The 288,358-nt window shown below is 36.1% G+C and overlaps 1 protein-coding gene, 1 long non-coding RNA gene and 1 other non-coding gene across 5 annotated transcripts; 1 reads left to right on the top strand and 2 right to left on the bottom strand.

Moving 5' to 3' along the window:
* Positions 1–49,448: 49,448 nt before the first annotated feature.
* On the bottom strand, positions 49,449–286,539 carry Angpt1 (angiopoietin 1). 3 transcript variants are annotated; one of them, XM_027947991.2, is made up of 9 exons: positions 286,243–286,539; positions 152,607–152,762; positions 142,423–142,544; positions 129,244–129,476; positions 110,889–111,016; positions 98,483–98,584; positions 89,017–89,183; positions 63,321–63,451; positions 49,449–50,605 (listed from the first exon to the last, which is right to left on the bottom strand). In XM_027947991.2, the coding sequence occupies exons 1-9, from the start codon at positions 286,537–286,539 to the stop codon at positions 50,445–50,447; spliced, it is 1,497 nt and encodes a 498-aa protein (XP_027803792.1). In that variant the 3' UTR covers positions 49,449–50,444. The 3 variants fall into 3 exon arrangements, with proteins under 3 accessions (XP_027803792.1, XP_027803798.1, XP_071458282.1); XM_027947997.2 differs by having other exon boundaries at positions 129,247–129,476; XM_071602181.1 differs by lacking the exon at positions 286,243–286,539 and adding an exon at positions 277,238–277,379.
* Positions 119,845–256,175, top strand: LOC139702082 (uncharacterized). Its single transcript, XR_011704669.1, has 4 exons — positions 119,845–119,939; positions 226,458–226,598; positions 234,186–234,275; positions 256,005–256,175. It is a non-coding gene; the product is annotated as an uncharacterized lncRNA (long non-coding RNA).
* LOC114106470 (U6 spliceosomal RNA) lies at positions 208,681–208,787 on the bottom strand. Its single transcript, XR_003585196.2, has one exon. It is a non-coding gene; the product is annotated as a U6 spliceosomal RNA (small nuclear RNA).
* Positions 286,540–288,358: the final 1,819 nt, after the last annotated feature.

Genomic DNA, 288,358 nt, shown 5'->3' with positions numbered 1-288,358 from the left:
CTAGCTATGTCATTTCTAAAAGAATCTAATACAAATCTTCATAGCAAGCACAGTTTCTTGACTTTTTTGGTCAGGAAACTTTATACATAGATACAATTTCAAGCTATATGTATCTAAGCTGAAACCCCTTTTTATACTAGAATCACATTATAGTTATGGTTACTAATCAGATCAATTCTGAATCATTAGCCTGAGGATGAGCCACTTTCTGATTTTATTCTTCCACTTCTTTTATTTTCCCCCAAGTACCTGTACTCAGCAACATACTGCCAGATAGTTCCTATTGCAAATGATCAAAAAAGAGCATATAGGGATGTGATATTAATAATTCATGCTCATTTTTTTTCACAAGGTTTAACAAAGAAAAAGTCTGTGGAATGTAAGATGGCTTTATTGAGAAATTTTCCCCAAAGGTTTGCTGGTCCTTCTTTCATCAAGCAAGTATGAAACGCCTACTATATTCTGAGTGCTCTGTACTCTGGCTCTGTGATTGCTATGGAAAAACCACATTGTTTCTCTGAGAGTTAGAGACAGGCCAATGACACATGAAATGAGGAGTAATACAAATAGCTAAAAGGTCAAAGAATTCAAAAATAAAGGGAATGGCACCCTGGAGCTGAAGCTGACAGAGAAAGTTTTGTGACTTTTTAGAAAGAGAAAGGAAAAGCATTGAAGGCACAAATGCTGGGAAAATTGAATATCTGCACCAAAAAGAGTAAGGCTGAGTCAGCTGTACATGCTGGAAGAAGCAGGCCTTCATCTAAATGACTATGGAAATAGTCATTGACAGGTTGGGGAATGATCGAATTGTAGCAGCAAAACTCTATAGTTTCTTAATCAAAAAAACTTCTGTAAAGAGAGCTTTGTGCATTTCCTTTATGAAATCCGAATTAGACTTGAGGTTTACCATCAGTTAAAACTCACATATGAAAGAATAATTTGGGGATTAAGCAATCAAGCATTAATAATATGAATAATCAAAGGAGTCTCAAATTCAACTAATTTTGGTTGTTTATCCTGGGGTTAATAGTAATTAAAGTAGATCAAAATTAGTAAATTTACTTAAGGGTTCCAAGTAAAATCTAACATTAAATCCTACTGCTCCTCAGTGCCACAAAAATAAATATTTAAAAAAAAATTCAAAGTCATTTTAACCATCCCTGTTTCCAAATGATCTCCCTTAAATAATTATGAGGCAAAACTATTACCTGAGATGTGATCAAATCCAGACATCTAAGACAGGAAACCTACCGAGCAGGTTATTGACATATTCCATTCCTTATCATGACACTTAAAGCCTTGGAAAAATAAGGGCTTCTTATTCACAAGTTTATGGGATTCATTGGAACCAAGGATGACCTTGTAATCTCTGTAGTCAGTCTTCAGGGAGATCTTGCCAACAAAACAACTGCTTGAAAGCAAAATTGTCATTATAAAACCTGGATTTAAAGTCAGGATTTATGATTGGTACAATGTTTATGATATGCATTGCAATGAGAATTAGGCTTTGATATAATTTGACATGCCCTGGAGATATTTTAAAGGCAAAACTTGGCTTTAGTTTTAGTCAATGGTTTCTCCTTTATCTAAAACAGAAGAGAGCATTTATCAATGCATCAATCAAGATTTTGGAGATTTCAGAATGTAAAATTATTAAGAGGACTCAGGGGAGCCATTGCAAATTGTCTACCTAAAATGACTTCAATGTTATTTTAACGTGAATACTAAAGTTACTTCATTATAGCAACTTCGCCTTACACTTACTCAGGAACAGATTCATGACCCTGCTTTTATGCTGAGCTTAAAACTTGGAGAGATTCCAGAGTATAAGTAAAACATGGTAATCAATACCACCCTTTAAGCAAGATTCTGGGAAATAAATTAGAAATTCCATTCTCCTAAAGTGAAGCATAAATTAACAAGATGTTCAAGATGTAATTTTCATGATCTATTTTGGCTGTATCCTCAGTGATGTTTTCAAAACATAGAAATGAAACTACAGTATATTGAATTAAGAAAATGGCATACTTTGGAACTAGTAGGAGCACTTTCATATGCTACAACTACCTGTGCATTATTTTGATGTCAGTTTAGTCATTCTACAAATATCAATTTAGTATTTGTTATGATAGATGTTAGGACATGAAAAGAAAAGAAATGGGAGGGACATTATGTTTGCCACTATTCTTTCTCCCATTATCTCCAGGTATTCCTTCCAAGTTCTTAGACTGTTTGGTCCATGGCTCTATTTATTTCTTCCACAGAATCTAAAAGAAATATTCAGTCAAAATCCAAAGGAAGGTTCAGCTTTATGTATGAATGGGTTAGTCTGGGTTGACCTAGCTGATTAGAAATGACAAGTTAGTAGTAATCTAGGCTGCTTCTTAAGATTAGTGTTTCATGTGGGCTGCTTTAGGTAACTCCTGATCTTCTTTGGAAGCCCAGGAGTCCTAAAACATTTTCTAACTCAATCAAATGTTAGCACCAGATTTCAGAAAGTCACAAAGACAAAAAAAAAAAGTAAATAGAATGAAAGAGTTGGGGGTAAGCCAATGTCCAACTTGATTTTAGGAGTCAGAAGGAAGAAGACAGAGTACAAATAAGGACACATATGTGGTCAACTTTGAAATACTTATCTTTCAAAATTTTTCCAAATTCAGTAGAGGAATGGTGGGGGGATATGAATTTAATTTCATTAGAATCTTTGACAACCACTTTTAATGTAGACAGAAAGACCAATCTAAATTAAATGAACAAAAGAAAAGAAATGCCACAGTAACCACAATTCTTCCACGTGATGAGCACAGCATGGATTGTTCCTTTTGTGATAAATATGGATCTTATAAATATTATGAATAAAAAGAGTTAGGGAAAAAAATGGACCGAGAGAAACACTTCAAATGATCCCCGCATTGGCTGCTGGTGAGAACTGCAGTGGTAGGATGCTCATTCTACCAATGATAACAAGAGAGCTCAGAGCATGGCCTGATAACAAGAGAGAAAAGAGCAAGCTTTATGTTTGTCCACACAGTGATAAGTTTGTAGGAGGTGAAGGATTTGGGCAAATAATCTGAGAGCTTAAAGTTCAGGTCTAGACAGGGGGAGTGTGGTAAGGTTGGCTTAGAAAGGTAGTCTGGAAATGATCTGCAAAACAATGCTGTGGCAGCGAGCAGGTAGGTGTCTGCTAGGGAAAGGGAGCTCTGGGTACCATGTAATTCAAGAGCCAACCCCAGCTGGAGCCAGTCCCAGACACCAGGGCAGGAACACTGATGTGGGAGTAGGGGGCATTTGCTGAAGTCTGAAGTTTTAAGATTCTATGCTTATACCATTCCTGCCTCTTGTCATTCATAGTTGAGAATTTTAAATCTGGCAAAAGAAGAAGAAAACCTAAAAACAGAGAAGTAAAAGGCTGCAAGAATGGGAACAATCAATCAGAAATTGGAGGTTACGGTAGGCCAAGTTGGGCAAGTGGATTGTTCTTCAGAGAGGTTTAGTTTGCTTTACATTTTAAAATTTTCGATAATTTGCTATAACATTTTTCCATGCTGCTTGAAATCTATGGTTGATCCACGTTTTAACTGTACATTCTTTCATAGTCAGTATGGATCAGCATTTGAGAATCTAATTTTCTGTTCCATGCAGAGCACCTTGATAATTTCCTGGGTGGTATAGAAGACTTTGAAAAATTGGCAGTCTGGCTGAGAAGTAAGACAGCAGAGGATAATTAAATTGAGTTAATTTGAGATTTAAGTCAACTGTGATTATAGAATTCCACAACTTGCAGGATCAGTGAAGCCTAGAAAAATAAAAGAAGAAGAATGTGTGCTTGGCTTTGAAGTATGAGTAGGATCTCGGACTTGACAGAGAAGAAGGGTTTTTGGGGTATGGAAATTGACCTGAAGGTAAAATTGAAATGACATATTTGAGGTCTGGTAGGATGACAGGCTCTCAAGAATAAATGCATGTTTAAAAGTGGTGGCACCTAAAGATGAAGGGAAACTTGGAAAGCCAATAGGAGAGGTTTGGATTTCTAGCTACATCTAGGTGACTTGCCTGTCTTTATATTCAGAAGGTGAGGTCTCACTGCAGCTGTCACCATACCTGATGTGAAGGGCCGTTGAAGCGGAGGAGAGGTGATGGCAGCTGGTCTCTCTTCCCATGTGAGAGCTGATAAAGAACTGGCTGTGCTGACGTCCCATTCGCCCTGGTTGGAAGTGCTCCGTTTATGTCTGGTTCCCCAAACTGCAGCCTTCCTGGTACCAGGAAGAATACCATCCTTATCTCCTCCTCTTCCTGAGAGCCTATTAGCCGTGATTTAAACACTCAGTCAAATCAAAGCCTGGTGTGTAAAGCCTGGCAATTACATTGTTTAAATATGTTAAGTGAAAGCTAAAAATTTAGTTCTTAGCACAGAATGCTGCAGATGGTAAATGGATATAAGTGGACTAATGGGCCTTCTTACTTCCCTGCAACCTTCATACCCTAATTTCTCTATCCCACCTCATGTTTTCTTTCTACAATATAAATACTATCCGCTTAATTAAAAAAAAAAAAAAAAAACTGCTTGTGTCTCCCAGTTACCAACAACAGTGGTTTGCAAAGTATGATCTTCTGACCAGCTGCATCAGCCCCACCTGGGACTTTGTTAGAAATGCATTCTTGGAACCCACACCAGACTTGCTTAATCAGTGGGACTCAGTAATCTGTGGTTTAAAGAGCCAACCAGGAGAACCTCAGAAAGGCTACGGTAAAGAACTACTGACCTACAGGACATAGGGATGACTCCTTATATCATCACGTGTATTCATCAGGGTTCTCTACAGGAACAGAATCAACAGGAAATATGATTATAAAGAGGGAATTTAGGGCTGGGGATGTGGCTCAAGCGGTAACGCACTTGCCTGGCATGCACGGGGCACTGGGTTCGATCCTCAGCACCACATAAAATAAAAAATAAAAGATGTTGTGTCCACTGAAAACTGAAAAATAAATATTAAAAAATATTCTCCCCCCTCCCCCCTCCTCTCTCTTTAAAAAAAAAAGTGGGGGGAATTTTTATTAGATTGTCTTGTATGACCAGAAGCTGGAGAGTCCACAATGGCTGGCTGCAGAGCTGGAGGAACCAGTAGCTGTGCAAAGATGCTGAAGCCTCAGAACAAGAGGGATCAACGATGCTATCCCAGTTCAAGACTGAAGGCTTCTGGAAACTCCCTGGAGAATCACTGGCAGAGTTTCTGCTTTGGAAGAGTGAAGGAGCGAGAGTCTGATTATCTTCAGACAATGGCAGCAGCAATCAAGAACCCACTCAAGAAGGGTGGAGCTTGCATCTGTTGCTGCTTTCTTATTCTTCTTTTATTCCATCCAAGCCTCCAACCTATTTATTGGATGGTGCTGCCCACACTTAGGAAGTTTCTCTACTTCAATTCACTATCCCACATACCCATCATTCCTAGACACACCCTCATTGACACCCAAATGCCCCTTAATCTTCCACATATCTTAATCTAATGAAGTTGACAATTCCAATTAACCACTGCATCACACAAGGCTCTTTTTAGTCTTCCTAACTTCTCTAGACTCATTCAGCCTTCACTCTAGCCTGAACCACATCCCCCCACTGAGCACACAACTATTACAGTCACATGCACAATTTTCCGAATCTCCTGACTATTAACACATCTTTAACACATCTTTGCTTTTGAGTTATTTTTGTTCTCATCTAAAATGCATTTCCCACACTTTGGCAAACTTCTACTGTTCTCTTCAAATCCATCCCCAACTTTACCTCCTGGATGAAATCATCCTCAACTCTTGCCAGTAGTCACTCTCTCCTAGAGTCCTTTGGTCCTTTATGTATCCCACCAGCATAATAATTATCACAATGAACTGAAGGTTGTTTATGAGTCTTCTAGGCTTAAAGACAGAATTCTTATATTCAACTCTGAATATGTAGAAGCTAGTAGAGTATTTGGTGCCTGAGATTCAGTAATGCTTATTTAACACAATAAATTGAAAAAAAATTAAATCCATAATCATATATTGTATTAATCAAACTGTTTCCAATTAAAGATGAAATGGCACACCCTTTTCATCTTAAACTTCTTATGAGCCAATTAGTCCAGTTTTGAAAAAGTGGTCAACATGGAGGTGTGCCTATGTAGGAGCTTTGAGTGTATTTTTTTTCCTTATCAGCAATGGCTGACTCAGTGGCTGACAGGCCACCCACAGTACATTGAAGCAGCAGTTTGCTACCAGCAATGATTTGGTTAACCTTTGATTAAACATAGGAATTCAAAGCATGAAAAGGTCTGGAACTCTACACAACCCTTTGACACCATGCCGTCTGTCACTGATGATAATCCACCATTAGATGCTCAGCTTTGAATATGGAATCAGAGGACTTCAGCTTTCAGCCCTAACCCTGCTGCACTGTAAACTGAACCCTGCTGTGTTTGGAGACTTCCTGATTTACTGCTTTGCCTTTTAACTATCTGCAGGCAAATGGGGGCTGGGGCAGGGTGAAGGAGTACAGGGATCAAGTGAGTACAAACAAGGCATCCCAAACCACCATCAAGGGAAGCGACTTTTGGCTCAGATAAGTCACCAGGTCAAAAGAGTTTTATTCCCACAGTTGATTTCATCTGCCTCCCCCCAGTCCCAACTAGGTGTAAGAATTTCCTTACTGGGACATCATGCAAGAAATATTTGGTATTCTTTTTCACTTCCTTTTGAAAACATGGCAATAATGTTAACCTTCCCCTGGGGTCCCTCCTGGGTCTCAAAGTTTCTTTTCCTTTGTAGCTATAGCATCTTGGTGTGTCCACATCTCATTTCAGAAATACTGCTGTGTTCCTAACAGGGTATAATATAGGTTTAAATGCTTGTTAAATGACCAGATCTGCTTCTTAGTCCTTTAGCTGCATTTTACACATAAAAGCAAATTTCAGACAGCAATGAAATTTCAGGCAATAGACCCAGACCTATTCCTACTAACAATTGACTTGTCCTTCTTAGGTCCTTTTTTTTTTTTTTTTTTTTTTTTTTGAGAAAAAGAAAAAAATTTTTTTTCCCCTCTGAGTACACCTTTTAACTCTTACCTGTTAGGCTTTGGGTTAATTGGAGTTGAGAATTCCTCTTAGGGTCTCAGCACTGTTGACTTCTGGGATTTCAGAGCCCCTAAAATCTTTGGTGAGAAAGAGAGACTTGTCCTAAAGTCTCTACCCTATAGAGATGCCCAAGGAAGGACTATAGTTCAATTACTCTATCTCCAGAGAAGAGAGCAATTTGGGCATCCGTCCAGATGAGAAGGACTGGAGTAAAATATCTTCTGTGGTTCTTTCTCAGATTCAGAGATGGTTTAACATAATTTAGTCATTTTTGTTCTTTTTCTGGAATGTTAATACATCATATCAGTGGTAATTTCCATGAAATTTTTGCTTCAAGAAAATGGATATGAACCAGGCATCCTGAAGTAAACCTGTAATACACCTGTAATACTGGGGAAGCTAAGGCAGGAGGATTGCAAATTTGAGGCCAGCCTCAGCAACTTAGAGCCTGTACCAAAAACAAACAAACAAAATGGCTGGAGATGTGGATCAGTGGTAGAGTGCTCCTATACTGCAAAAAATAAAACCAAACCAAAACAAAAAAGACAAGGAATATGACATTGACATTCCCACTAGAGAAGCTACAGCAGCATCAATTTTGACATCCAGAGGCTATTTCAGATTAAATCACCTGACTACTTTGTTGAGAAATTTTCTTTCACATTTGACAAACACACATAACATCATAAATCAGATACTGTTTTATGAGCTTTATAAGTATTCCTTTAATGTTCAAAACAATGTTATATAGGCAGGTACTATCCCCACTTTAAAAATAAGATAAAGAGGATTTAGCAGCTTACCCAAGATCACAGAAGACACTCTATGAGGTTCCCAGGTCTCTCTTCTCCTGATCTGTCAACCAAGGATATGGTGGGCTTTAGATGCTACAGCTATATCGATGGAACACAGCTTGTGTCCTGGAGTGACTATATGGAGCAGAGACACACACATTAGCCCCTGAACCCAACCCTGGTGGCTTTTGATGAACAAAAAGCATATATGACAAATGATCTTTTGTTGTAGTAAGCCTCAGAGATTGGGGAAAATATTTGTTAAAATAAGACATGTGTTCTCAAATTGTGGTCTTTAGACTAAGACCAGCAGCTTCAAAAACAAACTTACAATGATGCTAATTCTCAGGTCCTTCCCCAGATGTGCCAAGTCAAACTGCCAATGGAGCCCAGTAATTTGTATATTCATAATCCTCCCAGAATATTTTGATGCAAGCTAACGTTTAAATCCCACTGCTGTAGCATAATTTAGCATATCCTAATTGGTTGTTTTTTAGCTTATTGAATAATACTAGTTGGTGTATAAGAAGTGGAAAAATGAAAGCAATAACTGCACATTCATCAGAATCTTCTTTACCATTACCACTACTACCACCTTACTTCAAGGGTACTGTAGCTTAGGATCACTCAAGAGAAGTAATGAAAAGAAGATTGCAGTAAAGGTTTGGACCATATCAAACATGATGGGTACACAATTAATGCTCAGTGAATGGAATACCTTTCTCTTCTCTTCAGCTCTATGGTACATCTTAAATGGGTCAATGCAGAAACCCCTAGTTCTTTCCACTACGTTCAGTTTCTCCCCGTTCTAGTTGCTCCTCAATTAAGACTACATTAAATTAACCTTTTTGAAATTCAGCTTTGCTGATGATGTTTTAACAGTGTATTGATATGCAATTCAAAAGCTATTCAATTTACCCAAAGTACCCAAGTCAATTCTACTTAGTATATTAACAAAGTTGTGCAGTAATCACCAGAGTCCAAATTTAGAATGTTAAAATAAAGTTAGCAGCTTTTAAATAATAGGCAGCATTGATGTTCATAGGGTTTATACTGTATCTTAGATTAGCTTATGAATTATTGTCATCCTAATGACATTGTCTTTTTAATCTATGAACATGACTTAATTTCCACTTATTTATATCTTCTTTAATTTCTTTAAATGATGTTTTGTAGTTTTCAATACATAAGTCCTATACCTTATTTGTTAAATTTATTCTAAATTATTTTGTGCTATCATAAATGGGGTTGCTTTTTAAATTTCATTTTCGACACACTATTTCAGTATACAGGAATACAATTTTATACACTTATCCTGTATCTTCCAGTCTTACTGGAAGATATTAAGATAATATATTATTAGTTTTAATATATTTTGTTTGTATTCTCTAGGATTTTCCATATGTAAGATGATGGCAATTGCAAATAAAGACAGTTTTACTTCTTACTTTGCAATCTGGACACTATCTTTACTTGCCTAATTGCCTGAACTAGAATATCCAGAAAAATGTTGAAGAGAAGTGACAAAAATAGAATCCTTATTTTGTTCCTAATCTTGGAGGGGATGATTCAATCTTTCCTTACTGAGTATAATCTTACCTGGGAGTTTTTCACAGATGCTCTTCATATGGATGAAACTTCTAAGTTTCTTGACTGCATATGTGCCATTACTGGGTGGTGAATCTTGGAAACTTATACCTAACTTCCTCTAAATCCTATGTACATTTTCTTTTTGTGGGTTTTGCTTTATAGCTTTGGGCTACAATAAACCATACCTCTAAGTATGACAACCATGGGAATTCTCTGAATTGTCCTAGTGACCTTGCAACTGGTGGTGGTCTCAGGAACCCCCCACATAACTAATATAACCATCAGCTTCATTGATTGCTATTTACTCTGAGCTTTAATCAGCTTCTTTGCTACTGTGACCAAAAGATCCAACAAGAACAACTACAGGAGGAAAGGAAAAGTTTATTTGGAAACTCATGGTTTCTGAGGTCTCAGTTCATAAGTGGCCAGCTCAATTCCTAAAGGCTCTAGTGGAGGCAGAGCATCATGGCAGAAGTGTGATGAAGGAAAGCAGGTCAGGATGTGGCCACCAAGAAGCAGAACAAAATATATGCTGCATAAGCATGTCCCAATGATGTATCTCCTCCAGCCACACCCTACCTGCCCACAGTTACCACCTGGTTAATCCCTATTAGGGGATTAATGCACTGATTACTTTGAAACTCTCATAAAAACCTAATCATTTCACCTCTAAGCTTTCTTGCATTATCCCACACATGAGCTTTTGGGGGGACACCTCATCTAAACCATAACACTCTTGTCACTTATGACAGTGCCCCACCGTCCTGAAGTTCCAAGTTCTGTTACACTGAACAAGAGAAGGAGTTGAGACAGGGTTATTCCTGAGACCACAGGCCTTCACTTTTCTTAGTGTGATTTAGTCGATTATCTTGAATAAATATTTCTCCACTCAACATTTCCAGAGACTTCGAGTGGTTACGTATGCATGCATTTATAATTTTCATCAGTTAAGCAGTCACTTCCTTATGTAGAGGGTCATTTGAGCTCCTCATACCTCACTCTGGATGATCCTGCTTTTGAGCATAACATTACTCTACACAAAATTGTCAAAGACAATTTCCTACTAAAATAAAATCTGTATTTATCAGCTTGGTTTTCAAAGCACTGTATAATTTGGCTCCAAACACCATTACCATGACCTTAATAGAACACCTGCTCTTCCTTGAACAAAGCTCATGCTATTCCCTCAGCCAGAACTGCTCATCTCCTTTCCCTTCATTACACATATCCAGGTTCTCCATTACTTCAATATAAAATGAAGACCCTACTGTGTCTACATTTCCGAGTTTATCATTCTTCATCTTATTAAATGCGGTAAAACATAAAGATACCCATTACTTTCTCTTACTCTAAGTTTATACAGGATTAAGTTTATCACAGCAGTTGGCATAACACCTGCCACAGAGTAGGCTATCTGGAAATACTTCTTACTCCATGAACAAATTACTGAATGAGAATAAGCCACAGTGGGAAAGCATGTTCAAAACAAGAGCTCTGCCATTCAGAGTATCTTCTCACACAGGCATTCCACTTGCTAGTCCTGCCAATGGTGCTAGCCTAGGTTTTCACTATCATCCCCAAGAGGAAATTGGGGGTCTTCAAATTACAATTCCTAATGAAGGTCATATAGATATTGGGAAGCTCTTGAATATCTTCCGAGTTCAAAGCCTTTACACAGTTCAGAATCAACTTTTTCTCTACCAGCAGGGACTCAGGCAAGTGCCTTCTCCTGTTAGAGGCCTGCTTACTTTACAGTTAAAAAGGGATAAAGGCAATTAACAAAAGAGGAGAAAATACATAAAGGAAACCCTTTCTTAAATTTTTTGCTTAGATGTCTAAAATTTAAACTTGAGGCTTTGGTCATGAATGTTGGTTATATAATACATAGGAACAAAGTAGGTCTATTCTTCACAAAAACACTTTGTGCTAACCTAACCCCATGGTCACCTTATTACAGTAACTATGTTGTTTTCAAAAATAACTCATTCTACTAGAGATGAAAGATAAGAAACTGCCAGTATGTTGAGTAAAAAGGGGAACTTTTCTTGTATGTAGGAACAAGGCTAACACTGGGGGAGAGTGACTGAAGAAAAGGATTTAGGGAGGAATTAACTCATGGGTGAGGGGGCATGCCATTTACAAGTACAAACTCCCTTGCAATTGCTCCTGTTCCTCCATATTGATCGGTGTGCATCAACAAAAGGACGTTTTTGTACTCATGGGTTAAGAGATTAAATAGGATCTCTTTAACTGATGTGTTGGAAAGGTAGAACAAATATTCACAATGTTATTCCCTCTACCCTAAGGCTGGAACCTTTACCATCATTGTGCCCATCTCTAAACTATTTGTGTAAAAGAAACTGTGCACATTTCTAACAAAATGCCCAGCATGTGATGTGTGCTCAGAAAGGTTCTATTTCTCTTCCTTTTTTTCCCATAGCTGCTGCAACCTATACATGGTCCCAGTACCCCTGGTAGATTTTACTAAATTGAATAAAAATGTATGAAAAAGAACGTTAAGAGTTTGAGATGATGAAAAGCATGAAAAGGGCTTGGATTTCTCTGTTATTCATTACTTTAATCATGTCATTTTGGTGTGATGGGGAGTGGGTGGGTGGTGAAGCAAGTTGTGGAAACTGTGTATTTATTGGAGGTCATAAAATGATAGATGATTTGCCCTTGCTCTTCTCAGCTTGCAAAGTATTTTCATGGACATAATTTCACTGGGTTCTCCCAGAAGCATTGTGAAGTATATGCTCTTATTGAATGAAGAGACTGAAGCTGAAAGACGGTTGGTGACACACCACCAGTATTAGAATGCAAAACCTCAAGTGGGTGACCATGTCATCTATGAAGAGGAAATAACTGGGCATTTTATGACACATTGAAGAAAGAAATATTGTGACAGAAAGTGATTATAGATGAGGAATGGGTGTCATGAACACACTGACTATTGAGGGTGAAGAACAGAATTTATCTGGGAGGCTGTACTTATAATTAGGTAACTTCCTGCCTCTGATATCAGATGTAGTTCTCGAAAGAATTTTCATTCTCCTTTTCTTATTCTTCCTATACAATTTCTGATGCACATAACATTTCATCCTAAAAGGGTACATACTATGAGATTCTTGCATACAAAAAAGCACTTATTGGATAGCAAAAAGGAATTTGGAATGGTATAAAAGACTCATATTTTATTGAAAATTTCTTCACTTTAGTTCATTTTTAATGAATGGTTTGAAGAGTCCAACAAATGAGTTGAAAAAAGCTGTATCTTTTCAATATATCATTATTTGCTTTCTTTTAACTTTAAATCACTTTGAACATTCTGACCTTCTGATGCATTAGTTCAAAATCCAGTTCTTAAAATACCCTAAAGGTCTTTCATTCTTTCTTCTATGCATTATTTGGTCTTGACTGATGTTTATGTGGCTTGTGTCCAATGAAAAAAATAGGTATATAATAATAAATACTTATTCATAGTAACCACTTTCATAGATATGGAATAACTTCAATAAGAAAATACTAAAAGTTCAAGACAAAAAAAAATTGAAAGTAACTTCAGTGCACTGGAATTTGGGAAAAATAAAATGAGTTAATAAGAATACTTTTAGTCTGTATTCTTCTTTACTAATAATTGAATTATTTAGAATATTTTTTCATTGTATTCATTATTTAATTAACATAAAAACATAAATAAAGAGTGCATGGCTAGAGACAAAGGAAAGTTTAACATGAACTTAATAGTATTTTCTTCCTCCTCCCTAGAAATCAAGACTAAATTCTAGCTCACTTTGGAAAAAATTTGTCTTGATTTTTTTAGTCTGATTTTTGTTAAAAGATTGAAAGCCCTGTTTTTTAAATTGTTGTTTCTGATAACATTGCCCTGAACACTTGCTGAAGATAAACATAATGGAATCAACACAGTAATATGATATTTCCTAGTGGAATACCAAACTTACCCCTTTTGGGACACAAATCCCATATATACTGGCAGGGTTGTGAAGGTCCTTCTCACATGCTAGATTGATCTGATAATCCATAGTGTGTTTTGACATATTTTGTGTATTACAAGTTATATACTTTTGCTTCTATGGCAATTGATAGCTTTGTAAACTGTCTTTTGAAACACTAGGGAAAGAAATGCATTGGCAAAATTTTTAAGTTTTCATTTTTCCATAAGATAGAAAAAGCAAGATAATCAACAACTAGCTGTGATGATGTGACAAGAGATTATTTAATTATTCTTGACATGCTGCTATGTAGCCAAGAAATAATTTTAACTTTTCAAAAGGCCTACAACTTATCTAAAAACAAATTCAAATACAAAAATTTATCTTTCTTCTTTTAATAAAATAATATATGGTTTGTGGCATAGCAGCATGCCTGTGAAGCATATGTACTATTTGAGTACCAATGTAAAAAAAGAAGCATTGCAAATTTGAGTTTCCAAAAGGATTTTAGATTTCAATCTGTTTTAACGATAAAAATCTAATTATATTATCATTATTTTTTTAATCCTGATTTTTCTAAATCTATTTTAGATGAGAAAATTTAGTTAAATGTTTGCATGGTTTGATTAAACTTTCTAGTTAATTAGCTAGTGATTTCTATTAACATAGGTAAAGTGTTAACAAATCAGGCCCTTTGATCCAGATTTAGCCACTGATGTTTTTGTATGGATTGCATGGTAACGATGAAACTTATTTTGAAGTACTGGAAAAAATTAAGTCTAATATTTTATAATGTGGAAATTATCGGAAGTTCATTTTAGTATCCATAAATAAAGATTTATTGGAAGATATCTATATTCATTTATTTACATATTATCTGTGGCTGCTTATGCCATAGCAGAATTAAATAATTGGGGCAGAGATAATATGGCCCCAAAACCTGAAATTATTTACTCTCTAGTTCTTTACATAAAATGTTTGCCAATCCTTGGGATAATTATGTCTGCAAATCTCAGTTGACAACTAGAATGCACATAGACTCACATATCACAATATATCCTGGGTATGTGCCCTGTGAAATGTTTTCCTTCTGAGCACTTTGATTTGTGGAAACTATCACTTCTTATCTTGAATATTCTTTTCAAGCTTTTAAATTATTAGGAAAACAATTTCCTATCATGACAGTTCAAAAAAACAACAGCTTGTACATATAAAAATATGACGGATTTAATATACAATGGATTACATTCTGGAGTCACAAATTGTGGGGCTATTGTATATGTAGCATCCATGTTTTCTTTCTTTATTACCCATCATTGGACTGGAACACTGATACCCTAATCATTATTAAGACATTTATTTGCTAGATGGTTGACACTATCACTCAGAGTGGTATGTTGGATCATTCCTGAAAATGATGGAATCTAGAGTTAATTTAATTTGAATAGTTTGTGTTATCTTGACTGGAAATCTAATTATATGTTATTTGACAGCCTGATGCCTAATTGACAAATCTCTGTGATGTCTTTGACATTTTCACACTGATACACATTTTCCACAGAAAGAGTTCAAGTGAAAATAGTTTTCAAACTACAGAGTTCTGGGGAGGGAATATTTTGTGGGAGATTTATAAGGAAGACCAAATGGTTTAGGATCCTTGACTTTTGCCCCTTTTCACTATTGCTTTTGTATTCTGATACTGCAGATCTGACAAGAGGGTTTTTAATGATTCTACTGTTGTTAAATACAGTGATTTTGTATGGTGCCAGCTTAGTTAATCTAGTAGTGCATTTTCCAGAACATGTGGAAGAGAGGCAAATTCCCATTTGACCTCATGGGTTTCTGTTGTCCTTTAGAGTTCCTCTTTGGGTACTCTTGCCCTGCTTCCTGGTCAGCATTTCTTCCCAGATGCTGAGGCTGGTTCTGCTGACCTAAATCAGCTCAGGCACACCAAAGCCTTCTATAGACATCTTCACAGCTTCCACCTTTGTACGGGATCTGAGCCAGGCTGTTTGAAGAGGCTCTACTTCTCTGATGGAACCACCAAGAATGTACTAAAAGTGACTGAAAGCCGTTCATTATCCATGCACAATATTTTACCAATGAGGACATGGAAATCCACAGAAAACAGTATTAGTAACAGTAAATATTTACCAAGTGTTTATTCTGTACATACTTTAAACATGTAAAGTCTCCTAATCCTCGTTCTAAACCGCAAGTTAATGTTACTGTTTTTTCCATTTTAAAGGGAAGGAAAACTGAAGCAGAATGTAAGTTTAAGTCCTGATTTCAAAGTTATTTAAATGGTGTAGTTGGAATTTAAATTAAAGCAATTTGACTCCATTCCAAGCTCTAAATCATAGCTTATCTTTGATGGCAGAGTTTTTGTAGAGATGCAATGAAAAAACTCCATCTTTCCAAGTCTCTATTTTCCCAGACAACTGCTTAAACAATTCACCCATGTTTATTGAGTACCTACTAATGGTTTGTTCCAGACAAGCATGACAAAAATGGTTTCTGCCCTGGTTCTCCTTGTTGTGATGAAGACCTTAGGTTGGCCAGTATTGCCTATGATTGGGGATTAAGATGTCTAACCCTGGGATCCACCATTGGGAAGTCTGCTTTTCCTTGCTCAAGTACCATCATGTCAGATTATCCCAGAACTTGAATGGAAGCATACATAGTTTTCTTACTGACAGATCTAGGAGTACTGAGGAGGATGAATACGGGGTGTGGCTGTGTTTTCATTTTCTTGAACCCCACAGGAAGCAGAGGCTGCTGGTCTATAATGGTCTATAATGGATAAAATTTGAGGTCATGCACTCAAACCTCAGGGATCCCATCAGGCTGCATGGTAGATGATAATGGCATCATTATGTGACTCCTGCTCCTTTCTCTATTCCTTATGAAGTCTATGACATGAAAGAGCATGTAGAGAATGATTAGGATAGCTCTATTTTAGGCTGTTAGGATGTTCCTGTTTTTGCTTGGGGTCTTCTTTCCATGTGTCTTCTTACCATATTCAGTGATGAAACTATAGGAATGAACTTGGACTTGAGTCAACATGGAGACAAAAGTCTGTTTAGGCAAGCCCGAGGGGGGGGGTATTGGGAAAAAGCCTTCTGTCCCCCAGTAGTCAGCTCAGTTTGTGGCACAGAAGAACAAACAGGGATATGGAACTGAAGCCTATTGAGTAACACAAAGAGCTTTCGACTAGTGTAAGTGTGCATCCCTCTTGGGACTCAGTGTGGATAAGAGGCTTCTGGTCAAGGATAAGGAATTCCTGTGTAATGGTTGTCTCTTTATCTCCGAGATAGTTCTGATAAAACTGCTACCTTTTTTTTTTTCCCCTCACAAATAAATGGACAAAAGCCCTATGGCAGGCTGTCTAAAGTAAAAGTCTCTGGTCAGCAGTGGGTTAATCTTTTGAATTCTGCTGCAACTTTTCTCAGGATGTGTAACATTCTCAGCACACAAATGAGGATTGTGTTAGGACTGCGATTTCACTCTTTGAGACCCTTTACAATAAGTCCTCATCTTTATACTTGAAAAACATTCTCCAGTCTCTATCAATTTGTTTATTCAGTCTTCAACCTTGAAAAAGTTCTGCAAAATGCTGGACTGTGCCAGTGCATCCTAGGTATTGTGTTTGCCTGTTTGCTTTATCCTGTGGCTCTCAGGGGCCTGAGTGGTATGCTCTATTTAGCCTTCCTTTGCTGGTTTGCTCCCTTAAGATAGGTGATGTCTATGTTCTCCTTCCTTAGATAAAAGATTTTCTTACTTCTCTATCAGAGTTAGTAGCAAATGCTAGATGCCCTTTGCCCAATACCATAAGTGGGTTTTTGTGTATTTCTGTTACAGCCAACTTAGGAGCCCTGCTGCTAAGACACTTCACACCACAGTGTTGGATTTGGGATTTGGGAAATTGGTTATTTATTTGATGGCTGTTGGAGGCATTAGAAACAATACGGCAAGCCCAAAACAGTTCATAGTACTTCTATGAGCATCATAACAATTAGTTGTGTAGTACTTTCACAACTGTATTCTAGGAATTTTGAGAGTTTTGGATAAATACTCAATCAGAAGAATTTTGATATTGGTACGTCCTGCATATTATAGCAACTTCATGGAAAATTGTACTTATGTTGCCATATTGAAAGCAAGTGATTTTATAATAATTATAGTGATTTTGTTTCCCCTAGTATTTCTAGAAATTATTTAAAGATAGATTTCTTTTTGTTGTTCTCATAAAATCCTTGTTTCATTTGGAAGAAGACCTTGAATGGAAAGCAAAGTATATAACACATTATCAGCTGTGTGCATGTAATGAGAAAGATCGGCATCTATTGGCACCCAAAAATGTAAGCACAGAGAGTGTTAATGAAGCAATGAGATATCTGGTGTAAGAAAGGAGTCTTGTTAAAAATCTCTATAGGCCTCAGAACCTCGCTAACTACTTGAATGGAAAGGATACAATCAAATTGTGCTTTGCCGAATCCCTTCAGTCCCCTTTGTTGTGTGTGATGGACATTGCTGGGCTTCACTGATGACAACTTCTGTTCTGGCAGGCATGTGGAAGACCCTGTGTCCTAGTCTTCTCAGAGTTGGCTGACCATATGACTAGTTCTGGTCAGGGAAATGTAAGCAGAAGCAACACAGTTAATTTCCTGATTAAGGCAAATAAAGATCCTATGCAATGATCCCATCTCTCTCTTTCCCTGCCCTCATAACCAGAAGTCCATGAGCTTCTGAAGGTAAAGCAATGAGATGAAGGCATCTCTTGTAACTTCTATCCTTGAGTGACAGTGTCGACCCAAGTTCATCACCTCCACTTTAACATGCCCCCTCATGTGGGGGGCCATCCATAAACTGTGCATGAACTAAAAGTGATGTTGAAGCCATTAAGCAGCAAAGACTGGCATCAGGAACTCTCAGTAGCAATCCAGCTGGATTGTGAATGCCTGGTTTATGTGGCCATTGTGCCTAGCTCCATCTCAAGTTCAGCACAGCATGTGAGATGGGTGTCACCCCCGTTTACAGCCAAACAGCCTTCTGCATATCCCCAACTATATCCTATCCTTCCTGAAGAAGCAAGCTCAAGAAAAGATTCCTCTCACACTGAAATCTTATACCTACCAATCTCCTTTGATCCTTTGATCTTCAGTGCTATAAATAAGCAAGCATGGGCTCCATCTTTGTTAGATGCCATACCCCTCTGGTAGGCTTAACCTGTTGCTGCCCCCCACCACTCTGAAACTATATTTCTGATCTCTTGTGTTTATTTCATGGTATTATTTTCATATTATTTCACAGCCAGCCCATCCCTCTGCTGGGAACTTCTTCCTCGCTCAGGTGGGAAATGAGCGAAAGCCTCACTCCCAGTTACCCATCTAGAAATATATCACAAACAAAAAGTCTTTGTAACTAACATAACTCAGAATGTGTCACTCAGAATGGGTTTCCTGAGTGTGTTTGCATAATGGAGAGGTGGTAACCCAGGTCCATCTACTGTCTGTCCCCCCCCACCACCCCCACTAAGCCTCTTCTTCTTCCTGTACAGTCAGAGAAGCTACAGATTGGTCTGTTTACAAGATTGGACTTCTAAAATAGGTTTTCTTAAAGAAAATAAGTCTGTGGCTGAAAACACTGAAAGTTACCATTAAGTACAATTCCCATTTCAGATTCAAGATTTTTGAATAAGTAATCGAGTGAAAAATTCAGTAAAGTTAATTCTGACGATTATGGAAACAGAAACAGAACTAAGATTGTTGGGTTTTATGTTAATTTAATTTTGTTGCACTATAAAGTTGATAAAATAACTGAAAAATAATACAAAAATAATGAAAATAATATCTACAAGCTCATAAAGACAAACTATTTTATTATGTGTTTTTTCTTATCTTTTAAAATAGTAATAATAGGAGAAATCATCTGTATTTATTGGGTCTTTCCAGATGCCAGGAATTCAGCAGTTAAAAACAAGGTTCTCTGATGATTGCCTGCAGGCAGAATTATCAGCTGTGTGACCTTGTTCAACTTTCTTGAAGACACATCAGATTCTATATCTTTAAAGTAAGGATTTAACTGTGGTTTTATGAAGCTTAAATAAATTCAAAATATATTTAAGTTGTACATAGATGAGTGCCTGGATTATTATAAGCACATAATAAATGTTAGCAGTTCTTACTTTCCTTTTATTTGAAGTTAATGCTCTCAGCAAGCTAATGCATTAGGCATTACTCTCTTTCTCTTTTACAGATGATATAAGGAAGGATTAGAGAGACTGATAATGTCCCACAGTCACACAGCCAAAGGCAGTCAAAACATTCCAGGACCTATTTTCTTAATTAACATAGTATAATATGTTCTTTTTTGTGTGTATTTGTAAATCAGTGTTCTAACGATGGGTATTTAAGTTATTTCTTTTCCGCTATTAGAAATATACCTTGAATATAATGTGAATTAAAAATCTTTTCGGTGTTTCTGTAATAGTTTCTTAGGATAGGTTACCAGAAATGAAATTAATTAGCAAAAAATGTGTTTTTTTTAAAATTCTTGACTCATACTCCTAAGTTGCTTTCTAAAATTATTTTACTAAGCCTCCCTGTTATATATAAGAATGTGCTATCAGAAATAGTATTTAGATGTTTAGACTCTAAAAAGGATATGGTGGGGCTGGGATTGTGGCTCAGTGATAGGGCACTTGCCTAGCGTGGATGAGGCACTGGGTTCAAACCTCAGCACCACATAAAAATAAATAAATAAAAAGGCACTGTATCCACCTACAACTAAAAATAAAAAAAGGAGACAGTGATGTTTAATCACATAGGTTAAATAAGGGATCTCATTTTAATGTACAATGTTATTAACGCACATTCTTCAACCAATAACATTTTCTTTGCTATGAGAGGGCACACCATCAGATGCTGTGATTGAGCTGATATATGGTCCAGAGCTGTTCTTTGATTGAACCAGAATTTTAAAACCACATTTCTGCATCGTTTTGTCCTCTGCCGACTTTGCTCCTCACTCTGCACACTCACTGCAGGGTAAGCCAGCCCCACCCAAGGCTTGTCTATCATGGTTATCCTGCTGATGTCCAAATCTCCCTATCTCCAAGGCTCAATCCAGGTGTTTCTTCTGTCCACCATCCCAGAAATCTGCATGTGCCCTGAAAACTGCCATCTGATTGTTCCTTGTGCATTTAGAACTCAAGATGTCCACTGCCTGACTCATCTCCTTTGCCTCCATGTCTTGTTCTTCCTAGTTTCCTTCTGTGTGCGGTGACTTGGTTATTGGTAAAATTATCTATCAGCTTTCTCAACCTATATTCAGGCTCTCTTCCCTGGCTTTTCTCTCTTCTTCACTCTTGCTAGTACATGGTTTCTGGGCTCCTAAATGCCTTTTAAATCCATCCCATCTCTTGACTGGAATTGATCAACTCTGTTCTCTTTAACTTATTTCACTGCCTTCCATATAGTTCCTACTTAACTCATGCTTAACACTACTAGTCCCAAGATGACAGAATATGTCTATCCTTACATATCTTCTCTCATTTTAAAAATCCCCAAGGCTTCTAAAGTGTACTTATATGATATCTAATTTTCCTGGCCAAGGGGCTGGTTGCCTGTCCAGAATAACCATCTGCCACTTGTGTACCCTTTTCTAGAGCAGTTGTTTCTACGTTTGAATGTCAAGTAAAACCACTTTGGAAGCTTTTAACAAAGACCAGTGCCAGGAGTGGGAGGTGATTGGTGGTAACTCTCTCAGATTATAGATATGATTGGGTTGGGATAAAACCTGGGAATTTGTATTTCTTTTAAAGCCCATGAAGGGATTCTAATGTGTTGCCAGAATGAGAACCACTTTTCATTACATTAAACTCCATAATCTTCCAGTGTGATCTTTCTATCTTGCCTGTCTGTGAGGGGTGCTCTTGTTCACCATTTCAATCTTCCAAACCTTCATTAAATACTCAGTTAAAGCTCCTTGTGGCACTGAGAAAGGAGAGAGACTTGGAGCAAGTTATCATCTCCTCACAATGTATGTCAGCTGGACTCTACACTTTCTCTCTTATGAATGACTGACATTTTATTAAGTCTACCTAAAATGCCATATAAGCAAACTTTAAGCCAGCTACTTGTGACCAAATTGCTAGCCCTAAGACCCTCCTATTCCAAAGCCACTGGTTCAAGTGTCACAGTCTCAGCAGTCTTCCTGTCCCTTGGTAGATGAGATGCCAATTACTGTAAGCATCCATGACACCACACATTCCAACAGCTCTGGGATGACTCCTGTCACCATGCTGTACAGAGACTACCCACTTGCTTCCAGGATCCTGGACTCTACAGGTGGTAGCAGCAGATAAGTCTTGGTTCTGTTTTTATCTCTACAGTCTAGCAGAGCATCTGGCTGCATGATAGATACTCAGTAAACGTTTATCCAATGAATGCCTTTGATAAACAGCCCAGCTGCTGCCAGTTGACTACTGCAATCTCTGCAGCTCCCTAAAGGACTTAGGTAAGTGAGGAATCAAGTCATAAGGAAATAACTCTGACCTCTCAAATCTTGGCTCACTACTAAGTTCACCTTGGGGTCATATTGCATTTCTATTATCAATCTTTATTTTCAAATCTTTGCTGTTTATATGGGGGAAAAATCCCTTCCATGTGTTAGAGTTGAAGTGAAATCGTTTCACCCTTTAAAACACTGGTTTCTGCTCCTGGAGTCTGGAGTATGCGCTTACTCCATTTTTTTCTTCAGTTTAGGAGTGTGGGATATATAATAAGTTCAGGATGTGCATCTCTCCAGTTTCTTTACATTTAAATAAATCAAATTAATGAAAAGTCATTATTTACTGTGTTTTTAATAAGGCTTATAGCCTTTAAACTGGGATAGGCAGAAAACTCCAATTTATTTCTGCTTTTATTAGAGAAAAATGTGATCCTTAATCTTAATTAGCTTGTAGGAGTGTGTTTCTTTATTCTTCAATTTCAACAGAACTGAAAATGTCTGAGTTTGTTGGTTGGTAACCCTTATACTTGACCCTGTGCACTCTGATAAGGCTCCATTAAGCAACTGTCCTCCCCTTGGGTTAAGAGTTAATATAAATAATCATAATAGCAATAATAACAATGATGATAATAATAATAATAATAAATATACTTATTGTCTACTCTGGACCTTACAATAGCCTACATATATTTAATGCATTATTTTAGTTAATGCTGTTAAGGTCCCAAGAGGTGAAGTGATTTCTCAGTTCTGGCATTGCATGGTGGTCTGTGCACTAAACTACTAAGCTGGGCCCTCTGAAGGGCTGATGCATATATGACTGATACATGGAAACATCATGCTGCACCCCAAGAAACTATGGGCAGACATAGCTGCAGACACCCTGAAGGTGATTCCAGAGGGTTCTCATGACCCTCTCTGTCACCATGAGACAGACACCTAATGCAAGAAGGTGTCTTAACATATCTGGGCAAAAGTAATTTAAATCAAAAATATTTTCTTGTATTTTTGTGTTGATTATTTAAGATGTACTAAAATGGAAAGAGATATCGACATGATGTTAATCATTGCAACTGGTAAACTTGACCTCTGTATCATTTGCATTCTGAGGAAGGTTATCTGTCATTGAAGGAACACAGATGGAGAGCTTGTGATTACCATGGCTGTGTTTCTTGCAAGTTCATACTGAAAGGCAGAACATATATTTTCAAGCAAAATTTGAAAGGAAATTTTAGATTCAGAGCTTCTTGCTCATTAATTGATACAGGATTAGCACCATCTCAATGCCATATGAATAACTGTCCATGTCTGCTTCTTTTTAAAGGTATTTAAGAAAAATTATAATTGACCAATTTTTTCAAGAAAAACTGTTACTTTCTGAGTGTTAGTGATTCTACAAAATAAGCAATCTGTCTTTGGCAATCAGTATTTACTGGTGCTTACTTTTTTTTTTTAACATGTAAACTTCATGTAACTGCTAACAGCAAAAGAGTGGGAGGTGACTGGTGGTAACTCTCTCATTACAGGAGGAAATAAACACTGCATATGGATTCACACCAAGGACTCTATTTAAATTGGATGTGGACTCATTCCCCCAGTGGCAATCGTCTTCTAGCACTCTGTACTAGGTAAAACTGCCTTTCATTATTCAAGAGCTTGTCCCCAAAGTTAGCTTAGTTTCCATAACAAGTGTAATAGTTATTTTGTTAAAATTTCACATTATCATAGAAACTGAACCACATATCCCAAGGATGACTAATTGTTGGAAGATGTTAGTGAAGGGTTTGTCTCTTTCTCTCCCCTACCACCTCGCCCTCCCTCTTTGTCTTTTCTTGGGGAGGGTTGGTTTTTGTTGTTTTGTTTTTTGTCTAGCTTCTGAAATTCTTGGATTGTAGACAGTGTTTGTTTGTGGATGTATGTAAGCGCCACGTACACCTCAAATTAGGCTGACTGTCCTACACCCCAAGCCTACCACTCCAAGGACAATTTTAATTGAGTTCATACCAATAACAGTAAGAGCAACAGCAACAAGGAGAAGTGGTTATGTTCTAGCAATACAATATCAGCATGTCCTTTATCTAAATTATTAAACCACTTCAAATCATTCCAACTCTGTTCTTTCCCTCCATCTAAAATTAAATGCACATGAAAGACACCTGGTTTTGAGTTCTGAAATGAAATGCAAACCAGATGGATTCTCTTGAAAATGTGGTTCTTGCCTCTTAGGCTGAAATGGGAAGTTGATTTTTTTAAATGACATCTACAAACACATACTTAAAAGGCAGCTTTTGTTGGTTACACAGTCAGATATTAAGGGTCTTGGGGTTTCGCCCTGTCCTGAGAAGTCGTCCTGCAGAGGATGTAGCCTCTTGTATTTGGAGACAAAAAAAAAAAAAAAAAATACAGCTCTTGTGGACACACAGCATCTCAAAGAACAAAAAGAAAGTTACTTCTTCCCAAATTTGAAGACATTATCATTGCTTTAAATAAAGGGGAAATTTAACTTTAGCTTTTTTTCCAAGTTAATTATATTACTAAAATGTTGTACATTATGATATCAATTTCATTAATTTTGAGTGTTTACTTTGTGCCAAGTCCTGGATCTCTAATGATAACCGAGTTTGTCCTTTAACATCATGAGTTTAATAGTGTAAAAACATTTTGTTTATTGCTTAACAACAAACAAATAAAAAAGGCCAGAATCACTTAGTTGAAGAGAATGAAACCTAACATATTAAGAACTAACTCTGTACCAATATTGAGCTGGGATTTTTCTCTCTTTTAACTTTCCAACAATTCTGCAAGGTAGTTAGCATTGTTCTCATTTTACAGATAGCAAAATTAAGGCTTAGAGAGGTTAAGTACAGTGCTTGAGGTCACACAGTATATTGGTGAATGGGAAAGTGATCACTTGAATCCAAGTCTGACTCTACAGTTTTACACTTTTCCTCAGATTACTGCAATTCCTGCTTTAAAGAATTTATATTCTGTAGGCTGAATTGCCTTTTCCACTGTCTTACAAAACAATTTAACTTTATCAGAAGAAAAAAATATACTGTTGAACACAAAATACCAGACTGGGAATATGAAAATCTGTACTTCTATTGCTGCCATTCATCATTAAAACTTTGATATTTTTCTTTATTTCACTCTTCTTATAGCTCTAAATACATTAATGGGCAAATATAAAAAAAAAAAAAATTAAACTAAGTCTTATTGGCTGGTAATCCCAGCATGAAGGAAGAGGATATTTAAATAGGAAGAATTTTTAAAAAATGAAGTTTACAGAAGAGGCCAAAATTTAATTATTGCCTCTTTATTGTCCTGATCATTTAACAGTTTAAAGAGGCTGAGATCTTTGTATGGTTAAGATGGGATGTGGTAGAGGCTGGAGTTGTGGCTCAGTGGTAGAGCACTTGCCTAGTATGTATGAGGCACTGGGTTTGATTCTCAGCACCGCATTTAAATAAATGAATAAAATAAAGGTCCATCAACATCTAAAAAAATTAATTAATTTTTTAAAAAGATAGGATGTTGTATATGTTAGTCTCAACCCATAGCTACTCTTTCCTCCAGAGAGGCAGCCTGGGGGAGGCTTAAATTCCTCTTGGCCAACTAACATCAATGTTAAAATTTCTTTTCTCATGTACTTCCTGAATTCTCTCTAAAGCCTGGTGGCCAATTTTGAATCCTAGCTATTATGAAATCTCTCCAACAATGGGCTCTTACTACCTGTTAAAAGAGCTCACTCCTACAACCCCTCAATGCTGGGGATGGAACACAGGACTACACTGCCTACCCTCCTTCCATTTTCGAAGATTTAAAATAATAAGGTAATCTTTCCTCAATATATGACAATGGACATGTAGTTCCTAGGTATATAATATAAATAATTCTGATTCTATGTAACAATTATTTACACTTATCCCATGCAGGACATATCTAATTTATTTTCTACTTATTTACTAGCTGTCTAAAAATAACTATTCATGAGCTATGTTACTTTTAAAAAGTATCCCCAATTCTTTCACCTGATCCTGGGATCACATACCTTTGAGTTCATCTATTGGACATAAAAATGGTATATATAAATAACTAAGTCCCACAATCTGATATAATTCAATTTTTTGTGAATAGATGGTATTTCAGTTTTAAGCCTTTCCTTCCTCTTGCTCTAATGTAGCCACTCACTAGGTTATTAAAATAAGTTCTAAGTTCACTATCATTTATTTTGGAAGTCAATTCATATATTGAGTGCACTCATGCCAGCTGCATGATGTGTTACCTAGGCTGTTTTAGTTTACAACCTTACTTTAAATATTTTTCCTTTAATGTTTACTGCCTGTCTCACTTTCATTTCTTTTCTATTATCTGTCTTTTCATCTATTTGTTTTTAACATTCTGTAGTTTTATTATGATGAGCTTAGTTCTAATTTATCTATTATTTTCTTCATATTGCATGGCTTCTTTATAATTGTATTATATTCTGAGTATTTTGTTCTGATCTATGCTTGTTTCATTAAAATTTTTATTTTTTGAGATGAGTTTCAGTTTGGATTTCTAGGGAAGATAACATAATCCTAAAGTTTATGTTACATGTGTTTTTACACTTTGTACAATCATTCTACTTTTGATAAAGTCTTATCCATAAAGTGTATAGTTTATTTAAGAATTGCCTGAATTTGGGGGCCGGGGATGTGGCTCAAGTGGTAGCGCGCTCGCCTGGCATGCGTGCAGCCCAGGTTCGATCCTCAGCACCTCATACAAAGATGTTGTGTCTGCCCAGAACTAAAAAGAAAAAATAAATAATAAAATTCTCTCTCTCTCTCTCTCTCTCTCTCTCTCTCTCTCTCTCTGTCTCTCTCTCTCTCTTTAAAAAAAAAGAATTGCCTGAATTTCAATCCACATGGAGAAAGAGAAATGTCAAGAAACATTAAGTGAAAGCAAGTTGCTAAATAGCACCTATGACTTGATCCATTTACATAGCCTTTAGAAAGTGTACGTCAAATAGATATTATATATCTGCATGTGTATGATAATAAACATGCAGAAAATGTCCAAAAATCATTGAACACTGATTATATTTAAGGAGTGTGTAGGAGTTTAGGAAAGATTGAAAAGAATCCTGTAATTTTTGCCTTATAAGGTACTTTTCTGTATTATTTTTTCTATTTATTTATATGTTTTAAATATTTATTTTTTAGTTGTAGTTGAACACAATACCTTCACTTTATTTATTTATCTTTATGTGGTGCTGAGGATCAAACCCAGTGCCTTGCACATGCTAGGCGAGCCCTCTACTACTGAGCCACAACTCAGCCCTATTTTTTTTTTTTACAATGAACATGTAGTCCTATAATTGAAATATAATCTAAAACATACTATTAGGCTTATTTCCCACTTTAGTATGTGTGTGCTTGTGTGTTTGTGTGTGTGTGTGTGTGGACTGGGTGAGAGAGAGACAGATGGTCTGACAGATGGTAGGCTAGATGGCCTCCTCTACTCGCTGTCATCTGAAAACTGGTTAAACATGAATTCTGTAACATCATCAGTCATTGGTAAAAATTTAGAACACCTTTTAGAAACCTCTTTCTGGGGAAGTCTTATTGGCTGGTAATCCCAGCATGAAGGAAGAGGACATAATCCTAAAATCCTTCCTGCTTCCTTCTTCATCCTACATAATCCTCCTTCCTTCTCTCCTTCCTCCGCTTCTTTTCTTCCTTCTCTCCTTCCTCCCTTTCTTTCCTTTCCTCCCTCCTTTCCTTCATTCTTTCCGTGTCAAACACTCTGTCAAATATTTTTTTTTCTTCCAAGCAAATTTAGTTACTACAAAATATTAGCATGTTCATTTCCCGTGTATTATAAAATCTATACTCATCTTTGCTATACTATCAAAATTATTTAGGATTACTGAGTAATAAAATCCACGTCTTGATTATTTCCCAAATCACTTAAGCATCTCCTTTATGGTGTGACTCTACAACACATTTTAACCTTCTTTTTCTTCTTGACACTCATGTACTTCTGTGTGAGTCCAAGAAAGAAGAGACCTCCTTGGGTTAAGAAGAGTGTTGCTGTAAGCCACAGAGTCTTTGAGACTTTTTCCATGTCACACTTTCACAATATATCATCACGTTAAGAATTCAAATTAAACACAAAATTAAAAATGGCTTTTGCTAAATCTGAAGAGAAAAATACAACCACTTGCTAGGAAGTAAGCTTTTATCATTGTGATTAAATTTGATTTTTGCCTTCAGTAATGCTGCTTCTGAATATATTTCTGTGAGATGTCAAAAAGTTAGAAAGTGAAAAGTGTTTTTTTCCAGTTGCTGCATACTTTCAGCCCTGTAGTACCTTTCCCAATGTTGTCCTAACCTTGTGGGGAAACTGTTGAACATCCCTGGAAGATGATCCTTAAGCCCCACACCTCCTAAACTTTTATTTTTGAAGTCTCTGTTTCTGTCCATCAGTAGGTGCTACACAAATCATCAGTTTAAAACTGCACATCCTTGTGTTATTGTAACTCCTTACCTTTAGGATTACTTCTGCACCCTTTCCATATTCCGTGAAAATTAATCATTGCACTCTGCTGATTTTGTAACTATTTTGGGAAGGCTGGAGTGGATGTACTTTATGTAGGGGTCCCTTAGTTGAGTTTCAGAGAACAGTGAGCATGTCATCGTAGGTCACCTATCCCTTGGAGGTCTCAAGATCCCACTTGTTTCGACAAGTGTGGTTTTATTTGTTTTGTGCCTTCTAATTTGCTATGTTTATGTGTATATGAGTGCATGTGTATATACATATATTTGAGTATGGATGTGTGTGTACATATATAAATATAAATATATATATATATATTATATACATATAAATATGTATATAAAAATTTCTTAAGTTTATAATTACTATTTATAAATGAATTCATAAATAATTTATATTTAATTTATCTTTATAAATAATTTTTAGGGGGAGGGTAAAATAGTCTAAAGAAAAATAAAAATATAAGAGGAACCTAAACAAATGAATGTAAATTAACATTGCACTTTTAAGATTTTTTATTCTAATTTGTTATATATGACAGCAGAATGCATTACAATTTATGTTACACATATAAAGCAGAATTTTTCATACCTCTAGTTATATACAAAGTATATTCACACCATTCGTGTCTTCATATATGTACTTAGGGTGATGATGTCCATCAGAGCTGGTAGGTCCTGGTTCTAATGAATTAAACTTCAGAAAAAAATAAAATAAAATCATACAATTTGAGAATCTAGGAAAACTTAGGTAATGTTTACAGACAAAAGAAGTCCAGAAATTTTGACTGAAACCAAATCTACATACATTACAAATTAATACTTGCCAAAATTTTCCAGAAGGAATTAATTTTTTTCAGCTAAACTGTGAAATAATTAAAAATGTTTATCTGGTTTTATGTATGACCAAATGTGTATAAATAAAATCAGCATTTATTTACAAATTTATAAAACAATATAATCATAACCAGAATTCATTTAACACTGCTTAAGCACTTACATGATTAATTTTTTCCTCAATATCACCCTAGATTACACGAGGTACTATAGTTTGTTTCATTTTGCAGATGGCAAATTGAGGCTTTGAAAAGTTACCTAACAAGCCCAAGTTCTCCCAGGTACTAAAATAAAGAACCAGTGACTAAAATGGCGGCCTAGGTCAATGCCAAGGTACAAGCTCAGAAGCTGAGTAGCTTCTGGGTGTTCCCACTTTTCACAAATCAAGTGAGTAGAAGAGCCACTTCTGCTAACTTGTGCTAAGAAAAATGTCAAATTTGCAATTCACTGTTAATGCTTCTATTATGGAAAAAAATTTAAAGGCAAATTTTTGCATAATAGTGATCCAGGAGAAATCATAAGAGTATTACAGGTCAACAGTTAACTGAGGAGAATTTTAGAGATGCTTGTGTTAGGTCTGGTTCTAATTAGTAGTTCATTGTGAGGAATACTAAACACAGACAGGCACTCAAGATTAAATAAAAAGAGAAAAGGCTATTTTGATGGAAACCTTTAAAAAATTATCCTGAATAAATTGTTGCATACCTAACAATTTTCTCCTGGTGTTTATTACAGGATATTGCCAAAGTTTGCCTATTTGGTGCATGGCCAGAAGTTTTGCAATATCCCTCTGATCTGAGAACATTCTTGTCAGATTTTCATGTGAGTCATCAACTTTTCCAGACATCACACAGTTGAGTCAATTAAAATAAAGTTAATTGGTATTTTTTTCCTTTGCTAAATTAAATCATTCCATATGGGGAAGTTTGTAGATTGCTGGAGATGTCTTTTGGGAAGGTGAGAGTTCAGAGGTGAAGGCCAAGAAACTATTATACTCCTTTGGGGAAAAAAAAAGTGATTCTCTTTCTAAAAATAATAAATGTCATAATCTAGATGCCAATCCCAGGAAAAATAATCCCTAGGGCATTTCCTATTTACATGTGCCTACAGAGGAATGTGCCACTGATTGTCATAGAGGAATCATCCTGAGAAGCTGATCTTTTACATAAATGTTTAATCACATTACTATTTTTTTATTACTTAACTTTTTCAATGCTTAAGGCATACTTTGGAAGGTGGGCTATTCAGTGATGGACTTATGTAAATTTTAATTAAAAATATTCACACATTCAAAATAAGTTTTTGACCTCCCTTCTAAGCTTTCCATATGTGGTTGGTTTGCCTTCCTTTAAGTGTTATCAGGAACCAAGAATGCTTATAAGCTCACTGTGTGCTTTCTTTTAATCAAAATATTATACTCTGCTGCTACTTGTCATTGTAACAACATCATTATGAAAATTACCATTTATTATAGCATCCATGTATATGTAGCTGGAATGTCTAATAAACTCGTGGATTCTTTTTAAATTTTAATTTTTACTCTTTCTTTTAATAGCCTTAAAAGGTAGAAATTATCCCCATGAGGAAACTGAGGTCTAGATCTGTTAGGTAATTTTTACAAGATCACATAACTCTAAGTGCCTTGGAGGGATTCAACCTTTTCTTTTCACATTAAAGAGCCGTCTTTGAAAACTTTTCTATTTATCCTAAAGATAGTTCTAATACTGGCAAGAAATAATCAAAAGATAACCTTGACAAATGGTGATAATTGATTCGTGTATATATATAGCCATATAATTGAACTGAATGAAAAGTACATAAAACAAAAATCTTTGTGTGTGTGTGTTTTTAAAATATTATCACAGCTACACAATTTTGAGTTACCAAATAAAAATTATATACATCTATGGTATATGCAATAATGTTTTCACGTATGTATGCAATGTAGAGTGGCTAGGTCAAGCTTCTCTGAGCATGCATTACCTATTATTAAGCACTTTTTTGTGGCTAAGAACTCTAAACTCTGCTCTTAGCAACATTCAATATATTGTTATTAACAACAGGCAGCGTGGTGTAGAATAGATGTCTTGAACTTACTCCTCCAGGAGTGAGAAGTTTCCTGGTTGAGCAGAAAATGTGCCTGCAATGCCTGAGAAGAAAGGACAGCCACTGCAGGGACCCTGAGGACAAGATGCCAAGTCAAGGTGACCCATCTCCTGCCAGAGCTCCATTCCAGTGGATTCATTTTGATACCGATAGACATTCAAGAATTTCGGGCACTAATTTTAAAAAATAAATAAGTGTACTTGATTGTTACAGCCTATTGCACCAACAGAAGGTCTTTATCTCAGGGAACATTTTATACCTTGAAACTTTTGCTTTATGGAATCTTTAAAGATTTTTTTTTATTCATTGTTTTCCTAACACTTTCTCCTGTGTAGGTGCCCTGTGAGGAAAGTAAACCTCTGCCTAATAGATACTGCTGGGATAATATTTAGGAAAGTGTTTGACATATGTCCTGTGCCATTGTGTATCAGTGATAAAATGAAGATTATCATAGGTCCAATTGTAGTTCTCATCACAAAGCAGAAACTTCAAGACAGTTTTAAAACATTAAATCAGATCAGATTATTCTCTGCTCAGAAGCCACCCACGGCTTCCCAGAGCACCTAAGGCAAAGCCCAAGTCCTTCAGCATCCTATACAGGCTCAACCTGCTTGCTGCATTCTGCCCCCTCCTGACTCCATTTCCTTCTCCCTCACACATGGAGCTGGTGCCTGCTCTGGGCTTCAAGCTTGCTGCCTCCTCATTTAGAATTCTCTCTTCCTTAAACTTGTACCTATTATGTTTCTTCCCCAAACTCCCATACATTAAAGTCCCCTTTTCATGATCATCTGACAGCTTCCTCTGCCATAGCCTCCTCATACCCTGCTCCTTCATTCTAAACCCACTCTCCTTCATTTTTTAGGGTCTCTTTAGTTATATCAACTATAAAACAACTTATGTACTGACGAATTAAATCTCCTCCACAAAAATGCAAACTCAATGATGTAGAGAATCTATTCAATCTTTTTCTCAGCTTAGGACAGTACCAATTACCTAAAATTAACTTCTTGTCTTTAAAACACAAACAAGAAAATAAATAAATAAATGTTGTCAGTTCGCTTCTAAATCCATCCCTCCCTGACCTGCACACCCAGGAGTGCCTTGATGTCTCCATGCTTTACAGTTAAGGCCTGAATGATAAAGGGAGGCTTAGCCAAGATAGGCCTTCTAAGTCACCCCTTTCTCCAGCATTTTTGACATGAGGATGTCCACTTCTCCAGTAGATTCTACCTCAAACTATACATTATTAATTATCCACGACATCATTCTAAAATGATTTTTCTGTCTCCTTACTCCCTTCCCTCCTCCACTTCCCCTGTTCTCCTCTGAACTGGGCTTTGCTGTTGCTCTGCCTTGTTGGCGACAAAGCATATTTCCTAAAATCATTTTAGGTGCTCTGTTGTTTGGCCCAACTCCAACAACACACTAATGTGATTACCTCCTTCCCCTGGTCACAGATCACATTTCCCCTAAGCAGATATCCACGACAAACCCAGACAGACACTGGTAGTCAAGGCCTCCTTGTAACACCAGAGGAATTGTTGATTACTTCTTTGGATGTTCACATTTAATTGATATTGATCTCCTGACAATTCTGTATTTCTGAATGCTTGTTATTCCTAGAATGCTTGTTAGTAGTATTTGCTGCTCAGAGATGCATAGGGGTCTCTAGTTGGGGATGATAATTTTTATCCATCATTGGAAGCACCTTTTCTAAGAATGTTAAAGTAGCTTTTCTTTCCCCTTCCTCGTTTGAACATTTTATTCTTCTCTGAGAGTCAGGCTTCAATTCCCATTCACTGTTTTACAGAGGGAGAATAAGAGTTTAAGCAAATGGAAACTGGAAAACTTGTCTTAGCATCCCAATGACAAGGTAGACATGTTGAGTAAACTCTACCTGCATGCTCAGTACTGTGCAATGCACCCTCCTCAGCATCCACCATGTGACAGAACCATGGACAAGATGCTAGTACTGTAGAAACAAAAACTACCCAAGTGAGTTCTCTTATTAACATTGTCCTTCAAGTTTATATTCAAGAGATTGGCATGACAATGAAGGTTTGGACATGGTGGTGTCCCTACTAAACTATTCATTGCTTGTAATAAAATGCTTACTTTGTTTTTATGCATGGTGCCACTACAACATTTTCCACTCAGTAGGTGCTCTATAAATATTGACTGGCTGAAATTTGGAATTTCAAGTATCATAACTTGGGAGTTATTGGATTCTTGTAATTGCCTTTGTGAACTACAAATGCAGCAGCTAAAATTGGAGCGCTACTCTAAAACATTTCTATTGAACTTCTGGTCTAACTTACATAGCAAACCCTTAAGGTAGAAATTATCCTTTTTTATAGCTTCAAGTCTATTATTTAAGGCCAATAAATAGTGGTTAATAATGGAGAAGTCTTAAATTTCAGGCATGTTTTTAGAGACTAAACCTAATAATATAATTAAGTGGAGGTCAAGAAATATTATTTGTTTTGGTCATAGACATTAAATAGCCAAGAGAAGCACACGTATCATGACCCAGTAATGGTTTTGTGGTTTGACTCTGCTTCCTTAGGAGTGGGAAATGGCATTGAGAATAGTACAGTAACGTTTTAAGGATTAGACCCCACCTTTTAGACAACATAGACACGTGTGACATTCATAATCTGATTCAGATACTTAGAATAAACTATTTTTAAAAACCATGATGAAATATAGCTCACCTTTAGGAAATTGGTGTGATTGTGAAATCTCATGGTTTGCAAAGAAAATTACATTTCACATTATTAAAACATTAAATCCAAGAAGAAGAAATTAGTGGGGTAAGTAGGGGTCAAGTCCTGGAGGGCTTTGTTTGCCAAGCAAGGGAATTAAAACCTAAGGTGACAAGGAGCCACCCACTGGAATGTTTAAGGAGGAGAGTTCCATATTCCAACTTTAATTACTCATTTTTTTTGTACCAATGGTAAGATGAAGTTGAGAAGGGCAAAGCTAAAGCTTTGAGAACAGTTGGGGGGATGCTGCAGCAGTATAAATGGCAGATAATGAAGATCTTCTCAAGAGAGGAAGGGATGAATTAAGCATGATTCAAAGGGTAAAACTAGGAGGACCTGGTGATTACTTGTGAAGGGTGAGTCATGAGGTAGAGAGAGGAGAAGAGTAACTCTCAGGTTCTGGTTTGGGTAACTAACTACAATGATGGAACCATTCATTATTCAATGTAAAGGGAATAAAAGAAGAGACTGTACCAGTGGGAAACTGTACCTAAGTTTTACCCTGCCTAAGTTCCATATAGGTTTATCTACATTGATAGCCACCAGTTCCTGTCACTGAAAGATGAACTCCTCAGGAAAGCATTTCTATATTATTTTTGGATCCCAGAGTTTCTCTATGCTAGTTAAGTTTATTATTATCTAAATAATACACTTAAAGCATATTGAAGTGTTAAGTAGGGTATAAAATTTATTAGTCTGTGTTTGAATAAAACCCATTCGTCCATTTACACAAAAATGATATGCTAAGCATCTTCTTCAGGTCAAGAAGTGTTCTAGTATGAGAGATGCTGTAGAGGACAAAGAAGACCTGGCCTCTGTCCTGACATTGTTTCCAGAAAGGGGCACAGAGTATAATGTTGAGGAATGTATGAGGAACCATGAGGGCAGGCAAGTCAATGATCAAGAAAAACTTCAGAGGCAGAGTAAGTAAGTCTGTTGAAGAATGGATTGGGAATCTGGAGGGAATTCTATGAACAGATATCCAGTCTGCAATATCATACTTATCATCATATCATATGTAGATGACACATATAGGAAATATAATACACATATACATAATATACAAAGACATAGGGACAGCAAAGAATCAGATCTATAACATGAGGTCAAAATTCAGCATAACTGGAATATAGAGTTAAAGGGAAAGGAAATGGTGATATTTTTCAACAAATATTGACTTTGGTGTACCATGTCCAACAAGGTTGACTTTTGCAATAAATTAAGAACATGACAATTGATAGAATTAGTTCTTTCAGGGAGCCCATGATATAGTGAAAAACAGACAATCACAAACAAAGAACATTGCACCAAGTATTAGGTGCTCTTATAGGAATTTAAACCTATTATGGACACACAGGCATGGAGATGAGTCCACTGTGGTTCAGGGAAGGCAGAACAGAATAAGTATTATATTAGCAAAGACTTTAAGGATTTTATAGAGATTCTTAAAAGCCTAGACACAGGGTAGAGAATGGAAGGCATTACAGACAGTGAGACCCAAATTCACAGAGGTGCAGGACTTGGGTGGGGAAGACTTTGTGCCTGAGGAATCACACTCCCAACATTCTGGGATACATTTCTAATACAGCTCTCAGCCCTCCAGAATTTCAGAGCTGTGCTTACAATGGCAGATCTCTGTAGGTGAGGAAGAGAGTAAGGAATAGAATAGATTTTCATGTAACTTCAAATAGTGAAAAGATGTAGAGTAAAATTATAGCTTCACAGAGTGGCAAAAATTATCAAAATCATAAAATACCATCATTACTTTTAAAAAATATTTTTAAGTTGTAGTTGGACACAATACCTTTATTTTATTTATTTATTTTTTTATGTGGTGCTAAGGATTGAACCCAGTGCTTGCATGTGCTCGGCGAGTGCTCTACCAATGAGCCACAAACCCAAACCCCCATCATTCTATATTCTATATTATAAAGGTTTTGCTGTTGAAAATTAGCAATTCCTTTCCCCAGCTTCTCGTTATATGGAATTTATTCCATTCTTTAGGGAGTATGTACTCATATAAGACTGCCTTAACTATTTAATGGCATTAAAATATTTAATGATATTTACATGCAAAATTACTATAAGAAAGGTGGTTCAATTTGTTTTTCATGGATTTGCACAAAAATAGTACATGCCCTAAGAAATGAACCAGGAAGTTTCTGCACGGAAAGAAGAATAGGGAGGAAGGACTTATAATCCAATTGTGAATTGATATGATATATTAAGCCCATAAGAATATTTTATGACTGATCTTGTAATGCCATTTCTTTGGAAAACTGAACTGTTTTATTAAGGCTAACTTGGAAAGCCAAATAGCATGAAATATTAAAACTGAAAGAGTCCCTTTAGCATGATTATAGATTATAAGAATTTTGCATGAACACACAGGAGAGAACACTGGACTAAGGATCAAGGGAACAGAGTTTTTCACTGTATAGTCACTGACAAGAATCTTAATGGATCACATTTCTATTTCTTTATTGATGAAATGCAAGTGCCCTGTAGGGCTATTTGGGAGTCTAAATGAACTATTATGTACAATATATTTAACATCGTCCTAAGGCTACAGTACAGTATATATCTAGGAATGTGCTCTTTGGGGAATTATTTCTGCCCAATAGAAATATATTTCGTGCCACAAATGGAATTTTAAATTTTCTATTCTCTATGATGAAAGGAGTAAAAACATACAGACAAAATGGATTTCAATTATATATATTACCCAACACAATGAAGAAATTAGCTTTTCAATACATAATCAATAAAAAATGAATGAGCTATAAGACATCCTTTTTATAAATACTAAGCCTTCTAAATCTGGTGTGCATTTTACATGATAGCACATTTCCAATTGGATAAGCCATCTTTCAAGTGCTCAATAGCCACATATAACTACAGAAATAGATGATGGAACTGCTGTTTCAGCTCCTAATAACACACCTCAGTGTTTGTTTAACCTTGGATTATTTAACCTTAAGTTCTTCATGTAGTAAAAATCCACATCCCATTTGCAGATAATGACCCAAAGTTAAGGCAAGAAGGGGTTTTGGAGACAAAACCTCTGTGGTTCCCAGCCCAAAGTATGCAGGCTCAGCAGGGCTGGATGAACTGAAGGAATAGGAATAGGGCAATGGGCGTCTGCAGTTAGTGGTGTGGAGTTATGACTGGAGATATGACCTATATAACCTTGGCCCTCAATACACTTCTGATACCTCAAAGCTGTGGCGGTTTGGGAGGAACTCCAAAAGTGACTAATTTCCCCATTGGTTTGATGGGAATTTGCAGTCAAAATTAAGTTGACTTAAAATACTGTGATATTTCTTACTAATCTGAACTTGTGAAAATGAGATTTATGCCCATAATCTCATTGTTATTCTGACAATGATAAAGGAAACATGAGAGGAACAAATAAAGAATACCAGTGTTTAGTTACTTAGGAAAAAAATAACCGAGAGAATAAATGACTTTTTAGGATTATCACTGACCTTGCTTTTTAGACAATATTTGACTGCGTGCACACCATTTCTAAAACCCCTGATTCTTTTCCTAATAAGCAGAATATTATTTTTTAAATATATTTTTAGCTGTACATTGACAAAATACCTTTATTTTATTTATGTGGTGCTGAGGATTGAACTCAGGGCCTCACATGTGCAAGCACTCTACCACTGAGCCACAACCCCAGACCCAAGCAGAATATTATTATATCCTTGATTTGCAACTATGGTAGGCAAAGTTGTATGGTAGCCCCCAAGATTCCCTCTCCTTCTTGGATGTGGCATCTATAATCCCCAACTGTGGATATGATGGATTTCCATCCTGTCTCTGACCTGTGGACCCAGAGTAAAGGATCGATGTGATTAAATTAAGCCCATTCAGATAATCTGTTCTGAGAATGGTCAGGAGCTGAGTATAACCCTCAGCTGACACCTACCAAGAGAAACACAAATGCAGTTAGGCAACCCCAAGAACTTGATTCTGCTAAAAATGAGTTTAGAAGAGGACCCTGAGTCCCAGATAAGAATGTAGCCTATTGACACTGATTTTAGCCCTGTGAGACATTGAGCAGAAAGCTCAGTGCATTAATACAAAATGGCATGACAGTTTGAAATAAATATTTTGATAAACTGTTTCTTGGAGCAAATAAAGTTTTTATGTTAGAAAACAATAAAACGTCCTGAAATATTGGAAGCCAAATAAATGTTTACCATTGAAATAGTAATGCTGAAAACCAGCTTGAGTTTGTATTTAATCACTTTTAAGAGCAAGAAAGACTGAGTTAAACTATATAAATATGTTATGGGTCTGCATAATCAGGAAAGAATGGGGTTGGAGCAGAAGGAGGACAGCAGGAAATGCAGATGGGGCAGTGAGAAGCATGCCAAAATGTAAGAGTGGAGGAATGACAGCATGGTGGTTGTATATGAGGTGTCCCCCAAAGCTCCTGTGTTAATTCAGGAACATTCAGAGGTGAAAGGATTAGATTGCCAGAGCTTTAATCTAATCAATTCATCCTAATCTGAATGCACTGACGAGGTGGTAACTGTAAGCAGGTGGGGCATGGCTAGAAGATGTGGATCATCGGTTTGCCCTAAAAGAGTGCATCTTCCCTGGCCAGTTCCCTCCTCATCTCTCTGCTTCCTGACCCCATCACAAGCTGAGCAGTTTTTCTTCACTTCATACTTCCTCCATGAAGTTCTGCTTCATGTTGGGCCCAGAGCTATGGAGTCAGCCATGTATGGACTGAGACTTCTGAAACTATGAGCCCCAAATAAACTTCTTTTCTTGTTTTAATAACTTGTTTTTTTTCCCACTGTGACCAAAAGACCTGACACAACCATAAGGTAGCAGAGAGAGACTGTGCCACTCACCACAAACAAAATATGTACCAACAAGACACTCCCACAAACACCCACCTCCTCCAAATATACCCTATCTGCCTACAGTTACCACCCATTTAAGTCCTATCAGAGGGCCAGCACATTGATTAGATTAAAACTCTCATAACCAAATCGTTTCACCTCTAAATTTTCTTTTATTGCCTCACATGCGAGCTTCTGAGGAACACCTAATATCTGAAATGTAACATTCCACCCCGTACCCCCTGCCAAACACATAGCATCTATTTCCAGGAGTCCCCATTGTCTTAGTTGAACTCCTATGAAAATCAAAGGCAAAGTTCCATATACCCAATACATAAAGGCACAGAGGAAACATTTTCATTCCAAAAGGAAGAAAAAGGGTCATAGAAAGAAGGGATGGGACCAAAGCAAGACTGAAATCCAGGTAAGCAAGCAGCTCAGAACATGGCAATCAGGAAGCAGAGAGAGGTTGTTTCACTCACCAGGAACAAAATAAAAGCCCCAAAGTCATACCCATAATGACCCACCTCCTCCAACAATATCCTGCCTGCCTATGGTTACCACCCAGTTAATCCCTACCAGAGGATTAATACACTGATTAGGTTCAATCTCTCTTAACCCAATCATTTCAACACTAAGCTTTCTTGCATTATCTCACACAAGAGTATTTGGGAGCACCTAATATCTAAACCATAATATTCCCCTAAGTTTTTCCTGTTGATTATTTTGGTCACAGTGACAGAAAAACTGACAAAAAAAGAGGGAAAGTAGGTCACACACCTGGGTTTGGGTCCATGCATCCACTACGTATAGGGTCCATTTAAATCGAGAGGACGTTCTAGAAGAAATCGGACAACTCTTGAAGTACTTAAACATCCCAACTGTGGAAGCTCCTTCTCTTGAAGCACAGCAGCAGGATGAGCTCAATTACATTCCGCTGAGAAGTTCCTAATCCCCACAGCTATCCTTGTAACTGCCTCAAGAGAATTATTGTTTCCTCTACTATGAAAGCGCAGGGTAGTCCCAAATCCTCCTCTCAGTGTGCTATGGTCTAGTTGAGTCCAGCCCAACACATATAACAAAACTTTAAAAGGGTAGAAAAATGGTCACAGGAATAAAGTATAATTCACAACTGGTATTTAGATGACTGCTTTGAGATACCACCTAGTCCATTTTATCCTCAAACAATCTCTTTGTGACTGTTCTTATTCAGACATTCTTCAACTCATCAAAAGCATTTGATTGTTTTATAATAGTCAAGAACGAACCTTGATGTGTGTGGACTTCTGTCAGCTTGAATTCAGACGGAAGGTTTCAGGGCAAATATTTTATTTGAGAAGTGATTCCATTAAATGCAAGTAAAAGATTGGAAATCAGACACATAAGACAATAAGGTGCTACCATGTTAATTACCAGTGTAAATGGAGCTCATTTTTGCCGGGGAATCTGAGAAACAGTTTAGAATACACCCCAAAGTTATTAAGTTATCAAAGGGACAAGAGGTGAGGTATTTATGTACAAATATCTATCATCTATTGAGGATTATTTTTTGAGACATTATTCAGCATTACTAGCTTGTCTTTTGCAGAAGCTGAGCATGCTTTCTTTGAAAAAGCAAACAACCAAACAAAAAACCTCTAGGTAGAAAATGACAGATTTCCACATTTAGCAGCTTTCTGATGTAGAGGTAAATGCCCAGGGGCATTAACAGTGTTTGCTTCTTGACTTTTCAGAATCTTGACAGACATCTGTTCAGAGATAGTCAGTAAATTCATTGATCTCTTTGTACATACCACTTACTCCCTCCAAGTGGCTCTTTCTTACCCTTAACCCATAACCCCACAAAAGCAACAACAGTCCAAGAAAGACGACATTGGAAGCTTTTGTCTTTTTACAACAATGGAAATTCCTATTTTCCTTTCCTTACCACATTACTCCATGAAATGTCATCCTGGCCTCTGGGTCTCCCCTATGGAGGCTAGGGGGAGGGGAGGCTCAAACAGCCATGCTGCTCTGAGTGCTAGACTCCCTGTGTTAATCACTAGTTTGGACATAGGCATCTCAAATATCAAATGGTTTCGTTATGCTAGAATCCAGTGCTTGTTTATGGTTGTTTTTCCTTATATTAAAAAAAAAAGATCTTGAATTTTGAGGAAATGTAATCCACATGATTCTTATTAGCACATAAATATTCTGATGTTCTTTTTACATGATTTCTTTGATGTTTGGGGAAAAATGTGTCTTTATAATCTTTTAGTTGAAAGCAGGAAGACATTTTTTCTTGAAATATAAACTCTTAGGGAAAAAAAATAACTTAGTAGACCATTTTCAATTCCTGAAGTTTTTATTCATGTGTCCTGTGTCCTACCAACCTTTATTTACACCACTGCAATATCGTGCTGGGTTCTAAAGACACAAATTAAAAAGAAGACATAGAACAAGCATTCAGAGTTTATAGTTTCAACAGAAAAGGACAGTGCACATCACTTGACACTTAAATGAGAGTCAAGAATGTCCTGGACCACAATATTAGGTTCTGGAGACACAAAAACTAATTCTGATACCTGTTATAAAGAGCTCATCTTTCAGAAAGAGACCAAATGTATCAACAACTGATTAGGACACAAATCAAACTGTAAAATTTCTATAATATAAGTACAAGTAAATTTTCATAACATAGGAGAAAGGTTGGTATTGGCATCATAATTGTTTTGAGGTATTATGAACCTTGCCCGTGTAAGACAGTGAACTGAATTGATAAAATGTTTTGAGTGTTCTGATTGTTTCCCGCTTGGGCTGTTTGTTCTTCCATTTTTCACCATCTCCTTGGGCCTCTGTGTTCCCTGAAATGCAATATTGAAATTAGGTTTGTTAATAACACTTCTAGGTGTTCAAGTGAAAAAGTCACACATCTGTCACTTTAAAGCAAAAGCTAGAAATGATGAAACTTAGCCAGGATGGCATATAAAATGCTGAAGTAGGGGCTGGGGTTGTAGTTCAGTGATAGAGCACTTGCCTAGCATACATGAGGCCCTGGGTTCAATTCTCAGCACCACATATAAATAAATAAAACAAAGGTCCATTGACAATTAAAAAAAAAAGCTGAGGTAATCCAAAAGCTGGCCTTGTGAACCAAACAGTTAACTAAGTTGTGAATACAAAAGAAAAGATCATGGAGGAAATTAAAAGCGCTACTTCAGTGCATACACAAATGATAAGAAAACAAAACAGCCTTATTTCTGTGGTTTGGATAGAAGATCAAATTCACCACAACATTCCCTTAAGTTAAGGCCTAACCCTGAGCAAGGGCCCTAATTCTCTTCAGTTGTATAAAAGGCTAAGAGAGGCCAGGTGCAGTGGCACACGCTTGTAATCCCAGCAGTTTAGGAGGCTGAGACAGGAGAATCGTGAGTTCAAAGCCAACCTCAGCAACTGTGGAGGCACTAAGCAACTCAGTGAGATCCTGTCTCTAAATAAATACAAAATAGGGCTGGGGATATGGCTCAGCGGTTGAATGCTCCTGAGTTCAATCCCTGGCACCAAAAAAAAAAAAAAAAAAAAGAAAAAAAGGCTAAGAGAGGTAAGAAAGTTAAAGAAAATTTGAAGGTAGTAGAGATTGGTTCATAATATATAAGGGAAGATGCTGCCTCCATAACAGAGAAGAGCAAGATGCAGCAGCAAGTGCTGATGAAGAAGCTGTTGCAGGTTATTCAGATCTAGCAACATCATTGATGGAGTGGCTGCACTAAACTGCAGATTTTCTTTTCTTTTTATTTTTTTAGTTGTTGATAGTCTTTTATTATATTTGCTTATTAATATGTGGTGCTGAGAATCCAACACAGTGCCTCACATATACAAGGCAAGCGTTCTACCACTGAGCTCCAATTCCAACCCCAAACTACGGATTTTCAATGTGCATTTTCTTCATGTTGGAAGATGAGGACATCTAGCACTTTCATCTTAAGATAATTTAATGCTGGCCTCAAAGTTTCCAAGGCCAGACTGATTCTTTTCTTAGTGGCTAATATAGCTGGTTACTTTAAGTTGAAACCAAGGAATGCACATTTTCTATTCTGAAAATGCTAGGGCCCTTAAGAATTAAACTCAGTCTACTCGACGTGTGCTGTATTGATGGAGCAACAAAGGCTGGATGACACACATCTGTTAACAACATGGTTGGTTGAATATTTTAAGCCCACTGTTGAGATCTACTGTTAAAAGAGAAAAATATTCCTTTCAAAATATTATTACTCATTGACAATGCACCTGGTCACTCAAGAGCTCTGATGGATGTGCAGAATGAATTCAATGTTGTTTGCATGCCTGTAACACATTCATTCTGCAAGCCATGGATTAAAGAGTAATTTTGATTTTTATTTGGTATAAAGTACATTTCATAAGGTTGTAGTGATTCTGCTGATGGATCTGGGAAAAACAAATTGCAGACTTTGTCAAAAGGACTTATTGTTGTAGATGTCACTGTGAACATTCATGTTCATGGAAGTTCAAAATAACAACATCAATAGGAGTTTGGAAGAAGTTGATTTCAACCCTGATGGATAACTTTGAGAGGTACAAGACTTCAGTGGAGGAATTTACTGCAGATGTGGTAGAAATATCAAGAGAACTAGAATTGGAAGGCTGAATAATGACTGAATTGCTGCAATCTCATGATAGAAGTTTAAAGGATGTGGAGTTAGGTCTTATAAATGTGTGCTCTATATGTGTAATAAGAACTGTAATGCATTCTGCTGTCATATGTAAATAAAAAATAATTAAAAAACTATGGCATGTAAATATTATTGAAATGGCAAGAAAAGACTAGAATATTACATAAACTTTGTTGATAAAGCAATCACAGGGTTTTAAAGGATTGACTTAAATCTTTAATGAAGTTCTAATGTGGTTGTGAAATGCTATCAAATAGTATTTCAGGCTATAGAGAAATCTTCCATGAGAGAATAGTCTATTGGTAGATGAATGTGGTAAACTTTCAGTGTTGTCTTTTTTTAAGAAATACCACAGTTACTCCACCCTTCAGCAAGTACCAGCCTGATGCTACAAGCATCAAAAAAGATAACGATTCACTGAAGTCTCAGACAATTGCTAGAATATTTTAACCATAAAGTATTTTTAATGAAGGTATATAAATTGTTGTTTAGACTTGATGCTATTTTACACTTAATAGATTATAGTATAGTGTAAATATAACTTTTATATGCTCTCAGAAACAACAACAACAAATGATGTGACTCATTTTATTGCAATATTCTCTTTACCAAACCTATAATATCTGCCAAATAGACCTGTAGTTGAGATTAGGAGAATTTTAAGGTTGGCTTCTAAGAGGAGGCAATTTTTCCTGGGTGTTCAAATTCACTGACACAAATGTAGGCTGAGACACACAACAGATGTTGTAAAGTCACCTACCTGTGACAGAGGGAAGATTTTAAGGTATCATTTCATTATTTTCATACACATAAAACTCCCTGGCAATAGTGAACAGTCTGTTGGCATTCGCCATTTTCAATCTCAATTGATCTTTAATAGATCTTGTTAGAGTCACAATTCTAAATATTTTGTGGTTATCATGTGGCTATTCCAAATCTATTTTCAAACACTACTTTTCACTTCTTCTATAAGATAGAGGCCATGAGGTGTCTCTACCTTCTACATAATCTCTTCTCCTAGACTAGGAAGAGAAATTTCTCCTCCTATTCCAAGTAGCTCCTCACTTCCTCTATTCTTAAACTCCTTTCTCAGTGACCTCAACTGGCTTGTCCCAGAAAGGGGCTGTGTTCTCCTCTTGGCCTCATCTCTTGTAAAGCCTCTATTTCTTGGCCTGAAAATACATGCAAAGACTTCTCATCCTGAAACCATCAACACCCTTATCCTTGACCCTCCAGTTCCCTTCTTATTTCCCTTCCATTCTCAGTCATCTTCTTGAAAGTATAGTTTAAACCAAAGCTTCTCAAATTTTAATGCCTGTTAAGTCACCTGAGGTTCTTATTAAAAAGAATTATATTAGTCTTGGGACCCAATGTTCTGTCTTTCTATCAAGTCCCAAATCTATTCTGCTATCCTAGAAAAATCATTCTAAATAAAAAAGTCAAAACTCTACGTCTCATCATGTCTATACTTCTCTCAATTCTCTTTGTTCATTTACTTCTTATAATGTGTTCCATCAAGTTTATGTCAGTTTTACCTAGGAAACCCTTTATTATGTTCCCTAACATAACCTCAATGCTGACATACAAGGACCTGATAAAATCAATGATCAGAGGAAAATAGGAGAAAATATTGACTTTGGTGTAGAAGAAGATATTTTTTTATTAAGAGTAAAATCAGCTAGAAAGGACTTTGGTGGAAGTCTTTTTTAGATTTTTTTTTTTTTTTTTTTTTTTAGTTTTTGATATTAGGGATTGAACCCAGGGGTGCTTAACCACTGAGCAACATTCTCAGCTCTTCTTGCTTTAGGGCCTCCCTAAGTTACTGAGGCTGGCCTCACACTTGCAATCCTTCTGCCTCAGCCTTCAAAATTGCTGGAATTTCAGGCATGTATCACCAGGCCTGGCAACTCTATTTTTTGATTTTATCATATTTTCCTAAAATTTATTTTTAGTGCCTTATAATTACACACAATCATAAGGTTCATTATGCCACATTTGTACATGCATATATCACAATATGATCAACCTCATGGACAGTGCCTTCCCTTTTCCTTCCCTCCTCCTTCCCTAATCTACTTGCTCTCCCTTCTATCATATTTGTACATGGACATCAAAAAATTTGTAGGCTTAATTCCCTAGTACTTTTGCATGCCCTCCTTCCTCCCTCCTTCCAATGTCCTTTCTCTACTCTATTGATCTCCCTTTTTTCAATGGAACTTTAAATCCCAAAGTTGCCCAAGTGTGTGTGTGTGTGTGTGTGTGTGTGTGTGTGTGTAATAACACTAATAAACACATTAAGAAAAAATTAATAATTGCCATTCAATAGTCCATTTTACATAACATGAACTACATAGCAATGCTTTGGTCAATGATGGACTTAGTTTTGTCATAGCCATCTTAGTTCATTTAAGTACATCTATGATGTCTGCACAAATGCAAAATTGCCTAATGACACATTTCTCAGAATGTGTCTCCATCATTAAGCAAGGCATGGCTATATTTACATAGTTTTAAAATTAAAAGAAACATATAGGTTTCCTTCAATTTATATATCTGTATTCCATCGAAGTTGGCAATAAAGTAGGTTTCTGAGATAACTAAATTATAAATTTGGACATAGTTTTCTAGAGGAGAATGGACAAAGTTTAATGACTGAAAATAAATAACTTTAGATAGTGGTCAAATTTAAGTGTTGGGTTTTATGTAGATAGAAGGGACTTCTCAATCTCTCATAGTAATTTCTTTCAACAAATTACAAGGTTCTTGTAAGTACCAGAGGGAATTAAAAAATGAATGAGAAACAGACTCTCAAAAAGCAGTAGGGATTATAAGATAATACTAAAAATGTGTTAAGAGCAGTAAGACTGTGTGTATAGAGAGTGACAATAGAACACAACAGAACAGGGGTCAGGAAGAAAGGGCTCAATATCTTTTGATGCTTCTTAAAGGATTTTTAGAGGATTGCCTTGCATACATGAACTGCAGAAAGATAAGTTTCTGCAGAGCTGTTTTGAAATCTTAGGGTGCATAAAATCATGTGAGGGGTGGGGTAGGTGGAGTCAATAGTGTTCTCTAGCAATTATTGCTACAATCACAATGCTTAGCAAAACACTCTAAAATGTAGTGACTTACAATAGGGACTTTATCTCTTTGTGCATGATTATGCAAATTACCTGGGGAATCCTGCTGATCTGAGTGGGGCTCAGTTGAACTTGGTTGAGATGATTTGTGCATCTGGACTCTTCAGCAAAGCACTGGCAGGGGGAGGTTGGTAACCTCATTCTTGCTCCATGTGGTCTCAAAGCCTCCATTAGACCACCCTGGGCTTTTTCTCATGGCAGAGGTAGAATGCTGCTGATGGGTCCTTGAGACCCGTGCTCAAAACTGGCACATAGTCATTGTTCCTGCGTCCTACTGGCTACAGCAAGTCCTAAGTCAGCCATTAGATTATTAGATGGTAGGAAAATAAACTCTACCTCTTTATAGGACAGGCTACCAAGTCAGATTGCAAGGAACATGGATATGTGGGGAAAAATAAAGTTATTTTTGCAAAGTATCTTCATTTTGATTAAAATACTGAATAGATGGAAGTGTGAGGTGACATGGACTGGAGTTGACCTGACCTTTATTTTAAGTTCAAGTAATAGTGAGGAAACACTGAAGGCTTTGAGGAGGGAAGAAACAGCATGTTGGGAAGCCTGGCTTGGGAAAGAATAAGCTTGCAAAGTTATGAAGAGAGCAGAGAGAGGCAGAAAATATTGTATCTTCTTTGAATTTTTAGGTAGAAATTGAGGAAGGTTTGAATCAATGTGGTGGCAATGGGAACAGAATCAAAAGTAAAGGAAACTTCTTTAAAGTAATTAACTGATAAGGCTGCAATGGCATCAAGGTGTGAAGGGCACGTAGTATCTGTTGTATGCTTTTTCTCTTTGACCCTTTATGCCAGACTCAGATGTTCAACACTTGCCCTCTGAATCCACATCCAAATTTCTCAAGACATATTGTGTATCGTCACATGATAATACACCATTTAGTAATTGGCAGGATACAGTATCCTAGAGCAAGTATGTGGGACTCAGACCCTTTAACTGGGTATATGATTGTAATAGGGCTAAGCTTTCTATACCATTCCAAACCAGAAGTTTTTCAAAGATTGAGGCTTTAGTTTGCTAATTTTTTTTCAGTGACTCTTTATCTTCATAGATGTCAAATATAAATTTTGTAAAATGTGTATTTAAAATGAGATGAAATTGCACAAACTTTATTTCCAATTTTATTTAAAACAAATAATGTTGTGATCCATATGAAGAAATTTGCATAGAAACCACATCAATTTTATTGCAATAAAAGTTGAAAGACAAAATTCTAATACTAATTATCTTACTCTGAAATAATTAAATGCAAAGGATTTTACATGTGAAGATGCTATAAACATGTAGGCATTACACAACACACATAATGGAGTCATAAAACATTTTATACTGCTTTATTATAAATAATTGGAAACAATATTTCATTTTTCAAACCCAGACAACAGTAAATATCATGCTTTCTTTTTTTTCATTATTTCATTTTATTTTTGTAATATCGATTGGGAAAATAGTATTCTTTATCCAAAGATTGGTTTAAAAAATTTGTGGGAACACAAACAACAAAATGCTCATTTTATTTCACTTAAAATGAAGATAATAAAGAAGGTTTTGAGAGGGAGAGGCTTTACAATATTATCAAGAAGACACTGATAATAGAAAAACTGTGTAATACCTGCAAATGTCACTTGTAAGGCAAAAAGCGGTTGTTTGTATACAGATGCATAAATATAAAAAAAAGATTTGATTGTAAACTTTTAAATTTTTTTCTTAAAAATGCAAATAGCTTTATTCTCCCAAATGGAGAAAAACCACTAAGGCATAATGGATCAAGTCTGAAATTTTGGCATGATAATCTTCTAGAAAACCTATTAATTTTCCAAGGAAGGAGATCCAATATCTATGTATTCATTCAATGTACTCATTTCACAATCGCTCATGTTTTGCAAATTTCGATGAAGAAAAGAAAAATACTGTAACCTTCAACACTTACAGGCAGAGAGCATTTCTTGAAAAAACACTTTAGTGACTTTAGTTGCCACAGACATCTGCCCTAAAATTCATTTACAATAGATTATCCCATAGGAATATTTTATTAAAGATATTTCTAGCACCTAGCAGTCATAATTTTCTATTAGGTGATTATAATTTTATTTTCTGTTTTTCCCTTACATGTGATATAGAGAGTTTTTGCCAATTTTCTCCATTAATATTAATAGTTTAAAATTGTCTAAAGAAATAGAACCTAAAGGAAAAAAATGAGGAGTAATATATTTAATTAAGTAAAAATATATTTCTTTGAACACTTGTATTTATATGCATCAATTAAGGACAGTGTTGCATATTCCAGATTAAACAGGTATTAAGTTTAACATGGATATAAACATGCTATGTACAATGATATTAATAATTGTTTTTTTTTAATTTTTGTAGATTTCAAAGTGTACCTTTAATAGAAACTGGAACAGGGTGAATTTAGTAAGCATGTTTCAGTTAATTAGCAAAAAAATTAAATTAGCTGAAAATAACAGGTTGACAATTAAAGATCTAAAAACACTTATAAAATAATTAAGTCACAGCTATGTATACGCATGTAAGAAGATACTGTAAAATGAACTGCTCCAGTTTACTTGGTTTTATTTCAACTTAATACACTCCAAGTACTGCTTTCCCATATAATAGCAAAGGAAATATTAAATGCATGTTTGTTATTTTAAGAACAAGGTGATACATTTCATATTCTTTAAATTTTACTCATGTTATAAATATATTTATCAGTCCATCTATTTTTTAAGGTAAATGAAAACTGTAGCACATATGCTATGTCCACATTTGATTTTATCTCTTTTGAAAACTGTATTTTAAAACATCAGAGTAATGAATAGTGTTTCTACCTTACACTGTTATCTTCCATGCACTACAATTTATATGGCTTACAAAAATGGAATTTACAATTGAAGACAGGTTAACTCAGATCAACTAGTAAGTATGATATTGGAACTGTTATTCTGAAATCCATTAATATTGAACTCAGAGGACAATGCTGCTCCTTTTGAACTGTATCAAAATTATGCAACAGTATACACTTACTTATTTGTAGTTTTGCATAGAGATAATACCATTTTACAGATGTAATATTTATTTCCCAAAGGATTGTGGCAGGCCTTTTTCTATCTTCATGCATGTTCATTTTATTCATTTGCTCATGCTCTCTCTCTCTCTCTCTCTCTCTCTCTCTCTCCTCTTTTTCTTCTTCTTCTCCTTCTTCTTGGTTTCACATGAAATAAGCCATATTTATCATCTGGTTATCATAGTTTCAAACTAAGATCCAGTAGTAGTTTGAAGCACAGCAAGCTGAGCAGTTGTTCTTCCCTTTTTAAAGCATGTCAGTGAGTAGCATTCTCTAGAGTCAAGCCACACAAACACAGTGACCCAAGTAGAGACTTTTGTGAACTCAAAAGGCTCCAAATCCACAGTCAAGAACCTTGATGACATCACCTAACTACCATCTGCTGCTGGAAGGGAGACAATATTGTTCATTTCAGAAACAGTCTCTCATCTGCTAGTTTCCCCAGATTTCTTTGTTGTTTTTATAATTACTTCTGGTATTACGCTTTCAGAAGTCCAAAGGTCGAATCATCATGGTTGTGGAACGTAAAGAGTAGCTGGGCCCTTTGAAGTAGTGCCACTTGATTCCATTCAGTTTTCCATGATTCTGTCCCGCCGTATAGAACATTCCATTTAGATTGGAGGGGCCACAAGCATCAAACCACCAGCCTGAAAAAGCAGTTAATAATGGAAGAGATAAAGAGAAGCAACAATTACAAATTGAACATTTGGAAATTACTGGCATTAACTGGTGGAGAACTTATTGAAATGTCATGATTATTTAAAAATAGGAGGCATTCAGAGTCTATCATCTTGGCAGTGGATTGTTTCCGACGACATTGGTTAAAGATGTATATGAACAATCTAAGAGAAGGATGCTCTTCTGAAAACCAGCTTTCAGTGTGACCCCCCCCCCACCCCTTGGGAGTCACTTCCCACAGTAATTTTGGAAGTCTGAAGATACAATCTAAGTCAGACTTGGAAGAAATGTGGAGTAAGTAAAAGGCACAGACATTTTACCTCAAGCCTTCATTAAGAATACAACAATTATTAGTAAAACAAAATATGTTCTCCATTGACTTCTGATTTTGTCAAGAACTAGCTCTCAGCTCCTTCTAAAATTAAAACTGAATACTGTAAAATGCCTATGATGCTTAACTTGAATTTCAATTCATCCATCCTCTCAATAGTTTATAGCAACTGGGAAGTTCATCCATAGTATTCAGACAGTGCATGTATAGCAATATTTTGTCTATGATTGTTCAAGCTTTTCCTAAACTTAGCAAAAAGAAAAACAAACTTGATGGGTAGTATCGAAATCCTGTGCTTGCATAACTCTATAAGGATAACTAGATAACCCAAGTTTATGTTTTTAATGAAGTAAGGTCTAAGATGTTTAGATAAAGCATAGTACTTTTCTGTCTCCTGAAGCAACACTACTGAAATCTTTAGGGAGAGACTTATGCCAGAGACATTCTGGCATATTTGTATTCGGATACAGTTGACCTCTCTTTGATTACAGAGTTGTACCTAAGGGACTAATAGCTAAAGAAAGAGAAAACTGTACAGCTGATGTTGGACTGTAACATGAGCATCGTCTTGCAGAAACTTTAGAATAAAGTTAAATGAAGAAAAGCTAGTTCTCATTTTTCAATTTCGGAAGATGAATACAGCTGGGTTGTGTTTATAAAGTCACACTAGAGGCATAACAAGCTACAGTAATCACCGATTCATCCTGGGGCAAGCAGTCAAGTATGTCTCAATGGATTTTGAGAGACACTCTATGCAATGCTTTGTGCAAACATAAATGTTAATGCTGTCAAAACACAAGGGACAAGAAGGTACTTGTTGGGCAAAGAAGGAAGAACTGTAAAATCCTATCATTACTTCCTTAAGACTACCTCCTTAATTTCTATCAGTGCTCGTATAAAAAATATGCTATTTGTAGTACAACAGACATTCTAATATTAGAGAATTTATTTACACAGAAGACTCTAGAGCACTAAAGTGAAACTCCAAAATTAAACTCAACTTATTGCTTCCATGTTTTAATTTACCTGCTCCTTTTCTGTGTCTTTCTTGAGACACTTTTTCATTGTATCAATGAATCTTTCCTACTCTTTCAAATACACATCATGATTTCATAAAGTGCATAATTTCATGCACTTACTTTATTAATGAGAATAATGAAGATTCAAAGAATGCTCTATTGTGTTGAGTCACATTAAAATATCCATGCTGAAAATGTGTGTCTCAGTTATTTGTTTTATACAAAGTTACAGGACTTCTAGAAAAGTGTGGATAGACAGACGACAGCAGAAAAATAAAGAGCACAGGCTAAAGGATTATTCATAGGAAAGCTTTGGATGAGCTTAGGAAAGAGACAGGAAACTATAGGGACCTAGGAAGAAAATCAGATAAATTAATTTTGTGTTTCTTTTCTGAGCAAAGTGCAATAATGAAGTTGTGGTGAGAATGACATTTTGGAGACACCAAAAGAAGGCCATTGTGGCTGGGTTAACAGTCAACAAGATAGTTGTTTGACAATAAGGGGGCTTGAAGAACAAATTAACCCAGTCTGTTCATCATCATAAAAGCAACTGAAAACCCTGGTTTATACACTGGTCCGTGTTACATTTTTCGTGCTACACCTAATTGAGTTTGCTTAGCACAGGACTGGCATGTAACTTCAGGGTTGTTGAGTGATTGACCAACCGATTCAACTTGGGGAACTGTTTAGTTTACTAAAAGGCTATATTTAATAGACACCCCAATATATAACCTCTGTGCTTATTGTATTCATCTTTTTCTTTCTTTATTCATTCAAGTGTTACACAATACTCAACAGGACAGACATGGTCCCTGCCCTCAAGGAAATTACTTCCAACATGAGAAGCAGATGAAATAAATCTAAGTAAATAAATGAACTACAAATCATGACCAAAGAATGCCATGGAGAAAACAGGGAGCTGTGAAGGAGGATAAGATAATGTTTCACATTCATGGGAGACCTGAAGGAAGAGAGGGAGGCAGCCATTTGAAGTCAGGGAAAGAATTTTCTAAGCAGAGTACAGCACATGCAAATGTCGTGTGGAAGAAAGACAACTTGGTGTGGTTAGAGACTAAAAGAGCATCACTATAACTGCTACATAGGGAAGAGAGGAGACTTTCAGAAAATGAGGTAGAGAAATAGTCTTGATGGAAAGCTGAATAATGTTTGTGGAAAAAATTATAGTTTAGCCAGCCTGCTTGTCTATCATCAGCTGAACAAGTAAAACATTCGCTAGGAATGGGAACCCATATTTAAACAGGGGAACCAAATCTGCCAGGCTAAATGTTTAATCAAGCAGCATGTAAAGTCCTTATTCTATATGGTCTGTCAAAGCCATCCTGAGCGTATGTGTCAGTGTGATGAAGGGGAGAAAACTGAACCTAGAAGCAATTCAACACAGACTAACCAGCCGTCAGACAAGGGGACAGGGGGAAATATGTTCCTGACTTCAAGGTATGCACTGTTTTTGTAGAAGACTAACTGTTTAAATAAATCAGATGATAGTTACTAAACAAAGAGATAAAGAACATGTTATGGAAATAAAGGGGCAGAAGGTCCTGACTGCTTTTGGGACTGTGAGATTCATTCATTTACCACCTGAGCTGGGTCTTGAGAGATGGTATGATTTCAGTAGACCAAAAGAATTTTCAAGTACTCTATGTACCCTAGAAAAGCAGAACAGAGTGTCAGCCAGCAGCTTAGTTTGGCCGGAGTGCCAATGGGTAAGGGGTTGGGAAAAAATAAACAGGAGGGAAAACATTATACTTTTTCTAAATTTTCTTGTGAAGAATGGAGGACCCAGAGAGATGAGAAGTTTGAAGACCTCAGTTTCAATGCTGACTTCATCAATTAACAAGCTGTTAATCAGTTAAACTGAGACCCTAGGAAATGATATCAACAACATGTGGTGTTTATTGAATGGTTTATATGTTTTAGGAACTGCATGGAGATATTTGCATGCATTCTTCTCATTTCATCCCCCAAACAGCTTTCTACATATGGCAAGTATATAATAACCACACCAAAGCTCAGAGAGTTTAAGGAAATTTCCAAAGTCCCATTCATAATATATGGATTCTAATGTCCAGTCAACCATTTTCACAGCTCAGTTAGGATCAAATAAAATGTCGTACTATGATATCCTGTAAAACTCTATCTGGTGTCGCTTAGGAAACAGAGTGGGGAGTTTTGAGGCAAGAACAAAAAGGACAAGATTGTTTGGCTCCACCATAATGATGGAATAATGATGACAAGGTCATCGGTGCTAACAAATTTTATTTGTTCGGTACAGTCTGTTAGAAAAATATGGAAACAATTCTGTTGCAAATGAGCGCAGTTTACAGTGTTCACATTATAAAAACATTGCATTTAAAAACCTGACCGAGATTTTCTCCCAATGTTCTGTTTTGAATATATGAGCAATCAAAATTATTGACCTTGAAGTATTCAACTATCTCTTAAGACCAGTGGGTCATACACACTGTGATGTATCAGAGAGCAATTGATGATAATAAAGATGCTAAATTGAGATGACAGAAAATGAAATCAAAGGGCAAGTATTTCTCATGACCATTTCAATTCCATTATAAAATATTATAAACTACAAGTTAGCAAAAGTAGGTTACTTCTGTGCAGGTAAGTAGTCTCTGTTGTTTCTTTTTTTTTTTTTTCTTCTCCTCAACATGCATTTTTTTAAAAAAAAAAAAACTACATAAACAAATATTTTTTGTAACAAAATATTGCAAATAGTTTTTCTACTTTCTACCTTTCTATGAAAAAATTAAGGATAGCAAGGTCTACTAAATATGAATCCTGGTAAGATGTGGTTAAAATATATTTATATAAGGCAAGGAAAAGTCTAGCATTATCCTGGTAACTTCTTGGTATTCACAGGTCCTTAGTGTATAGGTAAGTTTGCATGAGATGAAGATATTCGGTTTGAACAGACTGAGGAACATGGCTGTGTTTGCAATTCCCCTCTGACCAGATACCAGATAGCTGAATTTATATGTGCTGTGCAATCTTGGAAAAATATTCACTTAGTACTTTGTTCTTTGTGTGCCTTGGAGTAACTAATAAGAAATATGCTAAAGAAGTTTCTAGGAAAGACACTTTCATTTCAAAAGAACTCAGTGATGCAAGAATGGGATGGAAGAAAGCAGCTTCCCTCTGCCTGCGGTTGGGACAACTGATAACATGTCTCAAATGTTTTCAGGTTGGCAAGGGCTGAGATGTACTTTGCCAAGCATTTTTGTCTATAACCTGTAACCTCATGTATATTTTAATAAGAAATCGGAGATGCATGTTTCTAATTCATTTACACTTAACTCATTAAAATTTAGTTTTGTAAAAACTATCCCAGCCTTCCCAGGCCTTTAAAAAATCACTTGAGTCTTTTATCTTTGAAGTAGAAAATTCACATTTTATCACTAATAAATGAAACTCTGCCCAGAAAATAGGAATTTGATTCTAAACTTTGTACTCAGGAAGTTCAAATTTATTTGAAAGTCAGGAAACCTAACTCTCAAAGTCTTCTGATCCTAAACAAAATGTCTCTCAACACTTCTTTTCTAAGGTAAAGAGTACACCGAAGTGAAAAGATATATCTTTTTCTTTCTTTCATTTATTTTTAGTGCATGTGTTCTGATCAGCAATATGTAAAGGAGCTTGCGGAGAGACTAAGAGTTCACTCTTTTCACTGAACTGAATTGATGGGTACCGCTGTTATCAGCGAGATCATAATGAAAAAGTCACTTTATATGTGCACAGTTGGCCTCCCCTCAGCCAGTCTCGAGGAGCAGCTGTGCGGGTCTTGTAGGGCTTGTGCAGGAGTCCAAGAACTTTCAGAGGTCTTCATTTTTTCTGCCATCCCATACTATACCCACTTTAGGCCAAGGACTTAGTGTTATTTATTTATTTATTGTTCCAAAAGATGAAAACTTGTTTATCCTGGCCAGTAATATTGAATATTGAATTCATATAAAACTTGTAGGTATTCTTTTATTGTTTTCCCCTTGCTCAGGCTTCAATTCTCACCATATCTAAGTGAGAAAATGCTCCTGGAAATATACTACAAACAGTAAAAAGAGTATTATTATTATTATTATTATTTGAATGCCATTCTGTACAAGGAGGCAGTAGAAAGAGTCACAGGGTGACAGCCTCTGGAGACTGAGTGCTGGCCATCAAATCCTACTTCTAACTGTAATTCAGTGACTATGGGTAAATAGCTCACCTTTCAGTATCTCAGTTTTTGTGAAAGGAATTGTTCTGGTCCCTATTTATCCTATTTCAGAGGTTTTTGGAAACTGCATGTAAGTTATTCAATATAAACAATTTAAATTAATGCAAAACTGTTAAATAATATAAAAGCTGAAAAACTATTCACGGTACCACTCATTAAGTATAATACAAGCAAAATTAATTGTTTGGTTATTTCCTACCACTCATTAAGTATAATACAAGCAAAATTAATTGTTTGGTTATTTCCCATCCATTGTTAGTTATTAACCTTGGGTTGTAGCTTTCTGAGTAGGCATATTGATTCTAATTCACTTTTTCCTAAATTTATGAAAGGCGTTCTCTGATATTCTTTGCTAGCTTTCTAAGAACAGAAAAATGTACTGAGAAAATAGGAATATAATTCTAAATTTTATATGTAGGGAACTCAAATTTATTTAAACAGAATCCTAACACTCAAATTTTTATTATTCTGCTGTTTAATCTTCTGGGGTTTTGTGATTTTTTTAAAAGTTGGTCCCAATTATTGATATACATCCTTTTGTTTCATGTTTGTGCAGAGCAAGTATATGTTTATATACAGATATATGTGTATGTTTATATACAAGCATATGTATATGTCTATATATTTTAAACCTAAGTACAAGCAAGAGTGTCATTCATAATTTATTTTTATGTATTCTCACCAGGATCATTTATGATTTTTCAGTGTCCATTCTGAGTCTCCGATAACATATTCAGTTAACTAACCAATAATACTGAGTACATTCTGTGTGCCATACTCTCTGCCAGGTCCTGGGGAAGTAGTAGGGGACAGCACAAAGTCCCTGCATTCAAGGAACATGTATTTTTTTAGGAACAGATGTATATTCTTATACACTAAAAATAGACCAAATTGAAATAAAAGTAATGCAATGTAGATTTTTTAAAATCAATCTTAAATTATTCATATGTATCTATTTAAAAATATTTATTTTTTAGTTATAGGTGGGCACAATATCTTTATTTTATTATTTTATATTTATGTGGTGCTGAGGATCAAACCCAGTGCCTCATGCATGCTAGGGGAGTGCTCTACCACTGAGCCACAACCACAGCCCTCATATGTATCTTTTATCTTGACAGTTTTTCTTAAAACCTAGGGAATAACATTTACCTCATGATGCTTTGCATGTCCTTTCCTGGTATGAAAAATGCTAAGATAATGTTCTTTTTCCAAAGATTTTGTCACTTCTTTGTCATCTAGCAGTTGAAGAAGCTGCTAGTTTCTTTCATTGTCTTCATGAAGATTACAAAGCAGGCAATGCAAACATTTATCAATTCTCTTCCGTTAGCATCCGGTAATTTCTGGGGCACACTAAGAAATTTATGCGTATGGTTTTATCCCCTCTTTTAGGGATGAACTGAGAAATATCCTTTGTTAGCTTTAGAAAGTCTTGTCTGTCAGCTGAAATAGTTTATGTGTGGGAAAAGAGATCGGAGTTTCTGTCGCAACAGATTCTTTCTGCAGAAGGTTAGGTCACACTTTTACATAGCTTTTATATGATATACTAAATATGGAAATTGCACTAAAAGAAAACTAGAAAGGAAAGCTATGTAAAACAATACCTTGTTTGTTTTTTTGTTGTTAGCAACCTTTAGTGACTATTTTACAGCAGACTTTTAGATATATTCATTTCTGTAATTCCTTAATAATTAGATAATATAATTATAGTAATTGTAGTTCAACACTGGTAGCTTAAATAGTTGTTTAAAAATACTTATTTTGAAGAATCTTAATTTAGTGTCAAAGACCACATCTTCGTTGAATATAAGTTTACTTCAAAAATGATAATCTAGTCAATCTGTATACGGGGTAAAAATGGGAGTTCATAACCCACTTGAATCTAATGTATGAAATATGATATGTCAAGAGCTTTGTAATGTTTTGAACAACCAATAAAAAAATGAAAAAAAGTGATAATCTAGTAATGTTTCCATTTTTTCTAGTCTTGCAGTAAGAGGGATTTTTGCATATCTATCTTATATATAATAAATCAGCTGGGCATGGTGGTACATGCCTGTAATCCCAAAGGCTAAGGAGGCTGAGGCAGGAGGATTGTGAGTTCAAAGCTACCCTCAACTAAAGCAAGATGTTAAGCAACTCAGTGAGACCCTTATCTCTAAATAAAATACAAAATAGGGCAAGGGATGTGACTCAGTGGCCAAGTATCCTTGAGTTCAATCCCTAGAACTCGAAAAAATATATAAATTATTTATTATATTTAAATAAGTAAATAAATCTATACAAATGAAAGCATTTCATTCACTGAATGAAATTACATTTCATTTTCTTAATGTTAAATAGTAGAAAAATTCAATCTCCTCCTTGATGTCTCCTGTAACCCATTGTTCATTCAGTAGCATATTGTTTAGTCTCCACGTGATGGAGAAATTTTTATTTTTTATTTTTTCGTTGATTTCCAATTTCATTCCATTATGATCTGATAAAATGCATGGTAGTATCTCTACTTTTTTTGTATTTGCTAATAGTTTCTCTGTGGCATATTATATGGTCGATTTTAGGGAAGGATCATGTCCTACTGAGAAGAAAGTATATCCACTTGATGCAGGTTGAAATATTCTATATATGTCAGTTAAGTCTAAGTTATTGATTGTACTATTGAGTTCTATAGTTTCTTTATTCAACTTTTGCTTGGAAGATTTATCCAGTGGTGAGAGAGGTGTGTTAAAGTCACCCAAGATTATTGTGTTGTGGTCAATTAGACTCTTGAACTTGAGAAGAATTTGTTTGATGAACATAGCTGCACCATTGTTTGGGGCATATATATTTATTATTGTTATGTCTTGTTGGTGTATGGTTCCCTTGAGCAGTATGTAATGTCCATCTTTATCCTTTTTTGATTAACTTTGGCTTGAAGTCTACTTTATTTGCTACGAGGCTGGAAACCCCTGCTTGCTTCCGCAGTCAAAAATAAACAAATAAATAAATAAATGGTAGAAAAAAACTGTTAAATTTTTGGTGAAATTGATTATTTTCTTTGGATTGGGAGTGAGGTGCACAATAGGAACTCTCCTGAGGGACTTAAAGAAATGTTTACTACAATTACCTTATAAATCTGTTTCTCCCACTACAGAAATATACAGATTTTTCAGTAGCATCCTTTATAAAGGGGGAAATTTAAGGAGAAACTTTACGAATTTTCCTGAGGTCAACAGTAATCACATAATACAGACATTTCTGGCTTATAAATATATGCTGACAAATCACCTCTGTTTAATGGTTAGTTAGGAGGTCATTTCCATAGAAAATGTGTGTGGCGATTTTGACCTTGAAATATATGCTCTAGTACAATAAGAAATGTGTAATGAGACATAAAAGTTTTTCAATATTTAAATTGGATAGAGAAATTGCTGGCTTGCTGGTAAGGTGGGGATAAGTACAAACACTTCTGGGAAAAAGGGTGTAAAACATTGTGGTATCTATTTCTATTGATGCAAATGTCAGATGCTTTCTCAGCCCACTGTGTCTCCTTTCAACCAACAATGTTGAGTAATATGGATTACCACCTAGGCACTAAAAATAATATCCCTCATTCCCCCACCAACAGTGTCAATGAGTGTATGGAATGATAGAATTCAGAAACAGACCAAAAACTTGGGAGCTATTTTTACTAGACTCACAATTACAGGAAAGTGTATAAATAAACTCTGTCAAATAAATAGCTCTCTATTTTGTCCATCACTACAAAGGCACACCTCTTCCTACTACTTATTCCAGCTTTGGACCCCCCTCAACTCTCCACCTAAACTCTCTTCCCTCTTCCCCAAATAATTCTACCACATGGTATATTTTATCGACAGAACTTGTTAAGATTAGAAATTGAGTCATCTATTATTAACTCTTTGGTTGACAATCTCTCTCAATGAAGATTAGCTCTAATCTGTCCTGTTCTTTCATCTAATAGTAGCTGATCTCCTTAATAGAGCTTATTAAAAAATACATCATATTGGTAGGAAAAAGACTTTGGGATGTTAGAAAAGAAGAAGACACAAAGATTAAGATGGTCCACCTTGTGTCTAGCTGAAATACCATCTGCTTTTAAGTAAGCCTATCTTCTATTTTTCACTCTTTTTAACAGATAAAGGTAACAATGATACCATGTGCTCCAACTAAACTCCCTCCTCTACTGAAAAAAAATTATGTAAGATAGTGCAAAATAAACCTATTATACCCTCAGTTCCTTTTTAAAGGAAAATATACAAATAAAGAAGATAGAAGGAAACTTTGATGATGACAAGTCATTGAGTTATTGGTCTCAAACAGTTTGAAGTCTATGGCTTAAAAGAGACTATTTTAATAAAGAAAGGAATAGTCATTAGACAATGAGAATGGTTGTAAGGGAAAATCTGACAGTGGATAAATAATGGTGGCAGGGAGTAGCAGCTAACTAAGACATAAGTTCCAGGCAACACTCCAGGTACTTGGACTGTCACTGACATTCATCCTTATGTTTTCCAGTTCTCAGCTATCTAAATTCCACATTTTAGCTTTTCAGAGTGAATGGTTTTGCAAGACCTGGAATCTTTCAGAAGGATATTTGATAGGGTAATGGCATTTATTACAAAAACACATTTACTTAGACTATTCCAGCCCAAGCAATAAGTGGAAATTTTTTTCTCCCCAATATATGTGTTTATTGGTGGCTAAGAAGCAGGTCCAAGAATGATTATGGATGAAAGAACATGACAAAGTTCTATCATGTGAAGCAGAAATAAAAATCATAAATCTAAGCAATGAAGTGTTCTCGACAACCAAGAGGTGCATACTCCTCTTTGTTTTGCTCCATATTTTCATTATTATGACAGGAATATGAACGTACTGGAATGTTCTTCTAAGAACACACATTTGAAAGATTTTACTGTTGGTCTTTCATGTAACTTTATTTATTTGGAAGAAAAAAATTATCTGTAAAAATAGAGTGGTGAAAATGAAGTGTATTTCAATATTAAAATGGGCAGGAAAATGGAAAATCCAAGTACTTTTGTCTTTGTATAAAGCTGCTGAAAATTTCGTTTATGGGATCAGGAAGGTAATGAAAAGAAATATTTCTTTGGAGAAAATGTTCAAGACCTGTGGGTACTATTTAAAAGAAATTTCCTAGATTTGCAATAACTGTATTTTATGGGGGGGTCACAAAGACATATAAGAAAATTTTAAATATTTGATGAGGTTGAATATGATCTCCAAATGACATACCTGAAGCTTAAGTAGAAGGATGTGATAGAAGCAGAATCATAATGGCTTATCTTTGATAATATGGAGGCTGGTTTCATAATGAAAAGATTTCAACATAGGTGGAAGGGATGGAGGTCAATAATCTATGATTTGGTTGTGGTAGTAATGAAGGGGTTGGAGATAGAGAGGAAGATGGGAAGATTATTCTAAAATCTTCCTTCCACAGCTTTCCATGTTCTATTATCTGATGAGTGAAAATTTTAATCTAATGGTTCAAATCATTAGATTTAAAATTTGAAAGTTATTTTGAGAGTTACAGATAGTTACTCATTCACTCATGCACCATATTTACTCTTGAGTTCCTATATATCTATCACATCCTCTGCGCAGATGTTAAGGATAGAAGGTTGAAACAGGATTGACATTCATATTCCTTTGTACAAAGTAGAGATGAAAATTTCCTTGCTGGTCTCAAAGTTGGATTGGAGTTTAAGGAAGATAGAACAACATTTGCAATGACATATAATAATATGCAACTAAAAGAGCAGAAAGGTAGTGTTTGGGGAGGAAAATAGCAGATTTCAACTTTTATCCTCATTAGGATGAAAATGTTTTGTTCTACAAAGATACAAAAAGAGTATCAGAATAGTAGAGGGTGGCATTGCTTGCTTTCCATTAAGAGACGGAAGGAACACCAAAATTGTGAGAAAAGAAACAATAAAACAGGGTTTTCCTTTATAATATTATTTGGTACCAATCCCTTGCCAGAGCTTACACCATTTGTGAGCAACATCACTTGCCAATGGGTTTTAGATTAGTGTTTCTTAGAATGTAATCAGCCATATATCAACTTCACAGATTTTTCTATATCCATTTATACCTAGAACTAATATTTAACTAATACTTTTTGTTGAAATCAATGATCTATTAATTATGCAATATCATGAATGTACTTTAAAATGCAAAATTTATAGCATCCCTTTAAAAAGAAATCAGTAGTAACACTTGCTTTAATACATGCTAGATATAAAATATAATAAAATTAAAACAAAATAGCATTATTTGATTCTAGGTAGGTGCCATTGCCTACCCAAGGCTCTGAGAAGAAGGGCAAGGCTCTGGTCTTTCTTGGATAAGACGACTGTTTAGTAAGTGCTAGAGAAATGTCACAGACATTCTAGCACCAAATTGAGAATTTGTCTTTGGCACAATCAGAAGACTGAAAAAATATTGAAAAGGTACAAAAAGGATTAACTTTCTTACTTAAAGAAAAAATATTATTTCATAGTATACCCTATACTAGCTAAAATATGTTGTAAATACATTAAAATATGTTGTAAATACATTACAAAATATGTTGTAAAATATGTTTTCCACATAATGGAAAACCTTGGTATAGCTGGTCTGAATCTTCTAACTTCGGGTTTAATTATGATTCCATTTTTGTTGTTGTTGTTTTATTTCAACAAAATATTCAATGAACTCTAATACACAATTGTTCAGCATTTGGTAAGAGGCAATTATTCTATATGCTGTATTCCTAAATTGTTGTTCTTTTCAGTATAGGTATCATGAAGACTCTTTGGAAGGTAGAATAGCTGAGATTTCGAGAAGCTAAAGAATATATTGAGAACAAAGCTCAGCATACTCCCACTACAGATATTGTAAGAGGAAGCAAACCTCTAAATATGCTAGCAATGTCTTGCACAAGAATCCAGGATAAATTAGAAGGCAGAACAAGGGACTTGCTGTTAAGTTTTCTGACCAGAAGATCATACCCTTTCTCATTGATAAGAAACCTCAAGCCTCAGACCAGCGAAACACAGCTTAGAGCATGGCCCCATAGGACTCACCTCCTGTTAGCATGAGGGCACATTTGCACATACAGTTGTCATTATCAGCATCTTTAGTACTGAAATCAGCACCGTGCAAGATCAGGCTGCTCTGTTTTCCTGCTGTCCCAGTGTGACCCTTTAAATATAACCTGAAGTTAAAAAAAAAAAGAGAGAGAGAAAAGAAAGATCAGCCATTCTACAGAATAACAGAGCCCAAAAGAGTGAGTGACTCATTCTGTTAAAACTTTTTCATTATTTTCTTCCTTCTTTGAAATCAACCCTTCCAATAAATCACTCTCTAAACCAAAAAAAAAAAGAAAAAAAAAAGAAAAGATAAAGAAGGAAGGGAAGAAAAGGAAGAGAGGAAAGAGGAAAGAGGACAACACACACACACACACACACACACACACACACACACACACACTACATGCAGAGAAAGAGGGAGAAGTGGGAAAGATTTCAAATTACAAATAGGTAAAATTCTCTATGGCTTGGGTACTTGTGTTTATTTCATTATGCACACAAAAACTCATATGGTTCTCTGATCATTGAGAATTCATGAAAAGAGCATGTATTTATTTTAATTTTATTATTATAGGTCTCATTTAAAAAAAAAAAAACTTTAAGAGTGTCAATAAGCATGTCATTCCATTAATCTCTAGTATCACTCTTATGCTAAAGAGTAGTAAGTCTCATTGATAAAAGACTTGTTCTGGCTAGGCACTCTGCTAAATGATTTTCAGCTGTTAATTTAATTTTTATAGGTTTTTTGGGGGAGGGCAGAAAGACACCATATTTTTGTATTTGGAGGAATGGTATAAACTAAACTAAAGAACATCAGTAGATGTTTTGATACAACTTATAGAAAAGCTAAATGCAGTCCCAATCTACATGCAATGCTTGGTGACCAGGGAAGTCACTCAAGGCTTGAGGAGAAGTTGGCCTAAGGCTGGGTTCTCCTTATCACCATCTCCTAGGGTGTACTTATCAAAGGGATATTCTGCCATGCCAGACCAGGACCTCCATCTTTTTTTTTTAATTTTTATTTTTTATTAGTTGTTCAAAACATTACAAAGCTCTTGACATATCATATTTCATGCATTAGATTCAAGTTGGTTATGAACTCCCAATTTTACCCCAAATACAGATTGCAGAATCACATCGGTTACACATCCACATTTTTACATAATGCCCTATTAGTAACTGTTGTATTCTGCTACCTTTCCTATCAACTATCCCCCCTCCCCTCCCCTCCCATCTTCTCTCTCTACCCCATCTACTGTAATTCATTTCTCTCCTTGTTTATTTTCCCATTCCCCTCACAACCTCTTATATGTAATTTTGTATAACAATGAGGGTCTCCCTCCATTTCCATGCAATTTCCCTTTTCTCTCCCTTTCCCTCCCACCTCATGTCTCTGTTTAATGTTAATCTTTTCTTCCTGCTCTTCCTCCCTGCTCTGTTCTTAGTTGCTCTCATTATATCAAAGAAGACATTTGGTATTTGTTTTTTAGGGATTGGCTAGCTTCACTAAGCATAATCTGCTCTAATGCCATCCATTTCCCTGCAAATTCCAGGACCTCCATCTTACTTAAGATGGACATGGTGGCCCAATTCTTTGATGGATTTCATCTGCTCATTCAGGTCATGCACCTCCATGATGTCACAGATGTTTCAGTGGCCAGTTTGTCCAGGTCCAGAAGTAACTGACTGAGATTCTCCAGTGTAAGGTACCCTCCACTGCCTCCAACCTGCTCTCCAAGTTCTGAGGGCCTGGTCCTTTTATATCCTGAAGGAAGACCTGGCCAGTCCCTCAATCCTGCGACTCCCTCAGCTTCTCAGCATATTCCCTCTCCTCCCAAGACTGATGAAGAAAACATTTGGTGCAGATCTTCAAAGCCACATGTAGTAGGACAAGGCCAGGTACAGGTAGAAGGTGGAGAGCTCCAGGTTATCAGGCAGTGGTTTGGGAGTCTTGGAATATGGTGGGAGTCCCTGGTCCTGGTGGCCAGGGAGATGTACAAAACTGGGTGAGGGGCCCTTGGGGTGCTTGGAGGTGATGGCTGGGATGGGAGAGGTTAGCAGTGTATGAGACTAATACAGGTTCCTTCTGAGCACAAGTGAACCAGGATACCACAGGATACAGCCAGGAATGTGTCACTAGCATGCCCATTTTGCAAGGGTTTAGCGAGGCTAAGCCAGCTGAATGGGATTCAGTTGTACTTGACTGACCCAAGCTCTTTATTCAACCTCTGTACAACTGTTTGCTGAGCTCATACCATATACCCTACATTATTCTAAGCATTTAAGACACATCAGCAAACAAACAAAAACAAGATAATTCATGCCTTTGAGAGATTTGTATTCTAGTTGTATCCCTAACTTCAAGATCCCGACTGGTAATCTTAAATGTGGCATTCTCTGGGAAACTTATTCTCTAGAAATATTTCTTATATAAAATTAGTAGTAACATCAGTGGCCCTAGAACAGTTGTACGCATGGCAGATCACCTGATCTTTGATATAAGTGTGTATTCACTAGGCCCGTAACTTGTGTTTTCAATGAGCATCTCGGATTGCACTTTGCAGAATAAGGATTACATTTTGAAGCATGTTGTCCTAGAACTTGAACTAAAGGACAAATCATTGTAGTTACCTCATGCAGGTTTTTGTTTGATGTCTGCTCATTTCCTGTTGATCCTACATGCTGTTTTTTGCCCTAAGCCATGTAGTATTTTGAGCAAATTTGAATTTGTCCATGTCCTCCAATGACTTCTCAGAGTTCAGAGAAACTAAGCTGCAGTTGTCAGCATTGACTGTTTGATACAGTCTTTTCTGTGTAAGACTATCCCCTCTCTAACCCTGCATAAACTGCTCTTCTGTACCAACACAGGGTTCTCACCAAAATCATGTAGCAATACTCCCTTCAAGTCCATGTCCATCTCTACTTCTGTGCCTGAGTCTTTTTTAAGAATCTTATCTGTCTGCAGCTAATATGTGATTAATATTACTATATGAGTAAGAAACTTCTAGGATGTAGGCCATCTCTGACCAAGGGATTACATTATTATTAAACAAGCATAATAAATATTGATTACTGCTTGGAGATGTATATTTATTTGATTTGTGTTTGCATGCAGTTATATGTCCCATTATTCTGTGATGTTAGGTATTTTTTAAATTTTTTTATTGGTTGTTCAAAACATTACAAAGCTCTTGACATATCATATTCCATACATTAGATTCAAGTGGGTTATGAACTCCCATTTTTACCCCAAATACAGATTGCAGAATCACATCGGTTACACATCCACATTTTTACATAATGCCATATTAGTAACTATTGTATTCTGCTACCTTTCCTATCCTCTACTATCCCCCCTCCCCTCCCCTCCCATCTTCTCTCTCTACCCCATCTACTGTAATTCATTTCTCTCCTTGTTTATTTTCCCATTCCCCTCACAACCTCTTATATGTAATTTTGTATAACAATGAGGGTCTCCTTCCATTTCCATGCAATTTCCCTTTTCTCTCCCTTTCCCTCCCACCTCATGTCTCTGTTTAATGTTAATCTTTTCCTCCTGCTCTTCCTCCCTGCTCTGTTCTTAGTTGCTCTCATTATATCAAAGAAGACATTTGGCATTTGTTTTTTAGGGATTGGCTAGCTTCACTTAGCATAATCTGCTCTAATGCCATCCATTTCCCTGCAAATTCCATGATTTTGTCATTTTTTAGTGCAGAGTAATACTCCATTGTGTATAAATGCCACATTTTTTTTTATCCATTCATCTATTGAAGGGCATCTGGGTTGGTTCCACAGTCTAACTATTGTGAATTGTGCTGCTGTGAACATCGATGTGGCAGTATCCCTGTAGTACGCTCTTTTAAGGTCTTCAGTGAATAGTCCGAGAAGGGCAATAGCTGGGTCAAATGGTGGTTCCATTCCCAGCTTTCCCAGGAATCTCCATACTGCTTTCCAAATTGGCCGCACCAATTTGCAGTCCCACCAGGAATGTACAAGAGTACCCTTTTCCCCACATCCTCACCAGCACTTGTTGTTGTTTGACTTCATAATGGCTGCCAATCTTACTGGAGTGAGATGGTATCTTAGGGTGGTTTTGATCTGCATTTCTCTGACTGCTAGAGATGGTGAGCATTTTTTCATGTACTTGTTGATTGATTGTATGTCCTCCTCTGAGAAGTGTCTGTTCAGGTCCTTGGCCCATTAATTGATTGGGTTATTTGTTATCTTATTGTTTAATTTTTTGAGTTCTTTGTATACTCTGGATATTAGGGCTCTATCTGAAGTGTGAGGAGTAGAAATTTGTTCCCAGGATGTAGGCTCCCTATTTACCTCTCTTATTGTTTCTCTTGCTGAGAAAAAACTTTTTATTTTAAGTAAGTCCCATTTGTTGATTCTTGTTATTAACTCTTGTGCTGTGGGTGTCCTATTCAGGAATTTGGAGCCCGACCCCACAATATGTAGTTGGAGCCAACTTTTTCTTCTATCAGACGCAGAGTCTCTGATTTGATATCAAGCTCCTTGATTCATTTTGAGTTAACTTTTGTGCATGGCGAGAGAAGGGGATTCAGTTTCATTTTGTTGCATATGGATTTCCAGTTTTCCCAGCATCATTTGTTGAAGATGCTATCCTTCCTCCATTGCATGCTTTTAGCCCCTTTATCAAATATAAGGTAGTTGTAGTTTTGTGGATTGGTTTCTGTGTCCTCTATTCTGTACCATTGGTCCACCCGCCTGTTTTGGTACCAGTACCATGCTGTTTTTGTTACTATTGCTCTGTAGTATAGTTTGAAATCTGGTATCGCTATGCCGCCTGATTCACACTTCCTGCTTAGAGTTGCTTTTGCTATTCTGGGTCTTTTATTTTTCCATATGAATTTCATGATTGCTTTATCTATTTCTACAAGAAACGCCTTTGGGATTTTGATTGGCATTGCATTAAACCTATAGAGAACTTTTGGTAATATCGCCATTTTGATGATGTTAGTTCTGCCTATCCATGAACAGGGTATATTTTTCCATCTTCTAAGATCTTCTTCTATTTCTCTCTTTAGGGTTCTGTAGTTTTCATTGTATAAATCTTTCACCTCTTTTGTTAGGTTGATTCCCAAATATTTTATTTTATTTTTTTGAGGATATTGTGAATGGGGTGTTTTTCCTCATTTCTGTTTCAGAAGTTTTGTTGCTGATATACAGAACTGCCTTTGATTTATGCGTGTTGATTTTATATCCTGCCACTTTCCTGAATTCATTTATTAGTTCTAGTAGTTTCTTTGTAGACCCTTTTGGGTCTTCTAGGTATAGAATCATGTCTTCCGCAAATAGTGATAATTTAAGTTCTTCTTTTCCTATTTTTATGCCTTTAATTTCTTTCGTCTGTCTAACAAAAATATTTAGTGCTTTTGTACACTAAGTATTTTTGTGCATTTGTACAAAGTATTTTATAAACATTCTGCAGGGATTTCTGAGTCTGAGGAAAATACATAATTTCCCAGTCAGGTTTTGTTGGTGTCAATGATTAATAGAACAATAGTACAAATTACAGTAACAGTAGTACAAATAACTTCCAATGCTGAATTATCACATAAAGGTTTCTATTGTAAAACTCTAAGAGGTAAGCTAAAAATCACAGATTGTGCGTGTGTGTGTGTGTGTGTGTGCATGCGCATGTGAGTTTACACATTTCAGCTTCCACAGAGGTGGACTTCATTGGAGGAAAGTAAGCTCCAGGTCACCATTAAGATTCCTGGAGAAGGTTACCTGGATGAAATTTCTACTTTCCAGATATGGTCTGAAGTTAAATTTGTTCACTTTATCTTAGAGTTCCTCAGCCCCTCAGACACACACACACACTTGTAAAATCACCAATGACTTTTGTCAGGTCACCATTTGCAGCCAAAGTATGAGTACCTTAGGGACCCAGTGCCTGATCTCCTTAGACTTTTACACACAAAGCCAAATTATAACCAGAAAGTTGCTTATTTGGTGAATACAGAGTTACAGTCACAGGACTCTGAATGAATCCAAAATTAAGTAGCTGAGTCTCTGGTGACCTGAAATCTCCTGCTGCCCTGGGACTGGCTGAATTTAGTGCTCAGGTGTTCTTCCAAGAACCCTGTTGACCCCAGCTGTGCCTTTGGCTCCCTGTGGTTTGTGGTGGACTTCCTTCCTTATTAAATCACTACCATTTCTCCTGCAGAGGTGTAAGCTTACTAATAATAAGGGCAGACTTTATGGGAAAGAATAATGTAGTGTAGCACCTTTTGCAGGTAATTCAGCAAAGTAGTTCCATTGATTCTAATTGGATGGCTAGCACATGCTGGATATATTTTATATTTTTATCCTTTCTCATGAAGTTTACAGCATGAGTATCATAATTTATAATTGTTCCTTTGTGTAACCAAGGCAATACAAATATGCAATTTCATAAATTTGAGAAGCAAAGCAAAGCAAAGAAAATCACAGAAGTGGAATTACTGCAGGATCTACAGTAATTCTATTTTTATTTTTTGAGGAGCCTCCATACGACTTTTCAAAATGGGTATACTAATTGACATTGACACCACCAGTATACAAGGTTTCCTTCAAATCAGTATGCCAAAGAGATATCTGTACTCTCATGTTAATTTCAGAATTATTCATAATAACCAAGATATGGAAGCAACCTAAGTATCCTTCAGTTTTTGAATGGACAAAGAAAAGGTGATGTATAGACACAATAGAATAATACACAGCCTTCTAAAAGGAAGCAAACTCTGTACTTTGCAACAAGTTTGATCTAATTGTAGGTCATTATAATAAGTAAAATAAATTGGTGCAGAAGGACAAATATTATTATGAACTCACATGTGGACTCTACAAAAGTTAATTTTATTTATAGAAACAAAAGTGGAAAGGTGCCTACTAAAAATTAGGGGAAGGAAATAAGATAGGATAAAGGAAGATGTTCATCAAAAGATACAAAGTTTCAACTAGACTGATGAAATATGTTTCGGTAATCTATACACTAAAGATCACTAAGATTTTAATGAACTTACACTGAATGTTGACCACAATTATTAATAATGTATAACTCAAAATAGCCAAAAGAGTAGATTATTTTAAACATTCTCAACACACACATACAACAGTTGATGGAGTAATGGATATATTAATTAATTTGATTTTGAATCTTTACATAATCTATACATAGATCAAAACATCACATTGTACCCCATAAATATGCACAATTAGTATTTCTCAGTTAATAAAATAAATATAAGGAAAACAACAAAAATAAAAAGGAAAGCGTTAATCGGGGGGAATAAATCAACCCAAAAATCTTATCAAGTATAACTATACTTGACATATATATTTTTAGTCTTTTCCTTAATTTTCCTCTTCAAACATAATGTTATTTCTTTTAAGTATACATACAATGCTTAAACACATTCTTCTAAAAATTTCAGCACTGTGAATACAATTGTACTCACAGTCCCACCTTATCTCTCTCTAGGGGTAATCACTAATATCAGTTTTGTTCCCTTCAGTCATTTGCCCTCTTGGATAAAAACAAATTGAAATAGAATTCTACTTTACATTATATTTTACAGATTATTTTCCTATGCAATTGAGTGACTTTTTTTTCAGGTTATCAACTATTCTCCAAAATCATTTGGAAGCTGTCATATGAATACAGCATCAATTGTCGTATTTTTAAGAGTGACTTCATGCATCTCTAAGTACATATGCTGGTGTATACGTCAAGTTTGACAATAAAACCTACCACATATGAGTCTTATCGATGCTGTGTATTAGGATATGTGAGCAAAGAGATCTTTGTCCATATCCATTTGATTAAGAGTTGAAGGTAAGTCTTCTTGTCCTCCCAGTTCCTGTGGGTGACTACAGAAGTCTTTCAACTTGTCTCCCTGCCTGGGGTCTCACTCTTTCTTCTTCTCACCCCTAAAATCCATGCTTCATGTGGCTCTGTGCTCCTCATCATTCCTCTGCTCCTGTTAAAATCCCTCAGTTGCTCCCTGAACACTCAAAGGCTAGAGTCTAAATTCTTTATGGTGGTTTAGAAGGCCTTGGTTGTCTAGGCCTTTTCTAATGTCTACTTAAACCCACGTCCTCACCAATTGCATCTCTTATTTCCTGCATACAGGAATAGTGCCCTAGCCTTACCCAAGCATTTCCTCCCTCAAAGTGACAAATACTTTTCACATTTGCATGTCTGTCTTCTTTTCCTGGTGGGACCTTGTTGGTTTTGAATAGTTGCTGAACTCCTATTCAGCCTTTAAGATTCATTTCACCTATAGCCTCAAAGAGCATCACAGTTTATCTTTTCACTTATGTATCCCATAATAAATTGTGAGCTCCTTGAGGTATAAACTGTGTCTTACCATCTTTGAATCACCAAAATCTACAACAGTGCCAGAAATGAAGAACCCAATACTCATTAAATAAATGAATGATGGGTTTGCTCAGTAATTAATTTTCAGTAGGATCATTATAGCAAATAAAAATAACTCAAATATCAATAACCCTTATAACCAAAAAATATCTAACCCATGTTTTCAGAAAGAAAGTTTTACATCTCTTTCAGCTGATTACTCAAGATTAGTAGTTAGGTTTCTACTTCCTTGCCCAATACATACATCTGTGTGTAGACATGTATACATGTGTGTGCATCCTAAAATACTCCTCCCTACTCTCCTTCCAATTGTTTTTGTTCTCATTTTCTCATAAACTTGGGAATATAAAAACATGCTTGATATATTATACATATAGAATTAAGAAGAAAAGGCTATGTCTTCTCTTTAGTTCTCACATTTTATCAAATGTTTTATTTGTATTGTGTGCATACCCAGCTGACACAAGGAAACAAATTCAAAATCAAACCATAGGAAAGATAAATGCTTCAGTTAAAGTCATTTTGAGAAAGAAAAGGGAAAAGTCTGATTAGACGTGAAAATACTTCCCAAAGGTCCTGTTCAGATCACAAATCACTGAATCAAGAAGCAGAGGTAGAGAAGACGCCCAAGGTGTGTAACGTAAACACAGGGACCTACTGGTTGGAATGAATTGAAAGTAGAAGACACTGATGATATCTTAAGGAATAGTGACTATTTCACTGTGCAAGACTGAGGAGAGTTAGTAACTTAGTTAAAGTAGCATCTCTCCTTAGCATGTCACAGAATAGTGTCTTATGTTCTTCTAAAGAAGACACACACACCCTGGGTAGTCATTCTCTTGCACTGGGAGATAGAGATGGAATTTCATAAAATTAATTTCTCCTCAACACTATTTTAAGAAATGTATGAGTGAGGAAAACCATAAAGATTCTGGGAGAAACTGTAGTCAAAGAGAGGCCCTCTGTGCAGGGAAGGGGCTGTTCTTTCTTGACATTTATCTGGCCAGTGCAGAGTCACAACTACTGACCCAAAGCCAACACCTTTAGCTAGCTATTTGATAAAGCACACTAAGGGCTGGTTGCTCATTAATGCCATGTATTTTTTGTAATTAGATAAGAAAACTTCTTTGAAGTTCACAAAAATGTTTCTTTTTAATAGTGGTTCTGGCTGGTTTCTTAAATCATCATATATAACTATTTATGGCTTTCTCCATCTAGTTTATTGTGGTTCCAAATGGACCTTCACTTTCCAAAAGAAAGTCAATACACAGAAGGGCCCAGACTGGCTTTGCATCTGACTATAGTGAAAAGGGACTTGAAGTGTGAATCATTAGCGTGAATACTTCCTCCAAAATAACAGCTTGGGAATCCTGCACATTTATTTCTGCATTCAGCCAGTGTAGATATGGCCAGCATGAAGGATGATATGTTAGGCAATTAAACAAAATGTTCCTCTAGAGCAAAACATTTGGCTTAGAGACAAAAATAAGGAAGCTGTGGGGTAAGAACTCAATAACAAAAACAAAGACACAAGTATACTCCAAGAATACAATTAGAAGTGACCGAAAGGCAGCTGGGGCAGAATCATGGCATTAATCCTCTTCAATGTGTTTTTTTCCTAATTGACACACATAAAAAAACCTGAGTGCTTTTGGGCCAATGACTATAAAGAATGTCAGTATTTTGATTTTTTAAATTAGTATCTGATGGAAAATGAGCCAGATGGATGCCTAGTGAAATTGGTCACGGTTTTCTAGTCATCCTGATGAAAGATGTAGTCACTCTTTTCCTTCTCCTTCAGAAATGTCCATAACTAAGTCACTAACTCATATTTCCTAATGAATGTCGGACCAGAGTGCCTTCTATTATGGAAGGACAGGCTTCAATATATTCTGTCATATAAGAGTTTCTAGAACATTCTTTTCTTTAAAATAGGGAGCCCAACCTCAGGAATCCAGTTTTCATTAATTTTGTCTATCTAAGGGACTGCCCCTTTCTCTGCATTTTTATATTTCTACTGTATTAAGGGAAGCAAGAGTCTCTTTCACTGTCTAAGGCAGGGGAGTTGTATGTACGACAATTTGAAGTGTAGCCTCGACTCTTAATAGTAGACACAATCTCAGATATTTGAACTTCAAGGTCTTAGGTACTCAGGAGCCCAGTAGATTTTTATTTTGGCTCTGAGTTCTCTTCTCCCTGCCACCATATGGAACTACTTTGTCTTCCTCACAATTACTTGAAGAAAATGCAAAACGACCCCCATGGTTCTCTTTCAGAACCTGGTAGCAATGACTCAGTCTGACAGAGTTTCAGGACACTGACTCCTGTGGCTGCTCCAGGACTGTCTCTGCTTTAACCACCCTCCCCCACCACACCCCATGGAAAGGGCCTCAGGGCACCATCAGCAAAGGGGGCTGTCAGAGCTTGTCTGTTAGTGTGGAGTTTAAATGACACAGGTGGCGTCTTTTGCTGAAAACAGAGATGGCATCTCTCTTGTCAATTACAGAGAGCAAACAGTGTTTGTCTTACTGTACACTTGAGGGAGAAAAGGCATTTGGCATGATGAAGACACCATTGGGAGGTAGTCAAATGCTTAGAATTGTAGAGAAAAAGGTACAGTAAAAGTCCAGCAGATTCTAAACTATTCAAGTTTTTCAGGAGAGGAGATTCACTTGGAAGCTGTGGAGGGTGTAAACTTTTAGAAAAGGATGAGAAGCACTTTTGCGACAAGTAATTGTGAAATTCAGAACACAGCTAAATTTTGAGGTTATCTAACATCAAGAAAAGAAAGAAAAGAGATTCCATCAGTTTTTTGAAGGTGTTGGGAGCACCAAGTAAAAAGCAGACAAAGCACTTACTTAGAGATACTAACAACCTAAGATAGTATATTTTCATTTCCTTTTTTTCATCATTAGTATTTGAGGCTAAAATTCATTAATTTTTACAAAAAATATATTTTGAAAATACAGAGTTCAAGTAATTGAATTGATCACAGTGGAAATTACTAATACTGGAAGCCTTGAGATAAAGGGAAGAATATGAATTCATTATTATTACTAGCATAGTAAAATTTTATCTAGCTAAATAATATTTCTATTTTTTCACAATAACATGTACAAGGTGACATTTTATTTTCTCATGCATTATTATCCAAGGATATCCTGTGCTTATAAATAACCTGAGATTTACTGAGCCATCCTTTCTCCCTGTCTCCCTGCTTCTTTTGGGGCACATCTCATTTTGTCTACTCTAGTATTAGAATGTCTTTATAATAATGCAACTGTCCAATCTTCCCCACCAGACTGTAACCTCCTGACAGAATTATTCATGTCCTAGCCATTTTCATAAACTTTATATGCTATACATGCAGCAAGTGTTCTATAAATGTTTATTGAATCAATTATGAACTATGAGTACAAATAATTTAAGAGATGGTTTGTATGTAGAAACATTTTAACACTAACAATGCAATTATCTTTTAGAATTCAAGTCCCACTGGTATTACTTTTCCTGATTTGAGATTTGTCCAATGTGAATGAATTGTTGTCTGTTCTAGTCATATTGGGGCTCTGCTATATTCATTATTAGCTTGCAGCTTCCAATAGACAAAAGCTTGATAAAAACAACTCATAAGTACTGGAGTCCAAATGAGAAATGAGACCATCATGTTTTAAAAAGGAACCTATAACTATAGAAGTGTCTATTCTGTTGGATAACTTCCTCTGCAGCCCAGTCATTCCATCTTGGAATCTGTTTCAAAAGTTTTATGTTCTTTGTTGGAGGATAGAAGTTTTGTGTTTCAATGTTGAATCTGGTACTGTCATCTCTAGTGGAGGAGGCTAAACTCAGCATACCATACACTTTTTCATGTATTGGAGATATATTCTGTAACTCAGCTATCTACAATTAAGTAGAATTATTTACCTGTTCTCAAGAGCCTATCAATGGATATGTTAGAAATGATAAGAAAATACAAGAAGCAAAGTCAGTGTACTTGAAAAAGTACAAGAATACAAGTCCAAGACAAACTGTTGCATGACAATCATCCACATGCATCATTATAAATCTACAAGGAAAAGCAAAAGCTAAAACAGGAATTGATAAGGTATAGTTTGACTAAGAATTAAAGATATGATAGGGATATGAAAACTAAAGATCCAGCAGATAAAGGTGTTTCAGTACAAAATAAGTATGAATGAAGGAAATAATTGACAATAAAGTCATTGACTAAAGTTCTTGATCCTTTCCTTCATCTAGCTCACACACACCAAGTAAATAAATAAACCATTAACTTACAAAGGGCAGCAGGTGCCACGTACACCTATATCTGGAATGATAATAGGACATAATAAAGCTTGAAGCTCAGTCCTCTGAGTTTGCAATCTAGCTCTTATCCTTTCTAATTCTCATTTGCCTCATCTGTAAAATGCCTCTAACAACAGTAATGTCCCCTTGCATTATTATGGATATTATATGAGATAATACATATAAGTCTTTAAAAAGACTGCTGCATGTAGGCAGAGTAAGTACTTGAATATTAATTAAAAAATCAAACAACTGAAATTTCCCTCATCAATAAGGGAAATGTGGCTCAGTACACATGAGTTATATGTGTGACTGAGTCTGAATTAAACAAGTATAAACTAATGAACTTAATAGTGTACTGACAGTAATGGAAATGATGAGATATAGACACAGCTAACCAAGGCCTGCAGATAGGCAACATGCTGAAGAAATTAAAGATGAAAAGCACCAATTTCCTCAAATCCATAAGGTGTCATATCATTTGAAATTTCTCATTTTATACAGAATAAACAAAATATTAAATTCAAAGAACAAGAAGCAAAGAGTTGCTTGTTTGCTGACTACCTAGTTCAAATATTTATTCCTTAATAAATTAAAATTCCAATCTTTTGAGAACACTACCTTGGTATGTGTCTCTTGCTAGGAGGGAGCTCTGCTGGCTGAATACAGCACGTGTATTTTCTTTGTTTACTCTTATCTGATATTAGGAAAAAATCCCTAGAAAGACTACCCAGGACAACCTACCCTTTAATTCTCAGGTCTATTTCCTGCAAACTTTCTTTATCACATTAAATCTTCCTCGATTATTTCTACTTTTTCTCATAGGGAATTGGGTTATTGAGGAATCATCAGCATTTCAGCACATGTGCCTTCCCATTATGCTGTCTTATTTTGTAAGCCTCCGATGCCCTGAGGTAGTATACTACTTATCTTTAAATACGTGCAGCAGATGTGAAAGTGTGAAAAAAATGTTTGTGATAATGATGATCCTGGATCCACACTGTGATTAGAAAGATAAATTTCCAGAGTTAGAGAAAACCTCAGCCCAACTAATGAGAAGCTTTGGAAAATCCAGTTTCATTTATTCTCTGTCTCTAATATGATTCTTTTAGGTAATTTTCACTCTCCATGTATAAATTGTACACTGATTTTTCATCTAACTTTTGATGACATACATTTTCAATGTCTCTCCCTTCACTTACAAACTTTAACCAAATGAGTTTATTAACAATTCAGGTTTCCTTAAGTTCTTGATACAGCTGCAAGTGACTCCTGTTTCAAAATGACAGCAAAATACAGTTCTCAGTATTTTTCAATGCAGACATGATGCTTGCATGTGTTCAAAACTCATGATAAATTCTTCCCCCAAGGAAAATAGTGAGCCCAAGCACTGGTTGCCTTTGCACAATCCCGAGAACACACTCACTGTATATATTGAAATATTTTTTTTCATGAGATTTGTGCCAATGGAGCTACATTTTCCAAAGTTCAGAAATACACAGTGTAGCAATTATTTCTTTTTAGTTCAAAACAAAATAGGCTCCAGCCCCCCTCCCTTTTCTAAGAATACATAAAAAATTGAATGCTAAGATGAATGATGTGGCAATAAGACCCTGGTAAAGAACACAGGCAGTCCCTTAAACATTTCAATTCCCCTGGGGTAATATGTGACTGATAGCATCAGCTCTGAGTCGGTGGCTCACTGGATGGATTCTCCTCTAGTGCTTCAAAGAGCAAGCCAACAACTATTGCAGAGATTTCAATTGGTTTTCTTCTTCTACCAAAAATTAAGTCAGGATCTTGGAAAATATGTAATTGAAATTGGCACTTTTCAGTACAAACAAGTTCAAGGGAGATAGATTTGTTCTAATTTTTATTTCTGTTTAAAGGAGCTTTCTTTCCAGCTTCCCCTGGGGAAGACAGAGAGGAAAGGTTGCTTAGAATGCTAAAAATCATTGACAGATATTATCTGAGGTTTTTTTTTTGCAAAGAGAAAACACTTTCCCTTGTATTTGGACAATGTGTTACAATGAGGTCAGTAAATAAGACTCCAGGGTGCCTAAGTAGATTCCTAAGTTGACCAAAATCATCAGGGTGCTTATTTCTCTTCACAATTAGTATGAGATCCAACTCCTCACCATGGATTAGGGCCCTGTTAACTGTAACACAATGAACCCCTGCTTACCAAGACATCTGCTGCTCTCTACAGAGGGCAGGCTCCCTCCCACCTCTGTTTTTATCCACATCCCTTGTTCTGGCTGGAAATCAAAGCCCCTTCCTCCTCTGCCACCATCTTTCCTGCTTGCCTCATAAATACTTGGTGCTACTTCACAAATCACAGGGGCTTCCCCTCTATGGAGCCTTTCTTGATTCCCTTCATTCTCCTCTGATAGGCCTCAACCATCCTTCACCCCAGTAGGATTGATCAACTTTCTTTAGTACCCAACTATACCCTAATTTCAAGGGTTCTTACTACAGACTGTGAGTGTAGAGCTGAATCACACATAAATGTAAGCAAAATTTTGTGTCTCTTCATTATTTGGGGGAGCAGGTCCACAGTGACATTGAATTTTTTTTTAAGACTATGATTCCTTGATCAAAGAACACAGAAAACAAAAGAAATCAAGCAGACATGCTAAAACACACTGCAGCTGAAATGTTTAAGTCAACTTCTAGGTTTGCTTCCTTCTCCTTAATGAGTAGCCTCCAAGAGTAGCAAGTATTTAGTGTTACTAAAATACTATTTCTACATCAGCATCATCTTGATGTACTCAGGAGATTGAGATACCTAGGTCCTATCCTAATATAAGGGGATAGATAGATGAGGATGGTGGGAACACGAGGTTAAGAGAATAATTGTATAAAATGAGCCCATTCAACTGACCTTCCCATATGCTTTCTTTGCAAAAAAAAAAAAAAAATCTGCTTGTAGCCCTACCTGGTCTGAAGGGTCAGCATTTGTCACATTCCTCAGCAAACTGAGGCAGTGGGGGAAAGTCAAGCAGTCAGTGTAGGTAATGAATAAGGATGATGGCTGGTTATCAAATAGAGAACAATTGGTTGTTAACAGCTAACCTGGGGGTTTGGGATTGAGCTTCCTGGCACGATGGGTTTCTAGATAACCCCCTGTGCCCCTGTTCCTTCCTGCCCTTAGGCATATACATGAAGAAGAAAGAGAAGGTAAGGGGTTCTGGGATCTATAAAAGAGCAAGACACACCCACACCCTTGACACCCAGCTCTGGCAGCCCCTTCTCTTCCAAGAAGTCTCTTACTTAAATAAAACTTGCTTTCTACGCTTGCCTCAGCATTTTTCGGGTGTTTAATCTTCAACACCAGGGAACAAGGACCCGTTCCTGACCTCCAAGACCATTATCACCAGGATAAGGATCTCTAGATGTGGAATTTAAAAATATTTATTTCAAACAAGCATCCTAGCTGACTGTATCACAGTCAAGTTTAGAAATCAGTGATAGAGTGCCAGGAAAATACTGGCCGCATAATAAATATTTGGCAGTTGGCTGGCTAGATATATGAATGAATGCAGGCTCAGATTTCAAATGAATGAGATAGAACATCTTTTAAGAGAGTGATTTAATAAAGTTACATGCTCAGTTAAAAGAGCAATGAACAAGGTATGTTGTGTGTCTATTTTATGAATATTTAATTTGCCTGGCATCATGCAATACAGAAATCCTTACATATCACTTGAAAGTAAAGATAAAAGAAACAGAAACACCAGGAGTCAAATAGACCAGGAAGTGAATCTCATTCCAGCAACAGTCCCAGAAACTAAAGAAAATAGTACTTTATTATCATATGCTCTCATCCTATACCATAAACCTAAGAGAGCAGAAACTTTGACTAACTTGTTCGTCTCTGAATTTCTGGCATCCAGATTAATGAATTCAATATTCGAATCTAATTTATGGAATGTACAAAAAAAATATTTCTCATTGATGTGCTTTTCTATGTTTAGTAGAAGTGCTTTCTTGGCAGGCACATGCCATACATTGTGAAGTCCCTGTCCTTCTAAAAGTGACAGACTAATAACAGGAAACAGCCAATTATCACCACGTAGTGTGATAAGGACAGGACAAAGATATATATATATATAGAACACAGGGGTAGCTCCTAGAAGGGCTCCTTCCCCAGTCTAAAATGAAGAGCTCTACAGATTGAGCTGTAACTTCCAGGATAAAGAAAGTCGATTCAGGCAAAGAGATTAAGCTCTTGAAGGACAGGGGCTCAGTGCTGTGGGATGTGTTCTGCACATTGTCCCCACCCATATTTAATAAATAGTGTTTTCAGAATATTAAGGGGGAAATCAATGTAAGAAAAGACCATTTCAGAGGGGCCGCTGCAGAGCCCATCGCTCCTTACTAGTCCTAAGTCTTCCACGTGTTGCTGGTCATTTGGCCTCCTTCGCTCTTAGCCTCATGATTGATTCCTCTTTGCCCCCTTCCACCTTTGCTTAAGCAACTCCTAATTACTTGCAATTTGTCTAAGGCATGCGATGTCTCACTTCTCAGCCTCCACATGTGCTATTCCTTCCTCTCTTCTACCTGCAACTTTGAACTATTCCCCAGCTAATTCCAACCTGCCTAAAACTTATGTCAACTTAACTTACTCCATGTGAGTCTTTCCAACCTACCCAAATTGATCAATGCTCCTTATTCATACTCATCTTCAGTATATGCTGTGTTTGTGGCCTTGAGATGGTTTGCTGGCTATCTACTATCCATTCCCTACCCTGTCTCTGCCACACATATATATGTACTCATGTGAATGCTCAGCTGCACCACTGTGGTGATGGATAGCACTAGGGGAATCTAGAGCAGTGGCTCGTAGGGCATCTCTTCCACTATTTCCTGGAATGGGTGTCTTTCCAATATTGGTTTTTGTAACAGCTGGTTTTTGCAACATGGGTCTACCTGCAACTTTCCAGGGTGGCAGTTATCTGAGCCTTAAAATTATTTATTCTGTAGCAGAAATCCTCTGGGAATCCTTAGACTTAACAAACAGCACTGGGACATTTGTTTTTGTTGGCTTGGGAAAATCCAAGACTCTACAGACTGATATTAATCTTCATTAAAAGTAATAGATTTTTCTGACACTTAGAAGACCTGAGGAAAGTGACTTTGTAAGACTCTGCCTTCTCCAAGCCTCTGAAGACCTTAGAAAGTGTTTTGTTTTGTTTCCTCATAAATACTTCATCTCAGTCAGGAGGTGTAAAGTATAAATTTTGTTTACTAAAGCAATTCCTCCTAGGCTTTAGGAAGTAACCACATCGAAAATAAATAAAAGTATACACCTACCAAATTGATTGTAAATTCAAATTGTAAATTTGTAAATTCAAATAAAACTGTAAAAGTTTGAGTTTAAAAACCTATGCCAGAGATTTTAAGAATTCTGAAGCTGCTGGAACGTCTCCATACATATTTTTACTATGTCCATTCTATAACTGCTGAAAAAAAAAAAAAAAAAAGTCCTGCATTTCAATATATCTGCTACTGGTTTCAGCCAGGACCATGTGAAATGAGAAACATTTTACTAAAATAAATGAAACAACTTTTCCAATACCTACAAAAATGCAGGGCTCCAATTTACATTAGGAGGCTTAAGAGAATTTTTCTCAGTCCACATGAAATTGTTTTGTCCTTGAAATACACACAGGACAACAGAGTACTTCAATTTTTTTTTTTTCAAATGGTTGCGAAATTGGAAAGAACTTTAGCCTCACCTCCTCATTTTACTCCTGAGGATCTAAGGCTTGGAAAAGTGAAGCAATTTGTCCCAGGTCATGCAGAAAAGCAACTACAAACCTAAGTCTATTTGTGTCTCTGAATTCCCAGTACAATGTTTTATACATTGCATCAAATTACTTCCCAATAAAGATGTAGGCTAAAAAATAAACATGGTGTAAAATTATACTAAATAGCCAAATTATTTTCAAATAGTTTTTTTTTTCACAATTTTTGTCCAAATAGTCTATTCACATTCTCATGTGGAATCTTCCAGGAAAAGGCTTTCTGATAGCTATCAATTAGTTAGTTCTAACCTAGAAGCATCATTATACCCAACAAATGGTATGCTAATAATAAAATGTAAATATCCACAAATGTGTACTATCAACATTATAGCCAGATTACTCATTATAACAGGGGTATTATGAATTGTTGCTTTTGTCATTCAGACTTAATTAATTCAAAATTTTTATTGGTTAAAGGACATACTCATTCTTCTGTAATATAGGATCTACTAATTAAGTTAATACTTACAAATATTACAAAAAATTGTGCCCAAGATTTAAGAAAAACCACATATACTTTCTAATGAAATATATTCATTAAAACTATGCTTTTATTACATTAAGTTTAGAGAATTTTTACTTAGCTTGTTTCTTTATTAAAAATAATATAATTTGGGGTTGGGGTTGTGGCTCAGTGGTAGCGTGCTCGCATAGCATGCGTGAGGCACTGGGTTCAATTCTCAGCACCACATAAAAATAAAGACAATAAAGTCCATCAACAACTAAAAAAATATATAAAATATATAATTAATTTTATTTCTGATTGGCAAGTTGTGTTTTTAGTTATAATAATGTAATGCAATCATTTTTAAACTGTGCTCTGCTGTGCTTGAGTCCCTAGTAAGAGAAGGATCAGAGTGACAGACAAGTTCCCACAAATACTTCAAAACTGATCAGCTTTATGTACTTTATACATTATAATCATTTATAAGGTTTTTTGTTTGTTTGTTTTTTGAGAAGAGTACATATTCCATTGAGTAAACAGAACGCAAACCTTGACGAATGAAGTAAAATTAGCTCAGTCAATCAAGGAACAATTGGTCTTTTATGACTTTGGATGTAAAAGAATAGGAAGTTATACAATATCACATTCTTGTCAAAAATATTTAATTTGAATTTAATCAGGTAGAAACCATCAGATAAATCTAGAAAGAAAAATTCTGAGAAAAACTGGAGTCTTTAAAAATATTATTTTTATGAACTTATGACTAACTAATCACTTAATTAATAATGACTGACTAATTAATGTTAACATTTGGTTCATTTGGGGATTTATGGTAGCTTGGTCTAGCTCAAGATGACAAAAGAAGATCACAAATTTAATGAGTTAACCTGGCTTAGAAACTTGAATCCAAATAAATAGATGAATAACTACCAAGCAACAAAAGAAGTTTGTTTCAATATAGAATATATCATTAGAATCTTTAATGAATCAATAATAGATTTATAGGTTGTGATAAAACTGTGTTTAAAAATCTAAACAGTTTTTATATTGGTAGGGCATTTAAGCTTAATAAATACAAAGCATGTTTGTATACTCCATCTAATTACAGGATATTGTTCCTACTTAAAGATAATAAAACTGAGGTATACAAGTATTGGTGATTCTTCCAAGATATGGGGCAGATTGTGCTACTGTCAACCTCGTTAATCTGGGAACTTCTTTCCCAAATTCCCTTGCCTTCATAGCTCTGTATTAGATGGGGCCGCAAAGTGGACTTCATATGAGATTTGGGAAGGGAAGAAGTGGCCCAACTCTAGGGACATCATCAGATAGAGCTGCCTGGCAGTCCCCACACTATCCTCTCTTCCATTTAGCATTCAGCTTGGCTTCCTGATGATGGCAATAGCTCCAGACACACCACAAGATGCTTGTCTGCACAAGCATGGGGAATGCTCTACACCAACACAACAGCTCTCCACAGAGTACCCCTTTCATGGTCCCATTTTGGTGACTGAATGTGCTTGGTAACTCAGACTTCCCTGGGAGTCACCATGGTCCCCGTTTCTGAGAAAGCATGACAGTCACAGCCATGTTGATCTTACAGATGATAAAGTCAGTTTTCTTCACAGCCTCCCATCTCTGATTCTTATGCCAGAACTTTTTTCCAGTAGCCATAACATCTCTTCAACCCCACAATTACTCTGTTACTTTCCAGTTGTATTTGTTGTGGTGCTGGCGATTATGTATTTGTTTTAACTCTGTCTTAGGACAAGCAAAGTTTTTATTAGAAGTAAAAGGTTGCTTTAATCCCTGAATTGATAAAACTCTCAAGTATTTATTAGAGACATAAAAAAATTAATAATTTATTAAAGAATTCAAAATCCATAAAAAATAGAAAAGAAATGCACACCTAAAGGTGATTTTGTTCAAAAAAATAATTTGGGGGCTATACAAATAATTACAAATATTTTAATTCCTGGGGACAGAAAATTGAGAGTCAGAGACATGAGTTAATGAGTCTATAGACACTGAAATTATTTAAAAAAAAATGAGCTTAGAAGAAACATATATTATATGTTAGAATATGTGCTTTGAAATTTAATTTAATTCCCCAAACTAGCTATTGGATTTCCCTTTGTGGGGGAATGGCCATATGTATGGTGGGTAGTTATGAGACCAAAATTAAAATTCTAACTCTCCATCATATTAGCAACTGTGACTTTGTGCAAAATACTATGTTTCAAGTTTCTTGAAAACAAGACATCTGGTACATGTAGTACATAGGCACCCTATATTAGTTATCAACTCTTAATAATTTAGCTAATAGGTATATGTCTTGAATTATGATAAAGATGATTTCTATACTCTAGAAGCTTAGAACACACAGAGAGAAAGTTACTTAATAAACACTTGTTAATGACATCATAGTGTGTGGATCCCAGATCCTTATCCATAGAGTGTTACGGAACAATGGGAGCATAAAATCTAAACTGGCTGGAGAGTAAGGGTGATGTACTTCTCTGGAAACTCAGTATAGGGACCTTTTAGAGGGGAGTGCTCTTAGGATCTGTGGCAGAGCAAAAGAGACAAGACTGAACAAAGGGAAAATAGAACTCACACACAACCACAGAGAGTAAAGACCTCAGCTAATCTCAAGTGGAATTGTAGACGTTTACCAGTCATTCAAAATTGTCCCCAATTGAGGCAAGAAGGGTTTTACATTTCTGTATTCATCTCTCCTTAGATGCAATCTATTGGCAGAAAGGAGGGGTTTCTGTGGGTGATGTGATTCTTCTCAGCCATAACCAATACCTAGAGAGGGGACCCCAGCTGGAAGCTGTCCATCAACAGCATTCCTGGGAGGTGGGAGAAGGAGTGCTTTGGCTCTGAAGGGGGCAGTGGGTTGACACATCACAGCCTCTGCCATAGTAGGTATCAAAGAAAAGTTCCTGGCATAAGAGAGAATCTGTAAGTTTTAAGACATATCTTTATGATAAAGTTGGATTTATGTATGTAGGGCAAGGAGATAGTCTAAACAAAGGCATGAAGTGCTTAGGGAAATTGCAAGTTGCAAGTTACTAGAACATAATCATAATGAAGAGGAAATCTAGTAGATAAAGTTGGAGGATGTATATGGCAGCAATAGCAGGAGAAGTAGGTAGTAGCCAGATCATGAAGAGTCTTAGTGGCAGACTTTAACTTGCAGATATTTGAATGTTATCCAAATCTATGATGGAGATGAAGAATCATGTCTGATTGTTGGAAAAAATCACCCAAGCAACAGTGTGGAAGAAATTTTGAAGAATATCAAGACTAGAGGCAGAAAGGCTCCATAATGGTTTGGGTGTTAGATGACGAGGCTCTGGATAATGCTACCTCTCCAGGGGAGGTATTTAATAACTTCACATTGATTGTGTGCTATTTCACATGATATGTTTATCATGACACTCTTACATTATTATTTTTTCTCCTTTACATTCTCTTGGGTTCTATAAATTTTATTTTCTATCTGAGAAAATCATTTGAAGTTTCCTCAGAGGATAAAAGGAAAACATGTGTATCACACACACATTTGTAAGCCTATCTATCCATTCACAATCCTTACTCATAATATGTTAAGAGCATGAGAAAAGTTTTTCTTTTTGAATTTGGTCTGTTTATTATGACTACAATTGATAGAAATTTCAAGATAGAATATTTTTAAACAAGAAAACTTGAGAAGTTTCTAAGTTTAATTCAAAAGAAGAAAATTCTGGAAAATGGAAAAATATAAAAAAAAATTTGGCATGCATTCCATAGTTTTGAATTAAAGTCGAAATTTAGTTGAATTTGAGGTAAATGGATCAAAACCTTAGTTTCCGTGTGTGTGTGTGTGTGTGTGTGTGTGTGTGTGTGTGGTACTGGGGTTTTACTCAGAGTCTCATGCATTCTGAGCAAGCACTCTACCATTGAACTACACTCCCAGTCCTTTTTATTTTTTATTTTGAGACAGGGTACCATTAAGTTACCCAGGCTGGCCTCCAACTTGCAATCCTACTGATTCAGCCTTCCTGGTAGCTGAGATTATAGGCATGTGCCTCCAGTGCCACATCTTTAAAATGGGTCTAATAATACCTATGTCAAAAAGTCACTATGAGGATTAATTAACTAAAGTGTCAAAATCATTTTGCTAAATGATTTTAGCAAATGATTTATCACAAAGGAAGGGGTATCAGTTCAGAGCAAAGAGAGAGGAATGGAAGAAGAGTACCTCCAAGCAAGGATGAATGGCTGGAGTTGCAACTTGTGGCCACAGGTGGTGCCACTGACCCTGGAGAAGCAGTGGTGGCCTAGGGAGGGAGAAAATCTCCAGGTGTTAGCTTTCCATTTTAAGCTTACCCTCCCTTTCTTTGAAAGAGTGAATGACAGCATTCTATAGTATGTTTCCTTTAACCCTCCACCAGAAAAAGCATTATATTTTAATGAGTTCTGATTTCTCATTTGATACCAGTGTGAATCCTGGGCTTAACTGCATGAGAAAGTAATGGTTGCAGATCTGCCATCTGTGAGGTCACTACAACAGCATGACAGCAGAAACTATGCTGCACTAGGCAGGAAGCAAAAGTCTTTTTCACTCCTTGGGAAAAGTGTTGTCTATTTTCTGGACTTCAGCTTTCTTTCCCCAAAAAACAGAGATTGGGAAATAAATTGTTAAGTTACTTTTTAGCTTTATAATCCTGATTCTCAAGGTTCGCAAATTTCTTAAGAAAGGTAAGTGAAAATCCCAGAGTGTGTACCTCACTCTACCTGGGAAGACTTCCTTTCTGGTCATAGATCCATATCATATGGGTGAGGAAATGGAATCATAGATGCTGAGAGAATGAGAAATGCTCAGGAGGGCAGCAGGGGCCAGAGGAGGGGGGACTCCAAGAGGAGGCCAGTGTTCCTTCCTCATGCAGATGGCAAAATAGCATTCACACCACACATCCAATCCCTACAACAGATGCCAGCTCTCCTCCTAAACCTTCCTAGACACTCCTTGTTCCCCTAACACTATCCCAGCCACACATGCATGTATGCACACATACATAGCTCCCCCCACCAACCTCCCACCACCACCTATAGAGAATTGAGAGACATTCTGGAAATGAACCAAAGCAAATTCTTCAGGAGCCTAGAAAAAGACCAAACTAATTATTTGCAAGTCCTATTGTCAAGCTGTATGACATTAGCCAAGTTTCACTTAGTTTCAAGTTTCAGGTCAAAACATTTACATAAGAGTACCCCTGATGTTTTACAGTGGTTTTTCTTGTTATAAAACTCTCAAAATATTGACCTCCTTGGAAACATTTCTTCTTCCACCCCATTGCATTTTATAAATGTCTCATCTTTGGTTTCTCAAATTGCTATTAAGTAGACCCTTGCTCTCCCATGGGACTGTCCACCCTTTAGATCTATTTCTCACCCTCTGTTGTGGTGACATCATCACTATTTATTAAGAAAATTATTATTATGTCTCCAGGGATCCAATTCTACATGTAATCTATTGAAAGAAAATGAATTGAGCCATGAAAGAGATGAAGATTTAAATTCCTAAAGAATATTATGTCTTAAAAAGACAAGAAATAGAAACAGTCCCATTACAAGGAGATAGCTATGCTGGTTGGCAAAAAGCACAAGGATTTGGTTGCTACCATTGCAATTTGCTTGAAGAAATGTGCCATCCTTTTAATGTATACAATCATGATTCCAAGACACACAGGGAGTAGTCACAATACTGAGTTAAATTTCCCCAGTACCAATAATTTAAAAAAAATCATTGTATTTCTGATTTACTAATTATAAAATTGAGGCACACACAATGGAGGACATTTCAAGTATCACATTAATGGATAGCAATATAAGAGCACCTAAAATATTCTCCTTGTTCTCCAGGAATAGCAATCAGGTGTTTATGACTACTTAGCAATACAGTTTGACTGTGAGGTCTGTATGACTAGAGACCACCAAATGCCCAGTGCCTAATAGAATTCTTGGAACTTAGAAATACCACAATAAGGAATAAATTTATACATCATGTTGCTTTCATAACCATAGTTTTAATTAATTTTTCTAGCATGAAAGGTGCTAATTGAAAATCAATTCAGAAACATCTAAAATTAAGTGTATAGTTTGGCTATTTTTATATCCCAGTGATGCATTCTGTATATGTATGTTATTATTTGGATTTATTTTCACCCTTTTATTATTATTGACAAACAAAAAAGTACCTTTTAGTTATGTCTCATCTCCTCTTTTATAATCACTCAAAAATATTTAAATTGTTCTCTTGTCACCTTCAAGATAGTTAGAAAAATAATAATTTAAGGAAGATAAAGAAAGCAGAACAACAACAACAAAAAAACGCTTTGGTAGAGGGAAAAAATTAATTATTTCAAGCCACTGAGTTGTAGTCACTTCTGTTATGAATCTTACATGTATGAACCAGTACACTTTATAGCAATAACTAAAACAACACCAACAACCATATTATACTTCAGATTTATTTCATCATTCACTAGAATTCAAGCCAATGTTAAAGGTAGTCAGTCTATGAAAAGTAAGATGTAAGAAGTCTTTAGTGTTTTGATTTGTTTTTTTTTTTTTTTTTTTCATTTTGAAAGATGATTTTCATCATTTTCTTTCAGGCTTCTTCACGAATATTCCTAAATGGCTAGATCAAAGGTAGTCAAGTACTACGCTGAATGAAACAAGACTTACCTGTAGTTTTGCTTTTCGTTTCCTATGTGGAATCTGTCATACTGTGAGTAAGCTCGGTTCCCTTCCCAGTCCATTAACTCAATCCTTAGCGTGTACTGCCTCTGACTGGTTATGGCAAAAATAAACTCATTTCCCAGCCAATATTCACCAGAGGGATTTCCAAAACCCTGGGAAAGAAGATGGACATGAACTTGTTACTCCAGAGGGAAACTTTTCATGTTTAGCCTGTTTTCTAAGTAACAATTAAAAAAAAAATACTATCTTTTAAAGTCAAGATATTTCTTTCAGAATTTTACACACTGATTTTTTCTAATATTGATTTACTTTAATAGTCTTCTGTTATACATGCTTCCATTTGAGGCTTATGTCTAATTCTCATTATAGGAAAATCTGTATTCATCAAATATATATATGGATAAAGTATTTTTGGATTAAATGAATTTGATCGATAGGTTTTACCAGAAAACCCTCCTCGATTCCATTTGCTTTCAAATATGTTTCTAAAATTCTGGTTATTCTTTTGAATATAATTGAGTACTATCAGAGTAGTGTTTTTTCATTGAGGACTATCAGGGTAGAATCAGACAAGTTATTTAATAATACTGTTTTGTGTCTATTCAGGAGTCCAATTATATACCTATACTTTATGGATTATTAGACCTCTGATTTGAGGAGTTTTGCATTCTTATTTTTTAATATTATTAAGAAAATCTGTAAGCCTGCAACCATAATCATTCACATTGCTCCACTGGCATGAATGTAGGTTTGGAAGGCTGACTGGTAAGAGCTGAGTAAGTACACATGGCTGACCATTGTGCCTCTTAATCTCAATATGGCTCTGTTCTTCTCTTTGGGGCAATCCCAGTCATGGCTGTTAAGTACTCAAAATAGTTTCTCTGTGGGAGGAAAGAGAAGTGGTCCCCAAATGTGAGCCAACTCTAAGTGTTGGAGATGTTGGTGACAGGGAAATAAAGAACCCTAAGGAGCTGCTGGCATTCTAGATTTGGGATATTCAGAATTGTCTAAGAAAGTATTGCCTAATAATACTTGAAGATCAGTTCAATTCTTGGCCTACATATTTGTTTTACTGACACAGATGGGAGATCCATATAGGGAGCTAGGGAGACAAATATTATAGCACTTTACATTCACACTCAAAGAAGTAATCTTAAATGTGTGTGTGTGTGTGTGTGTGTGTGTGTGTGTGTGTGTGTGAACAATATGGTTGAGTCTCAGCTGCCCCACTGAATTATCACCATTGGAGTTCTGGTTAAAAACAAAAATACCTAGCTCTCCATTGAATCAAATATCTGAGAACAAGACACATGAATCTGCATCTGAATCAAGTCCTTAATTTGTCATGCACGCATTTAAAAGAAATTCAGTAATGACAGGACACACTCCCAATGTTTCACAAAGAAACAAATTCTGGTTAGCTGAGGTATTTATTAATAAATGTCTAATCCATGAGGAAAGTGCTAAAATAATTATGGCAGTTCTTGTTTTCTCAGTATAGATGACAGAATTTAGAAAACTTTTTCTTCCTTTCACACTTAATGTTTATCAGTTTTATAGAGTCTAATTACAAGAGAAGTTTTCATAATGGCTTTCTCCTTTAACAAAACTAAGCAACGAATCAATGTTCTCCATTCCTCTTTGTGCTGGTGCCCAGAGTGGACTCAAATTGCATTAACTACACGGGGCACTGCTGCCTCTGCCAATGGAATTGCTGCCCAAAAGCCGTGGTGTTTGGTACCATAACCATTTTTTGCCAGTTCTGTTATTATGGTGGTGATGTTTATAATGTGTTATGCAAATGGGTTAAATATTAGTGGGGAAAGAGGGTTTTTATAAAGTCTAATTTAAATATGTAGACTTGCTCAATAAAAACAAATCATTCAAATCTTTTTGAATTAAGTGCTGCTGAGAACCTGATAAGACTGCGAATAATGGAATTTTAGAGGACTTTAAATTTTATATTACTCTGCATATGTCTTTAAGTACTGTTCTATTTTACAGAAATGAAACCAGACATTGGGTATATTCTCTTATGAGAAAGTTTTATAGAGAAACCATTGACCCCAAATCACACACTTTGGTCTTACATTTTAAAAAGTGGGTAAATGAACACATATTTTTATATTTAAAGTTAAAATGACATGTGTTACATATGTATGCACACTTTTAAAATATTTCCCCAGTTTAACTTAGTTTCTTGATTAATTGAACATCCTTGACTCAAATTGTACTGAAGATCGTCTACCTTTAGCTCAAAGCAAAATTACAGGATTCATTGCATTTATTCCAGTGGCTGGAATAACTTGCTTCTCTGCTCCTAAGATACTTAAGTCACACTTTGCAAAAGTTCCATAGTGGCAGGAAATACTAGAGCAATTTTGAACATGCTAAGAATTTTATATATTCTTAAGGCAGCTGGTGCTACATACCAAGGAAAAGAGCAAAGCTTACCTTTTCCAATGCACAACAAGAACAAAAAGTTACAGGGGGCTGCAAGTCAAAGAATTAACACTTTCTTTATTGCAGCATCCCCTGGGAAGAAAAAGAAGACCACTGGGGTTTTCTTTGCATTTCTTCTCAGTTCAGACATGCCAGAACTCTCCCTATGGCCACTTGATGATTCCCTTTTCTGTGTAGTCATTGAAAAGGGATTCAGCAATTATACTAGATGTGAATAAAGAGGCTGGGAATGATGAAGTGTTAAGTTTTAGGTCACATATTTCCATGCTGTTGAAAGCCTTGTGTGAATAAAACTCTCCAGCTTCCCCAGGGAAAAGTGCAGTGATCTCGGATGAGCTTCAGAAATGAACAAGCATTAAAGTCCTTCCTACAAAAGCTGGTCCCTGTCTCAGCATGCAGGACTGTGTATCCCCCCGAGTGGAGGGACATAACTACTTTCTAAACAGTCTGCTTTTTCTTCTTTCAGAAAGAAGCAACTGAAAAGAAAGTGGTGGGATTGACCTCTAGAAACCAAAATTGAATTTCATGCACTTTCCCAAAAAACTGTCCAAATGAGCAAAATATTTGACTGCCATGAATCAAAATGGCCGTTAGATGATGTAGGGAGGAACCCTTCTGATAGCCAAATGCAGTGAAGCAGAAACAGCTGTTACATCATAAAGATGAAAAATATGCAAAAGAAGGGGAAATGGGAATGGGTTCCCACATTACTAAGCTGTCTATTGGATAGTTTATCAGGCACAACCGCCCATCTGATGTGTAGGAACAAAGGCTTGGTTTAAATTAAATAACCTCCATTTCCTATCTCTCCTCGAATTCAAAGCCTTTCTCTGAGACATATTTACTAAGGGATTTTCTGCTTTATTTCGAAGCCTCAGTTTTCTTATCTGCAAAACAGTAATCTAGAGCATTCCACATACAACATTGTAAGAATGCAATATGCCTAAGGCACCTGACTGAGTGCTGATACAGGAAAACCACATAACAAAAGTCTAAAGGTGTTGCTGTTGTTATAGTTAGAAGACATATCACAAGACTTAGTCATTTTGTTTGGTTGCCTTTCTTCCATGACACTATGTGCTCTTTGAGAGTAAGCAGATTTCTTTCTATTCCATGTAAGAAAGGGAACAAAACATTCCAGGGTCTTGTCTTTGCTGAAAATTAACAAGGGGAATATTGAGATAATTATTTAAAAGGCTTTTAGACACTGGAGACTAATGTATTGTTGATTATTTGTGTATACAAAAAATACTATAATTTTAATCCAAGAAATTAATTACCAAATGAAAAATTAAAGCCCACTGACTATAACTGGGATTAAACTGGTACAAATGAAAGTATAGACCACCTCAATTTTGCTTCTCAATTCTAAAAGAGGACCTTTCCCCTTCAACTCTCCCTTGGTCCTATTATTTTAATCGCTCTTTCTCCATGTTCCACATGTTTAAAATCTACAAAACAGGCAATTTTAAGGTCTTATACTTGTGCTAATAAATGATTAGTTCTGATAGTTGCTTTCAACTAGAGGCGTATATCTTAAAAAGCTGTGGAGTAGCCAGGGTTGGTGGCACACTCCTGAAATTCCAGATGCTCAAGGGAGTTGAGGCAAGTTGGAGGCCAGCCTCTACAACTAAGCAAGACCCTGTCACAAAACAACAAATAAAAAGGGCTGGGGCTGTAGCTCACGGGCAAAGTGCCACTGGGTTAAATTGAAAGACAGAGAGAGAGCGAGAAAGAGAGAGGAAGGAAGAAAGGAAGGAAAGAAGGAGGGAAGGAAGGGAAGGAGGAAGGAACAAAGAGTGAGCTGTGGAGCTTTTGAAAAATAGAGATGACTTAGTTTCTCCATGGAGAGTGAATTTAGAATGTCTGAGGTGGGCTTGGGGATTTGGATATTTAAAAGGATTCACCGGTGAGTCTGCTATGAACCAAAGGTGGAGAACCATATAAATATAAGGTGGAATTACTATTCAGATGCAAATTAGATTATACTTATCAGACAAAATTATCAGAGTAGGGCAGGCATAAAATCCCTCCATATCAGGAAGCAAGTTTTGGTTATATAAGCAGGACTGTCTGAAACAAAAAACAAATCCATGCCTAAATTACTGAAATCACTGATGCACATCTCAAAGTACAGGTTTACACACTATTGCATATAACAGTTTACCACAGGTTCGTATTTCAGCTCAAATATCCTGCAACATCCATAAAAATAAAAACTGAAGCTTTACAAAATACTGTGCTGATGTTAAAAATAGCAGCAAATAAATAAATGTTAGTTATAAAAATAGATTTTCTTCTTTTTCTTTAGTAAAATCCAAGGATGATGCTATGTCATATAGTTTCATGAAACTATTATGTTTAGTTGTGTCAGTTACAATCATATAAAAGATTCTGATAACACAATTCAGATCCATTGCTGATCAATTTCATTTCTCCTCTGGGAGTTTAATAAAAGGGCAAAATATACTAGAATTTAACAAAAATAATAATAATAATACTTACTTTAAAATGGCCTTAAGAGGCACATTTTATTTAAAAAAAAATCATGTAGGTGAAAGATCAACATTCATTAGTTTTTGCCAAAACCTGCAGAAATGTTCAATTTTGGCTTGTGCTTTTTCCAAGTTAATAAAATTATTGTCTCTGATACTTTATTTGTTTTGTCTCATAATGATCACAGGAAGTGTTGACTTTTTATAGAAGAAACAAAATTGAAACCAGACACGGTTTCAATAAGTCCACCTCAGACATACCAAATCCAAATCTCCATGGGGAAACTAAATCACCTCTGTTTTTAAAGAGCTCCACAACTATTTCTGATATACACTCCTAGTGAAAGCAATGATAAGAACTCTTAATTTATCATAATGGGTATAAGTCCTATGAGTTTCAACTTTTTTCATATAAATGATTAAAGAAAATAGGCCTGAAAAGTGGCTTTCCAAAGGTGCAGTAATACACAATTAGAGTCATTTAAAAGCATCTACACTAATTGCTGAGACTTCCAGCTCAAGAAAGAGCAGAAGAACTGTTTATTTCATAATTTTTAAATTCTTGAGCATTTTTCTCTTTTTATTTTGAAGATGTTTAAAATGCGGTTAAAAATGTGTGTTTATTTTCTTTCCAGAAATAAAGAACTCCCAGAAGGTATGATGCTCAGAATTAAATGTTTGTGTCAAAGGAAGCTTTGTTGTGGGGCGGGGGAGGGTTTGAATACAAAGCAAGTTTGTCTCCAGGGCATTAGCCACTGCTTACTATAAAGTTAGGTCATTTAGGGTACTATTTGGGGTTCCAAGCTTCAGTGGGCTTTATATGCAAAAGCATTGCTGTAAGTGTTATTACTGGAGGCTGCTAAATGGTGCCCTCGAGACTTGAAGGAGCTAATATCAGTCCCTAAATGTCTCCAATAAAAGCCCATTCCTGACTTCTCCCTTAGCAAACATCTTTACAAATCTATAAACCAGATTTGGTGCATCTCCTCCTAAAAAAAGGTTAAGTGAAAACAAAACTCGGGTAAAAGACTTTTTTGTAGGATTAAAGCCAATGCCCAGAACCAAATAAATTGCAAACCTCTTATGCTGAGAGAAGTTTAAAGATAGCAATATATAATACATATTTGTAATTTCATGGGTTGATAACTGTAACACACAATTCCACAAACCTTGTGGGGCAAGAGACAACCCACAGATATCAACCAGAGAGAAGGGAAGGAGAGAAGTAAGGCAGAAAGGGCAGGATGAAATATTATAGCTACACTCAGTGTCCAAGGAAGTGTAGCCTCCTGACACACACACAGTACAGGGGGAAGACTGAAGAGGAGCGGGTGCAGGCCAGGAAGTCTTTGTTTTCCCCCAAGGATGTGCACCCCAAGCTGAAGAAATGGACTGCAGGTTCACTTGATCTTGATGCAGGGAATAGAAATAGGTGTGACTGACAAGAATTGACATTAAGGAGACCATATCCATTTGTGGTAGAATTGTGTTATTTTGCCTTTAGGTTTTTAAAAAAAAGGCTCTGAAGAAAACAGATGAAACACTTTTTTACCATGTGTTTTGATGAATATTACCAACTTCTGACATAAGATGAATTATTTTAATTTTTTAAAAAAGTCTTCAGATTCATTTTTGCCAGAATGTTTTACAATTTTGGAGCTGATTATATTTCCTGACCATGAAAAATTGACATTGAGGTGATAAATATTTCAAGTTTGAATAAAGCATAATAATCTTTCATATTCAGAAAAGGGATAAGGACAAACTGCATAAAAACTATGATTAAAGAATAATCCCAGTCTTGTTCTAATAACAAAAAAGAATTGCTTAAAATTAGATTCATTTGTTTGGTAAATACTTACAAGACATGAATCGATTCCATATTTAACAAGTCAGTATCTCTTACTTAATGTGCCTGGCTTGCCAAGGCAGCAGATGTTTACAGCTAATAATTCACCATTTTGGAAAATCACAATGATGACAACTTTATGTTCATTTTCCATTATCATTAATTTTAATAATAATGCATTTCAGATTTGCTTGATCCTATATCAATTGTTTGACTTCTTGGATAACTTCTTCACATCCCATTTTAGTGGTGAAAATTTTCATGAGTTAAAGTAGTTAACAAAATAATACTTTGGGCAAAATTAACAAATGTTTTTCAGACTTTGATGTTTTAATCTTGAATAATAATAATAATAATAACAGCTAGTGTTTATTAAAAATTCAGTGTGCCCAAGTGCTTTACTAATATGATTACTAATCTCCACAGCATCCCTGAAAGACTCCTAATGTATAATCGTTGTCCCATTTTAATGAATGAGAGAGCTAATGTTTGTGTATGAGATTTGCCTAAACTCAACCCACTTAGAAATAGTGGGGTAAAGAATAAACCTACTAATACATGCATATTTCAAGTCCATTTTTAGAACTTAGGTCTAATTCCCACCCCCGTATGTTTATAGAATCATGTAAATAGAAAAAGGTTTTAGAATCTAACCTGACTACCATTCCAATTCTCCATAACCAAACTGAAAAACGAGGATCTATCTCCTACTTGGGTGCTTACACTGATGAGGGAGGGGACTTGCCCCTGAATAGAAAGTCCATTTATTGTTAGAAACTCCCCTTAAAGTATTGTAGAAATGTGGAATTTAGTTCAGTAATTTTTTTTGGGGGGGAGCTTGGTGTCCTGTGTTTCTCTAAGCTCCCAGATGATGCTAATGCTGCTGGTCCCCAGTACACATTTTGTGTAGGAGGCTCCGGTACTACATGCTTCCATCCAGTTAGTTAATTAGGTAGCTATCAGACAGGACTATGCCTAATTCTTTTCAAATATTTCTTCAGGTTAAACAATCCAAACCATTCACTTGCTCCATACATGATTTCCAGATTCTTCACATATTGATTGTAATTCTTAGGATTGTCCACTTAAAAACCTCCAGAATTGAAAACATCTTAGAGTAAATTCTGCATTTTTTGTGCCCTAAAACCTGCTACTAATGTAGAGTAAGTACACTAATCTTTGTTTTTCAGCAGCCAACAATGAAAAAAACTTTGAGTCACACCAGTCTCTCCATGGAATTGTGTCTTGTTGGTCTCAGCCTACCTTTCTATCTTGAGTCTATGATTCATTAAAGACATTGGATTTCAACTTCATATCCCTCCAAATTGTTAATTAAACTGCATGCTAAGAGTTTAGCTGAGTATTTCATAAAAATCTGCTATATAAAGTGACAGCCCTAGAGAGCACCATTCATGAACTAAAACCCCTTTGTTTGATGATATTAAACCAACTATGAACCTACTAATTGGTGATCTATAATTTCAACCAACCACAGGTTTGACACTGTCTACAAGGTACTTAAATGGAACTTTTCTAGTATAGAACTTCCGCCACATTTTTTTTCACCTTCAGAGAGAAAAATTTGTCAAGAGTTCGAAACAAAGTTATTCATAAATGTTACATATAAAATAATGAGAATTCACTCATTAAGGGAAATCCTCATCTTTTACTGTGATTTGACATTCTGTCAGCAGGTTTTAATAGTCAATATTTTAGGCACTGAATATGAGATTATTGGATTATGGATTAATTAAATCATCTGCTATGTTACCTTGAAAAGGTTGGTCTCTCTAATCTGTTTCCTCTTAAAATAGGGATAGTATTAAATAATCAGTTTGATATAAAAATTAGATAAGACCAGCACATACTAAGGATTGAAAACATCAGCTACAAGAATGTTGGCAATGACTATTGAGAGGACAATGGTATGGCTGCTCTTATTTTAGAGGCACCAATGAACAAAGTCTTTCCTTTCTTACCTTTGTGTTCTCCTCTCATCTTGAATCTGTCTGGGCCCATGGTCAACTTTGACCAATAGAAAGCAGTGGAGATGTCTCTGTGCCATTTCTATGAAAAATTGCGCTCTATATGTGTAATATGAATTGTAATGCATTCTGTTGTCATATATAACAAATTAAAAATTTAAAAAGAGACTAAAAGTATCTCCTGTTCGTGGGGATGCCAACTGTGACAGGAAGGGCCTGATAACCCTGGGTACTCAGAGAAGTCCAGAGGAGCCACATGAAAGCTCTCGTGGAGGAACTCATTCAACAGCAGCAACACCTTGCCAGCCCTGAGTGAGGCCATTACTAATACCTGCCTGGCAGGACACCCATCCTGCCTGATCTGAGTTCTGGCTTCCCCCACCCTCATTCAAATAGGAATGGATCCAGACAATCCACAGCAGTTCATGAAATAATTATAGTAATACATTTCTTTTTCTGATGCACACATGGAAATCATTTACTCAAAATGAGTTATGAGTGTTTTGTGTCTAATGAAAATAATGTCCTTAATGTAAGCATCATTTTAATTCTTAAATTAACTTGAAAGCATCTAAAAATGCAAAGGTTCATCATATAATCTGATGAAGATAACTTTGTGAAAAAAACATCAAACACCACCGTAAATTCTCCCATCTTACCATTTTATATTCTTTCCAGCCTCTTTGGAAATCTAGACTTCCATCTTCACGATGCTGTATGACAGTCCAACCTCCCCCGTTCACATCCATGTTGCAAAATACCTGGCAGAAGAAGGGAAAAGAAAGGCAGGGGGGAAATATGTTTATTTTAAAGGAGGATGTATCTGACATATTTCAAAATGAAAATAGGTCTAAAGACCTGCAAGAAAAAGAACTACACTGGGAAAATATTAATTCAGACATATTGCTTATTTCTTCCCATAATTCATATTTGAGTTACTTCTGATCAAATTCTATCAATGATGCATCAATTCCTTGTAAAAATTTAGATCAGCTAGCTGAAAATTCAGTCTCAGAGTATAAAAATTAAAAATCAACATCTTAAATGGAAATAGGCACTTGTATAAGTTTAAATTTTTAAAATGCTACTAAAGTTTCTAAAACTAGGCCATTTTATGTTTAAAGCATAACTCACATTTTTTCAATATTTTAGTATTGGTAATATAAGATTAAAGGTTTGGGTAATATAATTTTTAAAAAGTTTATGTATATATATAAATATTTCATTATTTCATATTTTATTTCATAACTGCTAGATATTTACATACTATGATAATTATTCTTGATGGCTAAATACTACATGAGGGGCAAAATTTGGTCCTCAGCACATGGAGAACACATTATTTGCTTAAGTTTTAGTCATGAACAATAAGAGGAGAACATGACATACTATATTCCTTCTGACTGTGACAAGCATTTCTTTCCCATGTGGAAAAGTTATCCAAATCTTTCAAAGACTTAGGCTTATTTCAATTATTCTAAATGTAATAGCATTTATTTAAACAACTGATTCATTTTCCCTAGAGTCCACCCTAGAAGGGAAATGTATCTGTGATGGGATGATCTTTGGAGAGCAATCACTGGAATTGTTGTAGCATGGATGTGGCAGTTGATTATTCAAGGGCTGGGCTATGGGGAACACCATTCTGCAGCAACTGAATATTAAAGCATTTTGAAGGTTGGCTGACGGTGTGGATATGATACAGCCACAGCAGGCAGGCGGTGGAGACACAGGACTAAGCTCTGATTAAAGGAAAAACCTCAATGTTTTCCCTGTGGCATTACATTTGGAGCACAAATGGCCAAAGGGTATGAAAGCAATGGAAACAACTGTCATTCAAAGGGCAAACTACTCATGTACTTCCTCAGAGTGAAAGGAATGGAGACACACATGCCTATGCGAACATATGAAACAAGACAACCGTCTCTACTGAGGGCTCCCCTCTAACTTGACAACAGCCACCGACCCTGTATGTCATTCCTCGGAACTGATTCACCTCCAAGATTATAAATTTTAAATTGCCCTCCCTTTTCCAGCGTTACCGCTACTGACCCTTCTCCATCTGCTCTTTGTCCTTAACCTCTAATTAGTTTCTCATCTTCCTTAATTCTAATTTATTCATTCACTTACTTTTTCACTCAGCAAGTGTTCTTGGGCATTGGTTTGACATTACAACTGAGGATATTATGATGAATTTAAAGAGCTCAAACAAAAAGGATTTAGAGATATGAGGATGGGAGAAGGAGGAGGGTCTATGAGTGGACTTTGGTGAATAACTGGTGGAGATTAAATACATCAGTAACTTAGAGATGGATAGGTATTCGCTGTCATTTGCTGCCATTATCAGGGCCTATAGTATTGCCTAGCCAAAGGTGGTATTCAAAGAATATTTGATGAACAAATAGAGATATAATAAAAATAAAATAAGAGGGCTGGGGTTGTAGCTCAGTGGTAGAGCACTTGCCTCGCATATATGAGGCCCTGGGTTTGATCCTCAGCACCACATAAAATAAATAAATAAAAATAAAGATATTGTGTCCATCCACAACTAAAAAATATTTAAAAAAATAAAATAAGAAAACTTGCAAACAAAACTGGGTATATATGCTGAGTTTGGGATGTGATAATCAAATATTTGAGAGAAATCAAGATAACTAAAAATTAAGAAAATATATATGTAAATTTGAAATGAAGAAGCCATTAGTGATCTTGATCTGAGAGATTGCAGGACTGCTATGAGCATAAAATCAGATGGCACAGCTTAAAAGGGGGCATAGGTGGTAATTCAGCAGGTGAAACTTTCCTGATGACATTTAAATCAGAACAAAGGAAAATGAAAATGTCAAGGACACATTTTGCTAAGGAAAACAAATTTCACTCATTTCTCAATTAAATTTTACCCTGCTGTCATTGGTAATCCCAAATTTTCTCCTTCCTTCCTTCCTTTCTTTCCCTCACCCTTCTTCATTCTGTCAGAAGAAAAGAGTATATATAGAAAAAAAACTATGCTGTCTAGTTTTTAATGGCTGTTAAGTGTTACAAAAATTCTATGGCTTTGTTTTACAATACCTCACAAATTTTTAGAAAAGACAACTTCCCTTTTAAGAAGGTACCCAGAGAGCTTCCAATCACTCCTGCAAGGTAGGCGGGCCTGCAACCCACCAGCAGAACAGGCCCAGCGGCCTGCTGAGGGGCAGAATTCAGGATATACATGCTTCAGATGATCTGGAGTCTCAAGGAAGACATCAGACAGCAAAATCAGACAATGAAAGATCACTTCAACAATGAATTACATAAACAAATCCAAGAAGCAAAAGATCAACTATACAGGGAGATAGAGGTTATAAAAAACAAACAAACAGAAATCCTAGAAATGCAGGAAGCAATAAACCATCTTAAAAACTCAAATGAGAATACTACCAGCAGAGTAGAACACTTAGAAGATAGAACATCAGACAATGAAGACAAAGTATTTCAACTTGAAAAGAACATAGACAGCTCAGCAAGACTGTTAAGAAACCATGAGCAGAACATCCAAGAAATATGGGATAACATCAAGAGACAAAATTTAAGAGTCATTGGGATACAGGAAGGGACAGAGTTTCAAACCAAAGGAATGAGCAATCTATTCAATGAAATAATACGAGAAAACTTCCCAGACTTGAAGAATGAGACAGAATCCCAAATCCTAGAAGTCTACAGGACGCCGAATGTGCAAAATCATAAGAGACCCACACCTAGACACATTATAATGAAGATGCCCAACATACAGAATAAGGAGAGAATTTTAAAAGCTACAAGAGAAAGGAAGCAGATCACATTTAGGGGTAAGCCAATCAGGATAACAGCTGATCTTTCAACACAGACTCTGAAAGCTAGAAGATCCTGGAATAACATATTTCAAACACTGAAAGAAAATGGGTTCCAACCAAGAATTGTGTTTCCAGCAAAATTAAGCTTCAGGATGGAAGATGAAATTAAAACCTTCCACGATAAACAAAAGTTAAAAGAATTTGCAGCTAGAAAACCATCTCTTCAAAACATCCTTGGCAAAACATTACAGGAAGAGGAAATGGAAAATAACAATGAAAACCAACAGTGGGAGGTAGGACAGTAAAGGGGGAAAAATAATCAAAGAGGAAAACAAACCATGTTTAGTAACAGAAATAAACAAATATGGCTGGAAGAACAACCCATATCTCAATAATAACCCTAAATGTTAATGGCTTAAACTTACCAATTAAGAGACACAGGCTAGTAGAATGGATCACAAAACAAGACCCAACAATATGCTGCCTACAGGAGACGCATTTGATAGGAAAAGACATACATAGGCTGAAGGTGAAAGGTTGGGAAAAGGTTGGGAAAAATCATATCACTCATATGGACTTCGGAAACAAGCAGGAGTGTCCATACTCATATCAAATAAAATAGATTTCAAGCCAAAGTTAATCAAAAGGGATAAAGAGGGACACTACATACTGCTTAAGGTAACCATACACCAACAAGACATAACAATCATAAATATATATGCCCCAAACAATGGTGCAGCTATGTTCATCAAACAAACTCTTCTCAAGTTCAAGAGTCTAATAGACCAACATACAATAATCATGGGAGACTTCAACACACTTCTCTCGCCACTGGACAGATCTTCCAAACAAAAGTTGAATAAGGAAACTATAGAACTCAATAACACAATTAATAACCTAGACTTAATTGACATATATAGAATATACCACCCAACATCAAGCAGTTACACTTTTTTCTCAGCAGCACATGGATCCTTCTCAAAAATAGATCATATATTATGTCACAGGGAAACTCTTAGACAATATAAAGGAGTAGAGATAATACCATGCATCCTATCTGATCATAAAGGAATGGAACTGAAAATCAACGATAAAAGAAGGAAGGAAAAAGCATACATCACTTGGAGAATGAACAATAGGTTACTGAATGATCAATGGGTTATAGAAGACATCAAGGAGGAAATTAAAAAATTCTTAGAGATAAATGAAAACACAGACACAACATATCGGAATCTATGGGACACATTGAAAGCAGTTCTAAGAGGAAAATTCATTGCTTGGAGTTCATTCCTTAAAAAAAGAAAAAACCAACAAATAAATGATCTCATACTTCATCTCAAAATCCTAGAAAAAGAAGAGCAAAACAACAGCAAAAGAAGTAGAAGGCAAGAAATAATTAAAATCAGAGCTGAAATTAATGAAATCGAAACAAAAGAAACAATTGAAAAAATTGACAAAACTAAAAGTTGGTTCTTTGAAAAAATAAACAAAATCGACAGACCCTTAGCCATGCTAGCGAAGAGAAGAAGAGAGAGAACTCAAATTACTAGCATACGGGATGAAAAAGGCAATATCACAACAGACACTTCAGAAATACAGAAGATAATCAAAAATTATTTTGAATCCTTATACTCCAATAAATTAGAAGATAGTGAAGGCATAGATAAATTTCTTAAGTCATATGATCTGCCCAGATTGAGTCAGGAGGATATAGACAACCTAAACAGACCAATATCAATTGAGGAAATAGAAGAAACCATCAAAAGACTACCAACTAAGAAAAGCCCAGGACCGGATAGGTATACAGCAGAGTTTTACAAAACCTTTAAAGAGGAACTAATACCAATACTTTTCAAGCTACTTCAGGAAATAGAAAAAGAGGGAGAACTTCCAAATTCATTCTATGAGGCCAACATCACCCTGATACCTAAACCAGACAAAGACACTTCAAAGAAAGAAAACTACAGACCCCAATATCTCTAATGAACCTAGATGCAAAAATCCTCAATAAAATTCAGGTGAATCGGATACAAAAACATATCAAAAAAATTGTGCACCATGATCAAGTAGGATTCATCCCTGGGATGCAAGGCTGGTTCAATATACGGAAATCAATAAATGTTATTCACCACATCAATAGACTTAAAAATAAGAACCATATGATCATCTCGATAGATGCGGAAAAAGCATTCGACAAAGTACAGCATCCCTTTATGTTCAAAACTCTAGAAAAACTAGGGATAACAGGAACATACCTCAATATTGTAAAAGCAATCTATGCTAAGCCTCAGGCTAGCATCATTCTGAATGGAGAAAAATTGAAGGCATTCCCTCTAAAATCTGGAACAAGACAGGGATGCCCTCTCTCACCACTTCTGTTCAACATAGTTCTCGAAACACTGGCCAGAGCAATTAGACAGACGAAAGAAATTAAAGGCATAAAAATAGGAAAAGAAGAACTTAAATTATCACTATTTGCAGATGACATGATTCTATACCTAGCAGACCCAAAAGGGTCTACAAAGAAATTATTAGAGCTAATAAATGAATTCAGCAAAGTGGCAGGATATAAAATCAACACGCATAAATCAAAGGCATTCCTGTATATCAGCGACAAATCCTCTGAAATGAAAATGAGGACAACCACTCCATTCACAATATCTTCAAAAAAAAAATAAAATACTTGGGAATCAACCTAACAAAAGAGGTGAAAGACTTATACAATGGAAACTACAGAACCCTAAAGAGAGAAATAGAAGAAGATCTTAGAAGATGGAAAAATATACCCTGTTCATGGATAGGCAGAACTAACATCATCAAAATGGCGATATTACCAAAAGTTCTCTATAGGTTTAATGCAATGCCAATCAAAATCCCAATGGCATTTCTTGTAGAAATAGAGAAAGCAATCATGAAATTCATATGGAAAAATAAAAGACCCAGAATAGCAAAAACAATGCTAAGCAGGAAGTGTGAATCAGGCGGTATAGCGATACCAGACTTCAAACTATACTACAGAGCAATAGTAACAAAAACAGCATGGTACTGGTACCAAAACAGGCGGGTGGACCAATGGTACAGAATAGAGGACACAGAAACCAATCCACAAAACTACAACTACCTTATATTTGATAAAGGGGCTAAAAGCATGCAATGGAGGAAGGATAGCATCTTCAACAAATGGTGCTGGGAAAACTGGAAATCCATATGCAACAAAATGCAACTGAATCCCTTTCTCTCACCATGCACAAAAGTTAATTCAAAATGGATCAAGGAGCTTGATATCAAATCAGAGACACGCCGTCTGATAGAAGAAAAAGTTGGCTATCATCTACATACTGTGGGGTCGGGCTCCAAATTCCTCAATAGGACACCCATAGCACAAAAGTTAATAACTAGAATCAACAAATGGGACTTACTCAAACTAAAAAGTTTTTTCTCAGCAAAAGAAACAATAAGAGAGGTAAATAGAGAGCCTACATCCTGGGAACAAATCTTTACTCCTCACACTTCAGATAGAGCCCTAATATCCAGAGTATACAAAGAACTCAAAAAATTAGACAATAAGAGAACAAACAACCCAATCAACAAATGGGCCAAGGACCTGAACAGACACTTCTCAGAGGAGGACATACAATCAATCAACAAGTACATGAAAAAATGCTCACCATCTCTAGCAGTCAGAGAAATGCAAATCAAAACCACCCTAAGATACCATCTCACTCCAGTTAGATTGGCAGCCATTATGAAGTCAAACAACAACAAGTGCTGGCGAGGATGTGGGGAAAAGGGTACACTTGTACATTGCTGGTGGGACTGCAAATTGGTGCAGCCAATTTGGAAAGCAGTTTGGAGATTTCTTGGAAAGCTGGGAATGGAGCCACCATTTGACCCAGCTATTCCCCTTCTCGGTCTATTCCCTAAAGACCTAAAAAGAGCATGCTACAGGGACACTGCTACATCGATGTTCATAGCAGCACAATTCACAATAGCAAGACTGTGGAACCAATCTAGATGCCCTTCAATAGACGAATGGATAAAAAAAATGTGGCATTTATACACAATGGAGTATTACTCTGCATTAAAAAATGACAAAATCATAGAATTTACAGGGAAATGGATGGCATTAGAGCAGCTTATGCTAAGTGAAGCTAGCCAATCCCTAAAAAACAAATGCCAAATGTCTTCTTTGATATAAGGAGAGTAACTAAGAACAGTTATTTTGTCAATAGTCAGAATATATTATTAACTTGCTATGAATAATATGGAATATAGAAAATTCAAAATATGCAGAAGTTCAATAAAATTCCCTACAATTATATTCACTGGCTTCTAGTTAACAGTATTGGCATCACTAATCTTTGATCATGGTATTTTTCAGTCTTTAAGAAGTTGGATTCACTCTTAAAAAAAAAAGCAGTTATTTTGTCAATAGTCAGAATAAAAATTAAAATCCTATGCCTAACAGATGAAACAAGTTCCAGAAAATAGAAGATCAGTTTCAGAAAGATTTGAAACATGAAAGGACCTGAAAAGTTCACTTGCCAGCACTCTGTGGTCAGTGCTATCTGGCGGTTCTTCCTGTGGACAAGGCCCACTACATTTACTATGCCTGTTGCATGTATTGATCATATGACTTGGGCTTACTTCTATCCAAGAAAAGATTGAACTGGCTCCTATCCCAGGCAAGGTCAAAGCTCTCGAGCATTAAACACCTTTTAACATAATACAGCGGTCTAAACCCAAACAAAAAGGGGAAATTTGATTCACACACTTTTTATGCTTTTATGTTTCATACAAGTTGGAATGATTAGCTTTGTGGACATTAATTATTTTTCCATAACCTTAAATCAAAAAGTCTTAACACATTTGTTACAGTCCTTTTCCAAGAAATAGGGGAATTATGAGTTCAGAGCCAATTTTTAATATTTTACAATAAGTGTTATGATTTAATGGTTTATTTTTTTGGATGAAACTAAGATGGCTATAGGGCATTTGGTTTTAGAAAATTATGAAATGAAAGAGAAAATCCTGTTTCCTAGTACCATGCATTGAAGGGAATTCAGAGAAGGAAATAACCACAAGCCATTAATACTATCAAAGCAAAAAAGAAAGAAGTAAAAGATGGAATTCTCATTTTTCTATCTTCTTGAAAAATTAAATCACCCTAGGAAACCACATGACATTTGAAAAGACAACACTTTTCAAGCTTTTGCAAACATTTCTGTTTTAGCACGGAACAATGTCAGGCAAAACAAAGACTAACAATTCTGTTAAATTTGCAACTATTACACTGCTTAAAAGATGAATAACTTATTTTAAAAGATCTTATCAATTGTCTAAAATAGCCCAATTTTATTGATTAGTTCATATTCCATAGTATATGTATTTGGGGTTATTTTTATAGGCTTGTTTTGAATTTCTTGAAATTTTGAAGGCATTAAAATGATCAAAACTATTGCTAAGCATATCCAAGTGTAGCACCAAACTTTTTATCTATAATTCCCAGTCTATTAAGAAGGGTAAAAGTCCAAAAAACAAGGTTTTCTTTTAGTGATTTTTACATGTTTAAGAAAACATCATTGATTTTATATCAGATAGAAGTAGAAAGTAAAATTACAGGATAGTGGGGAGTGAGGTAGATTATACTAAGAACATGAATCAATTTACTCACTTTCTAATAATAAACCCTTGCCTATGTCACTTGGAAGTAAGTTCATGTTCAAAATTGTGAATTGTGCAACTTCAGTCATCACTAATATAATCACCCTGCTTAAGCCTTTAGTTAAGATGGTGCAATATGGAGTCAGAGTCCTTTGTTTCAAAGCCAGTTTTCAACATTTACCAATTATGTCATTTGGGCAAACTATTTGTCTAAAATAGAGGTAATGGGGACACTCATTTCATATGATGTTTGAAAAGAATAAATGAGTGAGCGCAAATGAAAGAAAAGTCAGATCAGGAGCTGGCAAGCCGTTAATGCTCTGTACATTTGAACCAATGCATTAACCAGCTTCTGAATTTCTTTGAGGAAATTCATACAATATGTGTTCTTACCAGGGTCACACTAAGTGATCATAATAAGGGATTTAAGTCAAAATGTGTTACTTATTAAAAATAAATGTAGTTACATCAGTCTGAACAATAGAGCAGTATTACCACTTGTGAGAGAATCCACGATCATAAAGGGGAGGGAATAAAGTAAGAAAGGAAGCACCTAAGTTCAGAGTCTCTCTCCCCCTAGCTCAGTCACCCCTGTTCTTGTCACACTCTGCTACCATTTGTTTTATTTCCAATAAAAACAAACCCAATCATAACTAAACCTACTGATAGTCCTGACCAAGTCATGTAAGAACGTCTTTCCTTTGAGAAGCCATTTTTAGAGCAGTTTCTACAGTGCTAAAATTTGCCTGTCATGGATATACTCTGATATTCCTGTGAACTTGCTCAAGTTACAATTTTTTCATAAGCTCACAACTCAGAAATTTCATCCAAAAGTGACTTGACATTGTGGATTTAATGTTTTACCTTTTTTTTTTTTTTCAAATTTAGGGGCTGGGTGGTAGAAAACATCTCTACCATGCAAGGAGCACTGGGTTTGTTCCCCCACGTAAATAGATTTCTCAAATATTTTATTTATCCAAGAACAATTCTGAAGCTCCATTTTATGTAAAATACACTATTTGGGGGAAGCATAAGTTTAAATCATGCTGTCTCCGTGTAAACAACCGAGAAGCAGCCACTGAACCAGTAAAGTGGATCCTAAGCCTGCTCTTTTATAAATATGGAAATTCTCCTAGATTGTGAGTTAGAAAAGGATATTTTCCTATCCTAACAAGAGCAGTGGTTCTGCATATAGTCTGTGCATCGTTTGCATCTCAAAATATTTTGAACTAGAGTTGAGCTATGCTTACATATGAACTGAATTTTATGAATTAAATTGCTTCTCTCCATCCGCAAGGGCCACCTGGTATTACTGGTGATGTAGTGAAAAATTCTAGAAGTCTGAAAGTTCTCAATCTGAAAAGCCTGAAAATTCTGTTTCTGTTTTGATACATACCACAGGATCTTCAAAAATCTAAAAGGAGAGTCACTTAATATTTTTAGTTAATGACATTTTTGTTTTTATTTCAAGCTATAAGCTCGGTTCGACTGATAATAAATTAGGGGTTTTTTGAGATTTAAGGCAGTTCTGTAGATAAATCAAGAGTATATTCATTTTTGCTTCCCTCTCCTACCCCAGGACAGTTTCTTAAACACTTTCCTATATGTTATGTGTATTCTGTGTGTGTGTGTGTGTGTGTGTGTGTGAGTGTGTTTGTGATTTCAAGCATAGGTATGACCTTAGTATACCCAAACTTTCCTTCTTATTCTAGTCTCCTCACTCTCAGACTTACCATTTTATGTTCACAGTTTTTGTCTTGTTTTAAACCATGAGCATTTGAGAGAAATGAAATCTTGCACAGAACAGGTGAAACAAAACTTGTCCGGTAGGTAACTGAGGGGGCAATATATGGAACTATGCCTGCCACCTTTCCTGCCTCCTGTACTTATTCACACCCATCCTTTTCCCACTTGTAGAAAAACCCTCAAAGGTCACTTTCGGAAAGAAAATGTTGTCCCAGAAAAGAGGAAAATATTTTTGAGCCAACCTAATATATTAGAACTTTGGGAATTTGGAGAGAGATAATAGCAGTAAAAAGAGAAACAGAGTTTGACCTGAATTATCAACCAGACTCTGTCTCAGCAATGACACGACATCTGGCAAACTAGTCTCAAAGATTCATGTATCTTGCGTATCAAAGGAAACCAACTATCAGAAAGACAAAGTTAGATTTGCTTACTGTATACTACAGAAAAGTGTTGACATTATCATCAGCATTCATTCATTCATTCATTCATTCATCCTGGCACATACTTATTGAGGACTTACTATAAGCAGAAACCATGCTAGTTTCCAGAAAATCAAAAATAAAAAGACATAGTCCCTTTGGGGCTGGGGATGTGGCTCAAGCAGTAGCGCGCTCGCCTGGCATGCGTGTGGCCCAGGTTCGATCCTCAGCACCACATGCAAACAAAGATGTTGTGTCCGCCAAAAACTAAAAAATAAATATTAAAATTCTCTCTTCTCTCTCTCTCTCTCTCTCTTAAAAAAAAAAAAGACACAGTCCCTGCCTCATAGAACTTGTAGTGAGAAAGTCCTGCAAGTCTGCTTGGGGAATCAAGGAAGGCCTTCCAGAAACATTTGCACAGTACCCAGAAGAAAGGAGACTGTGACAGGTAATTTAGAGGGGAGGAAAGTTTGTCTGTGCTGCAAGAGTAGGCAATCTGCTTTGGACCTTGGGTGTCTAGCTAAAGCTTTTACACATTGAGAGCTCTGCTCTCACCTCTAATCCCACTTTATTTGGCTGCCTCACCACGATGCTCCCCATATTCCCTGCTTCAGAAAAACCATCTGCATCACAAATCTTCCACAGTATTTTACAGCTATCTGTGTAAATATCTCTTATCACTACTACACTGGAAACTGTTTATTCCAAACTGATGTCTTTGGATAGTGACTGACAAATAAATGGCATCCACTTAATAGTACTGAATGAAGGCAAGGATATTTTAATAAGAAAATAACAGGGGTGGTACAGAAAAGAGAGGTGACAGCAGGAAGATACTGCTTGCTTACTTTAATGTTTACTTTGGGGCTTGTTCAACATAAGTAGAAGTCTGTTCTCCAACCTGCTCTTTTATGTAAATATGAAAAGCAAAGCCTTTCAAAATTATAAGTTAAGACAGGGTACGATTATCCCACTTTAATAGGAGCAGTAATCTGTAAATAGCTTGCACCCTGCTATATACCCTGCTCCCCCACACCCCTCATGGAGGATGGGAACCCTCTAAGTTCTCGGGGCTTTGGAATATGGCTGCTATTCCTCATGCACTCAAGATAGGTGTGACTTCAACATTTGATCTGTGCAAGACAAAATTTCTGAGCAATGAGACATCCCATGAATAGCAATGAATAAAGGGAATGCTAATGTGAAAAAGGAATAAACAATACAAGGTTTAGAGTACAACTGTACAATAGGGTTTTGTCCCCTGTGGGCCTGGGAAACAAAGTTATCTTTGGGAGAAATGAGCTCACACACACACACTTTTTGTTTTTCCATTTAACAAGCTCACAAATCAATCTGATTATCATCCAGCAATTCAACTAGGATCTGCTTTACATCCCATAAACAAACACTTCTGGTTTTACCTTTTTGGGTTCTGGCATATTATTAATATAAATAGTGTAGATTCCACTTTTATTAAAACCAGCTTGATATACATCTGCACAGTCTCTAAATGGTTTTTCTTCCTCTCTTTTTCCTCCTTTTAGCAAAACTGCAAAAAAAAAAAAAGATTGCAATATATGAATAAGAATATCAGTACCTTTAACACCCACATGTACTTCAAGAGTAGCTACACATGACTTCATTCTCTCGACATAAAGGTCAATATTGCATTTACCAAAAACCAAACATAAAGACAATATCAGATTTTTACAGGTGATTTACAAAATTAAAAAATGGAAAAAAAAGTTACAAGGCAATTTCTAACTGCATATTTATAGTTTACTTGGGCTGGGGATGTGGCTTAAGTGGTAACGCGCTCGCCTGGCATTCGCGGAGCGCTGGGTTTGATCCTCAGCACCACATAAAAATAAAAATAAAGATGTTGTGTCCACTGAAAACTAAAAAATAAATATTAAAAAATTCTCTCTAATTTCTTAATTTTGGTTTTTCTATATATCTTTTCCAAAACATCAATTCAAAGGACAAATAAACTAGTCGTGTAATACCTCTAACTGGTAGCAATTTATGTCAATGTTTCCTGAAAAATTTCTAAAACATTCTTATCTACATTTCATAGGAAAATTTTATTCATTTATTTTTGTGTGTGTGATTCTATCGACCAAACCCAGAGCCTCACACTTGTTAGGCATATGCTATACCACTGAGCTATAGCCCAGTCCTGGGAAAGTTCAGAAAGATGCCAAAACATTTTTTGGAGATGTAAGAGATGAAGAAAAATTCAAGCATCAAAATGTAGCATTGCAGTTTAAAACACTAAAAGAAGGTAGCACCTTTCTTTTGTGGCTTTATAGTGATAAATTCCTATAAATTTTACAAAAACCAAAACACAAAGTAACTCTCAAAATAATTAGATTTGGGAAGTAGAAAAGAGTTTATGATCCAATTTAACTACCTTGAAAGAAAATATAATAGCACTTTGTATTTTGTTTAATGCCCTGAAGCTAAATTATCAGGTTAATGATATATGATTGATAAAATGAATAAGACTTTGAAATTAAGTTTTAAAGGGGAAATAATCACCTAAAAGTCAAGTGAAGACAGGAAATTTAGTCAGCATGCTAGACAAGCTTGTACCACTGAGCTACATTCCCAACCCTCTTTTTAATTTATTTTGAAACCTGGTCTTACTAAGTTGTACAGACTTGCCTCAAACTTGTGATCCTCCTGCCTCAGTCTCCTGAGTACCTGGGATTACAGATGTGGGGATACCATGCTCAATTTACCTAACTTTAAAACTTATTAAGAATATTTTGCAGTATCACTGCTAACATTTTCTGTTGCTTAATAAGAATCTAAACTATGAATTAATGCTTTTAAATTGATTTTTAAATACTCAGAAAATCTAAAATAATAACCTGACTTAAATTTTACTTGCATAATGTTTGTTAATTTCTAGGTAACAATGAGTCTAATTTTTGTGGAAAGAATTACTATCTCAGTGTGAATGTTTCAATTTTTCAAACATACTAAATTATTTTTCAAGAAAATGAAGCATTCATATCAGATATTCTGCCACAACAAAAATGTAAAAATGTATTAAAGCATTTAATGACATTATACTTTTCTATATAGCTCATATCTGTACTGTTTTGCCTGAATGTATTAACAATTACAGCTGTATATTATTACAATTGCAATATCAACACAGAATCAAGTAAACTAAAAGATTATAGGTTCATATCACAGTGAAGAAGTATTGCATAGAATATAGGAAAATATCAATTAAAATGTATATATACATGCTTAAAAACCATCTTTATGGCACTAGGCCTATTAATCAATTATATAAAGGTATTGTTTTCAAAGTGTCAATGTAGTTCAATAGTGTTCACTTACTTCAACTTTATGGACCATTATTTTTTAAAAACAAAACCTTCCTAAAAGCTAAATACTTTTCTCATGTTATAAATTAAAATAAATAAATAAATAGTCCAATTAAATGCCTAAAATAGGGATGTAAAGAAATACCAACTAAAATTTATGATTCTTTTAAAGTATGAAAAAAACAGGAAGATGTGGTCAACAGAACCCACTGGTAAACCCACTTTTCTTTTGGGGGCGAGAGATGGAGAATCATTTATCTAAGGAGAAAATGCTTCGCTTGTTGAATATACCACTTCCTGCCCTCCCATATGTGGTGGTTCAGGAGAATACACTCCCTTCCTCCTCTCAGCCTCCTCCCCCTCCCTTTCTTTTCCACTTCAGGAAGATGTGAGTGGAGGGGCTGTTGTGTGGGAAGAAGGAAGCTATTTCACATATGCTTTCAATGATAGAAAAGAAGGGGGAAAGCTGGTCAGTATCTTGTTTTTGTGGAAACTTGCTCTATGTTTTCTAAATCATATCTATACCTGGGAAAGTGGTTTGAAGATTCTAACATCAAAGGTCCAACTAGTACTATGGTTATATTGTGAATTTTTGTTATTGCGATGGTAATATATATGACACAAAGATTTCATTTCATTAAAATTTAAGTCATTATTTTTTTAAAAAAATGAAATATATTTTTCAGAAGACATAGATACATTCTTTCCAAAATGATTAGACTGCTTGCTTTTAATTACTTATTAATTAGCCACCATTATGCTTGAAAGTTTGATTCAGGCTACAATTATAGCCCTGAATCATTTAAAAAATCAACTTAAAAGCTTCTCCACAGCTTACCTTTGCTACTTTTAGAATATACTATGATTTAATGAAGATTCCCTATATAAGGGTAGGTTGACCTCCAGGGTTTGTATTTATTGATTTATTTTAATCTATAAAGTGTGATAGTTATGTGAACTACAAACAGAGTGAGTGAAACATTTAAAATGGTGATTTTCATTGTTGACATGATAATGATAATAACACTGTTCATGGCAACCTTGAAACAGGAGCAGAGCATGGAAGGCCAGTCAATTCAGTCTATGGAGTGCTGGGAGCTGCTGCCTTCCACCCTCAAGTTCAGACTTTGTATCTAATGAACCCAGGGCAAGAATGGTTGTATGTAAAATCGTACCTACCTGGCCTGTCCTCATCAAACATGATTAATTAACTTACATCATTCACTAAATATTCAGATTATACCATTGTTATTCCAGCCTAAAAGAAACAGGCAATTTAACCAGATAAACTTCACCTTAATAGTTAAGATTTTTAAACATTTAAGATAAAATGATGTATGATGCATATACCAGCCTGATGGCTGTAACTTTTTTGAGGCCTATATCATTGACTATAGGAGCACTCTGAAGCTCAAGGTCATGTGTAGATATTGTAAAACATTTTAAAACACAGTCACAAAGATGAATTTGCTGAACTTTGCCAGGATCAGCACTAATTTTTAAAAATTTTTAGAAGGTCTTGAGATTCAATTAGATGGAAAAGATAGCCAGAGTAATGTGTGATAGATGATAAGAGAGGGACAGAATCCCTGATGGAAGAGTATACCAAGTACCAACTAGACAGAGCTGGGGCAGTGATCCAGAGACCTGACAGAAGTCTTCATCTAACTCTCAAAGTGGCTGGAACTTTTAATAAAATAGAATGAATTTAAAAATTGGTCTTTACACCTAAAGTTCCCCCTTTGACCACAAACTCATCTTTTCCTCTCCTATTCTTTAATCCCTAATGAGTATGTCTTTCCTCTACTAGATCCTGGCCATTCTATCAACCCTTTCTTAGCCTCCCCTTTCTTTCTTCCTAGCCACTAGCTTTCACTCAGACATCTGCGAATGTTTCAGGTGGCTTTCACTTCAGTCCCTATCGACTGTCCTTCTACCCATTCATCCTTGCATGGGCAAATCCTGGCCTGCAGACAGGTGAGATTTCATTCACTTTCTTACCCCCATTCTAGATTGCAAGCACTAGGTCATTTCTAGTAGATTTCTATCATATTTCCTACAAGTGCCTTTAAAATTTTCCACTTTTTAAAAGATGAAATCCCACTCCAGTCTCCTGTCACTTTTTATATGATGTTTAGGATTTACCATGAGGATCGGGGCTATGTCTCCTCTACTCCCTCTACACTGTAGAAGTCATCTTTGTATTTATTCCACGTCTTTTGTGTTGGTCCCTCCTGTTCCCTTCTCTATGTCTCTAATTGTGCTTTCTCCTTTATCTTTATGGCTTTCTCTTCTCCTCACCCACTATACACATGTTTAGTAGGATTCCATTTTTGGATCTTTATTCCTTATAAATAAATTCATATTGCAAACTATCTAACATGGCTTCAAACTTCCAGAGAGAATTCTAAGATACATAAGCATTTTGAACTCTGCATTTGCCTCTCTCGAACTCATGATCACTATTTCTAACATCTGTCAGGCAGTCCCTACTACCACCACGGCTTTCATTCATTTTGTCACCTAATCTTTCCTTCCGAACCCTGTGTTGTCTCTTTCTCTCACTGACCCTGCTTCCTCTCCTGGGTGTCATCAGTTAAAAATTAATGTAAGTGTAAATATAAGATAATTAGACTGTGGCATTTTTATTGGTCTTCTACGTCATGTTCCTCTTAATTAATTAATTCCACAAATATTGATTGACCATCTGCTATAAATAAGACTTCCTAGGCAACAGAGATAGAGACATAAGAAAATCCAATCCTACCCTTAATGTGATCACAGCTGGATGGGAGTAAGATTATGTGAGTAGATCTTTCATGACAGGGGCAGACTCAACTCAAGCCAGTTTAAGCAAAAAGAAAATGTATTGAATCATGTCATTGAACAATCCAGGGTAGAACTCTAGGTGAGGCATGATCAGGTTTCAAACAATGTGATCAGGATTTGGCTTCTGTATCTTTGCTCTGACTCACATCTGTTGGCTATCTACCTGGTCACAAGACAGCTGGAGAAATCTTCTAGGACTATGATGTTACCAGTTTAAAGGTATTACCAAAAAAAAAATGGGATGATGACAATAACTGTCTTAGAAGTATGTGTCAAGTGCCCTAGGCACATGCAAGAAGAACATACTCCATCTGCCAAGTGGACTCATGGAAGGCTGCTTGGAAGAGATAAAAAATACAAAATGTAGAAAGCTTATCTGAGCTAAATTCTGAGAGTCTGGTATGTCAGTTCAAAGACTTCCCTCATACCAATATCAGAAAATAAATCTAGAAGTCTTCAGAAGAATCATCATTCATTCTTTTCATGTAGCCTTATCTGTACATCCAATCTTTGTCATTCGAAGGGAAAGAATAGGGACATAAGCAGGTGCATGTCTGTCTTTCACCAGCCAACATTTAGTCAATGAGCAACCTGAGACTCCAATGCCAGCAGCTGTTCCCTATATCTTGCTCTTCCCTGCATTTCACCAGTTTCAATCCAGATGGTACATCTTCCACCAGACTGACTTCAGGGAAGGACCATAAAAGCTGAGGCAGAGGGTCACTTCAATTCAGATGAACCCTCCAGAGAAAACTTCCTGGAATGTGGAATTGGTAATTCTGAGTCTCAGTAACCTTAGCAGAGAACATAAATAGCAATTAGCCTTGCTACCAGAGACAATGTAAAACACCAAAGCCTTTCTTCCTAACCATTTCCCAACAAGTTGCTGTGAGAAATCAATTATTCAAACATTCTTTTTAAACTCTAAATGTGGCTAATGATTCATATCTTTCCAGTATTTAGCAAACGTTAGAATACATGTGGATCGAGTTGTTTATTCAAGGGTAATCCTTGGGAAATTTTTTGAGCTGCCATCATTAGGCAGATCATAGCATTAGAAATTGACCCTAAATCTGTGATTTCAACAGGTCACTGAAGTTCACTGAGCATATGGCTGAGTACAAACCATAAATCTGACAAGGTGAAAAGAAGCAAATATTTGATTGAAAAGATTCTATATACTTTAGCCAGGTGTGTGGGCATTTTATAGGCCATTTTGGAGACATTCCCTAGAATCCTAATTTAAAAGGACTTTTAAAAGTGGAAGAAGGTAATACATTCCATTTCACAGATATGGAAAAATGAACAGATTTCCAGATAGCACAAGTTTCAATATCCAGTGGGCAGATATGAGGGAGACTTAGCAATGACTTTAAAAAATATATACAAAAATATATTTAGATTATATATTTAAATATATAAGATATAAATTATATGTGTATGATATGATTATGTATAAATATATTTATAAATATATACTTATGTATAATTATATATAGAGAAATATATTGAGCTTATATATTCATAAAAGCTTAAAAACTAAAAATTACATATTTGACATCTTTTCTCACATAAAACACATGAGTGCAAACCTAGATATCTGAGTGGATACCTTAGCATGATATTCTTAGCTTACAAAGAAGGCAACTGCATATGGTTTTACATATAAATAGCTATGCTACAATATAACAAGCATATGAATTATTATTCTTAAATACTCTTAACTAATTTGAAGTCTTTGGTTCTGTAGCTAAAAGCTTCTCCTTTTTAAATACTGCACTCTCTTTCCCCCATAGTCCTTCCAACTCTGGCATAAGGGAACACTTGAACACAATTTACTTCCTGCATTATTATTTTAATTACAATGTTTTGGAAACTGAGCTATATCTTACTCCTATTTAAATTCTTTGTAAGTTTATATTTTATAGATAATTTATAAAATCTATCATCTTCTTGGTCAAATATAATAATCATGATCATAATAAAATAAACTAATATTCATTGAATATTTACTATGTGCTAAACTCTGAATTTTGTATGCCAAGTATGTTGTACATGCTTCATTAATCCTCATAAATATCTTATGAAGTGAAATATTTATTTATATTTTATATAAAAGGAAACTAAAGCCCAGAGATGCTATCTAACTTCACCACAACTTACAAGTAAGAACACTCCGATTATAAAGATGAGAATCTTAATGACTTTTTTTTTTTGAGAGAGAGAGAGAGAGAGAATTTTAGTGTTTATTTTTTAGTTTTTGGTGGACACAACATCTTTGTTTGTATGTGGTGCTGAGGATCGAACCTGGGCCGCATGCATGCCAGGCGGGCGCGCTACTGCTTGAGCCACATCCCCAGCCCCTTAATGACTTTTTAATCAGCCTCTGGAGTTCTGTTTGGGTTTGGAGTAAAGCCAAACCCAAACAGAACTCCAGAGAGTCTTCTGTCACGGATTCCTCAACAATACTTTTCTGGAGTGACAAAGTCACACCCAGAGTCCTGGGTGGTTCAGCAACAGGCCTTAATTCTGAATGGGTTCTGAAGATTGTTGTGGAAGCAGGATATATAGGAAAATGACAGGAGGCAGAAATGACAAGAGGAAAAACGTTGGCATGAAGATAAAAGAGCCACAGGCAGAGGAATCATCTAGGAGATGGGAACCCCCAGGAGAGATGTGAGTCTGTGCCTGCCCACAACTTCAAATGCTAGCTATCAGAGGACTAGGAAGGAAAAGGTCCCTGGTCTGGGGGTGCAGCTCAGTGGTGGAGAACATGTCCAGCATGTTCAAGGGCCTTAGCTCAATCTCCATCAGAGAGAGAGAGAGAGAGAGAGAGAGAGAGAGAGAGAGAGAGAGAGAGAAATGAAGGAAGGAGGGAAGGAAGGAAGAAAAAAGAAAGAGAAAGGAAAAGAATGAATGAAGAGGTTCCTGAGCACTCTGACTGCTCATATTAATCCACATTGGATTTCCTATGTCCATGCCTAAAAGTCACACTGACTTAGGACTAATTCCCATTAATTTAAGGTATGCTTCCCATAAGCCCTGCTACTTGGTTTCTGACCCTATGGACTGTTGTTAGAAGCTGTAAATTTAGAAGAAGAGTGATGGGGAGGTGAAAGTGGGCATGTGTGTGTATGTTTGTGTAACTATGTGTGTGATTATGTTCATCTTCTAATATCAGGCATGAAGACAACAAAAAATTGATAATGGAAAGCTTGTGTGTGTGTGTGTGTGTGTGTGTGTGTGTGTGTGTGTGAGAGAGAGAGAGAGAGAGAAAGAGAGTGCAAACTTTAAAAAATAGGCCAAACTAAGAAATAATACTTTAGGCATTGTATAAGATAGACAAATTATACTCTTTCCCCAAAGATACCAGGGTGTTATGATAGGAACTAATTCAGAGACATGATAATAAATTGAATTATTACACAAAGTCATAATTGTATTTAATTTTCTCTTCTGAAAAGGTGAGGAAAAAACAATGAAAATATTAATCATCACAATATGATTGAGTTTTCCTAAAATTTTGCTAGTACAGTAATATATCTCTATTACATGTGGAATGTATTATCCATGATATATAATGAATTGTAGTTATATGAAATTTAATAATATTGAGATACATTTATAAGATACATAAACTGTTAAATCTAAGTGGACATGCAAACCATTCTATACTATTGCGGGATCTCTAATTTTGTGGTACTTTTTTGTTTTTTTGCAGAAGAGTAAAATGTCATGTAATTCTACATGTTTCTACTAGAGCTTGATGAGTATATCTAAAGAAGCTTTCTAAGACTCCTCTGATGTGAAATGACTTGTGTATAATTTAATGCATATTCAATATCTATGACTGCTTAAAACAACCAAGAAAAAACAAAAAAAAATTATAAATGGAATCACACTAAACTTTGTTTAATCAAGCAATCACTCATTTTTCACGATACTCATGTTATGGTTTGGATGTGAGGTGTCCCCCCAAAAGCTCGTGTGTAAGACAATGCAAGAAGGTTCAGAGGAGAAATGGTTGGGTTGTAAGAGTCTTAACCCAATCAGTGATTTAACCCCCTAATAGGGATTAACTGAGTGGTAACTGAAGTGGTAGGTTGTAGCTGGAGGAGGTGGGAATTGGGGTGTGGCTTTGGGTATATATTTGTATCTGGCGAGTGAACTCTCTCTCTCTGCTTTCTGATCATGATATGAGCTGATTCCTTCTGCCGCACTCTCCCACCATGATGTTCAGCCTCATCTCCAGCCCTGAGGAATGGAGCTGTTCTTCTATGGATTAAGACCTCTGAAACTGTGAGCCCTTGAATAAACTTTTCCTCCTTTACAGTTGTGCTGGTTGGGTCTTTAAGTCAGAGCAGAAAAAAAAACCAAAACTGTCTAAAACAATTTATTTCTATGTTTTCTCTTTGGGCACCCTGTTGGGAAGTTGTGAATACTGCATGACCCTTGCACTGATTCAGAAAGTCACTTCATGAACAAAAATATTTCAGGTGTCTCATGTGTGTTAATTTTCCATGTAATGTTTTCAGCCTGACTAAAATGTATTGATTTTGCACAAAAGACTTCTCCTGCATGTGGAAGAGTTTAAAGGGTATATTTTTGTGCCTTATTATGAGGGGACAAATAAGTGATTTTAGTTAAAGCTATGGAAAATGTAATGAAAGTCCTTGGTCAATGTTGTAGGCATAGAAAGTAGCTGCCAGATGCTTTTGAAAACTGACATACACAGAAGTTTTCATTGGAAGTTTTAAGTAAAGGAGGGTTTATTGTTACCACAAATATGTCACTTTGATTCTTATACTTGTGGTGTAATATACTTGAAGAACAGTATTTGACTACCAGTTGGGTATCTATCTGGGATTCTACAGATCATGGGGCTTCCTGAGGCAGTAGTAGGGCACAAAACCAAGAGAAGGTATGGAAAGATTGATAGGGATCATGAAGTGTGGGGGTTTGTCTAGGACACGAGACAAACCCTAAGGCATCTGGTATGGTATGTTAAGCCACTGGGTAGTAGAGCTAGGACTAGAACTCAGAGAGTCTGAATCCTGTTCCTTCCTAAACGCCACCTCCTGCACTCTGAAGGCATCCATCATAGCTGCTCCAAGACATGGTGAGGAAACCTTCATAGTCGAAGTCCTAGCTCCAGGAGATAGTCTGGAGGGTGAGTTACAATTGAGACTAGCTTTATGTGTATATATGTGTGTCTGTGTGAACAAGAGCACTAAACAACTGGCCGACCCTCCCTCTGCAACTCAATCTCTACATAAAACTAAACCCAAAGTTCAAACTCATTGTCCTAAAAGAACTCATCCTGATTATGAAACCAGAATGTTCACAAATAAAAATTATTGTGACTTTATGCAAAGACATGATACATACACAAATAAGAAGGGTTTGATTGAACAGATATTACATTTAATAACTTGAGTTTTTTGTAAACCCATTAAAGGGGAGGATCTTCCTTGAGAGGTTCCGTATTGATATGACTATCTCTGGGATGGTCCCACTTGGAATATCAAAATCCTAGCCAGTGATAGGGTGAGATTCAAAATTAGTTAAAATATTGGTGTTCTTGAGTTATAAATAAATTATGATTTTGCATAGAAAGCTGAAAATGTCCTGCATTACTAGTTTCATTTATTTATTTTTGCAGTGCTGAGGAGGGAACCCTGGGCCTAGTTCATGTTCCACAAGTACTCTGCACTGAGCTGCATCCCCAGTCCCTTCTACCACTAGTTACAAATGTTCTTTAAACTGACTTTCAGTAAAATACTATACTAAAAATAAATATTATTTATATACATTTGAAACCAGATATACAGTTGTAGCATTTCTCAAATTTTACTTATTTTTTTACCCTTAAAATATAAGAAATTTCACTCCATAGTTCATGAGATACATACATTAAACAAACTTTTTTTTTCTTATTGTCTCTGAGAATAATCATGGGTGTCATTTGGTTCCATGTAAATACTGTAACTTATCTGTAACCAATGCCAGCTGTTCCCTTTTGTCCTTAGATTTAGAAAATATCTACAGAATTTGACTTGAGTGTGGATGAATCCAGGAAATGACTTAGCTAAATTTTTATTCAAACTATTTGTGTTTCTTTTCTTTAGCTAGCCAGGCTATGAAATCACAAGAAAAAGAATGGAGTTTGCTCTTGGTAATCAAAGAAACACTCTTTTTTGTGGTCTTTTTGGTAACTTCCAGGCTCAGCTGGAACCAGGAGATATCCATCTGCAGATGGTTCAACTGGTTTCTGAAGTTGAAACTCCAATTCTAAATGAGAATTAACCACAAATTTCCAAATCGTCTCTAAAAGATGTGGTTTAGAAATAGTTCATGGGAGAGGTCAAGGACTGTATTATTTTTTATTTTGTTATCATTAGTTGAGCTATCTACTCTTCACACAATTTTTTTTACAGAAATTAAGAGTTTTCAAAAGGCAGATAACATGCTCCATCAAAAAGGAGAAATATACTATTTCCAAAAATAAACAGTCCCTTTTCACTTAAGCTAACATTGGGTTTTATGAAAGGAAGTGCTAGATAGTGTGTAGTTCATTTTAAGGAAATTGTAAATGTTTGACATAGAATTTTCTGTCAAGATAAAGCATTTCCCTCATTAAATGGGAACATGTACTCGCTGTGGTGTTCAGCGGATGACTTCCTGTATTTTTCTTTCTTTTTCTACCTAATGTTAAATTATGCATTTACAAGTGGTTGGAAAAAAAACAAGCCTTTTCCTTGGTCAATGAAAACGATATTTCCCATTTTTATCAATGTTGATGTGAGTGACATTCAAGGAGTTTTAATTTCCTCCCATCGTTTCTGATGTTTGTAAAGTCATTCTTAACTCGAGGGACCTGAAGCTCAACCTAACTCATTCCTTGACTGAATAATTCACTTCTCGAACTCAATAGACACTGCACAGGAGGTAAATTCCTTTCAGATGGTAGAATTATTCTGAGAACAGAGCCAAATGACTCCTTGGCACTGGGAAGAAAGCAAATGTTTCATTTCCCCTCTGAAGAGGACAGAAAATAATGATCAAATGTCCCATACCACTGCAATCAGCCTCTGGGAAAGACCTTCAGCCCAAATAATGTAGATCACTTAAAAATCTTTACTATTAGTCATTATGTCGTTCAGATGATGTAAAGGAATTTTGGAAATGAACTTCACAGAGGATTCTATGAGCTGAAATTTGAATATCTTAGTAGGGAAATAAGTACATAAACATGGACGTGTCTCTTGATATTTATTGTTAAGTTTCCTTTACTCCTGTCCCTCTCCCCTGTGTACCGGCCTACCTAAACCTGTTACTGTCCTGTTACATCCAAGTTTTTTGAATCTGGGAGTATCATGGTTTCTGTTTTCACTTCCTCTCACTCACTTTAGTCTTCATCCTATGCATTTGAGTCATATAGTTGAGTCTTGCTATTAAAGGTCACATCCCAGTTACAAAATTCACTTGCTGCTGAAAAGAATACTTTTCACTTGATTTCCTACCACACTGCTCACTCCTGTTTCCCCCCAATTCAGTTTTTCTTCTCTCTCTCTCTCTCCCCCTCTCTCTGTCTTATTCTGTCCCATAAATAACTCCAAAATTTCTGTTCTGATTTGATTTTACTCGTATCATTTTATAAAATGGACTTTAAATTCTTGAAACGACACAAATTTGTGCCTGTGTCTTGCATTATGGGTGTGAGGTAAGTGGGAAGGAAATGTCCTACAAATTGTGCTAAATTCTCCAATGGATTTATGACCCTTCCATATGGTTAGGAGTCATTATTTTATTGCAGCTTCAATTATTTTATCACTTGCTTCTTCTGAGAACACACCAATCAGATTTCTCTTCTGAACTCCAGGTTCCTATTCCTCTGGACTCCAAGGCTCCTCAGTCCATAGACAAAAAACTAAACTCCTTCTCTTTCCTGCTTAGTCCCACCTATCCATACTGTTGCCCAATTTTTGAAAAGTCATCAGCACCTTCTCAGTTACTTAACCTTGAAATTTGGAAGTTGTATTTAATCCTACTTCTAGAAAGTCATTGTTTATTGTGAATTATAATTATTTCAGTTTTAAATCTCCCTCACTTACTTTCCATTTGCCTCTGTTTGATTCTGGCCTTATTTCTCTCCTAAGGAATCCCTTTGAGAACCTAATGGAAATCAACTTTACCTTCTCTTTCCAATGTAATACAGTATATAACGTACAGACTCCAGATTGTACATTTGGACCCAGAGTCTCAGCCCACTCACTCACTAACAGTTTGTTATTTAGAAATGTTTTGCCAATAGGTGCTTAGTTTCTTTATATTTCATAGGAAGTTAGTACCTATATTAAATGAATTTAATATTTGCACATGACTCAGAAGACTGGATTGTGCTAAGATTTTTTTCCTAATGAAATAGTGGCAAAAACATCTATCCAGTCTCCCTGCTTTGAAAAGATTTTCAATTTTCCAGTTCATTCTTCCTACATTGTGACCAGGGTGATTTTTCTAAAATGCATATGTTATCGCCATCCTCATATATTGACTCTTCATTGCTTTAGGAGAAAACAAAAATGCTTCCTCCTCGATGTTCCTCAGTTTCTCTCTCTATTCTCATCTTTTCCCCTGCCCTTGATTCTGAGACTTAACCTGTGCATCTACTTATACGACTCCCACCCCATGCTCTCAGGATTCCTGGAAAATATACATGGTATGTGGCCTCCCTGGAGTGTCCTTCTTCATTTTAAAGGATTGGCTATCATCTCCCCATTAAAGCCAACCTGCCTATGCTGGATCAATTTTTTTCCAGCTTTACAACTTTTAGCAAATTCTCTAGAAGATATGATGGTTCTGGGCGTGGTAGCTCCCTCATGCTGCTGAGTGAGGACTAAGTTCATCCAGGTAAAATTCAAGTACTACTAGAGTCATACTAAACATTCAATAAAATCCTCAAGAAGACTGAATGGAATCTGGATTCTGGAGTCATTTCTGTGTCCTTCCTGTAATTTTAATACCCTTTAGTTTACTTTGCTGCTGCAGTAACCCCCAGGCTCACCTCCAACAATGAATTCTGAAATATAATTGGTCATTTACCAGTTTCTCTCCTATCAGACTCCAAGTTCCTTAAAGTCACAGACTGAAATACTTCTTTCTTTCTTCCTTTCTTTTTCTTTTTTCCCCCCTTCCCATTGGTCTGACCGATATCTGGCACACTATAGTCACTTAGCAAATATTTGTTAAATGAAAATGGATAAACATCCTTATCCCCCAGAAGAGAATCTGAAACAGAACAGTTGTTGTAGAACTATTTTTTGAATGAATGGATAAATTTATGAATCACACTTTGGTATAGCAGGAATGTGCTCCAAGCTGATTAGGACAATGAGATATTCGGTCTGTGTCATTTTATGATGGAGCCTAAACACTGTTTTCTTTTTAATTTTTGCTTTTTCTTCTTCCTTTTTTTTGTGCATACTTCATTGGGAATTAAATTCTCAGTCACACAATATGATGTTCGCCTGTGTGTGTTCAATGTATGTGATGATATTTTAATTACCAGTGAACATAGATGACTAGTGACTCTTCTGACAGTCACAGTACTCCCCCAAAGAATTCCAAACCTTGTTTCCATGCCATTATCAATGTAACCTATTCAATTCCAGCAATAACTGTGAATTGCCAAAAGCATGAAGCAATCAGCTAAGCTTTGACACTGTGATAACACTGAGGATCATATTTCTTCAGTGGGTAATGTTTCTAAGAATAAATGCGACCAAGTGTTTGCAGACTAAAGTTTGACAAAAATAAATGTGTCACCCGGAAGCTGCACAAAATGGATACATTCAGTTAAAAATGACTATTTGCCTAAGACATCACTGTTGCCTGTTTGGAACATACACAGTCAAGTTTGATAAATTATTTCAGCAAATGTGTTCATCAGGTGTACTTAGCTTAAGTGCATTGCATGGCATCAGATATTTTAATAGAAAATGTCCTGTGGAACTACACAAAGTTACTCTCTATGTGCAATATATATTTATTATATTCCTAGACCAAAATGTTTGGGGAAAGGTACATTTTAAGCCCAAACTTACTTCCTCGGAATTTCTTTATCTTGTACTTTTTATAAGCACTTTAGAAGGCATGAAAATGAAATTTAAAAAACTATATTTTGAGTATTTACTATGAACAGGTACAGATGTTATTTCTTAATTTTTATTAATGTTTTAAAATTATTTGTAAAATAGTTATTTTTGTTAATTAAGTACTTTATTTGTTCAGGTGTTTTATTTTTTTCTTTTTTGGACAAATAATAACTATATGTATTTATTAAGTAAAATGTGATGTTTTTATACATGTTCCCATTGTGTAATGACCAAATCATGCTTATTAACATATGCATCATACCATAACCATCATTTCTTTGTGATCAGATAATTAAAATTCATTAATTTTTAGCAATTTTGAGCTATACAATTGATAGGTGAAGGTGATATATATATATGGTCTATCACAACCTCATCAAGTAAATATGAGGATCACATTTTAGAAATAAGAAAACTGAGGGTAAAAGAAGCTTCTTGGATGACTGTCAATAGCTAAACCCTTTAGGGCATTGTATTCACACATTGTCCGCAAAAAATGTTTTGCTTATAGGAAGAATTAATGAGTGTTAATAGAATCTTGTCCCTTGGAGGAGAAAGAAGGCATTAAGGTTTAATGAGTCAACTGTGTCTTCAACACTTGGCCATTTGTTTTTATATTGAACATCTCATTTAGTTATCATGGTGAAATAAACATAATTATCTTGACTTTATAAAGACTGAGATAGCTTTATAAAGGTTAAATTAATTGTCATTAATAGAAAACTCACTAAAGTTATTCTCTTGTGTTGTATGAATTATATGCAGGGGTCTCTCTGCAAATGATTGGGTTAAATTTAAACACGAAGTCTTTTAGTTTCAATTAAAATATTTGGCTTTTGGTCTTTTGGACTATGACACAACTTGTGATATTTTTAGAAAATCTTTTAAATGTACATTTTAGAAATTTTGGTGTGTTTGTGATGGTATATTGATTTTGGACTATTTGCATACAAACAAACTTAAAAGTAAATTATTTACATATAATCATCCTTGGATAAATAACAAATATATAAATAAATAGCATTTGGGGCATACAAGAGAGACTTGATAAAATCAAAGTTCTCTTTAGTAACTGATATTTAAACTGCTATTTATGCTATTAGCCATTTTAAAATTTAAATTCACAGTAAGGGAAGACTATGGCTACAGTAAAAATAAGGATCCTCACATAATTGACATCTTGATATAAACCTTATTGAGAGCAAACTTCCCAGTTTTGTGTCTCTTGTGAGTCCTAAAGTAAGTATTTAGTTAGAATACTTAACTGAGATTAAAGGGAACAAAAGATTAACAAGAAACAAATAAAACCTATGGCTCTGAGAGCACAGAACTCATTGGAAAATCAGGCAATACTCTTACATGAGAGTCTAGCCCTGAAGCTAAAGAAGGATTTGCTTTACGATTGCATATTAAAAGGAAAAGCTACAGCAGGAGGTCTAGAATAGTAGAGAGTTTCAGTCTGTGTTATTATTATTACTCTTTTTTGTATGTGCTAAATCATAGAGTACACACAGTTACTTTTCTCACATCCTGATTGGATGAGAAGGGTAACCACTATCACGTTGCCATCATAATTGTTCAATAAATGAGCAGAACTAGTGCTTGGTTGCTTGACGTTACACCCAAACTCCAAACCTAGGCAGAAATTTTGATTTTAACATCACACTCCCTGCCTCTAAAAGCTTAAAGACATATTTATTAGACAATACTCAAAAAAAGAAGTTAGATTATGATAAGTAGGCAGACATATGAGCTCTGTGAGAATCACCAGAGCTTGACATCTCTAAAATTGTTAAAAAAAAAAAAAAAAAAAAAAAAAACACTACCCAACTCCATGTGCTTTAAGTCTTGGGATGATAAGAAAAATGTGTTTTCAATTTTTCCCCAAATGTATTCATCTCAATATGAGAGTAGATATGTCTCATATTAATGCTTAATTTCTAAATACTCATGAGCTCTATTAAAATTCTCTGGCAGAGTCCTACCATGCTTTCCTTCCAGTGGGCTTCAACTCAGGGTTTTGGCAGGCTCTGACTGATTAGCAGGTTTTTCCCTTCCCAATCACATTACTGAGCACACCCAAATGGACCTCTGGGGACTCACTGTTTAAAAAAAAAATGTTACTTTACAAAGTATATTAAAGGCTTGTTTAGACTATCTAAAGGAGATATAACTCAAGGTAATGGAGTGTAACAGAGAAATGTGAAATGTCATTAAAACACGATCACTTAATACAGAGTTATCTTCTATATTCATATCTATACATGAAAGTTTGAAGTCAAGCTAATTCTTCATGTCACTCAAGTTCATGATTAAATTAAAGGAACCCCCACATGTATACATTGCATATGATTGAGCCAGCATAGGATGGTTGCATAAGCCACAGCTCAATGACTCTAGTAACTTGCAGAAGTTACTGGAACTTTCACTCATCACCATTTATGATTCCATTTTCACTCAGAGAAAGGCTGGCTAGAGAGCAGCACTACAGAAGGTGACCTCAAGCCCTATGCTTTAAAGATCCACACTGGTCTTGGGAAAGAGGTTCTGCTATCTATGGACAGATGTGCACCAGAGGCACTCATTCAAAATTGGTGGGTAGACAGGTGAAGAGATGGATATACTCTAAAGAGAGAGAAGTCTGCAGATATTTCCAATGGCTACATGGCTCCAGATATTAGTGAGATAAAAAAATTTATAATTTCTACCATCACAAAGATGTCCTAGAAAAAAATATGCCTGCCACCTCAGTTAAATCTTCCCTGTATAAAACTAAGGACAAGTGATCTTAAAAAAAAAATACTTTTAATAACAATCATATTTTCTCATTCATTTTAATTTTGGGCACAGTCCCTGATTTCCTTTCCTTTGAAAGCACCATTTTCACCATTTTCCTCCACTAATTTCCTCATCTCTCTCTCCAAAATGTAAGCAATATGAATTTTCATAAGATCTTTCCTCTTTAAAAATCCACTATATTGACAAAATCATCAGCTGGTAGTTTCCCGGTGGTTCAAAGATACTAACTTTAAAATTGGGACATTCCTGAAACTCTTCCCAGCCATCTGAAGCAATCTTTAGCTTTGGCTAATTTCTATCCTACATGATTAAGTGTCTAACATCATAATATCAAATTTTTATCCATGACAGTGCAATAGATTATCTAAGGTTAAAAACAGATGAAAAACAAAAGAAGTTAGAAAACTCTTCTAGAAAAAAATATTGTAGATTCACAAATTTGAATTTAGGAATATTTCTCTGAAATTAAGAACATAACAAACTGTCAAAAAAAAAAGCTCACATATATTTAAAAAAAAAAAAAAAGTTCACCTGCTGTTTGCTGTTTTCACCCAGCAATCAACGCCTTAGAGAGAAGATTGTTATCTAATAACTATTTGCTCATATAAAATAAGGTATTTACAAAACCAAAGCAAGGAAGAAATTCTTACCACCTTCTTTAGTGCAGAGGCTGACGAGGTTGTGGACCGTGTCCATCAGCTCCAGCTGCTGCTTCTGCAGAACACTGTTGTTGGTGGTAGCTCTGTTCAGCTGTCTCTCCAGCTCCTGGATTATGTATGTCTGACGAGTAACCAGACCTTGAAGGTTCTCTTTCTCTTCCTTTAAGGTGTCCAACTCCTCCTTATGTTTTCCCTCCATTTCTAAGATTTTATGTTCTAATAAACTACAAGGAAGTGAAAGTTATTTTTTTAAGTACTATACAAAAATAAACAGTAATTTAACTAGTTCCTGAATTTAAGATTAGAAAATTTAACTAGATATTTCACCATGAAAGTTATTTTTTTAAAAGAGGCTCAAGAATCTATAGAGTTTAAAATAGGAATTGTACATATGACATGTCAAATAAAGAATTATTAAGAATGCCAGATATTGTCAAAGTAATATTTGCTTCCTAAGTCTAATTAATTTCCTGGGGTAGATCTCGTATAACTAGGGTTGCTGATTTAGACTCAGACAATTATAGCCTAGATAAATTATAATATAGCTTTCATTTAGGTAATGGTCTAATAGAAACAGGTAAGATGGTTCAGAAAAAAAATATGATTAACATAGAATGTACTTTTTCATTTACTTTTTTTCATTCGTTTGAGATTTTGAAACTTTCACATTGATTGAAATTAAATTTAATTTAAACTGATTAAATTTCACAGTAGTTTTTGTCGGGTGAGGAAAGAGTGTATTTGATGTAGAGTCTATAGGACCAGAAAGTTAGCTATCTGAGGTCAGAAATCCTTGGTATTTTTGATACCAGATCATGTTAACTACTAATTTCCTTTATTTCCAATCCGAGTTTTCAGGTGAGGCTTAATGACATCACTATGTAAATCAGGAGAGGAAGATTTCTTTAGGCCCCTCAGCGTCTTACAAAAGGACTTGAGATGCTTTGTTCAATGTGATGTGATCTTTAATTGAGAACCTTCCTCCTCTCAGAGCTCTTTTAATGATCCTCTCCTAGTATATTGCACATGAAAGTGACAGAGAATGTAGAAGCCCTCTTGGATCCTAGAAACTGATTTGAGATAAAAAGCATTTAAGCATTTACTTTTTATAGAGTATTCAATATACTTTATTCCTCGGGAGAAAGGATTATTTGATTTTCTCAGTTCTGTTTGCAGAGGGTTCAACCAGTCCTTGGTTTACAAGGTGTTATTCAAATGCATACCAAAATGGGCACTTAATACTCTGAGCAATAGTCATTTCCTTAAGTTTTATAAAGAAGACACTAGGGAGTATTTTAAGTTTAATACTTAAATGGTACAATGGAGTGTGTTTGAAGAGTCAAACTTTCCAACTCTGTACTAGGGGCAAGCTGTAATATCTGGTTATCTTTTATATACATGGAGAAATCATGGCAAGATGTGCTCTTGGATATTAAGATCTTTGCTAAAAAGAAAAGAAAGAGAAAAAACTCTTTAGAGAAGAACGTGCCAAAAAACTTGCTTGTGAAGCTGAGCCTAAGATCCTACCTTACACCACTTTCCAAATAGTGTGTCTAGTTCACACTTGCAGCATTCACATGGAGACCTATCAGGGGTTGCTCTTGGTGTTTTATGCAAGATCAGAAAAGGCAAGCTTCTCTTCTGAGTTGCCTTCATTCTACTGGACACCAGCAGAGAAAGGAGCCCTGCCCTTTGCTGACCTTACAGCAAACCCAAATTGGACAGATCTTGGCTGTAGTTGATTGAGGAAAATGTGATGGTCACTTTTATTTTAGAAAACCTTTTTTTGGAAATGAAAAACTTCAGCAAGGAAATCAGAGTAAGATGAAAAACAGGATCTCTAAGGGGTAGTTATGACTCATCCTTTAGTAGTTCCTTCTGTGCCAGTAACTCAGTGCTGTTAGAGATATTTGTAGTAAAAAGAAAGGAAAGAAAAAAACAACTTCTCTATTATCTCTATTGGTTAACAATGTCCCTCCACCTACTGTTAAAGTGTTAAGTGTGCTTGTGGATGGCAAAGGAGGTTTTCTCTGTTGTCTGTTGAATGTGGGCTTTCCCCGCTGAGAATTAACCACAACTGATGCCTCAGCTCATTCTCAGTTTGTTTTTTAATTACCTTTGTTTCTATTACTGGAGTAATAATCAGATGCAAAATTATCATATCTAGTGTCACTAACTTATTTTAAAAAATTGTCTTTTAAATTCACAGGAGTTAAAGTATCCTATCAGAAAACCTGGGCACTCATTAAAATGATGATCATGTATAGCTCAAAATCTGAAAGTCTTATAAAGTCTTATAAAACTGGATAAAAGTTCTGAATTAACATTGTTATCTGAAATATGATGATCCCTGGCTTCCAGTTTTCCTAATCAGTAGGTAATATATCCTCTTTTATATACATCTTATGTTTCTTAGTTGCTGTGTCAATAGTTATATAAAATATAAAATGATGCTATTCCTGGTCTAAGTATTTTTGGCGAGGAAACCTCAAATTTAAAAAAAAAGAAACACAAACTATAAGAAGCTTCTTGTTCAGACATAAAATATTTTCTTATATTTTTGCATTAATACCTATTTTTGATGTATGCCTTCTGTAAGAAGGCATGTACTTAGAGACAGCTGCTATCTGAGATGCCAATAAAGGAGGTAGGTTTTTTTTGCTTGTTTTGTTTTATTTTTTTAAACTCCCCGAAGATAATCTCTCCATCTAGTTATTTTGGGAACTTGTCTTTCACAATATTTGAACCTTCCCATCTTTCCCATGTATAAAATCAAAATTTGATTTTCATTTTTTGTTTTATTTTTTAACTTTAATTTGGAAAGACCTGAAAATTAAAAGCTGATCAAAGAAGTCCTGTTATCAAAGGAAGCAGTTCTGGAAACTGACTTGTAGAAGAAAAGACTTGCATTAGCACAATGGAAAGTACACTAATTTTCATAATTTACTAAAGAAACTTCAATGTACCATGATTATCAGGTATCAAAGGACATCCACAAAGCCTGATACCTTAGAAGAGATATTCATGTAAGGTGAAGAAGGGATTGTCACAGAAACAAGAAGCTGCTCTGTAGCATGGATATCTCACAGGATATGGAAACCCAGGTTATATGATGACAACCACAAGCACATTGGACACATGTCACATGACTGGCACACTGTTTCCCAAATGGCAGGTCCTACCAGGTAATTTTCTCTTCTAGTAATTTTCCCATGTCCTTTCTTCATTTGAAACTTTTTAACGACCCTTAATGGTCTCTGACTTTATTCATTAATCTTTTATGTTAATAATAATTTCCTAGACTTCTTCAGGGAGACTCCTGGCTTCTTGACCCTTCCATTTCCTTTGAGGACTTTCATATCACTATTTCATCTTCTTTTCATGCCTGGCTTCCAAGACACTCTTCTCTCCTCTTTGATTCTTCTCATCCATTGGTTATTATCTACTTTGGAAGTCAGCCCTTCCTCCTCAATACTTCCAAAACGGTTTGAATCCAAAATTTACTTGCCAGAAAATTTTAACTATCTCTAGTTATCATCACATGTTTGTAATATACCATTATAGTTGTGTAGTATTTTAAAAAAAACCTTATGTACTTTGATTCTTAAAGCAATAGAGTGATACAGACTAAGTAAATCTTACAAGCCCTAGTATATAGGTAATAATCTAAATATCCCTAAATCATGCAGGTATTAAGTGTCAGAATCAGGGTAAAACACACGTCTTCTAACTTGTCAGACTAGAAATCTGCCCGTGACATATCCCGCTGCTTTGAAAGTAAGCACTAAAAACTAACTACAGTCTCTCTCTCTCTCTCTCTCTCTCTCTCTCTCTCTCTCTCATATTGGGGATCAAACCTAGAAGGGCCCCACATTCCCACCCCTTTTTCTTTGTTTTTTTAAATTTTGAAACAAGATCTTGCTAAGTCACCCAGGCTGGCTTTGAATTTGTTATCCCTCCTGTCTCAGACTCCTGAAGTCTCGGAGATTGCAGGCATATGCCACCATCTCATCTCTTTCAAATAAAATAATGTAATATGTTCAATGTAATTATGTTCTAACAGAAATCAAGGCATCACCTTGACATTGCCTTCACATTTGCTTCTCTCCATCTAGTTATTTTGGGAATTTGTCTTTCACAATATTTGAACCTCTCCCATCTTTCCCATGTATAAAATAAAAATTTCTTTGTTAAAATAGTTTCAATAATCTGAACTTAGATTTTCATCAGTACTGCTCTATTTTAACACCTCTAACATTAAATTTATTTTTTTAATTCAAAGTACTGATCATGTTTCATTTTGACCCTGAAAGTTTTTGTTGACTATCATTTCTCCTAATGGTGAGTTGGGAGATGCTAGGCACACAGACCTCTAGATATAGAGTTGATCTTTAAGACAACGTCACAGCTCCATGGTCCTAAAATTAGGTAGACAAAGTAGTCACTTTGGCTGATGACTGCGTTCAATAACAATATAAGCTTAGGTTTAAATGCATAACACAAAACTGTGTACTTGCTCCAAACTCTAATGGATCATTTTCTGGAGTGCATTCAGTATATCTTCATTAAGCAAAACAAGAATTCCATTGTCAAGATTTTGAGGAGCCTACATTAAATAAAGATTTTATTAAGATGCATCTTTTAGGATTAGTGTTCTACAGAACAACAATATATGAAGCATGCACTAAATCTATACAAATTGAGCTAGAAATCCAAAAAGAGAGTTTCTCACAGGATTTTCAGTACTTCCTGTTTCCCATCTTTCTGGAAATACTTTGAGAAGAGACATGCATAGGATTTTGGCACTTGACTTCTAGCTTGAGACAGAGGTGCACTTTAATGAAGAATAAAATAAACAAAATAATCTAGACGTTGAACTTCAGTAAAAGGTTCTAAATGAATGTACACAAAGCCCCATTTGACGTTTTTGGTTGATGTCCCCTCCCCCATTCTGCACCGTCTGTTTTCAACAACATATCTTATTGGAAATACTTTAAATCATTGAACACATCTTGAAACTTTCACAGAAAAATCACTCCCTTTCAAACTGTTTCCCACAATAGAGCTCTTAACATAGCAGCCAATGAATTCATGGGGTGAGAGTCTTCTAAGCTGTGTGTGTAAATATAGCCCCTCCAACAAGGAGGAAGATATTAAAATATAGAAACCTGCTCATTATTTCCTGTCTGAATTTATTTACAAATTTTTCAACTTTTCATTATTTTTTAATCTGTATAGTGTTGACATGTGTTGCAGATATGGATTTGTAAAGGGTTTTATTTTTTCCTGGTTAAATTTATTCTTTAAGGTTCTAATTTGAATAGTAAATTTTCTTTCAAAATCTGAAATCACTTTTGTTAAATAGCAGAGCATAGATGCTATAAATAAACATTAGCAGATAAAATTTTTAAGGTTTGAGGTAAATAAGAATAAGTTAAATATGTTGTGAAATCAATAAATCAAGAAAAAAAGACTGATAACTTTCATGACATAAAAACATACTTCCATTAAAATATAGGTTGGACAATAAATAATTAACTTGACAATATAATTGCAACGTATAAGACAAAGCTTTAATATTTATTTAAGAACTTCTGTGAGTTAATAAAGCAAAGATAAATAATCTAATAGAAAAATGAGAAACCTGTGACTAGAGTGGGAACAGAAAAAATGCAAATGGTTAATAAATATAAAAAGATGCAGGTAGCCAAGTTTTGGGAAATTAGAAAGCTATGCTCACTTGGAGAGAATATAAAGTTCATGGATAACTTGTCAATATTTCCAAAAATTTTAAATAATCATATCATGAATTCTAGTTCTAGTAAATTATCTATTTATTAATATAAAAATATAACAATGTATCAATTATAGTATGTCTACAAAAATGTGTTGCTACTTATTCTTTAAGAAAAATTGAAATAAAACTGTATATAGCTATATGTGTACTTAAAGTCTATACCCATATACATCCAGCATATAAATATGCACATGTTTTTAATTGTGTATCAGTGTGTATTTGTGTAAATATACAGAGAAATAAGAACACACAATAGATACGTATATATTGGTATATTCAAAGAAAAGTCTGAAAGAATAAATACCAAACTGCTAATCTGTTAATGAAGATTCTCTGCAAGGGGAGGGGGGGGGATGGTAGTTTTAGTGTAGAATTAGCAAGACTTTAACTTGTAATTGAGTGTATGTCTATATAATTTAATGTTTATATTAAATTAGCCTTTTAAAATATTTATCAGAGAAATCTGGTAAACAGCCATGAGTCTAAAATGGACTGGGCAGATCCTGTCCAGAAGTTAAAAAGTCAGGCTGAATTAGGGAATTTAAGAGTGTCAATTGATAATGTTGGACACCATGTAGCAGGCCTTTGGGAATGCAGAATAATGACGTAAACACCATTTTATTTATGAATTATGGATTTATAATATTTAATGTAAAAATATGATTTCTATTTTTCACCAAAAGTATTTTTTGTTTACTGTGTGAGTGTGTGTTTATGTATATGTATAGATAAAAAGCATTGGGTGTGACAGAACTAATGGGACATTGCCCAGTGAGTTATTCATTTGGTATTCAACAAACACGAGCTACATATGCCATGTGAGGAGAATTGTGCCCAAGAAGAGAAAAACTATGTATTATTAATCAGAAGATCACAGTCTAATAGTGTAGCTACAGATAAATAAACACATGCACACACACAGAGAGAAGCACATATGTGTTGTAACATCATGATATAAGTCAACCAGGGAAAACACAGGTACGGTGCTATCATATAAATTGGGATGACTGTCTATCTGGAAGCTACAGAGGACTCTCAGAAGGGGTGACATATGCCCCAAGTTTTCAAGAATGAACAGGAGTTTGTGAGTTAGATAGTAAATATCAGCCGTGCCAGGCAAAGCAAACATCAGCTCTGTTAGAGATAATATCTGTTGAGCAGGATACTGACACACTAACATGATTCAACACTACTGTGCCTGCAGGCACTGTTCTTAGTGAGTTGCATGCTGTCACTCAATTAATCTTCATATCAGCTCCACACAGCGTTGTTATCATCATCCCTTTATTACAAATTAGTAAATCAAACCATGGAGATTCTAGATTAACCTGCCCAAAGTCACACAATAATGTATGATGGTTGCAGCAGGAACCCAGGCAGATTAGCCTCAAAGCTCATGCTCTGAGCTATTAGGTCATACCTTCCAAAAATTAAGACTAGCAGAAGTAACACTGCAAAATTATTATTATAGCCATCACAGACTTTACCCTGTGTGAAAGAACTTGAACCTTCAGTCAGTTACAGGGAATCATTAGGGGGTTAGAAGGGCCTTAAAAGACAGCAACAGTCTGACTTGCATTTCACAAAGACCTTGGCAGTGTCTGAGTATTAGGTTTGGCTGGCACAAGGCTTGAGACCCAGAGGTCATTGCAATGGCCTAGACAAGAGATAATAAGTCTGGTCTAAGATATAGTCAGTGGGAATGGAAAGGACAGGATGGAATTTTTTTTGGAATTGGAAAAAATATTTAAGAGGGGGAATAAATAACAACAGTGATTAGTGAGTTGCAGAGATCGGGGAAAGGGAAAAATTCAGATGACCCTTCAATTTCCAATTTGATCAGAATTCTATTTTCACTCTAAGATCCTGAGGTAATTGAAATTTAAAAGAAGAAAGATGCTATATGCCACTAATTTCATTGCTTAAAAATTTGAGGGTTGGGGTTATAGCTCCGTGGTACAAAGCTTGCCTAGCCCATGTGAGGCACTGGGTTCGATCTTCAGCACCACGTGAAAATGAATAAATAAAATAAAGGTATTGTGTCCATCTACAACTAAAAATAATTTTTAAAAAGAAAATTGAAAGGAAAATAGATAATGTTCTTTTCAATAAGCCTATACATGTTCTATTTACAAGGAATGAAATAAAATTTTTAATGAAAATGAAATAAAGTTTTTAAAATGCATTTTAAAAATACGCTTCCTCTATCCCTGCTATCCACAGCAAATATAATTCAACCTAATCCAATGCTAGAACTTAGCAAGGTTTTATTTTAGTATTTTGCAAAGAACTTATCAAATGGAAGAGAGCTTCAATTTAAAAGGCAGTGACATAACTTTTCATTTCTTTAGGCATATTAACAATGAAAGCACCTCTACTTTATTAGGCCATTTCAGTAATTTGTTTGTAATGCATAATTTGGTCTATTAAAATTGTACAAAACTTCAATCACTTACAATTAATTAACTTAACAATTTCCCATAACTCCAATTGTAAGATAGATGAGGCTTGTCAAAAAAAGTTCAGTGAATTTCCAATGTAAAATAAATAGTTTATATCTCCTATGCCAATATTAGAAGGACTAAATAATGATGTGTACAGTGGCAGGCCAAAAACAACTGGCCTACCACTTTCTTCAGTTTTATACTTGTTTGTGTTAAGAGACTAACTTGACAACCACATCAATTATACTTTAGGCTGCATCATGTTGTAAAAATATTTTTATAATAATTAATGCATAAAATTGTCATGGACTTAAACTTTCATTTTGCCATACTTTGACTCTTTGGTCAAGGGCAAGTTATTTGATCTCTGTGAACTTCAGTTTTTTAATGTGTAAAATGAAAATAATAAAATATACTTTGCAGAATTGGTTAGAGGCTTACCAATAGTAAATGAAAAGCACCTGGCTCAGACATTTACATTATAATAAAGAGGTAGGCAGCAGCTAGTATGGCTTGAACTACTTTGGAATTGCCACCATATGTAGAACTCGCTTCACTCTGAGATTTCCCTCATCTTCAACTGCATGTTCAACATAGTTATCAAGAAAACCCATATGCTTCATTTTTTTTTAATACAGAAGGAGTACTGATTTTTCCTTTCTGTGTACCTTGTTGCAACAAAAAATATTTCTTCTGGAAACTTCTTTTGCCTGTCTGTGGAAAAAGTTGGGATTGTGTATAAGATGTGTACATACCTTGAAACATAGCCAAATGATCCCTCCATTAGACTAAAAGATCCAGTCTCATATTTGGTTCTGTTGAAGGAAATTGCATTATGATATCTTTCCCTGTACACTTCTTTATTCCATTGTTTTTAAGCAAAAGCAGTGGAGGAATTTAACACTGAAGGAATTTAATAAAAGTTGACAATTATGCATACCAACTTTGTGCTCCTGCCTCCTTATGAGTAGGGTAATTATTAATGTTTTCCATTTACTTGGGTTCTTGGTTGTGTAATTTCAGTTATATAACTGGGTTATATATACTTCCAAATGCCTTTTCCTTGAAGTAAGAACCAAAACCACATTTTGTGATTAGTGTCGCATCCAACCAAATAAAAACAATATTTCCTAAAGAGAGTAAACTGGAAGATTCTCAGAACCACCCCTACTCTCTTGGTAAGAAAACAAACAGTAGAATTAATATTGCTAATCCAGTTCTTGCTTTGTGCTTTTGGCTATCTAGGGGGTAAAGAAGTGAATCTAATGAAGCCAAAAATCCGTTTTCAATCCTACAAGTGAGGCATTTAATTTGTCAGGATGTAAATCAGCAGGAACTCTCAGCATGCTTGTGTAGTGTAATCCTATCCATAAAATATTTCTCCTTGTTCTGCCAAAGAGATGGTGACACTTCTAAGGGCCAACTCACCGCCTTGGCTGAGAAGGCCCCATCATATTCAAAGCTAGTAAGTCACATACCCAGATACAAGCCCTAACATTCCTTGGGGAGGAAGAAAAGCTTAATTTAGATAATCCCTTCTGCAAAGTGTATTAGCTGATCCAAACCAGACCTGGCTAACTAAATTCAAGTTGTTACTATTTTTCAGAGATGCTTCAGTGTAGAAATAGTTTATTCTTGCATTTGGAGAACTACAGTTACATAAAGAACATATAGGGATGCTCAATAATTTTTTTTAAAAAATACAAACTGCTTTATTCTTGACTTTATGGCCTTCTCTTCAATTGAATGGAAGGAACACTTTATTGCTGTATGAAGTGGTTGGCAGAACTCCTCTTATTCCATTGCACATGTGAAAATAAATGGTAACAATAAACAAAATAGGGAAAATTGGCTACATATCACAAATGGATTTTTTTGTTGTTGTTTATACAAAGAAAACTCTTTTTAAAAAGTGGTTCAGACAGGAATGGTGGTGCAAGTCTAGACACCTGAACTCCTGTAGTCCTAGCGGCTCTGGAGGCTGAGGCAGGAGGATCTCACGTTCAAAGCCAGCCTCAGCAACTTAATGAGGCCCTAAGCAATTCAGTGAGACTCTATCTCTAAATAAAAATGCAAAATAGGGGTAGGGATGTGTCTCAGTGGCCGAGTGCCCCTGAGTTCAATCCCCAGTACCAAAACAATAAACCAAAATTGGTTCAGGGAAAAATATAATTGGCTTAAGAACAGATATTCCACCAACTCTCCCTTGCACATGTTAGACCCTTCCACAAAAGGACAGATAACTTTAGAAATTCAAGCAAGGCCAAGAGGTAAAACAATTGACAGACAAACACCTCCAAAGCCACATATAAGATAACATCATATTTGAGAAGTTCAGAGTCAAAAAAGAAGCAAGTGTGGAGAAGGATATAAGACATGTCTTGTATTAAAATTAAAGTCTAAACACCTGAACTCCTTGTGCAATGCATATATTATTAGAAAAAGAAATTGTCATGATCTTGAAAAATTATCATGAGTAATAAATGATAGAATTTGCATATAAAAGGAAACTTGCGTTTTCAATATGAATTAGAATTTAATTAGGGAGAAAAATGTCTTTAGCAGAAGGCATGTGTGTATGCTTGGGGTCAGGAATCAGAGTCTCTGAGAGGCTATAGCACAAGGAGAAGGTCTTGTATTTGACCAGAGGAAATTCTTTTGAGAGTTCATCCTGATTCCCTTTTACTGCAAGAACAGAAAGAACAACTTTTAATCAGTTTGCCTTTAAAACATTATATGTTTCCTAGTGAAAATCCCGCAATAGGAAACAATACCAGATATCAGCTCAGAAATCATATTGGGAAAGCAAAATATCCAAGAATTTAGGTAGAAGTGATTTTTTTTTTTTAAAGAAAAAAAAAAAAAACCACCGAATATGAGACGAGAAAAGAAAAGAGAAAGAGATGGACAGACCGACCTTAGTATAATTGATACTTAAGGATGGCATTTGTTTTTATAGTTAAGGATCAGACCCTTCAAGGTTACTTATTGAATTTATGAGATCCTGTCAGCTAAAGTGCCAAACACAAACCAAGAGATAATACACACATGAATACGGGAAGCATCAACGGATATGAGATCATGCTGGCAACTTTTTAAAAGATAAATCACAGGTGGCAACACACCTACTGAGAGCTAGGTTAAAACCACCCTGGGTTACACCTATAAAACAAAATATCATACAGCTATTAAGAATGATATTAGAGGGACATTTTGTTGATATTAAAAGATACCTATCTCCAAAGAAAGCAGACTGAAAAGGGGTGTACTGTATGACACAACCTTTTGTGAAGAATATATTTATATTTGCTATTCAGAAAAAGATTTATCTCTACATGTTGGAACTATAGCTTTTAATTTTCCTTTATTTATTTTCTCCTTTTGCTACAAAAAATGTGTGTCATTTCCATAATCCTCAAACAAATAATGACTCAAAAACTAAAATTGCCATTGTTCTACATACTCAAGATCCCTGGAAAAAGTTTTCCCAAAAGATTTTGAAGTGTCTGAATGTATATAGGGTTCATTTAGCAACAAGAGTAAAGCACAGGTTGGGGACTCTAAATCAAGGGGTGGCTGAAGAAAGTAGGCCTGACACATGCATGCATAGAACTGGTTATGTGAGACTACAGTAGGTGAGTGGTATTTTTCAACAGGATTTCAATTCCAGAATATTTCATCAGGCAGCCAGTTCAGGGTCAAGTCCTGTCAAGTTTATTTATAGTTATACAGTTTACCCCATGACACCGCACAAGGATAAATAAATATATAACTTAGAAATACAAGTCATAGCACATGAGTGACCCCTTTCTGATTTAAACTTATAGCCAGGTTTATTTTTTTCCATGCAGAAGTTTAATTGTAATTGTTAGCATTATGGTCTACTTTTAGCATGAAGTGGCAAAATCCTTTTAGGTTGTCAATAACCTGAAGCCATATGTGAAAGTGGAAAGAGGAGGATTATAGCAAAGAACCCCTGATTGCATTACCAGCTCTGCCATAGGCAAGCTCTATGACCTTGGACAGGTCATTTCCTCTGAGTCTTGTTCCCTCACCTGTGAAGTAAGAGGAGAAACAGCAGACCTCTTAGGTCCTCCCTGGTTTGGAACATGGTAACTCTGGTTCCACTAATGCAATGTTATTTCACTAATTTCTATCAGTACAATTTTATTTAAAGCACTATAATGCAAAAAGGCTAAAACTCAACTTCTCGTGGTCCAAATAAAAGGAAATGCAATTAAATACAAGATACTCATCCTTAAAAAATCACTGTTTTTATTAAATTGTGTTACCAATTGTTAATGACTTTAAGTCTTGATAGCACCAAGTCCCATTCTACTTACCGGAAATGATGTATAATTTATAAAACAAAAAGCTGATATAACATCTATAAATCTAACAAGCATTTATTTATTATGTCTAAGAACATGGTTTTAAATGGGAAAAAAATCTTGATTACATTTATTAGCTAATAACTTTCTTAAAAAATAGGATTTTTTCTCCCTCTAGTGCAAGATCTCTGAATTTGAATATCTTCTTACTTTGTAAAAACTTAAGAGTGGGTTGAATGATAATTTGAGAGGCTCTATTCTCTTCTCATTAACTTTGATTTTGCTGGAAAATGTCAATATTTTCTGTCTTGGAATTTAGTTATAGAATCAAATGAATATTGTAGATGTTCTTATAGATTTGAGTAACCAAACAGAGAAATTAATACTAAATGTTATAAAAAGTAAGTATCTCAAAAATGTAAATATGTAAACACTGATAATATTGTTGACATATTTACTACATTTGTCTCAAACTCTGTGCATTTCATGTTTAAAATTAATTTCTTTTGAGCCACTTCAATCTTAATTTTTTTTGAGTAGGCACAGAGAATATACAAAAGTGCATACATAAATATTTTTGGAAAGGTATAGTCCTCACCTGTTTTTTTCATGAATCTTTAGAATTTCATTTGTTTGTTGAAGAAGTTGCTTCTCTAATTTGTATGTTGATAATGAATTCTCCAACAGTTGAATTTCAAGTCGAGAAGTTTGATTTAGTACCTTAAGATAAAAGAAAACCATTTCAAACTTCAATCACAAAGTAAACAGCAGAAAACATTTGAGTTTTTGAGTTTTTTTCTTAAATAATATTTCTTCAAGAATAATTAATCATATGGTGTATATTCTATCAGTTACTGTTTATATGTTTCTCACACACAATATTTTTGGGATTGAGATTGCAGTTAAGTAAGGACATTGAGTTTTTAATCCGTTTTCAGATTTCAATTTTTGTGTCCTGAAACCATAGTAGAGGATACTCAAATGGAGTTGCTTTCCATATTTATCTCCAACACTTACAAATGCAAAGTGGGTATTAGCACAAGGTTTTAGACACTGTGGATAATTTAGAATAACTAATAGGCATGTAAAACAGACCTTCCTAAACTTATCACCTTACAAAAACCAAATAGATATGCTATAACCTTGACACTGTTTAAACAGATTCATAATCACAGATTTCTTGAACATCCATTATTACAGGTCATGCCAAGCCTTCTAAATGTCATATCGCTTTCTAGATGTGGCTGCCAGTTAAAAGAGAAATTGTCATTGTCACCTTATGGTAGAGGAAACTGAGGTTCAGAGAGAGCCCCCAATTCACGGAAGAACCAAGGGAATAGCTGAGGTTCAAACCAAAAGTCTGACTTGGTTTATTGCTCTACACAGAAAACGAAGGAGAAGGAAAATCAAACCATTTGCACCCTTAATTTTGGGAGATGAGTGATCAGGGATTCAGATTGTACTAGAGACAGATTGTCTTTATCATTTCAACTCCACTACATTGGTGGATCCTCCAGAATCTCTAAGTGCTAACCTCCTTTTGGATCACAAAGACCCATGCTGCCAGTCAGATGTTAATACGACATGAATCTGTGAGCCATGTACCCAAACCTCTCCTTCTCCAGGTAAAGAACACACACCACAGTTCCAGAAGATGCCTTCAAACTGTGTCACTGTTCTGCTCCTTCTTCTGCCTCAACCCTCCCTGCCTTTCCCTCCTTACCAGAGGAATAAAGGTAAAGAAATACGGAAAATTAGTTTTAAAAGCTCCCTACATAATTTGAAATCATTGATAGCCATCACACTTTCCTTGGATCTAGTTATTAAAGGAGACTGAGAAAACTTTTGCAAGATCAGTATTAATGTAAAGGGTATCCCTCTAAAAAGGACACTTTCAGAATGTTCCTTTCTCATGGCAGGTCTAAATTTGGCATTATTTCAGATGCTCACAGAAAGTCTTTTCACATATACTGTGATTGGGCTGTAGGGTGTTGAAACGGAAGGGGAAGCAGGTGGGCAAGTAGGAACTAGGATGAGGAGACAGACAACTCTAAAAGCAATGGAAATAAGTCAAAAAACAAAACAAAACACAACCCTGGGCAATCCATATAAGTGATGTTTTAATGCACCATTTAAACACACACACACACACAGATACATAATATACTGTGTGTGTAAAACCCACATTGAAGAGAATATTATTTTTAAATAAAGATAGGATGTCTCCCTGCACATACATGATTCAGTCTCCCTTGGTTTCATTGGCCTTATTCTAGTTCTAGCCCTGCAAGGCATGTGGTGATGGGATGGGGTTGGGGAGAGAGTTGGGCACAAAATAGTGAGATGAGACACGTGTACTTTAAAAAGTGTAAGTTGTTATGATTCATTTATATTTTAAGTTGTTATTGATATACTTCTAAAAGCCAATCTTAAAATTATTACTAATATCATATTTTGCTTGTGGAATATTTTAGAATTTTTTGTACAATTTTCTATTTTGCATCATTTCATTTAAGGAAAAACTATGTAGAAGACAGAGTTAGGACCCACTCGGGAAAACTTGGTAGAGAATGTAAAGACTGAGGATACATAGATGCAACTGTCAATTAATAAACATATTTTTATCCAGTTAAGCTTTTTATTTCGTTGCTTATTGAATGGCAATTTATGAAACAGTGAAACCCTCGTATCTTGTGGTGAACAGTGCTTGGCACAGAGAAGACTCTTGGGACTTGTTCATGAACGAAAGGTACACGGTGTGACTGAATCAGTTTAACTGAATCAGTTAAACAAAAGACGTTTTCTATTTTATTCACTGCATTCTCTGATCACACTTCCTGACATCCTCAAACACCAAAATGTCTTATTTTACAAAGGACAGTTCTTCTCCACTTTCAGTGAGAACTGAATGGATCCATCTGAAATGGACACTGAAGCTGCTGTATCTGACTCTGGAGACCAATACAACTCCTAATCTGCCTTCCTGCTTCTTTGCCCACTTCTAGTCCATTCCCACAGAGCAGCCACAGGGCTCTTTTTAAAAACATGCATCAGATCAAGCCACCTCCTGTGTTCAATGTGCCAGTGGCTTCCCTTTGCAATTAGTTACATTCCAAAGTCCTCAGCCTGGCCTATGAGGCCCTGGGATTGGGACCCCGCTTACTTCCCACATCTCACTTCCTGCCACTCTCCTCCTTGTTTATCATACTCCAGCTCCACAGCCTTCTTCCTGTCACCTCAGCATGCCAAATTCATTGCCCCTGCAGGGACTTTGCATCTATAGCTTTCTCTACCTGGAATTCCCATATGCAGATATCTTTTCATCATTTGAGTCTTCTTGGCCATGCTCTGTACAGTAACTCCCTCCCCTCCCCCCGCCCCTCACTGTCCATCAGGTCACTGTGTTTTATTTTCCTATGGAATCATCACTATCACAAATAATCTTGCTCATTCACTCATTTGCTGCCTTTTTTAGTACCAGGGATTGAACCCAGGGGTGTTTAACCACTGACCGCTGAGCCACATCCCCAGCCCTTTTTATTTTTATTATTATTATTATTTTTTTTGTTTTGAGACAAAGTCTCCCTTAGTCCTTTAGGGTCTCACTAAGTTGCTGAGACTGGCCTTGAACTTGCAATCCTCCTGTCTCAGCCTCCAGAGCCAGTGGGATTGCAAGTGTGCACCACCACACCTGCCCCCCTTAATATTTTTAAGAGGGTCTCCAGCCTTTAAATTAACATTGCCATTGAAAGAAAGGTAGAGATTGAGGGAGAATACAGAGCATGAAAGGAAGTCTCTTTGAACAGCACATTAACTTTGAAATTGGCCTCGCTTATAGGCTCTTATTTGCTTTTAATTACGTTTCTTAAACAAAAAATGTAACATAAAATATGATGGTTGGCAGAGTTAGATTTTTCCAGCAGAGTGAAAGCTGACAATGAAGGAAATGAAGGGCTATAAAATCACCCTTTGCCAAACTGATGAAGTGACTTTTTGGTCACTGATGGGCAATGCCATGAAGAATCATACAACAAGGTTATTTGTTAATTTCCTCAGGGAAAGTGAACCATCAGGGTAGAGTGACAGGGAGGTTACTCCCCTGAGGAAGTTCATCCTCTGCATCACTGAGGGTGTAGCAGGCTGGCTTTCCTGCCTCCTGAGGAGAGGCAAGAGGTGAGCCGCAATTCCACAGAGTACCCTACTTCAGTGCTCAAGTGAACCCAGTCTACCCTTTAGATATGGTAACTTCCAGCCTAAAGAAACAACACGGAAAGAAAGAATAAATAAAGGACATGAAAATAAATGTTCAGATCAATTTAGAATTTGAGACAAGTGTCCTAATGATCATCCTAGTTTCTTTAAACAATGTGAATCTCAAGGAAAATAAAGAAGAAGACCACCCCAAATTAAAATGGAACTCTTAAACCTTGAAAAACCAAACATCTACAAAATTTCGGGTGGAACCATTGAGAAAACAAAAGTATGGAAATTAGATAATCTTATAAAATTATTATTAATCTTTATTATGATACAATAATACAAAATTAATACCACATAATAATTATGTATAATATTTTATATTTATATAACTTGTAATATGTTTATAATATAATAACCTTATTATATTTGAATATAAATTACATTTATAACAATACAATTTTATAATGTATTTTTAATGCAATAAACTCATTTGTTTATGAAGTTCAGAGATAGTAATTATATCACAGATGCAGAAATTGTGGGTTGAAATAACTCTTTCAACACAGCTAAAACATATGAGGGTCAGAAGGGAAACTTGGTAGTCAATTTCCAGAGTCTAAATTATCTCGCATAAATTCATGTGACTGTAAATTACAAGAACCTTCCCACATACTAAGAAAGGTGCCTCCCTTAGTGGATAAAAATTTCTATCAATCCTGGTAACTTGAATGGCTGAGGCAGGAAGATCACAAGTTCGAAGCCATGCTCAGCAACTTACCAAGGCTCTAAGCAACTCAGTGAGACTCTGTCTCTAAATAAAATACACAAAAGGGCTAGGGATGTGGCTCAGTGGTTAAATGCCCCTGGGTTCAATCTCTGATACCAAAACAAACAGTTATCAAAATGGTTTCTTTCAAATCACCATGAGCTCTTCTGCTTTTTGCATCCAATAGCATCACACTTCTTTTTCCAAGCACAAACTAAATAAGCACTATGAGGCAGGAAGTGTACAAATTTCTCATGCTCCTTGGAGTAGAGAAATATATTCAGGCAATTTCTTTGACAGTCATAACATCTTTGTAGTAGCTGCTTCTCTTCAAAGTCATATTCTGATCAACCAGCTATTTGTGCATATATATTTTACCATCAACACAACCCTTTGTATATTGCTTGTGGACTTGGGTTCATTGTGTTAAAATCCAGAGACATTAAGGAACTAACATCAGTTATTATTTAACAAGCACTTAATGAAAGCCTCCTATGTATCAGGTTCTGCTCTAAATCCTAATGACAGGGCAGTAGACAAGGACAAGATAGACAAAATCCCTGCTCTCTCAGAGTTTATTATCATTTTTTTTAGGAATTGGTTAGATTTTTCTGTACAGGGCCAAACAGTAAATATCTTAAGCTTGGCAGGCCTTAGTGTATTTAGTATATCTACTCAAGTCTGCTATTTTATCAAGAAAGTAGCCACAGGCGACATATAACTAGATGAGTGTTGCTATGTTCAATAAAACTTTATTTAGAAAAAGAAATAGCCAGCCAAACACGAATTGTAAGCCATAGCTTACTGAGTCTTCTAGTGGCTTATCAAACACATTTCCAGACATTGTAGAAAATTAATAACCAGGGTATTTTCTTTGGATAACCACCTAGCTAATTTATTTTACCACCATTTTGTTTAGCTAAATGTTTATTTAACTAATTCCCTCATCAAGTTAAAGGTTCAACTCCAAGAGTTGCCCTTTGAGAGTAGATATGAGACCAGATCTGTTTTTTCCCAGAGATTCATGCTCATTCAACAAACTGTGAACTGCCTCAAATTTCTAATTGTGGTCCAACACCAGGTAGGATAATTTGTGACTTCTGAGCAGCAGATGATAAAAGGGGATTAGACATTCAGAAAATTTATTAGGGAAAATACCTGTGAGGGAAAATCGGGAATCAGACAAAGGAGGCCAGGAGAGCCTTCAGCCTGGAATGCAGGTCCAACCACAGAGAAGAGAGTAAAGGAAGGAAGGTCCTGTGGAAGTCACAGCCCTGAGGGCAGCTGTGAGAAAGTTCAGCAAGGGCAATGTCATGTGTCAGCAGAGTCCTACAGCTCCCAGGAGCAAAAGTAAGTATCCCTGCCACAGTGACTCATTGCCTGGAAGTGGCCACTGGGAATTGTGGTCTGTGTACCAGCACAGTGATGGATTTCAGAGCACGGCAGCTGGGGCCACTGGTCAATGACACCCACCCCAGTAGAATGGAAAGGTACAGTTTTATGGCTGTGAAGAAAATCTCCACAGCTAATTAATTTGACAAAAAGTTAAGAAAGGATTTAAAAATGTTTTGCCACACTAACTCAAACCCACTGACTATAAGGACTGCTTTATTTGCTGTTGTCGTCTTTGTAGGAACTATTAAAAACATCTTGCATCAAGGAACTACTCAAAATATATTTTCAAATTTGATTCAGTTCTAACACTACAGTGACCATATAAATGACTAGAGGTGGGAGAAAACTTAGCCTGTATGTCTACAGAACTTTCCCATAGTTAACACAGCTGGAGACCACAAGGTCCTGGGGTTACATGTGATGACGTCCCTGGCACATGGCATAAGGGTACTAGTAGGTGGAACCATCATTTTCACTGGCAGGGCGGTGGCAGCATCTTTGTCATTCAGAGGAGGCATCCAGGGATGCTATTAAGTCTGCATTACCTTTTGCTTTATCAGATTTCCATCTTACCCTCTTCTTGGACCCATTTGCTGTTCTGTCACCTTAAAGAAAGAATGGAACTACAGGAGAGAGTCCGCATTGAGAAAGAGCTAGTAAAGCATGCAGATTCTGATGACAGATGGACAGACTTCAAATTCTTGCTCTAAATTTCACCATTCTTTCATCCGGGGCAAGTTGCTTCACATCTCTGTGTTTTGGTTTCCTCATCTTTAAAGAAGACGGTACGTTAGTCAGCTTTTCATCACGGTGATCAAAATACCTGACAAGAACAACTTTGAGGAGGAAAGATTTATTTTGGCTCATGGCTTCAGAGGTTCTGTCCATGGTTTGCCTATTGGCAAACGGCAAGTCAGAAAAGCCATAGTGGAAGTGTTTGGGGAAGGGTGTGGCAGGGAAAAGATGCTGGGCTCCTAACAGCCAGGGAACAGAGAGACTGAAAGGGGCCAGAGACAGATGTAGTGACCTACTTCTTCCAGCCATGCCCCACCTGCCTCTCATTTTCACCACCTCCCTGTATGTCCATTAAAATTATCAATCTATCAAATGGATTATTCCATTAAGGAAGTCACAGCCCTCATAAATGATCTTTTCCCTTCCAAACATTGCTGCATTGTCTGACACATGAGTTTTGGGTGACATTCCAGATCTAAACCTTAATAAAAGATTCTGTTATGTACCCCACTGGTTGTATTATTATTTTTAAATAGTGAACATATGTAAAATCACTTAAAGCAGAGACATGTGCAAATTATTTAGAGGTGAATTTTAGTGGGATTTGAGAGTTCCCCGAACTGAAATGGGCTTGAAATGGGCTTGGGGAAGAAGTGAGAAACAGAATTATATATCAGGGAGGGACAAAAGTAATTCCTGAAATGAACGCCTTCATATTGCATACTTGAAAAGAGTAACTTGAAGGAGAAGAGATATTGGTATAAACTGACAATAGAGTAAGTATATATTCAGCCAGACTAATGATGAAAGAAAGGGTTTGGTGTTGGTTTTCCATTCTCATCACCATGGCCAACAAGGTTACTTAGATGTGCTCATTGTAGATCCTGTATTTTTTTTTTCTGATCATGATGCTTATCAAACACAGAATCTTTTTTTTTTGGTTATTGTTACTGTCTTTATTTTAATTAGGTATATATGACAGTAGAATGCTTTTAATTCATTGTACACATTGCAGTACAACTTTACATTTCTATGGTTGTACATTATGTAGCATCATACCATATGTGCAGTCATACATGTACCTAGGGTAATAATGTCTATCTCATGCCACCATCTTTCCTACTCCCATGCCTCCTCCGAACCCCACCCTTCCCTTTGCCCCATAAAAATTCCTGCATTTTTCCCATGCCCCCCCCCATTATGGATCAGCATCCACTTATGAGAGAGAACATTCAGCCTTTGGTTTGGGGGATTGGCTTACTTCACTTAGGATGATATTATCCAACTCTATCCATTTACCTTCAAATGCCATAATTATATTCTCTTTTAATGCTGAGTAATATTCCATTGTGTATATATAGCATGGTTTCTTTATCCATTCATCTATAAAACCATGGCTGTACCACCTTTGTTTAAGTTGCAAATGTAGAAGGTCAGTAGAGGACTAGAAAGAAATAAGTTACTTAACTTTATAACATCATCATGTGAAAGCCAGGGCACTAAAATTTATTGGAAAGCCACTGCCATAGTTCTTGAGATAATTGAGGACCTGAAGTCAGTCTTAGGAAAAGCAACACATACCAAGCCAAGTTAGGGAAACACAGGAGCAAAACCAACTGAGGTTACCTGGTTAGCACAGAAGGATGTTTTGGTTTATAAGTGCTTATTATAAATTAATACAAGTAATTGTCTTTAAAAAGTAATTCAGGATTCCTTTTGTAAACTTGGCCCTACCTCAGGAATCCAGTAGTAAGATCTCTCAACAGAACATGTCCTAATGCAATAATTCCAATACGCATGATGGCATGGCATGGGTATATGTTTACATAGAAAAGGTTTAAAACATCACAGCTACAAATAGCATGAACAACTAGAAGACATTAAAATGAAGATGAAATGAACACATGGGTTTCTTTTCACAAATTAGGACAAAGTTTAATCGATTGTCCCATTGTTATTTTTGATGGATTTGTGATTTTTGAGATTTTTCAGGATTTGGCTATCTTAAAATCATCCTTGATATATCTAATAAGATTTGATTGGCTTTTAATAATAACTTTAGCTGTTCCACTAAGGAGTGTTCATTATATTTTCTTAGGATTTTCTGTACAATTTTTCATAAAGTCCTTATCTCCTGCTCTTAGACACAGAACATGTTATTATCTTTTAAAACCTTATATCACATACAACTTTACAGGTTAGAGATTGAAATGCTAACAATAGGATCCCATCCCTGCCACAACTCCAACTCCTAAGTGGCAGGAGAATAAAAACAACTTAAGATGAGGGCTTGGGGAAATGAAAGAATACAACAAACCCCTGTCATGTGTGTCATTAGAGTTATAACAACTATATAAAGAAGTGAAGTGTGCAGTCAAATAGGGTATATTACATATTTCCATTTCTGAACATATGAAAACGTTTTGGAGGAGATAGCATTTTATAATAATAAGAATAAAAAAAATATGGTCACATTATTTTATACCATAAGTTGTCAAAGCATATAGATCACCACACTTACTGTGACAATAAAAGATTAAGTCATGTAATTTTTTATTACAATGTGGTTTTTCCTCCCTCCATTTCCCCATAGTTAGCTGATGACACTGTGCAACAAAAATATTTTCTGAAGGCTATGTGACTTATTTCTCTAAAGCAATTGGACATTTAAGTTCTATTTGATTGGTTAATTATTAGTATCAAGAGGGATAGAAAAGAGACGAGAACATGAGAGTTTGAGCCCTGAATTCTATTCACTAGCTGTATCAGTGGGAGAAATCAATCAAACTCGCTGATTTGCCTGCTCTAAATGGTTTTAACAAGTATCCTTTGTACATGGAGTCTTATTTGTGTCATATGATCTCTATCCATACAAATGATCATGATCTTTCAATGCATGATCTGTGATGCCACTAACCCAGACAAAATAAAAAGAAATTTTGCATTTATTTACTTCAATTTCATTCAAAAATCAACTACGATTGATACAGAATCAGCCCCTGAGTTTCAGAATGATAACTGGAATAGCCATTTCCATGATTCAGAGGCACCATAGAGATTATTTTCTAGTCATCAAAAATGTATTTGCCCTTTGCTGTAAACTGTAAGGTTGGTTTTGTGGCAGTAATAATTAAAAGCATCCTTAGATTTTACCCTTTTGTACTCAAATAAGTATGTCATTGACCCTAATGGGAGGATATATCTGTAAATATATATACACTCCTGATCAGTTCATTTGAGGTTTTCCTTTCAATCCAATAAATGCACAAAACCTCTGCAGATGCCATTACAGCTAGAGAAGCATTACCAGTGTTAAATGAGACAGTTCCTAAAAGCATATCAAAGGCACTAATTTGTCTGAAATGGTTAGTTTGTTCCACTCATATCCTATCACAATTGGTAGCTGCAGTGTTTATTTGAACTTAAACACTGATTAGGTCTTTTACTATCCCTATTTTTGCAAGCACACACAAAGCTAAATATACCAATCCTCATTAAGTCCAAAGAAACATGCATAGCATGTCAAGCAGTCATTGTTGTTATTACCAATAAACAAAAATGCATATGCTTCCCCAATCTCTGTGCTGAAATGTGCTCTGTGTTTACCGAGCAAGCTAAAGGATAGGGGGGTAAAAAAAAAAAAAACCCTCTGGATGAGTGTGTGGACTCCAGCCCAGGGTATGTACCTGGGTCTCAACATCTGTCAGCTTTCTGGTCTGCTCTGCAGTCTGAGTCAGGAGGCTGGTTCCTATCTCGAGCATGGTGGCTGTGTGGTTCTGAACTGCATTCTGCTGTATCTGGGCCATCTCCGACTTCATATTTTCCACGATGTAATTCTCAAGCTGCAAGAGATAAAGGACAAAGTATACTAGATTATAAGCAAAGTCTCCCAGTTGGGGCATGTAATATTTACAATGACAAAACAAGACACAGCTGGCAAACTGGCCATCTGGCAGGGATGTTCTCTGTCTCTGGGAGCTGGAGAAAAAGGAAGCAGAGCACACAGGAATCCAATTGCTAACAAACTCCTAATATACTGATAAATATAAATAATAATCACAATCATAATGGAAATATGCACTTGAACTGTGATTTCCTATTATTGACATGATCTCATTTAACCCTCACAGCAAAGATGTAAACTAGGCACAACAGGCCTCCTTATTCTTTTTATTTTATAGCTGAGGAAACCAAATCAGAGAGAGAAAGGGATGGATGAACCCCAGGTCACCCAGATTAGCAAATAGTTTCAGTCTAAATCTTAGTGCTCTGGTCTTCTAGTTATACCATGCTGCCCACTCATCTCAGAGAAATTCAGTCTACCCCTTCCATTTTTGTAATGATAAATAAAATATCCTACTTCCCTGGGGAAATGGACTAGGAGAGGGAGGAAAGTATATTCCCAAAATGAAAGCCTTTAAGGAATATTAAAACATAGGCAAAGATGTGTCAAATGAGCTGAAGATCCCTAGAGTGAGCTATAATCATTTTCTGTGCTCTTTTGCAAGCTCAAAAATAGGCACTGAAAGTATAGCCCATAAAGCAGCATTTGCCCTACTTGCCTGGGGTAAAATTGGTTCCTTTATGATGCCATCTAAGAGTACACTAAAGTTGTAAAATAAATGGTACCACAGGGGCCAAAGGAATGATTAAGTGAATTACTACAAGGGATCTTGTTAGGCACCTGGGAGAATAAAGCTGAGCACATGCAGGGTTTGAAAAGTGCAGAAGTCTGTATCTCCCTGTCAGTACACTTCACTCTCCCCCACCACTGCATGGCGACTGCATTTTATTACCAAATTACACATATGGGGAAATTGCATCCCAGAGAAGTCAGGTCCAAGGCCACACACCACAAAAACAGCCAGACTTGGACCTGAGTGCCGAAGTCCTTAACTCATACCAACACTTTTAACCACTTGATAGCTCTGCCAAGTCGTGCTTAGTGAGCCGGGTTCCAAATCATTAACAGCTACGTGATTTTTTACTGATTTAGTGAACCATAATACATCCACTATTTTATAATCCATAGTAACATTATTATCATGTAATAAATACAATCTAAATGTAAATTCCCCTTTGCGAAATTTTGGCAGTTCACTTTCTAACATCATCTCTTGCTTACTTCTATTTATCAAATATTAATCTGCCCCAACCTAACAAAAATGGAAGCTTCGTATGAAGCTCATATTGTGATACAAAATTGATCAGAAGAAATATCTGAAAATTATCTTAACAAAATGGAAGATCTCTAAACCAAATCTTGACTTCATTCCAATTGAATGAACATACGTAAGCAACATGGGAAGGGTAGAAGAATGAGGGTCGGTCAGAGTAGTAAACATCTATCATTTAGATTCCACATCCCTGTATCCTTTTTCCTAGCGACATCCCTTAACATCTTTAAGGGAAATTATCATTTTTTCTTTTTTCAAAGCAGATGCTTTGGGTAGAGTTGATCCACTCTAACTTTAGAAGAGGGTACATATTTAAGTCTGGCAAAACACAATGTTCTACTCTTACTTAGCAAGTGTGGGTTGTCCAGGAATGGAAAGATATTGTAAGCAAGGCCATTAAATCTTGGTTCTGGCATTTTGTCAAACTAGTTTACACAAGAACTTCCTCTTCCTCTGTGGTTAATAGCTGGTAACATAGATGCTTGACGATGCCCAATTTTGCCACCATAAAAACTAAAGCAAGCCTAAGAATGAAGACAATCCAGAAAAAAAAAATAATGAGAAATAGATGATAGATAGTGACCCAGGTGTGATATAGATAACAGGATATCTTTCAAGCACCTGCATCCAGCCATGATGTTTCTAGTCAGGTCTTCCCTTGGACGTGGAGTTGTAAATTGTGTAAACTAAATCTCCCCTGAACCGCCAAGTCTTGCTTTTCCTTCAGTCAAATTTATTTATGTCTTCAACACTGACAAACAAACCAAAATAATTTTGACTGCTGTATTCAGTAGCTGCTTAGCAAAAGAAGCCTCAGGCAGCTAGACATTTGCTGTATGTTCCTTGCTTATTCAGAGAATTTAGGGCTATTTATAAATATGTATATCCTAAGAAATGGTAGACAAGTTTCCATTGAGAAGATGAACCCTGCCATTTACAGTAGACATTTATCAATTACATTGTTCTGCAGCAGGACAGCTAAGCACTGTCCTTTAATAAATAAAAGTGTCACAGTGAATTTAACCTCACATATCCACATGTTACAGCTGCTTTACAGATGAAACAGGCTTAGAAACCACTAAACAACTTGCTCAACAAGAAGCAGGAACTCAACCTCCAAGTTCAAAACCCACTTTCTTAACAACTGACTTACTTAGCCAAGCATCACCTAATTGTGCATTTTATTACATAGCTCCTAACTTTCAGTGTTTGCTAAAACTACACGGGAGCACGTGAGGAGATATTCAGAATGCATTCAGAGGTACCTACCGCATGCTATACGTTTTTAAGGGCATATACTAGGATAGCATGTATTTAGGACAGCTTTCCAAAATAATTCTGATTCAGCCAAAGGATAAATGCTTTTCAAAATGTGGATCATAGAACAACTTCCTATATGAGAACTGTTTGTGAAATGAGTAGTTTTTTGCCAGAATGTAAATTAGTAGGGTTGCTAAGCACATTTCACCTGATCCATATATATAAACAAGGTTTTTTCAATGAAGACAACAATGTTCAATTTACATCCTAGTACAACCTTCCTGTTTTGTTCACAAAAGGATAAAACTTCTTTAGCACTTATTTAGACCATCAGACTTAACCGTGATGTGTCAGATTTCCTGCCGAAAATAAAATTTCAAAATTATAATTTGATTTTTATGCAGATTTCCCTCCTGAGAAAGAATTTGCTAATCAGTGAGCTCCAATGCATAATTTACTTGACAATTATACATCAATTTTTTATGCAGTCAGTTGCCAGAGGTCAACATGTTCTGGGTATAAAAACAATCATAAGTCCCCAGCTTACCAGAGGACACCCTCTGGCATAAGGCGACTACAGCAAGCAACAGTTGCTTTTCAATCCCTGTGACCTGTCAGCTGTTGACCATTCAGTACCACTGTGCTTTTCTTTATAACTATAAAAGTTAAAATAAGCAAAGGAAAATCGCTGTTTCATGTACACATTGATCAAACCACAAAGAGCTTCCCAGTCTGCTGATCCTGTTGTGGAAATAAAGTAGGTCTCCAACCAATCCTAAAATTCTCATTGAAGCTGCCATGAATATAACTCTAGTTAATTATTTTTTAATCAAATGGGGCTGCTTTCTCTAGGAGTACCTGCCTTTTAATGCAAAAGGTAATGGCACACTTAAGTAGCAAGAACCAGATGTAGTTGATTTAAAGGCTGAGCAGGGAGGCAGAAGTCAAATATACAATGTGTGATTAATAAGGAGGGTTGCTTTCATCTTATCTCTAGACATTCCTCTGTAGATGTATAACTGTGAAACCCAACTTGACAGTACCATACCAGCCAGGTCCAGGAAAGATTTGTAACAAATTTGATTGTATTTGTGTATTCCCTAGTGATTTAAAAAATATGTTTGCTGAAAATACGGCTACCTCAAACATCTAATAGGTGTATTTGAAGCTTAGACATTGCTGACCACAAGAGCTGAGGAGTTAGAAAGTGGGAGGCTTTGAAGCTGAATCATAAAATTTTTTGACAATATTGCTCTGCTCAGTGTCTCACTCCAGAGTTTTATCAGGTATTGGCTAAAGACTCAGAAGGAGATGTAGCATGTGGTTTTAAATGAGATGAAATGATGATTTTTAAGAAAGGAGGTAGTATCACCTCTGTGAAATGAATGGCTGTTTGCAGAGAGCTTTCCTACACATAATCTGACTTGATGCTCCCACCAGATCTACAAAGGGAGTACTGAGTCCATTATAGTTCAAGAATCAGAGGTCTTATATAACTTGAGATCATGTCTCAGGACATGGTTCCTGCTCTGTTGTTGGACTGGTTGACTGGTGCATTAGCTGAATAATTGGGTGATTTAATTTGTAGTCAGCTCTTGAGAATTCATCTACTTATTCCTTTGAGAGAAACAGGCAATGTCAGAAAGTGATCACCTTCACGCTTCTGGGCTACACAGGTGGATGCGAAGTCAGATGAAGGGCCCAGACCCAGGCATGTGGAGAGTTCACTCTGCTGCACTATTAATACAAAGAATCCTCTTTTTTTAAAGTTGTCTTAAGAGGACATTTTTCTTAGCAATGTAAGTTTATTTGTTTCTTATAAACAGCACAAAATATAACAAAGGAATGAGGACACACTAAGCCTCTACTAAGGCTAAATGGGTACCAGGACTTGCAAATATGTAGTTTGTTGAATCTTTAGAACAATCTAGGTGCTATAAATATTGATTTCTTCATTTCACTAATATGGAAATGGAGACTCAGAGAAGATAAGTCAATTGTCTAAGATCCCACAGCAAGTGGGTGGCGGAGCTGGTATGTGCTTTGAAAGAGGCCAGCTTGCTGAGCAAGTTGTACTTCATCCAAAAAAGAAAATCACCGGTAAAATACCAGCAAACTGCCACCAATATTACAGGCTTATTCTGACAGCAGACAGTATTCAGACAGAATATGAAAAGTGAAAGTGATAGAAACAACAAGGTGAAATTGTTTCAAAGATAATGTTTAAGTTGTTTAGACATTTGTACACTGATGGATGACATAATATCCTGCAAAATGTTTTAGGTAGTGAGAAAGCAAATATCCCATTGACTATGTGACATGCAATATTATAAAATAGAAAAAAGAGTTTTTAAGAAATCAAGATTATCAATCATTTGTAGTTCACTCCTAAATCACTTGTCTCTTGTCTTTTGCTGAATGACTACTAGAGAATAACAAAAAAGAGTTTGGGGGAGCTCTCTTACTAGGTTCTCAAAATCCTTTGTGTTTCATGTTCATAGATCGAGACTGTCAGACTATGACATGGCCTGCAGGTGAAATATATTCTCTGTCACTTCACTCGAAGAGAATACTTCAAGGAATCTCTCAAACCAGAGCATGTCTGAATACACAAAGAATATAATTTCTCCATGTAATTCTTAAGAAAATAACATTTTAAACCCTATAAAAATTGACAAAGGCATTGTTGGCTTAAAATATGTCATAGATTAAGTAGACCCTCACTGAATGTTGGTGCATGTGGTATTACTCAGGTATGGCAAAATCACCATGAAATAAAGTAAAAGGTTAAATATGGAAAAACAATAAAAAGGTAAAACAATGCAAAAAATGCCTTACATGTTGATGGTTTTATCTAATATCATTGTTTCATAAATCAGTAGTAATATTGAAAATGCAACTCTACCTGGGTTTATGACCTTATAAAAAGAGATGGCTGAGGCCAAGTACATTATTTGCAGGAATTTCTATTCTTAGATCTCCAATATACTGTTTCTTTTACCAAATGGAAAAGTATAAGTGTCTTTTTAGACAATAGATCTAGTTAGCTAACATTTGAAACAGTTTCAGTGCTGGTGTCCATGAATGGATCTCATTTCTCTTTTTGGTATCTGAAGCCATTAGTAGGAGAGAGAGAGCTAAAAGAGACATTCAAAGTTATAAATGCCAAGAATTTCATTTTATAGACATAGTGATTGAGGTTCAGAGAGGTTATAGAAAGCAAGGTGAAACAGCTAATTAATGCCAGATGCCAGGCTGTGGCCACTCAGAGTGTGGAAACTCAGACTCACAGCAGCAGGCTGAGCCAACGGAAAGCTGCCAATACTGTTGGCCAGCCTTGCATTTCTTATCCAATTCCCTGGTTCCTGCTACTTGCTTAATTTCTACTGGCTCCTGATTTGGAGATCCCCTTTCACAATACCAGTTCATGCTTCATCAGTTTTAGGGACCCAGATTTCCCTCTCTGGACTCAGCTTACTAGCATCAATACCTCTAGCTGCCCCTCAGTCACTGAGTTTCAGAAACCCCTTGATTTCATTCTTTTTTCATATGCATCACTCCAACAAGTGGCAAAAAGCATGACCAAACTCCTAAGTTATTCCAGGCTTTCTACACCCCATGTAGGCTCAGTGTAATCTAGGCATGCATGTAAGAAATGCACACTGTGACCTGAACCTGGTGCCAGATACTACAAGATCAAGACGTTTTGAGTTTACTAGGAAATAGTTGTGCACCGATGGATGGATCATCTTACTAGAGTAGGTGAATGTGATGGAGTATACCTCCAACTGTCTATATTTCTTTCCATATTCTTCTCTCTGCTGAATAGGGAAACACTCACAATTACTGATGTTAAAAATGTGAGCAGACATTGGTTTTATCACCTACATACGCGTCCCAGCAACACCTCTGCTGAAGCATAAGGAGAAACTGTGAAGGGCATCCCAGAATTTCCTAGATGAACAAACTCCCTTGCAATCATTTTTCTTGGCCATGACTCTTTCAAGATGACATTTTTGTGGCTGCTGAAAGTTGCCAGAGTCATATGCAGTGCCCTAGAGCTGGGCGAAGACCCAGAAAAGTCATTCTCTCTTTGTATAAACAAATGAAAGGTTGCCAGTGCCAAAACATATTTTACTAGCCTGGCATCTCTCTTCTATATCCACCTTCTCACACCAGGAAAGTGTAACCATCATGAACTCTTAAGAACATTTCTTTCTGTTCAATTTTTCTCTTTGCATAATTTTAAAGGTGGATGATATAGGAAAAGTACATTCAGCCAGGAGTCAGGATATAGATAATGCAGGAATAATCATAGATTTACACCATGAACTTGAGTAAATCATTTACATAAGGTTGGTCTAAAGTCTTCATCCATGAAATAAAAGAGACTGGGTTAGATTATTTCTAAGAACTCTTGAAGCTTTCAAATTCCTTGATTTGAAACTTCCTTTATTAAGTAATATAGGCTATAAGATTTAAATCTTAAATTTTTATAGAAAATTGAAATATGAACGTATATAACATACATATCCTTAACGGCAGTAAGGAAACATTGATACCAAAAACACAATAGAAAAGTCCTGGCTCAAGTCTCTAAAGCAGGCACATCTGTTTTAAGATAAAGAGCTAGCATCTGTGAATCGCTTCATTCCAAGGCACCATTCGGTCAAAAATATATTCTTCATATGTCTTCAGTCTTCTATCCATGTTTCTTTTCTCCATGAATATCACCACTGCCACCTATACATTCATCCAAATCATAGGGAGTCATCTTGACAATTCTTCTAGAACCTTCCTTTCCTGCATCCAATCAACACCAGATTGGGTTGCTTCTACTTCTTGACGTTTGCCTAGGTCTCTTCCTCTGCCTTTCCCCCTCTTTCAACCATATTCCTTTATCCTCACAGCCAATGACTAAGGTCAGACTCATAACTTTTCTTTTTGGATTTGTTAATGGCCCCATAACTGGTCTCCTGACTCCTGCCTTGCTCCCTCCAACCCCTCATCCATAACCTAGCTAGAGGGATCTATCTAAAATACAAACTTGGCCTTCTTATCCCATTTTTAAAACTTTTCCAGTGGTTTCTACTACCTGTGCTTCAAGACACAATCCCTTAATTAGCATAGAAAATTCTTGGCAACCTGTACTCTGTTTCTCTACTCTGTGCTCTAGAAACACCAAATTCCCAAGTTATTTGTATTTAGCCAAAAACGAATTGCTAATTGCTAATTGCTCAGTACTCATTTTATACATGACTTTGCTCTGATGAAAATGTTTCTTGCCCACCTTATTCTCCCTTTTCTGGGGCTAAGTTCTATTTTTAAAAACTTAGTTCAAGCTTCCTCCTGTCAGAAGCCTTTTATGAATCCTCTCTCTGCAATGCCTTTCTTCTGTATTCTAGAACATCCTGTGCCTCTTTTTATTTTTTTTTTCTTCTTTTATAACCGCATTGCCTATCACTTCAGTCCACCATTAGTTCTTTTAGGGTGAACACTGTCCATTCAACTTGGCACCCCGTCCTCCACGGAAAATCTAATTAAGCTTCTCCAGAGACCCCCTACCATAACTGTTCTTAGACTATCAACAAGAACTTCTGCAACAGGGTTTATAGGCCTGAGGTGTACTGCAGAGGCAGGATGCAATAAGAAATACTAAACTGAGGCCTCCTCAGAGGCCTTTGCATTTCAGATCCTGTGGAGCAAGCAGGCAGGAGGGAAGAGGAGGAGAACTCTCCCTGTCCTGGTCCTTGATTTTGTATCCAGACCCAGGTTCCACTGTTCTGGAAAAAGCTACTTTTATGTGAACTTCTACAGACTGTGAGCCTCTGAGCCCCTCCCATTACACACTGGGTATAAAGTTCTAAAGTTTTCTGAACTTGGGGTTCAGAGGGGTGATTTGATAGAGGCGAAAAGCCTCCCTTTTGAACCTGACTGCAGCCAGTAAACCTACTACCTGCTATTCCTTGGTGTCGAGCCTGGTCTGTCCTACTTCACTATCACTGCCTGGCACATAGTGGGTCCTCAATACAAACTAGATAAATAAACTAATGCATAAAGTAGTGCGTTTTTACATGAAAATACCAATAATCTCCAATTGATTTTGTAAATAAGAAATATCATAATAGCAATTATTACCAATCCAATGGCAATGAGACTATACAAATGGTACAAAAGTACCTAGGCCTAAATCAAGTATCCTCACATTTTGGATCATATAATGTCATTGTCTTACTGTGATCCTCTCCATTTCTCTTCTCAATCGTCTCAATGTAGAGAAAGTCTTTAAATTAAGTGAAATTCAGGGAAAACATGCAAAAGTAACTGTGTAGTAATCACTGCACCATACAGAAAAAGCAAAAGAATGAGTAAAACTCAACCCTGTTGGTCAAAACTAATTATAAAGTAAGTGTCTTGCATTTGGAATGAAGGTTCAAATATCCATCCTGCCTGATGGGATAGGATAAAAGAAGGAATCACCCTCTAAATGAAGGACTCAAGGAAGTCTTCCCAGAGGCAGTCCCAAATGTGTATGGAAGAGAGGGCAAACATTTCTTATGTCTCCCTTAATATCAAAAAATTAGGCCTGGGAAACTTGGCGGGGTGGGGGTAAGAAAGGACAATTAAAAAGGACCCAAGGAACTACACTAGCTTGGACAAGATGGTTGTGCCCTCCTGGAATGTGTTTCTCAGGAAATCAAAAGATAACTCAGTCAGAAGCAAGGGCATATCACTGAGACCACACACAGAGGGCAAAGGCATGATGTTGGAGTCTTAATATGAGATCCACGTACAAAGTTCAAGAAAATAATTTCTGTGCACTTTACTGTATTTCTAAACATACCAAGCATAAAGTTCAATTGTTTAATAATATATATAAGCTTGCACGCTGTTTATGTATATATGCATGCATATATACCCCATACCTACATATGCATATATGTGTGATAACCCCAGATTCCCAACCTAGGAGGGGCAGGTGACACATCCATATTTTGTGGATCTCTTGATTTCATTGCAGTTTATTAAAAATCCTCATTTTTTCTGAACAGTTTTTTTGAACAACTACATACAATAATATTTAATTACTGTAGAAACTGCCTACTTAAATATCATGGGAAGCTCCAGTATTCTGCCTAACAACCTAGAAATCTTATTCCCAAATTCCAACTTTAAATTTTGATGACAGAAAAATGGAAGAATCACAAAGCAACTTGATAGACACTGTTTTTATAACAATAAAAGTGATCTTTTAAAACCAAACAAGATATTATTTCAAACAGAAAATTGTAACGATGCCTGCCTCTCATTTAAAACTTTTCAGCTTCTTGCTTATCTTGCTTATGCAACTTAACCTGGTGCATGCCACTCAAAATATATTCTGGTTCACTTAAAAAAAAGTTCTGACATTTGAACTACAGACCACCCTAGCAGACAGTAGGTTGTGGGGATCCATGGGATAGAAGAGACTCTCTGTGGGATAATTTGTCTAAGAAGCATCTTCTGCAAACTACATTTTTCCCTCCAATAACAAATGACAATGATGCAAACAAATAGCATATGATGGCGAGCTTTTAAAGGAAACCTTCTGTATTAAATAAAACACTGCAGGACGGATTGTAAAATTCAAATACTCAGCAGATGAAGTACGATACTTAATAAAAGAATTTCAAAAGCCTTAATAATTAAAGGATTTGTAGATTTTTCAGTAATATCATTACTAGGTAAAACACTGCCATCAGTTTAACCTGATATTTCACATGAAATTGTTATCATGCCTTCCTTGAACTTGCAAGACATCAGCACTTAAAATCCAATATTATTCTAAAAAAACCTCCGTTTAACATGTTGACTTTAGGGCTGTTTCCTTGCCCTTCATGAAAAGAAGAATCTTTTCTTGAAATAAAGCTCTATTTGTCATCTTTCACTTCTATGATATCTCTTAGGTTTACAGGAATTTGAAATTTATTTCTTCTGCTTAAGCACACAAAACAAATAGCAAAAATGTATGTGTGTGTGTGTTTGTGTGTGTGCGTGCACGCTCGTGTACATGCATGCATGCTCTTTCTCTTACAATATGGGATTACTCAGTAGAATGTACAATATGTACAGGCATAAAACTATCAGTGTCATTGTATGATAAACATTCAATGCATTATGTGTGAGGTCCAATGAATTTTTCCTGAACAATATTCTTGAGTAGTTCTTATTTAAATTACCCTTGGCAGAATTACTAGGAAGGAAATAGTCATTCAAAGCTTAAGAAAGGGATGATGATTGCTCACATCTCATAAATGAGACAAAATCCCTAATGAGACAAAATCACTTTGTTCACAGTGCTTTAAATTGTTTCTTCTTCCACCACAACCATTGTTTCTTCTTCCACCACGAGCTCCTGGTGTCCTGGTGATACTTGATACACCTCACATGTTATTGGACAGGAGTGCAAGTTACCATTGTCGTGAATTAGTCTCTCTGAAAGTTAACTACCTACCATAGGAGAATAAAGCCAAGCATGAGCAACTGCAAACACCTGCTCCCATTACTCCATGTGCTGCCAGAGTACTATCACTCTAGAAAATTTTATGCTTTCTGTAAAAGTCAGTTTTAAAGACTCATTAAACTAGTTTGGGAGTGGTAGGTCATCTCCCAGAGTTCTTCCTGATTTAGTTCCCATCCTCAACAAGCTGTAAGCAATTGAAAAACCTTACATTCTTCATTAATATTTATACGATTGTTTTAATTCATTGTAACATCTAAATCCTGGATTCTTAGAAACAATTTTTAAATCACATAAAATTAATAATACATTAATATGGTGCTACCACATATATGGAACAGATGTCACACTTTGACACATGTGCTTTAGATAGGTATATACCCTCAATGATATGCCATTCTATCTTAGTGTGTTTCCACATTTACAAAAACATCACCTTATGACATGGCTTCAGCTCTGTTATTTTAAACTGATATTATATTTTTGAGATTTAAACACATTAGCAGTGTGGCTTTATTATGAATTTCACAAGTTAGGTTTAGGAAGTCTAAAAACTTATAAAATATTCTTGTACCCTAAGTCCTGACTTTCTCTGGAGAAGAGTACAAAGTCTATCAGACTCTTGCTATCCTAAATTCTAGCTCAGATGCAAGAAGGAACCGATTATTTCTCAGACTCTCACAAAACCCCGGGGGGGTTCTTCACTAAGGAGCTGAAAGAAAGCTGTGTGATGAATCTCCCCCCATTTAAAGGCTATATCTCAAGAATTCAAATGAATAATTTTTTATTTTTGGCAAATAGCTATTTCCCAGAGAGAGCAATTAGGGGGTTGAGAAAGAAAAGGAAACAAGTTACCAGAACTAAAAATTGATTCTATAGTTCTTCTCAAACATAAATTACTACACTAAGAGTTTAAAATAACCAAGACCACAGTTACAAAGATAGCCCTCCCAACTTCTTAGGCAGCCTTCCATTGAAAAGACTCTGTAGTCCAGATTTTAAGGTACAAAATGACTAAAAAATGCTAGTTTTCCACGGCTTAAAAAAAAACCCTTCTGCTCAACATAATAAGCAGTATACAACATGATATATTTAGTATGTTCTCAATTATGGTAAGTGTATACAGACCCACATTTATGTGCCATGGAAAAAGAAACACTGAATTGTGAACAGTGCCTATCTCTGGCTGATGGAAGTACAGGTGAATTATATTTTCTCCTTGAAATGGTTTGGCATTTTTCACTGTAAGAAAGTGAGAATTTAATTTTTTTATTAATAAAAAAAGAACGAGAGAAAGAAATGTGCTTAGAGTGCATTCATTCGTGGTGGGAAAGTTATGAACATCTGGCAGAGTTTAGGGGTGGGCCTAGGCAGAACAATTCCAGAAAATGGTTGCTATTGTCCCTAGATGTAACCCACTAACCCAGAAGTTTCCCTCCTCTCTTGCCACCTTTCAACATCCCCCATGGCAATACCTGGACTTCATGGAAGTAAAAAAAAAAAAAAAAAAGCAGAATCAGCTACAGGTGGTGTCTACCAAAGGGGAAGCTGCCATTGTTTACTGAACCCTTCCTGTGGGTCAGTCAATGAACTAAGGTTTTAGATGCAGATGGAATATGTGTAGTAGGTATGGTTACCATATCAGAAGCAGGAGAAGGCAGAAGTTCTGAGAAGTCAAGTCCTGGGGTGAAAGGCATGGAAACCAAACATCGGAGTTAGTGTTCCAACTCAAGTCTCTCTGAAGTCCCTCTCATTCTCTTTTCACTTCAATTGGCCCTAGCTCCTTGGTTCATGCAAAGATCACAAATAGGCCCTTTCCTGCCCCAATGTGTCCACTGACATGTTTCCTTGAGCTAGCACTAATGTTTGTTTTTCTTGTTTTCCTTCCTTCCCTCCCTCCCTCCCTCCCTTCCTTCTTTCCTTTCTTCCTTCCTTCACTCCTTCCTTCTTTTCTTCTCTTCTCTCCACCCCCTTTAACACAGGGCTTTGCCATGTTGTCAGGATCCTAAAGGCATCTTCTTGTCACCAGTTGGGGACAAGAAATAAAGACACCTAATAATTGATTATCAGCATCTAACTGTTTTTTTTTTTTTTTAAAAAAAGCCTTCATTATACTGGTTTTTCGTTCCAAAATCAATGAAAAATTTATTTCTCTCTCATGCTTAGGAATACTGAAAGACTGATTAGATCAGTGTACACTGGGACCTTCGAGACCTTCCTAACCCAGCATAAATATGTAATGTAATTATTTTATATGACAAGCTGACTTATTCTTTCCTCACCACCATAGCAATATGCTATTTATAGGCACATTAATTACCCTTGTTGAAAAGCATTCGTGCTTTCTTTCATTTGTTCAATCAGAACAGGGATAACATCTTCATTAGTCACAGGGATTAGTATCATGCTTGTTCTTCAATTCATTACACCATCACCCTTTCAAATAAACATAAATGTTAAATTAAAATGTCTGATAATCATATATTCACTTATATCCATATAAAACTTATTCTTAGCTAATGGTTTCTAAGAAGCTGCTTTTTTAAATACTTAACCAACAAAATTGAATCAATTCTATTTAAATAAGCTTTGTTCTTTAGAAATAATATTTCGTTCACTAAATTAATGCATACTAAACCATATCTGAATTCAGACTGCTAAAATAAAATAATTTTTGGTTGAAAGTTTTGAGTTGTTAATAGCAAATTATATTTATAGAGGAATATACTTACAGAAATTTGAATATTACATATATACATGTATTATACATATATATGTATATATACAATCATACTTTGTATATATATAATCAAGATTCTATTATATATATATATGTGTATATCTGTAGTATACATGTGTATATATGTAGCATGTGTATTATTTTCTTATATGAGATAAACACAGTTCAATGCACATACACTAAGAAACTTTTGTACAGTTTCCATGTCAGCAGGCCTGGTGGTGTGGAGATATAAAGATGCAAGACATACACTTCTGGCCTAGTTCTGAAAAAGACAAGTACATGCACAGATAGGATCCTTACGAGGTGGTACCATTAGCACAGAGATATCCTGTATAAAATGTTGAAACATACGCCCAAATTCGTGAAATCCACAACACTTTCATTCCACACACTCATAGAGAAGAAGTCAGTTTGGTAGTGTTCTCCATCAGCATGACCAAGCACAGACATAATTTGGGGGAATTCTGTTCTTCACTGGCCTCATTTCAGTCCTTTGGCCTTCCCACACAGAACTGGGTGCTCTCAGCATTGACAGCTTCATCAGGAACTTCTTTTATATTGAAAATATATCGTTTTCATGATGTTCAGAAATCCATGGACCTAAACACTATAGATCCTTGGAAGTCACTGAGGCCTTGACCATTAACTACTTGAAACCAAGGGTTCTCATCACAGCATGAGATGTGTTAAATATAAAAGTCTGGGAAGCTTGCTGGAAAACCACCATTATATCAAGAAAATCAGACACTGTTTTTTTTTTTTTTTTCACACTTCCCACAACTTTATAATCTGAGAAAAATGGAGGGTCAAATAAATAATTTCCCTGACGACACACAGTTCAATGGGACTCACAGCAGAACGTCTTACCCATGATGGAGTTAATACACACCATGCCTATCAGCCCAGTTGCAAGAGTTTCTCACATCAAAAGTCAAAAATCTTGATGGTCTCCTGATTTCTTCCCAAGTGAGGAACAGGCCTTGGAGAACTCTCACAGGCAGGTGGCATCCTGCAGCTTGCAGGGCTATCTTTAGCATGGTGTTGTAGAGAGATCCCAGAGCGTGTCATCAGGGGATCCCAGTGATTTTTTTTCCCACTTATCAGTCATATGAACTTTAAGGCTTTTTTACATCTGTGAGATCAATATTTCTCATCAGGAATATCATCATTCCAATTATACCTGCCCTAACCATCTCAAAAGTTTGATGTAAAGATCAAAAAGAAATAATGTGTGTCTGAATACCTGGCAGGCTGTGTCAGATGCTTACACTTTGCTGTGGTTAGGAAAGAGAAGCAGTTTGGGCATCTATAAGAAGTGTGAATGCCCTGTTCTGACTGCTTCAACAGTTAATATTAACTCTCAGATCATTCCTTTTGCCAACTCCACATTTACAGCTATGTGAGAAGTGGTATATGAGCAGAAGAGTAAGCTTTGGGCTCTGACAGCTCTAGGCTAGCAACTGATAAACTGTGATTCTGAGACAGTTTCTTTTCTCCTCTGTACCTCAGCTTCTGAATCTAGAAAAAGGGAAACATAATGCACCTATGTCATAGTATGGTTTGAGGATTCAACAAGAAAAGCCATGACTACACTGCCATTGACAAATAAGGTAACAAGTTGTAATGGAAAGAAATAGCTTTAAACTTACTCAGTAGGACTGGATCAAAAGATGGTATGGGAATTTGAAAAACATTTATAAGGGATTCATTTTGAAAAGCCCAGAATCCTAACACTTATTAAAATGGTGACTACAAAAAGTCCCTTAATCATTCTGAGCATAGGTTTCCTCATTTGTAAAGATAATTATATCTCTGTCAAAGCAGTTTTGTCAAGTTAGAATGAAACTATATCATAAACCATAGCCATATAAATATAAAGGACTTACTGCATCATAGTGGAGATCCCTGTATGATATTACCTGCTCAAAAAAATTTTTTTTTTGGTACTGGGGAGTGAGGGGCACGCTACCACTGAGCTACATCTTAGTCCTTTTTATTTTTTATTTTGAGAAAAGGTCTTGATAATTTGCTGAGATGTTTGAGATGGCCTCAAACTTGCCATCTTCCTGCCTCAGATTTCCAAGTTGCTAGGATTACAGTTGAGTGTCAACATGATCAGCTGCCTGTTCAATACTAAAAAGTTTTGCAAATTTTCATTATTAAAGAAGTATAGGTGTCTTTCCCTTTAATGCTATTTCAGGATATTTATAAGCTTTAGTATAGCATCACATGGAAAGAGATAATATTTGTTTGACTTTTTTTCATCACTGTGACCAAAAGATCTGACAAGAACAATGTAAAGAAGGAAAGTTTATTTGAGCTCACAGTTTCAGAGATTCAGTCCATGGTCAGCCAACTCCATAGCTCTGGGCCCAAGATAAGGCAGAACATCATGGTGGAAGGGAATGGCAGAAGAAAGCAGCTGAAGAAATAATAGCCAGGAAGCAGAGACAGACAGCTCCATTTACCAAGGGCAAAATATAAACCCCAGTGACCTCCTTTCTGCCATTCTCTACCTGCCTACAGTTACCACTCAGTTAATCCATATCAGTGGATTAATGCACTGATAATTTATACCTCTTATAATCTAATCATTTTACCACTGAAAATTCTTGCATTGTTTCATATATGACAATCCCCCGGCTTTGAGGAGATACTTCATATCTAAACCATAACACTATTTCACTGGATTTTAATATAATTTTCAGAAAGCCATTTATTACATATATGTGATATATACATAATACATATAAGATACATATATAGAGAATACACACACACACACACACACATATATATGTAGTATATATAGAGAGAATATATATAAATTTCTTCAGACTTATGACCAGTAGGAATAAAGAAAGAAAGCTATCTTATGCAACATGTGCTAATTCTTTTGAACCTTCAGAGGGAACTCTTTTCTTGAGCAACTTTAACCAGAAATATCTGTGATTATGATTTCAAAGATAGATGATTAGACTCTGAATTGCTAGGCCAAGTAATGAATAAAGTAAGGACTGAAGTAAATAAAATTCTCAGATGTCCTTCACAGAATTATTGTGAGTTGTGTAGGGTCTGGGGGTAAGGGCAGAAATTGGAGAAAGATTGCAGGAGGGGAAAAAAGAGAGAAGGAGAATCTTTTCCTTTAATATTTTAAACATCTTGGTTAACTCAATTATCTAAACATCTGATTTAAAATAGATGGAGTGTAAAAATATTCACCACTTTTGTTTGATTTACAGAGGCCCAGAAAAGAACAATATTGCAAATGCTTAAGGTATTTTGCTTTGGGGATCCCCCCCCCAATATTTTTTAAATAGACTGATAAATTAAAACTGAAACATTTCAAGTCACTGATAATAACAACCAACACCAAGTGAAGACAATGCAAATATGACAATGACATCATAAAAGAGCATTTATTTGTGTGGTTCACTACCATAAAATTGGACAATCTGAGCAGCCTCCAGTGCTTCCCCGCTCCATGAGAAGCAGTGCTTCTGCTAACATAGATCGATGTTTAGAATTTCTTAAACCTCAGGGGCTTAGCACTTCTTTATTTAATCACACAACCAAAGACATCCTTGTAGCTGCTTGCTCTATATAGAAAAATACTCCAAATGAATAAGGTCCCTTGAGACTTCTGAGTTTCCTGTGACTCTCACCATCAATGCATCTGCAACCAGAGGCTATTAGGCACCAAGCAATGAGCCATGTCCTTGCCTGGGGCGCAACTAATAGCGAAACACGGAAAGGTCAAGGCTCTGTGAGCATTAGGATTTCATCTTTAAATAGGATTCTAAACCGGAAGGGATTCTCTAACAAAGAGAAATTAAAATATTCCTACTTCCTAAAAATGCTCAGAGACACTAAAACAGAATATGTTTAATTCTCCTGAGGAGAAAACATCCGTATAATAAAGTGGAGTTAAAGAGTGTCTCATCTTTTGCCTGTGAAGCACAGTCAGAAGCCTAATTAAAATGGGGACAAGGACAACACACACATACACATGGGTATTCATGTGTACACAAATAAGAAAGGTTTCATGAAACAGTCTTATTGCAGTGACCCGGTAAAGCCTAAAATTCAGATCTCTGAACCTCATAGGGACTACACTATTTGATTTTATTTATTTCACTTATGTAAGAAGGTTTGACTCAATGCATTTCTTATTTTCTAATTTACTAATGATCATAATGTTCTGCTTAAACACACTGGATTAGAAGCTGATGTTCATGACTACTGTTTATTATGTTCTCACTATGTGCCTGACAATGTGCTAAATAGTTTGCTCATTGTGTCACTTGAGTCCTCAAACAACATCAGAGATGGGAGCTACAACGTCTACTTTATAAATGAAGCATCTGAGATTAAAATTTAGCTCTGGTTGTGCAGCCAGGAAATGGAAGAGCAGGGACTGTATGTCACTCTCTCCAATTCTCCAGAATTATACTTGTTTGGTTGCCAACAAGTAAAAAGTTGATATTTCAGGGGAAACTAGACAGACTCCTTACTAGATTAGCACAAAAGCTATTTCTCTGGCAGAACCTAAAAGAGTCTGCATGTCTTTTAAAGATTATCATATGCAAGTAACTATAAAGTTAAAATGCTCAATATATTTTTGTGGGGGGAGGGGTACCAGGGATTAAACTCAGGGGCACTCAACCACTGAGCCACACCCCTAGTCTTATTTTATATTTTATTTAGAGACAGGGTCTCAATGAGTTGCTTACTGCCTCGGTTTTGCTGACACTGGCTTTGAACTCCTGATCCTTCCTAGCTATTGGGATTATAGGTATGCACCACTGCACCCAGCTTAACATTTTTTTTTTTTTAAAGAATATGGACTCTTTTTTTCCCCAACAAAGTAAGTTGTCATTGTTATTATTAATTGCAAAGTTTATTTTTGTATTGAATGGACTCCAGTTGATTACTAAATAAAGCCCATATCAGCTTCTAAGATGGTCCAAGGATCCTGGTTTCGTGGAATTCTCATCCGTGTGGTATCTCTCCTCCTACATTCCACTAGACTTGGTATGTATAGCAGTTGAAGGTGGCAGGGCAGATGATATGTCACTTTACATATTAGGTCATAAAACACAGTATGCCCTCTCTTTGTCTCTTTCTGTCTCTATCTCTTTTATACTCATTGCTCACTTTGGAGGTAGCTGCACTGAAAAAAGCCCTAGGAAGACTCACATGGAGTGGAGATGAAGCCTCTTACTCACACTGGATGAGCAAGCTTGGAATGGATGCTCCATGTAACTGGGAAGTCAGATCTTCATGGACTGCAGCCCCAGAAACATAATCACCCAGTGAAGGAATCCCCAGATCCCTATCTCTCAAAGTATATGAGATAATAAAAAGCTACTAAATGTTGACACAACTTGTTAGACAACAGCAAATAATTTATATAGTTATAGCTTGAAATTTGCAGGATGCTATTACAACAGGATAGAAACTTTAACAGGAAAAATACAATCAAGTAACAGAATACTCGATAGGAAAAATATAAGGAAAAGTGGGGAAAAGAAAAAAGAAAAAAAAACAAAATCATGAATGGTGTACAAAATCTGATAGTTTACTTTTAGGGTTTCAAGTCATCGACACAGTGCAGTCTAGATGTTAGTAAACGAATTACGAATCGCTGAGACTCCTAATCCCAAGTAGCCAATAAAATAATATGTCAGCCAATCTATTAATCTGTCAACATCTCCTTTACTCTTGCTCTCCCCAATCAGTGGATATTTTAAAACTCACATTCCACTTGAAGCTGAACCAGAAAAAAAAAAAAGAAGAGAGTTGAAATTGAAAACCTATTCCTCTCTGTGACTTATGGCAGGGATCAGGTGGATTAAATGTGAAACTTGGCAAAAGTGACACCATCATCCTTCTTGAATTCCCTCTCTCCTAGTGCCCAGGGTTCTGGTGCTGTCTTCTACTTCCCTGTGCCCTTCTTCCTTGGCATTGACCCAGCTTTGTCCTTCCTTCCTCAAAGGGACTTCCCACTGCCTCAGTTCACACAGGGCACAAATGAATGGTTTCCAACTGATTACTCTTATTTTAATTATCTAAAAGACTGTTTATTCAGTTAAACTCTTGACTTTTTGTATCTCAAGGAGCATTATCAACTGGAGACTTCAAAATTGAATACATACATCCCACCTGTGTTATATGGGCCAAACTGAAATTACTAGAAAATTTTAAGTTGTTTTATGATATTAGGAATGCATTTTCTTACTCATAAATTTAAATAAAAATTTTAATTTCAGAATTATTGACTCTTAGAGCAAAAACAACTATAATGGTTTGAAGAACGTGCAGGTGTATGGGTAGACATCCTGTGTGTGTTAGTTGTTTGCATCTATAGGCACTGGATGAAAAACCATCCCCAGCTGAAAATTACTGATAAAAATAAATATTTCCACCAGGCTCCGTGCCACACCTGGAATTCCAGCAGCTTGGGAGGCTGAGGCAGGAGGATCTCAGGTTCAAAGCCAGCCTCAGCAAAAGCCAGGCTCTAAGCAACTCAATGGAACCCTGTCTCTATATAAAAATAAAAAATAGAGCTGGGGATGTGGGTCAGGGTCAAGTGCCCCTGAGTTCAATTCCTGGTAAAAAAAATAATAGTAATAATAATAATTACTTCCAATATTTGAGCAAGTATATATATATGTAATAAAAGCTATAAGAAAACAATTTGGGGAAATGTGAGGTCATTTAGGAAGAAACCACTCTCCTGGTGCTCCCTTAAATTTACAGTTGTACCATAGAAACAAATGTGCTCATCCTATTCTTATCCTGCATGCTAATAAAAGGCAGAAAATAAAACTATTCATTTATGTTAACTCTTTTATTTAACTTATCATCTAATTCAAATTTGGCCAAACTTATAAATTAGAATCAAAGACACACACTGACTGGAAATGATTATGGCAGCCATTTCCTGAAAATCCTTTCCATTAAGTCCCAGAGAATGATCTCATAGAGACTCAGTGGTATAGTAAGAACTAGAATCCAGATCTATGACCATCATCTGCTGTCCAATGAGTAGGCATAACAAAAGGTAGTTTCCTCTTTGTTAATAGCTCACCAATACCACCTATGATACATTTTCCCCCTGGGTCTGCATGTTATGTACATATCTACAGCTACCAAGCAGAATACTTGAACTTGACTATGGGCTTAGCAAGGTATTTGGGTGACTGAGGTATAATGCTCACTTTCTCTACCTCAGTTTCCTCATCCTTATCACGGGTATAATACCACCAAATGACCATGCAGTGTTCTGTAAATTCTCACAAGTAATTAAAAATTTAGCTTATTTTCATGCTAAAACTTGTGAGACATTTATACAAATGGGGAAGACATGCTACAGTTGATTTCAGATAGAAGAAGTGATAATCCCAATACTGTCAGAATTAAATTTACAAAGAGTTTATTGTTATTGTGATAAGGTGCTAAAAATGGCCTCTTTGACAAAGTGTAAATCCTTTTCCATTTGCTAACTGTTCTTTTCAGTATCTCAATTCCCTACTCTCTTGAGTGGGAATTAACTTTAGCACTATTTTTAGTCAAGTTTGAAATAGATTTATCTTCATGAATTGGATCACATATTGGGAGACATCTGAAGAAAACAGATGATTTTTGAAGGAATTCTGTCATTTTGCCAATGCACTTGTAAATAACAACATAATACATAAGATACAGAAGTTGGATTTTAAGCTATGCAGGAACATGAAACCATACAACTGACCACTCTGGGAATTGGCTAGCAGACACTGTTGTGGTGTGTGTGTCTGTCTTGTTGGAAGTGAGGGATGGCAGTTTAAGGAGTGAAATGATATAGTCTAAGAGGGATTATTCATGAAAGCCTTTTCTCTCCAGAAAAAAATGACTATTTATCACTTGAACCTCAAACAGAAGAGTCTGATAAGTTCCATTTTGTTGAAAGCTTTTCTTTCTGGAGACTGTCTTGAATATAATATTTAGTGCATCAGTGATTTCTGATGGACTGAAAGACTTACCATGTATTTCTAAAGGCCTAGCATTCCCCTAGGGAACAGCCTAGGCTTTCAGAAAAAATCTGACTTATTTGTGTCTCATAATGAATTAGAACTTAATTGGGAATAAAGAATGGAACAGATGAACATGATGATTTTTTTAATGCCCTCTCATTATTCTCTGAAAAGAAATGACCTAATTAAAGAGAAGTGGCTTGGAAAGATAGCACCAGCTCTAGCACCCAGCTCTTGAAATGTTTTGTTTCTCCAGTTGAAAGCCAGCTGTTTGGTTTCCCTACCAAAGACTCGCTGAACTTAGCACCACTTCAGTTGGCTGCTCTAAGAATGTTGACCTTAATTCCCGTTAAAGAGAGTGAAGGGTTAGGATTAATGTTTCTTTTTTATATATACTGCCTTGCAAAACCCTTTCCATTTACTCATAAAAGAAGCTTGCCAACCTTTTTTTTTTATTGAATGGATTAAGACCAGGTTATTTCTATCCTGAATGTGTGATTAAATATAGTTGTGGTAAGTAAATCTGAGACCAGGAAAGCAATGGCAGTAGGCTGTAATATAATGCTACAGACTAGTTTATCGGGTATATTTATCAGGAAATTATTATAAGATTAGAAAGTATAATATTTACATTTAATTGTACTTTATGAAATAGCAGCTCTCATGAGGAAATATGCCCTAAAAAAAGACAAACAAATCAAACCAACATGCTCACATGCACTGTATGTTCTGGCCAGAAGTCACCACAGAGTCCTGAAGGATCTGTCCCCAAAACGCTACCCAGCCACAGGCATGCCAAAGTCCAATGCACTTTTAGCTCTCTAAACTGCAATGCTTGGTGTAGGAGCTGGGCATTGTTTGTTCTATAAGAAATCGAATTTGGTTAAGTCATGGACATTTCTGGACTGCTTATGGTTCCAAATGACCTTCCATCTAATGGTCAAGAAACAATCTTTTCTTACAAACACTGTATCACATAAAGGGGGACACAGAGCTATAGACCAAAGAATTGACTTGCATTTCCCAGCATGACCCCTTAAAGGGTCTAGAGAAACCTATTCTTTTAGAAATTCTGGTGGAAATCAGGGTAGTATCAGATTGGATTTAGCTACACAGAAAGAAAACCTTAAATCCTTCTTTTGTCTGTCTCTTTGAGCCACCCTATAGATATATAAAGCCAAAGGATAATAGTAAAGGGAAAAGTAAGTTCTCTGTTATTACTAGTTGGACTTTTATGCCAAATTCCAATACAGTATTCTCAGATAAAGTCTAGCACGGAAATGTAGGTAGGCCAGCACATCCCTCAATAAAACTAAATGGTAGTATCCCACCATCCTCCTATCAATCACAGGAGGTAGAACTCATATATGTGCTGAGCACTCATGTGTGAAAGGAATAGGAGTGAATAACTGTCAGGCCCCATATTGGAACATCCTACCCAGGGTAGGATTCAGCATCATGAATGTGTGAAGGAAAGAATAGAAGACTACAGAGAGGAAAGATTGCTGGTACTTTCCATGTGGTTGGAGCAGCAATCTCCAAGTCTTATTGCTGGTGGACACTTAGAGGCCATTGCTCCAATCACAAGAAAGGGGGAGCAGAAGAAATAAGGAACTACTTGGTAGGAGCAAATGAGAGGCTGGGAAATGAACTGTGTTCAAGTGTGCAAAGTTTTAAGGCAGTCCGTCTCCATCATCTGGAATATACCATTCACTGTTCTAAAATATGACCCAATTGGATTAGTATATTAACTATTCTGGAAATTGAGCCACAAGAGAAGAGTCTCTAAGAAGAAACCTCCTGTCTTCTTTATGTAGGCTGAATCTCTGTCCCTCAAACTCTTATTCCTCTTGTCCAAACAGAACTTACCTTTTTAAACAGACATTTCAAGAGTTCAAACTCCTCTAAACCCTCATGTACTTGCATATATCCTTAAAAAGCAGAGTACAGCACTATAATGCTCCCTTCCATCCATACCTTTCTGTGCCTATGTTTCTGCATACAATAATACTGTGCACATTGAAAAAAAGACTAAAGTCATATTTCTTGCCACAAATTTTATACCATGTGGTTGGAATAACAGGATTTGGTATATGGCAAAGTTTAGCAAAATTTTCAACAAAAAAAAAATGGCAATATGGAAGTATATGAATTGTAGGAGTTCATTTGTAGGAGGGACTTCTGTAATTTGCAGAAAAGAGAAAAATTTTCATGGAAAAGGTAGAATTTAAGTTCAATCCTGATGAATGTCTAGGGAGGAATAGAGAGGGAATTCCCATTAGAAAAAAAAAAAAAAAACAGGCTTTACAATGACAAAAAAAGTCAAAAAATTAATGCATGCTTCCTTTTGGCACAGTAGGAGACAGCAATGAATATTCTACTCTAGCCAGAACCTTTAGAAAGTAGTGAGAAATATGGTGAGCCCAGCCAAACTGTAGCAGCAGGTGTTTAATGTTTGCTGAAGGAATTTGAATTTTATCCCACTAAAAAAAGAGAAAATCCAAGGGTAGAAGCCTTCAAATCTGAATTTTATTGGGTTCTAAATAAATTTTAAAATAATATAAAAATACTCTATAACTATTGGAAATATCACTTCCAAGCTATCAACATGTGATTTGTGGTTCTATATGTCTGAAAAATACAGTATGTCTAAGGTTTTTGAACTTGGAGTTGAGGAAATTTCTAATTCTGAAGCAAATATTCTCTAAATGTTCCAAAAGATCAAGTGCAATTTTCTTTTTTTTTCCCTTCTAATTCTTGATCTAAACTACTCTGTCTCAAAACACAGCTCATCACTGATTATACAAATACAAGCAGCACCCATTTTTAGTAGGTAATGAAGTGTGAGGATGAAGCTTAAATGATGCAATATACCCAATGTCTAGCCTTACATAAATAAATAAAGGCCATTTGTTTCATTTCTTTTCAGTACACACTTTTGTAAGGGAATGTTCTATTTCTTTTGGCACACACAAAACATTCTAAGTATATATCAACATCTTTTTAATGTTGAAATATAGCTTTTGTTTGTCCTTTATTCCAAAATAACTATATAATAAGCATACTGGACATTTTTTGGTGTCTTGCTCAAAAATGAACAGGATGAATTTCCTCCCCAGTTTGCCTTGTGACATTGACATAAATAAAGCTGAAAACAGAGATCCCTCATCATGAGCCTTTCCATAGGAATCTGCTATGCATAATAGGTAAGTCTCACCAGAAGATTGTGAGATCTAATCTATCTCCAAACCCTACCTAATCTATCTCCTAAAAATGGCAACACATTGGGGGAAAATTCAAAGATTGCTACTTGGTATGATATTTTAAAGTATTGGGTCTTTGAAGAGGTGAAAGGAGGGAGGAAGATGTGAGAGGAGAATTTGGTAACCACAAAAACTAGACTATATATTTAACCCATTTAATCTTCAGAGGTTGCAATGTGAGTGTTGTTTTTGCTATTTCTGGACTAGGAAAATGAAGCTCAAGTGAGTAAGAGACAATGTCACATTACAAGTGGTAGAAATGAGATTTGAACCTGAAAAATCCTGACTCAAAGGGCAAAGCTTTCACTTATACAGCCTTGATAAGAAAAGTAGAAAAACAGAGAAGTGGATGGGACAGAAGAAAAGATGACCCAAAATTTAATATTTATAAACATCAACTAATATTTTAGTTTAGATGTACTTAATTCCTAAAGGTGACATCTATCCAGAATAAGCTTTGATATTTTCTTTTTAAGAATTCACCTGGGTTACCAGATCTGACTCCAGTGCTGGGTCACCCAGTGTCCCAGGTGACCCAGCCTCATGGCCAATTGGACAGATAAAAATCTATCCAGCAGATTTCTAACTATAACTAGTCGATCTCAATAACCTCAAAGTTTTTCACGTGAATTTTGAAGTCAATCTAAGACAGAGTCACTCTTCAATTAAAACAAACTTTATAGGGCTTTACCTCACTTTAATCTTTTGGTTTAAAAAAAAAAAGGTAGAAGTCCTCTTCCATCCTGTTTTTGTTGTCATTGTTGTGTACAATGGTGCTTTTAGGAACTGTGTGCTTTAACCTGAAATTTATTCTGAAAATATTTATTGACATTTTTTTGAAAGAGAATCATGCCACAGGAAAAGTGCAGTTAAAATTTTTACCAAACACTAAAGACCAGTGAACATCTTGTGTATATAGTATGAAGACAAAATTCAGATGCCTGTGTCTTAACTAACCTAAAAGAAAAATAGCATACATGTACATATATGCACACATACCTTTTTCTTATAGTATTATAAAAACGATATTACAAATATTGAAAGAAACCGATATTTTGAAGTAAAGGTAGGGAGTAATCTGCCTTGAATTCAGGGAGGAATATTTTATCACTAAAATTGTTTAGAATTATTGGTGCTCAATGATGATAAAGTATGGACTTGTTTTTCCTTGGTTTTGCTATTATTTTCAAGTTTTTTCCTAAAAAGGCAGACATCAACCACCTGCCCCTAGAGTGGACCACCTGCAGGGCCCCCTTCATTGGTATGCTGCTGACTGAGGGCTGCTAGGTGAAAGTCACCAGGTTTAGAGATCTTGTTTCCTTATCTTAAAGTGGAATTAGAAGTACTTTTTCCATAAGGCTGCACTGAAAATTCAATAAAGTAATGATTTCAAAATTCCTTAGAATGCCCAGTGCCTAGCATTGAGTAAACCTTATGTTCTGGTTCCAATAAATAAATGATATTTGGGAAAAGCCTAAGGAAGCTGCCAGTTTCAGAGATGAGGAAACAAAGTCTCTGAAAAGATTTTTTTTTTTTAATTTGCTGAATGTCAAAGTGATGCAATTGGGTTTTATAGTCTAAGGACATTGAACTTGGACCTAAGCTAACTCTCACATCACGTGTTTTTTTTTTTTTTTCTAAGTTTCTTTTTTTTTTTTTTTATTGGTTGTTCAAAACATTATAAAGCTCTTGACATATCATATTTCATACATTAGATTCAAGTTGGTTATGAACTCCCAATTTTACCCCAAATACAGATTGCAGAATCACATCGGTTACACATCCACATTTTTACATAATGCCCTATTAGTAACTGTTGTATTCTGCTACCTTTCCTATCCTCTACCATCCCCCCTCCCTCCCCTCCCATCTTCTCTCTCTACCCCATCCACTGTAATTCATATCTCTCCTTGTTTATTTTCCCATTCCCCTCACAACCTCTTATATGTAATTTTGTATAACAATGAGGGTCTCCCTCCATTACCATGCAATTTCCCTTTTCTCTCCCTTTCCATCCCACCTCATGTAACCCATGTTTCCACCACTGTATTATTTCTTTAGCTTTTTTTTTTTTTGAGTAATCCAACTCTTTCTGTATTGTGCACATTGAATTCTGAATTTATTTGCATCCATATTTTTAGCCTCAAACTTCATGTTATTTCAGAGGTGGTGTATTGAACTATGATAAGAGAGAAGCTGATATTTGTTAAGGAAAAGTGAGTTTTACTCAATCTCTTCAGCTGCTAAAATCATGCAAATTGGGTTGTTGTTGTTATTTTAAGAAAAAGAACATTTTGTATTGTAAAAATGTGCCTTTGTAAAAAACCACTAACCAGATGTTGGGGTCCTGAGATATCCCCAAGGGATACTGGTAAAAAAAAAAAAAGACAAAAGAACTTACACACAAAAATCCAAGAAACAGCATATACATATTATAATCATAAGTATTTTTTGCAAACGCTTTAGCAAATGTGCTTTATCATCAGATACCAGAGCCCTGGGATATCCTTGATTTGAAAATGCAGTTTGAGAGAGAAGGAAAATACAAATAACTATGAAAAATTACTAGAAAATGTTTCTGCAATAATTAAGTACAATAGAGAAGAAATACCATTACCTAAAATTTATTACGTGCTACGGACTTAAAATCTGTGTACGATAATGAACTTACAAAGGCAGCATTTAAAGGCTATACAATACATTTATCAGCCAATTATTCATCATCAAATGTTTAATGAATATTTATTGTGTGTAGGAGATAAATGTGTATTGTTTATGTATACATATATGTGCATAGGTATGTGAATATGTGTATATGTATACACACAGGTAAACACACACATGTACACAGTGGGCAGATGTTCACATCCATACATACAAAACACATTAGAAGCTATATGACATTTTAACTCTTTGGGTTATTTTTCACTCAATGTGTCTTTTTGCTTTTTTATTTTATTTCTTAAGGTAATTGATTGGTTTTATAAGTGAGAGAAATAACCAGTGTGAGTTCACTCTCTATGCTGCTCCTTTTATTAAGGAGTTTATTTATTTTTATTTTTTTGGTTACTGGGGAATAAGCCCAGAGGTGCTTTACCACTGAGCCACATCCCTATCACTTTTCTATGTTTTGAGACAGGGTCTTACTAAGTTGCTGAGGGTCTTGCTAAGTCGCTGAGGCTGGCCTTGAACTCGTGATTCTCCTGTCTTAACCTCTCAGTGGCTGAGATTTCCAGGATGCGCCACCACACCCAACAAGAAGTTAACGTTTTATCCAACTCATCTGGTAGCAGGCCAAACTTTTCTCATTTTATCAAGCAAGACATATGTCTCTGAAAAAGGGGATATCACTATTTTGAAAAGAGAATCTTTTCTAGCCCATATCCAACCCATCTTAACCTCCATTTCTAATAAGTGAGACAGAGCTGCAAAGCACAGAAACCTGTGTCTTCCTCAGCAAAGTGACCTCCTTGTGGACCCAGAGACTTACAGGACCCAGCACTCACTGGTTTGTGTTTGTGGATGGGAGTTTGTGTGCGTATATGTTTAATACTTTGTCATTAGCAAAATAACAGCAAGTTCCTCTCTGTCCAGATGGATTTGGTGGATTCCTGGGAAGGCCTGAAGTTCAGATAAGTAGAGACTGCAGCAAAGTCGGATTCTTCTATTCCAGGTTTCCTTAGAGTTTTAATTTCATCTCCTAGTGGGCAGCTTTTTGTTTTATGTCACTGGGCAGATGGCCATTGGCGCTGTCTCTGGTTTCATTGGAAGTTTCTTCAAATGGCTGTGGTAAATTTCAATGAACGTTTTTTTTTATCATGCTCCTTTCACTTAATTTTGTGGTTGGGGAGTTCCAAGTCAAACAGAAACTTCAGGCAAAATGCTAAAAGGGGAAAAACTTGAATCCAAATCAGCATGACTTAAAAGCAACACTGTGTGTACCGGGAACTTGCCCAGAGATCGACCCTGTTGGATAGTGATAGGCAGCTGTGACATTACCTGTCAATGTTTGCTCTCTGGAGTTTCCCAAGAACCACTTTATGCTTGCTGAACCCCTGCTTCATAGCTTGGAGCCTGAGTAATTGGATCTGCTTGAAAGAGAAGACTAGGTGCCCTCGTGAAGGCGCCTTGCTGGGTCTTGGCAGAAGTGCGAGGGCAGCCCCAAATAGGAATTACTCTCCCGAAGACTCCTGAATTCTCTCTTTGTGAAATCCCATCTCCTTTGTTGCTTGATTCTGGCAAACTGAGCGCATCCTGAGAATGGGTTAAGGATCTTTCAGAGGAATCCCTGCTAGTAAGATTGAATCACATTTCCAAAAGCAAACGAGAACATTTTTCCCTGTCAGACTAGGATGTTATAACAACTGGGTACGGGGACAGTGGGCATGAGAGGAATGGGAGATGGGAAAGTACTTTTCCAAAACCAAACTATGCCCTATAAGGTATTAGTTTTTAAACTTAGCTAAGACTTGTTGTGGATTAGAATGCTTGTCCCAATTCTTTCCAGCTCTTTGCTTTTTTTCCTCTCCATTTCTGAGTGAAAATGTATATATATTTGAAAATACATAGAAGATAAACCTTTAGGAATTTTGAAACACTTGGAAGCCTAATTTATATCAGGAATTTTTTCCTTTAAATTATTGACTCAGTTATTTACTTCTGTCTCTGCATCCTGAATTGGCCCAAAACAACTGGTCACTTACTTTCAACAGTAATGAGGGAACTTAATTTTTAAATAATATAAAATGGAAGAAATATGTCAATAGGTGATAAACTTGAAAAACAAAAATGAAATTTTAACAGTTCAAAAAACTTTCAATTTCCTATTACATTTTTATTCCTTTCTTTCAAAAAATTAGATTACAAGAACGCAGAACAATCTAGTTAAACCACAGATAGTAATTAAGAAAGAGCTGAAGCAAGTGGGAATTCTTTACAAGTCACAAGATGGATCTTCTGTGATGTTCCATGAGCTGGGCACGGTGGCAAGTTTGCAGTTCTTGTGTGTATGCTCCATGGTGTCAAGTTATTACAGATATCTACCCATGCTGTGTTGGTAATTTGGCTCTTTGAAAAATAATATGTCTCTATTTATAGTATTTGCCATTTTCTGTGGTGAAAACATTCCCACCATGACAGATTTCAAGCTAACAATTGATGTCACTAAACACAGAGTTGGGAAAAGATGTGCAGAGTTGGCTCCTGTGAGCTCATGCCAACCAGGCATCCATACACGTGGAGCTATGAGGCAGCTTTAAAATTCCCTACCCCAAACCCCTAATTTTTTGAAGGAGGACATGAGTCTTTGAGGTGGATGTATTTGTATAAAGCCAAGCAAGAATATCTAAATTGAGAGTAGCTATTCTACATTATTACTAGTCCAGGGCTTTCTTTTACATTAAAATACTTATGAATCTGCTTGTGCAGGTTCAAATCACAGTGAAAATCCATCTATTCAAAAGACAAGATAAATTAATGGAAGAGTTTCTTTTAGTTTGAACAACAATAATCAGCTAGTTATTATATTTTTAAAAACAATAAGAGAAGCGAATATATTATATATTGAGGCAGGCACTGACATTTACTTGAAAGCTGTCCTTAACTCTCCCCCTTGAACCCACCTGCCCACATCTCCTATGTCATTTGGAAACTTATGGGCTCAAACAGACACTGTACAAGAACCAATTACTACTCAAGAGAACTAAACGTCAGATCCCTGTCTTTCTAACTGCACTGCACTCTCAAGATTTTTTTGATGTTGGTGATCTCAGAAAAGTATGGGACAGCTCATATTTTAGTGACCTCACAGGTATGGCTCCTTCAGACATGATCTAGAACACTGGTTCTCAAAATATGGTCTGGAGGCTCCTGAGGAGATCCTGAGTTCTTTTCAGGAGGTCTAGGAGGTTAAGATTATTTCTGTGATAAAATTAAAACAGTATTTTCCTTGTCTGTGGTGTTGAGATTTGCTTTGATGGTGCAAAAACACTTGTGCATGAAACATTACCCTTAAGATCAGCCAATATAATATTCTTCTTAATCATGAACTGGTAGCTAAAAACAAGTCAGTTCTCCTCTAAGGATGCACTCACTGGAGAAAAGTCAATTTTATTAAATCTTGACTCTTGAATATACATTTTTAATACTCTGTGAATAAATGGAAATGTGCATATAATACTTGAACAGCATCCAGACAGACAGACCATGGTTGTCTCACGGAAAGGCACTTCTGAAATTGTGTTGTTTTCAGGCTGAATCTGCCTCTTTTCTAGAGTCCCATTTTTATTTGAATGAATGGCTGATAGGCAAACTATGATTATACAGACTTGGAATAGTTTCTCAGAAATGTGTGAAATCTGTTATTTAAGGAAACACACTAACAATATTCACTGTGAATGATAAAATCCAAACTTTCAGGAGAAAATTAAAATATTAAAAATTTTATATTCACTATTGTACACCAATCACATCATACCTTACTGCCATTTAAAGGCTTCTGATGTAATACGTGTTGATGTTAACAAAGGTGAATTCTTTTTTAAGGTGGACACATCACCTTTATTTATTTATTTATTTCTATGTGGTGCTGAGGATCAAACCCAGTGCCTCACACATACTAGGCAAGTGCTCTACCACTGAGCCACAACTCCAAACCCAACAAAGGTGAATTTTTAGTATTGTATAATGAACTATATTATGATTGGAAGATCTAACTTAGTAACCATTATCTTCCAAATGACCACTGTCTGATCTATTTGAAGTGTTAAACTCATAGTTTTTAATAAAACAGAGTGCAAAATTTGTTGACATAGATACAGAGTCCATCATTGGTATAGTTTGGATGTTAAATGCCCCCAAAAGGATCATGTATTAAAGGCTTTATCCTCAGTGTGGTGCTGTCAGAAGGTGGTGGAACATTTAAGACCTGAGGTCTAATGGGAGGCTCATAAGTTATTGGGGCCATGCCCCTAAAAGGGATTTCAGGACCACAGTCTCTTCCTCTCTTCTGTTTCTCTCTTTCATTTTTATCTTCCTTCCTTCCTTCCTTTCTTCTTCTTCTTCTCCTCCTCCCCCCCCCACTCCCCTTCCTGGCCAGGATGTGAGCACTTAACTCTGCCACATGCTCTCTACCATTTCCATCCAGCACCCCTACCACAGGCCTAAAAGCAGTGGGCCCTATCAGATCCTTTTGTCCACATGGGTTGTTCCTGCTGATATTTATTGTACTAGATGTTAAAACAGAGACATTTAAAAATATTTGCTAATTAAACAGCAGGACTGTTAGCTATAGAGTGACAGAGTTTAGTTGCACAGATGGCTGTGGTGTCAGATGCCCCATGTGGTTATCTAGTTTACATAAAGATCCTAACCAGGGCCTGAGCAGACATAGTTAAGGTGTGAGTAGGCCACCACAAGAGGCAGTCAATGAACATTAGACGGGTTATGAATGTCTCAGCCCAGAAGAGAGTGATTCAAAGCAGAACCAGAAATGGATGGGTATGGAGTTAAGTTTGCAAAAGCTGAGGAGAACTGGCACGCCAGAATTGGCATTAATCACAGCCAGAGCAGGAGGCCAGCCTTACAAGTTAAGCAAATACAGCTGTGTGAGAGAACAGCTGTAACTGGGCTTATCGAGATGCAGGACTCACTCTTGTTGGATGCAGTTCAAGGTTTGTCACAGCAGTAACCTGAGCAGCATCAAGTCATGCTTCAAGTCCCGTTGGTGGTTGAACGAAGGCACTGTCAGACGGCCAGCCTCAACTGGAATTGTGCAGAATCACTTTAAAGGTGGGCGCTTACTAACCCACAACATCTCTGAAACCCACAGACATCCTGAAAATGTTTTGGCCTGAAGGGATACCTAAGGGACATTTCAACATCAAAACTTAAAAAGCGGTAGACTATCAGGGGAAACCAGAATTTTATATATTAGAGTTTGGGAACCTACTGATTTTTAGAAAGAAGTACTAGAATTCTCTTTAAGGGCATTGCCTAGCAAAGTGCTATTTTTCATTAGAGTGTTTACTGGGAAGTATGCAGAAGCTGATAGAGATTGTGGTTCTGTGTATTTCCCACAGACCTCCCATGGTACCTCATCTTTCTATAAACTAAATGAGATTTTTTTCAGAAGGAGGCAATTTAGGCCATCAGTAATTGATATTGTTCATCCAAATGTACTCTTAAGAATGAACAAAGAATCCTCCCATTGTACAAGTGGCAACATAATTAAGGGTGTCAGTAATCTCTAGAAGAAGATACCAAGAGTGGCTATGTTCAAGGAGGTGGACATAGCCTACCACAGTCAGTAGAGTCAGAAGTATGTTATTTAAGGCTCAGCTTGTAAGTCTTTGAGTGATTCGTTTAACCCAGTGATTCTCAGCCCTATTTCACATTAGAATCAACTGGAAGTGTTTACAAAAACACTAATATTCTGGTCTAGTCCAGAGACTCTGAATTAATTTTTCTTGGAAAGAGCTAAAAATATCTGCATATGCATATTTTGTGAGAAATAGACAGACAGACAGACAGATAGATACAGTTACCAATGGACCTTTATCTTATTTATTTACATGCGATGCTGAAAATTGAACCAGTGCCTTACACATGCTAGGCAAGTGCTCTTTCACTAAGCCACAACAACAACCCCTTTTGGTTTATTTTTTTTTAAAGAGAGAGAGAATTTTTTAATATTTATTTTTTAGTTTTCAGTGGACACAACATCTTTTATTTTATTTTTTATGTGGTGCTAAGGATAGAACCCAGCGCCCGACGCATGCCAGGCGAGCATGCTACCGCTTGAGCCACATCCCCAGCCCCTTGGTTTATTTTAAGATACCTGGTGAGGTTGTTTGCAGTAGCACATGCCTATAATGCCAGTGACTGAGCAGACTGAGGTAGGAGGATCACAAATTCAAGGCCAGTTTACCAACTTAGCAAGACCTTGTCTCAAAATAACAAATAAAAAAGAACTAGGGATATAATTCAGTGATAAGGAAACAGAGGTAATATACCCTGTAGGATTGAGCAAGGCTCCAAAAAGAGGGTGACTTTTGAAGTAAGTCTTTAGCAAGGTGGTTGGAGACAGGAAAGGAACATGTTGTAGATCCAAGATGAATACCAGCAGCATTGATGTCATGACCTAAAGATACTCTCAAGTTCAAATTTCATTGTTTGTATTAATCCCTGCAATTCAAAGTCTTGATCATTAAGTAACACTATCATATCTGCCTTTTAAAGATTGAATTTGTACTGCCTGGGAAACTTTACTTTTTTATAGCACAAAAAATAAATTGTTATATTTTATAATAATATATAAAATGCCTGTACCTCAACTCCTTTCTTAAATTTTCAGTGTCTTAAAAAGACTATCTGGAAAATCTATTATATATTTCTTATTTTGCAGCTCCTACTTAGTAGCATGAATAACTTAGACAATTATTAGTGACATATTATTTCTCAGGAACTTTGTTCAATTTTTACAAATGGGAAGTTTTCTTAGAAGAAATTACTTTGTATTTTAACAACCTAACTTCTTGCCACATCAAATGCATAAAAAACATAATTGCGAAGAATGCAGAGTGATCTCAACAACTGTGGTGAAAGTTGCTTAACGAAAATATTAAACAGAATATCTCGGCCAAGGACCAACATACCTGAAAGGAGTCAAGTTCCATTTGTAAACAGAAATGAATTCCGAGCCCTTCTTTACTCCATTGTCATCTGGATAAACAAAACTGCCTGATACCATTCCTGTGTACCAACCAGTTGGATGGACTTTAAATAGCATAGTCTCTAAAATGGGCTGCCTGCATTACAGAATTTTCAATGCACAATCTAGACTCTATGCAGAGATTAAGGCAATAACTTTCTGTAAAATGCCTGGTGGGCATTGGTGGTACACATGAATTGACAGAGATTCCGAAGGATTTCCTCCTGTATTCTGTTTTCCTGCTGCCAAGAACTCTTTCTGCATACAGATCAAATTAATAATAGAAGGAACTCCTTTAATTTATTTGACATGAAATAATAAGTGCTATGTAGGTAGAGCATTTTCAATTATTATAGACTTTGGTTCAGAGGAGGCTGCCTTATGATTTATTTAATTTGCAGATCTATGTATAAATATAGCCATAAAGGGAGATAGACATAGTCTCTGGGGATTCAGATGAGCCAAATGGACTCAATAGTTCAATTCTGCTTCTTGTATAATCATGATGACTCAGTATTAATATGACTTTTTAGAACAAAATTATGGTAGCACAAAAATGGAGAATTATTGAACCTGGATAGTTGGGTTCTAGTCATGAGTTTGCTCCTGCCAGCACTGTAACATAGAGGCCCTACTTTCCTCATGTATAAAACGGGAAATGCATGTTCTCTACCTACCTATGAGCTTGTTTTGACCATGAGAAAGGCTGTATGTACAAATAACCATCATCAGTCCTTGCTTTTCTTTGGATTATATCTAGGTTTACCATGTAAAACATGTTAGAGTTAAGTTATCCAAGGTCAGAGTCAGTTTAGCCTTGTAATTGAAGTGATGATTCAGTAGGGGTCAGGGAGAAACAAATTTGATTTGTAAAGCAATTATGTTTCATAATAATGGATGTAAAAGAAGCTTGACAGGATAGCAAACTAAAGAGGAGTCTTAATCTCTGTCAGTTCCATTGCAAATCCTCCACCAGGGACTCTTCACATACCCAGACTTGAGAGTTGGCTTCATTTTCCTGAACATCTTTTGTCTGCTTTAGCTTACAGTAAGGCCAAACAGAGGATAACATATAATAAAAACAAATGCATACTGCCAAAGTAAACGTCTGTGCAAAAGAGTGGGTTTGTAGCTCTTCAGAAACATTAAAAATTTAATTATAAATGTTTATATACATATATATATACATATATATACATATATATGCACACACACGTAATTAAGAATGTTTATATATATATATATATATATATATATATATATATACACATATACACATATACATACATAACGCACAGAGTAAACTCAGAGTTGTAGAAAATGGTTATGACTACTCCCTCCATCTAAAAATAATTTTGGCCAAAGCAATGTGGTGAGGATACTATAATATACTTCTGTACATTCCAACATGCCAGAAATATTGAAGTATAAGGCTCTTTTTATTAAAAAAAATCATGTTGCAGCAAGCACTTTGAGGGCATAAAAATCAACATCTCATGGTTCCCATTTCCTTTTCAAAATGTGTGGTAGATTATAAATTTCAAAGACTTTAAATTTAAACCCAGTAACTTCATTTCCTTTAAGGCCAAATACACCATGAATAAACTTCCCACAATAATTTTTTTAACACATCATTCACTCTCCAATAAATTCAAGAGTTCCTTACTTTTAATCTCATGCTTAGAAACTTATTTCTATTTCAAATCTCTCTAATACACACAGATTATTAGAAAATGACTTGCAAATATAGACTTGAGATTTTTGAACGTGAGCACACTGAAACCTAACAGACTTATAATACAGGAGAAAATGCACCTGTTTGTGATTGGAAAGCAGAATACAATCTACCATGATTGGGCCATTCAAGTTCAATTTGGTTCAGAATGCTCGAAACTTGCCTTGTATACATATGGCTACAAAGATGAGTAAAGTGAGATGCTGTCATTCAACTCATAAAATGGTTGATACTGTTATTGTCCAGAGGTGGTAATGAAAATCAAATAGGGGGTTAAATCCTCAGAGTATCTATAGTTACACAGGATCGATCCATAATAAATCCTTGAAGGATTGCTCAGAAAATGATAAAGAATGGTGAGAAAACAGGAGGAGAATTTTGCTATTAATTTATTCCATAAATGCATAAATGGCTATTTCTGTTTTCCTGGCATAATTTCAGATGTTTTACCAATGACAACTCATATAATTCTCAGAACAATACTCCAAGGTGGGCACAACTGTCATAACCATGTTGCAGATGGAGAAACTGAGGTCATAGTACTTGCATAACATCACAGGTCAGATAAAAGACTGCTCTAGGTTCTGAATCCAGCAAGTATGACTCCAGAATTTGTGCCTGCTGCCTCTGCTCTTTATTCTATCCACTATTAAAATAGAATGGCAGAACAAAAGGCTATTTTGACTCTGAGTTCCAATGTCTAATATTTGCTATTATATTTAAAGGTTGCATATAGATATATCAGTTCCCAGGTACCACTTCATTGAAGAGTTTTTAAGTAAAGAATTGACTCATATCAAGAAATACTTTAACATAAAAATGCAGCTGTTCAAGGCCAGCATTTTGTCTACTGCTGTGGCCATGAATGTTGTGCCTCCTTGCACCCAGGGCTCCCATTGTGATGTGGGCTGGGTGTCCTATACATGGGGAGCCAGCTTCTCAGTATTTGTGACAGTCATTTTTTTTGTCTCTGGCCCCAGGTCACCTGGAATCCTGGTCTAGCCTTTTTATTTTCCCATTTATCTTTTATTAATTTCAAAATGTATACTGTACTTGTTATAATAGGTACGATAATCCAAAAATTTGGGTTTTTTTCAAAATAATTTCCTCTACTCAGGTTGACATCCTGGTGTGCATAACTCCATGACTTTATGTTCACACATATACATATACGCATATTAGTTTGTTTTTATATTAGTTTGTTTTATGATACGTGTATGCTGCTTTATAAAGGTGAGATTATACCATATTCATTACTGTGAAATTTTCTTTCTCAAAAGAGCATACCGATATCATGAGTCAAATGATAAATATAATTCATTCCTTTAACAGGTATATCATGTTTCACATTGTAGATGTATCACAATTTATTCAACTGTTTTACTCTTGAACTTCACTTATCTCTTGTCCCTCAAATGATGATGTGATAGCTATTTTTGAAAATCATCTCGTATAATTTTATGAGTACTAGTACTTTGATTTAGGTATGACATATTCCCATGATGGTGTGTAAAATTTCAATCTTCCAAATTTCTTTTCAAAGTAATGGAAGTTATTTGCACTCATTCCAATGTATTAAAATATATATTTTCCCACTCGAAAGCACTAGATATTAATCCCCTTTATAATTTTGCCAATCTGATGGAAGAAAAAAAGTATATTTTATTGTCCTTTTAATTTCTATTTTGACTAATAATGAGGATGAGCTCTTATTTGTGTATTAGTCATTGGGGTTACAAACTTATGACATTTGAATGTATGGTAAGAATATATTTTCTCCTCAATTTCTAGGCAATTTTTGCATATGAAAGATATCAATCCCTTATCATAAATCTACCTTTGTTTTCAGCTCATTTATGTCACCTTTTCCATGTAAATATATCTATGCTTGATATGTGCAGCTTTTGGATTTCCCGTTCTTTTTAGGGATATCTCCTCTACTTCTGTTATTCTCCTTAATTCTCTTTAGAATTTCATTTAAAATTCCGATCTATCTGCAGTTGTCATGTGTGATGTCAAATAATTTTATTCACTAGCATAGAAGAGTTGGTTTTGCTAAATATCCACTTGATCACAATCTTTTTTAATCAAATTGAAATACCACCTTTGCCATATATTAAGTTCCCACATATGTGTGGATTTATTTCTGGCCCTTTTATTTCATTGCATGGATCTCTTTGTCTGTTCCCAAACCACACTGTATTTCTTTGATACAGTTGGGCTGTATTGGTGGCAGCTTCAGTACTATTATTGGTAAATGGGACATAGTACTGGGTAGTAATGAATGCTTGAACAAGTTGTGCACAGTGTAGAGGAGAAAGGTTAACGTACAGTTCAGATACTATCAAATGAAAATTTTAACACCAATTACACTACTCTTTTATTATTTTTTTCATCAGCACTCTCTGATCTCTTAATTTTTAAAACCTGTAACATTATTAATATTATTTCTTAAATCTAAGTGTGAACATTCTAAATGATAAACTTATAGGGACTAAACATAGATCAGAGGTTGCCAGGGTTTGGGATGGATACTGACTGCAAAAGGTTACAAGGGTTTTGAAGGGCAAATGCTCTGCACATTGACTGTGGGGCTGGTCGAATGACTACATATATACATTTGTTGGAGTTAATCAAACAGTACGCTTAAAAGTATGATACTTTCATAAACTGACTCAATAAACTGACTTTTAAAAATCCATTAAGTATGAGTAGGAAATATTGTTTATGAGGGGAATGTAATTCTTTCTGCTTCCTGCAATACACAGAAATAAAAAAAGAGCAGAATCCTACATCAAAATGTGGAAACTCCTACCCCGGAAGCATTTCTACTGAATTTGGAAGTCACCTACATTTGCTCTGCTTTAACCTCACTAGGGGACTGTCCATCCTGAAGAAAGGATTTACTCTTGTTGGTGCACAGATTTTCATTTCGGTGCCCAATAAGCATTCTAAGAGCTGTGAAAAATACTGCTTCTTTCCTAAAGTTAGCGGTTAGAACAGGAGGGTTGGTCCCTGCAGCATCCAAGCAGGAATTTTCCACTTTGATGAAACTGAGGTTGGATAAGTTTGATTGGCAGACCACAGAGCTACACAGTCTTCTGCTTCCTTCTTTCTGTACTTTTTATGAGTGCATTTCAAGGAAAACTCTTCTCCTAGTTGACTCTCACTAGAATATACAAACAACACTTGAGGCCATCTCTCAGATACAGGAGACCAGAGGCAGGGGAGATTAATGAGCAGTTCTGCAGAAAGCCAGGCCCAGGCTAAGTCCTGGACAGCAGGCCAAGAGGTTGGGCACAGTGATCTATTGAAGCAGCCCTGCTGGAAGCTCCAGATTTAATGTTATCAGGGTTTAACCTAGGTGAGTTAACTTTCAGAGTCAGAATTAGGAGGGGTAGGAAAGGAGGCTAGGTTTAACAGATACCATGAAAAAGTGTCTGCTTTTTCTCACTTGTGAAAATGTAGGCTATCTGGAGGTAAAAATGATAGGAGCCATCTTAAACTAACAGATTATCACTAATGCCTTTTAGCCACTTATCCTAAAGTGCAGAAAAAAATTCATGATTTTTTTTTTATTTCACAACCTTTCTAGTCTTCAGTATGGTTTTGCCAAGCTTTCTCTTTTGCGTTTATATTTACATTGAATTTGAACTTCATTATCTAAACAAAATAGCAGTATATTAAAGCAATGTGGAACACAAATGACCATTGAATAAAATAGACTCTTCCTAAATCTTCGCTATGGAGCTTTGTCCCCTAAAATGTTCAAGAGTGATTAAGTTTTACCGAGTGGTCTGATTATCACTTGTAAATGGGAACTTTCTATATTGAGGAGAATATCTAGGTGATGGTAATAAGTGGTAAAGAAATGTTATCAGGCAATAGAGAAAAGAGCTCTCTAAATGCTAGAACTGTTCATGATGGAGCAAACCACCTTCTGAAAGGAATTCCTAGAAACATTTGAGCTGCACCTAAATACTTTCCTTCTCTTATTCATTCATTCACTATTGGTATCAAGTACCTGCAGATTCCTACCAGTAAAATAAAGAGACTTTATACAGATAGATAGGTCTGGATGCAGTGATTTCTAAAATTTCTTCTATTTCTATGCTTTTTTATTCCATTTTCTATATTTTTATTAAGAATTTCCAGTGGAGGGCACTAGGGCATAAATAATTAATTAGTTTCATGATTTTTTTTCTTTATTAGTATAAATAATTTCTTGCTAATTAAAGATGATAGTAAACACATTTACAAGTATGCACTGAGTTTTGAAAGCCATAACAAAAAATGCCAAAGGCAAATACCTGTTTCTTATAACATTTCACTTTGACCTGAACTTAAGGTTTCAGGATATCCATCACAAAAAAAAAAAAAAAAAAAAAAAAAAAAAAAATCCTTGACACTTCTGTATGCTAGGAAATAAATTTTAAAATGTGGATACTCATTGATTTCTTTGACACATACCATATAGATTTAATTTTAACATTGCCAGTGTATACCACCAAAAGGCACATGAGTCAGTAGTTTTCAGTAGGAAGAGAATGATTAGAATTGGCAAGAGAAGGGCCAGAGTGTGAGTACATTACTAATCATGTGCTCAGATCTAGAAACTGAGAATAACAAAATTGATCTCAGGGAGGTCATCAATGGCATTTTTCCTCCCTGTTGTTTAGTGTACACTTTCTCCAGTATTAGAACAAAAATGTATGTATTGTTATGCTGTCAGAAACAGTATTTGGTTATTGGGATACAAAGCATTGCAGAGATTGAAAGGTACGGAGGAGCGTTGCCTCCTCAGTTACTGTTTAAAAGAGGCCATGGTCTGTTTATGCCTGAGGTAACATTAGGGTGAATATATAATAACAACTTGATGACAATATCAACTAATCTATCAGTTGATACTAGCTCTTGTATACTTTAGTGACCCGACAAGAGAACTAGAGATTGCTAAACCTCATGCTAGGAAATGCAGGACAGGCCTTAGTCCATCTTTGCTATAGCTATTTATCCTATCCACTTAGACAAGTTCATTTTCATTCAGCTCTGCACATTGTCCCTTGTAGGTATTGCCTTAAACACCAGTAGGCATTTAAGTCCCGATTCTCAGCCACATGATAATAATCAAAAGTTATCATAATAGGCCATTATCTTTAGAAATGAATGATAATGGAGATATCTAAGGAAATGAAATTCACACATAGCTAAAAACATCTCTTTGGGGTAAAACTTTTTGAAACACTGACCAAAACAGTGCTTGCAGTTTTATTTCCTATTAAATAGATTGTGTAATCAAATTAAAGCAGGCAGAAGAGGTTGACTGGCAGTTCAGCACCTCTTCTCTTCGTTTTACAGCAAAAATTGGCCATGAGGGACTGGAGAGATGCTGATGCCCAAAAGAAGAACGGGACTCTGGGTGGGAAAATAAAGACCTGCTCTGGGAACTACAGAGCAGCTGTACCCTAAAGGGCACCCTAAAGTCATTTGCATCACTTGCTTTTTACTTCTTCAATAATGACTTTAGTTGCCTGCAGAAGGAACATGAGGGTAGTTTTGTTTCTTAATTTAGGATGAGAACACTACAAAACTTCTTTCCTGGAGGAAATGCACCCGCACTTGCTTCACATCTCTTTTCCCTTCTGGAAACACACCCCAGGGGATGGGGCCAAGGATATGTAAGAGACCTAGGGACAGCAACATGAAAATCATGCCAGTAGGAAAACTTTAGGCTCAAATAGAATAAAGGGACATCTGTGCTTCTGGCCATACAAAAATATTTCCCCATTTTTAGGATCATATCAAGGCTGTTTTCCCCCTTAATAAAAGGGAAATGTATTCTTCCAACCAACCTTAAGTTGCATCTAGGAAGACCAAGGAAGGTACTCAAAAGAATTGTCAGGTTTAAGAACCAGTTAATAACCAATAACCAGTTAATAACCAGTTAATAACCAATCCACTTGTCCTATTTCCTTCTGATCCTGTGATCTTATTTTGGGGTTTCTTGAAGTCATATTATCAGTCTTCAAAGGCCCCATAGAAACCCAACTAACACAATCCTATTTTTTCACTCAAAACATTTCATTCTGCTCACCAAATCCACCAAATGCCCAGAAGACCAACTTGTCCATGTACAGAAGGGCTTTGATGTCCTGTAATTTAAATACCAAAGCTCAAATGAAACTAAACCAAATTATTATCAGATTATCAGGGTTTGGCAGAATTTTTGCTCTTCATTATGAGGCACAGGCCTTCTCCTGAACTGACTTGCTCCTGGGTGCTGATGGCGCCCCTGTGAGTGTTATGGAGGGATGGGAGGGTTAGGTGTCTCTGCAGATGTGTATATATTTGAAACATGCAGGTACCTGAATAGACATAGTCAAAATGCCCAAAGCAGTAAAACTAGGTTTCACAAATTAAGTTCTCTTTTTTATGTCAGGACTTTGATTTCATTGAAGGTCATAAGCTTGATAGTTCCTAATTATCACAAGACATGTAGAACATAAAATAATATCACCTAACATACTAATAAATTGTGGTCATTTTAACAATCCCACTTTTATTTACTCATGAACTCCTATGTTTGGAATAGTAATGGAAATTCTTATAATAATTTCAGACTGCCTACTCAGCACTACAAAGTGACACTTTATATTATGCTCTGGATACTACTTTTGTGTGTTTCAAAATTTCTATCAAGTAAATTTGGGAAATATGATCCAAAAATTTTTAAAAATGCCTTTAATTTCTATTATTTCAAGAAAGCGTGAGGACTTTACTCAAAGATTTTACTTGAGAAGGTAGAGGGAACTGTGACCACCCACAGAGCAGGCCCAGCAGCCTGCTGAGGGGAAGAGCCTCCCCCCACCCCCCGCGCCTGCCAGGGAGGCGGAACTGTGACCACCGACAGAAAAGGCCCAGTGGCCCGCGGCGGGACAGAGCTTCCAATCACTCCTGCAAGATAGGCGGGCCTGCGACCCACCAGCAGAAGAGGAGCAGCGGCCTGCTGAGAGGCAAAGCCGCCCCCTCCCCCCGCGCCTGCAAGGTAGACGGAACTGTGACCACCATCAGAACAGGCCAGACCTGCAACCGACAGACAGAACAGGCCCAGTGGCCTGAGGAAGGGTAGAGCCGCCCCCTCCCCCCGCGCCTGCAAGGTAGGCGGACCTGCGACCCACTGGCAGAACAGCCCCAGAGGCCTGCAGAGGGGCAGTGCCGCTGCCTGCGCCTGCAAAGTAGGCAGAACTGCGACCACCGACAGAACAAGCCTAGCGGCCCGCAGAGGGACAGAGCCGCCGCCCGCGCCTGCAAGGTAGGCGGACCTGCTACCGACCGGCAGAGCAGGCCCAGCGGCCTGCTGGCGTGGTAGGCACATTGCCCCAATTGGAGGAGGGGCAGAGCCTCCGCCCGCGCCTGCGAGGGAGACTTTGCAACTATACAAGACCAATATAAATATATAGGGGGAAAATTCAATAGCACAACAGTTTCACCAAGTAGAAAGGAACGCGAACAGTATGAAGAGACAAGGAAAGAAAGGACCACAAGCAATGCAGGTCAACTCAACGTTAGAAGAGGTAATAGCTGCAGCAGATGGAATGTCAGATAAAGAATTCAGGATATACATGCTTCAGATGATCTGGAGTCTCAAGGAAGACATCAGACAGCAAAATCAGACAATGAAAGATCACTTCAACAATGAATTACATAAACAAATCCAAGAAGCAAAAGATCAACTATACAGGGAGATAGAGTTTACAAAAAAAAAACAAACAGAAATCCTAGAAATGCAGGAAGCAATAAACCAACTTAAAAACTCAATTGAGAATACTACCAGCAGAGTAGAACACTTAGAAGATAGAACATCAGACAATGAAGATAAAGTATTTCAACTTGAAAAGAACATAGACAGCTCAGCAAGACTGTTAAGAAACCATGAGCAGAACATCCAAGAAATATGGGATAACATCAAGAGACCAAATTTAAGAGTCATTGGGATACAGGAAGGGACAGAGTTTCAAACCAAAGGAATGAGCAGTCTATTCAATGAAATAATACGAGAAAACTTCCCAGACTTGAAGAATGAGACAGAATCCCAAATCCTAGAAGCCTATAGGACGCCGAATGTGCAAAATCATAAGAGACCCACACCTAGACACATTATAATGAAGATGCCCAACATACAGAATAAGGAGAGAATTTTAAAAGCTACAAGAGAAAGGAAGCAGATCACATTTAGGGGTAAGCCAATCAGGATAACATCTGATCTTTCAACACAGACGCTGAAAGCTAGAAGATCCTGGAATAACATATTTCAAACACTGAAAGAAAATGGGTTCCAACCAAGAATTGTGTTTCCAGCGAAATTAAGCTTCAGGATGGAAGATGAAATTAAAACCTTCCACGATAAACAAAAGTTAAAGGAATTTGCAGCTAGAAAACCATCTCTTCAAAACATCCTTGGCAAAACATTACAGGAAGAGGAAATCGAAAATAATAATGAAAACCAACAGTGGGAGGTAGGACACTAAAGGGGGGAAAATAATCAAAGAGGAAAACAAACCATGTTTAGTAACATAAATAAAAAAATATGGCTGGAAGAACAACCCATATCTCAATAATAACCCTAAATGTTAATGGCTTAAACTCACCAATCAAGAGACACAGGCTAGTAGAATGGATCACAAAACAAGACCCAACAATATGCTGCCTACAGGAGACGCATTTGATAGGAAAAGACATACATAGGCTGAAGGTGAAAGGTTGGGAAAAATCATATCACTCATATGGACTTCGGAAACAAGCAGGAGTATCCATACTCATATCAAATAAAATAGATTTCAAGCCAAAGTTAATCAAAAGGGATAAAGAGGGACACTACATACTGCTCAAGGGAACCATACACCAACAAGACATAACAATCATAAATATATATGCCCCAAACAATGGTGCAGCTATGTTCATCAAACAAACTCTTCTCAAGTTCAAGAGTCTAATAGACCACCATACAATAATCATGGGAGACTTCAACACACCTCTATCACCACTGGACAGATCTTCCAAACAAAAGTTGAATAAGGAAACTATAGAACTCAATAACACAATTAATAACCTAGACTTAATTGACATACATAGAATATACCACCCAACATCAAGCAGTTACACTTTTTTCTCAGCAGCACATGGATCCTTCTCAAAAATAGATCATATATTATGTCACAGGGAAACTCTTAGACAATATAAAGGAGTAGAGATAATACCATGCATCCTATCTGATCATAATGGAATGGAACTGAAAATCAATGATAAAAGAAGGAAGGAAAAAGAATACATCACTTGGAGAATGAACAATAGGTTACTGAATGATCAATGGGTTATAGAAGACATCAAGGAGGAAATTAAAAAATTCTTAGAGATTAATGAAAACACAGACACAACATATCGGAATCTATGGGACACATTGAAAGCAGTTCTAAGAGGAAAATTCATTGCGTGGAGTTCATTCCTTAAAAAAAGAAAAAAACCAACAAATAAATGATCTCATACTTCATCTCAAAATCCTAGAAAAAGAAGAGCAAAACAACAGCAAAAGAAGTAGAAGGCAAGAAATAATTAAAATCAGAGCTGAAATTAATGAAATCGAAACAAAAGAAACAATTGAAAAAATTGACAAAACTAAAAGTTGGTTCTTTGAAAAAATAAACAAAATCGACAGACCCTTAGCCATGCTAGCGAAGAGAAGAAGAGAGAGAACTCAAATTACTAACATACGGGATGAAAGAGGCAATATCACAACAGACACTTCAGAAATACAGAAGATAATCAAAAATTATTTTGAATCCTTATACTCCAACAAATTAGAAGATAGTGAAGGCATAGATAAATTTCTTAAGTCATATGATCTGCCCAGATTGAGTCAGGAGGATATAGACAACCTAAACAGACCAATATCAATTGAGGAAATAGAAGAAACCATCAAAAGACTACCAACTAAGAAAAGCCCAGGACCGGATGGGTATACAGCAGAGTTTTACAAAACCTTTAAAGAGGAACTAATACCAATACTTTTCAAGCTACTTCGGGAAATAGAAAAAGAGGGAGAACTTCCAAATTCATTCTACGAGGCCAACATCACCCTGATACCTAAACCAGACAAAGACACTTCAAAGAAAGAAAACTACAGACCAATATCTCTAATGAACCTAGATGCAAAAATCCTCAATAAAATTCTGGCCACTCGGATACAAAAACATATCAAAAAAATTGTGCACCATGATCAAGTAGGATTCATCCCTGGGATGCAAGGCTGGTTCAATATATGGAAATCAATAAATGTTATTCACCACATCAATAGACTTAAAAATAAGAACCATATGATCATCTCGATAGATGCGGAAAAAGCATTCGACAAAGTACAGCATCCCTTTATGTTCAAAACTCTAGAAAAACTAGGGATAACAGGAACATACCTCAATATTGTAAAAGCAATCTATGCTAAGCCTCAGGCTAGCATCATTCTGAATGGAGAAAACTTGAAGGCATTCCCTCTAAAATCTGGAACAAGACAGGGATGCCCTCTCTCACCACTTCTGTTCAACATAGTTCTCGAAACACTGGCCAGAGCAATTAGACAGACGAAAGAAATTAAAGGCATCAAAATAGGAAAAGAAGAACTTAAATTATCACTATTTGCAGATGACATGATTCTATACCTAGCAGACCCAAAAGGGTCTACAAAGAAACTATTAGAGCTAATAAATGAATTCAGCAAAGTGGCAGGATATAAAATCAACATGCATAAATCAAAGGCATTCCTGTATATCAGCGACAAATCCTCTGAAATGGAAATGAGGACAACCACTCCATTCACAATATCTTCAAAAAAAATAAAATACTTGGGAATCAACCTAACAAAAGAGGTGAAAGACTTATAAAATGAAAACTACAGAACCCTAAAGAGAGAAATAGAAGAAGATCTTAGAAGATGGAAAAATATACCCTGTTCATGGATAGGCAGAACTAACATCATCAAAATGGCGATATTACCAAAAGTTCTCTATAGGTTTAATGCAATGCCAATCAAAATCCCAACGGCATTTCTTGTAGAAATAGAGAAAGCAATCATGAAATTCATATGGAAAAATAAAAGACCCAGAATAGCAAAAACAATGCTAAGCAGGAAGTGTGAATCAGGCGGTATAGCGATACCAGACTTCAAACTATACTACAGAGCAATAGTAACAAAAACAGCATGGTACTGGTATCAAAACAGGCGGGTGGACCAATGGTACAGAATAGAGGACACAGAAACCAATCCACAAAACTACAACTACCTTATATTTGATAAAGGGGCTAAAAGCATGCAATGGAGGAAGGATAGCATCTTCAACAAATGGTGCTGGGAAAACTGGAAATCCATATGCAACAAAATGAAACTGAATCCCTTTCTCTCGCCATGCACAAAAGTGAATTCAAAATGGATCAAGGAGCTTGATATCAAATCAGAGACACGCCGTCTGATAGAAGAAAAAGTTGGCTACGATCTACATACTGTGGGGTCGGGCTCCAAATTCCTCAATAGGACACCCATAGCACAAAAGTTAATAACTAGAATCAACAAATGGGACTTACTCAAACTAAAAAGTTTTTTCTCAGCAAAAGATACAATAAGAGAGGTAAATAGAGAGCCTACATCCTGGGAACAAATCTTTACTCCTCACACTTCAGATAGAGCCCTAATATCCAGAGTATACAAAGAACTCAAAAAATTAGACAATAAGAGAACAAACAACCCAATCAACAAATGGGCCAAGGACCTGAACAGACACTTCTCAGAGGAGGACATACAATCAATCAACAAGTACATGAAAAAATGCTCACCATCTCTAGCAGTCAGAGAAATGCAAATCAAAACCACCCTAAGATACCATCTCACTCCAGTTAGATTGGCAGCCATTATGAAGTCAAACAACAACAAGTGCTGGCGAGGATGTGGGGAAAAGGGTACACTTGTACATTGCTGGTGGGACTGCAAATTGGTGCAGCCAATTTGGAAAGCAGTATGGAGATTTCTTGGAGCCACCATTTGACCCAGCTATTCCCCTTCTCGGTCTATTCCCTAAAGACCTAAAAAGAGCATGCTACAGGGACACTGCTACTTCGATGTTCATAGCAGCACAATTCACAATAGCAAGACTGTGGAACCAACCTACATGCCCTTCAATAGATGAATGGATAAAAAAAATGTGGCATTTATACACAATGGAGTATTACTCTGCATTAAAAAATGACAAAATCATAGAATTTACAGGGAAATGGATGGCATTAGAGCAGATTATGCTAAGTGAAGCTAGCCAATCCCTAAAAAACAAATGCCAAATGTCTTCTTTGATATAAGGAGAGTAACTAAGAACAGAGTAGGGTCGAAGAGCATGAGAAGAAGATTAACATTAAACAGGGATGAGAGGTGGGAGGGAAAGGGAGAGAGAAGGGAAATTGCATGGAAATGGAAGGAGACCCTCAGAGTTATACAAAAGTACATACAACAGGAAGTGAGGGGAAGGGGAAAAATAATACAAGGGGGAGAAATGAATGACAGTAGAGGGGGCAGAGAGAGAAGAGGGGAGGGAAGGGGAGGGGAGGGGGGATAGTAGAGGATAGGAAAGGCAGCAGAACACAACAGACACGAGTATGGCAATATGTAAATCAATGGATGTGTAACTGATGTGATTCTGCAATCTGTATATGGGGTAAAAATGGGAGCTCATAACCCACTTGAATCAAAGTGTGAAATATGATATATCAAGAACTATGTAATGTTTTGATCAGCCAACAATAAAAAATTTAAAAAAAAAGAAAAAAAAAAGATTTTACTTGATTGCAAAGTCAAATCATCTGTAAGCTTTAAAATTTTTTACAAATTTAAATTTTTCTGTGAAAATGCCCTGTGAGTCAAAGAGCTAAAATGTGATGGTTTTTGAGTGCAAAAACAAATTCACAAACATGAGCTGTCTCTGGGTGGTCAGATAATCCATATTTCAATCTCAATGCAGACATAGATCAAAACTGTTCTGGACAGAGTGATACCCAGCTTTAAATTTTGTCTTTAATCTTCAGAGAAAACCAAACATCCATTCACATATCATTACGAAAGCAATGTTTCTTATTCTGTTTTATAAGTCTGCCTCTACAGGAATGGGATGGGAAAAGAGGCAAGACCACCAGTAGGAAGAAGAGCAAGGGTTATACCACCAAGAAGTAGGACCTGAGAAGCTACTGGGACATTTTCATTATTCCATAGTTCCAGCTGTTGTGGGAAAGAGTCAGTTATTTCAGTAGATATAGTAATCAAATAAGGAAATAACAAGATGGGATAAAATGTAACAGAAAAAAAGAATAAGGATTTAGAAGAAACAAACAAATCTAAAAACCCCCATTGTTCTTCCAAAATACTCAGCTTCATTTTAATTTGGATCAAATTAATTTGCATATTTTGAAAATATATATTGCAAATGAATGTAACCAGAGGTCAACATTCATTGAAGAAAAAAAGAGGGACAACTTTAGGAACAAAATTCTCATTCCATGTTGTCCAGAAGCTTCTTTGCATGCTCTCTGACCTTTGCCTTCTCCATCACCAGAGTCTTTTGCAAAGCCAGTGAGGGGAAGTCAAGGGCTATGAGAAGCCCCCGCCCTGTGGCAGGGGATTCAAACAGTGGGAGATAGTTGGCATTTTAAAAAAATTGAAAACAATAGTTGGTTCCAAGGATGTTAGGACATGTTAAGCAAATGAGTTACCAAAATACATAATTACAATTTTATTGTACTATTAAAAACTAAGGCTTTGGATATTAATCGAAAGAAATATGTGTTTCTCTCCCAATATTGTGTCAGGTTCTTAATTTTGTCCCGTTACAAAGTGGACCATTTTAAATATAGGTAATTTGGAGACTCTTAGAGATGAAATAGTACATATCTTTCATGATCCTTTGTGGACAGGGAGGGTACAGCTGGCACAAGAGCTTGCTGCAGTGAGTGGCTGAGTCAAGCTCCAGTTACCCACCATCTCCCAGGAACACCCCTAGATACCAGTTCTAAATACTTTTCCCTCTACCCCTCTGAGACCACAAGTCCTGATAACCCACTTGGCAAAGTGGCATGACTTGAAAGAGGCCTTACAATATCCAGTAACATAAGCAAACACTACCATTGCCTTAAGATGCCAATCTCACTGGTAACTCAAGGATCCAGGTCTCTCACTTGCAAGGAAGAAAGGGCTTGGAAAACTTTCAGATGGTCAGGTTGTTCCCACACAAAGATTGGCCCTCTTCAGGACAGAGTTCAGCATGAAAATATAAATTATTTTTATATTTTCTCTCTCCTTCCTGACTCTACCTTTGCTAGAAACATGGGGACGCTACCTGTACATCTTCAGGAGACTTGAACTTTTTCTAAATTTTGTAAACATTTATTATTAAACAAAAAGATATCAACCCTGAACAAAACTCTATTCTAAAGAAGGCAGATCAGGAAAGAGGGAAGACAGTTCCTTTCAAATTGTTTACACAAATATATTCCAAAATAGATTTCATAATTTAAGTCCTTATTACCCCAAAGCATACCACACTAGGATATCAAACACACCCTGATCCCTCAACAAAGTTAACAAATTGGTAATTCTCCATGAGACCAAGTGTTTCATCTGCTTGGTTCTCTGCTGTATGTTGGATGCCTAAACAGTGCCCCACACATAGAAGATCCTTAATAAGCAGTTGATAAGTAAATGAATGAAAGTGTTTTACAATTGTAAAGATCAAGCATCATAGACCATTGGAAAGCACTCATTATCAACTAGAAAATATAGAAGAATATTTTGTAAGATACAGTTGGTGCTTTCTAAGCAGGGAACAGCACTAGTACATTCTTGTACTTGAAACTTAAAAAAAGAAAATAGCTGGAAAATGGATAGATTTGCACAAGACCCTATTAGGAAACACTTATTCTTCAAAAACACATGAATGTACCCCTGTGCTCCTGTCCCTGCCCCAAATGATTGATTTTAACTGAAAACACCAGTTTCTTACTCTTAATCCTGCTGTAAAGTGTTACTTTTAGGAGTGTGTTTCTGGTGCTGTTGCAATCTGTTTTGTAGCTTGCTGACAGGCAGTCTTTTCAGTCCATAGACTTTAGTGTTTTGTGATCAAGACCTAGCTAAAATATTCAAAATAGTCTTATTTTAAGCTTCTGTTGTTCTTATATACTTTTTCTACTGTTCCACAGTTTATTCCAAATAATCCATTAATAGTATTTGATCATCTTTCATTAAATCAAATGTAGATTATGCATTTGCTTTCCTTTTCTTGCTATGGGTTGTATTTTTAAAACTGCAATATTCAAACTCAACTTTTCCCTTTTTCTTTCTTGGCCCAAGTAAAAATACTCTCACAAGACCTCTAAAGAACAACGGTGGTGGCAACACTGGCTGTTTCTACAGGTTGGAACAGTCATCTCTTTCTGGTGGCCTTATATACCCCTGAGTAGATTATAGAGATGAGATAATGCAGTAAAGATCTGAAGTGACCTGCTTCTAAATCCTCCAAAGAATAAAACATAACTGACGGCTTCGAGTGGGTTGATGGATAGTCATGAGCCAAGGGGTAAGATATTTGGACTTCATATAACACTTCCATTAAGTTCAATGGTCCTTTGATGCAGGATTATTCTATTTGCACTTAATAATGTGGTGAAATTCACTGTAGATTTCATATTTGTATGTACATGGAACAAACATGTTTATAGTTACAAAAAATCTGTCATGGGTTTGCACACTGCTCATTGTCCGTTTCACAGATTCTATTCTCTAAAAAATCTTGGCGGAAAGATCAAAAATTGTTTTTTAAAAAGTAACTTGTGATTAGTGCTCAAAGCTTCAATATCTAGGAAATAGGGTGCCCTTGTTTTGCTTTAATGGTTAGGTTAGATAAACTAGCATTCAATCCATGGTATTCTAATTTTCCTTCTCCTCCATCCCCTCCAACTCAGAATTTAAATGTAATAGCAGAAAAATGCACTGGGACAGTAGATGATCGACTGTGTTGAATGGCCAGAGGTACAACTGCTTCATTGGCTGAAAGATGGATTATGATCAGATGATCATTGCCACTACATTCATGTACCTTCACAAGTATTCTGTGCAGCCTAATCTTCCATCAGACAGTTGAGTTATACATTATTATTGCATCAGACAGTTGAGTTAGTTATATCAGCACAATTTTAAAAAATGTTTCATGTAATGGATGTAATGGTCACACCTCACCTTTTTGCAAAACATTTTGGCATGAAATCTGCAATAATCATGGTGCAGAATACAGTAGAACTACATAAACCATCAAAATCTTTCTCCTTGAAGACTCAGTGCTTCTAGTCCATGATTTTCAAAGCGCATACTTTTTGTGGAGCAAGCTCCTTTTTGTAGCCCAGTATGCCAACCCTAAGGATGGTTCGGAGCGAGCATCTTTTGTATTAAAAATCTACCCTGACTTATAGCCTGACTCATATTATATTCCAGCTCAATTTATGGTTCCAGCAAAAGACGGAATAACAGAGGTAAGAGTGAACAGAATGGGTCCCAGAGACCCTTATGCAACACTAGGCTGGATTAAAAAACTCAGAGTTATTATTCATTTCTTCACTTCTCTGATAAAGATTAATTAAGCAACTAATACACAGTCAGTTACTGGGATAGGATATGAGGGTACACAGAGAAATTCACTACTGCTTCCAGTGCTAGCTAGACAGTTCTGATAGTTTTAGAGGTGATGACTTATTTAATCCTCACAGAAAGACAAGGAAGTAGGTACTATTTCATCTGCTTTACAGATAAGTAAACTAAAAACACTTCCACAATTAAGGAATAGAAGAACAAGGAAGGAGATAATAAATTCTAGCTAATATGCTCTTAAAATAAAAGTTAAATTTATATTTAAAGTCACCCTAACTTTTCTGCCAGGAATCCCAAGATGAAGAATTTCTTTTAAGAAATCATCTGGACAAACTTAGACAATTGTACATTTAAAAAATGAACATTTCAATTTTGTTTGAGAATTAGATATAATCCTATATAAATAGATTGTTTGTCAATAGCTTGACACAATAACTTGATTAAATTGGTTTAAACAGTAGTAATCTGTTAGCCCACAAGAATTCCTGAGAAGGAATGCCAGTAGTCATTCAGCAGTTCAGGAAAATCATCAAAGATTCAGAACCTTTTAGTCTTCAAACTCTATTGTTCTTGGCATAGCTTTGTTCTTGGGTTTCATTCCTCATGGTCACAAAAAGGCTCCTGCAGCTCCAGGCATTATAGCTCATACAATTAGATACATGAAGAAAGATTGTTTCTCCAAGAACCTTTTTTTATAAATTCCTCAAGGATGAAAGCCAATTCCAGCAACTTTATTAATTTGGATCCACTGGCCAGGTTTGGGCTTTATGCCCACACCTTAGCAGCAAACAAAACTGAGAATGTGAACAACTAGCATATTCAGCCCTCTGTTATTGGTGACAAGATTTTCAATGAGGAAGGAGAGGCTATTAACAATGGAATTCCCAATATAGTAGAATCCTGTGTTACTATTACAAATGATAAGGATAAGGAGTACGTCACATGGGGGAAAAGTCAAGTTATAAGAAACCTGATGCACATAACACATGCACACCCAAATACTAACCTGGATTATCTTCTTGTGACAGGATTAAAGTATTAATTTGCTTTTGTTGCACTTTCATTTATCATCTGTTTTAAAATTAGCTTCAATTACATTTATAACAAAAGTGGACTTGTTTTCAGTTTTGAAAAACAATCTAGTTCAAAGAGAAAAATTATTTTCTATCAAAATATTAATGTTCTCTGGCTCTACTTGGAAGCAGAATTGAGCAGTCAAAAAGTGCATAAGACATTTATATCAAAATTTGTTTTGCATTACTGTCATGAAGAAATGAAAGAAAGACAAAAGAGAAATCAAGCAAAATGGTCACTGGAGGGTTTTAAAATTGGAAAAATAAAAATGTTTTGTTAAGAGACGATGATACAACCAAAAACCTTAAAGAAATGACTGTTGCAATTTAATATATTGGACACATTGCTCTATGGATTTCTTCTCCTGGGAGAATACCTTCCACTCTTGCCAAGATCAGCCTTGTGCTGGCCACAAAAATTAAAATACTTTGAGGGGAAAAGGAAAATAGTCATATTTTATGGAAAGTAATTCACAGTTCTAACACCATGATGATACCTGCCAATATTTTAGTGTTTGGTTAAAACAAATGGCTGACACTTTTCTTGGGCCACTGATCATTTTTAATCATTTTAATTGCACATTATACATGAATACTTCCCACTGCAAAAACTTCAAACACTGTTGAAGGATAAAAGTTAAAAATAAAATTCCTATTCCAGTCCCTCCAGTGAAACTTGGTTCTATTCCACTGTAAATTTAGGATTTATCTGTTCAGGTATATTCTACATATTCAGATTTTTAAAATTTTTGTTGTACCTTTTAAATTTTTCATATACTATGTCTTAGTTATCTATTTTATTACAGATACGTCTCTCCTAATACACTGAGCAGCTGGTAACTCCATTTATACATTTTCTTTCGATGAGTATTTATGATACCCCTAACATTTTGTTTTTATAAAACATGCTGCATACATCTGATTTTATTCAATTGTAGAATCTATTTCTGGAATTGAAGATACTAACTTTAATAGTGACACACTGCCTCCCAAACAACAATGTTTTCAAATGCCCATTACTTCCATGTTAGCAACACTGAAAATAGACATGAGAAAAATCATTATACTTGTTTTAATTTATATTTCCGAAAGAAATAGTGAGACTAAACTTCTTTCTTGTGTTTACTTAAGCAACCATTTATATTTACAGCAGTACCTTGAATTTATATTGGGCTATTATTTGTTGACACCATGGTAGATTCCTGATTTCATTCCTAATTTCATACTCACCTTTACTTTAGGAGAACTATGACTTATTAAATGCTTAAATAACATTTTAACTGTAGAAAAATTTAAATGCAGAAACATATAAAGGCAAAAATCACCTATAATTCAAGCACCTTAAGATAATATTGTTTATCTTGTTCTAGTATATAGATTCATGCATATATAATGTATATATGAAATATATTGTGTAACTATATATATAAAATATTTGTTTTTAAAATTGAGATCATATCATATGTATTCTTTTTCTCCTTAAAGATATAATGTAAATAAATGTATTGCATTTTATTTTTTTTTGTTTTCAGAAATCAATTTATTAAAACAGTTGACTTAGGCATAAAAATATGGAACGCTTCACGAATTTGCGTGTCATCCTTGTGCAGGGGCCATGCTAATCTTCTCTGTATCATTCCAATTTTAGTATATGTGCTGCCAAAGCGAGCACTGTATTGCATTTTAATATGAATGATATAAGTAAATATATTGTTTTCACATTAGTCTTCAAACTATAGCTGTCAAAAGACTATATCAAAAATGTGTTAGGCATTTATGTTGTGTTGAATTTATAAGTTATTTAAATTTTTATTTATAAGAAAACTATTCTAGTTGTTAAAATTTGATGGTTCTCTCCATTTTTCATATAAATTACTCAAAGTACACTTATCAATTCAAATATTATAAACATTCTAAATCTTGATATTTCTACTATATTTAAATTTTCCATATGTGTGTATGCTTTAATAATTTGTACTCTCATCAGGTGTTTGAGAGTGGCCATATTTCTAAGTCCTTGAAACAAAAAATAGGTATGAAACAATAGTTTTTAACTATTTACAATAATAAAGATATTAAATTGTTTAATTTGCATTCCTCTAGTTTCTTTTGATAGCAAACATTTTATTATATGTTTTAAAGTATAATCATTTCTATTTATTTTCCATTGAATTCTCTGTTCTCTGTCCATTCTTCTTTTCAGTCATTCTACATATTCATATTGATTTTTTAAAGCTCTTTATATATGTAAAGAAAATAGTTATCTCTATTTTCTTTTACTTTTTCACATTTGTCTCTTTACTAAATTGACATATATAGAAGGTACAGATATAACTTAAGCAAAAATTTGTGACGATAAAAAAGGAAAACAAATATTGAAAAAATTGTGCTAGATTTAAAATTGTTGAAATACACAAAGGCAATATGAACCCTATGGTGACACATTACTGGAAAGAACATAAAAAGTCAAATTATAAGAAATGTTTTTTTTTTTTTTTTTTTTGCAAAGCCTTGTATCAAACTACATCAATATTAGTAGACTCTGAAAAAATTTCAACTATCTTAATGAAATATTCAAGTCTGTCTTCTTTCAATCTATGTGCTATCTCATAATATAAAGGAAATTCAAATTTTGATGTTGTGTGAGTTTTAGCAAATACTTCACTAGTCTGCACTTCCTTTTTGCTAATTGTACTAATATAGATGATAAATAAGGAAAATAACTACCTCACAAGATTTTCAAAATAATTCAATCTTGTAATTGATGTAAAGCACTTAGCATAAAGCTTGGAACAAAATTGTTGCTCCATAAATCATCATAATGACTTTTCCGAATTAATTTTCTACATCCAAAGAAACCCTCTCTACCATTAAATCCTTCAACAAACAAAAAGCAGTTTTACATAAGTCTACGAGCTCTAGGAAACTCTCTTTAAGTTAGTTTATGTCTGCTGACAGCCTGCAGTGTATTGGTCTTTTGAGAAAGAGCAAGCATCTTTGAAGTGTTAGTGACTCAGATTGATGTGTTCCTTCCTCTTTGGTGTTCATTCTTAGCCTTGGACAATTGAAACAGAAGAGACATGGCCGGAGGGCGTTCTTTTCCACAATGGTGCTTCCACAGAATTGACCCAGGCCATACATATGGCCCCAGTAGGCGGATTTTATTTAAATGGATGAGATTGTCCTATGTTTAATTCATGATACAAGAATGTAAAAGCCTTCTGATAGAGAGGGTAGAACTCATTGAGGATCATATCGTTTATAAACTGCAGGCTGCTCTTTAGGAAGTGGATATGCCAAACACCAAAAAGCTTTTAAAAATCTCCCTGGGTTTAGAGCTGTCCATCACTACCAGGCATTGATGAGCTGCTTTTGAATTTTCAGTCCCGACTTGGTGACTTTTTCAGTTTCGCTCATCACTGACATAGCTTCCTGCACCATTTAAAAGCCTGTTTTCAAAAGAAAAACAAAACCAAAAAAAAAAAGGTAGAAATGCTGTCTCTGAGCACGGGGAGATGATCTGGCAGCCTACCTGGACCTCATTCAAGTCCTTTACACCCCTTGTGCCTTGCATGGAAAATGGTGGTGAGTGCTGAAGAGGAAAGAAAACACAACATGAAAGTCTTCTCAAAACACACATCTGAGACAGCTCAGCTGAGTGAATAATAGGAAACAGCCAACACTCTGTCATTTCGAGTTGTTCACTTGGTTTGTTTTTCTTTCTTGTCCCTTCTACTCCCTGACTTGGGTTACTTCCCTGCTCCTGGGCACCTCCAGGAGAGGGGTGTGTACCCAGGGTCAGGCAGGGGAAGGGAGAGAACCATCAGTCACTTTTGCATCTTACTGGTTGTTGCAGAGAAAGATTGGGTTGAAACAGATGACCACCAGGAGAGTTGAGGATTATCTGTGACTTTCAAAGACCATTGTTCCTCCATTATCATGAAAGCCTCAGCCATGGGCTGCAAGCTCACTCTTACTTATTCACTCACATGGAGAAAGTGAATTCAGTAAGCATTTTGGAATATTCCAGAACTTAGTTCTGAAACGAAGGGTAACGCACAGAAATGTTATTGTCTTTAAAAAAAAAAAAGTCAATTCAGGTCAGATGCAATTAGAGAAAGTCAAAATCCAGCTGTTTTCAGAATTTATTCAATATTAGTAACATTGTGGTTTTGTAATAACAATAAACAATGTGCTTTCGGAGGTGTTTTTCCATTTAATTCACTCACTTCTAAATGTTTGCTGTTTTATCCATATGTTTCTGGTTTGGGTACACTGAACATTTTTTTTTTTTTAATGTCATTCTGCAAGAGCAATTTGATGTTCAAGAAGGTTCTTTGGCTATTGTTAGAAAGCAGTTATTTATTAGAGGGAAATTTTGCAAATTTGAAAAGATTGCTTCTGAGGTTTTCTTTCCCCTCCTTTGCCTTCATGTCTTCAGAGAGAAAAACGTGTCCCTCCATCTGATACTAAAAAGAGTCTTCATGCTGAAAATAGAAAAAACAAAGTAGGAGATAGGATTGGGAGGTGAGGCCTCTGCTGTCTTCATGAACTGCTACTGTTCAAAGTCAACCCATGAAAGCGTGACTTCAGCAATGAGAGATGTTTAAATAGTGATAATGGATGGCAAATACGGGGGACTCTTATCTTTGGAATTTTAAAGTAGAAACCAGGAAGCAGTGCAAATTTAGTTTAAGGCTTACCCCCAAAGCTGAACTTTTATCTTTTATAGGTCCGTCTGTGCTTATGTACTTCAAGAACACATAATGCAGCTTTAGAGGTCTGGCTAATCTCGTATGAAAATAAAAGTATAGCACTTTATTAAAAAAAAAACCAGTGATTTGAGGTAAGATTTCTTTTTGTTGTTGTTGTTGTTTTTTGTTTTAATTTTCCCACCAGCACAGTGTCAGGAGAGCTAGGGGAAGATGTGAAAACATAGTATGACTGTGTCACAGGCGTCAGAATGATAAATCTTTTCATTCCTTCCATTCACTCATCTAGTCAGTCAGCTATTATTCAGCTCTCTGTAGTAGCTCCTCAAATTTGAAAAGATTGAGTTTGATCACATAGGAAGCTCATTTTTAGTATTATTCATGCAACTCTTCTCTGATGAATCCAAAAGCAACAGATAAATGGAAAGTTAAATGGCGACTCCAGAACTGACAAGAGATAGTCTAATCTAAAGCAAAAATCATTCATTTAAAATAGCTCAAGGCTTTCATCTTAACTGTCACTAAACCAGTGGCTCCAAAGTCAATTCCATCTTCCTAGATGGACATAAGGTTCGTACCTCTCCATTAAAAAAAAAAAAAAAAGAAAGAAAGAAAAGAAAAAGTAAAGCCCTTCACAGAGTTCTTACCACATGTCACAGTGAGTGCAGCTTGTCTGCTCAGCTTGGATTCCCAGAGTCAGTTTCCCATCAGGTGCTGTCTCTGGCCTGCTGGTTCTGGACAGCCCTGCAAGGCCCTCTGTCCCTGTTCCTGGGCTCAGTGATTCTGCCTTCGTCTGCTCAGGCCTTCCCTGTTCATTCTCTGCTCAGGATCACATCTGCTGGGACAGAAGTCTGGCCACTCAGATGCTCCTTGAAATGTTTTCCCTCCTTCAAAAGTCCCTGGTTCTCTTAGTCTTCTACTTTCACCCTTTCTAAACACCATCCAGGGTTGATGAGATGATGAGATTTCTTCCAATAGCTTACATTTTAACTGCAGTCATTTTTCGTATCAGAAATGCTTTCCTTGGAAGATTTTTTCCTAAAGACTGTGACCCTTAGCATTCTTTTTATTCTTTTCTTTTCCTTCGAAAATTTAGAACCCCCATTAAATTGTGTTTATTTTACTTTCTTTCTAACTAGACTATGGGCCTCATGAAAATTAGAAATTTATTGATTAGATTTATTTTGGGGTCCTATGCAAAATAATACCTGCAAGTCCTAAACATGTATGTGCTGAATAAATTCATGTATCCATCCATCCATCCATCCATCCAGAAGATTTACTGACCCAGATGTTCTGCTAGGTAATGGAGAGGTTATGACAGACCCAGGGGGGAATAATTAGAGCCAAGTGGGCCTCTTGATGCCCTTCAAATCACACTCAACTGGCAGCTGCCTACACACTTGTGCAGGCCAGCCCTGGACAGGGGTTAGAGGGGTGATGCAAGAGCAAGGACAGAGCTCACAAATCACAGGCTCCTGACACTTGCAACAACTTTGAGAGCATTTAAAACTGTTACCTTCATCTTCAAGGCTCTAATACTTACCCTGCTAAGAAGGCGTTTGACACTCTAACACTATAACTTCCTCCCCCACTACTGACCCATGATGATTGGCAGCTCTTAGCATTGATCTTCTAGAAAATGGGGAGAAAGTCCCTAGGTCAGGGTCCTAAGGCTCTGTAATTCCCTTCGTCCCCACTGTTGCTTTCTTTTACAGAGGGCAACATGCCAGAGGACTCCCTTTTACTCCTGTAATCCACAAGTGACATATGAATGCCAAGTCTTCAGTGTTTTCTGTACCTCTGTTTCCTTCATTCTGCAACTGGACACGTGTCGTTTTCATAGTTGAGAGGGTCTAGTTTAAAGAGCAAGGTGCTTATTTAACCCTTAGAAAAATGAGATAGTTTTAAAGACACTAAAGTTGATTTGTGCTGTGTTAATTATACACAACAGTAGCTTCTGGATCATGCCTAAAATCCCAGAATATGTTACTTGACACAGTGAACAAATAGAAAATATGGTAGTTTCTCCTATTAGCACAAATATACAGTCAGCAAAAATATTTTTCTATCATACCTTAATTGAAATAAAAGCTTAGTTTTTTAAAATGAGACTTTGATGATTTGGACTGTTTCTCAAAAACTTTACCCAGTTGTCTATCTCTGATACAGTATTATTAATGTTTTCAGCTTTGTAAAATATTATATAGTTGTTTGTGCCAATTAATTTCCATTGTAATTTTCTGAAAGCCTCCATAGCCACTCTTAGACATATCATGAATAAACAAAGCTGTTTCCATGACCTTGAACAAAATCACAGAATATTAAATTGTTAAACAAGTGGTTAGGAACACAAAATTCTAAAGCTTTGATTGACTTATTTGACAAATACTTAAAGGTCTGTTTATAAAATGCAAAATATATATTTAAAAAAACACAATTCCTCTGTGTTTGCTTTTGCCCAAGAAGATAATATCTAAACATTCAAAAAGATAATATCTAAACATAAAAAGAAAGGATAATAAATTTAGAGGCAGAAATCTCTTAAAGCAATGGTTTATAAATGAGATTTTGAGCTCTATGTTAACTGCAAATTATTTTAATATACAAGTACCACCTAAAAATCAATGAAATATAAATCACATTAATATTATTGTTTGATATACATTTATTCTTAATTCAAAATATGAATCTTTAGTTCCTTGCTATATATCAGACATCTTATCTCACCTATGTCATTCAATAAAATTGATAAAAAACACTTTCCAAAATATGTACTAAACAAATTCAGAGGAAAATAGATGGAAATAATACTAACAAAATATTTTGTAGAAAATTTTAACACAAATATGCAGGTGAAAAAAGAAATCTATAGTTAATAAGAGACTTATCCTAAAATTAGTTTTCCTGTACTTGCATAATGGAAAGGGCCATCAGAGAGGGCTGAGTACTTTCTGATTCATGTGAGATGAGGGTTTCTATACTTTGACAGTACTAATGTCTGGACTGAGTAATTCTTTGGTGGTGGATCCTTTGCATTGTAGTATGCTTTGCATCATCCTTGGTCTCCAATCACTAGATACCAGTTTCATCTCCCATATTGTAATAATAAAGAACATCTCTAGTATCTGCTAAATGTCTCCTGGTAAGCAAAATAGCCCAAAGTTAAGAACCACTGAAAAAAAAAAAAAAAAAAAAAAAAATATATATATATATATATATATATATATATATATATATATATATATATGACTTTCATGAAAAGCAAAAGGAAGTTTTCCCAGATACCCCAAGAAAACATCATGGATGAAAGTTAACTACATTGCATGGCCATATCTAAATGATTCATTGCCAAGAAGATCGTGAATACTTTCATTAGGGCTAATTAGGTCAAATCTCCGGCAATAGAGAAGGAATCGGCTTCCTGTGAATCCTGTGAGTTATCCAGGGAAGGGTGGACTTCTGGATTAAATCAAAGCTATATTAGGAGGAAGGAAAGGACACTGGATTCAGGTTTGGGAATCAACAAAATTCAAAAAACATTCCTTAGGACAAACAAGAATGATTCTGATAAAAATCATAAGCTACCACACAGATGAAATACTGAGAAAGGTGGTTGGCTCATTCATTTAAGTTTTCATTGTGTGTATTCCATATGCCTGGCTACTAAGTGCTAAAGAAAAGGAAGTACCCAAGATGGATACATTCGCTGCTTTCATGGAACCTATATGGAAGTCAAACTTGCAAGGGGGTCACTACCAAAAGTGTGTGGTGCTGGGTACCATGAGAACATAATGTTGTCCTGCCTGAGGATCAAGGAAGGTAGTTGTATTAGTCACCGTTCTGTTACTGTAACAAATAACTAAGATAATCAACTTATAAAGATAAAAATCACTGTTTTAGAAGTGTCAGTCTGTTTGGTTAACTGTCATGCAGAATCAAACTCTCACCTCCCAACTGTTAAAACCAAAAAAATAGAAGAGGCCCAATTCTCCAATCACCAAAGACTCCAATCACCCCACCAATTAGAGGTGCCATCATCTCCCGTTAACATGAGCTGATGACCAACCCTTTAACACATGAGCCTTAAATAGAAAACTGAATGGCTGTTTTAGTCAAGCTTTTTCTGCTACTGCAATTGAAAAACCGACCAAAACAACTGTAGAAAAGGAAAAGTTTGCCAGAAGTGGTGGTACATGCCTGTAATCCCAGTGGTTTCGGCAGCTGAGGCAGGAGGAGGTGAGTTCAAAGCCACCCTCAGCAAAAGCGACGTGCTAAGCAACTCAGTAAGACCTTGTCTCTAAATGAAATACAAAACAGGGCTGAGGATGTGGCTCAGTGGTCTAGTGCTCCTAAGTTCAAGCCTAGTATTCCCCTCAAAAAAGTATGAGAAGGAAAAGTTTATTTAAGGGCTCACAGGTTCAGAGGTCTTAGTCCACAGAAGGCTGGCTCCATTCCTCAGGGCTCTGGGTGAGGCAGAACACATGGCAGAAGAGTGTGGCAGAGAGAAGCAGCTTACATGATGATCAGCGAGCAGAGAAAGAAAGACTCCACGCTCCAGATACAAAATACATACCCCATAGCCGTGCACCCAAGGAACCACTTCCTCCAGCCACACCCCACCCCTCTCCAGTTACCACCCAGTTAATCCCATCAGGGATTAATCCAATGATTTCTCTTCCAAACCTTCTTATTGTCTCACACATGAGCTTTTGGGGGACTTCACCTCTAAACCACAACAATGGCTCTTAGTAGGTTTTTCATAAATATTTATTGAATGGATGCTAATGCCTTAAGCTCCCACTGGACTAGAAACTCTTCTAATTTTTAAGGATAAAGCAGTGAAAAATAAGAGGGAAGAAATAGTTAACAGTTAAATAAATAGATGTGGTCGATATGTAAAATGAGCCTGGATTGTAACAGAGCTAAGAAAACAAGTTTGTTTTTTTCTGTTATTTATACTCAGTTGAAGAAGGGAGGTTCACTCCACCCCAAAGGAATATGACAATTCCATTTACTTTTAGGTTACTCAGCCCGTGATGACTTCAAGTTGTAAATACAGTCTTAATCCAAATACAGAGTAAGTGATGGGTCCTTGGTAATTATTGAAACTCTTATTAAGCCTGACTTAGTGTTTAGTCTTCTTCCCTGTCCCTTGGTAAAGCTACAGGCTGAAAGGGAGGAACCTACTCCCTCTGTTCTCATTCCCTAGGCCTTCCTAGCTAGTTTACGCCTGACTCAGTAGAATTGAAAGCTGATTAAAGCCAAACAGAAGGGATTAGGGAACCAGGTTAGGACTATAGTAAATCAAGTGAGGTACACACCTTAGGAATAAAGTTTAACCAAAAACTCAGTAACCAAGATAAATAACATTCAGCAAAATATTATCAATTAATTATAAATTTTATACTAAAACTTGTGAATGTCCATATAAATAAGAAAACATGTAATATTTTTGAAATAAAAATCATTTTTAAAAATCCATAATGAACAAAATATTAAAATTGTAAATAGGAACAGGATCAGTGACAGTATCTTGGTGAATCACACTGGATCTTGAGGCAAAAGGAAAATAATAGGAAATAGTGGGGCAGAGTAATAAGGCTTGTGTAACATGAACAGATTTTAGAGATAGTCCATAGATGTGGAATTCACATGGCTGGACGAAATGTGGTGAGATGCACAGTCACACCAATTATTGACAAAGGGAATGCAGAAAGATAAGCAGGTTTGATGGTGAAAGTAAATTCAGGATGAAATTCAGGCCAAATTGAAATTGCAATACTGGAAAACCTCCATTCGATCATGAGGTCCAAAGGGCATGTTACACAGTTCTTTCACCACATTGATTACTCTGCTAGGACCCTCAATATAGCCTGAAGGGAGAACACTCAATAGAGGCAACTTGGGAGGATCTAGGAGGCAGGAAGATGAGTGGGCCCCAAAACACGGAAATCAAAGTACACAGCTTCCGGTCTGATTCAGGGATTAGAAAGTAGACCAGCTAAAGGAATGCATGAACCTTCCTTCCTTACAATTACTATAGTTCGTTTTCATATTGTTTCACTCAGTTGACATTGTAATAAAAATCACACTGTAGCCATATAGAGGTCATCAGTTTTGGCAAAGACTAAGAGTTCAGGTATTTGTGTCACAGGTTAAGGACAAATAATATCAACTGGCTAGACAGTGGAGTTGACATCCTTTTTTTGTTTTGTAACATTTCAAGAGCCTAGCATTTTGTCAAGGTTCTCCTATCAGTAGATAGTGAGATGACCATGGCTACAATACAATTTGTTATAAAATATTGGAAAGAAGACTTCTCTTATATGGCTGCAGGAAAATATCAATATTCTAACAACAAAATACCTGATTATGAACAATATTATTCAGAGCCACACCATCCAAAATGAACTAGTCACAATATCTAGTGGTTAATTGGTAAATGAATTTAACTTAATGTATAGGTGTGATAGAAGATAGTATATTATATTTATGGAAATAGTGCAAAGAGTCCTGGTCTTAGAGTAATCAATCTTAAGCCTTTTTAACTGTTAAGAAACAGAAGTTGTTTTCTATTGACATTAGTTTTAGCAAGTTAATAACAATTCATAAGTGAATTATGTTGGTGTAAGAGTGTTTAGAATGGGGGAGAGAGAAACATTTTTATGTGATCAACACTTCAAAATATTACAAATCAACTTCAGTAATAATCTTGGTCATGATTTCCTTAAATTCTTATAATAATTGAGAAGCTTTGTCTAAAAACTCTTAATTCTCTGTTCTATATTTCTAGGATATAAACTTTTAAGATAATTGAAACAAATAAAGCGTCTTTAAATATTTAAATTGCTCTTACTAAAATTGTGATGAACCATACATATTTATTAACCATGTACATGAATTAATGAACCACATAAATAAATTCCCTGATAAAATTTCTTCTATGAAAAATCTACTGTTTTGCTTGGATTTCTTGTATCTATATTAAAGGCAATTTTCCCTGGGAACCATTAGTCTCCAAACATTTTTCTTTTCTAATCTCTGTGTCAGTGTGTGTTCTAGAATGTTTTCTATCTAAATACTTTCAACTTAGGGGTAATAAACAATATGTGATGAATCAATAACAATCAGTTCCGAGCAATTTGTTTTCAAAATATAAATGTATATATTGGGGGAGAGGGAGCTTTAAGAATGGAATATATTCAACTGATAAATTCAAATGCCTAAGATAAAAGGTCTGTTATCACAAGATGTTGGTAAATCTTTGCATTTGAAAAATCTAATACAGTTATATAAAAATAAAAAAATAGAAAACCATTTCCTTTGAGGAAATATTTAATTTAAGCACCAATGCTCTCCTCAAAGAGAACATGTACTAGAAACACATTTTATATACAAGAAAGAGAAAACCTAAATCCACACTGTCTTAGACATTCTAGCAAGTGAAGATGTGCAATAAAAATAAGAAGTAGAGCACTTGAAGAGAAGGAGACAAATTATAATCCGTAGACTCTTCACCTGTTCATTCATTCAGTATCTCTGTATTGCTTGTTCCAGACACTGTTGTTGGTACTGAGAATGCAATGATAAACCAAACACACAAGATCAAAGACCCTCCCATTGTTAAGTCACTCTATTCTATGGTTCATTATCTATTCTCCACTAAGTGTAATACTAATCTATATGGTACATCAGGATGAATAATGATAACAGAGACCAAACATAACAAAGTCATTAAGAAAATAGGAGATTATATTTTAACACTCTAAAGGAAGCTCTGCTTAAGAGAATTCTAAGAACTCAAATTGCTTCCAGTTTTCTGTCTGGTCATCCCTGATAATAACCCTCTTTTTCCATGGTCCCAAGTAGAACACTCACTATCACATATAAATTCCAAAGAGAAAGAAAGAGGCTGAAGGGAAGAAAAAACAAAAAGCACAAATTTACAGTTTCCAAAGGACATTTCTTTAAAGCTGATAATATTTCTTTTAGCATCCCATCCATCAGAATTGAGCTACATGAACTTCCCTGCCTGAGAAAAAGAGACTAGAAAATGTTATTTTTTAAATTTGTATTTTTTTTTCTAGAGTTGAAATTCCAAGAAAGCATGTATCGGATAGGAAACTAGCAGCCTTAAACAAACCAGACAACTCCATAGGATCATTTGAATTAACATCATCCTCTGAGATCTGACATAAATCTTTTCAGTATTTGGACATCCCATGTGTCTGCTAACGGGAAAAGCATCTGTGAATAACCACTGGATATGAAAGGAGGCGTAAAGAAAGAGAAGAATATAATGGTCATCTTCCATAGGGCTTCCTCTCTTCAAATTGTGTCAGACTGGTTCCAATATTAGCATTACACATTGTTTTGAACACAATAGACTGATTATCACAGACTCCAAGCCTAAAATACACTTCCTGTTGGAACTTTAATTCTGAGTGGTTGCTGAACTAAGTGGTTGTCAAATCCAGTTTTCACCACCCAGATTAAGGAATGTGGGTTGCATCATGCAAAACCAGTATGATTTAAAGATATCTTGTATAAAAGGAGGCGTGCTAAAATTAGTTGTCTGCCTGTGATTCTGTTCACCATGATTATATGGTAAATCATCCATGGACATGTCACACAGAAAAGGTTATGTCTAATTGGAGGGGTTTTCTTATAAAACAAAACTTTTGAGCAAATTTAACCGTGACTGGAATGAAAGAACACAGGAACTTCTAGCATTATCTAGGTTTGTATTTAAAGTCAACTTAGATTTCTTTTAGTGACACACTAGCCTAAGTGGAAATCATTGATGATTTTATAAAATGAACCTGAAACCTTTTAAAGACCATGCTCAAGTTTCCCATCGTAGAGATTTGTAGGCCAGACCAAATGTGTGAGTTTATTAAGGTATTCCCCGTTGCCAGAAAAGGTTTACTTTGCCCATTAAAACCCTACTCAAATGCATATCAAGTATCTCTTGTGTCCTGTTACATGATGTAATTTAAGTATGAAAATGTCCATGCTTTGCTTTAACCAGAAAGTTAAAAATCTTTCTCAATGGAAGCAACAGAGTGTGTCAATGATAAGGCGAAGCTGATCCAGGAAAGGATCACAGTTTAGCCTATTCCAGACAGAAATGAAAAGATACTTGTCTGTTCCCCTGTCACAAGGCCTCAACAATCCAGTTTATTTTAGCACGTCAAATCCTTCCATACTGCGAAGTCAAGGCTTCCCATACACAGCCTTAGGCCGCCCTGATGGGCTCCCCCTTACAGCATTATTATGATAGAACTGTTGAAAAAGCATTTGCAACTGTGGACTAGCCACTGGGAAAGACAAATCATCCCTATTTCAAAATAACTGACAATGTAGAAGGGAAAGGGCTATGACTAGGAAATGTAGGAATTCTGACTCCAGATCCCTGACTAATGTCATAAGGGAAACACAAAGAGAAGTGAAGGAGAGAACACATTGATCTGAAAGAATAAGAGAATCCTGAAGGTGAAAGGAGGGCTTGGAAGAGGTGCTATGAGATGGAGAAATGAAGGCTGTGTTTAAGATGCAGTACATCATCACTGTGGTTGGCACATAAAGAACAGGAGCAAAGTGAAGAAGGTGGTCACCATACTGTAAAGGGCAATGATAAGAGAGTGAAGAATTTTACTTAATTTGTAAACCAAGGTAACCATTATAGATTTTTGCTAAGAGGAAGTCATGTCAGAGCTGTATCTCTGAGAGCATGATTTGATATAAGTGTTTTGGATTTCAAATTTTTGCATTTTGGAACATTTACACATACTCAGGTGGAATGGTTAAAAGCTACCACCGTTGTTATCACAAGTCACAGTCCAGAAATGTCCTAGCAATTTATGTAGAACTGGGAGACAAGGGGGGAAAGGGCAGTATGATGCCTAACCCATGATAGTTCATCTTATGACTTTTCAACTTCACAATGGTACAAAAGTGATACAATACAGATGTTGAATTTTGTTCTTTTCCTGGGCTAGCAATACATGCAATGATACTCCCACAGTGCTGGCAGTGGAGTGAGCTCTGTCAGTAACAAGGGTAAACCACTGATTCTCTACAATGGTCTATCTTCCCAGTGCTTTTTTGATACAGGTATTCCATCAATGACACAAGATATTCAACACTTTATTATAAAATAGGCTTTGTGTTAGCAATTTGACCCCACTGTGTGCTGTGTTCTGAGCAAGATTAGCATAGACTAGGCTTGGCTATGATGTTCAATAGGTTAAGTGTCTGAAATGCTTTTTCACTTATGAGATTTGCAACTTACAATGGGTCTATCAGGACAAATCTCCACCTTGAGTTAAAGAGCATCCATGTTAGCATTTGCCAAATCTCTCGTCATTGAAATCGGATGACTTCCAGCTTCAGCTTTCTAACACAAGTCTCCTTCAATCAAAAATCTCTCCGGATCAGTTTTTCCCATCCCCTGCTATTTTCACTTCTGGAAAGAGAATTCCACATCTGTCTACACTTAAATGTTACCTTTTCTTCAAATAGACTGTGAACATCGTAGGAGCAGCTACAGGGGCGGCTGGCAGCAAGGCTTTCATTAAAGAAAGCTACAAATTCATCTGTAGGACTCAAATCTGGCCAGGAAATATTCTGAAGAGCACATTAGTTTCTCTCTTCAGCATGAAGCAAAAAGTGAGGACATGAGGAGGAAATGTTCTGTGACCATGACATTGATCAGTTCACGTCCATCTTGAGCTCTTTAAACAGGAGCTAAACACCATCAGGGTTTTAAATCATGTAATTCTACAGTGTGAAGTGAGGGGCATAGACAGGTTACACTTATGGTTTTTCAAAAATGATAAATATATCAAGCAAGGCAGATAGAACTGTTCTGCCTCTACAAACTGGCATTTTGATGTTTACCTTGTGGTAGTATATGACTGTAGATGGTTCACTGGACAGTAAAAATTCACAGCCTCTCCAAGAGGAAGAAGCACACTGACATACTTTTCCTTCATGTGTGAGATGCATGAACCAGTTTTTTTTTTATGTTAGAAGGAAGACTGATATTCCTTTTATTAAAGTCAGAGAACCTACGACAAAATATGCAACAAATATAATTCAACCAAATCAAATAATAAACAATAATTTACATTATCTTTTCCAGATAACCCCTTTTTCAATTCTATCACTTTTCATGATAATTTCATTTAGCTGAACCTAATATAATTTTTTTTCAGCCAAAAGCATTGCAGCTGCTTTTCTTTATCGAATACCAAAAAATCTGATGAAAGAACTTCAGAGAAACTGGGCACAAGCATGTCTGTGATGATACCAAGTTTCTCAGTAATTATAGGATGCCCAACTGAACTTGGTATTGGCCTGAAACAAGCCAACAGATGTGATGAGACACTGAGCTAATCTCGGTTGGCAAGCTCACCTTTGTCTAGTTATTTGTAGGAAACCGTAAGGATGAAGTGCGATATTTCCTGAATGCACCAAAGCTACTTGAAAAGTCCAATAAGAAAGAGAGTGACATCTTAACAGTTAATGACTATTGAAAGTGTAAGTAAAGAAATAGTTCATATGTAAATGACAGGGGAGAAAAAAAAAGTGATAAAACATCTGGCTTGTGAAAAATAGAGATCCAATCTAGAAGCTAGCAGTTCACCCACATAATGAAAGTCATCTGAGGCTAGGCAAAGATAAAATGTCAAACTCTGTCATCGGCCACGGAGTGCTCCAGAGCTCCCTTCAAGCTTTCTGAATTAACAGTAATTTGTTTCTATTCAGACAAATTTGTAAAACTGCCTGAGCATAGCAATTCTCTCAAAATAAAGAGAAAAGACTCTTTCTTTTAAATTGATGTTCAATTCTTTGCACAGTTTTCACTTTTCCTCTGATACAGAAAGTTAAACAAGTACACTAAAGTCAAGCTAATTCATAAATTTCAATGACATATTTTCTAAATATAAGTCAGTCTTGATACTTCCCCTTTTATCCTGTCACATGTAAACATGGAGAAAGAGATAGAAGGATTCTGAGACACACAAAGAGAAATGATGGGATTCAGAACATGCTAAAACCCATATTTTGATAGGGTTCAAAATGTGGTACTCTAGCATTTGAGGAAACTGCAGAAATAAGACTCTCTGTTTGACCTCCTGCCCTTTTGTGGCTTCCTCTGAAGCAGCCCATAAAAGAATTCTCTGAACCTCTCTGATGTAGGTCATAAAACCTTCATTCCAGAGGTGCCAGCCCAATACCCAGAGGAAAGGAGGCATTCTTACCCTCAGAGACACAGAAATACCAAGAAGAATCTGAACCAAACAGGACTTGCTGGGTTCCTCCCAGTTTATGACCACTAGATAATACCTTTTTGTTCTCAAATCATAATTCTCCACTCTATCAAACCAAGCATAAAAATACACGTTTACCTGTATCTTTGGATCTTCATAGTAAAGGCTCCTGTACCACCTAAAATTTATTAAATAAATGTGTATGCTATTTTATCCTGTTAATCTGCCTTAAATTGAGTTGACTGTCCTCCACTACCAAGACAAGAGAGACAAGGAGAGAACATGCAAATTGACCCAACAGGACAGACTTCAATCCAGACAGGGCATTATTTCCAAGTTTTTCTTGTGATGTGAAAGGGTCAGGTAACTAGGTTTAACTAAGATCATAGGGTTTCATGGGATAATGCTAGTTACCATTACAGGTTGAATATCCCTCATCTAAAATGTTTAGGACCAGAGTGTTTTGGGTTTCAGATTTTTGCATTTTGGAATATATATACATACACAGTGAGATATTTTGGAAATGGGAATAAAAACTAACACAAATTTTATTTATGCTTCATATGCACCTTATATACATAGGCTGAAGATATAATTTTAAATGATATTTTTAGTGCATTGTTTTTGGGCTTTATCCCATCACATGAGTTCAGGTGTGGAATTTGCCACTTGTAGCATTCAAAAGGCTTCAGATTTTGGAGCATTTCAAATTTCAGATTTTTGTTTTAGTGATGTTCAATCTACCATCATGTACTGCATTCCTCTTTTATGCCAATCACTATACTAATTAGCTTTTGTTTATGATTTCATTTAATCTCTACAATAGCTTCATAAGTTAATATGTACCCATTTTACAGATGGAGATAAATTTTAGGTTAAGAGAGGATTAGGGCAGAAGCCAGGATTTCAACTTGGGTTTGACTTAGACTCTGAAGGCCAGTAACCAAGAAGCTGTTACAGAATAAACAGCATGATTGTTCTTGTGCATTGATACTTACCCATGGTTCCTAGAAGTTTAATTGACAAGTACTTAATTGCTCATTTAACTTGCCATCTGAAATCATTGGTGCTAATAACTGTTTACAGGAGTAAAAAGAAGGAACTGGTAGTAAACTGCTAACCTGTAACCTAGGGCCTCTTATGAGCAGCCAAAGAAAATCACCTGGACTTTGTTCATCCCCAGTCCAAATGTAAAAGTATTTTAAATCTTGAACTGAAATATCCATATACTTTACAGGATACAGCCCAAGAGTTCTTAGAGGAAACAAAACAACAAAAACGCTATTGTTTTGTTCTGAAAAGGAATCAGTAGGATTTAATATTATAATTGCCTGTCTCCAAAGCAAACATTACAAATTCATTGTTAGTCTTTGGTATCTCCTCTATTGACTCAAATTTTCCACTCATAAAGTTGGTAAATTGTTAAGTTGTGTACTTTCTGAATCAGGTGGAGGAGAGCCCCCGGTTTCACACCCTCTGGAACACACACTACTCTTTTTGTTCACCCTAGAGGAATTGCAATTTGACCAACTTTTGTTATCAACCTGTCACTGAAATCATCACTCATATATGGTCCATAGAGAATGAATCACAAGGTACTTTGTTTTGAAGTGCTCTTTGTAACACAGAAACACACAAGTAGTTCAAAAAACTAAAAATAAAAGTATTTATAGTCCTAATACTTTGTAATTTTAGGACTACTCCCATCTATGTTAAAATATATATCTATCTACCAAGTCCCCACCCTACTAATCATTAAAAGAAACAATCTCATGTGAAGACTATAGTTTTATTCATTAATACTCTAGCATTTATACTTATTAATATATAAATTATAAATATACAAAAAGTGATCTTGAATGTTTAATTATTTAAATAGTCTCAGAGTAATTCTCCTATTTGGAATTATTCTAAGGAAGTCATAAATTCTGACAATTCAATTTAATTGTTCCTATAAATAGCAGGTAATATTCTATTCTATTTTGCAATACAATTTTCTAGATTACTGGATATCATTTTTAAACTTTTCCATTATGTATCAAGAATATTAGGAATGCAAGGGAAAGTAAAGAGTATATCTATTATTTGTGTAATAATGACCAATGTTTCTCAACCTGAGTAAAAAATTCTCTTTTCTTCTCTCATCAAATAAGGATGGCAGCAGTATTCATCACAGTTTGCATGGAAATCTGCCAATAAAAGAAAGTCAAATAACATTTCTGTCCAAGCCTAATAAAAATGTCCAATGGGTTTTTGTAAGGATATAAAGTATGATATAGACTCGATACCAGCCCCAACAACGTAAAACTGGAGGAAAAAACAAGGACAGTAAAGTCTCACTTTTTTCAGTGCCACTAACAAGCATCCTAAAGATATACTGAGGAATAAGAGAAATTCAACTTTGGTGTCTCTGTCAGTCCTCTTCCAAACCAAGAAAGGGAAAGAAATCCTCCTTCTCCATCAGAAGTCTACAAAAGAGGAGTCTTGCTGGTAAGGTTAACATCTGTAAATATCAGACTGGTACAAAAGCAGAGCCGCTCTTTGAATTGTTTGCTTAATAAGATCTCCCAGTGAATGCAGTACATTTGCAGCATGGGTTTTCACAAGGAACACAATACTGCATTATTTTAGAAAAGAGGGAGGCTAATTTCAGCAAAGCAAGAAAGAAGTGGTTAAGTTTGCCATTTTATTAGAATTTGAATGTGTGCATTGAAAACAAAGTAAATTTGCTAAACATTGTCCTAAGCATAAAAATTCATATATTTCGTCTGATCCATGTGATTTTTCTCCAAGATGTTCTTATTTGTACCGGCTGCCACTCATTGTTTGTGCTCCATTTGTGGACCACTGCTCTAGAATTTTAATGAGTTCCATGTTAAGCACCTATTAGAATTCATTCTTTCAGAGTCATTCTATAGAGAGCAAAGCCCAAACATATTTCAGGAGTTTACTAATATCATCTACTACAAATGAAAATCATTTACCCTAATTCTGAAGGGTAATTCCAAAAAGCATGTTAAATTCAACCAAATTTGGCCTGAGGACGCCTCTGCACTTGAATCCTTACATAGGGAACTGCAGCCTAACTTAGTATGTAAACTAACTGAAAGCCTAATTTAGGTGTATTCTCCTGTAACAAATAGTTGAGTCTCCATCAATTATAGCAGCTGAGTTTCAGTCATTTGCAGGTGGCCAACTGATTCAAATAAGGCAAAATTCAGAGCTGTAACCAATTAAGCTTGTCTGTACCTCATTTCTGTTTTCTGTCCATTAGTGTTGACAGCCCTGTTGCGGGCCAGGATTCTTAGAATCTGCCCTGGTTCTGAGGGACCTGAGATTTGCAAATCATCTTTTGCTTAAATTCTGTTAAATTTAACCTAAGTTTTTTATATATGTTTTTTTCCCTTTTTCACAAATATAAAGCAATTATTTCGGGTTATTGAAACCTCCATATTCAATTCCAAATGTTTGCCTTTTGAAAACAAGAAGTGCTATACTTTATTGCACAGTTGTATGGCAAACCATCTGATACCCTGCTTACCTTATCAATGACCTATAAAAGAGGTATTACTTTCAGATGAAACTGGGGATCAGAGAGTTTGAGTACTTGCCCCAGGACATGTAGTTAATATTCCAAAGTGAATCTGTCCATAAAATTAAAGCTGTCTCATTATACCACATGATGGTTGCCCCAAAATATTCACACACAAAAACTTCAGCTTAATAACTCTTTACAAAAGAATAAGTGTATTCTGGGACCCATGAGAAACCCATTATGACTAGATTTAAAGCCCAGATAATATGGTCTTGTTTTCTTAATCGGGTCTCAAATCTTGCGTTGTGGCTCCAGAATATCTTTCAGTAGCTTCTTATAAAAGTTTTTAACATGATCACCTACTTTTATGAGTTTGTTTTTGGTCTCAGACACAAAAATTCTAAATATCACACTAGGAACAAAAAGACCTGGACTAATCTTACATCTTGAGTTTCCTTAGTTTTCATCTAATTGAAACCTTTTATCTAACCTAAACCACTGAATGAACTGCCTAAATCAATAGATGTTACTTGGGGGAAAAAATAATGCAGTTTTACTTCAATACACATATGAAGGAAAAATGGAATAGGTACAGGCAGGTTTAAACACCACTGCAAGTGATTTTATAGTAAATATTTTTGTAGGAATGTTTGTAGTTACCTGGTGATTTCAGTTTGTATATATAGAAGAATTGAGCAATGTATTTCTTGTATGCGTTCCCATTTCACAAAAGGCATTAATATTATTTTTTACCAAAGGCTTTCAAAGATTAAAGTGGTGATGTGTCAGAGCCTGTTCATACTTCTGTGAGAGAGCTATGTCTGCACATCTCTGCTCCATTGTGTTCACTAGCACTAACATCAAGTTGATAACCTGAAATTGGCCATGCTGGGAATGTGTTCACTATGAAAATGAACAAATTCCAAATGAAGCCTGCCTTTTCTTGATGCTATTCAGATCCAGATATTGAACATTTATCAGCATGACATTGATGAAAGAAGATAACACATTGTAATAGATACTGAGGTGTGTCCTCCTTGCTCCAGGTACTGGGAGAGCTGACTGCTGGTGGCCCACAGTGCACCTTCTCTGTGACTTGCCCTTAATTCAAGCATCTTATTTAGGATTAAGGCATTTCCACATTGGATGCTTTGATGGATGTGAATTTACAAGGACTTGGACCCCAAAAGGCTATTCCAGCTTCAGAGCTCTTTGTGGGTTTGGCTATGAGTTCTGTTAGAACTGCATCATGGTGGAACTTCTCCCTCTGCACAATCCTAGCATCCACTGTCTTTCTTTTACAGGTGTTGCTCCTGTAGACAAACACCCACACAAATACCTCCCACCCAGAGGCTGTTTTCCAGGGAACCTGACCTAGACAGGCATGTAACTTTTTACATGGCACATAGTGCTCATAAATGTCAGTTGTCAATAAATGTAATTATTTTCATGCTGTACCTTATCTTCCAATCTAGTTGTTAAGACATAGAAGGAAATGATTTCAGGTACCATTTCTTTTTAAGCTGAAAAATGGACCTGCTATGGACAACAGGATAACGGCTATTTATGACTTTAATTAACCCTTTAAAATGCTGAATTTGATGGGGAGTGAGTGCAAGAAGGCAAGTACAAATTCAAATCCTTTTAAGGGTCAGGAAAATGGTTAAACTTGACTTGGGCAATAAAGGGATTTAGGTTGGTGGTCCTTAAACACATCCAAGTCCTAAGAAGTTATGGCTCTCGGGAGTTGTCCATTGTAATCTAAAAGTAAAATTTATACCATCACAGTTCCCAGAAGGATGACTAAGAGGATGAGTCTGATTAACTGGCAATTTCAAACAACAAAAAACTGAATGTGATACATGTCGTTCCCCTCTTGAGACTGCATAGGACCCAAGCATAATGTCCCTCTAGAGAGAACTCAATGCCAACCACAGCTGAAAAACACTGGGCAGTCATTCACAGCCATCCAGTAAAGCAATATTCTTTGTACATTCTGTTATGCATGGATGTCAGGATGACTACCAGGGGACTAATTCTCTTATCGGGAATATAATATTTCTTGGGATCCTCTGTGGAACTTTTCAAAATTAAGCCATAATCATGCAAAAGACTGGTCATATATCAAAGGAAAATATATCAAATATATTAGAACTGCCATTTTTGAAGCTCTCCTTTCGTAGGATTTTTCAAAGGAAAAATACAGTTTCTGGTATGGAATTTGGGCTCAGATATCAATATATGCTAATTAAGGGGAATCTACCTTAAGTTCATCCTTTTCATTTGCTTCCTTGTTAATTTACTCAGACAACTCTGGGCAAGACATTATAGAAGCACTGAGGAAAATAAGAGAAATAATGAAAGGTTATTTCTCGTTTAGAACCCATAGCTATGGAAGAGGCATACATGTTACAAAGAAAATGCAATTCAGAGTGGAGGAAATTTGGTGGACATCTTCCATCTTCTGAGCACACTGTATTTACTTTTGTAGATAACATCACAGGGCTCTTCCACATCTTTTATCCTCATTATCCCTTCAATGTTGCTCTGCTGGTGTTGTACCAGTGACAGAAACTAAATCCCTGATCACCTCAATCTCCAGCTGAGCCTATCAGAGGCCTATTCTGAGATTGTCCCAACCAAGTTTTCTTGCCTTTTGGATCTGGAATGATATGAATGCAAGGCTACAAAGTTATCTTCCCACTCTGGAATAATCAAAAGATGGTTTTCAAGCTCTCATCAATGAACCTCCAAGAGCTGGTTTCTGTGACTGATCTGGGAAAAGTCTGGGTACCCAACAAGCTTGAATGGAATTTCTCCAAGCTTTCAGCAGAAGGTGCCCTTCAATATAGGACCACCCAGAAGCTCCAAGTTTTACAGAGACTAAAGTTGATCCTCTTAAGAGAATGAAAATAAAATTGTAAATGCACAAGCAGGTCTAAATGCCATTATTTGTTTGGGAAGACAAAGCAAAATAGAAGTTACTAGACCCTTGAAAGGTCACATCTTGCTAATTTACAAGAAGTGCTTACACAAAACTTCTTCACAGTTGCAAACTGGCCACCCTTCCACAAAGACCTCTCTAAAACAACCAGCAACTCCTAGGGCACAAAGAGGCCCATGCAATAGAGGCACCCGAAGTTCAGGCTGCAGGAGCTTCAAGGTCAATGTGCCTCCAGCAGCACAAATGTCTAATGTCTAAAGTACTGTGGAAAAATAAAGAGAGAAAGGGCAGCCCTAGTACCAGGAAGTCTTCTCAGAGGGGTAAGCACTCAAGGGATGATTAACGTCCTAAAACCCAGGAAATGGGCAGGGATCCAAGACTGCAAATTCTTTGTACTAAGTTACTGGGTTAAGGAAGAACAGCACAGTTGAGAAAGCTTATCTTTTTTTTTTTTTTTAACCGTGAAGACAAATGAGAAGGAAAGGTAACTGTGGGGTGGCAATCAGAAGAAGCCCCATAGCATCATCCTAGAGTATGTCTGCTAACTTATTGCTTCTCCCCTCACTCACCCTGCTCTTCTTCCTCCTTCTGTCATTTCTCTGCCCTTTGAGCACTTAGGAGGGAGGAGACTTCAAAGCTCTGCTTCCCGGATTTTTATGTGCAGCATACGCTTTCTATTCTTGGGATACTCCACCAAATCCCAATACTTTGTCCTTGTCCTTAAAATAAACACAGCACTCAAAAAAGGAAGAATAAAGGAGCACAACAATAACAAATGACAGGGCTTCTCTCTCTTGCACCAAATCCTTAAGACATCAAGAAGCTTAACAGAAATAACAAACACTACCCTTTTCAATATAGGACCTATGTCACCAAGAGTTCACCAATGTGCTGAGTGGAAAGGAATGGGAATCAAGAGGGAAAAAAGTGACACTCCAAATATTTTTATAAAGATATATTACAAATTAAAGTCAAATAAGAAAGTTCAACTTTTCATAGATGTCTCACAAGAATTTTCATATGGAAAAAGAATGTAGATCCAAACCCTGTTTTCCATAACACTCCCTTTTCCTGATTCAGATAGAAGAAAAATCATCATCACTTTGCCAGGGATACAGTGAGCTTGGTGAACCAGGCAGGACCAGCTTAGTTTAGTCAATACTACAAATAAAGGGGAAAGGTTGATCTCTGGTTTTCAAATTGAAATATGATATATCAAGAAATTTGTAATGTTTTGAACAACCAACAATAAAAAAATTAAAAAAAAAATTGTAAAGGGCACTTTTGTGTGTGCTCTGGAACAGTAGAGGTTTGGGAACTGTCTAGCATCCAAGGCTTTCAAACCTTGTTTTGAAATTTCTGCAACAGAAGGATTTAGGATTCTGTTGGATTCCTGCACTGTCCCTTGTAAGGTTGTAAGTTGCCTATAGACGCCCTGTAGAGTTGTCGACAATGTCAAGTCCATTATGTTCTGGGGAGTCAGCTCTGGGCTATGTGAAGAAGACACCTCTATCTGCTGAAGTACCTCTGTTCTGCCCTATACTGGCCATCTGTTGTCGCTACTCTTTCTCTATCTACCTGTAGATACTGTCCTGAAGATGCTCTTGTCTCCTCAGGACAGAGTGTGACGCATCTGCCCCTGTTCTTAGGTCAACATCCAGTGTTCTCTACCTATTTTGATCCCATTCATCCATAATATTTCTATTTGACTTTCCCTTTGCCCGGGTAAGATCTTCCTAAATAAGTATAATCACTAAGGGATGATCTCTCTGCTATTGTAAGTTTGAAACTGAGTCCATGTTGTCTTATTTTAGATTGCCTTCTGGTGTGGATCCCAGGTATGGCCATATGGTAAGATCAAATTCCTGTGGATAAGAGTTAGTATCTTCTTCCAAGAGGAAGGGAGAGGAGATTAATTATCATTTATTCCCAGGGTCTTTTATGGGGAAGATGTAGCTCTCCAAATTGGATGCTGAATTCAGAAAGGCAGTTCTTAGCTAAGCAGGAATCAAAGGACTTGGGGGAGGCTAGGCTACCTGAGTGGTATACATAGTGACTACAGCAAGGCAAAATAACCTCCTCCACTTCATAGACTGCAAAAGCCAGATTTTGAAAATCAGCTTGCCCAGGAGGTAAATTTTCAGGGACCAGACAGGATTATAATTTCCATCTGCCCCTTCCCATTGGACTTTTTCCATTTATAACCTATCAGAAAACACCTGGACTTGAAGTTTAGGGAGCAGAAAAGTTTTCCTGCAAGTCAACAATCATGAAATATGGTATGTGGGTGTCCTTCCCAGATGATTTGCCTTTTAGGTCACCTAGTAGCTGACTGCCTGTATCTCAGTACATATGAATTCAGTGCAGGCAGAATGTGTTCTGGGTGTCTAGCACACACTAAGCACCTTGAGATATTAGAAAAGATGTAGAAGATCCAGGACACTGGGAAACAGTGTCCATTCCCATTGCATGCAACAGCAGACTTTGCAAAGTGTAATATCCTATCTTAGGGGCCTACTAAAATAGAAACAAACAGGATGATGCTTTTACTATGTATGTGTGAAAAAATGCAGGCTGTCCCAAGGTTCCATCTCTTTGGTTCTTTGGTTATCCCACATACTCTTTTAGAAGGATACTGGGGTTTTCTTGGTCTTTTCATTGTGGTGGGATTGCTGGTTGTTTCATTCTGTTTCCAGGTGTTGCGATTGAACAAGAACAATCACATGCACCTGACAGGTGCTTTCTTAAGCAAAGCCACACATTTTGATAGTAATTAGTGATCGTGAGTCACAATTGCTTTCTCACCTTTATAGGACTCTCACTTATCATTTTGGCCACTTAGTTCATTCTCCAACTATGTTGGCAAAGTTTCCAACTCACCCAAAGACATTTTCAAAAGCACTCATCATATCATTATTGTCTTTCCTCAAATCCTCAGGTACAGTGAAATGAATGAAAGCTATTCATTTGATTCTGCCTTTTATGCATTTTGAAAACATGAGTTCATTTCAAAATATACTATAAAAAAACTTCTGGTATAAAATTTTGCAATTCTAAATTATATGCATCATGCCATATTTTCATGATCTGAGAACTATTAAAAAACAAAAGCAAAAACCAGTGGGGGAATAGTTAACTGAATTGGTTATGGATAACTGGCTACAAATTACTCTAATTAATAGGTGCTTATATGTTACAAGTCAAGTTGTGAAATGATACCGTGACCTTGGCAGGGCCACAAGAGACACAGGGGAGGGGAATCATTCAAAACATGGCACATAGTCAGCCACATGTGCAATCAGACTGGTGAGTTTGTGTGTGAAGCCAGGACTTCCCAGGGCAGCCCTCTAAAGGGCATCTCATCCCTTAACAGTTCACTTAGCAAATATGGACAAAAAAGCAACTGAAAACTTCATCCTTAATTATCAAACCCCCTTGAAGTAGGTTTCCAAAGGCTTTACCAAGAGAACAGGGTCACTAATCAATAATGACACTCCCAAGGAGCTCTCTTTCCAAAAGATGTTTGTTAACCCAGCAGGAAGAGACTACACTGAAATGTGGCTTACTTCAGGGTTAATTATTTGTCTTTTTTCCCCAGAGTCAATGGTAGCTTGAAGGAAGTATGAAAGCCTACTGCTGAATTCCAGGAGGGGTGGAAGAATGGACTCTGTGGGATTCCCAGCAACTAGTGAGTTTCTGGATTGCTTTTGTCCCAGTGAGGGAAAAATTCCTAGAGTGTGGTTACTGTTATTATGCAGTTAAGGAGTTATCTATAGAATAATATTATTTTTGAAACATAGCTTTCAAAAAACTTTTGTTTTAGGACACATTGACAATATGGTGATTTGTGATGATTACCATAAAAGTAAAAGCAATAAAAAGGTAACCAAAACATGCATGCATGCATCACACACACACACACACACACACACACAGAGAGAGAGAGAGAGAGAGAGAGAGAGAGAGAGCTGGGTCAATAAGAAAATCCATTGGGTCCACATGAGTCATTTTTCAATAAGAGTAATAGGCTAGGTAGTAACATATATGTGAATCCACTTTTTCATTAGGATTTGACTTCTGGAATGTACTGAAAAAGATTTACAATGAGTTTTCATTTTTAAATTAATTTTTTAAATTTCAATATATAGAAAAACTTCTTGAAAGCATTTTAATTTCTAGAGTAATATTTGATGTTTTAGGAATTTCATAAAAATCATGAAAATGATTCTAAATTAAAATTGAAATTACTATTTCCTCAATAGAAAACTGATGGGGGGAGTGGCAAATGGCATATAACAGAGTCCTGTCAACATTGTAAATGCAGGAGAACATTCATGTGGCGCTTTCTGTAACACCCTCTGGTTGAGTTAAGCACTCCTGTGCGTGCTATAGCAACCTGTCTCATTTTATTGCCATTTTTAAAAGTTATTTTCAAATATAGAACTGGTACAAAAGGAGCACCACCAAAATTGAATTTCCAACCATTTACTGGGTACCAGCTAATTTGTTTTCATTACACACAAAATCGAAGGAATACTAAGTGGCAAATAAATTTCAGGGCAGAAACATTCTATTGCAATGGGATGCTAGCAGTAAGATCTTCCCTGGGAAACTACATCTACCCAATGAAATCCTTCTGTGCTATATAGAAAAAGGACAGTTCCAGACCTTTTAATTTGGTTATCAATAGGGAGACATTGAGTAAAGAATCAAAAACAAAAGGATTACTACCCCAGTCTCCTTCCATGGGAAAGGAAAAGAAAATAACACAAACAGTGACACTGGACAGCATTTTCCTCATCTGGAAAGCTAATGGATTGAAGAAAAAAATTATCTTTCAGCTACTGCAGTCTATGATTTTAAAAGGATGAACAGTATATTAACTTTCATCAGAAGCCAGGCATCTAGGACCAGTTCTGCAAGCACCGTGTCCCAGGCATGCTGTTCCTCATCCCTGACAGAAATTTTAAAACTTTCAAGACACCTTCTTCACAATGGGACATAAACAAAAATACAAATTAGATGGTCAACCTTTGGCGAACCAGACGTGTGTGTCTCATCCAGCTGTCTAAGTCACTACTAGGTAAAAAGATCACCCAACACAGGGTACCATGGATTCCCTCATTCCATTCACAAAGTTATATGCTCTTTATTGAGCTCCTACTATATCCCAGATACTATAAAAAGGAGTAGCAATTTAGTTAACTGTGGCATAGTCCCTGTCCTTCCTCACATATTAAATTTTAAAATACCATATCAAGTGAGGGATCATTAAAATAGAGACAATCTGAATGGAGGAAAGGGGTGAATACTGGAGAAGAGATCATGGAAGCATTTGAGTAGTGTCCAAATGAGATTTAAATATCTACGTGGGGAGAAAAGGGGATAGCATTCCACAGGGAGGGGATGGCCTTAGCAAAGACATGACGTGTGGTGTGCTTGGCAAGTTCTGAGGACAGGGAGAAGTGCAGCATGTCCAATAGACTGGGTGAGATGTGGGAATGGCAAGCGAAGACAGAGGAAAAAAATAGCTGGACCAAATGCACGCTAGGGATTTTGGACTCCGTTATGTGAACAATTGTGAAAGACTTTTAAGATCTGGGATTGGGAGATGGGAGTGCTGGGGTAAGGCCAGAGTGTTGGGATCAGTGAAATCACTTATTAGCCTTCTCAGAAAGTCCATGAGAAACATTTTAAGGACCTGAATTCAGCAGAGAAGACAAACCATAAAAGATAGTTTTCCCAAAGATAGCCAGTCTCTGGTTGGTCAGACTTTTAAAGAAAAACTTTAAAAAACTCAAATTGCAATTTAATTAAGTCAAAGGATATATGCTGCCCATGGCCTGGCCCTGATTAGTCATGATTAGCAATGACCCTGATTAGCAATGACCCGTAATTAATGGATTAAAGGAAAAGTCTAAACTCCTGTGTCTTCTATTTTTGTTAGATGGACCATGTTTGCTTTTAAGCGTGTGCCCAGTAAGTTCAGAAAATAAATTATTTGAAAATGCTGTGTTCTCTGAACGTGGTAAACATCCCCCTTGGGTCAAACTTGGTAAACTCAATTGTTTATCAAATCCATTTAGGAATGGCTAATGACTATTTTAACCACAGTATCCCATTCAAAAATCACTTATTTAGTGAAATGTGAATGGAAAAGGTATATGTGCTCACCTTTTCACAATTATGTATCTGAAAGGGGGGAATAGCAGAGGTGTGTGTTTAAAGAACATTACTATAGTATTTGCAATTGGGGTTGTCATAGGAAAATGACTAAAAAGTGGCGCAAAGAATCGTTTTTGAAACAATAGAAATGTTCTGAAATTAGATTATGATGCAGGTGGTACAATTATGTAAATTTTCTAAAAGTCTTTGGCTCATACACTTAAAATGGTTGGATTTTAGAGTATGTAAATCATACCCCAATAAAGCTCTCAAAAAAAAATCTCAATGTACACATATTAAGGATTTTTAAACTCGCTATATGTGGTAGTAAAACTTGCAATCACAGTTATCTAATATCAGACTATAATTACTAGAGGGGTATGTTGTAGGCTGTGCTTCTCAAAATTTAATGTATTTAAGAATGACTAGAAGATAGCAAATGCAGATTCTAACTCAGTAAGTCTGGGGCTAGTCCATAATTCCACCATTTTCACAGACTTCCACATACTCCCATGTGCTAGGATCACAGTAAGGGATCAAGGTAATTTTCTTGCTCTCATAGAAATAAGGAGGCAAGTAATAAACAAGTGAACAAATAAAAGCTCAAGATAATTTCTCATACATATTAAATAGCCTTCAGAAAACCCTAAGACTCAATATCCCTTTAAAATCTTTTCTTACGCTGGGCGCAGTGATGCACACCTGTAATCCTGGTGGCTCAGGAGGCTGAGACAGGAGAATTGCAAGTTTAAGTCCAGCCTCAACAACTTAATAGACCCTGTCTCAAAATAAAAATTTTAAAAAGTACTGAGGAGTTATAGCTCAGTGGTTAAGCACTTCTGGGTGCAATCCCTAGTGTATATATATATATATGAAACAACTATCCTTAAGATCACCTACCATGTCCATCATTCTGATAGGTACTGGAGATATAATTGTGAATGAATCACACTCTTTCATGGAGTTTATAATGTGGTGCTAGATGCAGTTCACTCTCAACATAATCCTATGAGGTATGTAATATAGGATTATGTGAATGATCACACTCTTTCATGGAGTTTATAATGTGGTGCTAGATGCAGTTCACTCTCAACATAATCCTATGAGGTATGTAATATAATTCTCTTCATTTTAAAGGAGAGTATGAGAATCCAAAAGGTAAGGAACTTATCCATGGCCACACAGTTCCTGGCCTGGGTCTCCAATCTAGAACTTCATCTCAGCACTATGCTACACTAGACCCTCTTCAATTTCGTTGTCAGATTTAAGAAGAGGGAAATTTATATTGCACTTATCATCACAGAATACTATGTTCTTTTGGGCTGTGGCGCACTTGGCAAGTTGTACTGAGTATTTGTTAGCTTGGGGCACTCCTCTCTCTGGGTCTCACAGTATTAAAGCACTCTTGTTCTTATATGGAAGGTTTTATTTAGGTCTGGCATTTCTTTCTTTTCTTTGCTACCAATTTCAGGAACCTTCTGAGGAACTATTTATACTCTTCTCTCCTGGGAATTTGAAGTTCATCTTCATTTATCGTCTACAGATACAATTCTCATGCTACTTACTTCCTTTTTCAGCTCACTAATGATGTTGTTAAACAGGATAAAACCAAGATTGACCCATGAGGACAGACTTTCAGATGCTATGCTCATTTTATGTCAATCATCCATTCCTCCAACGGAATGTCTTAGCTTAAATACTGGTATGGAGACAAGAACAAACCGCCGAAGTTTACATAAGCATGTAAATTCCTAGATGCTCATGGAAGAAATACTCGAAAATCAACAAAAGATTTGCATGAATATGAATGATGATAAAAAATATAAAGGGGGAAATTTTATGGTAGTATATTTAAACAACAATATTTAATGAACATGAATCTGGCAATCACTTAATTTTATTATCATACCTAATTTTTACCCCTTGTTTGTTTTTATCAGTGCATTATAGTTATATATAATGCTGGAATTCATTTTGTACATGCATGGAATATAAGCTGTTCTACTTCCATCTATAGTACTTCCTCTTTCCCTGTCTTCTTTCCTCCCTTAGTATCTCTCATTTTAAAAATCATCTCCCAATGCGGTCACATTTCTTACCACCACTGCCACGCACTGCAAGGACAGAAACTGAGGGCTACTGAGGTAGGCTGACATTTCTAGGACTTTGTCCAAAGCTCATATTTTTCTAAAATTATATATTGCTTCAATAAATACATGTTTTTCTTTGTCACTATAACTGAACTTTTAAGAAAACTAACCATGCTACACTCCTAATTTGGAATATGAAGCTTCTCATACTCTTCCAAAGAATACATGATTTGAAGAATTTGAACAAGCCTGTATCTTCCCAAGGAATATGTAGGTGATCTCTATAAGAACCATGTTGTCATAATGTTCCCATAGGCTACCTTGACATAAGGTTTGTGAAACAAGTTCCAGGTTTTATAAAGTCAGAGGAGAAAAAAGAGAAGAAGAAAATAGGCTCAAGTATGTAAATGGCCTATAGTATTTGAATAGCTATGGTTTCAGGACAATTATATTAAGTACACAAATCTGGTTTTAATGACCATGCTTAGAAGAGGGGCAGAGTGCTAAATGTGTAAGTCATTATGAACTTGGCACAGTAGCTCTGTTTATTTTAAGCTCTTTTGCTGCTTTTGTTCAGGATGTTTACTTAACCAGACTCTGTTAAACATGCTAAAACATTATTGCAGATTTTGTCTTTGTGAGCACTTTTAACTGACAAGCTACAGAAGTGATAAATCATTAGGAATTACAGATGATGGCCGAGAAACTGGAGCAGGCATCAAGAGATAGGCAGGTACCTTTTCATCTTGAGCTAAGTGTTTCAGTTGCGTTATCTCTGAAAGCAGAAACACGACGGCAGTAGAGGACAGCAAAGTGCATGTTCTCAGCAGTAGGAACTGCAGGTGGGCATTTCCCTCTAGGATGCTCAGACCTGCTGGACCTAGATGACAGTCTGGCATGAGGAAAATCCCATTCTGCTATCTGTCATACAGAAGTATAAAATGCAGCCTCTAAGTCCATACTGAATCTAGCTCTGAGAGTACCAAACACTGTAATTCTCCACAATGTTACCCAAGCCTGGGAAAGAAGAAAGGTCTCAAATTTGCTTCTCAATGCAAAGACAAGGAACTGAAAAAAATAGAACACTCTGTCAATAATGGTCCATGTGGAATTCCAATTTACCTTTGACATCATTATTATTATTATTTTTTAATACTGGGGATTGCACCAATTGGTACTTTACCATTGAGCTATAGCCCCAGCTCTTCCTTCTCTCTCTCTCTCTCTCTCTCTCTCTCTCTCTCTCTCTCTCTCTCTCTCTCTCTCTCTCTCTCTCTCTCTCTCTTTCCCTATTTATTTAAACAGGGTCTTTCACTAAGTTGCTTAGGACCTCGTTAAATTTCTAAGGCTGGTCTTGAACTTACCATCCTCCTGCCTCAGCCTCCTGAGGTGCTGGGATTACTGGGGTATGCACCAGGCCTACTGCTAGCTGACATTCTTAGTCTCCCTTCCTCCTTCCTGTCTCTCCTTCCTTCCTTCCTTCCTTCCTCCCTCCCTCCCTCCCTCCCTCCTTTCTCTTCCTCCTGCTCTTCCTCCACTTTGTCATTATCTTTTTTGTTGTCTCCATCTTTATTCATCTTTGGGGAAGGTAGTCTTATTTTTGTTTGAAATAATTTTAGTACTATTTCCTGGTAAAGATTATTCAGTCATAGGGCTGGAGAGATGTGGCTCAAGCGGTAGCGCGCTCGCCTGGCATATGTGTGGCCCGGGTTCGATCCTCAGCACCACATACAAACAAAGATGTTGCCTCCGCGGAAAACTAAAAAAAAAATAAACATTAAAATTCTCTCTCTCTCTCTCTTAAAAAATTAAAATAAAAAGATTATTCAGTAATATATAAATACATTTAAATGCATATTGAATCTATATTTCAAAATTTTCTGGTTTTGAAACTCAAAACCATCAGTTTTTTGCCTAATAAGTTCCTAGTAGAGAAGGAGGAGTTTTATTCTAAAAGGAAACAAGAATTTTTGCCAACACTGTAATTATTTATTAAAGTCATCCTAGAAGGCAGTGAACTGGCAGGCAGGAAAAAAGGAAACAATCACATATGTTTATCTTTACTATTTACATAAATCAAAACCTGATAGAGATTTTAGGCTGTGGTTATCACAGAAATCATCTGACATGTTCTTTTGAAGTTTGTTGACAGAAACTACCCCAGACACAGTCCATTTTATGCATCATGTGATCTTAGAGGGGAAAAAAAAGACTAACATCCTAAAATATTTCTACCAAGGCCTATAGAAGGGAGGAATTCATAAATAATAGAATTAACAGAAGAGGACAGTTATATATGCAAAAAGTGTACATCTTTAATGACTTGATTTTTTGAGATCCAAATACAACATTTTATTATATTATAGGGTTGTTCACACATATGGAGTCTCTTGTGTAATGTGGAATATGGAATACTGTTTATGATAGTGTTTATGGTATAAATAATAAACATTTCATTCAGTAACCACAGCAGCACTTATTTATGAGGGTTCAAAAAAGAAAACTTAAAGATGTATTAAATGATCACTTGGGCCAATTTAGAAAACTGTTAACTTGCTTTAATACCAGAGTAATCTGGAAATGCCATTAATTTAGGAGCTATTAAACACAGATTCCATTATGAACCAGGGGAACTAAGAACCAAGGCTTCAGATCAGAACTGGGGATAAACTAACTGACCTCTTCTTACCTTTTTGTCCTCATCTGAAAAATGAGGATAACAACTTGATTGTACAAAGCTTTCAAGGTTTAAATGAGATAATTCATGTCATGGCCTAAACTCAGAGCCTAAATGTGCTCAACAATTTTTAGCTTTCTTTCTTAAATACTAAATAGGAACACTTTCCCTAAGACCAAGAGCCATATTCAACCTGGATTTTTAGCTTGGAAAGGATTGGTCGAGTTTTTTTTACAACTAGGTACACTGTATTCAATAAAATTTGTAAAAATAAGGAGAAAAGGACCTGCTTCCAGTGTTAAACCTCATCTAATAAAAGAGACAGAACTTATAAGTAAATATTTGTTTCAAATTTCCATGTAAAAATAAATACCATCCTGAAGGCACATACCAGCTGCTAAATTAGACTCGAGAAAGGAGTTTGTCTTGCTGTTCAAAAGGCATTTGAAGAATAATATTATGTGGCTCTTCACTCTATGCAAGAATGAAAGAATAAAGGTAGGCTCACCAGGAAACTCTTAAGAGATCTGGGTATCCAGGGCTTGCACCAGGCTGAAATTGTTAAAATTCAGAAGTAAAATAATAAAAACACATTAAGATGGATCAGCAGAACTAGTCCCAGCCTGGAGAAGGTGGATGAATGGGAATAGGAGTTGAAGCCCAGGGTCTGTGCCGGGAACCTGGATTCAAGAGTAGAAAAATAGACACACTGAGCAGAGACCATGAATTCCTTTTCCTTCCCCACATGTTTAGATTTAGGTGATGGCAGAACATCTAAGTAAAGATGTTCCATAAACAGAAAGAAATCTGCAACTGGGGAGAATATAAAAGGTCAGGGCAAGAGAGGAAGATCTGGAAATTGTCTGCACAGAGGTGGGTGGTAAATAAAAGGGGTGCAAGCATCCTGACTGCTCAGAGGACATGACTTGCAAACCACAGAAGATTATTTAAAAACGCTATTTTAATTACACTTATTTTTAAAGTACTCCTGAACTCTCTCTGGAGATTAATATAGTACTAAATTTTGCATGGCTATTTAGAGCTGGAAGAAATTTGAGAAATTTCTGATCCAATTCCCTCAGTTTAGAGACAGGCAGAAGTCTTGAGGATTGAATTCACAGTTCAGCTATTGAGCAAATAAGTTTCCATTTGCTCATGCATTCAATATGTATAAACAGGCAGATATCAATGAATGCAAATATGGGATAATTCAAAATTATATATTGGCATGTATTTCTATTTAAAAATCACCAAATCTTTTAAGACTGTAATTTTAGGGCCATTCTTGCACTAAGTTAAAATATGCATACTTTAAATGATTGACCCAAAGTCATATAAAATGCCATAATTGGAAAAACAAAGTTTTTATATAAACAGTGTGTCCTTTTAAAAACACCAAGCTGATGGTATCTGAACATATTCACATTAGAAACCCTTCCTCAATTTAGCAGAAGTAACTTAGAATAACTATAGATGATATAGGATTCTATTCTAAACTTAATTTGAAAATAATTGAAATTCCTGTTTTGTTTTATTTTTTTGTGGGGGCACGGGTACCAGAGATTGAATTCAGAGGCACTCAACCACTGAGCCACATCCCCAGACCTTTTTTGTATTTTATTTAGAGAGACAGGGTCTCACTGAGTTGCTTAGCCCATTTTGCTGAGGCTGGGCTTTGAACTCGTGATTCTCCTGCCTCAGCCTCCTGAGTGGCTGGGATTATGGGCATGTGCCACCACACCCAGCTGAAATTCTGGCTTTTTATAGTTGCCCCCAGCTCTATTGTATGCTTAGCTCAAAATGTATATTGTTGACTCTCTAGAGAAAAGAGGTACAATTTCCAAATCACCATTTATGCACTTGGATAAAACCACAAAGAAAACAAAATAAATGTTACATACCCAGCATGGCAATAATATTAGCTGTTAGCTTTGGGTTGTTTACTTAGAAAATCACTCTCTTGATAATTCCTCTAATGGCACACTTTATTCAACTGTCAGTAGCCAGAGTAAAGAAAGGGTAAATTTTTTAAGCTATGAGTTTTATATTTGTTTTTTCTTTGGTAATAGACCATTAAGTGATTACACAGCCTATAACTGAATAAGTCTAATGGCAGAAAACTGACCCCCTTTCAAGTAAGTTGTCTATCTTCAGTTATCTCTGCTGGAAAGTTTTTCCATGTAACAATGTTTCCATTAAACTTCCACATAGATATTGCTTTATATTCTACCCATAGGAATTGTGTAAAGAAATCATGATAACTCCTTTTGGCCTAATAATCCTTTCAGTATTTCAAGAGAGCTAGCAGGTTCCCCTTGAGTTTCCTGGTACCCAGGATATTCTTCCTAGAAACTGTCCTAAGCCCCTTGCTCCATCAGTTTGTCTCCCTCCACACTTAGGATTTTCTATACTGCGGTATAGCACTGTAGCTCAGGAATTGAATAGATTTTTATTTGAATCTCTACTTCATCTCTAACAGTCTGTTTGATATTACATAATTTATTCAACCACCCTGAGCCTCAGTATTCTTATCTGTCAAGTTGGAAATAATAATCTCCTCAGAGGTCTGTTGTAGAGGCTAAATGAGATCACAAATGGTCTAGTTCCTGGTCCAGCTCCCATCCAACCAACACCCCCATCAAAAGAAGAGTCAGATTTCTGCAGATGAAAGGGATATTCTCATCACCTCTTAAATCTAGATAACACGCGTTAGCTTGAAAGGAAGGACACCTGAAAGTCTATTTAAATATTTTCATGATGTATAGGTGTATCCTCTCCTCCATAAAAAGACCATCAGTGTGATGTCACCAAATGTATTTCCACCAAACAGGTTTGGCAACATAAATTAGAGGAAATATAAAAAAGGAAAATAATGCATTTTGGCAAAAGCTAGTTTAAGCCGGAGTATACAAAACTAGTATAGATCATGCTTCACTCTTAAATTTTGTTATGTTATTATCTAACTTTGTTTCAAATTGTACTTTGCTTCCTATTTTAATCTATTCTTATTTTAAAGGTTTTACAGTTGTCATATCTCCCATTTTATATTTCATTACTAGGGAACATATTACATAGAAATGAAGAATCAGAAAGCTAAGGCCATTAAAATCTTGTCTAAGAGTGAGAGGCTTCTATTCTGAAAGAATTGCCTTCTGTAAGACAATGGAAATTCTTGAGTTGACTTCATGTATCTCATGATGACCCTCACACTAGTCTTTTACCTTTTTTATTTCCTATCCTTCAAGTATAGTGGCTTCAGTCTACTGCATTGAAAGATGGCAATGATTGCATTTCAGAACACACATGCACCTGCGCGCGCGCGCGCGCACACACACACACACACACACACACACACACAGTATTATAATGTAGAAATGCTCTTGGAACTGCCCTTAAATTTCACTATGTCCCATTAGCCTTAGGCTCAATCTGTTAAACATCTGTCTCTAAGAAGGGACCACATATTTTATGCATAGAGCAAATAAACAGGCATTCTTTCAGCTGCACCCACATTTCTGAACATGTTAGAGAAAAGAAAATTAAGTATCTTCCAGTTGCCCACCTATATAATTGATCATTTCTTTCCTGTGTTCCCAAATTCTAATTACCATACTTCTGTTCAAAGTTCTGCACAACTTAAAGGCTCTGCTCTTAGCTGACTCCGTCTTTAAATCATAAAACTTTCTGAGGGAAAGGAAAATATCCTCATCATCCCAAAGGTCTAGAATAGTACCTACCTTAAAATGATTCTCCCCTTTCCAACCAATCTTATTGGTTTGATTATTAAGGCCAAAATTACAAAGTGGAAAGACTGGAATTTAGAAGACCTGGTCCTAGCTCTTATTAAGCATTGTATTGGGGAAAGTTAGAAAACTTCTGAGGGCATCCGAAATAAAGAGATTGAGCTATGTCACCTTTAACATTTTTTTTGTATCTAAAATTCTAGCATGACAAGGTTTCACAAGCTACATGATAATGTGGTGGAAGTAATAAAAGACTTTTGAGAGTATACCATTCTGGACAAGATGCAATGAGACTGGGTTGTTGGTATTGCTGAAAATGAAGTTGCAACACAGATGAACACAAAATGAGTTCTGCTTAAAATCTTCTCAGCCACTAGCTACAGTGTCAGACTACTTGGTTATGATTTACTATGCTTGATAGCAATGATATTAAGAGTGTCCAAGAATAGTCGATGTCCTTCCAAAATTGTCTAAATTTCTCTCAGAATATCTTCTGTGCGGGAAGAATCTGGCTCAATTGTCCATGGGTTATATGTGGATGTACCACGTCTGAATCACTGGCACCAGGACCTAATACCAAACAAAACCCCTAAACCTCAAACTATTAAGTGTTGAGCAAGATATTTAGCAATGCTGGAAGTTCTGGAAGCATATTTTATGTTGGCTCAGATACCTAGGGGAAAGGACAGGTTTTTTGTATTAAATTGAACCTTGAGCATTATTCTCTCTCCCAAAGCAGCCAGGCACAGTTAGTGAGGATAAAAGGAACCACTAACTCTTCAAGGACACATTTATTTGTCAAGGTAATGGATCAACATTCTTCTGTTTATGCCAGCCAGTCAAAGTGTTTTTTGAACAATAACTATGGAGTATGCAAATGACCTTGACTAAGTCTCATCCTTGTTCTGACAGGAAAGAGCTCTGTTAAGGTTTAAGAAGATTTTGCCTGTGAGGGTAAAATATTATGAGGTTGTCATCATTAATGTCCAGAAGAGTCTTCAAAAATTGGTTAATGATTATTATCCAAGCTGATAAGGAATAGAAAAAAAAAACACACAGAAGCCAACAGACTCTGTGTATCTGAGTCTTCCTAAATATTGATGAGTTTTAACAGGAACTCCCTTTCGTCTCAAGTTCAGGCACCAGTTTTATGACTTTATAATTATGAGAGTGAAAATGATTTAGCCTGACAGAGCACATAAGACAATGCAGGTCAGATGATGTCTATTTATCATGGGAGTAAACTGTGCTTTCTGCTGCTTTTCTGAATGGCACAGCACTTGAGAGACCAAGTATCAAACCAAAACCCTGATGAATGAACCATAAAGGGAAAATTCAGCAGGTCAAAAGAAGATTTACATCAAATTAACATAACTTGAGATGTCATTCTTCTTCCCTGCAGGGGTATGTCTGTCTAGACACATAGGACTGTCATTAGAAAACCGCCAGGGCAGGACTGATAGTACATGCTAATTGGCCTCTTTTACCTTTGCCTTTTCTACAATACCGGTTCTCTCTGCAAATGTTCCCTGTGGTGAATTACATCACCTCTCCTATAATATCACAGTCTTTTCTCTCAAAGGAGAAAAGCTTCAGGAAGTATTTTACTGTTATCTCCATTAGATTATGATATACTGGATTATCCATTCTAATGAATCCTGGTTTCATCTCTTTGTTTAGCAGACATTTTTCAATTTAAATTTTATTTTCAAAATCAGAGGGGGTATTTGGCAACAATGGGGATGGAAGAAGGACAAAAGTACCCTTATTTTTATCCTTTGGAAAGGTTCCTGGGTCCCTGGAATTCCTTCAAAAATTATAATTTTAAGTTTAAAAATTATATGTGGTCAGCTAAAATTTTGGCTGGCTTTGGCAAAATAGTTAGTTGGGTTTCTTAAATATATACTATGGACCTCTTAAAGTTGATTCATTTTCAAATTCTATGTATGTTTATGTTATAGGCATTCTGTCCATGTTTTGGGGTTTGAAGGATGAAAACCAAACAAAAGTCCATAAACTATCAATTAATTTTTAATGAGCATCTGGTCACAATCCTTCCAGATCTCTTAAAGAGGAATCAAAAATATAAAACTTCTGTTTTTAAAACATAGAATCTATCAGAAAAACAGATGCAAAATGACTAGCAGTTTTAATCATTATGCAGCAGGATGCATGCACTAAACTTGGGCTCTTCAGTGGAAGTAAATTGCAAGCCACAGATGAGAGGCCACATGTATAATTGTGAAATTTCTAGTGATTCACAGTTAAGAAATAAAATGAGTAGAATCAACAATATATTTTACCTAACCAATATATCCAAAGTATTACCATTTTGCAAATATGTAATGATTCATCTTATATATTTTTATACTAAGTTTTGAATAACGTGGATTTTCCATTTGCAGCACATCTCAATTTGAACTAGTCATATTTCATGTTCACAGTAGTCACACAGGCCAGTGGCCACCATACTGGATAACACAACAAATTCTGAGAAACACAGAAAGAAAAAAGATTAATTCTTGCTGGGTCATAAAGAAAAATGAACAAATAGTTTGTTTTTTGGCCTATAAACATGACTTTTATTAGGTAAACTGGCAGTGGATTTTGACCTGATTGGGAATCTCTATATCAAATGTGAACTTTTAAGCTATGGGTAGGTTTTAAAGATAGAGAAAAAAATAGGATGAGAGTTTTGCTTTTCAAAAGATAAATATTGGCAAGATGAAAGACACATTGGAAAACGGAAAACGTAGAACCAAATAGAGGAATCATGTGGCTATTGCAAATATTATGAGAGATTAATTTAAATAGCGTTTGTGTGCTTAAAACTCCCAAATTTAACACTTCAACCCAGATCTCTGTTAAATTCTAGAATTGACAACTTCATACTTGATCTCTCTATTCGGGTGCCTGATAGGCAATTCTAACAGAAAATAACAAAAACCCAATTTCTATCAGAGTGCAATGGTGTACACCTGTAATTTCATCAGCCCCTGAGGCTGAGACAGGAGGATCACAAATTAAAGTCAGCCTCTGCACCTTAGCAAGGTCCTTAGCAACTTAGTAAGACCCAGTCTCAAAATTAAAAAAAAGAAGAATAAAAGGCTGGGGTTTGGCTCAGTAGTAAAGCACCTCTGGGCTACACAGTTAAATCCCTGCTATCAAACAAACAAACAAAAAACCCCAAAACAACAACAACAAAACAATTCCTAAGCCTCCACTCAGACTGCTTTACATTCAGTCTTTTTTCTTGTAGTCTAATTGCTCAGACTGGAAACTTCTTTCTTCTCTTCAGGAAATCCTACTGACTAGACCTTTAAGACGTATGTGGAATCTAACCACATCTACTCTACTGTCCTTACACTGGTCTGAGCCACCATCATCCCTCAGCACGTTGGCCTCCTGCCTGTTCCCCTGGATTTACTCTGGACCCCTGGAGTATATTTTCAAAACAGGAACCAGGCTGGCACTTTTGAAACTGAAGTCAGAATAATACCTGAAGCCTTTCAAGAGCTCCCCATTTCACTCAGAACCAATGTGCCCACATGGCAGAAGGGACTATTCCTAACCCATCATTCTATTTATAGAACAGAATGAAACACTTGTGCTTTTTGTCATGTGAATTTCTAGGATTTCCCACAAAAGTAAACAGAACACACATCCCTTCCACACTAACTCTGGGCTTGGGCAAATTCGTGTCTTTGACCAGTGGAGTGTGTGGAAGAGATCTGGCCTCGGGGTCTTTGCACAGGATGCCCCATCTGCCTGGACTACTCCTTTTTTTTTTTGGTTATTGGCATGGCTAAATCCTTTGTTTTCTCCAAGTTAAATGTCCCCTTCTTAAATGAGAAACCTGGTGGACACCGCCTTAATCAAGAGATCAAAGTTAACATCACCAGCACTGGGGGAAAAAAAAAGATTTTTCCCCTTTTGGTACTAGGGCTTGAACCTAGTGGCACTTAACCACTAAGCTACACCTGACCACCACCACCACCACCACCCGGCCCTTTTTTAAATTTTTTATATTGAGATAAGGTCTCACTAGATTGCTAAGGGCCTTGTTAAATTGCTGACACTGGCCTTGAACTTGCAATATATAGGCATATACCACCACAACCAACAAAACTGACCTATCCAGGTGTTAAAACACATAATATAAAATGCTAAGAAAGACAGAATTTCATTTGAGTGTTTTCCTTTAAGTAAGTTCATAATCTGATTTAATTCAAAAAGAAAGAAAGAAAACCTAAATCTAACACCACTGGCCTGAGCTCTTCAAAGTGTCAAGATCAAGAAACACAAAGAAAGGCACAGAAAAGGTTGCAGCTTAAAGGTCACTGGCAAAACTTGATGACAAAAAGCAATATATGATTCTTGACTGAATGCTAGGCAAGGAAAGCAAAATAAGTAGAAAAGACATTATTGGAAAGATTGATAAAATTAGGGATTCTGGGTTAGATTAAGAATATAACCTCAATCATTAAATTTCCTGATTTTTATTACTGTAAAAATTATGTTTTAAAATGTTTTTATTGTTAGGAAATGCACACTGAAATATTTAGGTGTTAAAGGGCAAGGTGTCTCCAACTTACTTTGAAAGGTTGAGAAAAATGTGTATATATAGGCAAATTATAACACCTATACAATCAGGAATAATCAAATTTGAAGGGAATTTAGTGGTCTTCATATGATACTCTGAGAAATAAAGATATTCAGGGATTTCTTAGTGGGACAGAAATATGGGGTTATGTTACAGTGAAGTTCCAGTCTCTCTCTCTCTCTCTCTCTCTCTCTCTCTCTCTCTCTCTCACACACACACACACACACACACACACACACACACACACACACTCCACCAAAGGAGATCAAGTGATTACCTGCTTTCTAAACTCCTAGGCAAGGTTTATTTGCACAAAGGATTTTAAAGGTTAAAACAATTTTGAAAGTCACGAATTTGAATCTTTATTTTTTCTTTAGATTTGGATAAAACAGTTGATGTCTTGTTAAGTGACAGGCTTAGTTCGTGGCAGAGTTGAACTTGGTGTTTATGTGAGTGCTGGATCTCTGACATTTGCTCTTGGCTATTTCCATGAAAGGCAGTGGACGTGAGTTCTGAATGAATGAATGGCACTGTTATCCATAATTGTCATCAATGTCAAACTTCAATCAGAAGATAATTCCATTTATAGGAGTGACTTAAACAAATCTCATCAGTTTAGTGATTCTTTGCTAATTGTTCACAGAATTCTATAGGGAAATCAATTCCTCCATGTTCCTTAAAATTAGTAACATACTCTTCTATCTTTCAAGAAAATCGTTCCTGAAATTGAGGGTGTAACAGTTGAACAGATTCTTTAATTTCTTCTTCGCTTGCCTCTTTCTTTTCTGTTTCCTTTTTCTTCCTTGGAGTACAGAAATCTAAATATGTGGGGAGACATAAGCATGCAATAAAATAACATGACTTCAGAGAATTGCTGAGCAGAAAAGTGAAGCCTTCCTTACTCTGTGTCTGCTGTGAATGCATGTGTTTGTGTGTCCATGTGTGGCCTGGAAGGACAGAGGAGGACCTGGGAGCTGGCAGAAGTGATAGGATCCATAGGAAAAAAAAGGAAGAGAATGATTTCCTTTAGCCCTAATCTGGTAAAATCAAAGAACATTTTCCCAATAGCAAGACACATTCTATTACTCTAGTAATATCTGTTCATTCTTTCCTTCCTTCATCAAATAGGTACTGGAAACCCATACAGATCCCGACACTGGAAAAATCAGTGGAACATAGAATATAACACAGAGAAGCTCCTCAGTGATGCTGCGGGTGAATTTTTTGCATATAGGACATAACTTAGTTACCTTTATAGAGCATAATATATTTCAACATAGAGTAGAGGCAACTTTTTGCTGGCTTCATTAATTTCTTATTAATATAGCAAAAGGAAACAACAGTTTTGATGTTCCTAAGGAAAAATAAGAATAAGATCCCAGTTCAACAAAGTTACTTGAGATTCTGAGGCCCAAAGAGAATGGAACAGGTAAACATCAGTATTTAGAGACTGGAATATAAACAAAATTTATTCACATGATAATGTAATTTTTCTGTTACATAATATAAACAAGACCTATTTCTCTACCTCTGCATCAAACCATGTTGCCAGGTATATATTAGCCTGAAAGTGATATGCTTTCAATTCTTACATACCTTCCTTGCATTTAGAAAAAGAGCATTTTGAATTTAGGTCAAGTAGTAATATTTATTGATTTCCTCTGTTGGTGAAAGCACTCTTCTTCATTCTTTATGTATATTAATTTATGTAAGTCTTCTGGCATTACATGTACTTTTCTGCGTATTTACCCTAAATGATAAGAAAATATATTAAAGTTCTAGATCAAATAATTTGCACAGGTTGAGTTTATCTTACCTCAATTTGTCATAATATGAATACTTGTGAAAAATTTGGAAGCCTCTATATCTGATGTTAGAATTCCGGCTTTAGGAGTGAATACAAATGATGAATAATTATTAGAATCTTTAAAATATGAAAAAATGTATCAGATTAGTGTTTTGATTAAAGGCTCAAAATTCAACAACACAGTGTGGCAGAAGTGTTCAACTGAACCAAGTAATGTTGATGCACAACTAAAAATGACTTGGGCTTAGTGGAACCATACGGATTAGTAGATATTGTTGGAAAAGTTTTGATTTTTTGAAAGCATCAAAAAGTCATTGCGTTAGAAAAACTCACTGTATTACTTCCTATTGGCATCCACATTTCATGATTTGTACAGCTAATCACACATACTGAGCATCTGCTAAAGCTCAAATTCTGCTTTAGCTTCCTGTAGTGGGGTTAAGGATTATTTGCTTTCATATGGTTCATTTATGTCTGTGGTATGTGATAAAGGTGCTGATTTCTTGACACTGCAATATAGATGGGCTTCTCCCATTAAAATCTCTGTTCAGGGGGAGGGGACACTTATAAATCACTGTGTGGTCTTGTAAATTGTGCAGTGTTATGAGATATTTTCCTCCCAGGTTTGGATCAGAATAACAACTACACATGAAATTGCCAAGAGTATTCAAAAAGAAAGCAAAACCAATGAAAACAAAGTCTAATATTATTTTAAGAAAAAATATACTGAAAAATTGCTTGACCCACATGAAATATTTACAAGGGTGTTGCCAAGAATATGAAAATGGGAATAAGTGTGTATATATGTATTCCTATTTTAAAGCAGGAAATGACAGAAAGGTATTAAAATGATAGTAATACCAGTAATAGTAGAATAAATCATATTTATTGAGCACTTACTCTGTACTTGGCATTCTGCTAATCGCTTTCACTTCATTTACCTTATTTAATTCCTGCAATAACCCCATGCAATTAGTATTATATTACAGATGAGGAAATTTATGACTGTCTTCTGCATATTTACTAGACTATTCTGTAAATGCACCGTGATACTTTATTCAAGTTACATTTCATTTAAATAAAAATTACTTCGCACATATAATCCCACTGCCCACTTTAATGGCTCTACTTCTAATGAGGGTTAATGAAAGTGGCTTCATGTGTGTGTTTGTTAAATAAAAAGACAAATCCCTCTAGGATTTTCATTAACTCTTTCCTGTCATCTGTTTCCAGAATCATGGTTACTTTAGACACTAACTGAGCACTGACTACTCATGAAGTACTGGTTTAGGGAAAGGATTAAAAATAAGGAGAGAAAATACTCTCCCCAAACTTACACAAATACACACACTCCCACATACACACACACTCCCATATATACACACATTGTTTAACCTTAAAACACTAGGCTCCACATATGTCAAAGGGTGCCTTGTTCCTAAGAGTTAAGCTTTACCTGGTATATAGGGGCCTTATTTATAATGAGGGAAGAACTTGATCAATAGAAGACACTGGCTCACTGTTAGCACCGGTAAGTGCCTTGCCAAGACAGCAACAGACACGCATCTATTTGGCAAATTCTCTTCACTTCACACTTTCTCAAAGTGACTGAAATGAGTGACTCCTCTGAATATGGAACTTGTTATGCAACCCATCATGTGACCCATACCTTGTGAGGGTCTTCCTGTGGCTTTTAATGGGGAAACAGACATGGAAACTAGACTACCACAGGGATGCTTCTGCCACCCCGTGCCATCCTATCCCTAGAGCTCAAGAAACAAAGGACAGTGTTTTACTGACCTGAGTCTTGGGGAAACTGTTTTTGCTGACTTCCTAAATTCTTACACTTGATTTACCTTTTGCTCTGACTGCCGGAAAACTTACAGCTTAGTTTTGATTTGCCATTAACAATTTTAAAGAACTATTCATATGTAATTTCATCAGGCTGATTTTTGTAATTTTCCTAACTTTTGTGTCCTGTTTACCTAATTCCTAATGTCTTGTGAATGTATATGTATATCTAAATATAAACATATATGTATGTGTGTATATGTGTGTCTTAGTGACACCAAGTTCTTTGTAGAATGAATAGAAAAAGCAGGGTATTAACATTTAGAGGGACAAAATCCACAAGTATTCTGTAACCAGGCCTATCCTGATACATCATATTTTATGTAGCATATATTCTACTAGTTTCCATATGCAGAGATGTGTACAAAGTTTTCTTCCCCCTAAGTAAAAAAATGAAACTAAATACAATGTAAGCAGTGGAACTTCCTTCTGTCTTTTATAATTAAGACTCTGTGGGACAGACCATGGGACTCACCCAGCTGAAAAGGTGTAGCTGCCCCATTCCATATTAGCTTGGGCTGCCTGTGTCAGCCTGCACACATAGCCCAACCTGCAAGAGCCTCCACTTCTCTGAAAAGAGAATAATTTATTTTCCAGATGTTTGCAAAGATTAAATAAATTTGACACACAGTGCAGGCTCAATAAATGTTTGTCCCCTTCATGGTCTTACTCACAGAAAACCCCATTCACTAGATTTCCATTAAACACACACCCTCTGAAAAGATTTAATAAACAAATGCTGATAAAGAATATAGGTGAGCCTATTTATTTTTTCTGAATTGGAACCAGACATGCAGGGAGAAATTCACCCTAACTTTCCATCTAAAAATCTGTCATGTTTTCCAAGGAATCTCCATACTACTTTCCATGTTGGCTGCACCAATTTGCAGTCCCACCAGCAGTGCATGAGTGTACCTTTTTCCCCACATCCTTGCCAACACTTATTGTTGTTTGTCTTCATAATAGCTGCCATTCTGACTGGAGTGAGATGAAATTGAGTAGTTTTGATTTGCATTTCTCTAATTGCTAGAGATGATAAACATTTTTTCATATGTTTGTTGACTGATTGTATATCCTCTTCTGAGAAGTGTCTGTTCAGGTCCTTGGCCCATTTATTGATTGGGTTATTTGTTTTGTTTTGTTTTTTAGTGTTTAGCTTTTTGAGTTCTTTATATACCCTAGAGATTAGTGCTCTATCTGATGAGTGAGGGGTAAAGATTTGCTCCCAAAATGTAGGCTCTCTATTCACCTCGCAGATTGTTTCTTTTGCTGAGAAGAAACTTTTTAGTTTGAGTCTATCCCATTTATTGATTCTTGATTTTAATTCTTGTGCTATAGGAGTCTTATTAAGGACATTGGGGCCTAATCCCACATGATTAAGATTAGGGCCTACTTTTTCTTCAATTAGACGCAGACTCTGGGAAAGGAACCACCATGTGACCCAGCTATCCCTCTCCTTGGTCTATACCCAAAGGACTTAAAAACAGCATACTTCAGGGACACTGCCACATCAATGTTTATAGCAGCACAATTCACAATAGCTAAACTGTGGAACCAACCTAGATGCCCTTTAGTAAATGAATAGATTTAAAAAAATGTGGCATATATATACAATGGAATATTACTCAGCAATAAAAGAGAATAAAATCATGGCATTTGCAGGTAAATGGATGGCGTTGGAGAAGATAATGCTAAGTGAAGTTAGCCAATCCCCCCAAAATAAATGCAGAATGTTTTCTCTGATATAAGGAGACTGATTCATAGTGGGGTAAAGAGGGGGGAGCATGGGAGGAATAGACAAACTCTAGATAGGGCAGAGGGGTGGGAGGGGAAGGGGGTTAGCAAGGATGGTGGAATGTGATAAACATCATTATCCAAAGTACATGTATGAAGACACAAATTGGTGTCAACATACTTTATATACCATGAGAGATGAAAAATTGTGCTATATATGTGTAATAAGAACTGTAATGCAAAAAGAATTCATAAATACAATGAAACTAAAAGCTCAAAAAAATAAAAAGCTGTCATGCAAATTTTTAAAATGATGCTGTTAAGATGTTTGATGATTTTAAATAGTAAATTCATGCTTTAAAACAATTTCTTAAAAGATGGTGATTAATGTTTTTTAAAATACTGCCCAATAGTTGGAAAGGTGCATTTTGTGTGCATTTCTATGTGTTAAAGAGTGCTAATTCTCACACAATGCTAATTGAGTATGCATTAACTTAGCCCCAGTTGTCTCTGGACTTCTGTGTGTTGTCTATTGTTATGTTTAGATATGAGGTGTCCCCCAAAAGCTCATGTGTGAAACATGCAAGAAGTTTCAGGGGTGAAATGACTGGGTTACAAAAGCCTAAAACTAAGCACTAGATTAACCCACTAATATGGATAACTGGGTGGTAACTGTAGACAGGTAGTCTGTGTCTGGAGGAGGTATGTCACTGGGGTTATGACTTTGGGGTTTATATTTTGTCCCAGGTGCACAGAATTTTCTCTCTGCTTCCTTGTGGCCATGTCCTGAGCTGTTTTCCTCCACCACGCTCTTCTGCCATGATGTTCTGCCTCACCATGGGCCAAAGCTACAGAAATGACCATCTATGGACTAAGACCTCTGAAACTATGAGACAAAATAAACTCTTCCTCCTCTAATTTTCTTGTCAGGTCTTTTGGTCATAGTGATTTAAAAAAAAAAAAAAAAAACACTGAAAGACGTATAATCCAATACACAAGAATTTTGACTAAAAGATAATTAAGGATAATATAAGATCTTCATGTCAGTACTATTTATCATATTAAAAATTGGCTAGGAATCTAGATATCCAACAGTAGATGGTTGACTAAAGTAGAATACATTTTAACAACTGAATTTGAAATGACTATTAAACAAGTTGGCAAAGTACAACTCTTAGCATGAAAGAATCTATACAGTATACTATTAGATAAAAACAGATCTTGAATCCATCATACATGGAATGACCCTATTTTAAAAAATAAATGAGTAAATTCACAAAGCTGTGGAAGGAAAAAAAACATGGGAGAGTTTATTTAAAAGTTGTGAAGAATGGCTATGGTTGACTCTCCAATCTGGTAGGTGATTTAGATTTTTTTTGGCTTATATACGAAACACTGATTTTCTAATTTTTCAATGCTTATCACATGCTACTTTTGTAATAAGAATCATTAACTGAAAAGCAAAGAACTCTGCCTAAAGTCCAACTCCTCTCTACTTGCCTTCTGGTTTCTCTTCACTGATAGTATATCTCAGGATAAAATGTTTTTAAAAAGGACTGAGCATAGCATATAGTGTGTTTCACATTCCCGACTCCTCTCTCTTTAATAGATGCAACTGAATAGCCTTAAAGGTGCAAACATACATACAATACGTGAGAAGGAGTTTGTTGGGGAGAGCCAGGAGTCTCATGATTCCATTAGCAATGTTTAGGCTCTATCCTTTTTCAATGGCTCAGTACATGCTACTATTGGACAAGACTATCTGCTCTGTTTATTTGTTATAATATAAATCAGTTCTCAAACAAGTCACTTAGAACAAGACTTAAGCCAGTTTTCCTTCACTTTTGATTATCTGGTAATGTTATATAGGCAACTTGATACAAACCTTTAACTGTTTATTTTTTAAATTATTACAGTAAGCCGATATCTACATGTCTTCCTACATGTATAGACATGCACTCTAAGTAGGAAGTAGGTACATTTTCTCCTTAGCAGTAGTAGCACACATTTTCCTAGCCAACCTAAACAACATGCTAATGGATTGAGATGTAAACCCTCAGTATTCTCTTCAGAGTAACTTGAATTTAGGATGAGAAAGTTAGGTTTTGCTGACAAATCTCACCTAACTTTATTTCTAGCTCTTTAATTCTAAGCAGCATTTGCCATCTTTTAAGTACATACATACCTACATACATCTACTCCAGAGTTGAAGAAATCTGTTAAGTATATTTGTATGTTCTTATTGAGAAGGCAAAGAAGATACAATAGGAGAACTGTCTAAGAGGTTTAACTGTCTAGGATGTGCTCGTAAAATGAAGTGGTTTGGAAATAGGTCTCACCCTCTTCCACTGACCTTTGGCTCCCATATGTCATCCTCTCTGGCCACCTTCTCAAAATAATCCCTCAGAAGCCTTTTCCTCAACCCAAAAATAGCTCCCAGATGTTTTGCTACCTTACTATACAGTTTCTCTTACCTCACTGAGGTCATCTGATTAGGAAAGACAGAGCAAAAGACTTAAAGACAAAACTTTTTTTTTTCGGTTCAGAACAAGTCACTGTGTAGCAGGTCCTTTTATTGTCTCCAAGTTCATAGTTCAGAACTGTACATAACTGTTTTTTTTTTAACTTTACTTATAAATAATGTTTGAAAACTCAAGCAACCTCTTTGGCTTAAAGTTTAAGATTAGATGTCAATGTCTGTCTAATTTTAGATGGGAGCTGTCTCATACATTCAACTTTCAAGTGATTTAAATGCACATCAAGTCATTTGCTAAATGTCTTAATTGAATTCTGTGCTTCATTTCCAGCAAATGTCTCCCTTTTCCCCACATCCCATGATTAATAACTATCACTGAATTTTCTAGCAATGTGGTGGTTAAGTGGTTTAACCTTGGCCTTCCATCCCAGGACTGGACATCAAGTAAATGCAAAAGTAACCAACTCATGTTTTGAATTGGTCCCAGGGATGCAAAGGAAGAAAATGGATATTTATGGTAATTCCTGCCTTCTCCTCGTGACTCATTATGGGTAACCTTTGTGATTTCTTGTGTTTGTTAAATATCCTGTACCTGTGGCAAATATTGCAATTAGAATATTTCCAGTAGTTGAGGCAGTAGGGCCTAACAAAACCCACAATCAATCCTTCATCTTCAAGAAAGAATATGGTTTGTTAATCTCCCTCTCCCATAGTTTCTTTTGTCAACATTTTCAAGAATGGCAACAGCTTAAAAAGACACAAAATACATGACTTTGGGATTGGAATAAAGCCACAAAAAGCATGTTTTTCTAAGGACAAGGAGTCAGAAAGCTGATCTTCATTGGTTTTCTGCCTACCATGTGGAATGTACCCAGAGATCCTGGGCACATGGGCTGGTGGCAGAGCGACATCATTGTATTAACAACAGGGTTCACTCTGCCACTCTGCTTTATGAACAAAAAACTTTAAATTCTCATTACAGGTTCAAAAATGTTCTCTGTGCTGTTATGATTAAATAAGCCAAACATTATTTGACCAACATTAAAACAGAAAGCTGGGTAGCAGTTGAAGTCACAAATAGTTTCCTGTGAACTTGGATGTCTTGAGCAAAGCTGAGATGTTTGCATAATCTTTTCTGTAGCAACAACATTCCACATGCATATTTCTCTTTAAAAAGAAACTCCAGGCTCAGTGGTATTCTGGGTTCAAGGCCTGAATAAAAAGCATCTTAAGTCAAAAGTCCTATTCTAAAAATTGAGATGTAGAGAAGGTCATAAGTTTTTTGATTTCTCTTTTAAAGAATTTATGGATGAGGTCACATTGATGCACTTAAAGTCACATCGATGAAAAGAATTTGCTCAAATCTCAGAATTTAACTTTTAGTTATCTAGCCCCATTTCTTCTCCAAAATCTTCTCAAATGTTTGAGGTTTATATAAACAATATAAATCATTATACTGAACAAAGGAGAAGGTGAAATGCACTATAAAATCTGCTTGCATAATTTTTCTCAAGGCCTTGAAATAAAAATGTTAAATGTGGCCTACCACTTTCATGGCGTTTGTCCAAAATATAAGTCTCAAGTCTCAAAGTGTATATGATATAACACTTATTTTTAAAAAACAGAAATATAAAACTTACCAATCCCAAAGTAAAAAATAAAACTCAAATCTCTGAGTTATATTTATTTCTAACATCTTACATCCCAGGAGTTCGATCAAGACAGCATTTAATAAAGCAATATTTTATGATGAAAACTATTTCTTTCTGTTTGAGCCAATGGGAGATGTGCCACAAACTGTGATTTCTCCTCAGCACAGTACAGTTGTATCATGTGTTCTCTTAATGTGTCATTAGTATCATAACTCTACCCGTATGAGGAAAATTACACAATAAAACTTATCACATATACACTTTGTGATGGCTCATTATGCATTAATATGTGCTTGGGTATATCCACAAATCTAGACCTCCTGTGTGGGATGCTCCCAATAACCTTATGTAAAAAAATGGCCAAAAGACATAATTACCACATTTATGTCTTACCCTGATTTGAAAATAATGACAATCACCTTACTCCTGCTATACTATAATAGACAACAAAGTTATATTAAGGAATGAGGTCGTCAACCAACCCACCAAGTTTCCATTTTTACAAGGAATTGAACATCACTGGAATATATTCTAATCTAATTAACTGTTAACTCAATTTTCACATAGACTCCTTGGTAGTTGATGAGGTAAAAATTGATTCTAGTCCATCCAAATTGGTGCCATTACACAGAAATTTAAAATAGTAAAGTTTCCCCAATGCTAACTTCTCTTTTCTGAAAGGTATGTTACAAATGACAACTGCTGACTGTACCACTAACCTTGAAGTCGGGCAGCTGAGTTTTGTATATCTCCTAGTTATGCTGAATTGCAAGTAGCAATAGTATGTGGATGAATCTTTACCAGATTCAGGTAGTGTTTCATTATCCGAAGTTTAAACCCCTAAGGCTCCCAAGAAATTTCTCATTTGGGAACGAACGAACACACACACACACACACACACACCAAGCAAGACGGGGGTGGAGGGGGGAGACTAAGAGGAATTTTTCTTTGGACATTGATTCTGGGGATGGAAGTGAATTAGTAAGTAAATTTGTCTCAGCTTTTTCTACAAAAGCTGCTTTGTACAGAAAAACAATCTTCACACTGAGGGTTTCTGTTCTGATTGTCTGATTTCTGTTCTGTCCAATAAATACTTTCAAGTTTCTGAAACTAAAGGCCAAATTAGGATTGTGATAGTTATTTGACAGTTACTATGTGTGGTAGTTGAAATTCTGATATGAACTGATAAATAGTATTTGACTGGTGCTGTTGACATTAATTAGAGTAGTCTGCTAACTGGCCTTTTGGACTTAATTTAGTATTTTATGATATTGTAACATGCAAGATGTATACAGGAATAAACAATGAGTTTATTTATTTTTGAAATTCTAATAACTGCTATTTTTCTTATTGCAATAACTACAAAAAAACTGCTAATGGAAAACCTGACGGGCTGAGGATGTGGCTCAAGCAGTAGCGCGCTCGCCTGGCATGCGTGCGGCCCGGTTCGATCCTCAGCACCACATACAAACAAAGATGTTGTGTCTGCCAAAAATTGAAAAATAAATATTAAAATTCTCTCTCTCTCTCTCTCTCTCTCTCTCTCTCTCTCTCTTTAAAAAAAAAAAAAAAAACCTGAGTTCAAGTCTGATTGTAACATAAATATGTATGCACATTAAAAGTTTTCAGGGTTGCCCATGTCAAAAAGTCTGAACTCTTTAACCTAATTATAAGCTGGAAATACTGCTATCAATATGTAGAAGTATCATAAAGTAAAATATTTTAAGCTGAATCAAACAAAATAATTTAAAATATTTTGAACATGGCTTATAATAACATCTAGTAGATAATTTTTCTAATAAATATGAATAATTACTTGTATCTAAGGAGTAAGAAAATATTAAAAGAAAATTCCAAACACATCAAATGTCATGTTTAATAAGAAATACATCTCTTATTTATAAAGTGAAAATTTTAACAAAAATGTTTATTAAATATTTTTCTGCCTACTCACTAAATATATATATTTAGCATATTGAACACAGGTCCAGATGTTTAATATTAATTGAGGCATTCCTTTATGCTAAGTCAACTGTTCTCATTTATTATCTCACTTAATCTTCCCAATAACACTATCCACTAAGTTATATTGTTCTCCTTTACATATGACATATGATGAAACTAAGGTCCAAAAAAGTTAAGTAACTGGCAGAAAATTACAATGTGAGCAAATGCCTGAGCCCAAATTCAAACCCAGGATAGTTGAATTTTAAAGCCCATGTTTGTAACTCCATCTGAAGACACCTTGAACTCTGTTCAACAAATACCAGATTTTTGGAATGCTCAGTCCATTTTAAGGGGTCCAGGCACATGCACCTCTGCACTTTACCCTTGATTCATATTCATATTCTCTTTCTCTCTCTCTCTCTCTCTCTCTCTCTCTCTCTCTCTCTCTCTCTCTCTCTCTCTCTCTCTCTCTCCTCCCCCTCTCCCTTTCTCCCTCTCATTTTTGGTTTTGGGTTCATCTTATATTTTAGGAGCACACTTCTCCAGATCCTCAGTAACTACATGGACATACAGTATGAAACATTTCAACCTATCAAGAAATTTCCAGTCAATAATGTGTAAAACAGATTAGAATTCAACCCATATTGGGAGAGAACTGGGAATTAATAAGAAAACCTACTCACTATGCCCTACTAATCAATGTTTGCAACTCGGTGTTCATATCTCAAAATGACCACTTTCATTTTATATTAACCATCATAAGTTTTAGACCACTTAAGTAAGGTAATTTTTTTGTAGGTAGTCCTAAACCTTTTAAAACATGCCTGACTGACTTTCCAGAATGTCATTTTAGTAGAGGGCAAAAAAAATGGTGGACTCCAAAGACACATCAAATGAACAGTACACAGATTTAAATGAAAATATAAATTTTCTCTGAAACCTATTTTTCTGCCCTTTGCTTTAGAAATAAATCAAAAGAGAACAAAGGGCTGTTTGGTGAGTATGTGACAAAAAAAATTTTGTCGTAAACTTAATGGACTCCAAGTGATTTTCAGCAGAACTGACCTGCCCAAGAAAACACACCAAAATCATCACCATAACTTCATGACTTGTTTTTAGACATTTATGTCTCCATGTTATGCTTCCATTCCAGGGACAAGGACACTTCTAAGACTTTTGCAGTCCAAATCTGGTGAAACACTCCAGGCATCCTCAGGGTAAAACCGTTCAACAATTCCCACATGTGGGGAGTGTAAAGTGCTTATTTCTAATTTGTATTTACAAGTATATTCTATAGCCTGGAGACATTGGTAAAGGAATGGGGCTCAGACAGCGATGGGACAAGGGATGGAAAAATTTAAGCAGAAGCTGTGGATATAGATCATATCTTTGGATGCATATAAAAGGCTGCCTATTTGGATGTCATGAATAAAATTAAAATCCAATGAGGCTGATCCATCACAAACTAGAGTGAGCTAGTGCATTTGCACATGCAGGGATGAGTACTTCTCTGCTGTTGGAAAAATGACCAACTACAGATTATGATGTAATTCTGCCACTGTTTTTATCTCTGGTTAGTTTGAATCCTTGCTATAGAAAGAGAAAGGCTAGCCAAGTACATATTTCTTCAGCACACACATAGTTATGAACAGAACACAATGTGCGAGTCAGTTTGCTGCCTGATTAATGCACAGGGGGGTAGGAAGGAAAACCAGCATTCAATTCAATTACAGGCAGTTTTTATGATCAAACAAGGCAATTCCAGATATCTCTCATTTCGATGTAATTTTCAGTTAAATCCTCACAGACCTAACTCTTCATAACTCTGGATAGATTCCAGTGCAGAAAACTTGTGTTAATGATATTTAATGAAATGAGGCAATTTATTTTTGGCCTTTTGTCAGATTTTTTAGGCAATCAAAAATCATGAGGATCCTTTGCTAAGCCCAGATATTGTCTTTGGTTGCCTGAGTCTCCAGGGCTGCATGACCCTCAGGCACGCTGCAGTGTGCCTGGGATACACAAAGTCAGAGGGAAAATATGGATCATCTTTAGGGAAAATTAATTTTATTTTAAAAATCATAAACAAAATAATTATTTTATATTTAAAAACAATTTATCATATTTCTCACTATTTTTATATTTCTGAATTTGGAGCTGAGCCAAAGCATTCCAGAATATACCTTCGGACTTTTGGGACTTCATTCTCTCTCTCTCTCTCTCTCTCTCTCTCTCTCTCTCTCTCTCTCTCTCCTTGGGAGCATTTCAATGGGAAAGTTAGAGAAATCCTAGTGATTAACATAAACTAAATTGTACTGAAAGACACCCATACTAGTCAATCTCCGGAAGCAACAGATCTCTCCCACTTGTCTGCATTCATAGCAATATGCAAAGCAGCTCAGAGTTAGTTCATCTCTAAGTTACTACTATCACTCAGCTAGAGTTCAACACTATTGCATTTTAACTCTCCCAAGTCAAAGGATATTTTGCAGTCAAAGTGATAAGAAATAATGGTGGCATAGTTATTTGACAGTACTTGGATTTTTTTAAAAAAATATATTTTTAGTTATAAGTGGACACAATATCTTTATTTTATATTTATGTGGTGCTGAGGATAGAACCCAGTGCCTCACACATGCCAGGCAAGTGCTCTAGTGCTTTACCTCTGAGCCACAACTCCAACCCAGTACTTTGATTTTTTTCAACTAAAATAATGAGACTGCTTGTAATCACTTGTATCTTAGAGTCAATAAATATGTTAAAAATAATTGCATAACTCTACTTAATTACGGATTTAATGCTACCAAGCCTATCCTTTAAAGTCCAGGCATTTTTAGCCAGTATTCAAATAGGATATATGTTATGGTCAAAGTATACCATAAATAATAAATTCTGGAGGCTAACTGTACTTTTCTTGTTGATGGTTCAAATTTCACAAATAAATGAGTGATAGAATATAAAAATAAATTTATACTGATAGTATATATGTCTCTCTCTACATACCAAAACATACAAATGTGTCAGATGCCATTCAGTTTTCCAAGTAAGCCAGGAATTATCATTTCTTTTTTAAAAGTTTTTTTATTTTGGGGGATACTGGGGATTGAACTCAGGGGCTCTCAACCACTAAGCCACAACCCCAGCCCTATTTTGTATTTTATTTAGAGACAAGGTCTCACTGAGTTGCTTCAGCACCTGATCGTTGCTGAGGCTGGCTTTGAACTCACGATACTCCTGCCTCAGCTTCCCGAGTTGCTGGGATTACAGGCATGCACCACGGTGCTCAGCTAGGAATTATTTTTTATTAAAGAATAAAGAAAACAAGTGCCAGAAGTCTCAGTTTAATAAACAAATCACTGACTAAGAACAATTACGTGGTCAGTTTTTTTCTATATGACTACATAATGACTTTTTTTTCATTACAACTATGTAATGACTCCACAAATGTTTTGCCTTTAACTATAAACCTTCAAGAAAACAGACTTTCTAGTTCTATTTTTGGAGAATTAGGTAAAATTATCAGCACTTTATTTAATTGAAAAACAAGTACATGTGCCTGGCGTGGTGGTGTGCAATTGTAATCCCAATGGCTCAGGAGGCCAAGGCAGGAAGATTGAGAACTCAAAGCCAGACTCAGCAAAAGAGAGGTGCTAAGTAACTTAGGGAGACCCTGTCTCTAAATAAAATACAAAATAGGGCTGGGGATGTGGCTCAGTGCCCCTGAGTTCAATCTCCAGTATCCAAAAAAAAAAAAAAAAAAAAAAAAAAAGAAGAAGAAGAAAGAAAGAAAAAAGAAGAAAAAAAGAAATAAAAACAAAAAAAGCAAGTACATGCTGGTTCCAGATAACCATGCCAATGAGAATGACCTTGGCAATGAGGATGTGGAGAAGGAGAAGAAAACAGACAAAAGCTAAAGGCCAAAACTAAATTGGTTCTATTAGACTTTTTATTACCATCTCTTATGCAACATACACTAGCTCTTGGTAGAACAAATATAACTTAAGCCACATAGGGAGGAGCCGACATAGACTAGATCCTTCACTCAGCCTGATGAAATGCATTGGGATCATCATGGTAGTGTGAAAGCTATAGATTCAGATATGGGGTTTTTAGAGCACATGAGCAGAAGGGACATTAGAAATGGAAGGGTGGAATGCAATAGACCTTTACAGTGTGACATTGCTGGCACACTTGCCCCTCTCTCAGGGTATCATCAGATTGCCATTGCTGGAACTCCACAGAAAAAGGAATAAAATGTGACTGTTGGGTTTGGAGAGCCATTTAGTTAAAAAGGATTTAGAAATTATGAATCAGAATAGAAAAGAAATTTCTTGCTGCTGTTCAACTATATGTTCAACACAACTTTCACCATAAGATAACAGGCTTTGAAGGAACTTTCATGATTTTATGATCTGTAGGCTAATACCAAACATAAGGCAACCAACTATTCAACCAGCCAATCATCCCCCAAAATGAACTCTGAAAAGTTAAGCTGTATTTCCCTCTCAGTCCCTCACACTCATAAAATAAATATTCCATTTCTGTTTTAGTGATAGATAGTCTTTTAAGATAGCCCAATCTACCCTGTATCCTAAAACTCATGCACAGTGTACCCCCTGTCCTGGAACACAGGCTGGATTGAGTGGCTTTCTCTAATAAACTATGGCAAAGTTGTCACTCCTGTGATAAGGGCTGCAAATAATTATACTTCTATCTTTCTAATAGACTCTACTGCCTTCTCAGCATGCTGGTTAGAATGAGGTAAGCTGAATGCTGGACAGGACCACGTGGAAGGGTCTGTGAGCCTCAGTCCAACTGCCCATGAGGAAATGAATCCACGTGAGCTTAGAAGCCAATCTTTCTCTAGTTGAACATTCAGAGGAAATTTGAGCCTTGGCTAATATCTTGATTATGGCCTACTGAGAGACTGAAGCCGAAGACCTACTCAAGCAATACCTAAATCCCCATCCACAGAAACTTTTAGATTTTAAAAGTGCATTGCTATAATTGACTAATTCTGGATAATTTATTATGTAGTATAGAAAATTAACGCAATTCTCACATGTTCTCTTGATATTTATAAGATATTCCAGTTCATCTAGAATTAACAGGAATTCCATTAACAATATTTTTTCCAAAAAACTGTAGCTGTGTATAAATAAAGGAAAAGCAGTGAGTTTGTCATTGTGCCCTTATAGTTTCTTTGAATAGAAATCTATGGCTCCAGAACAAATGCCCTAAATTTATTTTGAACAAACAAATAATTAAAGATTATAGATGTGTGTGTATAATTAATATTATATATTATGTAATATATTAAATATTTAATAAATACAGAAATCATATATATACACATATATCTGTGTGTGTATGTGTATGTGTGTGTGTATATATATATATATTATATATATATATAGCAACTCATGTATAGCTGTTGACAGTTTAAAGGCACTCATAAATAACCTTTTTAAAAATGAGAGTTTTCTAGGAAAAAACTAAAGGATTCCTTTAAAAGCTGCATAAAGATTTCCTCCAGTAACTTTTGTGAATATACAGAAGGGATTCTAAATCTCAAGTTAAACAAAACATTTATTAAGTGCACCATATAGTTTAGACCAGGTACAAATGGAGATAAAGTTAAAATAATTGTTTTTGTGTTAGTGTGAACATGAAATCTAAAGAAGCCAGCCAACTTTAGTTCTTTTCCATGCTCTGCCACCTAACAGCTATGAGACAAGGACAATCTCCACGCTTCAGGTTCCTCACTTCTAACATGAAAATACATCCACCTCAGATGAGGATTAAATGAGGTAGGACACATGCAGCATTGGGAACAGTTTCTGGCATATGACAGAATGTAAACACAACTTCTGGCTAATCTACAAAAGGGATCATATGAATATGACTTACCTCTGTGTATAATGGTTTTTCCAGGTGCCATATAGGAGTATAAGAAAGAAAAGTTTAAAAAATCCTTTCAAGCCTTAAAATCTTTACCCATTTTTTCTTCTATCACCGAAAGTGCTCCAGTTAAGAAGAAAAAGCACATTCTTTCGATACCTATTTATCAAGTCCATCCTATGTTCTAGGACACATAGCTGACTGACGTCTACTAAGATAAAAGCCCACTCCTGACTTGGAGGAGCTGAGCTAGAGAGCAGCAGAAGCAGAAGGGCAGTGGTTAAGAGTCCAAACTCTGGGAGCAAACTCTGGATCTTAGGATGTTATGACTTGGGACAATTTCCCTAGCTTAGTTTCCCAGTTTACTGTCCTTTAAAATGGGAATTATAGTTACAATCCCGTAAATTTATTATAAGGATTAACTGAATTAATGTATGTAAAACCCAGAGACAGAACCTGGAATATATAAATCCTCAATAATTACATTTCCAGGAGGAAAGACAGGAAAGCAAACAGTATGGTAAGTGTGATGATGGGCCGTGGGCTTTGCACAAGGAGCCAGATTAATAACAGGGTCTTGAACCATAAGGGAACAGGACACTTACTTCAAAATCTCTTGCTGCTTCCACTGGGCATATGCAGAGGGTACTGCTGCTGAGCAGAGTGGACCTCTAACAAGTTATTTTTGAAAATATATTTATACCATAAACCAAAAAATATCTTTTCCAAAGTGTGGCATTGGAAACTAATTTACCATTTACATTACCATTTCTTACACATGCATCCTTCTTGAGATCAAAACTCCTGAATATTACATGAGGCCTATTGTAAGTGAAAAGAATCCTTAAAATTAAGATTAAGTTGTGAAGTGTTTACAAGAGAATGTTACCTATCCAACTGGCTCATGGAGGACAGTTTAGATGACCAGTTTTCCTCCCTAATACTTGTCAATCATTTGAGAGTCAAATTCAAATGATTACAAAAAAAGGGAATAATAATTATGGGTTATGTACATGACACAACTTTGATGAAGCTGGTAGAATTTAGCAAGTACTTGCTACTTGGTGGCTTGAACCACAAAACTCTAGGGTTTCCTTTATATAAACACAAAGACATAGAGTATAGCCATACCAATTAGGCTCATTCATTTCATTCTTTTTCTTTCCTTTTCTTAAAATAAATTTTCATAGGGTCTATAGTGTGTCATAGTTACTATTGGCAGATATGAATGGCTTCTAAAATCACTCCTTAATATCTAGGGCTCGTAATTAAGGGAAATGTGAACCAATTATTATAAATGCATATTTTCAGTACCCAAACAGTTGTTTTTTTTTTATTTTGACCACGTTCAATTCTTTCTTTTATAGTTTCATCATCCTGTGTATCTCTTCATTATGTTAACTTAAAATTATTTGTGTGACTGCTTGGTGAATACCCAGTTCCTTGCTGGATCATGGACACTGGGTAATCAAAATATTTTTGTTTCACCTTTGTATCCAGTATTCCAACAAATGCTGGAGTGAACACATGATACCAATAAACAAGTATTCAGTGAGTGAAAAAATTAATGCAGTCTTGGAGAGCAAATTTTCATTAACTAAGACTTTATAACCATTCACACAAAATCTAGGCAGATTTTATGATCCACAAAGAATGTCTTTTCAAAAAAATTTTAGGCAAAACCACTATCATGCTGTAGGAGGACAATATCATTAATTATGTCATCTCTGAAAACTAAGAAAGGCAATAAACACAGCTCATGAATTAGCCTTAAATTGGCCAAAGTGTAGAATGTGTTTCCATTCCTAATTGATGCAATTTTATTCACAGAGATCTCCCTCTCCCTCTCCCTCTCCCTCTCCCTCTCCCTCTCCCTCTCGCTAAACCAGATTTCTGGCTTTTCCAATTGTACTTCATAAACTCTTAGCTAACACACAACAGGTTTGTCACAAATTACCAAGTGATAAGATTTGACATCAGGCAATATGGACACCACCACCATACCACATCTTAAAAATACCTTTTTGTTAGGCAATACAAATAGATAACATGATGCAGATTTTTCTGGCTTGCTTGAATAATGCCTTTAACCACTCTCTACAGGATCAAGTGAGCAGAGAATATTCTACAATTGATTGTGTACAATCTGTGCAATGTTTGTTGCAGCTGTTACAAAAAAAAAAAAAAAAGGCATGTAAACCATATTTGGATTCACAAAACAAAGTACTTATGTAGTGGAATATAATAAAAAAAGTTAGAGAATATTTTATTTTACAGTGTATGATTCAATAAAATGATGATATAGCTCTGAATTCTTGTCCTGCTACCACTTGTAGTTCTTTCAGTGATAGACAAAAGAAATTAATATGCTTTTTGAAAGAAAATGATAGCCTGAGCATTCTTACTCAGTTTTTAAGCCTGAAACCTAAGGACTTGAAAGAAAGATATTTAGAGAGGTTGTAATGTTATTTTAAGTATGTGTTATTAACAAATTTACTTTTTTTACATTTGCATTATTGCAGGAGGCTAATAAAATACATCAAGTTGCACCTAATTCATCCTCAGTGATCTGGCCAATTCAATTTTCTATACTCACAAAGGTCTTTGCTTTTCAAAGCTATAAATTTCCTTGCATGTAGCTATCATGTCCCCTGTAAACATTAGGAAGTATCCCAGGTTTTTGTGGCAGGTAGGAAAAGCCTTTTTTTGTTTGTTTTTAAGAAGATTTCAGAGGATTCTTCAGATGCGAGAAGTCAGAATGCATTGTTTTGCATGTCTGTTCTTCTTCAAGAAGCTACCCATAAAGAGCATTATGGGTAATGCCCAGCCAAGTGGCTCTCAGATTCTCATTTTAGAGAAGAGTTATTCATATTACACAGAATTAGCAGATATAGCTTCGTAAGAAATCCATTGCACTATATAACCATGCTTGTCTACTGAATTCAGGGCAGGAAAATCCTTCACTGGAATTTGTGTGTTATTAACTAAAGTCCACACTTTTCTGCTTTTAGTTTTACCTAATGTCCTTTTTGTTCAGGATCCCATCCAAGATTCCATATTACTCATTATGTCCCGTTAGGGTCTACACCCTTTTTTGATGACCTGAACATTTTTGAGGAGTACTTGTTAGATATTTCATGGACTATCTCTAACTTGAGATTGTTTGGATGTTTTTGTCATAATGAGACTGGTTATGAGCTTTAAGAAAGAGATCACAGAAGAAAAGTGACATTCTGTGCTGTTCTAATAAGCGGAAATACTATCAAAATGACTTAGCACTGTTGATATTGACCTTAGTCATCTAGTTTGAGGAAGTGGTTGTTAAGTCTCTCTAGTGTAAAGTTACCTTTCCCCTCTTTCATGACAGCACTCTCTAGAAGGTGTGACTCTGTGCAGTTCAGCCTTAAGGAATGGGGAATCATGCTTCCCTTCTTTGAGGCAGAGCAACTACAGAAACTTTTAAATTTCATAAATGAAGAAATCTGAAGTCAAATCCTGTTTAGTTCACATCTATAATCCATCACATGCTGAAAGCAAAACTATATGCATGCACATAAACACAAAAATACATACACACGTGCATTATGTGTTATGCAATAACACCTTCCCCTATAGCAAAATCAAGAACCATGACAAACACTGTGATTTGTCATGTTGCTAAAGAACAGAAGAACTGACTCATTGGAGAGTTCTAATTTCCATCATAAAGAAAGTAAATGGCTTCCCCATTCCTAATACCACAATATCACCTGGTTTGGGGTCTCCAGGGATTGGGGTCATTAGAGTCAATAAGACTCCATGATGTAAAGTCTTGAGAATATAAGAGGAGTGTGTATTTTTAAGATGATGTGAGTTTCCCAGTGAGCATATTTTATTTCTAGGCATAAATATGTGTTTGCTTAAATATCCACATGGCCCATGTTACAGGACTGTTATTCTTGCTCAGCAACATGGAATTTCTATGTTTTCACAGAACCAGATTTCTACTCATATTTTATCTGAAACTTGCTGGACTACCAGGGCATGCATACTCCTAATATTAACCAGGAATCTCTTTGTGCTATAAAAAGGCACAGAATGCATTGTAAGGCATGAGCCACTTGATAAATGCTGAAGAGAATTCTACCTACAGTTTGTATTATAAAATGCATATTCTTAGAAGTGTATAATGACCCAATTGAAAACACAAGATCAGATTCAAGAAAAAAGGGCCACATGAGACCCATTGGTTAGCTAATATCATTTAGTGTACCTTATTGCTTCTCTGAACAGATTCTTGGTACTGAAATGATTCTTCCTAAAATATTTAATGCCTTTGTTTTCAAAATGGAACCACTGAGATTTTTTTCCAGGAGGATTCATTTAAATTCCCAGGATCAAACAAACTTCAAAGAATAAAGCATTCATTTATGAAAGCATTCATATATAACACAAATAGAAGAGTATAATGCATATATCCTGCCTGACAGTACAAGTGTGTAATTTTAAATAGATAGAGACCACGATGTAAGACTTATGGACCTGAGGAGAGTAATTTGACTCAATTCCCTAGGATATTCTATGCTATGCAAATTGCAAATGCATAAGATACACAAAGGTATGGGAGAAAGAAAGGGCTCTTTACCTCTGCATTCATAAATTTATAGGACCTTATGATTGTCCTTTCCTTTCTCACTCAGGAAGACAGATGGACTCAATCTCACATTACATAATGTTAAGAACTATCCTTAAAGATGCCTGAAATTAACAGCTCTATAGGATACGAATACAGAAATACTTGCATTTTTCATAGTATCTATTACTTGAGTAAAGCATGCTTGTTGTGATATCCCCAGTTTTAAATCTTAGTATTATCTTTTTGACAAACACTTCTGAATTACTTTTTTTATGGCAGAACTGTACCTGCTACCTGATGATCTACCTGTTTTCCTTATCTGTTTGCCTTGTTATCTTATTGCCTTAGGGAAGAGTCTGGGGTGTGAAGGTCACTCTCCCTATTGTCACAGCATCTGGTCATTCACCCTTTCATAGAATTGCAAATTCTAAACCTGCTCTCTCTATATCCAATTATTGCTTATGTCCAAGTCCATTAAAAACTTGACAGTAAGTTTCCATCATCTTATTTGTTACCTTCTTCAGGAAACTCCATTGCATAGGAGTGAGCTGAAGGGTTTGTATCAATCTATCCATTCATTTACCTCATACGTCCATCCATCTTTCCATCCTTCCACTTATTAAACACTGTGTGGAGGATGGGGCAGGAGGGATTCTAGAACTCTCTGTAGCACAGCAGGCACATATTTAAGGAAGGAAAAGAAATCACAATATTGTAACAGAACTGCAAGATTTAGAAAGAGCTGGAACAGAGAGAAAACTATGAAAGATGAGACTGGAGAAATAAGGGAAAACTCTCTGTTCTAAAATATTTCCCCTAGATTTTATTTCCTACAGATTATGCTACTATTTCTAAAGACCCCTTCATATTTTTTTGCCCTAAGAACAGTTACTCTGAAAAATAATGGCAATTCAGTCAAGTCTGCATGATCCCATTTTCTCCAAATCATTCCTGCTATTTTTATTAACCTCAGTCTATAAGACCTATTTTTAGTTAAAAATTAAAATTTAAGCTTCCCTTACTTTGATTGTAAAAATGGCAAGCTCATAATGCATGATATATACAGCAAGCATGTAAGAGAAAATAAAAAATATTCTTCAATTTTATCACTTAAATTAATCACTGTGAATATTGTTTCTGTTATTAATAGTACTGCAATATATTCCCTGTTGACAGTTTTATAAATATACTTACAAACTCATCCTCACCTCCCACTCTACCCTCCCACACAATCAGAGCTATAACATGCTCATGGCATTTTAAAAAATGAGAAAAGTAATAGTATGTAGGTACAGATTTGTGAGAATGAAATAACACACTTAAACTATCCAACCCAGAACTTTGTGTAAACTAAATGGTCGAAATATTGGCTTCTAATTTTATTACTGTAATTTATTCAGGCATATCACCTACTGGTTCATTCAACATCTTGTGGACATTTCGTTTTTAACAGCTGTGGTCGTGGGTCACTGAAGTCTCGGCCTTTCACCAGAGGATCTTGGGTTGAGGGTCTACTGATCCTGCCATTTATGGCCTGGGGGAACTTGTACATGGTTTCCTCATTTTCAGCCTGTAAATAATGTTGTTTATCTTTCAAATTCTTTTGAAGGATTAGAGATCATGTGTATGAGGTGTCATAGTAAGTACCTAGTGACTAATAACACCCATGATTTCCAGTGTTTCTGCTCTGATGGCTGCAGTGAACACCTTCATGTATATTGCTTTTTCCCTCTGTCAAACTGTTTTCCTTGGGAATGATTCCCAGAAGTTGAATTACTGAGTCAAAGGATATAAAAGTACTTAGTTTTGTTTTGTGTTTTTTTTTTGTACTCACTATTATGCTGTTTTCCAGTAAGTTTCAATCAGTATGTAATGTAATAAGCAAAGCACATCATACATTTAAGAATGTTCCTATACCTGTTTCATTTAAGTTTGAATCCCTTGCTCATCAGTTGAAAAGAGAAGAATCTAGGATGGATTTTACTGCAGGAATTCCAAACCACTGGGAATCAAACAGATGCAGCTAACTTGTTTTACATTTGGGAGACCACCAGTCAGCCATGCTCAGTAACAATTTTCAGAAACATCTGGATTTAAACTTACAGCCTGAACATGACAAGTTAAGTAGTGTAGGATTATAAAAAAGCTTAATTCCTAGAGTCCTCAAAAATGTGAATTCTCTGAGATTTTCATATTTTTTAAGTGATCAGAAAAACTACAAACAATGTTATCTATAAGACTCATATATCATTTTGGCATTATGGAATACTGGTCTACTCCAAGTTTTGTTGGTCCCTGAGGCTTCTTGCAAAGGAGAAGGTAGAAAAATTCTTACTGAAAACAATTTTATTCAAAGGACCACAAAGGTATATGCTGTCTTCAAGTTATATCTATTGAATCTTACTAAATTTATGTAAAACTGAAATATCTAACTTAAAAGAATAGTAAAGGAAGAAAAAGTACTGGTTTCAGAACCAATACAGCACTTATGACATTCTAATGATGTCCTAAGGCTCGCTGAAGTGCAAGCTTCTGGAATGCAGAGTCCATGTCGGATGCATTGTTCTTCAGTGACAAGCATAGTGATAGGCAGCACAGTCCTGTAAGCCTAGGTATCTGGTGACCATTCCAGTCCTAACTGTGGGTTCAATATATTACCCACAAGTTTAGTGTCTTGTAACAATCAATTGATTATGCTCATTGGGTCACAGACTCTATGGGTCAACGTCTCAGACAGGGTAAAATAGCAATAGATTGCTTCTCTTCCATGAAGAGAAGGACCCTGGCTCCAAAGCTTAAAGAAACTAAATGGGTGGAGACTATAATCCTGTGAAGGCTCTCTTACTCACATGTCTACAGACTGGGCTAGGATGACTCAGATATGAGGACTTACTAACCAGAGCTCCTTCACATATCCTCCTCTATATGGCTTGACTTCCTCACAACATGGTGGACTTCTAACATGGCAGCTCAGGCCTCTGAATGTGAGTGTCGTGGTAAACAAGATAAAATGGAATTTCCTTTAGAAAGATTCAAGGCAAAGGGAATTCTTTACAGGAGGATAGCATGTAAGACAAGAGGTACTTTTATAACCATCTTTGGAAAATGCAAGATTGTTCTCCAAGTTCTATACTCTATATAATTTACTTGTACCTTTTCAATCTTATTAAATTAAAAAGCTGAATTTTATTTACTTAGTAGTAGTACTTGAACATGACAAGGATGTTTTTGGCTCTAAATTTTAAAAACTGTCTATAATTTTTTCAAACTACACTCCCATCCATGGACAAATAGCAGTGTGTGTCTCCCTGACATAAAATCTCCTTCTTACCATTGATTTTACAGGTGCCCACTAATCAGAGAAGGATTAAACACATGCTAACCTCATTTTCCTCAGGGGATATTTTGTAGTTAACAGAAGAGAGATTTTTCAAAATATTTGGTGAATTATCTGAAATATAAAAAATGTTTAATAAACTTACAGGGTTTTATTTAAATATTTTAATTGTCTTTGATACTTTTAAGGCCATGATATCTAAAATCAGATCTAAAGGAAGTTATTTCAAAATAATAGGCTAATAATATATAGAGATAACTTATGCTCAGGATAATTCATTTCCAAAGTAACTTTTTTCATTGCAAACTGATCGAGTTTTTGTCCCATATGAAACATAATTGTCACAAAATTTTAAAAATTCCTTTCTCTCTGATAGGAAGGTTTCATAGTCTGATATATACATTTGATTCTCAAATTCTCAGTGAAGAGCTGATTGTGGGATTTCCACTTCTAGTGTCAGCTTTAATCATTTATCTGAATAAAGATCTCCTAAATTTATTAGTATACCTTGACCGTCAGTAAGAGATACTACTGACAGTGTCACTTTCAGGTGTCTTTATTAATTATCTGGGATTTTTTTAAAGCTTGGACTTGAATTCAAGTCTACTTTCACATACTAAATAATATTTTTTGAAAGTCAAAACATACATAGCATGTAGTCTTTTTAAATGGAATAAACGATAATTTTTGCACAAACAGCACCCTAATCCGTTAATGTTGAAATGGTAAAGGATCTCTTCTATTGAATATTTTTATTCTTATTTGGTCTTCAGCAGAAAGAAATATAACTTGATACTACAATGAAGTGCTTCTAAGTGAAAAATGTAGATAAAATAGTTTAAGACACTATCTTTATCTGTATCAAAATAACCCCAACATGAGGTAATATGGCTAAATAACTCATTTGTTTGGGGGAAAGATATCAAGGAATTATTTGCCACTGACAGATTTTTTAAATTAAAAAGAAAAACACACCAAAAAAACCTGTTCTAGGACAGAAAGAATCATAAGAAGAGTAGTCATCTTACAGAACCTAAAATCCATGTATGGAAAATTCTTCTGATTGCCAAATGAAGGTTATTTATTATGGACATATCCTCCAAAAACTTAAGAAAAGCTTCATTTTAATCTTTTATCTGCTCCCCCACCATTCATAATTGTTTTAATTTTTGAAAGAAAATTCCAAAGAGGAGAAAATAATAAAGAGTTCTCAGATTTACCCATTCAGAAAGTCTGAGTTCAAATTTTACATCTGTGTCCAAGTAGACAGGCAAACTTCTAAACATCATTTGATTCCACTGGCCCTCAGTTTCTTTATCTATAAAATTGCTTTGATATATCCATTATTTATAAAAAAAAATGCATGTATTTATCTATTTGGAGGATGATACTGTAGACTAAAGTAGACCTTGGAACGCCCTATTTGTTACTAAACGCCATTATTCTTTTTCATACTTCCTTTGATGACAGAACATCCAGCAACTATTCCCCTCTTTTCAGATTGTGTTATATGGATGACATCAATCCATAATTATGTGTCTCCTAAAGTACAAACTGTACAACTAAACATAAGCGATCACTTCCCAGCCTCCATGAATATGTACTTGCTATATTTTCAGCTATCTCCTGAGAAGGGAGGAAAATCAGCAGACATAATAGAAGATGAAAAGGATGGGGAGGGGAGAGGAAGAATAAAGAAAATTAAAATTGAGAAATGAGTCCTCCCTGATCTACAGTTTCCTATTTCAGGAAAAGACCCCGTCATTCAGCATCAGCACTAGAATCCTTCAGACCACTTCACTGACCATGCAGTTGCCCCAGATAGCTTGAGCACTACAGCATGCATGTAGGCATATGTACAGCCTGGCAGTGTCCACCAGGCCCCTACAGTGTCCACATGCCACACACTGCTGGCTCTCATCATTTAATGGAAAGCGGAGGTCAAACAAACAGACACACATTGAGTTGTCTGGTTTCTTAAAATGTGTTTTAGTCTATCTCACCATATAAAAGTACATGGAAATCCTAACTGAATTCAAATTTGTCTTTAACCTGTGTTGTCTTCCCTCCTTTGGTGATTCTATGAAGAAGAATGGACAGAAGGCAGTTGGGTTGTCTGGAGTCTTCCCATCTGCTGTAGTTGATCTTCATCAGCTATGGAGACAGCTATGGAACCAAGGCTTGTGAGTGTTCAGGCCTCCACCCAGCAGAAGAAAAGAGAAGATCTGTCACAATTGCCTGCAAGTAGCAACATTCTTGGCCTTGGTCCAAAATACCAGAAATATTTTAATTAATAGGGACAATGATAAATAAAATAGGAAGTGAGATAAAAGGTCATTGCCTGAGAAAACAAGGCCTTTCTCCTCATTTTTACAACTCTCGGATTGACCCGCTAAAATAAAGTGCATGCAAATAATATTTTAAGTTCCAGAATGTGCTGTTTCTTTTCCAAACAGGATTGCCTGCAGATAAATCCAAGAGGGAGGTCATTCAATTGAATGGAAGATATTCAGAAGAGGCAGCTTCGCACCATGTAAAGCAATTGTAAGCCTTTCTCTGTGTTTTAGAAATTTTCAGATAAATAGTCAGACTCAATTAAGCTCTATACATTCAAGAAGATGGTGCTTCTATGGAGAGAGGTGGGAGGGAATGCAGATGGGGTTGCCTGGTCTGTCAACAGACCGTGGGAGGGCAGAGAGAATTGGCTATTGTGCTTCCAACAGCAGCAAAACCTGCGTGCCATGACCAATTTAACCATGCAGCTTTAGAGTTGGGCTGTGGATAAATGGTTGTCTGAAACAGAATTTGAGAAAAGGGCAACTCATTTAGTATGAAAGAATTAAGGATTTATACACAAAGGCAACTCCAGAAAAAAAAAAAAAAATTTAAATGGACTTAATGGTTTGAGGATTGACAGGAGGAGACATGGTTAAAGTTGCTGTTGCTAATCCCATGGTTGGTTCATAGCATAGGTCATGGAGTCAGACAGCCCCAGGTTGGCTGTTGGCCTGCAATTTAGCCATTGTGGAAAAGTGGTGTCCTCTCCCCATCCCTCAGCTTCTTCATTTGGCAAGTGATTCATTCAATTATAATACTTTCTACTTCATTCTGGCTTTTAAAAGTAGTCAATAAATTAAAACATGTAAAGTTCTTCTAAGTATTCTAATATTAGAATATTCTAATAGTTTGAGAAAAAGTTTCCAACAGTTAACTAACACTAAACCTAGAACTGTCCCTAGCAATAACTAATGCTTACTTAACATTTATGGTATGATACAACTTACACAAAGTAATTTATGTGAATTATGTTTACATTTAGCAATAACCTTTAATTATTGGTGCTGTTATGAACTCAATTTAACTCATAATGAACTGAGATATAGAGAAGTGAAGGAATTTGCCCAAGATCACACAGCAAGTAAATGGTACTGCCAGGAATTCAAAACCAGCAGTAATGTTGTAGGCACAACATATGTCATTTTACTCTACATTTTAAGTCATTAAATACTCAGTTTATTAAACAAACCTATTGATTCATTCAATAAATATTGAAGTGACTGTCACTGGATAGCTCTATTCTTTTTTAAAAAAAGTGAGTGAAATAGGAAAATGATGATAACACTGGTAATGTTGGTGATGAGGATACACTCTCTGCATCTTAACATCTGCATAATTAAGACAAGTGATGCCAAGACCTGCTTTGAACAACAAATCTTGAGTTGTAATAAATACCCACTGGACTATAAAAGTCTGCTGTATATTAATAGTGAAGATAAGAATAGTGTTAAAATGCTTTACAAAATCCCAGGACTATCTTTAAGGGTTTATAGGGGAAATGAAATTTGGATGATTATTTGTTGTTGGTTGTTGTTTATTGTACTGGGAATTGAACCCAGGTCCTCAAACATGAAACAAGTATGCACTCCACAGCTGAGCTATATCCGCAGGCCTGAATCAGATTTTTTTTTCCTCTGTTTGTTTGTATGGGTAGAGGTGGGGGTGGGGTATACTGGAGATTAAACCAAGAATCTTGTACATGCTAGAGAAGCATTCTACCACTAAGCAACAGCCACAGCCCTATTTATTTTAAGTTGTCCAGGCTGACCTCAAATTTATGATCCTTATGCTTCAGCCTCCCAAATAGCTGGGATTACAGGTGTGCATCACCTTACTCAGCTAACTTGGGATTTTAGAGTACTTATTGGTTCTTGGGAAGCAAAAATCCTTCATTGTGTATTACTGTAATGTAACTCATTCAGCTTTAAGAAACAAAATAAAGCCTATCTATAAATTTTCCCCTAATGAATTAATATATACTTATCAATTAAACTTGAAAATACATCATCTTTCAAAATTGTCACCAGTCATTGCCTGGAAATTTACAAGTTGACCATTTGACATTGGCTGATGTGTTTCTATCACTAAGGATTCAAGACATTCACACTGTGCTTACATTTTCTTAACATTCAGCTGTGAGTTTACTTTAGACACATGTTGATATCTGTGCTAATTTGCATGATCATTCAATAGTTCAGGCAAACTTAAGAAACACATTCCCATACAGACTGTATAGTATAAATAAGTAATATTCATCTTACTCTACATTTTCTAATACTTACTGATGAAAGAAAAAAAACCCACATAAGCCCAGATGTACTATTGATGAAATTCTTAGCTACCAGTAGGTCTGTATTTGGCATTGTATGTTTTACTTCCCTTTCTCTTTTAAAAATTGCTCTTCCACTCACTCACTCACTGGAAGGAAGAAATTCAGATCATTTACATCAACAAAGAAATCCAGGTTATTCAGGACCAAATAAGCCTGAGAGCTTCTCAGTTCTAGTATTTCTATATGAGAATAAGAGAAGAGTATTCAGGTACAGACCCTAGGTATAAATAGCCCCCAAATAAAAAGCACACCACAGAGTGCTTCATTCTTTAGAAACTCCTTTGATAACAGAGGGGTACATCTTGTGTACACATTATAAAAAGATTTAAACACTAAGAGGCCCTCCCTCCCACAGACCAAGGGTCCAAAACCAAAGGGGATTTGGAATTTCCCAACTTCACTGCAAGAGATGATCTTGTATTGGAACAAGAGTCAAGGATGACTCAGAATGTAATTAGGCTTGTGCATTAGAGCAAATGATACAATATAGCTTGTGGTATTAAAAAAAAAAAGAGGAACACAAAGCAGGAAAAGACCCCTAATGTGTCTGCACAGAGACCATTGCAGAATGAAAGCAAAACCCCCTAAATTAGCAAATTATCGCATGGGGGCTGCCAGTGCTCTGTAATCTGTAGCTGAACACCTCTCTTATTGCTTCTTTGATCCATCATCTATACAGGTGAGAACACTTCTCTCTAATCTTTCTATCTAAAACAAGTGACAGAGACAAAAAAGTTTCTAAATATACCGAATGCAAGAGGCTGAGCTGAAGTCCCATTTCTAAGAAAACAGAATGTCTCCAGAGTTTTGTCAACATTCTTGCTAATGCTGCAACTAACAGGATGAAACAGGTACAGGAAGCAGGGGACCATGGAGTCCAGACCTGTTTATCCAGAGATTGGGGACCTGTATCGTTATTCAGGTGCTTTTTTTTTTCTGACATATATCTGCTTTGGGAATATTTCTTTGTTCAAGGGATGATGGGCAGTGGAAAGAAAAGACATGAAATTCCCTTGTCTGTACTCTTCTGAAATGTCACCTCACAGCATGCCAGGCACCAAGCCAAGAAATGGCTTAGTCAGGCTCTCCGCCAGGCTCTCTCTCCCTTTTAGGCAGGGACCTAAAACTTACTGGGCCTCCTGAAGGGCAATGTTTTTTCCCACACAACAATCCCCACAGTTTACCTTGCAATGGTCCCAGTATTAATACTAATTCTTCTTGTGATATTGGGCAGGGAGCAGGGGTCAGCAAACTTTCTTTTAAAGGCCAGATATTAAAAAATTGAGATGCTGTAGGCTATTTGATTGCAATTGCAATGACTCAACTTGCTTTTGTAGGAGAAAAGCATCAACAAGCATCACAAAAACAAAAACAAAAAAATGTGGCTCTGTTTCAATAAAACTTTATTTACAAGTGCAGATAGCAGGCAAGATTTGGCTCTAGGGCTATAGTTTGCTGCTTGATATTGAAGATGGAACTCAGAATATTAATAAAAATTTCTCACATTACATAGCTAAGTAGCATGTGGAATATAATTGGGTCTTATTTTAAAATATATATTTAATTATAGTTCAAATCTACCCATGGAATTCATTTCTCTCTATTCATTAAAAAAAAAAACAAAAACGGCATAGTCATCTCTTAGTGTCAATGGGGAACTGGTTCAAGACCCTCCACAGATATCAAAACCTGTGGATGCTTAAAATTTTACATAAAATAGCTAGGATCTGCATGTAACTCATGACACCTCCCATGTATTTGAAATGTCTGCATTATTTATCATACCTAATATAATATAAATGTTATATTAAAGATTGCACTATATTATTCAGGGAATAATGACAAAAAAAAGTTTGTATGTGTTTCAGTATTTCAGTGTAGACACAAATTTTAAACAAATATTTTTTTACTTTAGGTGGGTTAAGTTAGATGATGCAAAATCTGCAAAATGAAGGGTCAACGGTATTCTCTGCTAACGCTGCTCTAGACATTATTCTAGAGGTCAATCTGCTACCGAAAGGAATAAATAGTCATAAATAAAAACTGGTAAACAATATGGGTATAGTCCCTACCTCATAGAGCTAAGAGTCTGCAAGAATATCGTCACTCATTCCACATTCTTCTAGGTATAAGGAATGCTAAGGATAGACAAGAAACCTGCGCTAGTGAAATTCACATTCTTAGTAGAGGAAGATGGAATAGACAGAAAATGAATAATATAACATCACACAGGAGTAAATGTCATGAAGAAATTAAATAGCACAATATGATAGCAAGTCATTCAGCAGAATAGGAAAGGTAGGAAGTAATGGTGCTCAGAGAAGACTTTTGCATGAAAACTTGAATAAAGAGGAGGAGCCATCCATGGTAAGAGCTGGGGGAAGAATTTTCTGAGCTGAGCAAATAGCTTGTAAAGTGCCCAAGGCAGGAATGAGCTTGTCTGTTGGAGAAATAACAAGAAGGGCAATGTCATTTGAGTGTCTGGAATGTCGTTTGAAGGTAATAAATGATGAGGCCACTAAAGGGTTGTGGGGCAAATCACATAGGACTTCTTGGTAAGAAATCTGGATTTTGTTCTTATATAATGGAAAACTATAGGGGGGGGGGGGGTTAAGAAAGCAAAGGACACATTCCTATTCATTTTAAATTAAACCAATAACTGTATATGAGATGAGCACTGTTTTTAAAAGCCTCAACGTAAAGGGTAGAGTCAGGGGTAAAGAAGGTCTGCAGATACCCACAGGAAAGGACCCACCAGCCCTAGCTCTAAAACCTGAGCTCCATCAATGAAAACAGGCTGGGGAGAACTCATAAGCTGTGACAGCTCCAACTGCCCAGATTCCAGGACCAAAATGGTGTCTATTCCTTCTTGGATCTTTTGATTTAAAAATGTAAAAAACAATAAAACCTAACTATTGATTGAAAAATTAACTCAGATTCTGAAGGGCTCCTCCCTTGCTTAAAAATCAAGGTTCTGTTCTTGAAAGGAATTTGGTAAAGACTTTTCCACAAACCTGATTTAAAAGAAATCATTCCTGTTGACTTTTCTTGGCAATTGCCACTTTTTCCAATTTCTATGCACAAATCAAAGATGTCTTCAAGTTTAGAGACAAATTATTAAAAACGTACTCATCTACTCTCTACTCATTTCACACAATTAGGAAGTCCCCCCCTCATGAAAATAAAGTCCCCCCTCGTGAAAATAAAACACAAGCATATCCTTTCTGGTTTAATATTGTACAGTCACCAGCCTGCAAAACATTTGGTAAAAGCAAAACACACCTTCTAAACATTCTAGAACATTTTATATTCTAAATACAAATATTTAAAATTTGCATCTTAGTAAAACTTTGACATATAAAAGGAAAATAACAATAACAATCCATAACAGATATGGATGTTAATACCTTTCTGTCGTAGAAATGTAGGAAGAGATCATGACAAAGGGGCAAACACACAATAATCATTCATATTTATTGTTACATATCCAAGATGTATTCACTGTCAGACAAGTGATACGTTTGCTAATAATATGAAAAGGAGCTATGATAGAAGAAAGTCAAACTCAGACACACACCCAGGTATTTCACCCAATAAAACTGTGATGTTGGGCATCAATGTCATGCTCCTCTTTGCAATCTGACAAGTCAAGATAACTTTGTCAGCCTACCTCATGTTAACTAAACAAGTTCCCATGGAAAGTTAGTCTTTCTCAATTAAATCCCTCATGTCAGTAGATCAGTGCCATAACAATTCCAGTGTTTATGGTGACCAGTAAATCATTTGCCCCTTTGCATACTTTTCTTCATGTTCAGTTGTAAGACCAGAGAAGTGGCAGAATGAAATTTGAGAATGTAAGTCTCTTAAAGTGACTTCTAATGATGGCTCATGTCTTACAAAGAATTTTTAAAACTCTACTTCACCAGTGTTCAAGGAAGAGAACAGATTAACATAAATTATCAACTAGCATTGGTAACACTCATTTATTCTACATCAGAAACGTTCCTGACAGTGATGCCATGTGCTGCATAATAATCACCATGCTTTGATTAATTATTTTGTCGAATAAATGGATGAATTAATTTCACTTACATACACTGATAGCCTGGGTTTCTGCAGTGCATGGCTTCTTACCCATTCCAATTAATTTGAATAAAAATATAAGTAGTACAAGTGGCAGTCTAGAATATACCAAATGGTTACAGTTTAAAAAAAAAGTCCATCTGATAGATAAAAATAAACATATATTACAAGAAATTTAGAATTTGGATTGAAGGAAACCTCTAATTAAGGGAAATTTATGAGAGCCTTTAGCAAATTCTCTGCTGAATGCATTTATTTGGTTTCTTGATCCTCCAACCAATCACATTAACAATGACAAAAGATATGCAAATTTAAACAGACAATAGTCAAGCCAAACTGCTCTGACTCATACCAACTGAGAGACATTTTCAGCAAGTATTCAGCCTGATTCGCTCTTGCAAGGGTCCATATAACCAAAGAACATTTCAATAGTTATGTTTGGCTATATTCTGAGAGCTGTGCCATAATCATTGACCAAGAACAATGTAAACAAGAATCAAATTTATTTCACAAAATAAATTAACATACGAAATGTGTACATGACTTAAGCCCAGTAGAATTATGTGTTTACCCTGTCACTGCTGAATAATTGCATAGCAACACAAAATATGCATTTCTATGTTTGAATCACCATTTTCATTGTATGTTTTAAGCAAACAAAACATTACATTTTTGGTAGAATAGATCATTCATGACAATTTGGGACTAAATTTCCCTCTAGGTCCCCCTGAAAGAATTTAGACCAATTTATCATGATTGATTCTCATTAAAAAAACTAGATGGGATAGTATATTAAGAATAATAACAAGCTGTTCAACCAAGCTATTCATTTCTTTACTATGGAAATAAGGTTTGCCAAAGGGAAAAAAAACTGACATTCTATTTGTAACTACTATCACCTGAAAATTAAGCTACAGATTTTAAAAGACTGCAGAATTCTATTTTCCTTCTTTTCTTCTTCCCACCTATTGATATTTCACCTGTAGTCTGTAATAAGAAGACTAACTGCAATTCCGAATTTGGAAACTCTAGAACAACCAAGTTCCAGTTAACGTGTCAAATGAAATAACAGTGATCTTAGTTCAGTCCCTAGTGGACAAAAGTAGAACAACTATTACTCGGCATGATTCAGCAGGGCTGACCTAAATGATTGTGACCAGACAGCAACAAAAAAGAGCATTTGTCCCATCCCTATCTTTTATCCTCTTAAAGGGTAACAGACTACCTTTAAAGAAGCCCGTTCATGTCCCTGTCTATATGCACCAAGTGAATCTGTTAGTAATGATCCGGGGGAGAAGCTTTTCACAGGCAGGGACATTACCACCATTCAATTGAATTTGCTTACTGCTGCTTACCTGATACACAATTAGACAGTAAAGAGAGAAAGGTCTGCAGAAAGTGTCCTCATAGTTTAATAGGCACAGTTTCAATGCAAACTTTTCAGTGGTTTAGTTTGATTTCTATAAATTGGGATTGAATGCATATCCAACATCAACATTCATCTGGATATTGAGACTCCCAAATGGCACTATCTCTGACACAAAATCCCTGGGAAAGGAGGTACTTCAGGAATATGCAGAGCCTGCTTAAAGTGTTCAGTCTAAATCTGCAGGTGCATGTGTCTGTGAACAGCCACTGCTGGCTGCATTTCTCCTCTCATTGTGACAAGTAATCTCTTCCTGATGAGTCCACATTAAACCTTTTTCTTGATTTTTCTCAAGCACAGAAGAACTAGATGACAGAAATAAGTCCTCTATATCCTGCCACTTGTTGAAATTAACAGTTCCCTCTACTCATACAATTTATTCAACCAATAAATATTATAAAGATTGAAAAAATGGACATTTTGTGGCAATTGCAAAATCCTAGCTGCACAAAATTTTCTAGTGTAAAATTGATTTGATCCTCAATAAATATTGTCATTATGATTTTCTTTTTTCCACCAATTGGCTTAAAAGGTGCATGCTTTCTTTTTTTCTTTCTTTTTTTTTTTAATTTGGATTTTGACAGACTAAACACTCAAGATAAACTTTTAAAAAGAGAAAAGCAGAGCTGTCATAAGGTGCCAGTATTAGATGCACAAATCCGGGGAGTGGGGAGCGCCCTGCATTCAAATGCTTACATAAGCCCAGAAACCTTGGCTTACTCAGAAAGTCAAACCGGAGAGCCCGCTTGCATTTGCAAACACTGCCCCCCTGGAGCAAAAGGTAAACACACAAATGCCCCCCTAAGGAACGCTAAGTTAGCTGCAGAGCAAGAAGAGAAAAGGCTCCATGCAATTAAGAAACTGAAAGCAATCACTTACTTTTTGTAGCCACTGAGTATAATTTTCCATCACATGCTCCAGATGTTGAAGTTTCTGGGAAGAGAAATCCGGTTCCACGTGTGGAGCATCTCTCTGCAGAGCGTTTGTGTTGTACTGGTCTGTCGTACTCTCACGACAGTTCCCGTCGTGTTCTGGAAGAATGAAAGTGTAGGCACATTGCCCATGTTGAATCCGGTTATATCTTCTCCCACCGTTTTCTGGACTCCGGCGCTGGTTGCTGCACCCTATGTGAGTCAGAATGGCAGCGAAGAAAGCAAAGGAAAGGAAAACTGTCATTGTACTGCCAGCACTCTCCTTCCGTGTCTCTCGCAAAACTTGCTTCTCTCTTCTGACCTTTAAACTAGTTCTTTATTTCAGGTAAAACTGCTTGTTTGTTTGACTTTTTCCCCCTCAAAGAAAGCGTTTGCAGAAGAATCATAGAAAACTAGCCATTTGTTAGCTTTGTTCTCAAATGTTATTTTTTTTTATTTCACTGTAATGATAGTTTCCTTCGTTAAAACTTGAGATATTTATTGCATAGTAGCTGAGATTTATTGTTTCCTCTCTGTGTAACCGTTCAGCGTGGAGCCTGCCTGAGTCAGCTGCCTGTACATACTCTAGACCCTTTCCTCTGCCCTATCTGCTGCAGATCTGCTATTTTCTCCCAGACCTCAGTGAGTTTTATTAAGGTTGCACATCCAAGCCAAGCTGGAAGCAGGCAGCCTTTCACAAGATGACTTGACAGGAATGCATGAGTGTGCCCCTATGCTAAGGATTGCTGATGGCTTTGGGCGGCGGATCGTCTTACAAATTGGCTAGATGCGCATGACCTCGATCATGTATGGGCCTCCCGCCCCTTCCGCAGACAATTGCCCTCAGCCTGTAGCAGATTCACGGGAAATCAATAAATAGAGCAGTCCACCTTAATACACTTTTGGTGTGTATGCTGACCTACTAAAATCCAACAAACCAGCTGTATGTTTTTAAAGTTACTATTTAATATAAAACCCCAAGGAAAAAAGTGGGCACAATGTCCAATGAAATTATTTTTAACAGTGAATGATAAATCTGTATAATTATTACATTTATTTCAAAAAAAAAACCTTTTATTTTTGACTCTGGGGAAAAATGTATTAAGAACTATTTTTAGAGAGGTATTGTTTTATTGTGTTCACTTAGAATTTTATGAGTTAGAGAAAGGAATTAAAGAGGATTAAATTATCAAGAAAATTACCCTAATTTGTCACTCAAAGCAATATAGCATGTGCATATTAAATAGAAGTATCAAAATACTTTGGGGATATGGATTTTAAATGAAGCTGGTTGCTTGATCAAAATGCAACCCTTCATGGAAGCTCTGTGTATAGAAATTGAGCAACTTCCCCAGAAAAACAATGTGGTTACAGTTTAAGACAGTTGCCTGAAATTATTAATTCCTGTGGTACGTGCTAATCATATATTTCACAAGAACCTTCTTGGTGTTGCTATGTCTGTCTTTAACACTGGTATGGAAATTCCACATAAATCCTCTGTGGCTGCAGAGACAAACCATCTGAGAACAAGTATCTATCAGGTGTGCCAGTGGTCTGAACAGGAGAAGTCTCTGTGGTTTTATTAAGGAAGAAAGAAAAATGATCAGAAGGTGTTTTCCCAAATGTATAATATAAATATTTGAGCAAAAGAACCAGTAAAATACGCAGAACAGGTGATGATTATAGAATTTAGAGTATGGCACTGAGAACTTTACTGGATGTGAGCAGAAATCAGGAGACTTCATCCAGAACTGGGCGGGCTCTCAAGCAACAAGACCCCTCAGTGGAGTCACAGTGTGCAAACAGAAGTCAGGGCATACTCTCCCATGTCCTGGAATGGGAGCAGGGCAGTGGGTGAAGGTCAGGAGTGGCTGGAGATGGGCCTTTAGGGAGAAGTTAGAGAAGTCAAAACAAATTCCAGAAAGAATGTAATTTACTTTCGGGGTTAGGGGAACTTGCTGAGATTCATCAGTCCTTTCTACACCAATTAACAAATTTCTGATCGGACAGATAGGGAAGCAAGTTAGGCCAAACACAGCAATAAAAACCTTTCAGCCACTTTTGCAGTCTCCTCTTGTGTGGTC

Source organism: Marmota flaviventris, chromosome 15 (assembly GCF_047511675.1).
Source record: "Marmota flaviventris isolate mMarFla1 chromosome 15, mMarFla1.hap1, whole genome shotgun sequence".
Lineage (NCBI taxonomy): Eukaryota > Metazoa > Chordata > Mammalia > Rodentia > Sciuridae > Marmota > Marmota flaviventris.
The sequence above is the reverse complement of the archived record's forward strand: the minus strand, read 5'-3'. Positions and strand labels throughout refer to the sequence as shown.

What these genes read in the sequence shown, in the direction of transcription:
- Angpt1 (XM_027947991.2), bottom strand. Translation starts at nt 286,539, where the DNA reads ATGACAGTTTTCCTTTCCTTTGCTTTCTTCGCTGCCATTCTGACTCAC. An exon ending in TGACAGATGTTGAGACCCAG is followed by an intron (nt 142,545 to 152,606) that starts GTACATACCCTG and finishes TTTTATCTTAAG; the next exon opens with GTACTAAATCAAACTTCTCG. An exon ending in ATATGCCAGAACCCAAAAAG is followed by an intron (nt 98,585 to 110,888) that starts GTAAAACCAGAA and finishes TTCTTCTGCCAG; the next exon opens with GTATTTTGCAACATGGATGT.